The sequence below is a fragment of the Pan paniscus genome, chromosome 4 (assembly GCF_029289425.2).
Source record: "Pan paniscus chromosome 4, NHGRI_mPanPan1-v2.0_pri, whole genome shotgun sequence".
Taxonomy (NCBI): Eukaryota; Metazoa; Chordata; class Mammalia; order Primates; family Hominidae; genus Pan; species Pan paniscus.
In genome coordinates, this window is record NC_073253.2 from 67,365,238 (window position 1) to 67,579,475 (window position 214,238).

Here is a 214,238-nt window from a genome sequence, read left to right on the forward strand (position 1 = left end):
ATTTTGTATTTTTATATGGTCTTGATCTCTTGACCTTGTGATCCACCCGCCTTGGCCTTCCAAAGTGCTGGGATTACAGGCATGAGCCACGGTGCCTGGCCGAACATTTCTGTCTTAAATGTATTTTTCTGACAACCCTCTTCCTGTCTGTTGTCCTATCTCCCAGACCTTAGAATGAGATCTTAGGTAAGGAGGTCTTAGTAATTAACTGCACTGTTATTGCTCATTTTTTTTTGCTTTTGAAAACTAGGTCAGATGAAATTCAAGCTATTTAGAGAGAAGTACCACAGTTTCGCTCACCCCTACTTCACAAGTTGGTAACAATTATGAGACCACAAGTTGGTGACAACTATGAGAAAAATGATAAAACCAGAAAATCAATGTAGTTAAATAAAAGCACATCAGTGCCTACAACATGCAACAAACTCCTCAGTCCCTCAAGTGGTCCCTGTTTCATAAGCAAACACGAACTGGAGGTATCGGAATTGAGGATGAAATGGCAGAAGTATCATCCCGTGATTAAACATGTGAACACTAGCAATGCTCTTACAATTTACTATGAAATGACTGATGATTATTTTCTGGACATGATACAGCCTCAGAACAGTGAGGGAGGCACAGAGAATGTTGGTGACAGGAAAAGATGGAAAGGGTGAAGTGGATATCTTAGTTAATAAAGAGGTGGGGTGAAAGGGGTTTAGAAAGTAGCTTCCAGAGAAGAAAGTCTGAGCTTTCACGCACTACAGAACTAATACTGGGGAAAACTTAGCCCCCAGAATTGCTGGAAAGGAGTAATTAGAATAAAATCCTAGTTAATATTTATTATTTTAAATGGTGCTAGACTATGCTTAAGGAAGGATACCCATTAACCTCACTGATATAATGAGTACTGCAATTATATCTGGTTTTACTAACAATGGGAATGAAACACAAGGATTAAACTAACTTCTGAAAGTCAAAGAGGTGAGAAATTTGAATCACAGCAGGATCACGCCAGAATCCTAACATTTAAACCACCAGCCTACAACAGGCTAGGTATCTGATTTACCATGTCTGATTTCACCTTTGTCCCAGAACTCACTCCCATTCCAAGACTGGGATCCCCAGACCACAGAGGCACCTGTGACTTCCTTAGACTTCCAGGAGACACTGGATAGGAGGCTTAACCTTGTGTGTGGTTTTTCTGGAGTGGGAGGGAGGGGGTGGGAAAGGGAGGAGGGTTTCAGAAAACACTGGTGGTGATGACAGAACAATCTGAAGATGCTAGTAGAGACCCTTAACACACTCTAATAGAAAATATCTTAGGCCTGCCAAAAGAACATTTTTCTCTTAAATGTATATTTCTGACGTCTTTCTTCCTGTCTGTTGTCCTATCTCCCAACCTTAGAATAAGATCTTAGGGAAGGAGTTCTTGCTAATTAACTGCCCTCTTATTGCTCATCTTTTTGGTTTTGAAAAGTAGGTCAGACAGGGCTGGGCGCCACGGCTAACACCTGTAATCCCAGCACTTTGGGAGGCTGAGGCGGGTGGATCACCTGAGGTCAGGAGTTCAAGACCAGCCTGACCAACATGGAGAAACCCTATGTCTACTAAAAAATACAAAATTAGCCAAGCATGATTGTACATGCCTGTAATCCCAGCTACTCAGGAGGCTGAGGCAGGAGAATCTCTTGAACTGGGGAGGTGGAGGTTGCAGTGAGCCGAGATCACGCCATTGCACTCCAGCCTGGGCAACAAAGAAACACTGAAAAAAAAAAAAAAAAAAAGAAAGAAAGAAAAAGAAAACTAGGTCAGACAAAATTCGAGCTCTTTAGAGAGAAGAACCACAGTTTCTCTCACCCCTAGTACACAAATTGTGACAACTATGAGCCCACCCTGATTAAAGAAAAAGGTATAATTTGACAAGTCTGGAGAAACATAGATAACACTGGTTACTGCATAGAATCAGTAAATATGCTGACTCTAACTTGAAGCACTGTTTTGCACTATAAGTAGAACTAACTCTATAGAGGTTCAATTTCTCCAGAGGATGATATGGTACTCTCAGCAATGATAACTTTACTTTAGCAATGATAACTAGGAACTTATGCTGCAGTGTAGGCACTCTTTAAGTTGACTTACTTGGACATTTTCATAAGGAATCTCAAATTAGACTTTTAAAAGCGTCTAGATGCTAGGAAACCAAACCAGGATCTTGCTATCATACTTTGCCTGCAATACCTAGAGATTTGGATGAATTCTCCTTTTGTTAAGATTCTCCAAATATCCTGATGTTCCTGGTCCTGTCAGGAAGTGACAATTCTTACTCACCTGTAAGGAAAGGAACCCTTTTAAACCAGGACAATTTTTCATGTCTGACTGTGTTTCTGTTCCTAAAAACCATGAAGGAAATAAAACAGTGATATTACATTCAACATGGTAACTCTAAATCCTTGTTCTACCAGTAGAAATATAATATCTCTAGGGATTAAGCCCGGTCTCCAGAATTTACCCAAGACCATAGGAAAATGACATCCAGATGTTTTTAAAAAGCACCCACAGGATGAGCTGAGGGTCTCTCAGTATACAGGAAACTGTCACAAAGTGTGCCTTCTTTTCTTTTGAAGCAGTAAAAGAAGTTCTCATAATTCCTGAGGCTTTGCTCAAAACACATGAGATATGGCCCAGCTTTATAGTTGTTGTCATGCTACCTTACATGCATGTAAATCTGTTAAGGCTAACTCAATTAGTGTTCTCTCTCTCTATTGGGTACTCAGGGGCCTTTTCGTTGTCAGGATTGTTTTATTTCTCCCACAGTGGATATATTCTTCTCCTTTCTTTCCTTCTAAATGGATTATTCTTAGAAGCAGTCATAGACAGGGCTTCCCAGAAGATGGTTCCATGTGATCAAGCAAACAGTTATGTTCAGGGTGGGTTCAGTTCGTAGAACCTAATGTTCACACAAGTAGTAGAGGATCCTCTTTTTAAAAAAGATGGTCGGGTGCAGTGGCTCACACCTGTAATCCCAGCACTTTGGGAGGCCAAGGCAGGTGGATCTCCTGAGGTCAGGAGTTCAAAACCAGCCTGACCAATGTGGCAAAACTCTGTCTCTACTAAAAATACAAAAATTAGCCGGGCATGGTGGTAGGCACCTGTAATCCCAGCTACTGGGAGGCTGAGGCACAAGAATCACTTGAATCTGGGAGGTGGAGGTTGCAGTGAGGCGAGATCATGCCACTGCACTCCAGCCTGGGTGACAGAGTGAGACTCCAACTCAAAAAAAAAAAAAAAAAGAATAAAAATTTACAGTACGAAATTACAGACCTGTTCGAAGGACTCCTAAAAGCTAAGCTTCCTTACCTGCATGGTTAATTTGCCTGTGGCCCTGCATGATACCCCACATGGGCCAATGAGGTAGCACAGCATTGAATTGCCCCTTACCCCTTCCTATTCCACTTCCCTCTCTTAAATTCCACTTTCTTAAAAAAAAAAAAAACTACTTTTGAATTAAAAAGTCTCACATAAGTTTTCACTTTAGCTAATGCTTCCTAGGGAAGCCAGACCAATAAAATATGCTGCTCTGCTTACCTTATATGCTTTGACTTTTTTCCTCTGCTGTCTGAATCCCCAATAATACAATCTGTATTGAAAAGATAATGAGGATGCCTACAAATGTGGAATGATTCAGATTAATATTGACCTTTGAACAGCCTGAATGAGACCTCTTGCCAGAAATTAAAAAGTCTGCTTGAGTGGGGCAGAGAAATACATTAAAAGGCCTTTTTAAGTATCAAGCAAGTATGAATATTTGTAAGCCCATTTTGTTTATTACTCTTGTCAATTTCCCATTTTTGGTCAGCCAATGTCTCTCATGATCACAGATGTTAAAAATTATGAATAATGTATTAGCATACTGAATCCAGCAATATATATATTTTAAAAATACATCATGATCTAGTGGGATTTACTCCAGGAACTCGCATTTGAAAATCAATCAATATTATTCACCGCATTAACAGTAAAAAGAAATAAAACCGCATGATAATATCAGTAGATGTAGAAAACCTTTTTAAAAGTTAACCTCTCTTCATTATTAAAACAAAAAATATCTTAACAAATTAGAAAAAGTGGATTCCCTTATTTATCTAAAAGTGTATCTATAAGAGACGTACGCTTAATATTCCACTTTGAAAGAAAGAAAAATGTTTTACCCCAAAATATATTCCTTTGACATATTTTGAGATGGCTGTCAGAGGCAGCAAAAGAAGTAGCTCTGCAATGCCATCGTGCATTGATATATACAGGCCTTCTCTTTTCCAGATGTAGGAAGGATTAATGAGAGTCTGACACCTTTAAAGGTCTTAAGGAAACAGTTCTCTGAGGGATGCTATCTGTGAGGTTTCATGTACATAACAAGACTACCATTGCTAGCAGACCTCATCTTCTCTCCCTCCTATAACCATTTCTGCCATGATCCACTTCTTTCTGTAACCTCAAGATGATATATAAGCTCCTGCACCTCACTGGGGGGTTGGGCAATCATACATTTTGTATGTGTTTTCCCCTGTTAATCTTCTGTTTTTGCGAGTCGATTTTACAACAAAGTTTCAGAGTGCTAAGAGAAAGATTTCCCTTGGACCCTAGAAATTTGGTGTTGTAAGCAGGAACCCAAAGGTTGGCTCTTTTGGAAGCCCACAGTTAAGGAAAACCAGGAGCTAATCAGCCAGCTTAAGGATAAGAATTTCTTACCAGTCAGATTCCAGGCCCCTCTCTGTGGAATTTGGTCAAGTAGGCAGTAAATATCACTCTTTGTTCATTTTTCCTGTCCAAAATTTTGACAGATGGGAGAAAAGAATTTGTGTGACCAGTGCTGGTGTATTGACTATGGTGTACTTTCTGGTACTTTGTGGTAAGAATCATATTGTTTCATCCATTTCCTCCTAGAGTAGTCTTTTCTTTGTCTTTCTCTTTCTGTGTTGTTCTGTCATAAAGAGGTGTAAACGTTGAGGTTTTTCTCTCATCTTGTTTTGTTTTGTTTGAGATGGAGTCTTGCTCTGTTGCCCAGCCTGGAGTGCTGTGGTGCGATCTTGGCTCACTGCAACCTCTACCTCCTGGGCTTAAGCAATTCTCCCACCTCAGCCTCTCAAGTAGCTGAGATTACAGCTGCGTGCCACCACGCCTGGCTCATTTTGGTATTTTTAGTAGAAACGGGGTTTCACCATGTTGGCCAGGCTGGTCTCAAACTCCTGACCTCAAGTGATCTGCCCACCTCGGCCTCTCAATGTGCTGGGATTACAGGCGTGAGTGTTTTGTTTTGTTTTTTAAGAGACAGCGTCTTACTCTGTCACCCAGGCTAGAATGCAGTGGTGCAATCAGAGTTCACTGTAACTTCAAACTCCTGGGCTCAAGCCATCCTCCTGCCTTAGCCTCCCCAGTAGCTAAGACTACAGGCACATGCCACCATGCCCAGCTAATCTTTTAAAAATATTTTTATAGAGATGGGTCTCCCTACATGCCCAGGCTGCTCATGAACTCCTGCCCTCTCAAAGCACTAGGATTACAGGTGTGAGCCACCATGCCTGGCCTGAAATAATCAATATGCCAGAGGTATATTGATATATTGGCATACTGGGGTGGTGTATTCTGGTGTCTTACAGTCGCATTTTGAGGGAGTGTGTCCAGAATAATCAACTCAGAATTTAGGTTGCTATCTTGAACTGGAGTGTTAGGGAGAAGGGACACAGTAAAATCACACGTACCCCTATGTTAGAAGATGGGCCTTAAATTTACACTAAAAGTTGATTTAACACTGAATGGTAAAATTACATTTATCTATTCAGCCACAGGCAGAGCTGTACAAACTCATACTTCCTTAAGTGAGGGTGTGCATCTACAAAATGGAAATGAGAAGCAAGCCCAGTACAAAGCATGTGCTTGCCGCAGTTTTCAGTTGAGAATGAAATCAAATAAAGCACAAAATACAGTTGGCACAGTGTCTGTCACAAATAATGATTTTTGTGCCATGAACCACTCAATATGTGAGAAGTAAAAGATGAGGCAAGAAGCTGAAAGTATTTATGATAAAATGAACCTTATAAAAAACCAGAGGAGTGAGGAATATGATTTTGCCACTTGCCCAACCATTTCAATGTATTGAACTACATTGTGAAAAAACAAATACGATCATATAGAAGTCAGGAGTTCAAGACCAGACTGGACAAAATGGCGAGACCCCCTCTCTACTAAAAATACAAAAAAATTGCTGAGCATTGTGGCTGGTGCCTGTAATCCCAGCTACTTGGGAGGCTGAGGCTGTTGCGGGAAGTCAGGGACCCCGAAAGGAGGCACCGGCTGAAGCCATGGCAGAAGAACGTGGATTGTGAAGATTTCATGGACATTTATTAGTTCCCCAAATTAATACTTTTATAATTTCTTATGCCTATCTTTACTGCAATCTCTAAACATAAATTGTGAAGATTTCAAGGACGCTTATCACTTCTCCAATCAATGCCCTTGTGATTTCCTATGCCTGTCTTTACTTTAATCTCTTAATCCTGTCATCTCGTAAGCCCAGGAGAATGTATGTCTCCTCAGGACCCTGTGATAATTGCATTAACTGCACAAATTGTAGAGCATGTGTGTTTAAACAATATGAAATCTGGGCACCTTGAAAAAAGAACAGGAGAACAGCAATGTTTAGGAAACAAGAGAGATAACCTTAAACTCTGACTGCCGGGAAAAAGCCAGGCGGAACAGAGTCATATTTCTCTTCTTTCAAAAGCGAATGGAAGAAATATTGCTGAATTCTTTTTCTCAGCAAGGAACATCCCTGGGAAAGAGAATACGCACCTGAGGGTGGGTCTATAGATGGCCCCCTTGGGTGTGGCCGTCTTCTATGGTCGAGACTGTAGGGATGAAATAAACCCCAGTCTCCCATAGTGCTCCCAGGCTTATCAGGAAGGGGAAATTCCCGCCTAATAAATTTTGGTCAGACCAGTTGCTCTCAAAACCCTGTGTCCTGATAAGATGTTATCAATGACAATGGTGCCCAAAACTTCATTAGCAATTTGAATTTCACCCCGGTCCTGTGGTCCTGTGATCTCGCCCTGCCTCCATTTGCCTTGTGATATTCTATTACCTTGTGAAGTATGTGATCTTTGTGACCCACACCCTATTCGTACACTCCCTCCCCTTTCGAAAGTCACTAATAAAAACTTGCTGGTTTTACAGCTTGTGGGGCATCACGGAACCTACTGACATGTGATGTCTCCCCTAGACACCCAGCTTTAAAATTTCTCTCTTTTGTACTCTGTCCCTTTATTTCTCAAACCGGCTGATGCTTAGGGAAAATACAAAAGAACCTATGTGACTACTGGGGCAGGTTCCCAGATATGAGGCATCAGAATAGCTTGAACGCGGGAGGCAGAGGCTGCAGTGAGCTGAGATCACACCACTGCACTCCAGCCTGGGCAACAGAGCCAGACTCTGTCTCTAAATAAATAAATATTAAAAAATTACAACTCCAATCTCCATGCTATTTCTAAGAGGTAAATAAACTAAAATGGCACTTAAGGTTTAAAATAAAGGAGTGGCTATCTGAATTTAATCAATTCTAGAGTAAATATTTTTCTCACTTTACTGTCTCTGAAACAGGTATATATTTTTAAATGGGTAGCCTCCTACAATTATGATACTTTAATTTGCAGCATTTTCTCCTGTTAATGGTATACTAATAATGTCTCAGGTGACCCCTTCTTAAAGAGTTCCTAATCTCGGCTTTATTTTTATTTCATTTTATTTTTTGGGACAAAGTCTCAGTCTGTCACCCAGGCTGGAGTGCAGTGGTGCCGTGAAGGATCATCGTTCACTGCAGCCTGGACCTCCTGGGCTCAAGAGATCCTCCCACGTCAGCCTCCTTGGTAGCTGGGACTACAGGCACCCGCGACTGCATCCAGCTAATTTTTTAAATTTTTTGTAGTGGCAGGGTCTTGCTATGTGCTTCGGGTGGTCCTGAATGCCTGGGTTAAAGTGATCCTCCCGCCTGGGCCTCCCAAAGCGCTGGGATTACAGGAGTGAACTATGGCTCCCGCTCAGCTTTGCCACTAAAATGCTCTGCTGGGTGGAAATGAGGAGGGCGAAGCAGTGGGTGGGGCTTTTCTTTTACAAAGGCTCCGCCTGGGCTGTTCCTTCTGGTGAAGTGCTTGTAACTGTTTAGGTGGAAACGATGCCATTTTTCCTTTGTTCTCCCGTTCCTAAGACCAGGGATGAGCGTTCCCGCATCATCTCCCAACCTCACCCTGAAGATACCATGCAACAAATTCCATCCTTTTCTGGTTGAACCTGGGCAGAGGACAGGTCCAGAGGAGCCTAGCAAAGGGCCTTCACAGGTCAGGAGATCCAATATGAAGTCGCAATTCTCACCCACTCCCAAGGCATTTGCCTTGATCTTCCCCTCCCACCATACTATGTCTGCTAGCTAGTTTCTCCCTGGTATTTGAGGATCCTCCAATTGCCTCGTGGTCTTAGGATCATCGTTAACTGCATCCTGGACCTCCTGGGCTCAAGAGATCCTCCCACCTCAGCCTCCCTGGTACCTGGGACTACAGGCACCCGCGACCGCATCCGGCTAATTTTTAAATTTTTTTTTTTTTGTGACAGGAACGCTCCCGGTAGGGTCTGTAGGTCTCTTGTGAGGATTTCATGCGGATGTGTAGATTTTTCGGGAAATGTGAAAGCTTAGGGAAAAGGGACGTTTTTCTTCCGGGCAGAGGCAGTTCCATATTTCCTAAGGGGAAGGAGTTTTTAGCTCCACTCCGACTGAAAAGTAGGAAAAAGAGGGAATTCAAGCGCTTGAAAATTAGCCTGCTTTGCATTTCCCGAAAGACAGAGAAAACGTCAGTGATCCATTTCACAGATCAAGGGTACAGAAAAGTGTAGAGCAGTTTTAGATGTTTATTGGGCTTGGAGAGGTAGCGGACTTTTGCCATCATTCCCACCTTCTGAGCTGGAGTCTTGCCGTCCATTTTTCTCTCCTGCTCTCTTTCATCTACTATCCCCAAATATCAAGGATATCAGACAGTTAATCATCAGAATGAAGGAGCGGTTCCCACAGAGTTACATCCCTCAGAAGAGGTACGGGACCGAGAGAGTGGGGGGTCAGGCCTGAAGTCGAGGTCAAAAAACGCTGTGCCTTTCATTATCCTCGGAAACTTAGGCCGACTTTCCAGTTTGGAAGGGAAGAGTTGTCCGCGCCTTCTGTAGGATCCTGAGAGCTCTGGACGGGGAGGAGACTCTGGGACCGAGGGGTTGCCTGGGAGAGCCCCGCCACGGAGGTTGGAAGGGTGTTTCCTGCGTAGGCAGCTGTTGGCAATCAGAATGGTTTTTACTTTGTTCCTGCAACCAGCCCCATCCGCTTGGTTCTGGGCCCCTAAACTGCCTCCTCTTCTCATGCACTATGCACTGGGTTGAATGCAGGAACAATACAGACTTCCCTCCCAGCACGGTGGCTCATGCCTGTGATTCTAGCACTTTGTGATTTTAGTCCGCCCAGGCGGACGGACTGCTTGAGCTCAGGAGTTCGAGAACAGCCTAGGCAACAAAACGAGACCCTACAAAAACTATAAAAAATTAGTCGGGGGTGGTGTCGCGCACCTGTGGTCCCAGCTGCTCCACAGGCTGAGGCGGGAGGATAGCTGGAGCCCAAGAAGGCGAGGCAGCACTGAGCAGTGATCACGCCACTGCACCAGCCTGGGCAACAGAGCAAGATACTGTTAAAAAAAAAAAAAAAAAGAAAAAAGAAATAAAGAGAAAAAGAAAAAAAGGAAAGAGAGAAAGAAAGGAAAGAAGAAAGAAAAAGAATGAAAGAAAGAAAAAGAAAGAAATAAAAGAAAGAAAATAAAGAAGCAGAAATAAAAATATAACAGACTTCCCTAAGCCCGAAAAACAGCCTTGGGAATCGAGAGTGGGTAGAGGCCGCAGCACTTTGGTAGCAAGGAGCGCACCATGGGTCCATCGCTGCACGGCTCCTTTCTCGGCGCCAGCGGTTTCTTTCTTTTTTTTGAGACGGAGCTCACTCTGTCTCCCAAGCTGGAGTGCAGTGGCGCGATCTTGGCTCACTGCAACCTCTGCCTCCTGAGTTCAATCGATTCTTCTGCCTCAGCCTCCGGAGTAGCTGGGATTACAGGTGCCTGCCACCACGCCCGGCTAATCTTTTGTATTTTAGTAGAGATGGGGTTTCACCTTGTTGGCCAGGCTAGTCACCTGATCTCAAGTAATGCGCCCACCTCGGCCTCCCAAACTGCAAGGATTATAGGCGTGAGCCGCCGCGGTCGGCCGTGGCGCCGGCGGTTTCTCATTGCCATTGCTACTCCTTTGTCAGCGACAGCGGATGCTCTCTGGCGGCAACATTCTTTGCGCCAAAAGTTGTTTTTTTGCAGCAGCGCAGGCATTTGCTTCGGGCAAGTGCTCGCCGGGTCCCAGTGCCGCTGGTTCCCTTCCCCACCACTTGTGAGTGTCCCCCCCACTCCCACAATCTAATCGGTTTAGGGAGCCAGAGGTTTCCCTGCGGCACTCTGCCTGTAGCGTCCGGCGAAGCCGGGGAATCCGCTGGAGGCAAGGCTGGTTTCACTGAGTCCGGCGTTTCTGGGTACCCGCACTGCTCTGCGCTCTGTGCTGGCCCAGGCGGGTCTCAGCACCGCTAGGTGCTGGGTAAAGGCATTTGTCTGTTGTGGGTAGGATAGCCGTTAAGGGAGGACTAAAAGTTTCTAGCAGAGCCCAACTGGCGGTTTCTTGATCATATAACCACTAGTTCCGCGGAGCTTGATGTACTTCAGTGGCAGTGCATGTTTCTCTGTGGCAACCCCACAGCTGCCGTCCAAACTGCAGTGTTTCGCTGGCACCACTGCCACATGGGTCACTTTCTTCAGTGGCTGCGCGGTTCCCTGCATCGAAGTCGCCTGTTTCTGATCCGCGCTTTCTCCCGGATGGCCGACCAGACGGTTTTCTGCTAGGTGTGCTACACATAGTTTCCTGGTCTCCGTGCGCCGCTTTCTCCATCCGAGACCCTCTAGTGCCGGTGTCACGGTCGCAGCACCTGGGGTTTCCATTGGCTGTTTTGCCTGTGGCGAGGAGTAGGCGGTTTTTCTGCCACAGCACTTGTCGTACGGAGTTTCTCGGTGGCCGAACCTCTCTTTTTTCTCAGAGTCGATGGTTTCTTGGTGACGGCGCCATTGGCTGCGTCAAAACGAATGTTGTCCTTGACAACCCCGCCGGCTGGCGTCACTCGCAGGCTCCCGGCACCACCATTTCGCCAGCCGAGGTCTCTCGGTCGCGGCACAGCTCGTTGGTCTGCGCCTCCATTTTCTCAGTGGCCGCAGCACCCAGGTTGCAGATGTGAGGGATTCGGTGTCGCAGCTGCCCCAGTTGCGCCCAGCCTGGAGTTACCGGGCGGCGGCGGCGCTGGGCTGGGGGAGCCAGCCGCTCCTCGGGGCCGGTGGCTGGGGAGCTGCCGGGGCGCCTTCTCTTCCCAGCGCCGCCGCACGGACTGCGGCTCGGCCTCCAGAACCCAGTCCGGTGGCTGCGCTGCTGGGGTTTCTGTGACAGGACCCCACGGTTTCGGGCGTCGTTGGCTTCTTGGTCCTAGCAAGTTTCTATTTCGCGGTGCCTGCGATTTCTACCCCTTGCTCAAGTCGTGGAATAGTCACAATGTGATTTCTCAGCCCAATCAAGTTCCGACTTAGGACAAACACCGGTCTGGCCCTGGCTGCGATTTCTAGGTAGTAGGAAGTTACTGTTTCATCGTAACGAGGCTGAGTCACCCTGTGACTCACATCTCAGCAATTCCGGGTTTCCTGTAGCCTCGGAATTCTAATCCTAACAACCCCGGGTTAGCCCTGCCTCAAGTTCCTTAGTCATTGCAAGTTTCTTACTAGTAAGCTCTGCTTTAGCTGCGCAGGAGACGTTTAACTCCTGTAGAAATCTGGGTACCAGCGAATGCGGTTTTTTTTTGCTTAGCGAGGATCGGTTTAGCAGGGCCTGGGAGCTCTTATACTAAGTTCGGTTTCACAATAGCGGGTCCCGCCTTAGCTAGGCCTGTGTTTTTTAAACTCCCCTGGAAGTCAGGAAATGCAGGCAAACGGGATTTTTCAGTTTTGCCAAGCCCCAGTTGACAATAGCAAGTCCCGCCGAAAGCGACTTTTTTTTCCTACCATTTTATAGTCTAAGCTAAACAGGTTTAACCATAACTGTTATTTATTTATTTATTTAATTTGGTAGGAAATTTAGACTTAGGTGTAACATGTACTGGTTTAGATCGGATAGGGATATCCTAATCGTAGGATTGCATTACAAACGTTTGTAATTTCTTCTTTGTAGGAATGGTTGTCAGTAATTTTTGCTTATTTTTTAATTGTCTTTTTGTGTCTTGCTCTGAGAACGACATTACCGATGTGCTTGCCTTTCATTTCTACTTGCATTTTAGGCTTCTATTATTTTTAAATTGTATTTCTATTTAAATGTTATGTATTTTTTTCTACTGATTTTAAATGTCTCAGCTTCGTGCTCCTTGACTTGCATGCTCAGGACGCGGGGAGCCGATCTCGGTCTCAGACTTGCTGCTGCCGGGTTCCGGGTTCTGTCTGGCGACTCCGCTTCTTATGCGGAGCTGTCGGTTTTGCGTCAGCTCTTTTGCCAGTAGCGCCCACTGGGCTTTTTCTCAATTGGTGCACAATTCTTAGCGCCCAACAGGACGTTTCATGTTTTCGGGGCCCGTAAATTCTCTGTGCTGTCTCTTTCTGGGTCCTAGCAACGCTAATATCTCGTAGGAACTTCCTGAATCCCTTTTTACGGTGCAGACCAGTGACTGCACCCAGCCGCTGTGCTCTCTAGTAATTCCATAGCACCGTTAGCTGGGGCTTTTTCTCTCACAGCACATTACAACTGGTTAAAACACATTAAACGACTTAAAACACAATAAGATGCCACAACACATTTTTCTGTCACAACACATTTAAACACAGTCAGTTCATTTCTCCAGACAGGACTCCTATCTAAGAGCCCGCAGTTTCTTTCTAGCAGCACCATTTATGGCACCTAAATGGACATTTGTTTGGCAACACCAGGGCAATCCGCTGGGTGTCTGCTCTTGCTGAGTCCCAGCGCAGCCAGATTATTGTTAGCGAGGTCCTTAGTAGTGCCGAGCCCTAGCGGACAGTTTCCTGGTTGCAGCAATGCTCATTTCCCGGACACAGGTGGTTCTTGGCCTCTGAGGCTCTCTTTAATCCCTTCGTTCTGTAGGGCTACTTCTCTGTACGGTTTGCTTAGTGTCAGTTTCATTTCGTTTTCTTTTCTCGCTGTTTTTCCGTCGGAATTACGGTTTGTTTTGGTTCTATGTACTTTCTAACATTTTATCGTTTTTCATTTGTGTACTAATTTTGGTGCATTTATTACTATTGAGTTTCATATTTGGCTTGCCTCCGCCCACGAGCTCCGGAGACATAAATACCCAGGCTGATGGTAGTGCTGAAGTGTATTACAGTAAGGTTAAATTTCCTGCAATTGATAACTGTACTGTGCTACTGTGTAAGCTTATGTAAGACAATATCCCTGTTCTTAGGAAATGCATACTAAATATTAAAGTTTACTGGCCATAAGTTGTACAGTGTTTTTACAATTAAAAAAAAAAATTGCTCTGTCGCCCAGGCGGGTGCAGTGGTGTGATCTCGGCTCACTGCAACCTCTGCCTCCTGAGTTCAAGCAATTCTTCTACCTCAGCCTCCCAAGTAGCTGGGATTATAGCTGCATGCCACCAAACCCGGCTAATTTTTGTATTTTTGGTAGAGATGGAGTTTCACTATGTTGATTATGCTGGTATTGAACTCCTGACCTCTGGTGGTCCACTCGCCTCGGCCTCCCAAAGGGCTGGGATTACAGGTGTGAGCCACCGTGGTGGCCCCAAATTCTTTAAAGAGAGGAGGGGAGGGAATATGGTTAAAAGGTAGGCTGCAGCCGGGTGCGGTGGTTTGCGCCTGTAATCCCAGCACTTTGGGAGGCAGAGGCGGGAGGATCACCTGAGGTTGGGAGTTCGAGACCAGCCTGGCCAGCATGGTGAAACCCCATCTCTACTAAAAATACAAAACTTAGTGGGCATGGTGGCTCAAGCCTGCAGTCACAACTACTCAGGAAGCTGAGGTAGGAGAATCGCTTGAACCCGGGAGGTGGCGGTTGCAGTGAGCCGAGATTGCACCATTGCACTCCAGCGAGACTCTGTCTCAAAAAAAAAAAAAAAAAAAAAAACGCTGGATTTCTGTGGTTCCTTCTTGCATTTTTTCTTGTAAATTTTAAATTATTTTAAATAAAAGGTTAAAAATGTAACATAAGGACGTATATTCATTATCTCCAATTTTCACATCCCAGTGAATCCTGTATAATGAATCTTCCATTCCACAATTTCATTTTCCTATTCCTACAAATGTCAACCTCTCTTCAGCATTTTGTATAGCAAATGTATTTCTTCAGCTTCCATGACAAGTCACTGCCCTTTTCTTTTGCTTCAGCAGACACTCAATCTGTTTGCTCTGGCACATCAACTTTCTTTGTCCAAACTCTGAACTGCCCCAGGATGAAATATTTTGCTTTGCTAAATATTTTGGAATAATTTTACACTTGCCAGTGGAATCTGTATTATCAATGTTGGTGCATAAAATGAATGCACAAAAAGGGGTAGTTGAGAAGTGTTTAATAAAGTAACTGACTACTTACAATGAGCATTTGTGGACAGGTAAAAGGAAACAAACAAGAGGTAGGGAGCACTCCAGACTTTCACCAGAAGACAGCATTACCATTCCTAGCTAAGTAGGGGCAAGAGAATGAGTGGTGTTAGAGAAAGCAAGCAAGTGCTTGAAGGGCCACTCCACAGTATTTTTGGACTTTTTTTTTCCCTTTTATTTTTCTGAGACTGGGTCTCACTCTGTCACCCAGGCTGGAGTGCAGTGGTACAACTATAGCTTATTGCAGCCTCCGCCATCTCAGCTCATGCAGTCCTCCTTCCTCAGCCTCCCAAGTAGCTGTGGCTACAGGTACATAGCACCATGCCTGGCTTATTTATTTATTTACTTATTTATTTATGTTTATTTATTTTTTTATGAGATGGAGTTTTGCTCTTGTTGCCCAGGCAATGGTGCAATCTCGGCTCACTGCAACCTCCGCCTCCCAGGTTCAAGCGATTCTCCTGCCTCAGTCTCTCGAGTAGCTGGGATTGCAGGTGTCCACCACCATACCCTGCTAATTTTTGTATTTTTTGGTAGAGACAGGGTTTCACCATGTTGGCCAGGCTGGTCTCGAACTCCTGACCTCAGGTGATCCAACCGCCTTGGCCTCCCAAAGTGCTGGGATTACAGGTGTGAGCCACCGCGCCCAGCCTAATTTTTTTATTCTTTGTGGAGACAGGATCTAACTCTATTACCCAAGTTGGTTTTGAACTCCTGACCTCCAGGGATCCTCCTGCCTTGGCCTCCCAAAATGCTGTGATTGCAAGCATGCGCCACCATAGCCAGACTATTTTTGACTTTACTTAAAATAATTCAATACCCTGAGCTCCAGGGGGAACAAAGCAAGGTAATAAATTACTACTCCATATCTCTGAACAGCTGGTGTCTTTCAGGGCCTAAACTCAAACAGAAGCCCAGAGGCAAAAATAGCTCTCCAGTGCAGTCCATAACGGTTACTTCTTGCAAGATAGAGCTGGCTGAAGACTGGTAAACAGATCTAGTGAGGCAAACTGATGTTAGCTAGCAGTGTCTTTATATTGATCAATGTATTCACGATGATAACTTTTTTTTTTTTTTTGAGAAAATTCTTGCTCTGTCGCCCAGGTTGGCATGCAGTGGCCTGATCTTGGCTCACTGCAACCTCCACCTCCTGGGTTCAAGTGATTCTTGTGATTCAGCCTCCTGAGTAGCTGGGATTAGAGGTGTGCACCACCACGCCTGGCTAATTTTTTGTATTTTTAGTAGAGATGGGGTTTTGCTATGTTGGCCAGGCTGGTCTTGAACTCCGGGCCTCAAGTGATTCACTCACCTTGGCCACCCAAAGTGCTGGGATTACAGGAGTGAGCCACCCCACCTGGCCCACAATGGTAACTTTTTTAAATGATCTAAAACCAACTCTATACTCATAAATTCAACAAGTTAGATAGAATGGATCAACCCTGCAAGATCCACAGTCATCGTTAATGATATTGAATTCATGGTCAAAAAATCTTCCAAAAAACAAACCTAGAGTTTCTTACAATTTCACTGACTAATTTTTACCAAATATTTAAAGAATAAATAAGTTGAATTCTACATGACTTATTCTAGTAAATAAAAGAATATGGAATACTTCCCAATTTATTTTATGAGATCAGCACTTTCCTGGCACACACAGTACGCTAAGAGAAAGCTACTGACCAATATTGCACCTAAGCATAGATGCAGAAATCCTCACCAAAATACTAACAAATGGCAGCCAGAAATATATGTTAAAGAACAATACCATGCCTTGGGCCAGGCGCAGTGGCTCACGCCTGTAATCCCAGCACTTTGGGAGGCCGAGGCCGGCGGATCACGAGGTTAGGAGATCGAGACCATTTTGGCTAACACAGTGATACCCTGTCTCTACTAAAAAAAAAATACAAAAAATTAGCCGGGCGTGGTGGTGGGTGCCTGTAGTCCCAGCTACTTGGGAGGCTGAGGCAGGAGAATGGTGTCAACCCGGAAGGCGGAGCTTGCAGTGAGCCGAGACCGCACCACTGCACTCCAGCCTGGGCGACAGAGCGAGACTCCGTCTCAAAAAAAAAAGAACAATACCACGCCCAAGTAAGATTATTCCAGATGGAGGGCTAGTTTAATGCTCGAAAGTCAAATAATATAATTTGCCTTATTGATAGCCTAGATGTGAAACACCGTATAATCCTATCAAATGATGAACAAAAAGCACTTAAAATCTATACCATTTATGATTTAAAATTTAAAAACCAACTCTCAGCATCATGCGAATAGAGGGAATTTCCTCAACCAAAAAAAATCTACAAAAACCTGTAGCAAACATTGTATGTAATAATGACAGACTCAACGTTTTTCCCATGGAATCAGGAACAAGGCACAAATATCCACTCTCACCATTTCTATTCAGCAATGTACTGGAATTGTTTGCCAGTGCAATAAGGTGAGAAAAATGTGTTAAAAATCATAAAAATTGGAAGCGAAACAATGAAAATATCCATACCTGCGAAATATGAGTCTATGTAGAAAATCTTAAGGAGTCTAAAAGAAAAGTTCCAGCACTCATGAGTGAGTTTAGCAAGCTCTCAAGATATAACAGTGCAAACCTTCAGAGGGAAAAGTTCCAGGGACTTGGAACAAGAGAATTTCCTGCACTAAGTTCTCAGGCCTGCTGCCTGTTAACCGCATTTCCTGTAGGCCCAGCCTGTGAGTCACCTGCCATGCACAACCCCTGGCTGATCCTTCCCTCCAGTCTCTGGATAAGACACACTACTTCTGCCCTGCAATCAGCAAACCTAGGCGACCCAGAGTCCCGTGCCAGTCCTGGCACCAGCAACCAGCCGCCCCGCTCCTATGCCCCGTCCTTACCAAACTTCATCAGCAGGAACCCAGGTAACAGGAATTTAACATTTGTGTCCTATTTTATTTTATTTTATATTTTTGAGACAGAGTTTTGCTTTTGTTGCCCAGGCTGGAGTGCGATGACACCATCTCGGCTCACTGCAACCTCTGCCTCAGGGTTCAAGCGATTCTCCTGCCTCAGCCTCCTGAGTAGTTGGGATTACAGGCATGCGTCACCATGCCCGGCTTATTTTGTATTTTTAGTAGAGACGGGGTTTCACCATGTTGGTCAGGCTGTTCTCGAACTTCTGACCTCAAGTGATCCACCCGACTGGGCCTCCCAAATTGCTGGGATTACCGGCGTAAGCCACCGCGCCCGGCCACATTTGTGTACAATTTTATTGAGAAGGGGAAAGAAAATGGCACAAACTGATTTGAAGGCAAAACTTCTTCCATCGCGTTTGAGAGAACTCAGGTGTTACTGTAACATCATCTGTTACAAGACGATCGTCAATGGAAGGATCTCAGCGAAAATCTCAGGGCTCAGGACATCAAAGGCGGCGGTGGACACCTTCTTAGGGCGTCTGCCCTCAAGCGCATGCAATCATCTGTAGCCAGCAGCCTTGGAACTTCGATTGGTGGCTTCGGCGGGACAGTAGTAGGCTGACACTCTGAAAGGTCTCCTCGGACGGACGTCTCCGGCCCCAGTCGTCTGTCCACGAAGCAAGGGGCGAGTTGAGAGGGATGCTGCGGGGGCAGGCGTCCGTTGGGACCCTCTGCAGTCTCCAGCTCTCCAGAGGGCGCCTGCGGCTACTCCTATTTGCCGGCGCCGGATTCAGAGCGGGCGACTTTGAGCCCCTCCTCAAAGTGCGCTGCGGTCTGGGAAAGAGATCTTTTCGCCTGCAGTTTCAGCAAAGAAGCGCTCAGGGAGCGGAAAGTAGGTCGCAGTGGAACCTAGGAGGCTGTCCCAAGAGAGCTCACAGTGGTAAGGACAGGAAGGGAGCATTCAGGACACCGAATTTACTGAACTCAGGGCTGGAGGCGGCTGGCCGCGCCGCCTCCTTTGTGGAATCCCGGGCCTGCCAAACTCCGAGGGGTGACAGCAACTTCATCGCGTCCTTCTTTCACCAGCTGACAACCGGTATCTGGGACTCAGAAATCAACATCTTTTGCGTTTTTATACTCTTCTGGTCTCATGAGCGGTCCAAATTAGATTACAGGGAGGTGGGTGGGAAACTTAATCTTAGGAGCAAATTACATCAAGACATGGAATTAATGAGATTTACGTAAAGTCCTATCATCTGGGATGAAGTTATCTAGTTAAATACTTTGCTTTAGAAATTGAAAAGAAAAAGTACTTACTTCTTGTGCAAGGAAAGCTGTTTTGGGGGACCCTGGTTAGAACGTTCATTATTGCCTCCAAATGCTAGTACTGGAGCAGACTGGATTCGTTTCTGCCCCAGAGCAATGCTTGTCAGATGCCTAAAGATGGGGATGTTACTGAGGAGGAGGCCAGGGTAGTTGCCCATTTTTTAAATCAAAAGATAATTTTTGTGGTATTTCATTATATTATTATTCTGTGATATGTTGACCTTTTTACATTTTAATTTTAGATTCAGAGGGACACGTGTAGGTTTGTAACAAAAATGTATTGCGTGATGCTGAGGCTTCTATTGACCCCGTCACCCAGAGAGTGAACATAGTCCCCAGTGCTAAGTTTTTCAGCCTCTACCTCCCTATGTCCCTCCTTCCCCCCTTTTGGAGTCCCCAGTTGTCTATTGTTCTCATCTTTATGTCCCCGTACACCAGGATTAGCTCCCACTTATAAGTGAGACGAACATGCAATATTTGTTTCTGCATTAATTTGCTTAGGATAATTGTATCCTTACAGAATAGTTTGAAGTTGAAGTTAGGTAATGTGATGCCTCGGTTTTTTTTTTTTTTTTTTTTTTTTTTAACCGGGTTTTTCTCTGTAGGTCAGGTGGGAATGTAGTGGCATGCTCTTGACAGCCTCGAGCTGCAGGCTCCCCTCTCAGCCTCCAGAGTAGCTCCAAAGTAGCTGGGAAAACGAGCGTGTGCCCCCATGCCTGGCTAATTTCTGTTTGTAGTTTTTCTAAAGATGGTGTTTCTCCATGTTGCCCAGGCTGGTCGTTGTCCAATTTTTGTTTTCTTTTGTTTTTTTTTTTGCCCAATTTTTATTTTGTTTTGTTTTTTTTTTGAGACGGAATCTCACTGTGTCTCCCAGGCTAAAGTGCAGTGGTGCGATCTCTGCTCACTGCAACCTACACCTCCCGGGTTCAAGTGATTCTCCTGCCTCAGCCTCCGGAGTAGCTGGGACTACAGGTACGTGCCACCACACCTGGCTAATTTTTTTTTTGTATTTTTTTTTTTTTTAGTAGAGACAGGGTTTCGCTGTGTTAGCCAAGATGGTCTTAGTCTCCTGACCTCGTGCTCTGCCCGCCTCGGCCTCCCAAAGTGCTGGGATTACAGGTGTGAGGCACCGTGCCCGGCCCCCAATTCTTACTGTGGTCTTTCACTCTCCCAGTTTTGTCATCTACTGTTGAATTGCTAAATTTAAAGTATTGCAGAATTTGGGTGTATGTGTGCAATAACATACAAGGGAGCAGACAAGGCACACAATGGCCTGGGCTCAGGGTTGGTAGCCTCTGGAGTCCTAGAGCCTGATCTGTTGAATCCCAGGCCTGCTGCACCCCAGAAGGAAAGTGCTGCTTCATTGCATCCATCTCACAACTAGTGACAGAGTATCTGGAACTCAGAAATCACCAGTATTTGTGTTTTTATAGTCTTCTGCTCCCTTGGGTGGTTCTAGTCAGATAACAAGAAACTGCGTGTGACTTTAGTCTTAGGAGCAAATTTCCTCAGAAAATGGAATTAATGATATTAACATAAAATCCTATCACCTGGGATGAAATTATCTAGATTCGTGACAGATGGGTTTAGCAGATGAAAGGAAAAAGTGGCTGTGCATAGTGGCCTATAATCCCAGCACTTTGGGAGGTGGAAGCAAGTGGATCACCTGAGGTCAGGAGTTCGATACCAGCCTGGCCAAAAAGGTGAAACCCCATCTCTACTCAAAATACAAAATTAGCCGGGTGAGGTGGCACATGCCTGTAATCCCAGCTACTTGGGAGCCTGAGGCAGGAGAATCGCTTGAACCTGGGAGGCACAGGTTGCAGTGAGCTGAGATCACGCCATTGCATTCCGGCCTGGGCAACAAGAGGGAAACTCTGTCTCAAAAATAAAGGAAAAAGTACAACTATGTCTGTGGAGGAAAAGCTGTTTTTATGGTGCCTGGCTTTCTTATAGAAAGTTCATTATTGCCAAAATCACATTGCTTGTCTTAAGAGCAGAGACTGAAACCTTGTCTACCAGCAGAGAAAAGCTTGGGGGGAATGTGCAAGGTATGATTTGGGATGTTATTGAGGAGCAGGGTAAGGATAGTTGCCCATTGTTAGTGTGGTCTTTCACTCTCCCGCTTTGGCTTCTACTGAATTGTTATATTAAGAAGATTTCAGTCAGGTGCAGTGGCTCACACCTGTAATCTCAACACTTTGTGAGGCCAACACAGGCAGATCACTTGAGCCCAGGAGTTGGAGACCAGCCTGGACAACATGGCGAAAGCCTGTCTCTACAAAAAATGCAAAAATTATTCAGGTGTGGTGGCCTGTGCCTGTAGTCCCAGCTACTCAAAAGACTGAGGCGGGAAGACTGAGGCAGGAGAATTACCTGAGCCCAGAAAGTTGAGGCTGCAGTTAGCCGAGATGGAGCCACTGCTCCAGCCTGAGCAATGGAGTGAGACCCTGTCTCAAAAAAAAAAAAAAAAAGATTTCAGCATTTCTGTGTACAATAGCAAGAAGCTAAAGGCTCAGGACCCAGTGGCTAAGTTACAGACAGGTTATATGCCTTTCTAGATGAGTGACCCTCAACATGTTATCTAACCCTGTAGCCTTTATTAACCACCTCTGAAATGGAAGCCAAATGTGCTCTCATTTTACAAAGTAAATACCAGGAATACTTTTCATAACAAAAGTTAATGTTTAGACAGTATCTGGTTGAAAGTAATTTGCTCAGTTTTTAACAATATTATCATTGTGGATTTTATCATGGAATGAAAGATAACCTTAATCAGAACAAATGTAAAATGGATCATTCTTTGTTGTGTTCTTTCTGTGGATTATTTTTTTCTTTCTCATATCCATTGTGAAATAGAAATTCCTTTGATTCAAACATGCTATTTACAAAGCATCAATGGATATGATTATATAATTACTTAATCAAATATTATTGTTTACTATTATAAAATCTGATTGATCCCAACATTTAGTAAGCATGTTTTGATACCCTACCATGTTCCAGGTGCTGTAAAGGGAGCCACAAATACAAAGATGAGACACTAGCTGCAGCTTTCACAACTCTAACTGATGAGTGAGTAAAGACGCTGTCAAGAGGCCATTCAGAACACAGCTAACTCAGTGTTTATTGCAGGAGCTGATTTGAAGACCAGAAAGACAAGGTCTGAATGTGATGCTTCCCTTCAAAGCCATGTTTTTTTTTTTTTTTTTTACTTGAAGTGAGGAAAATATACAACTATAGAAAACTAAAGGAAAAAATAATGAAGCAATAAGAATGACATAATAGATATAGAAGACAGAAGATTGAAAGTTCTTGTTAGGTGAAAGGTTTATGGACTCTAGGTGTCTGGAGAGTGGATCTTGAGAGCAGGAGCAACCCCTACCTGCCAGTAATTACTGGAAAAGCACCAGTGGTGATCCCAGAAAACTAGCTTTATCATTTCTTTGAGCATGTAGCTTGGATACGTCTCTCTAGGAGTGAACAGTGAATGGAAACTTGCATTGTAGAGAGTCGGCAGTGCTCTGGATGGGTATAACACACATAGGAGTGACAGTTCCCAAATGGGATCCATGTTACCCAGGTAAAGACCTGCTGTCCAGCCATTAATGCAGACATGCCTCTCCCTCCAAACTGTGTAAAGGAATGTACTAGTTCTTTTCAGCTACGCTAGACAAAAACTGCTAAGGCTGGTGATACTTTATCAAGGAATCTTGATTTACACATACTAGAATTATATTACTATACTTAAATCTAAGTTCTAGTGGCCTCCAGTAACTGTGAAAGAGACCTTTAATTAACTAACATATTTCCCATTTGCCCCGAGAATACTCTCTGGCAGCACTTGCAGCTATATTTTTTACTCTGAGGTAAACTCAGAGGTTACAGTCTTAATGTTACCCTGAAATGCTTTTCAGAGAATTACATCAAAATAGGACTGATGCAGTTGGGACAGCTTGGTTGAACAGAAAGTCGAAAACAGATATCAAATGATCTGAAAAAAAAAAAATCCGCCCAGGTGCGGTGGCACACACCTGTAATCCCAGCACTTTGGGAGGCTGAGGCAGATGGATCACCTGAGCTCAGGAGTTTGAGACCAACCTGGCCAATGTGGTGAAACCCCATCTCTAATAAAAATGCAAAAATTAGCTGGGTGTGGTGGTGTGCACCTGTAATCCCAGCTTCTCAGGAGGCTGAGGTGGGAGAATTGCTTGAACTCAGAAGTCGGAGGTTGGAGTGAGCTGAGATGGCACCATTGCACTCCAGCATGGGTGACAATAGCGAAACTCCTCTAAAAAAAAAAAAAAAAAAAAAAAGTAAAGAAAAAGAAGGAATCCATGAATGGTCTCGGTAAATGCTGTACCTGCATGCGCCACCTGCCAGTATTCTCAGGGCAAAGAAGAAATGGGTTAAAGAATTACCTAGAGTATTTTGCTTTTACACTTTATTTTCTGTTATATCCTGGAAGATTAGTGTGTCATAACCTAGAGGATAAAGAGGTCAGCTTATATAGGGGTCAACTAATCTGATATACATAGGGAGAAAATGTAGAACACACCATCAAGCATCATCAGTTGCAGCTTCCTTAAAAATGCCTTGGCTATATCTTTGGCCAACCTCATAATTTATAGAGTCAATATCATGTATGTGGGCATTGTATCATCAGTAATTAAACAATTCAATCAAAACTAAATCAAAACTTCTATCTTTATCTAATCATGTATTATGTTTGCCTGGAGGCCAGCAGGCCATCTTGGGCAGAAGACTAGAAGATTGTTTTAGTCTAGATACCTCCCACTTGGGTCACTGAAAGCGACTTTTTTTTTTTTTTTTATCTCTGTTCATGGCTGTAATAATTTTTTTTTTTAATTTAGACACAAGGTCTCACTCTATACCTTAGACTAGAATGCAGTGGTACCATCATATCTCACTTCAGCCTCGAACTCCTGGGCTCAAGCAATCCTCTTGCTTCAGCCTCCTGAGTGGCTGGGACTACAGGCAGAAACCACCACATGCAGCTAATTAAAAGCTTTTTTTTTCTCTCTCTCCTAGAGATGGTGTTTCACTATGTTGCCTGGGCTGGTTTTGGGATTCTCGCTGCAAGTGATCCTCCTGACTCAGCCTCCTAAAGTGCGGGGATTACAGATGTCAGCCACCATGTCCAGCGCATAATAAAGTTGTTCTAGTCTTAGAATCTTGTCTCATGATGGTAACTCCACCTTCAATTTTTTTTTTTTTTTTTTTTTTTTGAGACAGGGTCTTGCTGTGTTTCCCAAGCCGGAGTGCAGCAGCCCAATCTCAGCTCACTGCAACCTCTGCCTCCTGGGTTTCATTGATTCTCCCACCTTAGCCTCCCAAGTAGCTGGGATTACAGGGGTGTGCCACCACTCAGGGCTAATGTTTTTTGTATTTTTAATAGAGACGGGATTTCACCATGTTAGCTGTTGTGGGATCTGGCCGGCAGTCCACAATGCAACGGGGCTCTTTCTTTGTTCGCAGGTGGATTGGCAGGTCGAGAAATAATAGACACACACAAAATAGTGAAAGCTGGGTCCAGGGGGGTCACCACCTCTGGTCCTGCGATGCCGCCAATGCACTGGATATACCAGCATTTATTATTAAGTTTAGTGAGGGTGGGGGTAGGTTAGTGAGAGATTTAGGGTCGTTTGATCATGACTTGAGATGTTCACGTGGGGATAAAGTAATTCTTTAACATAACATCGGTATGCAGAAGTACAGTATATGGAGATAAGAATTTACAATATAGTGTGTGCATCACTAATTTCTAACAGAGCCTTAAAACAGAAACACAGTCTTTCCATAACCTATGATTAGCAAGATTTTTTTTATTATACTTTAAGTTTTAGGGTACATGTGAACAACGTGCAGATTAGTTACATATGTATACGTGTGCCATGTTGGCATGCTGCACCCATCAACTCGTCATTTAACATTAGGTATATCTCCCAGTGCTATCCCTCCCCCCTCCCCCAACCCCATAACAGGCCCCCATGTGTGATGTTCCCCTTCCTGTGTCCATGTGTTCTCACTGTTCAGTTCCCACCTATGAGTGAGAACATGTGGTGTTTGGTTTTTTGTCCTTGCGATAGTTTGCTGAGAATGATGGTTTACAGCTTCAGCCATGTCCCTACAAAGGACATGAACTCATCATTTTTTATGGCTGCATAATATTCCATGGTGTATATGTGCCACATTTTCTTAATCCAGTCTATCATTGTCAGACATCTGGCTTAGTTCCAAGTCTTTGCTATTGTGAATAGTGCCACAATGAACATACGTGTGCATGTGTCTTTATAGCAGCATGATTTATGATCCTTTGGGTATATACCCAGTAATGGGATTGCTGGGTCAAATGGTATTTCTAGTTCTAGATCCCTGAGGAATCACCACACTGACTTCCACAATGGTTGAACTAGTTTACAGTCCCACCAACAGTGTAAAATGTTCTTATTTCTCCACATCCTCTCCAGCACCTGTTGCTTCCTGACTTTTTAATGATCGCCATTCTAACTGGTGTGAGATGGTATCTCATTGTGGTTTTGATTTGCATTTGTCTGATGGCCAGTGATGATGAGCATTTTTTCGTGTGTCTGTTGGCTGCATAAATGTCTTCTTTTGAGAAGTGTCTGTTCATATCTTTTGCCCACTTTTTGATGGGGTTGTTTGTTTTTTTCTTGTAGATTTGTTTGGGTTCATTGTAGATTCTGGATATTAGCCCTTTGTCAGATGAGTAGATTGCAAAAATTTTCTCCCATTCTGTAGGTTGCTTGTTCACTCTGATGGTAGTTTCTTTTGCTGTGCAGAAGCTCTTTAGTTTAATTAGATCCCATTTGTCAATTTTGGCTTTTGTTGCCATTGCTTTTGGTGTTTTGGACATGAAGTCCTTGCCCATGCCTATGTCCTGAATGGTATTGCCTAGGTTTTCTTCTAAGGTTTTTATGGTTTTACGTCTAACATTTAAGTCTTTAATCCACCTTGAATTAATTTTTGTATAAGGTGTAAGGAAGGGATCCAGTTTCAGCTTTCCACATATGGCTAGCTAGTTTTCCCAGCACCATTTATTAAATAGGGGATCCTTTCCCCATTTCTTGTTTTTGTCAGGTTTGTCAAAGATCAGATGGTTGTAGATATGGGACATTATTTCTGAGGGCTCTGTTCTGTTCCATTGGTCTATATCTCTGTTTTGGTACCAGTACCATGCTGTTTTGGTTACTGTAGCCTTGTAGTATAGTTTGAAATCAGGTAGCATGATGCCTCCAGCTTTGTTCTTTTGGCTTAGGATTGACTTGGCAATGCGAGCTCTTTTTTGGTTCCATATGAACTTTAAAGTTGTTTTTTCCAGTTCTGTGAAGAAAGTCATTTGTAGCTTGATGGAGATGGCATTGAATCTGTAAATTACCTTGGACAGTATGGCCATTTTCACGATATTGATTCTTCCCACCCATGAGCATGGAATGTTCTTCCATTTGTTTGTATTCTCTTTTATTTCATTGAGCAGTGGTTTGTAGTTCTCCTTGAAGAGGTCCTTCATGTCCCTTGTAAGTTCTATTCCTAGGTATTTTATTCTCTTTGAAGCAATTGTGAATGGGAGTTCACTCATGATTTGGCTCTCTGTTTGTCTGTTATTGATGTATAAGAATGCTTGTGATTTCTGCACATTGATTTTGTATCCTGAGACTTTGCAGAAGTTGCCTATCAGCTTAAGGAGATTTTGGGCTGAGATGATGGGGTTTTCTAGATATACAATCATGTCATCTGCAAACAGGGACAATTTGATATCCTCTTTTCCTAACTGAATACCCTTTACTTACTTCTCCTGCCTGATTGCCCTGGCCAGAACTTCCAACACTATGTTGAATAGTAGTGGTGAGAGAGGGCATCCCTGTCTTGTGCCAGTTTTCAAAGGGAATGCTTCCAGTTTTTGCCCATTCAGTATGATATTGGCTGTGGGTTTGTCATAGATAGCTCTTATTTTTTTGAGATATGTCCCATCAATACCTAATTTCTTGAGAGTTTTTTTGCATGAAGGGTTGTTGAATTTTGTCGAAGACCTTTTCTGCATCTATTGAGATAATCATATGGTTTTTGTCATTGGTTCTGTTTATATGCTGGATTATGTTCATTGATTTTCATGTGTTGAACCAGCCTTGCATCCCAGGGATGAAGCCCACTTGATCATGGTGGATAAGCTTCTTGATGTGCTGCTGGATTCGGTTTGGCAGTGTTTTATTGAGGATTTTTGCAGCAATGTTCATCAGGGATATTGGTCTAAAATTCTCTTTTTTGGTTATGTCTCTGCCAGGCTTTGGTATCAGGATGATGCTGGCCTCATAAAATGAGTTAGGGAGGATTCCCTCTTTTTCTATTGATTGGAATAGTTTCAGAAGGAATGGTACCAGCTCCTCCTTGTACCTCTGGTAGAATTCGGCTGTGAATCCATCTGGTCCTGGACTTTTTTTGCTTGGTAAGCTATTAATTATTGCCTCAATTTCAGAGCCTGTTATTGGTCTATTCAGAGATTCAAATTCTTCCGGGTGTAGTCTTGGGAGGGTGTATGTGTTGAGGAATTTATCCATTTCTTCTAGATTTTCTAGTTTATTTGCATAGAGGTATTTATAGTATTCTCTGATGGTAGTTTGTATTTCTGTGGGATCAGTGGTGACATCCCCTTTATCATTTTTTATTGCATCTATTTGATTCTTCTCTCTTTTCTTCTTTATTAGTCTTGCTAGTGGTCTATCAATTTTGTTGATCTTTTCAAAAAACCAGCTCCTGGGTCCATTGATTTTTTGAAGGGTTTTTTGTGTCTCTATTTCCTTCAGTTCTGCTCTGATCTTGGTTATTTCTTGCCTTCTGCTAGCTTTCGAATGTGTTTGCTCTTGCTTCTCTAGTTCTTTTAATTGTGATGTTAAGGTGTCAATTTTAGATCTTTCCTGCTTTCTCTTGTGGGCATTTAGTGCTATAAATTTCCCTCTACACATTGCTTTAAATGTGTCCCAGAGATTCTGGTATGTTGCGTCTTTGTTCTTATTGGTTTCAAAGAACATCTTTATTTCTGCCTTCATTTCGTTATGTACCCAGTAGTCATTAAGGAGCAGGTTGTTCAGTTTCCACGTAGTTGAGTGGTTTTGAGTGAGTTTCTTAATCCTGAGTTCTAGTTTGATTGCACTGTGGCCTGAGAGACAGTCTGTTATAATTTCTGTTCTTTTGCATTTTCTGAGGAGTGCTTTACTTCCAACTATGAGGTCAATTTTGGAATAAGTGCGGTGTGGTCCTGAAAAGAATGTATATTCTGTTGATTTGGGGTGGAGAGTTCTGTAGATGTCTATTAGGTCCACTTGGTGCAGAGCTGAGTTCAAGTCCTGGATATCCTTGTTAACTTTCTGTCTCGTTGATCTGTCTAATGTTGACAGTGGGGTGTTAAAGTCTCCCATTATTATTTTGTGGGAGTCTAAGTCTCTTTATAAGTCTCTAAGGACGTGCTTTATGAATCTGGGTGCTCCTGTATTGGGTGCATATATATTTAGGATAGTTAGTTCTTCTTGTTGAATTGATCGCTTTACCATTATGTAATGGCCTTCTTTGTCTCTTTTGATCTTTGTTGTTTTAAAGTCTGTTTTATCAGAGACTAGGATTGCAACCCCTGCCTTTTTTTGTTTTCCATTTGCTTGGTAGATCTTCCTCCATCCCTTTATTTTGAGCCTATTTGTGTCTCTGCACGTGAGATGGGTTTCCTGAATACAGCACACAGATGGGTCTTGACTGTTTATCCAATTTGCCAGTCTGTGTCTTTTAATTGGAGTATTTAGCCCATTTACATTTAAGGGCAATATTGTTATTTGTGAATTTGATCCTGTCATTATGATGTTAGCTGGTTATTTTGCTCGTTAGTTAATGCAGTTTCTTCCTAGCCTTGATGGTCTTTATAATTTGGCATGTTTTTGCTGTGGCTGGCACCGGTTGTTCCTTTCCATGTTTAGTGCTTCCTTCAGGAGCTCTTTTAGGGCAGGCCTGGTGGTGACAAAATCTGTCAGCATTTGCTTGTCTGTAAAGTATTTTATTTCTCCTTCACTTATGAAGCTTAGTTTGGCTGGATATGAGATTCTGGGTTGAAAATTCTTTTCTTTAAGAATGTTGAATATTGGCCCCCACTCTCTTCTGGCTTGTAGAGTTTCTGCCGAGAGATCAGCTGTTAGTCTGATGGGCTTCCCTTTGTGGGTAACCCGACCTTTCTCTCTGGCTGCCCTGAACATTTTTCCTTCATTTCAACTTTGGTGAATCTGACAATTATGAGTCTTGGAGTTGCTCTTCTCGAGGAGTATCTTTGTGGCATTCTCTGTATTTCCTGAATTTGAATGTTGACCTGCCTTGCTAGATTGGGGAAGTTCTCCTGGATAATATACTGCAGAGTGTTTTCCAACTTGGTTACATTCTCCCTGTACTTTCAGGTACACCAATCAGCGGTAGATTTGGTCTTTTCACATAGTCCCATATTTCTTGGAGGCTTTGTTAGTTTCTTTTTTCTCTAAACTTCTCTTCTTGCTTCATTTCATTCATTTGATCTTTCATCACTGATACCCTTTTTTCCAGTTGATCGCATCGGCTGCTGAGGCTTCTGCATTCTTCATGTGGTTCTTGAGCCTTGGCTTTCAGCTCCTTCAGGTCCTTTAAGGACTTCTCTGCATTGGTTTTTCTCGTTAGCCATTCGTCTAATTTTTTTTCAAGGTTTTTAACTTCTTTGCCATGGGTTTGAACTTCCTTCTTTAGCTCGGAGTAGTTTGATCATCTGAAGCCTTCTTCTCTCAACTCGTCAAAGTCATTCTCCCTCCAGCTTTATTCTGTTGCTGGTGAGGAGCTGCGTTCCTTTGGAGGAGGAAAGGTGCTCTGATTTTAGATTTTCCAGCTTTTCTGCTCTGTTTTTTCCCCATCTTTGTGGTTTTATCTACCTTTGGTCTTTGATGATGGTGACGTACAGATGGGGTTTTGGTGTGGATGTCCTTTCTGTTTGTTAGTTTTCCTTCTAACTTTCAGGACCCTCAGCTGCAGGTCTGTTGAAGTTTGCTGGAGGTCCACTCCAGACCCTGTTTGCCTGGGTATCAGCAGCAGAGGCTGCAGAATAGCAGATATTGGTGAACAGGAGATGTTGGTGCCTGATCGTTCCTCTGTGAGTTTTCTCTCAGAGGAGTACCTGGCCGTATGAGGTGTCAGTCTGCCCCTACTGGGTGGTGCCTCCCACTTAGGCTACTCAGGGGTCAGGGACCCACTTGAGGAGGCAGTCTGTCTGTTCTCAGATGTCCAGCTGCATGCTGGGAGTACCACTACTGTCTTCAATGCTGTCAGACAGGGACATTTAAGTCTGCAGAGGATTCTGCTGCCTTTTGTTTGGCTGTGCCCTGCCCCCAGAGGTGGAGTCTACAGAGGCAGGCAGGCCTCCTTGAGCTGCAGTGGGCTCCACCCTGTTTGAGCTTCCCAGCGGCTTTGTTTACCTACTCAAGCCTCAGCAATGGCAGGCGCCCCTCCCCCAGCCTTGCTGCCACCTTGCAGTTTGATCTCAGACTACTGTGCTAGCAATGAGCGAGGCTCTGTGGGCATAGGACCCTCTGAGCCAGGTGCGGGGTATAATGTCCTGGTGTGCTGTTTGCTAAGACCATTGGAAAAGTGCAGTATTAGGGTGGGAGTGACCTGATTTTCCAAGTGCCGTTGGAAAAGCGTGGTATTAGGGTGGGAGTGACCTGATTTTCCAGGTGCTGTCTGTCACCCCTTTCTTTGACTAGGAAAGGGAATTCCCTGACCCCTTGCACTTCCCGGGTGAGGTGATGCCTCACCCTCCTTCGGCTCATGCTCGGTGCACTGCACCCACTGTCCTGCACCCACTTTCCAACACTCCCCAGTGAGATGAACCTGGTACCTCAGTTGGAAATGCAGAAGTCACCCGTCTTCTGCATTGCTCACGCTGGGGGCTGTAGATTGGAGCTGTTCCTATTCGGCCATCTTGGCTCCACCCCCTCGATTAGCAAGATATTAATCGGCAGTAACAGTTGCAGCAAAAGCTGGTTACAAACAATCAATAGAAACAGGATGTGAAGCTAGACAACTGGTTAGACCAGAAATTCTCAGAAGGGAGTATGCCTTAACCTAAAGAAGCCTGGAAGAACCATGGCAAGATGAGGGCATTTACAGTCCTATCTTATCCATATGAACAGGCGCCCCTCATGCATCCATTTATAGGCTCTCCACAAGGGTCACATTCCATTCCCAGAGCTATGAACATCTGCTTTTCTGGGATAGGAATCTTGGTGAAGTGAAACCTCCCTGACTGCACGTCCGTTCGTAGGCTTTCTGCAGGGGGAAGCACATCACACACTTTTGGCTCATTCTGGCAGTCAAACCTGGCATTGCCTTTACACAATCCTGCATGCAATTTTGTATTTACAATAATCAGGAGCATTTCATCATTTATTCTGTAGCAATAGTTTCAGGGGGTCTCCCTACAGTTGGCAAGGCTGGCCTCAAGTGATCCTACCGTATCTGCCTCCCAATGTGCTAAGATTACAGGTGTGAGTCACTGTGTCTGGCTCAGATTTTTTTTCTTTGTTCATTGCATTATTCATATCAAAGTGAAAGTATCTCTGATAATTCTATCCTTACTACACTACCTAATATAGCATCCTCCTAGTTACCTTTCCAACTAACTTGCATTAATTTTCTTAATAGCGTTTATCATATAAACAGTTTATTTATTTATTTGTTGTCATGTTTACTGTTTTTTTCAACCCATGAAGGTGTCAAACACTTTATGACCAAGTCCATGTCTGCTTGTTGATCACTTATCTCTGGGACCTTGATCACTATGTAGCACAATATAGACACTTAGTATTTGTTAATGAAGAGACAATAAATATATTAAAAGACTGGGTGTGGTGGCTCATGCCTGTAATCCCATCATTTTGGGAGGCTGAGGTGGTAGGTGAGGCTACGTTGCCAGAAGCTGTGCAACTAATGAATTAGGAGGCAGGAATCCATATTAATACTTTCCAGATACAGAGAAACTCTTGGTTTTAACAATCTGCTTCTTTGTCAGGTATTGACTCTTGATTTTAGGCTAAGAAAAAATTTAACACTTATAACCAGTAAGTCTAGTAGAGTAGGTAAAAACAAAGATCATAGAGGAGGCTGGACAGAAAGTAAAAGGCAAAAATGCCCCAGGGTAAGTAACCTGGAATTAGAAAGTGAAGAATTATGCTTGGTGCCAAAGCAGGACTCCACTAGGTCACTAGGTTCACCTACAAAAAAATGAACCATTTGCTGTTGGTCTCTGGGATTGAAAATTCCCCCTTCCTGTCTAGCCTCTGCTTTACATTCACTGTGTAGCTGAAAGTTTTCTTGTTTGTTTGTTTCTGGTTTTTTTTTTTTTTAAAAAAAAAAACATTGTCCACAAATGTTTGATAGATTTTAAAACCCAGGATACACTAGACCCTGCAGGATACTGAGGAGCCGTGTGACTATCACTCCAATGCACCTCCACACATGTTCTCTTTCCTGTTACTTTTCAGACTTTCTTCTTCCTGGTTCCATTTGCTTCTAGTAATTTAGGGCTGTATTCACTGACGCATTCCAAGAGCTCCTGATAAATTCTTGACTAACAATTATGTGTGTGTGTCTTTCCTGTGGGAAGAAATCAGTGGTGATTTGGGACATTATGAACTTAAGATTCTGAAAGCAGAATTCTGATTTAACAGTGTAACAGAATTCATGAATGTCATGGTGCTAATTTGAACCAATAAGCAGCCTTGTGAGAGGAATATGCATTTCCTTAAAATCTGGGGAACACCAGGAGAATCTTTCTGGACGGACTTACCTGGAAACCTGTGCTGAGCAAAGTGAAAGGGAAGATGCAATTCTCCTGGGAAGGGGGGATGCTGATGTAGAGGGTGACAAGTTATATGACATGAAGTATTCACTCACCTGGATAGATTTAGGCTTAGGGTTATGATTAAGAAAGAAGGGAGGAAAAAAGGAAGAAGACGAAGAAAGGAAGCAAGAAAAAATAAAATTTATTCTAAGATAAAATTTCTGCATTATACTAAACTATTTTTTCTGGCTGCCATTAACCAAGATAAGGAATGCTCAAGTTGAGTAAGACTGGATTTAGAATTGTCTGGGGGCTTCCAAAAGAGGCGTAAAGAAATAAGAAGGAATACAAGCCTGCGGCATCAGAGTCTGAGCTGGGGGTATAGATTTGTGTGAATTTCGATGGGCATGGTGGCCCAGCCTGTAATCCCAGCAAGTTGTGAGGCTGAGGTGGAGAACTGCTTGAGCTCAGGTGTTTGAGACCAGCCTGTGGAACATGGGGAGACTCCCTCTCTATGAAACATAAAGAATATTAACAGAAGATGGTGGCATGCAACTTGGTGCCAGCGCTAAGGAGGCTGAGGTGAGAGGACTGCTCAAGTCCAGGAGGTCGAGACTACAGTGAGCCGTGTTTGTGGCACTGCACTCAGGCCTGGGCCACAGAGTGAGACTCTGTCTCAAGTGGGGGAAAGAAAAGATAAGTGTGAATTTAGTGATGCTTTGTATTTCAAAATAGGGAAGTGGATATGTGAATATATGGCATAAAAAGGTCAAGATGCTGGACACCAGTGAACTCAAGTGTTTTGAAGGTCTGACTTTAACAAGGCTGGACATCTGGAATGACTCAAATGTTTCTTTCTAGTGCAGCTAGAACTTTGCCTCCTTTAGAGTGAGCCTATGGAGGACTTGAATATACTCAGAGTGCATCTGAGAGGTATCTGCTTGCAGAATGAATTAGAATACCTGGATTTGAACCATAATCAGATAGCTGTTAAGGGGTTACTTAAAGAGATATGATTCTTAAGTTTACAGTATTGAATTCCACTGCATATTATAAATATTTGTAAGTTGGATTATATTATGGAAGTACTTGGTACAAATGGCCATGCAGAGAAATAGGAATGAGACTGCATAGTCTGATATTTAAAAAATAAGTGGAACAATATTGGGAACCCCCTGTTCATATTTCAGATCTCTATTCTCTCACTAGAACCTAACTGCTATCCTCTGGTCCCTATTTTTGAAAAAAAAAAAAAAAGTATCTAAAAATCTGAAAAAACATTGATGAAGATATCTCAAGAGCCAGCCTCCTGATTGCAAGACCCCAATCAGAGGACTAAGCTTAAATCTAATAAGACGTATAGGCTTGGAGCCAATGGGGTGAGGGGATATCCATGGAAGGTCCAATTGGCCGAGGCCTCAGACTCATGAAGAACCTCAAATTTAGATGTTAGATTTTCCCTCCAATTGAGATTGTACCTACAGTCACAGAGCTTCATGAATGGGAATGAAAACGGTCATGTCTCAATTTTTAAACTGTGATCAATTAGAGGACCTCATTGCCTATGGCACCGTGTCATCTAATAAAATGTTTGTGTTGTCTAATCTTGTAGTTAGTCCAGTGATAGTGCGTTGCATTTTTGTGTTAAAAGAGGACACTTGTTAAATGTAGCTCTAAAAACACACCTGGTTTTTGTTTTACTGTGTTTATTCTTTGTGCTTAGGCACATTTAGGCCTTTCTGTCTTCTCTGTTGAATTGTGGGCCTGGACTCCTAAAACCTCCATTTCTAAATTTGCCTTGCCAACAGGGTCGCAGTTAGTCTTTGTCAATGGTAGCCTGACTTGGTGAGACACGAGACAGTAAACAGATCAACAGTCATTCTGGTTATGGCCTGGCAGTAAGGTGGCAGCGCATTAGTTTGGCTCTCATGGTGTTGGCTGCTTTGGTTTCGGTTCCTGTCTGAACTCTGACAGGTAGAGTCCTTTTTTTTCCTTTCTTTTGTTTGAGACTGAATTTCACTTTTGTCACCCAGGCTGGAGTGCAATGGCATGATATCGGCTCACTGCCAGCCTCCGCCTCCCAGGTTGATGCGATTCTCCTGCCTCAACCTCCCGACTAGCTGGGATTATAGGCATGCACCACCATGCCCAGCTAATTTTGTATTTTCAGTAGAAACAGGGTTTTTCCATGTTGGTAGGCTGGTCTGGAACTCCCGACCTCAGGTGATCCACCTGCCTCAGCCTCCCAAAGTGCTGGGATTACAGACATGAGCCACTGGGCCTGGCCGATAGAGTCCTTGTATCCAGGAATAGTTACGAAAACAATTTAAAAATGGGAACTGGGATTGGTTTTCAGACCAGGACATAAATATAAGCACAGTGGATGAGGGCTCAGTCATTTGCTAAACTTGTATATGGTTATTACTTCATTGTTACTGTAAAGCAAAAATAAAATTTGAAGACCCCACACAAACATCTGAATGGACCCCTTCTCTCAGCCAAGGGGATTTCAAAGTCAGCCTGAAAAAGCAGTTCCTGCCCCCAGCCTCCCCACCACATGGTGGCTCACGTCTTCAATCCAAGCACTTTGGGAGTCCAAAGGGGGCGGATCGCCTGAGCTGAGGAGTTCAAGACCAGCCTGACCAACATGGTAAAACCCCATCTCTACTAAAAATACAAAAATTAGCTGGGTGTGATGGTGAGCACCTGTAATCCCAGCTACTAGGGAGGTTGAAGCAGGAGAATCGCTTGACCCAGGAGGCCAAGGTTGCAGTGAGCCAAAATCGTGCCACTCCACTCCAGCCTGGGTGACAGAGCAAGAGTTGGTCTCAGGCTGGGTGCGGTGGCTCACACCTGTAATCCCAGCACTTTGGGAGGCCGAGGCGGAAGGATCACGAGGTCAGGAGATCTAGACCATCCTAGCTAACACGGTGAAACCCTGTCTCTACTAAAAATACAAAAATATTAGCCAGGCGTGGTGGCAGGCGCCTGTAGTCCCAGCTACTTGAGGCAGGAGAATGGCGTGAACCCGGGAGGCGGAGCTTGCAGTGAGCTGAGATCACGCCACTGCACTCCAGCCTGGGCGAGAGAGCGAGACTCTGGAAAAAAAAAAAAAAAAAAGAGTTGGTCTCAAAAAAAAAGGAGTTTCAAGCCATGATGGAAAGGGAGATCCAGACGTGCCCCATAATATTCTCCTCTCTTTTGGAATTAATGATAGAACAGACTCTTTCAGTCTGATGAGAAACATTTACTACCTAGCTCTCTGAAGACTGCTACCTGGAGGGCTTTATCTGCATGGTAAAACCTTGGTTTCCACAATACCTTAAGGTAACCCAGACACTCCTTTCTAGTGATAATAATTGTTTAACCAAATTGCCAATAAGAAAATCTTTGAATTTGCCTTGGACTTGGAAGATCCTGCTTCCGGTTATACTGTGTTTCTGGACTGAACCAATGTACATCTTTCATGTATCAATCCCATGTCTTCCTAAAATATGTATAAACCAAGTTCTGCCCTGACCGCCTAAAGCAGATGTTTTCAGGATCCCTGAGGGCTCTTTCATGGGCCATTGGACACTCATATTTGGCTCAGAATAAATGTCTTTTACTATTTTACAGATTTTGACCCTGTGTCTGCTAGAACCTTAGAAAGCACAGCACCTTTGCTTATGCCTTTGCATTTCGAAGTTGGCAACAGTCAATGGGAAACTGGATTCCAAATTATGCCAGGGAATACTGGGCCAGGGGCTTTCAGCAGGACCCTTACCGTTTCTGGAATTTCAAGGGCTATTACAATGGTCTTGTCCAGGACTCATGAGATGCCTAACTGACATGGTTCAGGCAGTGATGTAGAAGTGAGGAAACTCAGGCAGTCATTGATTTCTTAACCCCACAGATGTTCTTCCTCTGTCTCTGGGTGAGAAAAGAAGACCCGCAAGAGCAGTGAGGGACTTCCAGGGTGGGGAATGACTGTCTCCATCACAGGTAGATAATCTTGGTCCTATCTGTGATAGGCTATCCTGATGGATCAACAGGTTACCCAAGCTGAAAAAAGCATTCAAGCACTTCCTTTGGAGTGTGAGCCAGAAACCAGGACAGCTACTGGTCCACCAGAGGACAAAAATCAATCCCATTTTACTACTTTGGCTCTTCAGTGTGGTGAGCATAGGGCAGTGAAGGTGGATGAGCAACAACATCCACCTTCAGCTATACATGGAGACAACAGAAGACTCCAGGCAGGACAGAGGAGGGCAACGACAACATGGGGGCAGCCCCAGGTGGATGTATCCCTGTGTGTGTGTGTGTGTGTGTGTATGTACTGTGACAGTGGTCAGGGGAAGGGAGGGGAGGGTTGAGATCTTCCCAGTAGAGAAGTGAAAAGCACAGAACTGAGTAAAGAGGTCCCAGAAAAGAAAGAGGAGCCTACAAGCCACTACAGAAGTTTCTTGCCCAAAGGAATGGTCTTTTGCCCCACTAGGGGCTGTGTATGTTGTGAAGTCCATGGAGGTATCCAGGGTGTGGGCTTCCTGGCTCCAGTAGACTCAAGGTCCCTTTGAACTAGGGAGGAAAGGGGCCTGTAAGGTCTCCCCAGTTGGAATAAGCGTCGGAATAAAGCACATCCTGACAGGGCTGGGGGGCACTAATTAAACTCTATGGCTGGGAGTGGGAAGGGGGAGGTGGGGACAAAGGGCTGCTTTCTCTGTGTGCAGGCTTGAGATGCACAGGGGGTGTAAGGAGAGTCTGAGAAGGACGGGGAGAAGGAAGAGAAGGAGGACGAGGAGAAGGAAGGTAAGTTTTCTGGGATGGACCTGGTGCTCCAGGTAGACAGGAAGCCTGGGCTGCGCAGTGTGTTTGGAGGAAGGTGGATGAAGGGGCAAGTCTGTTCCTTGGCGCGCCCTTTGGCCCGGGAGGCCCTGGCTACCTCCCTGCTCCCTGGCCGGGAAGCCTGAGAATGTCCCGCGTTGGCGTGGTTCGGGACAGCACAGGGATCCCCAATCAGACCAGCCCTTGCATTGGTCCATCCATCCCCAAAAGCTAGGCCAGAAACACGCGCGATGCAGACTTTTGCCTTGGCGTTGGATTTTATTCCGAGAACAGACTAAAGAGAATAATGTGTCTGAAGCGCTGCTCAGCCACAGCCTCCTGAGTGGCGTGGGAACAGAGCAGAGGCATTACGGAAACCCAGTTCTTGGGCAGAGGATCAGGAACCCAAGGGCCGCGTTGGACATCTCCTGGCTTCTGAGCGCCCAGGGCGGCCGTCCCAGGCAGGCTGCGGTCTTCTTGGCGGACAGGCGGCCTATGCTGCACAAGGAAGCCTCCAGGCTGAGCCCGGTGGCCGCCAAGGCTCAGTAGCAGGGCGACGACACTCCGAGAGGTCCCCATCGTCAGACCTCTCTGGTTCCCGCGACCAGTCTTCGAAGAGGGCCGATCGCGGCGCGTGTGGCGGCCGCGGAGCGCAGTGACCGGGATCCTCCGACGAGGCTGCGGCCGCCACTCCTGCCTGCGCCTGGGGCTCCTCCTGGGTGGCAGGCGTGGACTCTTCGTCCGAAGGTTGTGCACCCCGCACCAGGGGAATCCAAAGAACGCGCTCCTGTCCCGTGGGGAAGCCCCAGTACCGCTGATTCTGGTTCTCAGAGTGGTGGCCCAGCCGTGTTGGAAGGTAACGCGCCGCCCCGCGAATTCGATCTTCTGGGTCTCCGGATGGTTCCCACTGGGGCTCTCGGGCTGTCTCTCTGGAACCAAAAGCCCCCCTCACACGGCTTCGCCAGTGCATCGCTTCTTCCAGTGGAAGTTTACAGAGGCAGGGGGATTCAGAAGATCAAGCTTGTGGAGCCCGCCTCCTTCTATGCTCCTCCTGCTTACGAGGTGGTCCAGCCCGGAGAGATCAAGGAGAACTGGGCGGAGAGCTAACCGAGAGCTAACTACATCAGAAGAGGAACCGCCCCAGTCGCCTTCAGTGTCCACATAGGCCCCTCCTGGAGCAAGTTGTGGGAAGTGAGTCTAGTGAAGACAGATGGGATTAGCAGTGAAAAATCCAAGAGACCTCCGGACGCCTAAGGAGGGAAGCTCTTTTGTGAGACGGGGAAGTGTAGATATCCGCTGATTTCTGACCCCAAACGTTCTGGTAGTAGTACAGGAGAGACCGAGAGCCAGGGCTGTGGGAAAGAGGTATGTCTGTATCTTAGAGCTAGAGTGTGTGCGTTTGGTGGGATGGATACTGGGCTGAAGGCAGGGTGTGGGTGTGGTGTTTGCGATGAAGGGGAATGGGAGGGAGGCTCAAAGGATTATTTGGGAGGGAGCTTGGAGGTGGTTAGGGAAAATGGCCCAGTTCTAAAGATTAATTCCCAAAGTGTTGGGATTACAGGCATGAGCCAGGTCAGGAGTCTGAGACCAGCCTGGCTAACATGGTGAAACCCCGTCTCTATTAAAAAATACAAAAAGTAGCCAGGTGTGGTGGCGCGCGTAGTCTCAGCTACTTGGGAGGCTGAGGCAGGAGAATCGCTTGAACCCGGGAGGCGGAGGTTGCAGTGAGTCGAGATCAGGCCACTGCACTCCAGCCTGGGCGACAGAGCAAGACTCCGTCCCAAAAATAAATAAATATATAAACTGAATGGTTGTATCTACTATATCCCGAGGTTCAAAAAGAGCAGTGATGTAAGACCAGTGCCCAGTAATTTGTGAAAGATCAGAAAATTGTAAGTGTGAAGCAGGTTAACTGTGCATTGCTTACCAACTTCTTTGAATCAACTGAGACATAAGATATTCATAAGCAAGTTATATGAAACAAATTTGTACTTACAGACAGGCAGCAAGGGATAGCAAGACTAGGGTTCATTGTGTGTTGGTCCCTTGTAACTCAGAAAGCTGCCTACGGTAGATGGTGTCTTAACTGCACATGCTCTTCTTGCACCACAGCTGAGGGACCCCAATAAGCAGCTCACCTTGCACGCTGGGCTAAAGGGTTGAAGGACATCTTGTGCTAGGTGGAGACAGGAGTACAGCCCAGGCTGTTTCAGCCACTTCCTCCTTGTTTTAGGATGTTGCACTCCCAGCACATTCTACAGTTATTCTTGAGGACTACAAGCAAGAAAATGGGGGAACTGAGTTGGTCCAAAGCCACCCAGCAAACTTTTCTGCAATCAGTTCAGTTATTGTATTGAAAAGACGTTTCTTAAAAGAAGACATACAGATAGCCAACATATATAAAAAATGCTCTTTATTACTAATCATCAGGGAAATGGAAATTAAAACCTCAATGAGAACCTTTGGATCCTCCCTCCCCACCAGGTTTTTGTTACTGTTAACAGCACAGATATTAATATTCTTTTACATATTTCCTAGCGTATATGTATGTTCAAGAATTTTTCTTGGATGTGTACTCTGAAATGGAATTGGTAGGTTTTGAGATATGTGACTTGCAGCTCCACAAGGCAACAGATTGTTTTTCAAAGTGATAGTACAAATTCATGTTACCATTTACAATATATAAGATACTCTGAAGTTTAATATGCTCTCTAACACTTGGTATTGTCAGGTATTTTAACATTTAATCATTGAAAGGGTGAAAATAGCAGCAGCCCACGATTGTTGAATAGTCAGGCAGTTTCACCCTATATGGACATTGTTGATTGCGGCATGATTCCCTCCACAGAGGCCCCTTCCTGATTTATCATTTTGGGCTCTCAGATTCTGTTCATGATTACCATTGTTATGAGATAATCCTGGCACTTTAACATTCTCCCAAACTGAAAAGGAGGTAAGGCCCATTTTTGTGTATGCACTGCTTAAGATAATGCAAATTGAAGGCTATTGGAAAGGTGTTTTTTTTTTTTTTTTTTTTTTTTTTTTTTTTTTTTGAGACGGAGTCTCGCTCTGTCGCCCAGGCTGGAGTGCAGTGGCACGATCTCGGCTCACTGCAAGCTCCGCCTCCCGGATTCACACCATTCTCCTGCCTCAGCCTCCCAGAGTAGCTGGGACTACAGGTGCCCACCACCACGCCCGGCTAATGTTTTGTATTTTTTTAGTACAGACGGGGTTTCACCATGTTAGCCAGGATGGTCTGGATCTCCTGACCTCGTGATCCGACCACCTCAGCCTCCCAAAGTGCTGGGATTACAGGCGTGAGCCACTGTGCCCGGCCTGGAAACTTTGTTTTTTGTTTGCGGTTCAGCCAGTTCTAGCTAAGATGTAAACATTGGAAACTAATTTGAAACTGAAGGAAAAAATGGTTCAAAAAAGTTTTAGATATAAAACTACTATGGAAACTGCATTAGCCAAAGGTTTGGTCCACAGCATTAATTGGATTACCTATCAGGGCAGATAAAGTTTAGCCATGGGGACAGGTCCAAGTTTTGTCCTGTCCTGAAATAATTTGGATCCACTCCAGCTGTCTTTTGTAAAATAATGAGTTTATGATGCCATGTCATGGCTAGAGTTTCACGGTAACATCTATTTGATCTTTGTGTATATGGATACGTGTTTCTATGTGTCTCTGTGCATGTTACATGTATTATGTTGTATGTTATGTCCAAAATGGCACCATATTGGCTTATAAGTAAATGAGTGCTTATAAATTTAGCAAGAAAGTCCAAATGCTTTTCAAATTTGTGTGAATTTAATAGTCTTTAATAATAAGCTTGCTTTAAAACTATTCACAAAATAAAAATAGAAATGTCTTTGGAATTGTAAGCACACATTTTTGTCTGGGTTTACTAATTAGATGAGTTTTATATTTGCCTTTGCTAAATATTTGAACATGCTAGAATTTTACATGAAGGTTATAAGATCATAAACTCAACCAAAAACAGAATAATCTTTCTTTGAATGAATTTTTTGATAAATAAGACTAATTTAATATTGTTGGTTCCATAAGAATAATTAATTTTTCAGTATTATCAGAAAAAAATGCCCATGTGTTTAATTAAGATTTTTGCATAGGTGAACACCTGATATTCACAGGCCATGCAAATTGTTAACAAAGAAATAACTTGGAGCGATAATTAGTGTTGTCTAATGTCTTAGTTGTAAAAACTAATCTAGATAAACTGCTATAGGTGAATAAATTGAATAAATATAAATGGAATCAATGCTTGTAGGTGAACTTTTAATGTAACTTAAACTATTAAAATTATTTCAGATACCATTGAATGTCTGGGTCATTTCCAATTAAAAAAGAATTGTGACATTGGGCAGTCACACTTTTGAATCCATTAATGTGAAATAAAATCTATGCTATGAGTTAAGCATTAGTGGACCTCAAATGAGCTGAATAAGAATAAGGTCTGAGTCTGGAAAGTAATCAAGCTACAAAAAGGGGATTGGCCCAATGGATGCCTGTGTACTTGCCCCCATACAGGCAAGCAATGAATGTGAAACAATATCACCTGCCAGAGGGGCACTGAAGTAACCCAAATAATCCAGGGTGCTGGAGTGAGATGCTGTCTCAGAATTAATTAATTAACTAATCAATGCATTGTATTCTCTGCTGCACCTTTTTTAAAAAAAATCTCTGTCTTCTGAAATGCCTGAAGAAAGAAAATAGTCTCAGTTGATGCAGGCCCTGAGATGGGCAGAGATTATGAGATCATCACATACACTTGGTGCTATGGACTGAATTGTGTTCCCCAAAATTCATGATGATTTTGATTAATCCACAAGGTGATGGTATTTAGAGATGGAGCCTTTGGGAGACAAGTACGTTAAGATGAAGTTACGAGGTTGGGGCTTTCATAATGGGATTGGCGGCCTTCCGAGAAAAGGAAGAGATACCATGTCCTTCTTGTTCTCTCCCCTTCTCCCTCTCTCCCTTTCTCCCCCTTTCTCTCTTTTTCTCTCCCTCTGTGCCATGTGAGAACACAGCTACAACATGGCCATTGGCACGACAGAAAGAGAATCCCCACCAAGAGCTGAATCTGGTGCTTTGGTCTTGGACTTCCAGATCGTGGGCAAGACTCACCAGGGGAGACTTCTGTAGGTGCCTGGAAGTGTCTGATCTAGAGTTAATGCCCTGGAACTCTGTGGTTGTCAACTCAGAAGGCACAAGGCTATAAGTCTTCCTGTGGTCCTCTTTAATCTGCCTTCACTTTTTGTTTTTTGTTTTGTTTGGATTTTCAAGTAACAAATTTATTTTTCCAGTTAACATAACCAGTCCATGGTACAGCATATTAAATCACAAACTACAAATCCAAGGACCTTTTGCAAACTTTACCAGGTTGCAAAACTTTGGCAAATCAATATAGTACATTTTATTACAATGAAAGCATTTTTGTTAGAGTCATATATTATTTTAGTGATAATTTTCACTCCAAATATACTTAAGTAGTAAACCAAAACACTGGTTCATTTGTTTGTTTGTTTTGTTTTGTTTTTGAGACGGAGTCTTGCACTGTAGCCCGGGCTGAAGTGAAATGGTGTGATCTGAGCTCACTGCAACCTCCGCCTCATAGGTTCAAACAATTCTCCTGCCTCAGCCTCCCAAGTAGCTGGGATTACAGGTGCCCACCAACATGCCTGGCTAATTTTTTGTATTTTTAGTAAAGATGGGGTTTCACTATGTTGGCGAGGCTGGTCTCAAACTCCTGACCTTGTGATCTGCCCTCCTTGGCCTCCCAAAGCAGTGGGATTACAGGTGTGAGCCACCGCACCCGGCAAACACTGGTTTTTAATGATGGTTTAAAATAACTTGCAGAGCAAGTTATTATTAATAAACATATTAATATGTTTGAAAGCTATACAAGTTCTCCTTTTAAATTGAATTTCCTCATGCAAGGTATTGAAGTTTACAGCAGCAGGGCAATTGTTTGTATGTAAGAGATGGCTCTGCTTTGTTCTGGGGTTGGACCAAAGCCAGGTGGTGTTCCAAAGTATGAAAAGCTTTAAAATTCTACCTTAAGTTGATTCAATGTCAATGCAAACTTCCAAGTACTTTTTAAAAAAATGTTAAAATTTTGCTTATACACAATTGGTGAGAGTGTAAATTAGTGTAAATGTTTCCACCATTGTGGAAAACAGCATGGCAATTCCTCAAAGACCAAATAATAGAAATACCATTTGACCCAGCAATCCCATTACTGGGTATGTACCAAAGGAATATAAATTGTTCTACCATAAAGACCATACATGCATGTGCACTATTCACAATAGCAAAGACATGGAATCAACCTAAATGTTCTTTAATGGTGGACTGGATAAAGAAAATGTGGTATATATATACCATGGGATACTATGCAGCCATAAAATTGAACAAGATCATGTCTTTTGCAGGAACATAGACAGAGCTGGAGGCCGTTTTTTCTCAGCAAACTAATGCAGGAATAGAAAAACAAATACCACATGTTCTCACTTATAAGCTGGAGATGACATGGACATGGACACAAAGAGGGGAACAACAGACACTGGAGCCTATTGAAGGTGGATGATGGAAGGAGGGAGGGGATCAGGAAAAATAGTAATGGGCACCAGGCTTCATACCTGGGTGATAAAATAATGTGTACAACAAACTCCCATGACACAAGTTTACCAAAATAACAAACCTGCATATGTACCCTGAATTTAAAATAAACATTAAGAAGAATAATTTCTTTCAATGTTAAATTTTTCATAAATACTGGAATCTCCAATATTAGACAGTCATGTCAAATAACACTAATTTCAGATGATCCGTTTTATTTAGATGCCATGCGTCTCTTTGTTTTGATCTAAAGTCACTGTCTTATGTCGGCCTACTTTTTAAAAATTCTACTTAAAATATATTTATAGTTTTAAAATAAATATATTGCCAGCTTGGAGAGACGTGGGGTACTTGTCTACACACATTCATTATCAATTCACTACAAAGGCTGCTGCAGCCACCACCGGAGTTCTTATGCCTCCTCTTGTGAAAGCCATCAATTCTTCATTTTTTAACATGTAATTTATGTATGACCCATTGCAGTGCTTCCCGCCCTTGGAAAGCATTTGAAGATATCCTACTTGCCATCAGTCCTTCAAGATAACTGCTGAGGCTGCCTCCTTTCAGTGATTATGGCTTCTTGAGTCAAAATAATTTTTTTCTGGGTCCTGAGGATGTGGTGTGTATATAAGTCTCTCACCTAATGAAACCATATTTTAAGTGAAATATTAGTAGATTTAAGTTCCATTGTTTTCTCTATAGGATTAACTACAGAATATTCTAGCACATATGTTTTGGTTCTTTCTGTACCAATAAGAGACTTGTAGTTCCCACTCTGTGCAGAGAAATCTGTGGCTGTGCAACTCTTCATTGGGATCTATATGTGTGTCCAACACATCAACCCACACCATGCTCTGGTTCATAGGGCTTTTGGGTATTTGTGCATTGCAACTGTTGTAACAATTTCCCACAGGTGATCAAAGACGTGCTCTGAAGTCCAGACCTTGATGATGCAGGCAGTCCAGGAGATGTCTGGGCAGTGCAGGGGAAAATGAGGCAAAGAGGCTACACCTGCCCCACTGCACCCCCAGCATACCAATCAGCTTCGCAGTAGGCAGGCACCATCGGCCTCATGTGAAGGACATCCCAACCCCCTCTTCCAGCCCTTATTACAATGTAAACTTTAAACTATTTAAAGGAGGGGTCCCCAACTCCCCAGAGAGCGTGCCTGTACTGGACCCTGGCCTGTTAGTGAGGCAGGAAAATAGGGTCTGGGGGCCGGGAACATAAGGCCCATTCACACTTCAGCTATAACAGGAAATATCCTCTCATAGGGCATACACCCAGTAAATGACTTTGAAACTTTACTTCATCCTCTTCATTTACATAGGGCGTACCCCAAATAGAGGGTATTTAAACTCACAAAAACGCTGTAACTTTGAGCCCCTATGCGCAGGCCCACTACCACACTGTGGAGTGTACTTTTGTTTTCAATAAATCCCTTCATTCCGTCCTTGCTTTGCTTGCACATTGTGTCCAATTCTTTGTTCAAGACGCCAAGAACCTGGACACCCTCTACTGTTAGCATTAAGAGCCCCGTGGCACAGCAGGATGGGAGTGGCCAGCAGCCCAGCGTTACCACCTGAGCTCCACTTCTTGTCAGATCAGCAGAGACATTAGATTGTCGTAGGTGCACGAAGCCTATTGTAAACTGCACATGCAAGGGATCTACCTTGTGCCCTCCTCCTGAGAATCTGATGCCTGATTATCTGAGGTAAAACAGCTTCATCTCCAAACTATCCCTGTCTACCAACCCCCCATCCATGGAAAAATTGTCTTCTATAAAACCAGTCCCTTGTGCCAAAAGGGATGGGGACTGCTGATTTAAAGAGCACTGTTAATGTCTGTTCCCTGCCTTCATCTGGAGGGCCAGGGTCAGTTTTGAAGCAACTCCAGCAAGTGATCCACCCAGCTGTCCCCTTCCACCCTGCTAGTATCCACAGCTCCTCAAAGGCCCCCTGGAATTTAAACTAAAGCATGATCATGCCACTGCACACCAGCCTGGGCTACCCAGGAAGACTAGCGAGACCCCAGCTCAAAAAAAAAAAAAAAAAAAAAAAAAAAAAAAAAAAAAAGCTCTGAGCTGCATCCCTGTCCCCTTTCTGTCTGCTTCAGGCTCTATACCAATCTTGATTTACCAGCTCAAAATCAATTTCACGGGTGGAGAACAGGGAAAGGATTTAATCAATGTGTACAGTTTCAATGGAAGAACCATAGCAATTTTGAATACATCTGAAAGAAGAGTTCCTTAGCACATTGCATATTATTCATTCCATGAAGAGAGTTGTTCTAAATGAAAAATGTTTAGGACGCTCAGGAGAGGAAAAACAAATTAAGGAAAGATCTCCACAACACAGACCTCAAGGCTGTTATGAGTGCAGGCACAGTTCCAGTGCAAATGTCCACAGGGACGGCATGAGGGTCCCCATTGGAGTGCCTCGGACTCCTTCCAGGGCAGCAGTTGAAGCAGGTCGTGCCGCAGGCCTGCAGAAAGGCTGGGGTTCCTCTCCTTTCCGGGTTCCTTCCTGATGGAATCCTAGGTTTTCAGCAGCTGCCGGAGGCGGCCTGGGCTGCAGGGGGTGCCCTGGGCGTGTGTACTTCCACCTCCACAGGCGCTGGCATCTCCAGACAGCTTCAGGCCGCTTTGGATCTCACCGTCGGTAGCATCTGCGTCTTCTTGAGGGGACTGGAGCCCGTCTGTGGTTTCAGCCATTGACTCATCGACATGAGAGTCTCGAGGCCGTTTTTGGCCCCTGTCATCTCCGGGCAGGGCTGCGTGCCCGGTGGAATCGCAGTGCAGCAGCCAGCCCGGAGCAGAGCTCCCGTAGAGCTGATGGCATTGGCAGGAGTGGCGGCTCTGCACAGGGAAGTTATCCAGCGCCCAGGCCCAGGCTTGCTCTTGGTTCAGGTCCCATGGCGTGTGGGGCTCTGGACCTGCCTGCCTCCAAGACAGCTCTTCCAAGGTTGATGGTTGGAACTTCATAGCCTCTGCCTGGAAAGGCTTGACTAGGCCCAGCCATAGCTAGTCTAGGAAAAGAGCAAATGGCGCAGTCCATCGCTGACTGTGGGCTTTTATAGCATTCTGTCTTGTACAGGAAGTCGTATACCAAAATCCAATCATGTGGAGATTAACACTTATTCACCTTGCTAATTGCTTCAGACTGTGATAAGGTTATGGTAAAAATTTTATCATTCTGCAAGGCACTATTTAAAGTCCTTGGGTTTTTACTGGATCAAGCAGTAATAGGGTGGGGCAGGGGGGTGAGAGAATGAGTGAGTCCACTGATTGGCAGTTTCTTATTTCAATAAGAAATTGGCAGATTTTAATATTTCAATATTTCACAGTTCAGTGAGATGTTAGGTGTGCATCTCTAATAGATAAGTTTTATCAAATTAAGGGAATTCACTGTTTCAAATTTGCTAATATGACTTTCATATTAATAATGAAGCAGGGTTGATTTTTAAAAAGATTTTTTTGTATCTACTGAGAAAATCTTTTATTTTTTCTGATGTTAATGTGGAGATTAGAGATTGATTTTTCAAATTCCAAACCCATGTTGAGCTCCCAATAAACTCAATTAGATTATGATGCATTTTTTAAAAGTATATTACTGGATTCAGAATTCTAACATATTGTTTATAATTTTGCCCTGTGATTGGGAGAGATATTGGCTGATGGAAAAATTGAGGAGGGGGCGCTAGCGTGATGCATGAAATGGGCATTAAAAAACTTAACTTGTTGATATTTAAAAAGGCCTTTCTATCTATGTAGTTGTCCCACTCAGTCAAAGACTTTTCAAATATAGGGAACATGTCTCATGTGCCATTTCAAGAGTCAAGATTGGCTTGAATCATTCTATTTTTGAAGGTACTCTGAAATAAATGTTAATACAGAGTGAATTTTTGAGGATTCCAACAGCAGGGGAAAAACAGTGAGGTACATGAGGTGAGCAGAGAGGCATATTTTAATGGCCTGGCTTCCCCCAGAAATATCACTGAAATAAACACTCATGTGAGATTGCTTTATTCAAGAGTGCTGTCCTTAGAAAGTGGGAGTGAGAAGAAAGAGGAGAGGGTCAGGGATGAGCATATTCAATGCTGTGCTTCCTAGTAGCCCAAGCTTGGTATCAAATATGACCAGAGGTGACTTTATTATTAAACCAATAAAGTTTAACTGTAAGGCAAACTTCCAAAGAGTTTGTAAAACTTTTGACCTAAAACATTTTTCTAATTTTCTCAAAGAGATTCCCCTACTAGCTGTATGAACATTGACTCCACAAATTTGAAGCTGCTCTGAACAACAATGGTTGTTTGATCTCATGAAACCATCTTCTGAGAGGCCTTATGAATAACTGCTTCTCGGCACAGTCCACTTAGGAGGAAGAAAAGAATGGAATATATCCACTGTTGGTGAAATAACACAATTCTCACAACAAAAGACTGCTGTGTACCAAATAGAAGAGAGAGGGCACCCTAGTATTGAGTTGGCATTCGCATATTTACATGCCTGTAAGGTAGCCTGACAACTACAAAGTTAGGCCACATCTCATATTTTCAGCAGAGCAGGGGGAATCATGATGAATTCCTTTCTCTTTTCAAAGAAAGAGAGAACACCTTACAATAATATCTTGCTATCTTCTGAGAGAACCTCAGCTCATTCAGGAGGTACTTTTAAGAAACATGTACATATTTGTCCCATGACCTTGGATAAATTACTACATTGTATAAACTGGAGATTCAGCTTTATCTTTAGAGGGACTAATCTAAATTCCAATAGTTCAACTCCGGATTCAGAGTAACCATATTAAGTGTGATGTTACTGTTGTATTTCTTTTATGGCTTTTAGGAAAAGAAACAAAACACTCTCAAATAGTATAAGCATAAAAAGATTTATTACGGTATAAACATCATTAAAATCTAGGACAAGCGCTGTGGCTCATGCTTGTAATCCCAGCACTTTGGGAGGCTGAGGCAGGTGGATCACAAGGTCAGGAGTTCGAGATCAGCCTGACCAACATGGTGAAACCGCGTCTCTACTAAAAGTACAAAAATTAGCCGGGTGTGGTGGCACGTGCCTGTCATCCCAGCTACTCAGGAAGCTGAGGAAGGAGAATTGTTTGAACCCAGGAGGCAGCGATTGTAGTGGGCGGATATCGTGCCACTGCACTCCAGCCTGGGCAACAAGAGAGAGACTCTGTCTCAAAAAAAAAAAAAAAAAAAAAAAAAAATTCTGATAGAGGCCAGCTGTGGTGGCTCACGCCTGTAATCCGAGCACTTCGGGAGGCCGAGGCAGGCAGATTGCTTGAGGTCATGAGTTCGTGGCCAGGTTGGCCAATATGGTGAAACCCCGTCTCCACTTTGTTTTAATTTTTAAAAGAAAAAATTAGCTGGGTGTGGTGGCAGGCACCTGTAATCCCAGCTACTTGAGACGCTGAGGCAGGAGAAAAGCTTGAACGTAGGAAGGAAAGGTTAAAGTGAGCCAAGATTGTGCCACTGCACTCTAGCCTGGGCGACAGAGCAAGACCCTGTCTCAAAAAAAAAAAAAAAAAATGAAAAGAAAAAAATGAAAAAAAAATCTGATAGAAAAGTGTAGACACAGATTTTAGACTGAATGTCAGGGAATGATTTTTCTGAACCACATTGCAAATTGGCTCCCTAAAAGAAGATACTGTCAGAAATCAGTAAACACTGAATCAGACAGCTGCTAAACCACCGCAGGCTTCTCCCTTCAGAAACACGCAGCAAATATTAGATGGTTGGGTCAATCCAAGTATCCGTAGGGAATAAATGTATACAGTAATTCTCATGGACTATTTTTGGAGGACAAATGTTTCATTCATTTAAAGAACAATCTGGCAATACTCCATAAAATTAGGTTATGCATTTTCGATGAATAATTTTGCTGAAGGACGATGTATATCCTAAATAAATTCTCTCATGAGAATGAGACTAACATACGAAATATTGTTGATTAGGTGGCATCTGAGTGTCCCCTGTGGGACACTGGAGAGGGAAAGTCTGGCAGAGACTCATTAGAAGCTGATATGCTGAAGTTGGAAGCAGCAAATGAAGTGTACCTATAAAAATCTTAGAAATATGCCAATAAGCGAAAAATAATAAATGAAATAAGATATACACCCAATACTTTTTGGAAGAATTAAAAATATATATACATAAAATTGTGTCGCATATAAGACTGATTGCTACAAAACACACAATAAAAATAAAAATAAAATAGCTAGAAGTAAAATAGTTACTAATAAGAAGAATCTCAGTAGAAGTAGGAAAAGAGATAAAAACGAATAACTGACAGAATGAACCTAATTACATAAAATAGGATCAAGGCTTGCACAAAACACTGTTGAAAGTGTTACATCAATTCAACTTATTTTCTCCTTAGGTATAAAAATCATCGCACCTTTGAGGTCTCCCTTTCATGTAGTTAGATGAGTGTAGACAAAAAAAGAAAATGTATGGATTTAAGAAAGTCCTGGGATGCTCCTTTTCACAACCTAGCCTATTTTATTCATTACTCTATGTGATTGGTATGCTGCAGGACCTGGACTCTGAATCCAGATTCTAGCAGAATTAGCTTTCTGATCTTGGACTATGATCTAACCTCATTGTGTCTCCTATCTATAACTGCTCAATGCCTCTAAAATATGCAAGAAGAATGAGACATAGTAGGTGTAATTGTCTAGGCTGCTCTGCAATAAGGACACACTTTCTGTAGTGAGTAGACAGTAAGTAACTGGTTCGTGCCACCAGTGGGACATCTCCCTTGCTCTCTTTCCTTGGCTGATTCAATCATAGCAACCCAGCAGCGTTTTCAGAGTATCTTCCAGAATGATACAATTTTCACCTTAATCCTATCAGGTTCTGAACCAATTTGCAAGGCAAATTAGTGTTAATCCCCTGCTTATTTGAATAGCTGGTTTCTGGCCTATATACAAGACAAAACATACTATAAAAACACACACTCAGTACTAGCCAGTGTTATTTACCTCTTTTCCTAGCTCATCTATATTGCTGGCCTTGTCACAAGACTGAACCCATGGAGTTCTGTCCATCAACCCTGGAAGAACAGTCCTGGAGGTAGGCAGGTCCAGAGTGCATGTTACATGCCACCAGGTCAGGACCGTGAACAAACCTGAGGCTGGGCACTAGATCACTTGCTGTGTTGAGCCACCATGCCTGCCAATGCCCTTAGCTCTGTGAGGATGTAAAATCAGGTATGTGTGGGCTGCTGTGCTGGGTTTCCAGCAGGCGCGGAGCTATTCCCAGGCTCAAGAGGGGTCCAAAGGCCATCAAAACCCACATATCCAGGAGTCAGTGGCTGAAACCACAAAGGAGCTCCAGTCACCTTAAAGAAAGATGGATTCTACCAATGGCAGGGTTCAATGGTCCCAAACCAGCCAGGAGATGCCAACGCTTGTGGAGCTGAACAGACACATACTGAGGATGCCTTCATAAACTGCTCACAATCAGGGCTTGAAATACAGAGCAACCCAGGAAGGGGAGAGGGGTACAAACATTTTGTTGCTCCTGGCTCACAGTGAGATAGGAGTTTGGCAGGACTAGTTTTGCAAGACAAACAGGAGACTAGGTCCCCAAGACACAGGTCACAATACCCTCTTGATAAGACATGATTCCTTTAAAAAAAAAAAAAAAAAAAAGCCCAAACCAGTTAGAAGGAAGATGGCTACATAAGCAACCTCTGGTTACCCTCGTTGCTCATTATATGCTAATTATTATGCATTGGGATGCTAAAAGACACTAACACCCGAGCAATCACTGTGACTGTTTACAAATGCCATTGCAATGCCCAAGAGTTACTCTGTATATTCTGTCAGGGGGAGAAACTCCTGGTTCCACAAGCTCCCACCCCTTTCCCAGATAACTAAAGAAATAATCGACCCCTTGTTTAGCATATAATCCAGAAATAGCCATAAAATAGCCAGCTAGCCACCCTGGCCCCATTGCTACTCTGACTATGGGGTAGCCTCCTTTTTGTTCCTTAGTTTCCTTAATAAACTTGCTTTCACATTACTCTGTTGGCTTGCTCTTGAATTCTTTCTGGCTCAAAGTCAAGTATCTACTTGGTCTCCCAGGCTAAACTCCAATTTTAGGGGTATCCTTGCATCAACAGCACCACTGCCTTCAGCCAATTCCCCAGAAGGAGCTCCTCACACCCCAGTGGAGACCCTCATTATGTTATTGTAAACTTCCTTGGGACTGTTCATCTAGGAGCAAGAAGTCTCTATGATGGAGATAATTCCTTATATAGTTCTTCCTCTCCAAAGTGCCTTAAAGTTTTCTCAATTATACAACTTTGATTTATATGTAATCAAGAATATGCTAAGGAGCTTTACTTTTAGATCAACTCAGAATTCATAGTTCTTTGTACATGACAGTTGAAGCCTGTTCCTTATTCTCCACCTGTGTGGAGTCAGGACTGCTCTCTGCGGTCCAGGCTGTCCCCGGAAGCTGCTGAAAACCGACGATTCCATCAAGAAGGAACCCGGAAAGGAGAGAAACCCCTGCCTTTCTGCAGGCCTGCAGTAGGACCTGCTTCAACTGCTGCCCTGGAAGGAGCCCGAGGCACCTCAGTGGGAACCCTCATGCTGTCTCTGGGGACTTTTGCACTGGAACTGTGCCCTGCACGCATAAGAGCCTTGAGGTCTTTGCTGTGGAGATCATTCCATAATTTGTTCTTCCTCTCCTGAATGTCCTAAACATTTTTATTTAGAAAAACTCTCTTCATGTAGTGAATAATATGCAATGTGCTAAGGAACTTTTCTTTTAGATCTACTCAAAATTGTGATGGTTCTTCCATCGAAACTGTACACATTGATTAAAGCCTTTCCCTTATTCTCCAACTGTGGAATCAAAACTAGTAAATCAAGGTTGGTATAGATGGGCCTGAAGCAGACAGAAAGGGGGCAGGGACCTAGCTCAGAGCTTTTTCTTTTTCTTTTGAGTATTATTATTATTTAAGATGGGGGTCTCGCTGGGTCGCCTAGGCCGGTGTGCAGTGGCGTGATCAGGCTTTAGTCTAAATTCCAGGGGCCTTTGAGGAGCTGTGGGTACTAACAGGGTGGGAGGGGACAGCTGGGTGGATCATATGCTGGAGTTGCTTCGAAACTGACTGTGGCCCTCCAGATAAAGGCAGAAAACAGGCATTAGCAGTGTTCTTTAAATCAGGGGTCCCCAATCCCCCCCACCACGGACCGGTTAGGAACCCGGCCCCAAAGCAGGAGCTGAGCAGTGGGCAAGCGAGCGTTACTGGCTGAGCTCCGCCTAGCGTCAGATCTGCTGCATTAAATTCTCACAGGAGCGCGAACCCTATTGTGAACTGCGCATGCGCAGGACCAAGACTAGCTTTTGCTATCCTTTTGAGAATCTATTGCGTGCCTGATTATTTGAGTTCTAACACCTTCATCCCGAAACCATCCCCACACCCCTCTCCATCCTTAGAAAAATTGTATTCCACTAAACTGGTCCCTGGTGCCAAAAACGTTGCGGATCTCTGCTTTAAATGGTTTAAATGTTACATTGTAACGAAGAGTGGAGGACCGCCTCACTTGGAGCCGACGGCACCTGCGCACAGCGAAGCTGGTTGAAGGGCCCCCGATGGGGTGGGACAGGTGTAGCCTCCTCACCTCATTTTCCCCTGCGCTTCACAGACATCTAGCAGACTGCCTGCACCATCAAGATCTGGACTGCAGAGCACGTCTTTCACCACCCGTGGGAAACTGTTACAACAGCTGCAATGCACAAATACCCAAGCCCTGCGAACCTGAGCAGGGTGTGGGTTGATGTGTTGGAAGGATATATAGATCCCTCTGGAAAGTTGCAAGGCCACAGACTTCTCTGCACAGAGTGGGAACTGCAAGTCTCTTACTGTTGCAGCAAGAGCCAAAACATAGTCTTCAGGACCCAGAAAAAAAACTATTTTGACTCAAGAAACCACAATCATTGTGAAAAGAATCAGCCTCTGCAGTTACCTTGAAGAACTGAAGACAAGTACAATATCTTCAAATGCTAATAAAGGCTGAGAAGCACTGGAATGGGTAATACTTAAACTACATGTTAAGATTGAGGAATTGCTGGCTTCAAAAAGAGGAAGCATAAGAACTCTGATAGTAGCAGCATCATTTACAGAGAAATGATAATGAATGTTGGAAGACATCAAGTACCCCAGGTGTCTCCAACCTGGCAATCTGTTATTTTAAAACCGTATCTTAGGTAGAATTTTTAAAAAATAGACTGATAGAAGACTTTGTGACATGGAATAAAAACAAAGAGGTTCAGGGTGTCTAAATAAAAGGGATCATCTAAAATAAGTGTTGTTTGAAATGATTGTCTAATTTTGAGAGTTCCAGTATTTATGTGAACATTTAAAAATTTTTCAAAAAGTACTTGGCAGTTTGCATTGACATTGAATCATTTTAAGGTAGAATTTTAAAGCTTTTAACACCTGGGCACACTACCTGACTTTGGTGGAACTTCAGAACAAAGCAGAGCCACCTCTTATATACACACAATTGCCCTGCTGCCATAAACTTCAACAGCTTGCATAAGGAACTTCACTTTAAAAGGAGAAATTGCTCAGTTTTAAATGATATTAATGTGTATAAAATAACTTGCTCTGCTATAAACCACCATTAAAAACCAGTGTTTTGGTTTAGTACTTGAATATTTTTGGAGTAAAAATTATCCCTAAAGTAGTATATGACTCCCAGAAACATATGCTTTTATTATAATAAAAAGTAATATATTGATTTGTCAAAGTTTTATAACATAGTAAAGGTATTACCTTCCTTGGATTTGTACTTTATGCTTTAATATGCTGTACCATGAGCTGGCTACATTAATTGGAAAAATAAATTCATTACTTGAAAAACAAAAGAGAAAATGAAGAGTGGGGATAGACTAACGGGGACTGAAAGAAGATCCCTAGCCTTGTGCCTTCTGAGTTAACAACCACAGGGTTCCAGAGCATCAACTCCAGATCAGAAAATTCCAGGCAGCTACAGATGTCTGCCTTGGTGAGTCTTTCCCAGGATCTGGAAGTCCAAGATGAAAGCGCCAGTGATTCAGCTCCTGGTGAGGGCCGTCTTCCTGTCATGCCAATGGCCATGTTGTAGCTGTGTTCTCACATGGCACAGAAGGAGAGAGAGAAGTGGGTAGAGGGGCAAGAGAAGAAAGGGAGAGAAGGAGAGGGACCTGGTATCTCTTCCTCTTCTCATAAGGGCACTAATCCCATTATGAAACCCCAACCCTCATGACCTCATCTAAACTTAATTGTCTCCCAAAGGCCCCATCTCCAAATGCCATCACTTGGAGATTAGTTAATCAAAATTATCATGAATTTTGGGGGAACCCAATTCAGTGCAGAACACCAAGTGTATGGGAGGCTCTCATAATCTCTGCCCATCTCAGGTCCTGCAGCAACTAAGACTCATTCCTTCTTGTGGGCATCCCAGGAGAAAGATTTATGTGTCTTCACAACTTTAGTGTAAAGATTTGGTGTAAAGGTTTCCAGCCTTTACACCAAAATCCTTGGGCAGAGATGAAAAACATGCAGTAGAGAATACACTTGGGACTTTTTTACACTTTTCTGTCCCCTCAAATGTTAGAAATCAAAACCCATAAACTAGATGACAGCATTAATCTAGTCTAGCTGTGATTACATCAATCTTTTCACATAGTGGCAGTTCTAAGTATCAGTATAGAGAAGCTTAGATGTTGCATCTTATTGGAACGTGGAACTAGAGCTGTGTTTGCTTTGCACTCATTATTAGACTAATTACATGTCAATTTTCCATGTCATAAAAAATAAGCAGATGGTGAAAGATGAGTTAGAGTGTTTTTGTGGTTTGGATATGGAGGGGACTTCCCATCTGATCATCCTCATTTTCTGTTCTGAAGTCTCAAAATCTACTTAAAAAAAATGAAACCACAATCCCAATCCTCTGATAACCCATTATTCCATTAACCAATTAACCGTTAATCCATAAATGGATTAAGACATCAAACGGGCAGAGCCCTGAAGACCCAATCACTGCTTAAAGGCCCTACCTCTCAATATTGCTACATTGGGGATTAAGTTTCAACATGAGTTTCAGAAGGGACAAACATTCAAACCACAACATCCCTGAATGGCAATTAATTGTAAAGAGAAATTAATTGTTATCTTAGATGACATGATCGTGATTTCAATTTGAAACCTTTTAAAGGTCTAGGGGATAAAGGGACTATGAATGCAGCCCTGGCTTTGGCTCCCTCAGGGCGGCCTCTGTGTGCAACACCCAGGTTAGATTATCCGCTAAGATTTCCTCTGGGCTGGCCTATCTGAAAGCAATATGGAATTGTGTAATCCAAGGGCTCCTGAACACAAGGGAAAAGGTGTTTCATCCAATCTCACAGCAGGAGACACCAGCTTTTGTGTTTTTACACTTTTCTGGCCAAGTGTCTGGTCCTAATCAGATCATAGGAAGCATAGTGGTGATGAAAAGAGCCAGGCACATTCCTCAGCCCCGGGCTCAAAACAAACAAGCCCAGTACAAACACATCCCATCCTCCCATCCCACCACATATCACCATATATCTCTTAAACTTCCCCCGGGCTCAAAACAAACAAGCCCAGTACAAACACCACCAGGAAAGTCTCCGATAAGGGGACAGATGAGGGGACAGCCGTTCAAAGTTTTACTGAAAGAGCGGGAACCAAAAGAATTCCTTTGTTCCCCTGTAACTTTCAGGCTATAAAAAAGCAAACACTCGCATTGTTCGGGGCCCTCTTGTATGCGGTGGAATGGAGGGACCAGGTTCGAACTTGTAGTAAAGATCCTTGCCGCTTGGCTTTGACTCTGGACTCTGGTGGTCTTCTTTGGGGAACAAACGGTCTGGGCATAACATCTGGGGGCCCGTCCGGGATTCCCCAAGCCCACCAGACCCCTGGTCAACGGATCTGCTAGGATCAATCTACGGATAGGTGAGCTGGCTCGTCTCCGTTTGTCTGTCCGTGTCTGTTCTGAATCCGAATCTGTGACTCGCGAGGTCTGAAACTGGAGCTGGCACAGTCCTGGCGGACACGCTATAGGACGGCCAGCGGAGACGGGTGGGAGACATCCCCTGGCTCTCATCTGATCTATATTGCGATCTGAGCTGCCCCGGTTTGGCGGGCAGCAGCCGTATCTGAGCTGCCCGGTTGGGCGGGCAGCAGCTGTCTCTAATCTGGGCTGCCCCAGCGCGACCGCGATCCAGGCAGCTGACTCTGACCCGGGCTTCCGGTGCGCGCTTGCGATCTGAACTGCCCCGGTTTGGCGGGCAGCAGCCGTATCTGAGCTGCCCGGTTGATCGGGCAGCATCTGTCTCTGATCTGAGCTGCCCCGGTTTGGCGGGCAGCAGCCGTATCTGAGCTGCCCGGTTGGGCGGGCAGCAGCTGTCTCTGATCTGAGCTGCCCCGGTTTGGCGGGCAGCATCTGTCTCTGATCTGAGCTGCCCCGGTTTGGCGGGCAGCAGCCGTATCTGAGCTGCCTGGTTGGGCGGGCAGCAGCTGTCTCTAATCTGGGCTGCCCCAGCGTGACCGCGATCCAGGCAGCTGACTCTGACCTGGGCTTCCGGTGCGCGCTTGCGATCTGAACTGCCCCGGTTTGGCGGGCAGCAGCCGTATCTGAGCTGCCCGGTTGATCGGGCAGCATCTGTCTCTGATCTGAGCTGCCCCGGTTTGGCGGGCAGCAGCCGTATCTGAGCTGCCCGGTTGGGCGGGCAGCAGCTGTCTCTGATCTGAGCTGCCCGGTTGATCGGGCAGCATCTGTCTCTGATCTGAGCTGCCCCGGTTTGGCGGGCAGCAGCCGTATCTGAGCTGCCTGGTTGGGCGGACAGCAGCTGTCTCTAATCTGGGCTGCCCCAGCGCGACCGCGATCCAGGCAGCTGACTCTGACCCGGGCTTCCGGTGCGTGCTTGCGATCTGAACTGCCCCGGTTTGGCGGGCAGCAGCCGTATCTGAGCTGCCCGGTTGATCAGGCAGCATCTGTCTCTGATCTGAGCTGCCCTGGTTTGGCAGGCAGCAGCCATATCTGAGCTGCCCGGTTGGGCGGGCAGCAGCTGTCTCTGATCTGAGCTGCCCCGGTTTGGCGGGCAGCATCTGTCTCTGATCTGAGCTGCCCCGGTTTGGCGGGCAGCAGCCGTATCTGAGCTGCCCGGTTGGGCGGGCAGCAGCTGTCTCTAATCTGGGCTGCCCCAGCGCGACTGCGATCCAGGCAGCTGACTCTGACCCGGGCTTCCGGTGCACGCTTGCGATCTGAACTGCCCCGGTTTGGCGGGCAGCAGCTGACTCTGACCCGGGCTGCCAAAGTGCGCCTGCGATTAGATATCATTAATAAGTAAGTCAGATCAGATTTCCTTTACAGGGATTCAAACCCACATTCCTTTACAGGAAGAGACTACAAATTATTACAGGATGGGTAATACCCAGAGCACTCCTCTATCTCTCCTTATGAGTAATTTCAAAGAAGTTAGAGCAAGGGGCCATGATCTTGGTATAGAAATCAGGAAAGGAAAGCTAATTACTCTGTGTCGCTCCGAATGGCCTGCCTTTGATGTGGGGTGGCCGCCCGAAGGGACCTTCCGACTTGCTGTCATCACTAGGGTAAAGTCCAAGATTTTCCTACCTGGGCGTGCAGGCCACTTAGATCATATCCCATATATCCTCATATGGCAGGACCTTGTTGAGAACCTGCCTCCTTGGCTGTCCCCTTTCCAATTGGCCTCTGAACCCTGTAAGGCACTAGTTGCTCGACCACTAAAATCCAAGCAACCAACAGCCCCCCCCATCCTGTTTTACCTGACAGCGGGGACCCACTGTTCACAGAACCCCCTCCGTACCCCTCCGGGCCCCAGGCCCCAGCCCCCCTGGCTGAGCTGCGGGAGGGAGCAGGCGGACGGGAGGCGGCCGGCACTCACGGGCTCGCTGAAAGGGAAAGTAACTTTGAAGGGCCGGCGGGGAGGACGCGAGGGCGCACTTCGCGGACCAGCCCCCCTCAGCCGCCTGACTCCACGGTGGCTTTACCCCTTCGGGAAATAGGACCCCCAGATGACACAGGAATCCCCAGGCTCCAGTACTGGCCATTCTCCACCAGTGATCTGTATAACTGGAAAACTCAGAGTGCTCGGTTTTCAGACAATCCCAAAGATTTACTGGCTTTACTAGACAGTGTCATGTTCACCCACCAGCCCACTTGGGATGATTGTCAGCAGCTCCTCCGAATTTTGTTCACCACAGAAGAGCGAGAGAGAATACAGATAGAAGCTAGAAAGCTGGTCCCGGGGGACGACGGTCAACCGACTGCCAACCCCGACCTCATAAACGCAACCTTTCCTCTGACCAGGCCGGCGTGGGACTACAACACGGCAGAAGGTAGGGGACGGCTACACCTTTATCGCCAGACTCTAATGGCGGGTCTCCGGGCAGCTGCTCGCAAGCCCACTAATTTGGCTAAAGTATATTCTATTCTGCAGGGAAAGACAGAGAGCCCAGCTACCTACTTAGAAAGATTAATGGAAGCTTTTAGACAGTACACTCCCATAGATCCAGAGGCTCCAGGAAGTCAGGCAGCTATTGTAATGTCTTTCGTAAATCAGGCAGCCCCAGATATTAAGAGAAATCTCCAGAAATTAGAAGACTTGGAGGGAAAGCGGATTCAGGACCTCCTTCAGATAGCCCAGCGGGTTTACAATAACAGAGATACTCCAGAGGAAAAGCAATTTAAGGCCACTGAAAAAATGACCAAGGTCCTGGCAGCAGTGGTACAGAAAGAGCATCTACAGCCAGAGTACACCCAACCTAGGCAGCCCCCCCGGCATGATAATCTGAGCAAAGACCAATGTGCCTATTGTAAGGGGGCTGGCCACTGGGTAAGAGACTGACCCAAAAAGAAACCACGAGGACAGGGACCCGGACCCCCTAGGTCTACACCCGTACTAGTCACTCAAGACGAAGACTAGGGAAGACGGGGTTCGGACCCCTTCCCCGAACCTAGGGTAACTTTGCAAGTGGAGGGGTCCCCAGTCCAGTTCTTGGGCAACATGGGGGCAACAACCATTTAATTGGACAGACGAAGCCGAGTTGGCCTTCCAACAGATTAAAACCGCCCTACTCTCCGCACCTGCACTAGGACTACCTGATGTTACCAAGCCCTTCCACTTATACGTGGATGAAAATAAGGGTGTCGCCAAGGCGGTAATAACTCAGAACTTAGGCCCCTGGCGGAGGCCAGTTGCCTACCTGTCAAAGAAGTTAGACCCAGTAGCTACCGGGTGGCCCCTTTGTCTCCGAAGGATTGCGGCCACGGCTCTGATGGTGCAAGATGCTGATAAACTTGTCATGGGGCAAGAATTGCGGGTCGTTACTCCACATGCCATCGAAGGTGTACTCAAACAGCCACCTAATCGATGGATGAGTAACGCCCGGCTCACTCACTACCAAGGACTACTACCAAATCCTCTCAGGATAATTTTCCTGCCCCCAACGACCTTAAACCCTGCCTCGCTGCTGCCCAACCCGGACCTGGACGCCCCACTCCATGACTGCACCGAGATACTAGCTCAGGTGCACGGAGTTCGAGAAGACCTGCAGGACCGCCCACTTCCTGACGCCGACCTCGTCTGGTTCACTGATGGGAGCAGCTTCATGCATCAAGGCCAGAGGTACGCTGGGGCGACAGTAACTTCAGAGACTGAGGTAATCTGGGCGGAACCCCTGCCCCCAGGGACATCGGCCCAGAAGGCCGAACTGATAGCGCTCACCCAAGCTCTTACCTTAGGGGCGGGGAAAAAGCTGACAGTATATACAGACAGCCGATATGCTTTTGCAACGGCGCAATATACATGGGGCCATTTACAGGGAGCGAGGGTTACTGACGGCTGAAGGAAAAGAGATAAAAAAACAAGCAAGAGATCCTAGCCCTGCTAACAGCCCTATGGAGGCCAGAAAAATTAGCCATTGTACATCGCCCAGGGCATCAGAAACTAACTACTCCAACTGCTCAAGGCAACTTTCTGGCAGACCAAACTGCAAGAAATGTGGCGAAGGCTCCCAGCCAACTCCTTGCACTCCAGCTCCCTGACCCGGGCCCCCGGGACTTGCCATATTTCCCTGAATATTCAGAACAAGATCTCCAGTGGATTGACAAACTTCCCCTGAAACAAATCCAGAATGGGTGGTGGACTGATACTAATGACCAAACCATCCTACCAGAAAAATTAGGACAACAGGTGTTAGAACACATCCACCGAACCACCCACGTGGGGGCCCGGCGGATGATAGACCTGATCAGACGCTCCAAGCTCAAAATCAGACATATAGCTGAGACGGCCAGCAGTATCGTGACAAGTTGCAAAGTCTGCCAGCTTAACAACGCATACCCCCAATCTCAAGCTGCAACAGGAACAAGGCTCAGGGGAACCAGGCCCGGTATCTACTGGGAAGTAGATTTTACTGAAATAAAGCCAGGAAAGTACGGGTACCGGTACTTACTTGTCTTTGTAGATACTTTTTCAGGGTGGACTGAAGCATTCCCAACCAAAAGAGAAACTGCTCAGGTCGTAGCAAAGAAAATTCTGGAAGATATCCTTCCCAGGTATGGCTTCCCCATCCAGATAGGGTCAGATAATGGGCCCGCTTTCGTCGCTAAGGTGAGTCAGGACTTGGCTTCCATCCTTGGGGCAAATTGGAAACTACATTGCGCTTACAGGCCCCAGAGTTCAGGACAGGTAGAAAGGATGAATCGGACCTTAAAAGAGACCTTAACTAAATTGACTATAGAGACTGGCGCTAATTGGGTAGTCCTTCTCCCCTATGCTCTGTTCCGGGCCCGTAATACCCCTTACAAACTGGGCCTTACCCCTTACAAAATCATGTATGGCAGACCTCCACCCCTGGTTCCTAGCTTAAAAGATGACCTGCTTAAGTCTGAAACAGAAAATGTCTCTGAATTCTTATTTTCCTTTCAAGCCTTACAGAAAATTCACCAAGAAATCTGGCCCAAGCTGAAAGAGCTATATGAGACCAGTCCCCCACCGACACCCCATCCGTACCAGCCGGGAGACTGGGTCCTGGTTAAGCGACACCGACAAGAGACCCTAGAGCCCAGGTGGAAAGGACCACTCCAAGTACTCCTGACCACACCCACCGCCCTGAAGGTAGAAGGCATTGCGTCGTGGATCCACTACAACCACGTCAAGCCAGTGGACCCAACCTCCGACCTTCTGGGGCCAATCACGGCGGCGGCTGAAGCACCGGACACGTGGACTGTGGACAGAGCTAAGAACAACCCCTTAAAACTCACCCTGCGCCGGCAGCATAGCTCACTGCAAACATGCAGTTAGGTAGTCTAACTCTAACATTGGTCGCCCTAGTGGCCGCTGGGGAAAACATAAAGCCAGCTCCTAATCCCTTTGTCTAGAGATTCTGGCTTTATGAAAACCAAACCCACCCTGGGCAACCTCATAAGCCCGGGAAACTAGTGGCCAGTGCAGATTGCCCCTCCTCAGGGTGCAATAGCCCAATTTTACTAAATTTTACCGATTTCCCAGTAGCCAAACCAGTGGCACCAATAATATGCTTCGAGTATGATCAGACTGAATACAATCGTAAGCACTATTGGTGGCACCAAAGTGCCGGCTGCCCTTATAACTATTGCAACATCCATAAATACCAATGGTGGGGTGGAAAAGAACAGATAGATCCCAGACGGCCCTTCCATCGCAGACGAGATAGAGACCTTTCATATACATGGATAGTTAGAGACCACTGGAACTCCCGCTGGACCACGCCTCAACACGGGGCTGTATACTACTCCTCCGTCTCCACATGGCCTAGCAGTCACCTCTATCTGTGGCGGGGTCTAGTGCAGGTACGGCCCCTGGTCCATGGAAATATCCAGTGACAAGAAAACCGCCTGACACAAGATTTACGTCCTTTTTCCTGGTTAAAATTATTGCAAGAAGGATTAGAACTTGCCAACCTTACAGGACTTCACAGCCTGTCTGGCTGCTTTCTGTGTGCCACTCTAGGGCGTCCACCGCTAACCGCTGTCCCCCTGCCATGGGGATCCTCCACCTCTGCCCAAGCTAACAACCACCAAAACCTCTCATATGCCCCTATCCCTAACGTGCCACTATACCTAAACCCCAGTCAAGAGAAGTTTCCCTACTGTTTCTCAGGAACTAATTCCAGCCTCTGCAACATCACTGCAACGCCCCCTAACATCACCTTAAGGGCTCCGTCAGGCATATTCTTCTGGTGTAATGGAACATTATCTAAAAACCTATCAAGCCCCTCTGTTACCAACCTACTGTGTCTTCCTGTCACATTAGTTCCCCGGTTAACTCTACTTACTGCCGGCAAGTTCCTAGGGCATACCGGTAACTGGACTAGTGCTTTTATTCACCCAGACCCTAGACCGAGACCTGCACGAGCCATATTTCTCCCCCTCATTGCAGGAATCTCCCTCACCGCATCCTTCATGGCGGCCGGACTGGCTGGGGGAGCCCTAGGTCACACCCTTATAGAAAGTAACAAGCTGTACCAACAATTTGCCGTTGCTATGGAGGAGTCAGCTGAGTCCCTTGCCTCCCTCCAGCGGCAGCTCACGTCCCTAGCACAGGTAACCTTGCAGAACCGGAGGGCCTTAGACCTACTCACTGCTGAAAAAGGGGGAACGTGTATGTTTCTAAAGGAAGACTGTTGTTTCTACATAAATGAATCAGGACTCGTGGAAGACCGAGTCCAACAGTTACACAAGTTAAGCACAGAAGTAAGAACACGGCAGTTTGCTTCAGCTGCAGACCAATGGTGGAACTCATCTATGTTTTCTCTGTTAGCCCCCTTCCTTGGACCCCTGCTGAGTCTACTATTTCTGCTTACCGTAGGACCTTGTGTTGTTAACAGAATTTTGCGGTTCGTTAAAGAAAGGTTTAACACTGTACAACTCATGGTCCTCAGAGCCCAATACCAACCTGTAAACGCTGAAACAGAATCAGACTTATAAGACCCAAGATTGGCTCTAAAAAAATACCTGAAAAGAAAAGGGGGGAATGAAAAAAGCCAGGCACATTCCTCAGCCCCGGGCTCAAAACAAGCCCAGTACAAACACATCCCATCCTCCCATCCCACCACATATCACCATATATCTCTTAAACTTCCCCCGGGCTCAAAACAAACAAGCCCAGTACAAACACCACCAGGAAAGTCTCCGATAAGGGGACAGATGAGGGGACAGCCCTTCAAAGTTTTACTGAAAGAGCGGGAACCAAAAGAATTCCTTTGTTCCCCTGTAACTTTCAGGCTATAAAAAAGCAAACACTCGCATTGTTCAGGGCCCTCTTGTATGCGGTGGAATGGAGGGACCAGGTTCGAACTTGTAGTAAAGATCCTTGCCGCTTGGCTTTGACTCTGGACTCTGGTGGTCTTCTTTGGGGAACAAACGGTCTGGGCATAACAGTGATATTAATTCTAGAAGCAAATTGTAACAGAAGATGGAATTAGTGGTATTAACATAAAACCCTAACATCTTAGACGAAACTTAATCTGTGATAGGGTGGTTTAAGTGATAAAAAGAAAAGGTACTCCTTAACCTGTGGAGGGAAAGCTCTTTTGAGGAACCCTGGTTAATAGTTTATTATTGCCCCAAACCACATTGCTAGTCCTGGAGCAGAGACTGCAATCTTGTTCTCCAGGCAGAGAAAAGCTTGAGGAGAGGTGTGTCCTCAAAGACAACTTGGGATGTTAGTGAGAAGCAGGGCAGTGGTAGTCACTCAATTCTTTCATTTCCTTCTTGTCTTTTATTTTCTATTTATTTTTATTGTTGTAAAATACATATAACAAAATTTACCATCTACCATGAATTCTGAGTCTATCTAGAAGTAAAGTTCCTTAGCATATTCTTGATTACACAAAGATAGTTTTTATAATTTGGAAATCTTTGAGGTACTTTGGAGAAGAAGAACTAAATAACGAATGATCTCCATCATAGACTTCTTGCTCCTAGTACTTTGGAGAGGAAGAACTAAACAAGGAATGATCTCCAACATAGAAACTTCTTGCTCCTGTTGCCTCTATCTAGAAGGCAGAGTCCCAAGCAAGTTTACAATAACATCATGAGGGTCCCCACTGGGGTGTGAGGAGCTCCTTCCAGGGCATTGGTTGAAGGCAGTGGTGCTGTTGATGCAAGGATACCCCCAGAATTGGCATTCAGCCAGGGAAGCCAAGTGGATACTTTGCTTGTACCAGAAAGAATTCAAGAGCAAGCCAAAAGAGTAATGTGAAAGCAAGTGTATTAAGGAAACAAAAAGAAGGCTACCCCCGTAGTCAGGGTAGCACCAGGGGACAGGGCAGCTAGCTGGCTATTTTATGGCTATTTCTTGATTATATGCTAAATGAGGGGTCGATTATTTCTTTAGTTATCTGGGAAAGAGGCAGGAGCTTGTGGACCGGGGATTTATCTACCTTACAGAAGATACAGAGTAACTCTTGGGCATTGCCATGGCATTTATAAACAGTCATTGCTCTGGTGGTAGTCTTTTAGCATGCCAATGCATAATAATTAGCATATAATGAGCAATGAAGGTAACCAGAGGTAGCTTTTATGCCATTTTCCTTCTAGCTGGTTTGGGCTTTTTAAAAACAATTTTTAAATTTTTTTTAAGGAATCTTGTACGGGGTACTGTGACCTGTGTCTTGGGGACCTAGCATCCTGTTTGTCTTGAGAAACTAGTCCTGCCAAACTCCTATCTCACTGTGAGTAATGAGCAAGAAAAGTTTTTTTTCCCTTTCGGGGTTCTTCAGTATTTCAAGCCTTGATTGTGAGCAGTTTAAGGAGACGTCCTGGGTATGTGTCTGTTCAGCTCTGCAAGCGCTGGCATCTCCTGGCTGGTTTGGGACCCACTGAACCCTGCTATTGGCAGAATCCATCTTTTTTTTTTTTCGAGAGGGAGTTTCGCTCTTGTTGCCAGGTTGGAGGCCAATGGCGCGATCTCGGCTCACTGCAACCTCAGCCTCCCAGGTTCAAGTGATTCTCCTGCCTTAGCCTCTCAAGTAGCTTGGATTACAGGCATGCACCACCATGCCTGGCTAATTTTGTATTTTTAGTAGAGACGGGGCTCACCATGTTGACCTGGCTGGTCTCGAACTCCTGACCTCATGTGACCCATTTGCCTCAGCCTTCCAAAGTGCTGGGATTACAGGCGCGAGCTACCATGGCTGGCCTAATCCATCTTGTCTTAAAGCGACTGGAGCTCCTTTGTGGTTTCAGCCACTGACTTCTGGACATGTGGGTTTTGATGGCGATTGGGTCCCTCTTGAGTCTGAGAACAACTCTGAGCCTGCTGGAAACCCAAAACAGCAGCCCACACACACCTGATTTTACATCCTCACAGAGCAAAGGGCATTGGCAGGAGTGGTGTTCAACACAGCAAGTGATCTAGTGCCCAGGCACAGGTTTGTTCTTGGTCCTGTCCTGGTGGCATGTGACAAGCACTCTGGACCTGCCTACCTCCACGACTGTTCTTCCAGGGTTGGTGGACAGAACTCCATGGGTTCAGCCTTGTGATGAGGCCAGCCATGTGGCTGAACTAGGAAAAGAGGTAAATGACTCAGGCTAGTACTGAGTGTGTGTGTGTGTCTGTGGGTGGGTGTTTGAGATGGAGTCCTGCTCTGTCACTCAGGCTGGAGTGCTGTCGCGTGATCTTGGCTCACTGCAACCTCTGCCTCTTGGGTTCAAGCGATTCTCCTGCCTCAGCCTCCTGAGTAGCTGAGACTACAGGTGCGTGCCACCACCCCCGGCTAATTTTTGTATTTTTAGTAGAGATAGGGTTTCACCATGTTGGTCAGGCTGGTCTTGAACTCCTGACCTCGTCATCTGCCAGCCTTGGCCTCCCAAAGTGCTAGGATTACAGGCATGAGCCACCACGCCGGCCTGAGTGTGTTTTTATAATATGCTTTTTCTTGTATATAGGCCAGAAACCAGCTATTCAAATAAGCAGGAGATTAACACTAATTTGCCTTGCAAATCAGTTCAGAGTAGGATTAAGGTGAACATTGTATCATTCTGGAAGATACTCTGAAAACGCTGCTGGGTTGCTATGATTGAATCAGCCAAGGAAAGAGAGCAATGGAGATGTCCCACTGCTGGCACGATCCAGTTACTCACTGTCCATTCACTATAGAAAGTGTGTCCTTATTTCAGGGCACCCTAGACAATTACACCTACTATGTCTCATTCTTCTTGCATATTTTAGAGGCATTGACTGGTTGTAGATAGGAGACACAATGAGGTTAGATCATAGTCCAAGATCAGAAAGCTAATTCTGCTAGAATCTGGATTCAGAATCCAGGTCCTGCAGCATGTCAATCACAATGAGTAATGAATAAAATATTAGTCTAGGCTACGTTGTGAAAAGGAGCATCCCATCTGTCTCTACTAAAAATACAAAAAAAAAAAAAAAAAAAGCCGGGCGTGGTGGTGGCTGCCTGTAGTCCCAGCTACACGGGAGGCTGAGGCAGGAGAATGGCGAGAACCTGGGAGGCGGAGCTTGTAGTGAGCCGAGATCACGCCACAGCCTGGGCGACAGAGCAAGACTCTGCCTCAAAAAGAAAAAAAAAAAAAAAAAAAAAAAAAAAAAAAAAAATGGAGCATCCCAGGACTTTTGTAAAGCCATACATTTTCTTCTTTCTTTCTTCCTTCCTTCTTTTTCTTTTTTCTTTTCTTTTCTTTTTTTTGTGTTTCACTTTTGTTGCCCAGGCTGGAGTTCAATGGCGCGATCTTGGCTCACTGCAACCTCCGCCTCGCAGGTTCAAGCGATTCTCCTGCTTCAGCCTCCCGAGTAGCTGGGATTACAGGCATGTGCCACCACGCCCAGCTAATTTTGTATTTTTAGTAGAGATGGTATCCATGTTGGCCAGGCTGGTCTAAAACTCCCGACCTCAGGTGATCCTCCCACCTTGGCCTCCCAAAATGTTGAGATTACAGGCGTGAGCCACTGCGCCCGGCAGCCATATATTTTCTATTTGTGTCTACACTCATCTAACTATATGAAAGGGAGACCTCAAGGGTGCTATGATTTTTATACCCAAGGGTATAATAAGTTGAATTGACTTAACATTTTTAACAGTGCTTTGTGCAGGCCCCAATCCTATTTTATGTAATTAGGTGCATTTTATTACTTATTGTCTTTTATCTCCTTTCATACTTCTACTGAAATTCTTATTACTATTTTATTTCCAGCTATTTTATTTTTATTTCTATTGTGTGTTTTGTAGCAATCAGTCTTATATGTGACACATTTTTTGTGTAGATTTTCAATTATTACAAAAAGTATTGGAGTGTGTATCTTGTTTATTATTTTCCATTTATTGACAAGTTTCTAAGATTTTTATAGGAACATTTTACCTGCTTCCAACTTCAGCATATCAGCTTCTGATGAGCCTCTGTCACACTTTCCCTCTCCAGTGTCCCACAGGGGAGACTCAGATGCAACCTAATCACCAATATCACATACATTAGTCTCATTCTCATGAGAATTTATTTAGGATATACATCATCCTCCAGCTGAACTGTGCATTGAAAATGCATAACCTAATTTTATGGAGTATTGCCAGATTGTTTTTTAAAATTGATTAAGTATTTGTCCTCCAAAAATAGATCATGATAATTACTGTATACATTTATTCCCTATAGACACTTGGATTGATCCAGTGTCTAATATTTGAGGCATGTTTCTGAAGAGAGAAGCCCAGGGTGGTTCAGCTGCTGTCTGATTTAGTGTTTACTGATTTCTGACAGCATCTTGTTTTAGGGAGCCAGTTTGCAATGTGGTTCAGAAAATCATTCCCTGACATTCCGTCTAAAATCTATGTCTACACATTTTTATCATATTTTAAGCGAATTTTATCCCATAATAGTTTTCTGCTTATACTATATGAGTGTTTTCTTTTCCTAAAACCCATAAAAGAAATTGACCAGTAATATCACATTTAATATGGTGAGTCTTAATCCATAGTTGAACCATTTGAATTTAGATTTGTCCATCTGAAGATAAAGTTGAATCTCAAGTTTTTGCAATATATCAATATATCCATGGTCACAGGACAAATAATAATATGTAAATGTTTCTTAAAAGTACTTCCAGAATGAGCTGAGGGTCTCTTAGCAGATGACAAAATACTATTGTAAGGTGTTCTCTGTTTCTTTGAAGAGAGAAAGGAATTCATCCTGCTTCCCCCTGCTCTGCTGAAAATGTATGAGATGTGGCCTAACTTTGTAGTTGTCATGCTAACTTACATGCATGAAAATCTGTGAATACCAACTGAATGCTAGTGTTCCCTGCCTCTTCTGTTTGGTACACTGGGGTTTTTGTTGTGAGAATTGTGTTATCTCCCAACAGTGGATATATTCTGTCCTTTTCTTCCTCCCAAGTGAACTGTGCTGAGAAGCAGTTATTCATAAGGCCTCTCAGAAGATGGTTTCATGAGATCAAACAACCATTAGTGTTCACAGCGGTTTCCAATTTGTGGAGTCAGTGTTCATACAAGTAGTAGGGGATTCTGTTTAAGAGAATTATAAAAATGTTTTAAGACAAATGTTTTACAAACTCTTTGGAAGTTTGCCTTACAGTTAAACTTTATTGGTTTAATAATAAAGTCACCTCTGGTCATACTTGATACTAAGCTTGGACAACTAGGAAGCACAGCATTGAATATGCTCATCCCTGACCCTCTCCTTTTTCTTCTCACTCCCACTTCCTAAGGACAGCACTCTTGAATAAAGCAATCTCACATGAGTGTTTATTTCAGTAATGTTTTTTTGGGGGAAGCCAGGCCATTAAAACATGCCTTTCTGCTCACCTTATGTACTTCACTGTTTTTCCCCTGCTGTTGGAATCCTCAAAAATTCACTCTGTATTAAAATTTGTTTCAGAGTACCTTCAAAAATAGAATGACTCAGGCCAATCTTGACTCTCGATATGCTGCAAATGAGACATGTTCCCTACATTTAAACAGTCTTTGACTGAGTGGTACAACTACATAGAAAGTCCTTTTTAAATGCCAACAAGTTTAAGTATTTATACGACCTTTTCGTGCGTCATTCCAATGCCCCCTCTTCAATTTTTTCATCATCCAATATCTTTCCCAAACCACAGGGCCAAATCAACTATATGTTAACATTCTGAATCCAGTAATATACTTTTAAAAAATGCATCATAATCTAATGGAGTTTATCAGGAACTCAACTTTGGTTTGGTATTTGAAAATCAATCTCTATTATTCTCCACATTAACAGCAGAAAAAATATACGATAATCTCAGTAGATACAAAAAATCTTTTAAAAAATTCAACCCTGCTTCATTAATATAAAAGTCATCTTAGCAAATTAGAAATTGCAAATTCCCTTAATTTGATAAAGCATTTCTATATGAGATGTACATCTAACATCTCATCAAATTGTGAAATACTGAAAACTGCCAATTTCTTATTGAAATAAGTAAACTGCCAATAACTGGACCCATTCTCTCACACCCTGCCCCACCCTATTACAGCCTGATCCAATAGAAACCCAAGGAGTTTCAATAGTGCCTTCTGGAATGATAAACTTTCCACCACAACCCTATCATGGTTTAAAGCAATTAGCAAGGTAATAAGTGTTAATCCCCACATGATTGGATTCTGGTATCCGACTTCCTGTACAAGACAGAATGCTATAAAAACCCACAGTCAGGGATGAATTGAGCCATTTGCTCTTTTCCTAGACTAGCTACTTGGCTGGACCTGGTCAAGCTTTGGGAGGCTGAGGCTATGGAGTTCCATCCATCAACCTTGGAAGAGTTGTCTTGGAGGCAGGCAGGTCCAGAGCCCCACATGCCATGGGACCTGAACCGAGAGCAAGTCTGGGCCTGGGCACTGGATAACTTCCCTGTGCTGAGCCGCCACTCCTGTCAATGCCATCAGCTCTGTGGGAGCTCTGCTGCGAGCTGGCTGCTGCACTGAGCCTCCACGAGGCACGAAGCCCTTCCCGGAGATGAGAGGGGCCAAAAACGGCCTCCAGACTCCCATTTTCAGGAGTCAGTGGCTGAAACCACAGACGGTCTCCAGTCCCCTCAAGAAGACGCAGATGCTACCGATGGTGTGTTCCAAAGCGGCCTGAAGCTGCCTGGAGATGCCAGCGCCTGCGGAGGTGGAAGTACACATGCCCAGGGCGCCCTCTGCAGTTCAGGACCCTCCCCCCCCGCCCCCCCGCCCCGGAAGCTGCTGAAAACCCAGGGTTCCATCAGGAAGGAACCCGTAAAGGAGAGGAACCCCAGCCTTTCTGCAGGCCTGCGACACGACCTGCTTAACTGCTGCCCTGGAAGGAGCCCGAGGCACTCCAGTGGGTGCCCTCATGGCGTCGCTGCGGACTTTTACACTGGAACTGTTCCTTGCACGCATAAGAGCCTTGAGGCCTCTGCTGTGGAGATCATTCTTTAATTTGTTCTTCCTCTCCTGAATGTCCTAAACATTTTTCATTTAGAAAAACTCTCTTCATGGAATGAATAATATGCAGTGTGCTAAGGAACTCTTCTTTTAGATCTACTTAAAATTGTGATGGTTCTTTTATTGAAATTATACACATTTTTTAAAGCCTTTTCCTTATTTTCCACCTGTGAAATCAAGACTGGTAAATCAAGATTGGTATAGATGGGCCCAAAGCTGACAGAATGGGGGCAGGGATCCAACTCAGAGCTTTTTTTTCCTTCTTCTTTTTCCTTTTTTTTTTTTCTTTTGAGGTGGGGTCTCACTTTTTTGCCCAGGCTGGCATGCAATGGTACGATCATGCTTTAGTCTAAATCCCAGGGGGCCTTTCAGGAGCTGTGGATACTAACAAGGTGGGAGGGGACAGCTGGGTGGATCACTTGCTGGAGTTTCGAAGCTGACTGTGACCTCCCAGATGAAGGCAGGAAACAGACATTAATAATGTTCTTTAAATCGAGCTCCCCAACATTTCTGGCACCAGGGATTGGTTGCGTGGAAGGCAATTTTTCCATGGATGGCTGGTAAGGGTTGGGGGGATGTTTTATGATGAAACTGTTCCACCTCAGATCTTCAGGCATTAGATTCTCATGAGGAGCATGCAAGGTAGATCCCTTGCAGTGCCAGTTCACATTCAGGTTGGTGCTCCTATGAGAATCTAATGACATAGTTGATCTGACAGGAGGCAGAGCCCAGGCAGTAATGCTTTCTTGCCTGCTGCTCACCTCCTCCTGTGTGGCCTGGTTCCTATTAGTCCACAGGCTGGTACTAGTCTGTTTCTGGGGGATTGAGACCCCTGCTTTAAATTATTTATAAGTTACATTGTATAATAATAAGTGGTGAAGGAGGAGGTTGGGATGCCCTTCACGTGGGGTTGATGGCACACAGTGAAGCTGGCTGGGATGCTGGGAGTCAGGTGGGGCAGGTGTAGCCTCTTTGTCTCATTTATCCTGCACTGCCCCGACATCTCTAAGGCTGCCTGTTCCATCATAATCTGGACTTCAGAGCATGACTTTGACCACTCATAGGAAACTGTTACAACAATTGGAATGCACAAATGCCCAAACCCTATGAACTTGAGCATGGCTGGGGTTGGTGTACTGGACAGACATAGATCCCTCTGGAGAGTTGCACAACCACAGACTTCTCCACCAAGAGTAGGAACTGCCTTCCATTGTGAAGTCTCTTATTGGTACAGCAAGAACCAAAACATGTGCTAGAATATTCTGTAGTTAATCCTATAGAGAAAACAATGGAACTTAAATCTACGAATATTTCATTTACAAATATGGTTTTAGTAGATGAGAGATATACACAAACCACATCATCAGGACACAGAAAAAAACTAGTTTGACTCAAGAAGCTGTAAGTAGTGAAAGGAAGCAGCCTCAGCAGATACCTTGAAAAAACCGGTGGCAAGAACAGTATCTTCAAATGCTAATAAAGGCTGAGAAGCACTGGAATGGGTCATACATAAATTACATGTTAATATTGAAGAATTGACAGCTTCCAAAAGAGGAAGCCTATGAATTCTGATGGTGGCTGCAGAATTTGTAAAGAATTGATAATGAATGTGTGTAGACAATATCAAGTACCTCGGGTCTCTCCAAGTTATATTTATTTTAAAAATGTAACTATATTTTAAGTACAATTATTAAAAAACAGGCAGATATAAGACTATGCAATTTTAGATAAAGAGAAATAGTTGCAAGACATCTAAATAAAAGGGATCATCTGAAATTAGTGTTGTTTGAAATGACTAATTTTGAGCATTCTAGTATTTATGTGAAAATTTAACAATTTCTTTGAAAGAAATTCTTTGAAAGAATTTTCAATTACTTTGAAAGAAACTAGATGTTGGCATTAAGTCAGGGTACATGTGTGGGATCGTTGTTTAGGTGAACATGTGTCATGGGGGTTTGCTGTATGCAGTATTTCATCACTGTGTTAGGCCATTTTCATACTGCTAGGAGAAATACTGGGTCATTTATAAAGTAAAAGAGGCTTAATGGACTCACAGTTCCATATGGCTGGAGGGGCCTCACAATCATGGCAGAAGGGAAAGGAGGAGCAAAGGCACGTCTTACATAGCACCATGCAACAGAGCATGTGCAGGGGAACTGCCCTTTGTAAGACCATCAGATCTCATAAGACTTATTCACTATCATGAGAACGGCATGGGAAAAACGTCCCCATGGTTCTATTACTTCCCACTTGGTCCCTCCCAACACACAAGGGGATTATGGGAGCTACAGTTCAAGATGAGATTTGGGTGGGGACACAGCCAAACCATATCAATCACTCAAGTATGGAGACTAGTACCCATTAGTTATTTTTCCTGCCTCTCTCTCCGTTTACCATCCACCCTCCGATAGGCTCCAGTGTCTGTTTTTCCCCTCTATATGTTCTTGTGTTCTCATCATCCAGCTCCCACTTATAAGTGGGAACAAAATTGACTTTATTTTTTTATTGTGAACTTCCTTGAAACTGTGCCCTCTGTGATGGAGATCATTCTTTATTTAGTGCTTCCTCTCCAAAGTGCCTTAAAGTTTTCACAATTATAAAAACTATCTTTATGCAATCAAGAATATGCTAAGGAGCTTTACTTTTAGGTTAACTCAGAATTCATAGTTCTTTATACATGACAACTGAAGACTATTCCTTATTCTCAACTTGTGGAATTGATTTGGATTGGGTGGAGTCAAGATTAGAAGTACATATAGGTGGGTAGGAGCATGAAAAAGTCTGTGATACAGGTCAGAATTGGAGGCTGAACTCCAGGGTGCCTTTGTATAGTTGTGGATGATACCAACAGAGTGGGAAGGGGCAGTGGACCACTGTGCTGGAGTTCTCTTGAAACTGACCATGACCTCCCTGGTGACAGAAAAGAACAGTCATCAATAAAATCTCCTTGAATGGTATGCAGTTTACATTAACAGGGTACAGGTGGAAATTAAATTTAGGGGGACATGAGGAAGACCCCCCAGCCCTGTGCCTTTTGAATTGATAGCCATGAGGTTCCAGGGTACCAGCTTCAGGTCAGACAATTCCAGGAAGCTGTAGACTCTTGCCAGTGTGAAGTTTGCCCACCTCAAGGATGCACATGAATTGTACTTTAAGATCCAGCAAAACTGAAGGCTCATGGGTATGGTCACTTGGCCCAGGGAGGCTATGCTCTCACAGTCTCCACCCATCTCAAGACTGGCAGCATCTGACACACTTCTTTCTGTAGGTGACTCAGGAGAAAGATTTATGCACCACCATAGCTTCAGCCTCTAGCCATGCACATCAAAATCTCTGGACTTAGATAAAAAGGCATACAGGAGAAATCACGCTTTGGGTTTTGAAATTTTACTGTCATGCAGATGTTAGAAATCAAGACCCAGAAACTAGGGGTTGGCATTAACTTTGTGTAGCTCTGAAGACATTTTTCTTTCCTATAGTGACAGTTCTAAATTTCAATGTAGAGAAGCTTAGGTGCCGCAATGTAATTCTGAAGTCTCACAGTCTGCTTTCCTTCTCTCCCTCTCCTTACTGATTGTCTAACTATAAAGAAAGCCACAGAGTTTGCCTTCAAAATAAAAACGTGGAAAACAGTATGGTGTCCCCTCAAAAATTAAAAATAGAATATCACTCAATCTAGCAAATCTGTTTCTGGGTATACATCCCAAATGTTTGAAAGCGGTGATTCAAAAAGGTATTTATACACCCATGTTTGTGGTATTATTATTATTATTATTATTATTATTATTATTATTATTTTTGAGACGGAGTCTCGCTCTGTCGCCCAGGCTGGAGTGCAGTGGCGCGATCTCGGCTCACTGCAAGCTCCGCCTCCCGGGTTCACACCATTCTCCTGCCTCAGCCTCCCGAGTAGCTGGGACTATGGGCGCCCGCCACCAAGCCCGGCTAATTTTTTGTATTTTTAGTAGAGACGGGGTTTCACCGTGTTAGCCAGGAAGGTCTCGATCTCCTGACCTCGTGATCCTCCCGCCTCGGCCTCTCAAAGTACTGGGATTACAGGCATGAGCCACCGCGCCCAGCCCATCTATAGCAATCTTGATCTACCAGCTCAAAAATCAACTCCACAGGTGGAGGATAAGGGAAAGGCTTTAATCAGAGTGTACAGTTTCAATGGAGGAACCATAGCAATTTTGAGTAGATCTAAAAGAACAGTTCCTAAGCATATTACATATTATTCATTCCATGAAGAGAGTTTTTCTAAATGAAAAATGTTTAGGACGTTCAGGAGAGGAAGAACAAATTAAAGAATGATCTCCACAGCAGAGACCTCAAGGCTCTCATGCGTGCAGGGCACAGTTCCAGTGCAATTGTCCGCAGGGACGGCAAGAGGGTCCCCACTGGGGTGCCTCGGGCTCCTTCCAGAACAGCAGTTGAAGCGGGTCCTACTGCAGGCCTGCAGCAAGGCTGGGGTTCCTCTCCTTTCCGAGTTCCTGCCTGATGGAATCGTGGATTTTCAGCAGCTTCCGGGAGCGGCCTGAACTGCAGAGGGCGCCCTGGGCATGTGTACTTCCACCTCCGCAGGCGCTGGCATCTCCGGGCTGGTTCAGGCCGCTTTGGACCCCATCGTCGGTAGCATCTGCGTCTTCTTGAGGTGACTGGAGCCCGTTTGTGGTTTCACCATTGACTCCTGGACATGGGAATCTCGAGGGCGTTTTTGGCCCCTCTCATTTCCGGGAAGGGCTCTGTGCCCCGTGCGGGTGCCGTCCAGCAGCCAGCTCACAGCAGAGCTCCCGCAGAGCTGATGGCATTGGCAGGAGTGGCGGCTCAGCACAGGGAAGTTATCCAGTGCCCAGGCTCAGGCTTGCTCTCGATTCAGGTCCCATGGCATGTGGGGCTCTGGACCTGCCTGCCTCCAAGACAACTCTTCCAAGGTTGATGGATGGAACTCCACAGCCTCAGCCTCCCAAGGCTTGACCGGCTCAGTAACACAGCTAGCCTAGGAAAACAGCAAATGGCTCAGTTCTTCCCTGACTGTGGGTTTTTGTATCATTCTGTCTTGTACAGGAAGTCGGATACCAAAATCCAATCATGTGGGGATTAACACTTATTTACCTTGCTAATTGCTTCAGGCGGTGATAGGATTATGGTGAAAATGTTATCATTCTGGAAGGCACTATTGAAACTCCTTGGATTTTTATCAGGTGAGGTGGTAAGAGCGTGGGGCAGGGGGTGAGAGAATGGGTCCAGTTATTGGGAGTTTTCCTATTTCAATAAGAAATTGTTAGTTTTCAATATTTTAATATTTTACAATTTGGTGAGATGTTATGTGTACATCTCATAGATATGATGTATCAAATTAAGGGAATTCACTGTTTCTAATTTGCTAAGATGATTTTTACATTAATAATATACAGGGTTGAATTAAAAAAATTTTTTGGTATCTACTGAGATTATCATATATTTTTTCTGCTGTTAACGTGAGGAATAATATTGATTGATTTTCAAATGCCCAACCAATGTTGAGTTCCTGACAAACACTATTAGATTATAACACATTTTTAAAAAAGCACTGGATTCAGAATACTAACATGCCATTTATGATTTTGCTCTGTGATTGGGAGAGATATTGACTGATCAAAAAATTGAGGAGGGGCACTAGAGTGATGCATGAAAATGGGCTTATTAATACGTAAACTTGTCAATATTTAAAAGGTCTTTCCTGTGACTGTCCTACCCAGTCAAAGACTTTTCAGATACAGGGAACATGTCTCATTTGGAGCATTTCAAAAGGCAAGATTGGCCTAAGTCATTCTATTTTTGAAGGCACCCTGAAGCAAATTTTAACCCAGAATGAATTGTTGAGGATTCCTCCTGCAGGGGAAGAACACTGAGGCACATGAGGTAAGCAGAGAGGCATATTTAATGGCCTGGCTTCCCCAAGGAAACGTTACTGAAGTAGACACCCAGGTGAGATTGTTTTATTCAAAAGTGCATTTCAAGAGTGAAATGGGCTTTGCAGACGCCACCGCTGCCAGAAGCCCTGTACTATCAGCCATGGTCAACCCCACCATGTTCTTCGACACTGACATCTCTGTTGACGGTGAGCCCTTGGGCCGCGTCTCCTTTGAGCTGTTTGCAGACAAGTTTCCACAGATAGCAGAAAACTTTCGTGTTCCGAGCAGTGGAGAGAAATGATTTGGTTATAAGGGTTCCTGCTTTCACAGAATTATTCCAGGGTTTATGTATCAGGGTGGTGACTGCACACAGCATAATGGCACTGGTGGCAAGTCCATCTATGGGGAGAAATTTGATGATGAGAACTTCATCCTAAAGCATACAGGTCCTGGCATCTTGTCCATGGCAAGTGCTGGACCCAACATAAATGATTCCCAGTTTTTCATCTGCACTGCCAAGACTGAGTGGTTGGATGGCAAGCATGTGCTCTTTGGCAAGGTGAAAGAAGGCAGGAATATTGTGGAGGCCATGGAGCACTTTGGATATGGGAATGGCAAGACCAGCAAGAAGACCACCATTTCTGACTGTGGACAATTCTAATAAGTTTGAGTTGTGTTTTATCTTAACCACCAGACCATTCCTTCTGTAGCTCAGGAGAGGACCTCTCCACCCCATTTGCTTGCAGTATCCTATAATCTTTGTGCTCTCGCTGCAGTTCCCTTTGGGTTCCATGTTTTCCTTGTTCTCTTCCATGCCTAGCTGGATTGCAGAGTTGTTTATGATTATGAAATAAAAACTAAATAACAAACAAAAAGGAGTGAAATGTCCAGTTCAACAACAGAAGACAAAACTGGTAAACTGAATAGAGGTGAAAAATTGAGTGACTTCTCCTTCCCAACCAGGCTGCCCCCAAAATCACCCTTTGGGTTTCCCTTCCACTCTCTTTTAATCCAAACACCACCCCCTCACTGTTACTTCCATAAATAAACATTCCTCTGCCCCATAGGTCTGGGTTTAGTCTCTTCTCTAGTACTACTGTAAAAGTGAAACAGCAAAATAGCCAACAGCACTAACTGTACTTTTGTTTATGGGAACTTTACTCATTCTTGCATGCAGGCTAGGATAATTTCGGAGCACTGAAATAAAATGGTGAAACGCTGTCTCTACTAAAAATACAAAATAGTTGGGCATGGTGGTGCACACCTGTAATCCCAGCTATTTGGGAGGCTGAGGCAGGAGAATCACTTGAATCCAGGAGGTGGAGGTTGCAGTGAGCCAAGATCATGCCACTGTACTCCAGCCTGGGCGACAAAGCAAGACTCTGTCTCAAAAAAAAAAAAAAAAGAAAAAGAAAGAAAAAAGAAAAAACAAACAAACAAACAAAATACAACAACAACAACAACAACAACAAAAAACTCATCCCACCATACCCACTGACCTCACTTTAAATGTATGGTCACCAGCTTCAAGTCCTCATCTTACCTTATTTGACCTCTCAGCAGCATTTGACCCAGTTGATTACTTTAACCTCCTTGACGTTTTCACTTGGTTGAAAATATGCATACCAGTTTTCTTCCACTTTTTAAAATTTGCCCTTCTCTGCTGCTTCCTCCATATAGCTGAAAATAGATTGGAAACATTAAATATGTGAAAATCCATAATGATACTACAAAATAACTCATTGTACACATGGAAAGTTTTTAGAACACAAAAGAATTATTGGGAAACTGGTAAATAAAAGAAAACATTAAATATTTATCCTGATTTTCTTGCACAACTATATGTCAGGATAAACAAATAGTTGATAAGAAAATGTCCTTCCTTTTATAAGAAGTCTATCTAATAAAGGAATGAGAAAATCATAATATCACCGTTTGTAATCCCCAATGAAGTAATGAATCTAGATAATGTCCTTCAATGGCTCCTGAAATCATCAGGTGATAATCTGATGGGGAACTTTATAATAAATGGATTGGGCTGATACTTTTAAAACCACTAAGTGGAGACAACCAGACAATAAAATGATACAATATGAGTCTCCGGCTCAATCTAAAAAGTATTATTGCCAAAAAAGCTCAGACTTCAATTTGATCTAGCTTCACTTGTAACTACCAGCCAAGAGAATTACACCCTGGGGATGTAATTAGTCAAACCTAGAGTGTCAAACTTACAACAGAATTTCTTTAACAAATACATTTTAAGGAAAAAGTGGAGGGGAGACTATTATAGATTTTTTAAAAAGAGAGAGAGAGAGATAGGCCGGGTGCATTGAATGCCTGTAATCATAACACTTTGGGAGGCTGAGGCAGGAGAATTTTTTTGAGGCTAGGAGTTTGAGACCACTCTAGGCAACAGAGCAAGTCCCTGTTTCTTTAAGAAATATATTTTAAAAAATTAGCCAGGTGTGGTGGCGTGCCCCTGTAGTCTTAGCTACACAGGGGACTGATGCAGGAGGGTTGCTGGAACCCAGGAGTTCAAGGCTGCAGTGAACTATGATGGCACAACTACATTCCAGTTTGAGTGACAGAGCAAGACTCTGTCTAAATATATATCTATATGTATGTGTATACACATACATATGTATATATCTATAGATATAGATATGTGTGTGTATATATATATATAGAGAGAGTGTTTTAGGCAGGTTCTCTAGAAAGCAGAGGCTGAAGCTAGGATTAAGATGCCAGCAGCTCATTTGGGTTGTGCACACTCAGGTCAGTTATTGGAAAGGACGGACGGAGGTGAGGGAAGGGAAGATACTAAGCAGTGTGATGTGATGGGTGCCATTGTGCTGCCTCTGCCTTCACAAGCCAAGAAGTCAGCAGGTGGCTACTTGGTGCAGGGCTTCTCCAGCTGGATTGTAAGGAAAAGCCATACCTTGGACGGCTCGCTGAAGAAAAAAAGAAGTGGCTTATTTGCTTGGTCCTTGTTCTTCACTGGTCATATTTTACCCTTGGAGGAGTTAACTCCTGCCCTTCTGGATTGTCACATTCAGTCTCCTGACCTTTCTGGACATCAGCTCCCATACTTAGTGGGGAAATGTTCCACCCAAGACCAAAAGTAGCATTAAATCAAGAGGGAGAAAGAAAAGTTATTGAAAAGATGCATAAGTTTGCGTCTCAAAGCAGTTCACCCCCTTTCCCACGCAGATCCTCTCATATGCTACCTATATATCCAGCTCCCAAGTCACAATATGGGATTCCTTTTTATCCCTTTGGAACGAAAATGTTCTCACTTGTTTCCTGTGAGGAGAGGTTCAGGTCTAATTAATCACAGACTCTTCTTTAAGGCTGCTAATCATGATCTCCTAGAAGAGGAAGGCAAGACAGTAAACCAAATACATCATTCCCAACCAACCTCTGTAGCTAGTCTCAAGGCAGTTAAATTGCTCCCCAATGGTGACACTAGGTGGAGCCATAGGACCAGGTGGGATTCCTTATCTTCTCAGACAGGGTGGTGGATGCACAGCCAGAGGAAAACATGGGTTATGAGATAATTTGTATAGTAAAGCCTCAGAAAATATTTTCTTTCTTTCTTTCTTTCTTTTTTTTTTTTTTGTTAAAGTGTTATGTGTATGTGGGACAGGAGTAGGGGGTGCGGGAGGATGGGCTGACCATTTTTGACTCATCTTGAAACAATTTTCTTTCCCCTGGAATTTTAGTTTATCTAGTTCTCTTTGATTCTACAGGTCTCCAAATCCCCTAAAAATATGATAGTTTTAAATTTCCAGCTTTTCCCATTCTTATAGTCAAATATTGGCTTACAGGATTTACTTCATTTTGCTTAGAAGAGTTCTCATATTAACTTGTCGGGTGCAATGGCTCACACCTGCAATACCAGCATGTTGGGAGGCTGAGCAGGGGCAGATTGCTTGAGGCCAGGAGTTCAAGACCAGCCTGGCCAACAAGGCGAAATCCCCTCTCTACGTCGTGGTGCACACCTGTAATCCCAGCTACTCGGGAGGCGAGCCAGAGGTTGCAGTGAGCCAGGATTGCACCAATACACTCCAGCCTGGGCAACAGAGTAAGGCTCTGTCTCAAAAAAAAAAAAAAAAAAAAGAGTTCTTGTATTAACTTGTAACGTAGTCATATTTTCTCATTAAAACCATTACCCTAGACTGTATCATTCTTCAACTTTCCCATTTCTCCTGTATTTCATAACCATTATTATTACTATTATTTTTGCAGAGTTGTCTATATTTGCCCTCTTCTTTTTCGCTTTCCCAGTCACATTTCTACCCATTGCAGTCCGGCTTATGCCCCCACAATTCCTCAAAAGTTTCTCTTCTTCAAATCACCAACATCTCTTCCTAATCACTACATCTACTGCATACTTTCAATCATTATCTCACTTGACTTCTCAACAGCACTGAAATTACTGCACACTCTTTCCTTCCTGAAAGCTCTTCTTTCCTCTGCATCTGTGATGTCACATTCTTATGTTTTTCTTTCTATCCCACTCACTATTCCTTGTCATTTGCTAGTCTCAGTTTCTGGGTTGAGTTCTTATATTCCAGGATTCTTCAGGATAATATCTTCAGTTCTTTTTATCCCTCACTGTTTGCAGGATAACATATCATTTTTTTCAGTAATTTTTTTGTTTGTTTTTACCCCATACATTTACTGCCATTTAATCTAGGACAGTACTATGTAAAAGAACTTTGGAGGTAATAGAATTGTGGACTTAATGAGAATTGCAATCCCATAGGAGTCTTTCAAGGAGTTTCTGTCAGACTGCACCAAAGTAGTGTTTCAATCCACTGTTTATATACAGGTGGTGGCAGCTCAGTATGTGCTCAGAAGTTACATCAAATGTGCTCAGAATTACATTACGTGTGCTCAGAAGTTACAAGCAAACAAAATGTCATCAAAGTTTGGATGTGAGGGTACATCTGGTTATAGATTACAGAGGCATAATCATTAATCCCGTTGTACATTATCTTTTGTACAGAAAAAGGCAAGGACCAGAATCATTGAACTTATCTTTTCTAAAAAATGCATTGATTCAGGCAAGAGATGTGGGAACCTGTGCTCTCCCCTTCTTATCGTTTTCAAGGCATTCTTTTGGAGGGCTGTGCTCAGTCACCAAGTCAGGGGCTCTGTGAAATTCTGTTGGCAAGGGATTATGTGAAATTCTGCTGGCAAGAAGAATGAGCAAACACAGCTTCTTACATTTACTATTTTGTCTCACAGAAACATTCTCTACTTGCATTGTGCAATATAGTAGTCCTTTACCACCAGGATAGTGAGCACTTGAAATGTGATACTGTGACTAGGAATTTAATTTTAAATTTTGTTTAATGTTGATAAATTTACATTTAAATAGCCACATATGGCTAGTGGCTACTGTATCACACAGCCACACAGCCCACATTTAGACCTGGAGGTATTCATTGTTTTATGGAAAGATATTATATTAGAAAAATCAGAAAAAATGCTTGGTGACATTTCATGTGGGAAATCAGGACATTGAGGAAGTCATAACCAGAAGGAAGATCTGGGCTAGATATTACAGAAGAGGCTGGAGTTCCTGCAGAGAGAGGCAGGAGCATGACAAGGAAGAGAGGTCATCGAGGCTGGGGTGAGACATCTGACTTAGCGTCAGGAGCCACGTCAGTGCCTCATAAAATCCAATCTCCATTCAGGTGAGCGCCACACCCTGTCTGTGCAAAGACACTATAACAACTGTCCTTTATCTTGTGATTCTATTGACAGCAGCCAGCAACTCTCCCGTGTCTATCCAACAGCAGACACACCATTCTGTGCCCTCATATTTTGATACGTAACAATCTGACTTACCTTCATGTGGACAACATGAAACAGCATATGAAATGAATGCCAAAACTAAGCATCACTACTTAAAATATTTATGCAAATTTAAAATTTTAAACACAGATTTAATTTGTTTTTATTTATTGTCTCTGTTGATCTTTTTTTTTTTCCCCTCTCTCTGGTATGTTGCTAATTTTCCTGTGTTCTGTTCTTCACTTTGTTAAATCCTAGGATAAACTCAGACTGGGATATGCATGGTTCCTTTCTCACATGCCTTTTGCTACAGAGCTGTTCTGATGCTGGTCATCTGACTGTCTCTTCTACTTCCTGTTATTATCTGAAAATGGTAGTCAAAAGCTTGGCTTTCAGTAACTATTCAGACAGGTTTGAAGAACAGTCACTAGCAATCCCCAGGTGACATTTCAGTAATGGCTTCATATAGTCTGAAAATCAGAGAGAGGGTCAGTTTCTTTAAGCAGACTTGCTATCTGGGAGTTCACTTCTCTCTGGGATATACTTTCCAAGACCCTGCCTTTAACTGTTAGCCATCTTTCAGTCACCCATGCTCAATTCACTCATTCACTTAGCAAATATTTATTGAGCTCATACTAAGTGCTTGGCTTAGTTCTAGATGCTCGGCATATAGAATTTAACAATGAACAATTTCCTTGTTTTCATGTAGGAGAGAGGAGAAAGAACAATAAACAAATACATATGTAATATACTGTTAGGAAAAGTATGAAGAAATGTAACAACATGTTAATAGGCTGGAGAGTAAGGAGATGGAGAGGGTGGTTATTTAAGATGAAGCAGTCAGGGAGGTCTCTCTGGGAAGGTGACAAGAGAGTGGACATTGGAAAGATGGGAGAGTGTGAGCCATATGAATGTCTAGGGAGAAGGGCATTCTGGACAGAGTGACAATCCAGCACAGAATGAGCTTGATCTGCTGTAGGAAAAGGAAGAAGGTCAATTTGGTCAAACTGGCAGAAGTGAGCCAGAAAATAAAAAGAGGTGAAACTGGAGAAATAGGCAAAAGCCAGTTATTTTAGACCTTATAGGACATGGTAAGGAGTTTGGGTTTCATTCAAAGTATTATGGGAAGCCTATTATGGTGGCTCACTCTTGTAAACACAAAACTTTGGGAGGTCAAGGCAGGAGGATTGCTTGGACCTAGGAGTTGGAGGACAGCCTGGGCAATGTAGTGAGACTCCCATGTCTACGAAAAATAAAAAATTAGCCTGGCTTGACGTTGCACACTTGTAGTCCCAGCTACTCAGGTTGCTGAGGCAGGAGGACTGCTTGAGCCAGGAGGTCGAGGCTGCAGTAAGCTGTGATTATGCTACTGTACTCCATCCTGTGTGACACAGCAAGACACTATCTCAAAAAACAAAACAGAAACAACAACCAAAATCCAAAGTGTTATGTAGGACTTTGAGGCAGGGGTGAGGCATTATCTGATTTATGTTTTAGGCAGATCATTCTAGTTGCTATCTGGAGACCTGACCACTTAAGAGTATAAAAGGAATCAGGGAGTCCAGGTGCAAGCCTACTGCAGGGATTTAGGTGAACAAAGATGGTTTCTTTCGTATAGATAGCAGCAGTGAAAGTGGTAAACAGTGGTGAAGTTTGAAATAAATTTTGAAGGTGGAATAAATGGAAGTTTCTGATGAGTTGGATGTGTGGTGTAAAGAAAAGAGTAAAAATATCTCCTATGCCTTGAGTCTGAAAAACTAGGTGAATATTGGGGCCATTTATTGAAACAAGGAAGTGTGGAGAGGCTGACTAGGGTTCACCAAGCATAGATGTCAAGTAGGCAGCTGGAGATTTAAGCCAATGTAAAGATGTAGGTTTAAGATTCAATATCTAGATGTATTTAAAGCCATGGAACTGAGTGAGACCACTCAAGGAGAGGGGAGTAGATAGACAAGAGTGTTGAAGACTGAGGTAAAATGTTGGAAGAAGTAAAGGAGTCATCAATAGAGGCAGAATGGAGATGTCCAGTGAGATCTGAAGAATTTTCAAGGGAAAGGAGGTGATAACCTGCTACAATGATGGTTATAGGTAAATTAAGATGGAGATCACTGGTGTCTGGAGAAGGCCAAGTTCAGGGGAGTGAGAGGGGTGAACACTCAATCAGTGTGTGCTGAAACCACAATGAGAGCCAAGGAAGAGAAGACAGTAAGATTAGATAACTCTATTTAGAGGTTTTTCTCTAAAGGGTTGCTGAGGAACAAAGCAATAGTTGGAGGTGAATTAAGGGAGTCTAAGGAGGGATCTTTACTTGCTTATGAGAGATATTACAGAAATATTATATGGTTCCCTTTTGAGAGCTGAGTTTTAAGGGCAAAGATACAGAACTTGGAGGGCAGAGCTTGCTCTCTGCTCCCTGCAGAAACACTCCAAGAGACTTTTGCCTGAGAACTTAGCTTGCATAGAAGGAATGGAGTCCAGCAGCTGGGGTCAGCATAGCCAACATTATTGGGCATTTTGGGATGATCTTTAGATCTGCATTTTGTCCTGAAGTTTCACAGTGAAGTTCTAATTGGGTAGCCCAATCATGTAGCCTTTGGTAACCCCACATGTGCTATTTTCCCCTGGTGACTGGTGAAAGTGAATGTAAATAGTGGATTAGTGTGGTTTGAGGTCTATGGAGTGTAATAGGCCAGTGTGGTTGTGTTCTAGGTGAGAGTGCAAGATCAAAGGGCAAACCCATGTGCCCCCTTCTCAAGATGGGGATAACAAGGGAGAACGTATTGATGCTATTCTGTCTTTTTTTGTCTGCTGTTACCTTTTCTTCCTTGTTTTTGAGAAGTTCTCAGGCTCTCTTCAACACCATCCCACCAGGAAAGTAAGTTAACATGAACTGACCTATCCTGATGTAAGCAAAAAGAGTGAAACTCTGAAATATTTGAGGAGATTAATTTTGATTCAAACATGAGTGACCAGTGGCCTGCGACACAGCCCTCAGGAGATACTGAGGACATGTGCCCAAGGTGGTCAAAGCACAGCCTAGTTGTATACATTTTGGGAAACATGAGACATCAATCAACCACATTTAAGATGTAAATTAGTTTGATCCAGAAAGGCAGGACAACTTGAAGCAGGGGACCGTGAGGGGGAGAGGGGTTTCAGGTTATAGGTAGATTTAAAGTTTTTCTGATTGGCAATTGATTGAAATAGTTATTATCAATAAAAAGAAATGTCTGGGCTATGATAAAGTGTTGTGGAGACCACAGTTTTATCTTGCAGATGAAGCCTCCAGGTAGCAGGCTTCAGAGATAACAGATTATAAACGTTTCTCATCACACTTAAGATCTGTGTTGATATTAAACGCTGGCTGGGTTTTCCTGAATTCTAAAAGGGAAGAGGGTATAATGAGCCATGTCTGACCCCACTTCCCACCATGGCCTAAATCAGCTTTTCAGGTTAACTTTGGAGTGCCCTGGCCTAGAGGAGGGGTCCATTCAGATGGTTGGTGGTGGGGTGGGGTGGGGGCTTAGATTTTTAATTTTGGTGTACAGGTTTTATGCTTCTTCTCTTCTTTTCCCATTTTAAAACAGGTGGCTGAAATTTACCTCATGAATAAAAACCGGGAAATTGTGACATCAAATATTATAAATGTAGGGAGAGGTGGAGTAAAAGTGTAGAGTTTTTTTAATGCTATCAAAGTCAAGTTATCAGCTTATCACCATTATAAGATTTTTTTTGTAAGCCTCATAGTTCTCATGGTAACCACAAAGCAAAAACCTATAGTAAGTAAAAAAGGACTTTTTAAAAAAAGAAATCAAAACATATAAGCATAACACTGGAGGAAATTTCTTAATCACAAAGAAAGACCAAGAGAAGAAAAAAACAAAGGTTCTATAAAACAATCAGAAAACTATTTAAAAAATGGCAATAGCAAATCCTTATCTATCAATAATTATCTTGAGTTTAAAAGAATTAAATTCTTCCATCAAAAGTCATAGAGTGGCTGAATGAATAAAAAAACACCCAATCATAACCTGCCTACAAGAGACTCACTTCATCTGTAAGAATACAACACATAGAATGAAAGTGATATAAATGGAAACCAAGAGAAAGCAGGAATAGCTATACTTAGAACAGGTAAAATAAATTTTAAGTCAAAAAGTGTAAAATGAAACAAAGAAGGTCATTATGTAATGATAAGAGGTTAATTTAGCCAAAGGACATAACAAATGTAAATATATACATGCCCACACAAAAGCACCTAAATATATACAGCAAATAGTAATAGATCTGAAGGAAGAGATTAGACTATAACACAATAATAGTAAGAGATTGCTATACTTAACTTTTAGCAATGGACAGATCATCCATATAGAAAAATCAATAAGGAAACACTAGCCTTAGACTATACCTTAGACCAAATGGACCTAACAGACATACACAGGACATTCCTTGCAATAGCTGCAGAATACACATTCTTCTTAAGCACAAAAGGAACATTCTCCAGGATAAATAATATGTAATCATATATGCCACAAAATATGTCTTAACAAATTTAAGAAGATTGAAATCATATCAAATATCTTTTATGAACAGAATGATATAAAACTAGAAATCAAGAGAAATTTTGGAAAACTCACAAACACATATAAATATTCAATAAAACATCTAGTCTGTAATCCAGAACTACTGAGTCAAAGCTTCCAACTGTGAGGGCTAAGAAGTTTTGTTTTAAAAATTTCTGATATGGCAAGTTCACTAATATGAAATCTAGCTAGAACTAGTGATAACGTTTGGTAGATGTACCCCAAATTATTCTTTGTGAATAATTTTATTTATTCATTTTATATACAATTATGGGATAATATTGTATATTGTATGTGTATTCAGACAGAACCCCAAGCCCAATTAGCTTAAGCAAACAGAGTTTATTGGCTTATGACTGAGAAGTCTAAAGCTGGTTCTGACTTTAATAACTACTCAATCTAGGGTGTCGGATATCTTCACCATCTTTATTTGGGAGTTAAGGCCTTTCTTTTCCTTAACCAAGTTCTAGGAAGAAAAGGTCCAGGACTTGTTTTCATTAGCCTGTCTTTCATGATGTACCAAGGAAATGAGTTACCTTAATTTAATCTAATTAACTTTTTTGACCTATGTGGGTTGGAGTCAAAGCACCACTTGAAACACGTGAGATGTTTTTCCCATAGGAAAGGGAAGTTCTATTAGCAGAAGAAGGAGGGGAAAGACATCTGCTGATCAGAAGAAAACAACAGATGTGATTAACACGCACTACATAGTTCTGCTTCCTGCTGTTTTCACTTAATGTTGTATACTCATCACTTTTTCATATCCTCAAAAATTCTTTGAAAATCTGATATTTTATTACCACACAATATTCTACTTTATATGGACAGTCTATTGGTTATCAATTGCTGCAAAATAAATTACCCTCAACAGCGTAAAACAACAAAAAATCTATTATATCCTATAGTTTCTCAGTGTCAGGAATACCTGAGTGGCTTAGCTGGGTAGTTTTGGCCACGTTCTGTCATGAGTTTGCAGTCAAGCTGTCCGCTAGAGGGAAGACGTTGGTCAAAGGGCACACAATTTCAGTTATATAAGATAAATAAGTCCTAGAGACCTACTGTACAGCATAGCACCTGTAGTTAAAGATACTGTATTGAATACCTAATTTTCTAAGAGCATAGATCCTAAATGCTCTTATCACAAAATAAAATATAAAATAAAAGAGGCTCCTGCTTTTTGTCTTTCCACATTCTGCCCCAGGCCATCTCCCAGGCCCTGGGAACATCTTTGGCTTGTGCAAGAGCAGCTCAGAAGTGCCAGGGGTTAAAGCCCTTGAGACCAACGCTTGGGAGAATGGTGTTGGAGTATTTGCTCCGCCTTCCATCTTTCAGGTGAACCATTCAGAGAAAGTCTGTACACCACTCAGAAGTCCCAGCAGAAATGAATATCCATTGCTGATGGCAGGGACCTCAGTAATGCATCCTTACATGAGCTCTCCCTGCTTCCTCATGTCCCTCTCCAAGCTCCCTTGACCTGGTTCCCTAGTAGATCTTTTTAAATAAACTGCTTGCACCTAGTCCTTGTCTCAGGGTTTGAGTTCAAGGAAATACAAAACAAATCACCCTTTAAAAATGTTTTTAAAAATTACATGGCATCAATATTTCAAACAGTTATGTAGCAACCATCTTGTTGAGCTAAACTCAAAGTCCCAGAAAAGGGAACAAGGATTCTTTACTGTCATACTAAGTAAATGTAATATTGTGTACATACCCTGTCTTACTGTGTTTTTGAATTAGTTAAAAGCCATCTCCATATTTCCTTTAGTAAACACATTATAGCCAATTGCACAATAGATGCTAACAGAAAACATTACTTTTCAGATATGGAATGTTCTAAGCTATATATTCCAAAGATTGTAAGAGATTTTCCTCCAAGAAAATGAGAGTAATTAAAATCCTCCATATTTGGCATCCTCTTTCCTGGGATGATGAAGGCCTCTAGCTCTTGGCAGGTCAAGCCATTAAGGAAATCTGTGTGGCCATTTGAACAGGAAGGATTATACACTGACTACAGTTATCACTGGTCCAGAGGTAGAACATGCCAAAACTACTATTCAGGATAATTTTGAACTTGCTGATATGTCAATTTCAGTAAAAAGAGTAACAAAGGACAGCCTGAAGTTTCCTGGGCTGGTGATGTGTGAACCCCCACGATTCTATGCAAGTCCAATTGCTAGAGAAGTGGCTTCAAATAAACTCTAAATTACTTTGGGCATATAGGAGGAGGGGAAGGAAGATGGCTACTCCATTAGTCCTCTTTATCCTTAATTTTTACAAATTGTGTATATACTTTATGCAATAGAAATTTACACTACAAATTCTGAATAAATCAACATGCTATCATTGTTTACCATCACTATAAAATGGTGGAAGAGTAAGTCCATTTATTCATGCAGAGATGAAACAGTTTTAAATTTATATTTTGACCTCATTAAAATTCTCAACTTACAAAAAGAACTACTAGCCAATCTCTTAGCCCAAGTGTTTGTTAAAACACTTGTTTGTTTGGGAACTTAACTGAAAACACAATTCTCAAGGAAATTGGCAGAATTATAACTATAAGCTTATAGTGACTCAATATATATTAAAAGGTTTAGGTAAAATATATAAGAAAATGCTAATATGTAAACACTGCAAATATTTTAGTGAAGTAGAAAATACTTCTATCATATAAGGAACCAGTCTAATTTATGCTTAGATTTTTCACATATTGAATTTTGTGGTCAGTGACTAATTTCTTTTGTTTCTAAAATGAATGACATAATTTTAGCTAAAAGCATAGAAACTTGGGGATCTAGCAAGCATTTGCAGCATTATAGTGAGCAAATGAAGATATGCTTTTTAGAAAACACTATCTTAAAGAAACTTCTCAGACTTTTATTGCTACTTTCAAGGACACCTTGAGTGTCTGAAGACTCTAGATTAAGATCCACTGGTTTGGCTTGCAGATTCTTTCTCTTGGAAATCTGCCTGGGTCATATGGTGCAAATCAAGGCTAGGGCCCTGGTAACCTAAAATGATCACCCTCCCAATACCTGACTATTATAAAGATCATAAAACAGCCTCAGAGATGAGTTCATAGCAAAGTCCACTCTAGAGGCAATTCTCTTACAAGTGGATCCTGCAGGGCGATATGTTTGATTAGCATCAGGGCGATATGTTTGATTAGCATTTATAGACTGAAGTTTCCCTTTGTGAGGTCAGAGCTGGACTGTCTGCTGCTCCTGCCTGTGCTGAGGCCTGATCGTCAGCTTGACAGTAGATCACGAGGAAGCTTTACTTTAAGTTCCAAGACAGAGAATTTTAGATTTTCTGCTTTCCAGACTACCCACCATCCCCATGGAAATGGAAATCCACTCCAAATCCCACCTAAACACACACACACACACACACACACACACACATGCATGAGCAGAAAATAGACTTATTGATACAGGTTCCTGAGCACAGGCCTACAAAATGCTTTTTCGTTTTTGACATCTAATGATTTAAGATGTGGTTTATACCTAGAGAAGAGCTAAATATCAGGAAAAACATTCTCTTCTTTTTCCTAGTCTTTTCTTCTTTCTCATTGAAAAAGCTAAATGCTGAATTCACAATTTTTATAGTGAAGCCAGCTTATCTTTTTTAGATCCTAACACTCAGACTTTTAAGTAGCTGGCTTTAGTTCTTAAAATAAAATTGGTAACTTTTTTCTCCTAACTCACCTTTTTAAAAAACACCCCAAAGGGAGTTCTTTTTGCATTTTGGGCAATTCACTTTAGGATTACAATAATTCAAAAAATGTGTGAATATGTATCTTGGTCAACAGAATAGCATCTGGAATTCCAGCATGCAACCTGTCAGTGTAGCAGAGACATCTGGTTTCTGTGTAACCGTAGTGTTTGTTTAGTTTTCTTAACTCTATGGTGGACAAAATCTCTGTTGCTATAATTTGATACTGAAAAATGTTCAGGGTTAGCTTTCTTCCTCGTCCCTTCCTTTTTTTGTCTCTATTTTATTTTTTTAAGTTTAGAGTCATAGTACGAGGATTTTCAGGGATATTACTGATATGACTGCCCCAGCAAGAACACTACCATCACAGAGATTCTGCTTTCATCCCAAGGACAACTCTGATGCCTTTCACTTTCTGTGCTCTTCCTACTGGCCTTGAGTCCTCAATGGTTAGAAGGTCACTTGCTTTAAAGAGAACTTGATAAAACAGCCAAGAGGGACTCAAAGGTTTAAGTTCTCTGTTTCCCTCTGGTCTTTGTCCCAGCCCCCTCCATATGCTCTTGAGTTTAGCATGCCTCTGAATTACCAAATACACAAAGCTAACCATCTCCACTTTCTCCTCCTCAGAAGGCTCTTCTTTCTCAAGCCTTCTGGACACTTTAGCCCTTTGCAGCAATCTGAAGTTCAGTGACTGATCACAGCTTAATTAATGACAATATTAAGCAACATTGAGCACCTGTGGTGTTGGAGGCACACACTATGTTGCATGCTATCTCTTTTCATCCTCAAGGTAACTGATGTAGAGTATTATTTTAATTGGTGAACCATGAAGCTGAGGTTCTGTAAAGTTCAGTTGCTTGCCCAAGATCATTCAGGTATTAGAGCCTGGATTTGAGCCCAGGCATGTTCAATTTCAGTCTTGAAAGTTAGTTCACTATAGGATACTGCAAGAATGACCACTTTACCCAGGGATTGTAGTATAAGTATCCACATGCAGCATAATAAAGTAGAATAAAATTCTGTATTCAGGTCTGGACTGTGCCATCGCTTAGGTGTGTAATGGGGGCAAGTCTCCCCACCTTTTAGAGTACCAGTGACTGCTTTACAAGGTGAAGGTCAGTCACAACTAAGGCCCCTCACCACACCGAGGTCCTGGTATTTCCTGATTCTAGACAAAGGGAAGAAGGAGGAATTAAACCTGGGTTAGGGAAAGATTAAATCATGGAGAGAAGGGAGATCAGGATTTCCTGTAAACTTGGAGGTTGAGCCTGGACACTGCATATGTAGATGAATATGTGTCTGAGGCAGAGCGTGGAAAAGTCTGACTACATTGCCTAGGATAATTACCTTTTTGACTTTAGTTGGTGGAGTGAGAGCTGCCTCTTTTTTCTGTAGTTGAGCCCCTGTTCTGAGCTCTTGTTACAAATGTCTCCAAAGCACTCATTCCCCATTTCCTTCTTCTTCTATCCTCTAATGCACCTGGCCTTTACCTGAGGTCCCTACAGGCTCTTTACCCCTCAAATGGGAGGCACAGATGCTTAGGGTGTAGGTTGGGGAGGAAGGAGGGTATGGCGCTCTGGACTTCACCCCGATGGATTCTTCTAGCCATTGAGAGCCAGATCCTTCCATTATTTGGAGTTTCATAAACCTGTGTTGAAGGAGTCCTCTTTTCTCACTTTTCCCAGCACTCCTGGCCTTGTCACCTGAACTTCCCCGGGACAGTGCAGGGGGCTTACCTGCCTGTAAGCCTTTCTGCATGCATGTATACAACTCACCTCAGTAAAACTCTTTCCTAAAGATGGTGTCACATGCTTATGGGTTGCTCTCTGAATGCTCAAGATAATAAAAAACTATCATTTGTTGAAGGTCTATTAAAGTCTCAGACATTTTAGTAGCAGCCTTAGACAAGTTATCTAACTTTTTTTTTTTTTATTCCTCACCACCCTCTTAGTCAGCTGTCATTATCCCATTTGCTTATAAGGAAATTGTTGCTCAGAGATTTTAAATGAGCTTCACAAAGTTATTCAGCTAGTAACAAGCAGAGTAAATGGTTTTCCTGCTTGAAATAAAAGCATTGCCCTTCCAAGGCTATTTATCATGAACTTGCTTTCTTAGCTGAAAATGAAAGCACATGCGTTGATCAGATTCAGTGCACTTATGGTGTCCACTAACAGAACACTTGAAGTCATGATTATCCTGGATGAACTGGGAGACACATTTACTGAACCACTATTTCACAATGGCCTCTTTTCTTATCTCATTCATGATCCCTATATGTAGTAGGTCTCAGCTCGCTGCTAGAAAGGAAGCAATATGACATTATGACAAATGGCATAATGCTGACCAGGCTGCTTTATCTGACTGTCTGGTTTTGTGTTTGTTGTGCTTTCTTTTCCTCTATGGTGTAAACAGTAAAAGACCTCAAATTATGGAGGGCTTCAAGAATTTTCCTGTTCTCTCTATCATTGTTTTTATGTTAAATTTGAGCACATGAGATTGCCAATTGGACAAACACTCTTTTCTTTTCCTTTTTTCTTGAGCAAAGCAAAAAAGTTCTGATTTTCCTATTTGCCTTACCTCATAGGTTGAAAGCCTACTTTTTGCTAATGTAATGCCATGTAATTGTTTATTTATTTCTCCCTTTTAATAATAGATTTTTTAAAGGAAAGTTACCAACCCCAAAAGAACTTGTAATTGGTGGGGCTTCAGGCTGGGAAAGTTTTAGGATTCCTCTGAAATCACACACCAAGTGGGCATCCATGTGCTTTAGGAGTGAGTAGTCTTCCAATTACCTTCTGTATTACAGAGGAGACAGGTGGCTCAGGCCTCCACAGGAATGACTTTTAAGCTCGCTAGTCTGGTCACCAAGGTTGCTTTCCCTGAACCGACTCCTGGTTTTTGACCCCTCTGCAGACTGAGTCCTCTGCTTAATCAATTTCCTGTTTTTAGCTTGGGGTCAAGCTCTAACCCCAGGGCTCTGCTTCCTCCTTCTTCTCTGTGGCCCCCGGAAGAGGAAGGCTGACTCCTCAGAGGAAAAAGAAACTGTTCAAGTCCAAGGGCACAGGTAGTTGGCTCAGCTCTCCTCACTGGGGACACTCACTGAATCTTGAATGTTTGGGAATCTGGGGTCAGAGGAAAGGGTATGGGAGGAAATAAATCCATTAGACCAAAGGGTCTGGTAAAAGAGGCCATAGTATCATACTTAGGGCTGGAAAACCTGTGTTCCAGACCCAGTGAAGGAGGGGAAGGGAATGACAACTGTCCTGACATACTGGTCTATGAGAGTACCCTCAGGTCTAACGAGGAATTTTATATGAATTTTCCACAAAGTTAACTTCAGATTTGTTGATTGTCCAAAGCATGAAGCTCTCAAATTTTCCAAGTCATTTTTCCTATTTATTTATTTATGGGCACCTTTTAACACAGGTGGGAAGAAGGGATGTGAACTCATCCCAGCCCCATGCCCAGGCATATGTTCTTCCAATATACCACTGCTACTTAACTCAGATCAGTGCAAGTGACCTGTGTGAGCTTGGACAAGTGTCTGAAACTGAGTTTTCTCCTATGTAAGTATGGGAGAAAATACCTGCTTTGTCTTCCTTATAAGGTTGTCATGAGGATTAAACTGGTTAATATATTTTCTTTTTTTTTTCAAGTTATTTATGAAAGGATTGAATTTTGTTCATTGTTCTGCAGCCTTTGGGGTCTCTCAGTGAACAAGATAGACAAGGACCCTGCCATCGAGGACATTTATATTTCAAAGTGCATCAGTATTTTTCATTTTTTAAAGAATGAGGTGACTCTTTGTTCAGTTGTAATCTTACCTAGAAATCCAACGTGTAAAATAAATAAAAAGGAAATGAGAGGCAGGGGCTAAAGTTCTGCTTGCTTATCCCAGCCCCAGCTTCCTGGTGGACTTTGGAAGCACAGTTTGGAAACTACAAGACATTTCTTCACACATGCAACAGACAAAAATTAAGAACTTGATGACTCCCAAATTTGCAAATACTCTGCATAGTAGATGCTGTGGGTGCCCACTCAGAACCCCTTTGCTGGCTGGAGCCGTCACTGCACCCCCTCCCTCATCCTACTGCCCTCAGTGTTGGCTACTAGCAGGTCATAACTGTCCCTTTATCCAGAGCTTTGTCCAGACATGAAAATAAAGAAGCACAAGGCTGTTGGAAAATCCAAGGGAAAACTGCAAATTGGGGCATTTTTCCAGGATGCTGTTCTAATCATCCACACTCACTGTTAAATTCCAACACCAAGATTCCCCAGCATTTGTTAATATTCTATAAACTGTAAAGTGCCAGGCAAATGCAAACCCAGTTTTTGTAGCCATGAGAAACAGGATCAGAAATAGAGTAACTGCCTTTGGGCACTGATTGCTCTTCCTCTTCTTTCACTAAAGTTCAAGTAACTTGACGGGCAAATGTACTCATTTCAGGATGCTCTCTGAGCTGCCCTGACCTGAGTGTGCAGTGACATAGAGACTACATCACTTTATCCTCCCATAAAGAGACAGAGTGAAATCCTGATAGGATTGAACAATAGATGAGTTGCAAAATATTGGAAAGATTTACCGTTTAAAAAAAATTTGTCCAGCTACTTGAAATTGTGTGGATACAGTTATATTTTAGTTCCATGAAACAAGACAGAAAGTTATAAAACATAATAATTTAAACTTTCATAACTTATGTATTTTGAAATAATTTCAATGAAGACTGCACCTGGGTGGGATTATTGTCTGAAGTAAATATTATTTGTATTGCAGCAGGAAACGAGGTGGTGCCCTATGCTTTCTCAACCCTTGAGGCTGGGGAAGATCATGAGTGTAAGCAGGGGTGTGTTTGAGTGTAACAGTTAGCTGAGGCTGGAAATCCCTCTTGATTGTGTCTTTCTGAGACATCTTGGAGGAAAAGTGTGAAAGTGTGTATGAGTGAATATATGTGAATGTGTATATGTGTTTATGTGTGTGAGTGTATGTAAGGGGATATATGTGTGAATATGTGTGTGTGTGTGTGTTTATGTAAAAATGGGAACTACCAGAATCCAGGACTGACAGTAGAGTCTTCTAGCCTCAAGGGGTTTCTCTAATACTGCAGGGTGAGTGACTAGTATTGTTTGCTTGGCCAAGAGTAACCATCTGGGATGGGGTTAGGGGACTCATGGATGCCTTATCCTACAAGCTATCACAAGCTAGCAAATTGCAGAGCTGGGATTCAAGGTGAAGTCTGCTTTTCAAGAGTCATGGTCCTGAAAAGACTTTGACAGCTTGCATCTCTGAGTTGTCACTTAGGTGTTTTCCTGAATTATATCATGTTGAAGAAAATTCTATGCATTGTCATAAATCTTTACCGGCATCCTCATTGATTAGGGTCCTATCATAAAACACATGAAAGAGCATTTGTCTAAAGGGGTGAACGAACAGAGTTGAATGGAGAGTGTCTATAAAAGCAGGGCATGATGAAAGGACATTGACAAAGGATGAAGAGGCACACAGAGAGAAGGAGTCTGTATACCCTAGGCCTGAGGGGAAAGGAAAGATACAATTCCCAGGGAGGCTGAGTGAGAGCTTCAGGTGAAGGAGAGGCTGCTTGCTGATCATTGTGGCCTTCAGCAGGGGAGTGTGGCCACTGCCAAACCAAAACCTGGCAGAAAGTGGCCCTGATCTCTCCTTCCTCGGTCCCTTCAATCTCCTGCTGGTACTTTCCACTGGCAAAATCAAATCAGAAGCTGAAGAAAAGGACACCCTCATGATGTGGAGCAGGGTGCAAAGGGTGGAGAAGGGTGGAGAGCAGATTTGGAGGGCAAACAGAGAACATCTGTCCCAGCCATGCTGGGCTCTCTCTAGGCTGCTGCAAGCATGAGATAAGCGAGCCACAGTCCCTCTCTGGCTTTCTGGAAGAGCACAGTTAGTAACTGGGAAAGTGAGGTAAGGACTAGGGCTCTGCTTATAATCATCACCCAGGTAGTTACTGTCTTTTATGATGAAGAGCAAATGACAGTTTAAAAACAGTCTAGAAATTGAAATCTTTATACATAATATACATTTCATGCAACAGTAGCCTCTGCACCAAAACCCTAGCATTGATAGGCAATACCATTCTTGTCTCTTTCTCTCACAGGCTCTTGTAAGGGAAATGAAGACTCTGACCTTTATGCTATTCAGCAATGTGGTCTCTTCGTAGGTATAAACCATTTCACTAACAGCATTAAAAGGTGTTTATATTAATGTAGCAGTGAGAAAGAGGCATCCTTCCACACTCCATGCCCAACCCATGTGCCACACCAAATTAGTGTCCTGTCGTCTCAGAAGTGGGAAAACAATTGGCAACTCTACAAAACATGGTTAACCATGAAACGCGATAGTATCCAACATCAGCTGCTTAAATATGAAAACTGGGTCACAGCTCTATGTGTTTGGCAACAGAGTAAACATCACGTATGTGTGTGTATTTGAGTGTGTGATTTTATTTTATTTTTTTCCTGAGATGGAGTCTCGCTCTGTCGCCCAGGCTGGAGTGCAGTGGTGTGATCTCTGCTCACTGCAACCTCCGCCTCCCAGGTTCACGCCATTCTCCTGCCTCAGCCTCCTGAGTAGCTGGAAGTACAGGTGCGTGTACATGCCAGTACATGCCAGGCTAATTTTTTGTATTTTTAGTAGAGACGGGGTTTCACCGTGTTAGCCAGGATGGTCTCGATCTCCTAACCTTGTGATCCACCGACCTCGGCTTCCCAAAGTGCTGGGATTACAGGCGTGAGCCACTGCGCCCGGCCTGTGTGTGTGATTTTAAACACTGAAAACAAAGATAAATGATGAGGGCTCTATGGATCCACTCCTGCATTAGATTATCCCCTTCTCATCTCAGTAAGTCCCTATTGTGATGGGAGTAGATGCGGAGTGGGTACACAACCTAAGCTGGGGATGGTAGGGCTCTCATCACCTTAGTGTCCATAGCCCCTGTTCTGTAGAGGCTGATGACCTCAGAGTGCAGGTCCCAGGAAATCTAGGGGTTTGTCTGACTTGCCGGTTCTCTGACTCCCTGTGAGATTGGCTGCCCAGTGAAAGTGGGTAAGGAATTTCATCTTTAATTCTGCAGCTCAATCTCAACTTAAAACTCTACTTGGAGAATGAGGAATAATTCAAATAATTTCTTACTAAAATAGAAGTGTGAAAGGAATTGTTTTGGCCAGAAAAGATCTATTGATGTTTTTAAAATTAGCCAAAGGCAAGAAATATGTGGATGAAACATCTTGCAGAGACTGTAGGAGCCCATGATTCTGACTTGATTTTTCTAACAATTTGAAACTAAATTATTTCTTTGTAGAAGAAAGAAAATGGTTTATTGACCCTCTATGAGAATCAGTCTTTCAAGGTAAAGGGTTTGTTTAAAGAAGGAGCCAAAGCTTGTTTTGGCAGTATTGCTCCCATGTGGGAGTCCCTGGGAAAGTGAGTAGGTGTTAAGGAACCTACCTTTGCAAAGCAAAACTGGACAGAGATGGCATTTACAAGCTCCTCCAAAGCAGGCAAGTAAGAGGAGATAGCGGAAGATGACAGACAAGAGGCAGGACTAGCTTGCAGCTCCTGCTCAGATAGAAAGGGCAGCATGTGGAGACTCACATCATGAACTTTTCCTCCAGGAACTACTGCAGGAACATACCAGGAATGCCGAGAGAATCTAAAGAACTGGATCACTGCTGCAGGCTTCCTGAGACACCGAAAAACTATGAGTAGACTTGCTTTCTCAGCAGGGAAGCTCATGGTCTGGGGCAAATTATGAGCCCTGGGCATCGGCTGCCTGGAAATAAACTCGATGCTACTGGAGAAGCACAGTGGGAATGAGACCTGCCTTTAGGACTGTTGGCTGCATGGGAGCAGGGTGAGGCCTGTGATGCTGGCCTTCCCCCACTTCCCTGGCAACCTGTATGACTCAGCAGAGGCAGCCATAATTCCCTGAGAATCTAACTCCATTGGCCTGGGAATCACACCCCCATCCCCCACAACAGCCACAGCAAGCCCTGCCCAAGGAAAGTCTGAGCTCAGACAAGCCTATCCCTGCCCTTACCTGATGGTCTTTCTCTACCCACCCTGGCAGCAGAAGACAAAGGTCATAATCTCTTGGGAGTTCTCTGGCCCTGCCCACCACCTGAGAAACCTGAATACAAACAGGTGGCCCTAGGGCAAGTCTGCATCCTCCCTATATTACCATAGCTGATGTGCTCTTGAAAGCACCACCTCCTGGCTGGAGGCCAACCAACACAAAACCAGTGCACTAAACAAAAATACAACCTAGGACCCTCACAGAGTCCACTTCACTCCCCTGCTACCTGCACCAGAACAGGTGCTGGTATCCACGGCTGAAAGACCTGAAGACAGATCACATCACAGGACTCTTTGCAGACACTCCCCAGTACCAGCCGGGAGCTTGGTAGCTCCACTGGGTGGCTAGACCCAGAAGAGGAAAAATGATCCCTACAGCTTGGCTCTCAGGAACCCCCATTCCTAGGGGAAGAGGGAGAACACCACATCAAGGGAGCACCCTGTGGGACAAAATAATCTGAACAGCAGCCCTTGAGTCCTGGATCTTCCCTCTGACATAGTCTTCCCAAATGAGAAGGAACCAGAAAAACAACTCTGGTAATATGAAAAAAACAAGGTTCTTTAACACCCCCAAAAGATCACACCAGCTCATGAGCAATGGGTCTAAATCAAGACAAAATTTGAATTGCCAGAAAAAGAATTCAGAAGGTCGATTATTAAGCTAATCAAGGAGGCACCAGAGAAAGGTGAAATCCAACCTAAAAAAATAAAAAAAACATGATACAGGACATGAAAGGAAAGATCTTCGGTGAAACAGACAGCATAAATAAAAAACAATCACAACTTCCGGAAATCAAGGACACATTTAGAGAAATGCAAATGCACTGGAAAGTCTCAGCTGTAGAATCAGACAAGCAGGTGAAAGAACTTCAGAGCTCAAAGACAAAGCTTTTGAATTAACCCAACCCATCAAAGACAAAGAAGAAAGAATGAAATGAAGAAAGAAGCCTCCAAGAAGTTTGGGACTATGTTAAAAATCCAAACCTAAGAATAATTGGTGTTCCTGAGGAAGAAGAGAAATCTAAAAGTTTGGAAAACATATTTGAGGGAATAATCAAGCAAAACATCCCCAGCCTTGCTAGAGATCTAGACATCTAAATAGAAGAAGCTCAAACCACACCTGGGAAATTCATCACAAGTAGATCATCACCTAGGCACATAGTCATCAGGTTATCTAACGTCAAGATGAAGGTAGGAATCTTAAGAGATGTGAAGCAAAAGCATCATGTAACCTATGCTATGAAGGAAAGCCTATCAGATTAACAACAGATTTCTCAGCAGAAATCCTACAAGCTAGAAGGGATTGGGGTCCCCATTTTTAGCCCCCTTAAATAAAATTATCAGCCAAGAATTTTGTAACTAGTGAAACTAAGCTTCATAAATGAAGGAAAGATACAGTCTTTTCCAGACAAACAAATGCTGAGAGAATTTGCCACCAGCAAGCAAGCACTACAAGAACTGCTAAAAGGGGCTCTAAATCCTGAAACAAATCCTCAAAATACACCGAACAGAACCTTCTTAAAGCATAAATCTCACAGGACCTACATAACAATAATACAATGGAAAAAAAAAAAACAACCCAAAAACAAAAAATAAGGTACTCAGGCAACAAATAGCATGATGAATAGAATAGTACCTGACATCTCAATATTAATATTGAATATAAATGGCCTAAATACACCACTTGAAAAATACAGAATGGCAGAATGGACAAGAATTAACCAAGCAAGTTTCTGCTGTCTTCAGGAGATTCACCTAACACATAAGGACTCATGTAAACTTAAGGTAAAGAGGTGGCAAAAGATACCCCATGCAAATGGACACCAAAGGGGAGCAGGAGTAGCTATTCTTGTTTTTTTTTTTTTTTTATACTTTAAATTCTAGGGTACATGTGCACAACGTACAGGTTTGTTACATATGTATACATGTGCCATGTTGGTGTGCTGCACCCATTAACTCGTCATTTACATTAGGTATTTCTCCGAATGTTACCCCTCCCCCCTCTCCCAACCCCATGACAGGTCCTGGTGTGTGATGTTCCACACCCTGTGTCCAAGTGTTCTCATTGTTCAATTCCCACCTATGAGTGAGAACATGTGGTGTTTGGTTTTCTGTCCTTGCGAGAGTTTGCTTAGAATGATGGATTCCAGCTTCATCCATGTCCCTACAAAGGACACGAACTCATCCTTTTTTATGGCTGCATAGTATTCCATAGTGTATATGTACCACATTTTCTTAATCCAGTCTATCATTGATGGACATTTGGGCTGGTTCCAAGTCTTTGCTATTGTGAATAGTGCCGCAATAAACATACGTGTGCATGTATCTTTATAGCAGCATGATTTATAATCCTTTGGGTGTATATCCAGTAATGGGATGGCTGGGTCAAATGGTATTTCTAGTTCTAGATCCTTGAGGAAGCGCCACACTGTCTTCTACAATGGTTGAACTAGTTTACAGTCCCACCAACAGTGTAAAAGCATTCCTATTTCTCCACATCTTCTCCAGCACCTGTTGTTTCCTGATTTTTTAATGATCACCATTCTAACTGGTGTGAGATGGTATCTCATTGCGGTTTTGATTTTCATTTCTCTGATGACCAGTGATGATGAGCATTTTTTCATCTGTCTGTTGGCTGCATAAATGTCTTCTTTTGAGAAGTGTCTGTTCATATCCTTCACCCACTTTTTGATGAGGTTGTTTGATTTTTTCTTGTAAACTTGTTTAAGTTCTTTGTAGATTCTGGATATTAGCCCTTTGTCAGATGGGTACATTGCAAAAATTTTCTCCCACTCTGTAGGTTGCCTGTGCAGTCTGATGATAGTTTCTTTTGCTGTGCAGAAGCTCTTTAGTTTAATTAGATCCCATTTGTCAATTTTGGCTTTTGTTGCCATTGCTTTTAGTGTTTTAGTCATGAAGTCCTTGCCCATGCCTATGTCCTGAAGAATTGCCTAGGTTTTCTTCTAGGGTTTTTATGGTTTTAGGTCTAACATGTAAGTATTTAATCCATCTTGAGTTAGTTTTTGTATAAGGTGTGAAGAAGGGATCCAGTTTCAGCTTTCTACATATGGCTAGCCAGTTTTCCCAGCACCATTTATTAAACAGGGACTCCTTTCCCCATTTCTTGTTTTTGTCAGGTTTGTCAAAGATCAGATGGTTGTAGATGTGTGGTATTATTTCTGAGGGCTCTGTTCTGTTCCATTGGACTATATCTCTGTTTTGGTATCAGTACCATGCTGTTTTGGTTATTGTAGCCTTGTAGTATAGTTTGAATTCAGGTAGTGTGATGCCTCCAGCTTTGTTCTTTTGGCTTATGATTGTCTTGGCAATGCAGGCTCTTTTTTGGTTCCATATGAACTTTAAAGTAGTTTTTTTCCAATTCTGTGAAGAAAGTCATTGGTAGCTTGATGGGGATGGCACTGAATCTATAAATTACCTTGGACAGTATGGCCATTTTCACGATATTGATTCTTCCTATCCATGAGCATGGAATGCTCTTCCATTTGTTTATGTCCTCTTTTTTATTTCTTTGAGCAGTGGTTTGTAGTTCTCCTTGAAGAGGTCCTTCACATCATTTGTAAGTTGCATTCCTAGGTATTTTATTCTCTTTGAAGCAATTGTGAATGGGAGTTCACTCATGATTTGGCTCTCTGTTTGTTATTGGTGTAGAGGAATGCCTGTGATTTTTGCACATTGATTTTGGATCCTGAGACTTTGCTGAAGTTGTTTATCAGCTTGAGGAGATTTTGGGCTGAGATGATGGGGTTTTCTAAACATACAATCATGTCAACTGCAAACAGGGACAATTTGACTTCCTCTTTTCCTAATTGAATACCCTTTATTTCTTTCTCCTGCCTGATTGCCCTGGCCAGAACTTCCAACACTATATTGAATAGGAGTGGTGAGAGAGGGCATCCCTGTCTTGTGCCAGTTTTCAAAGGGAATGCTTCCAGTTTTTGTCCATTCAGTATGATATTGGCTGTGGGTTTGTCATAAATAGCTCTTATTATTTTGAGATATGTCCCATTAATACCTAGTTTATTGAGAGTTTTTAGCATGAAGCATTGTTTTGAGCATTGTGATGTTAGGTTGTCAGTTTTAGATCTTTCCTGCTTTCTCTTGTGGGCATTTAGTGCTATAAATTTCCCTCTACACACTGCTTTAAATGTGTCCCAGAGATTCTGGTATGTTGTGTCTGTTCTCATTGGTTTCAAAGAACATCTTTATTTCTGCCTTCATTTAGTTATGTACCCAGTAGTCATTCAGGAGCAGGTTATTCAATTTCAATGTAGTTTTGTGGTTTTGAGTGAGTTTCTTAAACCTGAGTTCTAATTTGATTGCACTGTGGTCTGAGAGACAGTTTGTTATAATTTCTGTTCTTTTGCATTTGCTGAGGAGTGCTTTACTTCCAACTATGTGGTCAATTTTGGAATAAGTGCAATGTGGTGCTGAGAAGAATGTATATTCTGTTGATTTGGGGTGGAGAGTTCTGTAGATGTCTATTAGGTCCACTTGGTGTAGAGCTGAGTTCAATTCCTGGATATCCTTGTTAACTTTCTGTCTTGTCGATCTGTCTAATGTTGACAGTGGGGTGTTAAAGTCTCCCATTATTATTGTGTGGGAGTCTAAGTCTCTTTGTAGGTCTCTAAGGGCTTGCTTTATGAATCTGGGTGCTCCTGTATTGGGTGCATATATATTTAGGATAGTTAGCTCTTCTTGTTGAATTGATCCCTTTACCATTATGTAATGGCCTTCTTCATCTCTTTTGTCTCTTTTGATCTTTGTTGGTTTAAAGTCTGTTTTATCAGAGACTAGTATTGCAACCCCTGCTTTTTTTTTGTTTTCCATTTGCTTGGTAGATCTTCCTCTATCCCTTTACTTTGAGCCTATGTGTGTCTGTGCACGTGAGATTGGTCTCCTGAATGCAGCACACTGATGGGTCTTGACTCTATCCAATTATCCAGTCTGTGTCTTTTAATTGGAGCATTTAGCCCATTTACATTTAAGGTTAATATTGTTATATGTGAATTTGATCCTGTCATCATGATGTTAGTTGGTTATTTTGCTCATTAGTTGATGCAGTTTCTTCCTAGCATCAATGGTCTTTACAATTTGGCATGTTTTTGCAGTGGCTGATATCAGTTGTTCCTAGTGCTTCCTTCAAGAGCTCTTGTAAGGCAGATCTGATGGTGACAAAATCTCTCAGCATTTGCTTGTTTGTAAAAGATTTTATTTCTCCTTCACTTATGAAGTTTAGTTTGGCTGGATGTGAAATTCTGGGTTGAAAATTCTTTTCTTTAAGAATGTTGAATATTGGCCCCCACTCTCTTCTGGCTTGTAGAGTTTCTGCTGAGAGATCCGCTGTTAGTCCGATGGGCTTCCCTTTGTGGGTAACCCGACCTTCCTCTCTGGCTGCCCTTAACATTTTTTCCTTCATTTCAACTTTGGTGAATCTGACAATTATGTGTCTTGTAGTTGCTCTTCTTGAGGAGTATCTTTGTGGCGTTTTGTGTATTTCCTGAATTTGAATGTTGGCCTGCCTTGCTATGTTGGGGAAGTTCTCCTGGATAATATCCTGCAGAGTGTTTTCCAACTTGGTTCCATTCTCCCCGTCACTTTCAGGTACACCAAATCAGACGTAGATTTGGTCTTTTCAAATAGTCCCATATTTCTTGGAGGCTTTGTTCATTTCTTTTTACTTGTTTTTCTCTAAACTTCTCTTCTTGCTTTGTTTTATTCATTTGATCTTCAATCACTGATACTCTTTCTTCCACTTGATCGAATTGGCTACTGAAGCTTCTGCCATGTGTCATGTAGTTCTTGTGCCATGGTTTTCAGCTCCATCAGGTCATTTAAGGTCTTCTCTATGCTGTTTATACTAGTTAGCCATCCATCTAATCTTTTTTCATGGTTTTTAGCTTCTTTGTGATGGGTTCAAACATCCTCCTTTAGCCGGGAGAAGTTTGTTATTACTGATCTTCTGAGGCCTACTTCTTTCAACTCATCAAAGTCATTCTCCATCCAGCTTTCTCCCATTGCTGGCGAGGAGCTGCATTCCTTTGGGGAGAAGAGGTGCTCTGATTTTTGGAATTTTCAGATTTTCTGCTCTGGTTTCTCCCCATCTTTGTGGTTTTATCTACCTTTGGTCTTTGATGGTGGTGACCTAGAGATGGGGTTTTTGTGTGGATGTCCTTTATGTTTGTTAGTTTTCCTTCTAACAGTCAGGACCCTCAGCTGCAGGTCTTTTGGAGTTTGCTGGAGGTCCACTCCAGACTCTGTTTGCCTGGGTATCACCAGTGAAGGCTGCCGAACAGCAAATATTGCAGAAGAGCAAATGCTGCCGATCCTTCTTCTGGAAGCTTCATCTCAGAGGGGCAGTCTGTCTGTTCTCAGATCTCAAACTCCATGCTGGGAGAACCACTACTCTTTTCAAAGCTGTCAGACAGAGACATTTAAGTCTGCAGAAGTTTCTGCTCCCTTTGTTCAGCTATGCTCTGCCCCCAGAGGTGGAGCCTACAGAGTCCGGCAGGCCTCCTTGAGCTACAGTGGGCTCCACCCAGTTTGAGCTTCCAGGCCGCTTTGTTTACCTACTCAAGCCTCAGTAATGGCGGATGCCCCTCCCCCAGCCTTGCTGCCACCTTGCAGTTTGATCTCGGACTGCTGTGCTAGCAGTGAGCAAGGCTCCGTGGGCGTGGGAACCTCCAAGCCAGGCATGAGATATAATGTCCTGGTGTGCCATTTGCTAAGACAGTTGGAAAAGTGCAGTATTAGGGTGGGAGTGTCCCGATTTTCCAGGTACTGCCCCAGTGAGATGAACCCAGTACCTCAGTTGGAAATGCAGAAATCACCCGTCTTCTGCATTGCTCACACTGGGAGCTATAGACTGGAGCTGTTCCTATTCGAACATCTTGGAACCAGATCCCAGGAGTAGCTATTCTTATATCAGACTAAACAAACTTTAAAGCAGCAGCAGTTAAAAAAGACAAAGAGAGACATTATATAGTTATAAAAGGACTAGTTCAACAGGATAATCATCACAATTCTAAATATATATGAACCTAACACTGGAGATCCCAAATTTATAAAACAATTACTACTCAACCTAAGAAATGAGATAGATGGCAACACAATAATAGTGGGGGACTTTAATACTCCACTGACAGCACTAGACAGGTCATCAAGACAGAAAGTCAACAACAAAAAAATGGACTTAAACTATACCTTAGAGAAAATTGGCTTAACAGATATTTATAGAACATTCTATCCAACAACTGCAGAATATACATTCTATTCATCAGCACATGGAACATTCTCCAGGATAGACCACATGATAGGGCACAAAACAAGTCTCAATAAATTTAAGAAAATCAAAACTGTATCAAGTACTCTCTCAGACCACAGTGGAATAAATTGGATATCAACTCTAAAAGGAACCCTCAAAACCATTCAAATAGATGGAAATCAAATAACCTGCTCCTGAATGATCATTGGGTCAACAAGGAAATCAAGATAAAAATTTAAAAAATGTTTGAACTGAACCATAATAGTGACACAATCTATAAAACCTCTGGGATACGGCAAAAATGGTGCTAAGAGGAAAGTTCATAGCATTAAATGCCTACATCAAAAAGTCCAAAAGAGCACAAATAGACAATCTAAGGTCACACCTCACAGAACTGAAGAAACAAGAACAATCCAAACCCAAACTCAGCAGAAGAAAAGAAATAACCAAGATCATAGCAGAACTAAATGAAATTGAAACAACAAAAAACAATACAAAAGATAAATGAAACAAAAAGCTGTTTCTTTGAAAGATAAATAAAATTGACAGATCATTAGCAAGATTAACCAATAAAAGAAGAGAGAAGGTCCAAATAAGCTCAATTAGAAACAAAACGGGAGATATTAGAACTGATACCACAGAAAAACAAAAGTTTATGCAAGGCTACCATGAACACCTTTACATGCATAAACTAGAAAACCTAAAGGAGATGGATAAATTCCTGGAAATATACAGCCCTCCTAGATTAAAACAGGAAGACATAGAAGCTCTGAGCAGACCAACAACAATCAGCGACATTGAAATGGTAATAAAAAAACTGCTAACAAAAAAATCCAGGGTCAGATGGATTCACAGCTGAATTCTATCAGACATTCAAAGAAGAATTGGCTCCAATCCTGTTGACACTATTCCAAAAGTTAGAGAAAGAGGGAATCCTCCCTAAATCATTCTATGAAGCCAGTTAACGTCCTAATACCAAAACCAGAAAAGGATATAACAAAAAAAGAAATCTACAGACCAATATCCCTGATGAACATAGATACAAAAACACTCAACAAAATAATAGTTAACTGAATTCGACAGCATATCAAAAAAGATAATTTAGCATGATTAAGTGGGTTTCATATCAGGGATGCAGGGATGGTTTAACATCCAGAAGTCAATAAATGTAATATAGCACATAAACAGAATTAAAAACAAAAATCACATTATTATCTCAATGGACACAGAAAAAAACATTTGACAAAATCCAGCATCCCTGTATAATTAAAATCCTCAGCAAAATCGGCATAGAAGGGACTCACCTTAAGGAAATAAAAGCCATCTATGACTAACCCACAGCCAACATAATACTGAATGAGAAAAGTTGAAAGTATTTCCCCTGAGAACTGGAACAAGACAAGGATGCCCACTCTCACCACTTCTATTCAACATAGTACTAGAAGTCCTAGCCAGAGCAATCAGACAAGAGAAAGAAATAAAGGGCATCCAAATTGGTAAAGAGGAAGTCAAACTGTCACTGTTTGCTGATGATACGATCATATACCTAGAAAAATCTAAAGACTCCCCAAAAACTCCTATAACTGATAAATGAATTCAGCAAAGTTTCAAGATACAAAATTAATGTACACAAATTAGTAGCTCTGCTATATGCCAACAGCGACCAAACTGATAATCAAATCAAGAACTCAATCCATTTTACAATAGTTGTAAAAAAAAATTACTTAGGAATATATCTAACCAAGGACATGAAAGACCTCCACAAGGAAAACTCAAAACACTGCTGAAGGAAATCATAGATGACACAATCAAATGGAAACACGTCCCATGCTCATGGATGAGTACAATCAATATTGTGAAAATGACCATACTGCCAAAAACAATCTACAAATTCAATTCAATTATCATCAAAATACCACCATCATTCTTCACAGAACTAGAAAAAAACAGTCCTAAAATTCATATGGAACCAAAACAGAGCCTGCATAACCAAATCGAGACTAAGCAAAAATAAGCAAATCTGGAGGTATCACATTACCAGACTTCAAACTATACTACAAGGCCATAGTCACCAAAACATCATGGTACTGGTATAAAAATAGGCACACAGACCAATGGAACAGAATAGAGAACTCAGAAGTAAACCCAAATATTACAGCCAACTGATCTTTGACTAAGCAAGCAAAAACATAAAGTGGGGAAAGGACACCCTATTCAACAAATGGTGCTGGGATAATTGGCAAGCCACGTGTAGAAGAATAAAACTGGATCCTCATCTCTCACCTTTTACAAAAATCAACTCAAGATGGATCAGAGACTTAAATGTAGGACCTGAACCCATAAAAACTCTAGAAGATAACATCGGAAAAACCCTCCTTGATGTTGGCTTAGGCAAATAATTCATGACCAAGAACCCAAAAGCAAATGCAACAAAACAAAGATAAATTGACAGAATTTAACTGAACTAAAAAGCTTCTGCACAGCAAAAGAAATAATCGGCAGAGTTGGCAGAGTTAACAGACAACCCACAGAGTGGGAGAAAATCTTCACAATCTACACGTCCAACAAAGGACTAATATCCAGAATCTACAAGGAACTCAAACAAATCAGCAAGAAAAAGACAAACAATCCCATCAAAAAGTGGGCTAAGGACATGATTGGACAATTCTCAAAGGAAGGTATACAAATGGCCAACAAGCATATGGAAAAATGCTCAATATCACTAATTATGAGAAAACTGCAAATCAAAACCACAATGCAATGCCACCTCCCTCCTGCAAGAATGGCCATTACAAAAAAATCCAAAAATAACAGATGTTGTCATATATGTGGTGAAAAGGGAACATTTTACACCGTTGGTGTAAATGTAAACTAGTACAACCACTATGGGAAACAGTGTGGAGAATCCTTAAAGAACTAAAAGTAGATCTACCGTTTGATCCAGCAATCCCACTACTAAGTATCTACCCGAGGAAAAGACATCATTTTACGAAAAAAATACTTGCACACACATGTTTATAGCAGCACAATTTGCAATTTCAAAAATATGGAACCAGCACAAATGACCAACAACCAACAAGTGGATAAAGGAAATGTTATATTTATACACCATGGCATACTACTCAGCCATCAGAAGGAAGGAAATAATGGCATTTGTAGCAACCTGGATGGAATTGGAGACTATTACTCTAAGTGAAGTAACTCAGGAATGGAAAGCCAATCATTGAACGTTCTCACTCATATGTGGGAGATAAGCTATGAGGACACAAAGGCAAAAGAATGATATATTGGACTTTGGGGACTTTGGGGAAAGGGCAGGAGGTGGGTGAGGGATAAAAGACTACACGTTGGGTACAGTGCTTGGGTGATGGGTGCACCACAATCTCAGAAATCACCCCTAAATAACTTATTCATGTAACCAAACACCACCTGCTCTCTAAAAACCCACTGAAATTAAAAATAAATTTAAAAAAACAGACAAGTAAGACAAAAAGATCAAAAACTCTATGTTTTGAACACAGACTGTTCCAGCCTGACTTTGCTTTTAGAAATTGCCTTGTTTCTCTTCAACAGACCGTACTTTTTAGTGTGCACAATAAACAAGTGCTCAGGCTGAGATGCAAGGGAAAGGGATCCTAAGAGTTGGCAAACAATACATGGACATGCATGTTGTTAAAAAAAACAGGGAAGCTGAGCCTGTGCTCACGGACCCAGGAATACCAAGCAGTGACTGCGCCGAGTTCCACAGGCAGACAATGGGGCTTCTTAGCTTTCATTCCTGGTAGTTCCACTTGGGGAGAGGGATGTAGCTCCTCCTGGCAGTCAGGATGTGACAAGAATAATGTGCCCCATGTTCTTGAGGAAATATTTTAAGAATGTGTCTGTAGTTTGTCTTTTGGGGTTTCTTAGCAAGTAATCAGAAAGTCAGCATGTTGATAGTTTAAGGCTAGTTGATTTTTTTTTCATGACTGTGTAAATGGTACAATTTTTTAAAAAAATGTGGAGGTATAAAGTACCAGTTTTATTTAATGGAAAAGCTGGATGGAAGAAAGATGTGTGGATTAAATGCCAAAACACAGCTTCCTTGTCTTTTCTTCTACAAATTGAGTTAATTCATTTAGCTACTCAGAGTTTAAAAATAGCCAGTGGAAACTTAGCTGGGTCTGCTTGAAAGGGAGGAAGGCAGGGAGCCACTGCCACTGGTCAAGGGCAGGTAGGGAAGTTTGCAGGAGGTCATAGACTGCCTTGGCTTTGAGTGTCTCTAAATGGAGAATGGGATGGGAGTCAAGCCCCTAAACACATACATTAAGGAAGTACATGATTTGTAGCTGTGGTGAAACAGATAGTTGAATTGGGCAGAGTTTCTGGCTGCCTTGTAAGCTCGGTCTGGCCTGACCATGTGACCCTGATGAATAATACATTGGCAGAACAATGAGATCTATTGACATATCCAAGCTAGCTTTGAGTTCTGCTAAAAGCAAAATCAAACTATTTCTATTGTAGTACTGATTTACAGAAGAAATGCAAATATATTTAAAACAGGTTTTACAAAACTATTTAACATACAGACCTCTTTTAAGGGAAATAGTTTATGGATTTCCACCACTGACTTAAATTTCTTTTACTATAATGATAGTCTCTCTTTCTTTTATTTTTTTTTCTTGTACTTATTGAGTAATGAGCCCTCAGTTGAGGGCTCATTGAGATTCTTGGATCTTGAGTTTCTAGAATTTGGAAAAGTGTTAGCCATTATTGCTTCAAATATTTTTCTGCCCCCATCCCACCCTGGTTAATCTAGTAACACATATAATTAGCTTGCCTGAAGTTGTTCCATGGCTCACTGATACTCTGTTTCTTTTTATTTTTGAGTTTTTTCTCTTTTTTAGAGATCACTGTCCTGCACAGTCTGATGTCCTATGTGTCTTATATTTTTTCCTGCTTTCCAGTTACCTCCAACAGGTGGATAAAATTGGTCCCTGTTAATTCATCCTAGCTGGAAGTGGAACCAACAACAGCCACTTCCAAAACCTCTCTCAAAAGATTAAGGAAGATTTCTTATTCCAAAAACCCTCTGGAAATGTCTTCTTCAGGTTCATTGACGATTTAAGGTCATGTGTTTACCCTAAATCTATAATTCTTGCAAGATGGGACTGTGATTTTTAAGCAGGCTTGAACTACCTGTGCCACTGCTAGAGTTAGAGGTAGAGTTAGCTGTTCTCTAAGTCAGCTTTTCACCTTGAGCAATAGTGACATTGTGGGCTGGATAATTCTTTGGTGTGAGGGTCTGTCCTGTGCACTGTAGTATATTTAGCAGCATTCCTGTCCTCTACTCATGAGCTGCCAGAAGTTGCCTATCCATATTGTGACAACTAAAAATGTCTCCAGACATTGCCAAACATCCTGGGTGTAGGGGCAAAATAGCTCCCAGGGGAGACCCCCTGTTCTAAGTATGTAGGCTTCATGAAGAGGTGTGAATACCAAATAAATACAGAGTTGTTACCAAGAGAAGGGGAGGCAACCACAGTATCCATTGCAATACACAAGCATCATATTTTATGGCAAAAGACATTTACAAATTATTTTGATATATATTTGGAGTAATGTATAAGCCTTAGGTACTAATAACAAGCAAGTTACAGATAGCTAAGAGAATCAAATTAGGTACATATACAAAGGCACAATGTGAAGTATAAAACCCTAAACACTTAATGGTACAAAAAGTGAAAACCCTAAACACATACTATGTATGTGTACCTAAGTTGATCTAATTTGTACACCGTTACATGTTTCATGTTATGATTAGGGTAGATGGTAGTGAAGAGAACACCTGATAAATTTAGGACCTACAGAACATTTAGGGGAACTTCATCATTTTGTAATAAGCATCACCCTGTGTTTAAACAGCATACAAGCATTCTTCCAGGTATAGCTACAGGTACCTGGAAGGAATATTGGGAGAAGATAAACAGTGACCGTTTTGCCTGAGACTCTGAGAAGACTGCCCATCTGCTCTCTCTGATGTTAGACTCACTAGGGATAGATAAAGAATGAAATATTGGCTCTTTTCTAAAATGCAGTTGCTGAAGCCTTTAAAATACAATGAGGGTATCATTAGGATTTATCTATTCTTTTAAAACTATTACCTTTTAATGAAACTATTACATGTAGAGCACTTAATTTACAAAAGGACTTTTCAAATCATTATCTTGTTTAATGTGCAAAGTCCTTGTGACTTGGTTAATATTAATATGATTTTCCTTTTAGACTTGTGGAAATTGAGTGTCAAAGGCTTTAAGCAACTTACCCAAGGTCACACAGAAGGTAAATGAAAGAGTTGGAGTTTGATACCAGATCTGAACCCTGTCATTCCAAGTTGCATTTTTTCCCTCTTCAATATACTTTTTTAGGCGGATAGACCATGATGCATTCTTTCTAAATTAAGGAGTGGGGAAATTTGCTGTTTGCAAAATTACTAGCTCTGAGTTTCTAGATGCTCCAGTGCAACCTTCAGGGTCAAGCACTTTGGCAGTGCCAAATAGTCTGTTTCTGACTAGTGTAGACAAGCATTTAGACAGCACATAACTAGCTTTGTGAGTGTTGCTTACACAAAACACCTGCCACCAACCCTCTCTGGCCATCAGTGTCCTGTCTCAGAGAAGCACAGCTTCTTTGTCATAGACCCTGGGCAGTTTTTAAGCACAGGAAAAAGCTTTGCTACTTCAAGGCTGGTCCTAAGACTAGCAGTGTTGATATCACCTTTGTTAGAAATGAAGAATTTCAGGCCATAGCACAAACCTACTTAATCAGAATCTGCATTAACAAGCTCCCTGTGTGATTCATATACACATTAAAGTTTGAGAAACACTGTATTAGATACAGGTGCCCTATGTGACTTCTCAAAGTTCTCTCCAGTCTAGTGGTTCTTTGACCCAATGGCAAATGATCTGGGCAATTTTGATAATTCTGATGGGGTGTGCCTAATCACATTAGTGATGTTATGGCTTTTGCTAAGGCTGTTATAGATGATATCAACACACAAGATCTGCCTTAACACACCATGAAATCATGCAAGGTATTTGTCTCTGAAGATCCCAGGGGCATGAGTGCATTAGACAGGCACAGGCTGGACACGAATACCACCGGGAGCATGGCTCCTAGTGCCAGATTCATTACACTTATGCTATCCACAGTGATTAAATGAGGTGGCTATAAATTGTGATGTCTTAATGAGTGATACTTTTAGATCTTCACAGATAACTTGTTTTATTCTGTAACCTCTATTATCTCATAGACTGATGAGAATGATGGGTCCAAAATTTGATTTTCAACTTTGTCACCTACTAGTTACTAAGTACAAAAAAATCTGATTTTTCTAGGGCTCATTTTCTGTAAATTGAAAAGATTAGACTGATAATCTAATCTAATCTTGTTGTAATCCATTAAAACAAACTCACCTGTGGCCAGACAGAGTTAGAGTGATAATCTATTTTTACAACAGCTATAAAGCATGATCGCATGTACACTGTGTATCATTTTATGATAATTAACCAATTAGACCATAAAAATGGTGAACCTAAACTGACAGGGACTTGGAAAGGAATTTGAAAGATTGCTAAGAATACTCTTTCAGGATAATTTAAGTGATAACCACAAACTGAAAGATGGAGGCCACCATGACCTGCTGAGACAGCTTGTGACTGAAAACTGTTGTTTGAGCTTGACTCATGTGCTCAAAGTTCAGATCCTTAAAGAGACACTTCCCCTAAAGAAACAGAAAACAACATAACATTTAATTTCACTTCTGGAGGAGGCCAGGGCCTACCTAGACAAAATTGAGCTTTGCTAGTTCAGCTTCTTTATTTAATGAAGGTTCAGTAATTATGGCATGTATTATCAAGCAAAATCTTTCTATTGAAAGCACCAGAACTTATTCTTTCAAAACAATATTTAATTGTGGAATATATAAAAAAATACAGAAAATAATAACTAGATACCCATATCTATTAAATTAATAAATATTAACATTTTGTGATATTTCCTTTAGATTCTTCATTTTTTCTCTATAGAAATTAATTATATCTACAGTTGAAGTCACACTCATTCTTACATCCACCCCAAAACTATGATTTTGAAGTAGTTTGTATTATTCCCTTGAATATTTTTGACACTTTTACACATATTTATGTATCTTAATGCATACAATCATTTTGTTTTAATTTTTCAAGGATGCGATTTGTAGCAGATGCTAAATTCCCTCAAGCCACTGGATTTTAGGGAACCTGTAGGGGACAGTTGCATGAATGCTGCCAGGTCCCCTTCAAGCAATTTTCAGTGAATCTCTGCTCTTCTACATCAGGGTTTTCCCTGAAGACCTGGAAGTTCGTTGGCTGCACAGGCACAGACTACAACTGTGGAGGAGTAATACCAGGAGCAACCCTGAACTAATGAGCAGCAGAGTCAAGGGATAAATTTTCCAGGCTCTTGTTCTCTTCATGAAAAGTTATGAGGCACAGTCCATACTATTCCTTGGAGATCCCAAAGCAGGATAGTATCACAGTTGCTCAAAGAGGTAACAAACACAATAAAACATCCTGTATTTGCCTTGCTTCCTTCCTTGCCTCACTCTGTTTGCCCCTTTGCTCTGTTTCCTGGGATCACTTCCCAAATAAACCACCAAGTCCATATCTCATTACTGAATTCTCTAATTAGTTCAAATACTTTGGTTACAAATCATTGAATTTTACTGCAGTGTGTCCAGAAATGTGGTATGATTGTTATTGATGCTTTCTGTTTATTGAGACTGGTTTTGTGACCTAGTACATGACTAACTTTTGCTAAATGTTTCATGTTTGTTTGAGAAGGAGTATTCTCTAATTATTGAGTGCAGACTTCTATATATGTCTACAAATCAAGTTTGTTAAATTTTTTGGTTAAAATCTTCTATTAGGTTTTTGTCTTCTTGATACATTTCTGAAAGAAATGTGTAGTTGTAGATTTATCATTGTTTCCTTTTCAGTCTGTCAGTTTTGATTTTTATATTTTGAGGCTATGTTGTTAAGTGCATATAGCTTCAGGGTGGGTATATCTTTGTCTCAAATAATACATTTTCTCCTAATGTATTTTGTCTTCTACTAATATAGTTTACTCAGTATTTTTTCTGTTCTAACTTTCCTCATCCACTTTCTCTCAAACTTTCTTGTGTAGTTATGATTTAATGTGTCTCTTGTGATTGTCAATCCAGAAAAATGATGAGACAAGTCTCAAGCATTTTAGCAGGTTTGTTTGCCAAAGTTAGGGATGCATGCCTGGGAGACAGGTCTATATGCCTTTCTCTGAAGAAAGGGGAAAGGCCGTGATATTGAGAAGTACACAATTTTTATGTAAGAGGAGGTAGGGGAAAATAGTTATTCATGCCTTTGGCTCAATGAATCTTCATTTTTTTTTTTTTTTTTTACATAAAATGACATGAACAAATGGGGCAGAGGAAAAATGCAGGGATAACATAGACAAAATGGGGCAGGAGAACAATCAGATATGCATTTGTGTCTGGTGGACTAGGAGTGACTGCACCTATAAAGATAAGCTATCAATTTACATTGCCATGGTGGAATTTTAACAGAAACACCTTAAAAGATCTTGCAGCTCACTAGGAATTTCCTTGTGGACAAAATATGAGGGAGGTGTGTAGCTTTTCGTCTTGTAGTCATCTTATTTAGGAACCAAAATGGTGAGGCGGGTTTTCGTGACCCAGTTCCTAGCTTGACTTTTCCCTTTGGCTAAATGAGTTTGGGGTCTCAAAATTTAATTTTCTTTCACATGATCAACACACAGTTGGATTTTTTTTTGTCAGTTTTATGAATTACTGTATGTTTCACTAGGAATTTTGATGAATTTATATTTATTACAGTTATATTTCTATTGCTTACATTCTGTTGTGTTTCTATTTGGCAGGCATTTTTTCCTCTCTGTGTCTTTTTTTCTCCTTAACTATTTTATATAAATAAAGTTTTTATTTTTCTCCTTAATATTATAGGGGTTGTCACCAAACTATTTTATATAAATAAAGTTTTGTTGGAACATAGCCACACTCATTCAATTATATATAGCACATAGCTGCTTTCACACTACAATGCTAGAGCTGTATATTTGCAACGAATTATATGGTCTGTAGTGACTAAAATATTTACTATTAGGACATTTCAGAAAAAAATTGTCAACTCCTGTTGTACTGGATTCAAGCATTTCTTGTCTCTTTTCCTTTGAAATTAAGAGATTGTAATTTTATTCCTATAATAGTTACCTTTACATTAAAAAAAGAAATCAGGATCTTTTTATCCAAAAACAGTTTGTCTTGATGGAGGGCATCTGGCTGTTTTGGGGATACTATTCCTGACCTTCTTTTGACTAAAAAAGCTGCCTGCCTGCCGTACCAGCAAAAAATCACCACGTACCCCCCGTCTCTACTAAAAACACAAAAATTAGCCAGGCATGGTGGCATATGCCTGTAATCCCAGCTACTCAGGAGGCTGAGGCAGGAGAATTGCTTGAACCCCGGAGGTGGAGGTTGCAGTGAGCCACGATTGCACCACTGCACTCCAGTCTGGGCGACAGAGCAAGACTCTGTCTCAAAAAAAAAAAAAGAAAAAATCACCATGTACCAATCTGTCCAAGCTTATCCATGGATGGGACTACCGGGAAAACAGGAGTTCTGATGCTTATCTTGCTCTGAATGTCTGCTTGTCACCTGCTTAAGGTTATCGACTGTGATTCCGGGAATCATTGTTGTACATGACCCCTGTGACTCTGTAGTTTCTCTACTGGATTAACAATGATAGCCATAGGGGTTTTGTTTTGTTTTTTCCTTACTGGAGTGACAGCCCTGTGTAAAGTTACAAAGTTACAGTCGACGAGAACTTGCAGAAAACCACAAGGTCAAGACTAGGAGTGATATGAAGGAGTGGAAGTCCCCGAGGCACTATAGAACCTTCCATGACTCAGTTACTAATCGCAAGCACCTCGCTGTAGCTGTACATTGAACCTTGACATCTTCAGGTCTTTGAAACTTTTAAGTCTCCTGAGGATTTTTTTTTTTTTTAAAACAAATAAAATCTGGCTTAAAAAAAAAAAAGAAAAGGAAACAGGCCAAGTGTAGTGCCTCATGCCTATATTTCCATCACTTTTGGAGGCCAAGGTAGGAGGATCACTTGAGGCCAGGAATTTGAGACCAGCCTACACAACATAGCAAGACTCCACCTCTACAAAAAAAAAAAAGTAAAAAAGCATACCCGTAAAAAGCCAAAAGTTAATATATCTACATTTTTGTGAAAAAAACAATGAACTTTAGAACTCTTTAGTTCTAATCACCTTCTCCACTTTCCATTTTTGTTTAATATTTTAGTTTCATCTCATTAAAATTCTTCTAATAGTCATTATTATTACTGTTTTTCAATAGCCAATTTTTATTTACTCAAATATTTACCAAATTATTTGATACATACTGGTTTTTGATACCCAACTCTTTTCTTTTCAGTTGAATTTCCTCTTTTTAAAGTACTTCCTTTATATAATAGTTCTTTCAAGAACCATTTGAAAATCCTTACTGCTCACTGCATAGGGCATACACATTCAGATTTATTTTATTTTATTTTATCTCACCCTTGAATGATAATTTAGCTGATATTTTTCCTCAATACTCTGGAGATATTATTATATTATTTTGGGATCTCTATTTTTTTTCTATTGAGAAGTCAGCTTTAGTCTAACAGTCACTTTGTAAGTAATCTATATTTTCATTCTAACTGCTGTTAAGTTTTTTTCATTATTTGCGGTGTTTCACAGTTTTATTCTGATGTGTCTAGGTGTGAATTAATTTTTGTTTAGCTTAGTGGTCAACGCTGCCAGGTCCCCTTCAAGCAATTTTCAGTGAATCTCTGCTCTTCTACATGAAATTCTTATATTTGAGAATTAAGAAATGAAATTCTCATATTTGAGAATTAAATTCTTTCACTGATTCTGAAAAATTCTCATCAAATATTACCTCTTCCCCAATTAATCTATTTCTTCCTTTGTAACTTTTCTAGATATATATTGTCTGATATCCTCTATCTCAATAGTTAATTTCATAGGATTCATGAACATTAATTCTATCCAACACAAACTCCCACAAATTTCTTCCTCAGCATCCTGCAAATGTTTCAATACATGCACCTCTACTTATTTCTTTTCTTTTTTAAATTAAAATAAAAATTTGTGGAGACAGAGTCTCACTATGTTGCCTCAGCTGGACTGAAACTTCTAGGCTCAAGGGATTCTCCTGCCTCAGCCTCCTAAGTAGTTTGGGACTACAGGCACATACCACGTCTCTTCTTATTTCTTTACTTCGGTTTCACATAGGCATTAAGACACAGGTTTTGGTATGACACTTATGTTTACATTTGTGTTTTATTTGTACTATATATTCCCAACCTCAGTTTTAGATTCAACAGATGCTAAATGGAGAAAAAAAAGAGTATATACCACTTAAGGTTGCTGTGAGGACAAAACAAGATAACATACATAACACTTAGTTGGGTGTGTGGCATAGTAAGCACTCAATATAATGGAATAATGAAAACAGTTATTATCATCTACTCAAGATAAATTTTCACACCTATGTTCACTGTCCATCTCCTCTGTAATTTTCAATGTTTACTTTTTCCTCTAGTATTTTCAGCTTCTTTCCCTCTACTGGATCCTACCTCATAGGCTATAAAAATATTCTCTTTGTCCAAAATAAAAATTTCTGTCTCTACCCTGAGGTTTCCCTTCAGTTTCCACACTTAAAAAAAAAATCTTCTTCCATGGCTCACACCTGTAATCCCAGCACTTTGGGAGGCCGAGGCGGGTGGATCATGATGTCAAGAGATTGAGACCATCCTGGCCAACATGGTGAAACCCCATCTCTACTAAAAATACAAAAAATTAGCTGGGCGTGGCGGCGCGTGCCTGTAGTCTCAGCTACTCGGGCGGCTGAGGCAGGAGAATCGCTTGAACCCAGGAGGCAGAGGCCGCAGTGCAGTGGCGCACTGCAGCTTGGTGATAAAGCGAGACTCTGTCTCAAAACAAAAAAAAAAATCTCCCTTTCTCAGCCATATTCTTTTATTGTAGTAAAATAAAATAAAATTTACCATGTAACCAATTTTAAGTGTACAGTTCAGTAGTATTAAACAAATTCATAATGCTGTTTATCCATCATCTCCATCCATCTCCATAACTTTTTTCATCTTGTAAAACAGAAACTCTATACCTATTAAACGGTAACTCTTCATTCCCCTTCCCACTAGCTCATGGCAACCACTATGCTACTTTCTGTCTCTGTGAATTTGACTACTCTAAGTACCTCAGGTAAGTGGAATCATACAGTATTTGTTTTTCTATGACTGGCTTATTTCATTTAGCATAATATTCTTAAGATTCATTCATGTTGTAGTATATGTCAGAATTCCTATCGTTTTAAGCCTAATGATATTCCATTGTATGTGTATACTACACTTTGCTTATCTACCCACCCACCGATGAACATTTGGGTTGGATCCATGTTTTAGCTATTGTGAATAATCCTGCTATGACCATGAGTGTACAAATACCTCACTGAGACTTTGCTTTCAATTATTTTGGGCATATACACAGAAGTGAAATTGCAAGATCATATGGTAATTCTATTTTTAACTTTTTGAGCACCAACCATACTGTTTTCTACAGGCAGCTGCAACATCTTACATTACATTTTACAGTGCACAGGGGTTCCAACTTCTCCACATCCTTGCCAACACTTGTTATTTTCTGTTTTGTTTTGTTTATGATGGCCATCCTAGTGGATGTGAGGTAGTTCAACATAAGTTTTTATTTCGCTTGGGTAAATACCTAGGAATGGGATTGCCGGACTATATGGTACATCTATATTTAAATTTATATTAAACTGTTGAGCCATTTTTCAAAATGAATGTACCATTTGACATTCTGTCTAGTAATATTGAGAGTTTTAGTTGCTCTATAGCTTTGTTAGCACTAGACATCCTCCTACAAAATTTTAGCCATTCTAGTAAGAAAATGGTAGTATCTTATTGTGGTTTTAATTTTTACTTTCCTAATAACGAATGATTTTGAACTTCTTTTCATGTGCTTATATGCCATTTGTATTTGTAGCTCTTCTCCAGTCACATATTCAAATCTTTTGCCCATTTAAAATTTGGTTGTTTTTACTATTTTTTGATTTCTTAATATTTAGATACAAGTCCTTTATCAGATATCCTTTTTTGCATTTTCTTTTGGTAGTTTGTCACTTTGTCTTTTAATTCTCTTTATAGCAATTTTTGAAGAGCAAAAATTTTTGTGGATTTCATGTCTAAAAGTCTTTGCCTAAGCCAAGGTCACAAAGATTTTCTCCTGTGTTTTATTCCGGAAGTGTAATAGTTTTAGATCCATGATCCATCTTGAGTTGATTTTTGTGTATGCTGTGAAATAAAGTTGAGGCTTTTTTGTTTTTGTTTTTTGCATATAGATGTCCAGTTTTTCTAGCACATAAGGATTTGTTCAATAACATTAATACAATATTCATTATACAATAGTATGATATTCATTGTACAAAGAGAAGAAATAGAAGAATCAGCTGGACCCCAAAGCTGTCTTGGCTTTTTAATATGCCTCAGGGGCAAAAATGTTCTAGTTTAACTACTTTCAAGCACAAATGCCTAGTTAGAAAATATTAATTGGACTAGCTCTATCTCTGCTGATCTCTCTCATGCTTGAGTTTTTATGACATTGAAAGATTTATTATACGATCTAGTGCTTATTGTTTTAAATATTTTCCTGTATATTATTATTTCTGCATTTCACTTTCTGTTTTCCTGTGCATTATTAATATATTTCTACATTTCATTAAATGCTCTGAGAGCATCTTGATTTGTGACTCTAATAATGGTTAGCTAAGTTCCTCTCCATTGGTTACTGATAGATTAACTGACGCCTGACTTCTGAGTAAAGCAGTTGCTGTACAGGTAACATTTACTTTCTTCTATTTATTTATTTTTTTTGAGACAGAGTCTCACTCTGTCGCCCAGGCTGGAGTGCAGTGGCGTGATCTCTGCTCACTGCAAGCTCCGCCCCCTGGGTTCACGCCATTCTCCTGCCTCAGCCTCCCGAGAAGCTGGGACTACAGGCGCCCACCACTATGCCCGGCTAATTTTTTTTTTTTTTTTTTTTGTATATTTAGTGGAGACGGGGTTTCACCGTGTTAGCTAGGATGGTCTCGATCTCCTGACCTCGCGATCCACCCGCCTTGGCCTCCCAAAGTGCTGGGATTACAGGCATGAGCCACCGCGCCCGGCAACATTTACCTTCTTTGAGTTGAACACTGTCATGTGATACAGTTTTAAAAGTAAACCAGTGAGTGAAGGTTATATTCTCTTTTAGATATAACTATGACAAACAACACATCGTGCTGACTTGTTCTTAGACTGAAAAGTACAAATTTTGAGCACAGCTTCCTGTTCTTTAGAAACATGTAATTTTAGTCAGCAAACATTAGCAAATTGGAGAGTTTTGAATTATTTATTTATTGCACAATCACAAATTTACAGCCTTGTGAATGTTAATATTTTCTGGGAATGAGAACAGACAAAAAGATAAAAAGCTTTAGAGGTAGTCCTTAGTTACCCATAGTTTTGAAGCCTAAATTCAATTGCACAGGAAAAACAAAAAAACAAAAAAAAACAAAACAAGATAAAGAACTAGAGTGGTAATTAGCCTGAAAGTCAGAAGATCAGAGTTCTTTAGTTCTGGCTCTGGTTCTAGTCAACTGTGAGATTTTGAGTAAGTCTAAAATCTTGCTGGGTCTCCAAATCCTCATATTTAAAACCAGAGCCTTGAATTTTTTTTTTTTTTTGAGACACAGTTTCACTTATAGCCCAGGCTGGAGTGCAATGGGGGGATCTGGGCTCACTGCAACCTCCACCTTCAGGGCTCAAGTGATTCTCCTGCCTCAGCCTCCAGAGTAGCCGGGATTATAGGCGCCTGCCACCACGCTTGGCTAATTTTTGTATTTTTAGTAGAGACAGGGTTTCACTATGTTGGCCAGGTTGGTCTTGAACTCCTTACCTCAGGTGATCCGCCTGCCTTGGCCTCCCAAAGTGCTGGGATTACAGGGGTGAGCCACCATGCCTGGCCTCAGAGGCTTGAATTCTGATGATTGGTAATGCCTCTTCCTGTTTTCAGATTCTACTATTTATTTAAATCAACAACAACTGTGGTAGAAAGAATATGTAATGATAATGGAAAGTGTTAGCAGTAGAAAAATGAGCTGTAGAATGGAGAGGAATAAAGGAATTATTTTTTTTTTTTCAGGAAGGAGAATTTCTCCCTGAATGAATGATCTTTTGATAGAGGAAGGCTTAATGCTTTAACCTGAAAGCTGGCATTTCACATAATCTGAACTGAATAGTTTTGTGATCATTTCACTGTTTAAAAAGATGTTGAAGTTCATAGATATGTCCATCTAAACATTGAGTGAGACCAAGATATAAATGGATGAGTTACATAGAACTAAGATGTTTTTTTTTTAATAGAAATAGGACATCATGAAGAACATTCTATGCTCATGGGTAGGAAGAATCAATATTGTGAAAATGGCCATACTGTCCAAGGTAATTTATAGATTCAATGCCATCCCCATCAAGCTACCAATGACTTTCTTCACAGAATTGGAAAAAACTACTTTAAAGTACATATGGAACGAAAAAAGAGCTCGCATTGCCAAGTCAATCCTAAGCCAAAAGAACAAAGCTGGAGGCATCATACTACCTGACTTCAAACTATACTACAAGGCTACAGTAACCAAAACAGCATGGTACTGGTACCAAAACAGAGATATAGACCAATGGAACAGAACAGAGCCCTCAGAAATAATGCCACATATCTACAACTATCTGATCTTTGACAAACCTGACAAAAACAAGAAATGGGGAAAGGATTCCCTGTTTAATAAATGGTGCTGGGAAAATTGGCTAGCCATATGTAGAAAGCTAAAACTGGATCCCTTCCTTACACCTTATACAAAAATTAATTCAAGATGGATTAAAGACTTAAATGTTAGACCTAAAACTGTAAAAACCCTAGAAGAAAACCTAGGCATTACCATTCAAGACATAGGCATGGGCAAGGACTTCATTCTAAAACACCAAAAGCAATGGCAACAAAAGCCAAAATTAACAAATGGGATCTAATTAAACTAAAGAGCTTCTGCACAGCAAAAGAAACTACCCTCAGAGTGAACAGGCAACCTACAGAATGGGAGAAAATTTTTGCAATGTACCCATCTGACAAAGGGCTAATATCCAGAATCTACAAAGAACTTAAACAAGTTTACAAGAAAAAATCAAACAACCCCATCAAAAAGTGGGCGAAGGATATGAACAGACACTTCTCAAAAGAAGACATTTATGCAGCCAACAGACACATAAAAAAATGCTCATCATCACTGGCCATCAGACAAATGCAAATCAGAACCACAATGAGATACCATCTCACACCAGTTAGAATGGCAATCAGTAAAAAGTCAGGAAACAACAGGTGCTGGAGAGGTTGTGGAGAAATAGGAACACTTTTATTACACTGTTGGTGGGACTGTAAACTAGTTCAACCATTGTGGAAAACAGTGTGGCAATTCCTCAGGGATCTAGAACTAGAAATACTATTTGACCCAGCCATCCCATTACTGGGTATATACCCAAAGGATTATAAAACATGCTGCTATAAAAACACATGCACATGTATGTTTACTGTGGCACTATTCACAATAGCAAAGACTTGGAACCAAGCCAAATGTCCAACAATGATAGACTGGATTAAGAAAATGTGGCACATATACACCATGGAATACTATGCAGCCATAAAAAAGGATGAGTTCATGTCCTTTGTAGGGACATGGATGAAGCTGGAAACCATCATTCTGAGCAAACTCTCGCAAGGACAGAAAACCAAACACCGCATGTTCTCACTCATAGGTGGGAATTGAACAATGAGAACACATGGACACAGGAAGGGGAACATCACATACTGGGGCCTGTTGTGGGGTGGGGGGAGGGGGGAAGGACAGCATTAGGAGATATACCTAATGTTAAATGACGAGTTAATGGTGCAGCACACCAGCATGGCACATGTATACATATGTAACAAACCTGCACGTTGTGCACATGTACCCTAAAACTTAAAGTAGAATAATAAAAAAAGAATAAATTTTACGTCTTTTATATTAAAAAAAAAAGAAATAGGATTTCACTTTGTTGCCCAGACTGGTCTCAAACTCGTGGCCCTCAAGTGATTCTCCTGCCTCAGTCCTCCAAAGTGCTGGGGTTACAAATGTGAAGCACTGTGCCTGGTGTAAAACTAGAAATTCTTGCACCATTCTCAATTATTTGCCTTTTATTCTGGATCCACAGGGACTAAATCTCTATGATCTCCATGACCAAAACTTGTCAATAATTTCTGCAAAGTTATTAATTAACCAATTCAGCTAAAAAGTCCAATTAGTGTGGAAGACAGCATGTTGCTAAAAATGATGGTTGTGGCTTTGTGAAGCCCATTCTGGGTGGCAAGCTCATATTCCTCTTTTTCTCTTCTTTGAGGGTGACAGTGGTTGCTCTGTCCCAGCCTGTGTCATGGGTGGTCCTGGCTCACTATCAGGTGATGAGTGGATATGTTAGCGCTTTCCATTCGAAGGGTTAAAAACTCACTCTGGCTGAGTAATTGAGGTTTGTAGAAAGGAGAAAATTCTTGAGATTTATAGAGAGGACAGAAGTGGCTCTAAGAAACAGAAAATTCATGGAGAACAAGGAGTAAGTGGGGTGATAGGTTTCAGGGAATAAAGAGAAACAGTATTTGGGACACAAGAATGACAGAGCTCAAAAAACTAAGTTATCTTATTGAATTCTCACCACTGGAATTTGTTCTCTTCACTAGAGCAGTGTCATCAATGCGACTCAACCATTCTCTCAATTTTTGCTTCTCTCCTCTGTGTCTGGTCACTTATTTCAAAATCAACTGCCTGAGGCTCTTTGTGTTTTTCAAGTCAAATTCCTGAGAGAGAATTTATTAGTCTAGCTGATATTCATTATCTCTGTTTTGGGCCATGGGCAGAATGTCAACATAGCAGGCCTAAGGCTGCTATTTTTAGTAGGGTCTGCTTGCAGGTTGGCCCTTAGCACAATAATTTCCACAGATAATTATTTGGAATAAATTCCAAATGATAAAGAAGTTTCACTGTGCCTAGATTGTTTGTGAAAATGTGATTTATGCTGAACACCTGCTTTCCTTCTGCAAGTCTGGAATTTTGGCATGTGTTATGCAGAGAGTAGATGTGACGAGCCCCCAATAAAAATGTTGAACGCTGAGTCTCTAGTGGGATTTCCTGGGCAGAAACATTGCATACATGGTACAGCATTTTTAATTGCTGAAGGAAGTAAGTCACTCACATCATGTCTCCCTTTACAGAAGGAGAGAGCATAGGAAGCCCATGCATGGATTTCTCTAAATTCTGTGTCTTTTTCCATTATGATCTCACTGTGTATTCTTGTTATTTCATCTGTGTAATAAATCCTAGCTATGTGGTGATTTCCTGAGTCCCATGAGTCCTTCTAGCAAATCTCTGAATATGGGGATGATCTTGAAGATCCTGACACAGGCCATTTCAATTAATTAACAAGATTAATTGCATATAGCGGAGAGCAGCTAGAGACCCCAGCTTATGGAATGATCTAGAGCAGTGGCTCTCAACTCTGGCTGCAAAGCAGAATCTTCTATAATGCCTTTATAAATTGAACCCCCTCCAAGATTAATTAGAATCCTGGAATTAGAATCTGCGGGTAGGTTCTGGACATGACAAGTTTTTTTGTTTTTTTGTTTTTTTTTTTTCTTTTGAGACAGAGTCTCGCTCTGTCACCCAGGCTGGAGAGCAGTGGTGTGATCTCAGCTCACTGCAACCTCCGCCTCCCAGGTTCAAACAATTCTCCTGCCTCAGCCTCCAGAGTAGCTGGGACTACAGGTGTGTGCCACCATGACCAGCTAATTTTTTTTTTGTATTTTTAGTAGCGATGGGGTTTGACCATGTTAGCCAGGATGGCCTCAATCTCCTGACCTCATGATCCGCCTGTCTCGGCCTCCCAACGTGCTGGCATTACAGGTGTGAGCCATCACGCCTGGCCTGGACAGTTACAAGTTTTAAAAATTCTCCAGTGATTCTTACGTGCGGTCATAATTAGGACCAATGGTCTGCTGCAATTCTCCTCCACAGGGTTCTAGCTGGCAGTTTTCTTTAGAAAACTGTAGGCTAGGGAGGCTTGGTAGGCATCATTATCTATCTGGCAGTACAATGTTCATTTTTCAGACAAAGAAATGAAGAACCCATGTTTTCAGGCATACTGACAAAAAATGAGTGAAACTGTTTAGTTGTAAACAATAGTCTGGGAATTGTGTTATTTTAGGGGTCCTACTGCAGCCATCTTTATAGCATAAAGTTTATGCTGACAATGTTCCATGCTTTCAAACTCTGGTAGAAAAACCAGCAGAAAAGAACAATATTCTTTGCCCACTTTTTGATGCGGTTGTTTGTTTGGAACATCACACACCGGGGACTGTTGTGGGGTGGGGGAGGGGGTAGGGATAGCATCAGGAGATATACCTAATGCTAAATGACGAGTTAATGGGTGCAGCACACCAACATGGCACATGTATACATATGTAACAAGCCTCCACGTTGTGCACATGTACCTTAAAACTTAAAGTATAATAATAATAATAATAAAAATTACATCTTCTTGAGTAAAAATATAAAATTAAAAAAAGAACAATATTAAAATAAATACAACCAACTGCAGCAATATTTTGCCATTGACTCACCTTCTTGAACATATTGTTCCATGAAATATATCTCTTATGAAATAAAGTCACATCTGACTCTTAGGGTTATTCAAAGATCCATGTTAAATTCTTCTCATCAGAGACAATCTAATTTTGTCTTTTTTGAAAAAGCTAGCTGGCAGGAAAGCCCTACTGGCTCAGCCTGTGGTATCACTTGCTCCTTTTTCAATGTAGACATATGTGGCAATTGACCATTTGGGTATGAGATGTGGCTCTCTCCTCCAGTCTTCCTATCACTGGCTTCCTCACAGCCTTCCAGGCCAAAGTCCTCTGATACAGCTGCTGCAAAAAAGAGCTGCCACCTTCTCAGAGCAGCCTCCATTTGGCAGAGCTACCTTCATGCCAGGTCTTGCCCATCCTGGACGCCTGACAAAGATACGTTGATTTGATTTGATGTGATAATGGAAGCACTGGAAGAAAGAACTACTGTTGACAGGCAGGAGCTCACCACACTTCCTGTCTTGTGTCTTTCTATAGGGCCCAAGGCTGCTCCATAAAGTGCCTCTGGATAAAAGCAGGTGTTTTTTTATATGGAGACAGCCTTATCCTGCATGTACAAAAGTGATATCTTGATGCCCTGCTAGGATGCAGTTTTTCCTCCTGATAGCCACACGGTGTTTGTAAGCGACATTGACTATCTATCACAACACCCCTTCCCCTGCACAGCTTCGACTGGCCCTTGCACAGTTGGAGGTAAACCAAGACTTAACTGAGCTGGCTTAAAGCTTCAGCCTCCAGCTTTCCTTTTATTTGTTTCACCCTTTGGAGCTGGTGTCTCTCTTACACACATGGGCTGAGTGTTCTCTCAAGCTGTTTCCTTCCCCCCATGACACCCACTTTGAAAAAGAACTAGAAACTCATTCATCCTAAAAAATTCAGGTTGAAATTCTCTTGTGAGTTTATGCCTTTTAGGAAAGCTCAATGAACAAAACTTCAGGTGAAGGAGGTTGCTTTTTGGTGGCAGTGGTGGTGTAGGAGGCATGGAAGAGATGGCTTCCTGGTACACTTGGTACCCTGACTGCAGTTACCTCTTATCAGCGCATTCCACCCCATGGCAGCCTGCTACTGGCTCAGACCTGTGGGCTTGGCATATAGATGACCCTTAGAACTGTTACTAAAAGTACCAGAGGGATAAACTTCAATTCTGCCCCCACCATTTTGTGGTCTCCAAAGCATTTCATTTCGCAATTCCATTTTGTTTCCCTTTCCACAAGTTAACCAACGCATCTGGCAGCTGTGATGCAGAGTCAGCAAGAACTGCTGTTTTTCCTTTACTGCCTGGCAATGTCTCAAATTTGAGTGAGTTCTCAACCCCAATTATGCTTTTAGAAATTTTCCTAAACGAAAGGAGATTGCTAACAGAACAAGAGTCTTAAAACTGCATGAAATTCTACACTGAGAGTCTTGAAGAAAGGCTGTTCAAACAAAAACTCCATGAGACCAGGAGAGGACATTCTTATGTGTAGGTAACTTTTATACCCAGAAAGATAATGTAACAAATAACTAGTAATAGCTATATAAAATATGAAAAAAAGCAGATTGCAAAAATAACATGTAGAAAGACCCTCTTTTGATAAAATGCAGGACATACAAATAATACCACTTATTGTTTGCTTACTAGGTGCCAGGCACTTTATTAAGTGCCTTGTATGTAGCACTTTAATATAAATCATTAACAAAAACCTGAACGGTTCATATTATCCTCATTTTACTGATGACAAAACTGAGGTGTATGGAAGTTAACAATATGCCCAAAGTCACACTGACAATATGTAAAAAATATCCATGATGCGTTAGGATAGTTTGAACCATTAGTGTATGTGTTTGTAAAGAAAAACCACTGGCAATAAACTGTAATATTAACTGATTAAGGATAATGACTTTTTAATTTTTAAATTTAGATTATGTATATTTCAAAATGCATCTCCAATGAATGTCTTTTGTTAACAGAAGTTTTTTTTAAGTGAGAAAATTATGTGAAACTGTTTATAGATGAGTTAAATACATTTACTGTTGGATGGTAACAAGTTTCAGTGAATTATTTTTTTTTCTATTTATTCTGTTTGTGAAACTATAAGGACTGCTGAATTAGTCTGCTGGAGCTGCCATAAAAAAATATCACAGATTGGGTAATTTAAACAACAGCAATTTATTTTCTCACAGGTCTGAAAGCTAGAAGTTCAACACCAAGTTGTTTGTAGGGTTGGTTTCTAATGAGGGTCGTTCAACTTGGTGTGTAGATGACCATCTTCTCTCTTTATTCACATGATCCTCTGTGCGTGTTTGTGTCCTAGTCTCCTTATAAGGAGACCACTTACATTGGATAAATGCCCACTCATATAATCTCATTTTATCTTAATTATTTCGTTCAAGTCCCTATTTCCAAATACCATTACGTTGTGAGTATTAGGGGATAAAATATCAACATATGAATTTTAGAGGGGACACAATTCAGCCTCCATAACAATGTTCATCATTGAAATGTCTAAGTTAAATAACGCAAGACATTAAAAATTGATGCCAGTGATAAAAACAACATTAACAGACGCTTGAGAGGATCCTATATCTTCTCTTCAAATGCTTCACTTCTGAAATAAAGAATATTTTCAGAGTAAAGTTTACAAGATTTTTTCCAAACACTCCAGAAAGAGCCATGGAAAGGTCTAAAGCTAATAACATAGATGTGCACTTGTTGTATATCTGGAATTCAAAACTCTATGATAATCATCATTCTGTCATCTTTTCCAATGGTGTTTTGCATTTGTGGCTTAAAAATTTCTCTCTTCCCACATTTCATGACACATATACAACATTTTAGCTAAATTTCTAGAGTCTAGCTGATAAAATATAAATCCTCAAGAAGTTGCATCTGAAAAATTTTTTTGCTTTGTTTCTCCCTCATTTTTAGTGATAAATGGTTCATTCAAGCTTAGGAACAATGTAGTAGTATAACAATGATCTCATCAGAAATGGTACAATAAACCAAATGAAGAAATTATGTCCTCTGCATTCCCATCTTTGACAGAATTAACAATTGTATGTACAATATCAGGGTCGGCAGAGGATGACTTTTTTTCCACAGAGTCCCTGATGCTGGTGGTGATGGTCCAGCAAGGAAAGTTTAAATGAGTCTTGCTTTTTTTCTTCTGTGTTTTTTCCCCTCATACTTTTCACTAACCTGTAGAGTCTCAGATTCTAAACCTGTTTCCTGTCTGCCACCATCCTTTCACTTCTCCACTTGTTTTGTCCCCATCCTGCCTGCCTGTTGAATACTATCTATCCAACGAGTTCTGGCCAAGAACTCAGTTTACCTTCTCTGGAATGCCTTCCCTGACTGGGCCTTCAATACTTCTGCCCTTTCTAGATGTTCGTGGACTTCTATAAAATGAAACTTTCAGAAGACAGAGGACTCTTCTTGTCCTTCGGATGGCTTTATCTCACCAATGCTCAAAAAGTAAGTGTTAAGTGAACAAATAAATGAATGAGTTAATGGGGCCCTTACTTTTGGCACAGTTTCTGTATTAATTATGTATTACTGTCTAATAGATAATCCCAGAACTTAACCACTTAAAACAATAAACATTTATTATCTTACAGTTTCTGGATCAGGAATCTGGGAGCAGCTTAGCTGAAATATCTCTCTCTCAAAGTCTCTCACAAGGCTGCAGTCAAAATGGCAGCCAGGGCTGCACTCTCATTTGAAGGTTCAATGGAGACAGGTTCTTGTTCCAAGCTCGTTCATGTAGTTGTTGACATAATTCATTTCTTTGCTGGCTATTGCATTGAAGGCTTCCCTCAGTTCTTTGTCACATGTACTTCTCCATAGGAAAGCTCACAGCCTAGCAGCTGGCTTTGCTCAGAGCCAGGGAGGAAATGGAAGAGGGAAGAAGGATGGAAATTAGAGTCTGGGAAGTGACAGCTCATTATTTTGCTATATTTTATTCCTTAGAAATGGGTCACTATGTCCACCTAGCTCAAGGAGAAGTTGTGTCCGAAATTGGTGGGTTCTTGGTCTCGCTGACTTCAAGAAAGAAGCCACGGACCCTCTCGGTGAGTGTTACAGTTCTTAAAGATGGTGTGTCCAGAGTTTGTTCCTTCTGATGTTTGGATGTATGTTTGGAGTTTCTTCCTTCTGGTGGGTTCTTGGTCTCACTGGCTTCAGGAGTGAAGCTGCACACCTTAGCGGTGTGTTACAGCTCTTAAAGTGGCACATCTGGAGTTGTTCATTCCTCCCATCTGAAGTTTGTTCACCCCAGCCAGAGTTGTTCATTCCTCCTGGTGGGTTCATGGTCTCACTGGCCTCAGGAGTGAAGCTGCAGACCTTCATGGTGAGTTTTACAGCTCATAAAGGCAGTGTGGACCCAAAGAGTGGGCAGCAGCAAGATTTATTGCAAACAGCAAAAGAACAAAGCTACCACAGTGCGGAAGGGGACCCCAGCGGGTTGCCGCTGTTGGCTTGGGCAGCCTGCTTTTATTCCCTTATCTGACCCCACCCACATCCTGCTGATTGGTCCATTTTACAGAGAGCTGACTGGTCCGTTTTACAGAGAGCTGATTGGTCCCTTTTGACAGGGTGCTGATTGGTGCGTTTACAAACCTTGAGCTAGACACAGAGTGCTGATTGGCGCATTTACAATCCTTTAGCTAGACACAAAAGTTCTCCAAGTCCCCACTAGATTAGCTAGACACAGAGCACTGATTAGTGTGTTTACAAACCTTTAGCTAGACACATAGTGCTGATTGGTTCATTTACAATCCTCTAGCTAGACATAAAAGTTCTCCCAGTCTCCATCCCACTCAGGAACCCAGCTGGCTTTGCCTAGCAGATCCTGTGCCAGGGCCGCAGGCAGAGCTGCCTGCCAGTACTGCGCTGTGCACCCGCACTCCTCATCTCTTGGGTGGTCGATGGGACTGGGTGCCATGGAGCAGGGGGCAGCGCCCAAGGGGGAGGCTCGGGCCGCATGGGAGCCCACAGGGCTGGGGGGGTGCTTGGGCATGGTGGGCTGCAGGTCCCGAGCCCTGCCCCAATGAGAGGTGGCTGAGGCCTGGCAAGAATTCGAGCATGGCGCCAGCAGGCCGGCACTGCTGGGGAACCCGGCGCACCCTCTGCAGCTGCTGACCCAGGTGCTAAGCCCCTCACTGCCCAGGGTGGCTGGCACCGGCCGGCCACTAGGAGTGCAGGGCCTGCTGAGCCCGCGCCCACCAGGAACTCGTGCTGGCCCGTGAGTGCCGCAGGCAGCCCTGGTTCCCGCCTGCGCCATCTCCCTCCACACCTCCCCACAAGCAGAGGGAGCCAGCTGTGGCCTCTGCCAGCCCAGAGAAGGGCTCCCATAGTGCAGTGGCAGACTGAAGGACTCCTCAAGCATGGCCAGAGTGGATGCCGAGGCTGAGGAGGTACTGAGAGCGAGTGAGGGCTGCTAGCATGTTGTCACCTCTCAAAGTGATTACACAAGGATATGGATATCAGGAGGAAGGAATCATTGGGTGTATTCTTAGAACCAGCCTTCCACAGTCCCACTTTCAATCTGCTTTTTTTTCTTGCTGCACTTAGTATTATTTTTTTTTCCCAGGAAGTCAGCTATAATCCCCTGGAACATGGTTGCTGGGGCCTCAACTCTGGGCTGGATATAAACCCAAAAGTTGATTGTGTAACTATTACTTTAATTTTAAAAGGTCTCAGAAAGATTCAAACCTTTGCTCCTGCTGCTCTTTTATTTTCATTCCGTTGATTGGGCTTCCTTTTTTTTTTTTTAGAAAAACTTGCATTTTAGGTTCAGAGTACACATACAGGTTTGTTATATAGGTAAACTTGTGTCACAGAGGTTTGTTGTACAAATTATTTCATCACTCAGGAACTAAGCCTAGTACCCAATAGTTATTTTTTTTCTGATCCTCTTCCTCCCCGCACCCTCTGGTAGGCTCCAATGTCTGCTGTTCTTTTCTATATGTTTATGTGTTCTCTTCCACTTACAAGTGACAATATACAGTATTTTGTTTTCTGTTCCTGCATTAGTTTGCCAAGGATAATGGCCTCCAGCTCCATCCATGTTCCCGCAAAAGACAATCTTGTTCTTTTTTATGGCTACATAGTATTCCATGGTGTATATGTACTACATTCTCTTTATCCAATCTGTCATTGATGGGCATTTAGGTTGGTTTCGTGTCTTTGCTATTGTGAATAGTGCTGCAATGAACATTCATGTGCATGTGTCTTTATGATAGAATGATTTATATTTCTGTGGGTATATACCTAGTAATAAAATGTCTGGGTCCAGTGACAGTTCTGTTTTTAGTTCTTTGAGGAATCACTATACTTCTTTCCACAGTAGTTGAATTAATTTATGCACCCACTGACAGTGTATAAGGGTTCCCTTCTCTTTGCAACCTTGCTGGCATCTGTTATTTTTTGACATTTTAATAATAGATATTCTGACTGGTGTGAAATGGTAACTCATTGCGGTTTTGATTTGTATTTCTCTAATGATCAATTGTAGGGAGACCCCCTGAAACTATTGCTGTGGAGTAAAAGATGAAATGCTCCTGATTATTGTACATACAAAATTGCATGCAGGATTGTGTAAAGACAATGCCAGGTTGGGCTGCCAGAATGAGCTAACAGCGCGTAATGTGCTTCCCCCTGCAGAGAGCCTATAAACGGACGTGCAGTCAGGGAGGTTTCACATAACCAAGATTCCTATCCCAGAAAAGCAGATGTTCATAGCTCTGGGAATGGAATGTGATTCTTGTGGAGAGCCTATAAGCAGATGCATGAGGGGCGCCTGTTCATATGGATAAGATAGGGCTATAAACGTCCTTATTTTGCCACAGCTCTTCTAGGCCTCTTTAGGGTTAAGGCATACTCCCTTCTGAGAATTTCTGGTCTAACTGGTTGTCTAGCTTCACATCCTGTTTCTATTGATTGTTTGCAACCAGCTTTTGCTGCAACTGTTACTGCTGATTAATATCTTGCTAATCATAGGTTATGGAGAGACTGTGTTTCTGTTTTAAGGCTCTGTTAGAAATTGTTGATGCACACACTATATTGTAAATTCTTATCCCTGTATACTGTACTTCTGCATACCAATGTTACGTTAAAGGCTTACTTCATCCCCATGTGACCATCTCACCTCATAATCAAACGACCCTAAAACCCTCACTAACCTACCCCTGCCCTCACTAAACTTAATAATAAATGCTGGTATATCCAGTGCATTGGTGGCATCGCAGGACCAGAAGGCGGTGACCCCCCTGGACCCAGCTTTCACTATCTTGTGTGTGTCTTTTATTTCTTGACCTGCTGATCTGCCTGGGAACAAAGAAAGAGCCCCGTTGCATTGCAGGCTGCTGGCCAGATCCTGCAATAATCAATGATATTGAGCTTTTTTTGTATGCTTTTTGGCTGCATGTATGTCTTCTTTTGAAAAGTGTCTGTTCGTGTCATTTGCCCACTTTTTTTGTTTTTTTTTCTTGTAAATTTGTTTAAGTTCCTTACAGAGGCTAGATATTCAACCTTTGTCAGATGCATAATTTGCAAATATTTTCTCCCATTCTGTAGGTTGTAAACACTTTGTTGATAGTTTCTTTTGCTGTGCAAAAGCTCTTAAGTTTAATTAGATCCCATTTATCAATTTTTATTTTTGTTGCAATTGCTTTTGGTGTCTTTGTCATGGAATCTTTGCCCATTTCTATTTCCAGAATGATATTGCCTAGTTCTCATCCAAGGTTTTTATAGTTTTGGGTTTTACATTTAAGTATTTCATCCATCTTAAGTTGATTTTTGTATATGGTGTAAGGAAGAGGTCCAGTTTCAATCTTTTGCATATGGTCAGCCAGTTATCCCAGCACATTTATTGAATAGGTAGTCCTTTCCTGATTGCTTTTGTCAGCTTTGTTGAAGATCAGATGGTTGTAGGTGTGCAGTCTTATTTCTGGGCTCTCTATTCTGTTCCATTGGTCTATGTGTCTGTTTTTGTATTAGTACCATGGTGTTTTGGTTACGGTTTGGATTCTTCTATTATTATTTTGAGTGATTGCCCTGGAAGTTTAGCTTTCTTTACTCTGTAGACCAAACTACAATTCTGGGTTTCTTATTGACCCATTATCCTCAAATAGGATTCCTCCCACTATGTCACTATAAAGACCATCTGGTTTGAAACTGGCTAACTCTTATTAAAGTCTCTTCAGAAACCATAATGGGAAAACTTTGATTTTGTAGAATACTACTGCATGAACTTAATTTAGGTTGAAGTAATTTTTAGGGTTAATAAAAGAAAAGCTTATTCTTGAAACATCAAATTACTGAAATATCAATTCTAGTTGTTAATTCAAAACTGACAAGAATATGCCTAATTAAGCATGTGCTAGTCCATTAATATAGGTAGTTAGCAACTCTTACTCAAGGATCGGATGTATTAGAACTGGATATTGAAGATCTGGCTCTGATACTTGCTGTGGCAATAATATGTAAATGAGTGTAGGCCTTTAGGCAAAAAAAAAAAAAAAAAGTAAATTTGGAGTATAGTTAGGTTGTCATTATGCCTTTTTTATTTTCTCTAATATTAATAGCTAACATACATTAAACACTTATGTAAATCTGAAAGCTTTATAAGCATTATCTAATTCTTATGTCAACCTTCTGAGGTAGTTACTACCTCCATTTTCAAGATGTAGAAATGGAGACTTAACAAGGTTAGGTCATTTTGCCAAAGATCACATAATATGATGTGGTAGAGATGAGATTCAAACATAGATTTGGCCCCAAAATATGTGGTTTTAATAAATTTGCCATATTGCCTTCTCTAACAATACAATTTAGTAACATTCATTCAAAAATATTTTTTGAATGTCTGCTATGTGCCAGGCACTTTCTTATATATGGAGAATACAGAATAAATAAGATGGCCATGATTCCTGATTTTACTGGAAGAGACATGTAATAAACAAACACATAAATAAGAACCCAGAAAATCCAATTATGGTCTGAGCTGTGCCATGGATTGAAGTAAGATGAGGTGACAGAATAACAGGATGACAAATTTATTTATTTATTTATTTATTTAAGATGGAGTCTCACCCTGTTGCCCAGGCTGGAGGGCAATGGCACAATCTCGGCTTACTGCAACCTCCCCTTCTTGGGTTCAAGTGATTCTCCTGCCTCAGCCTCCTGAGTTGCTGGGACTACAGGCGTGTACCACCATGCCCAGCTAAGTTTTGTATTTTTCGTACAGACGCGGTTTCACCTTGTTGGCTAGTCTGGTTTCAAACTCCTGACCTCAGGTGATCCACCCACCTCAGCCTCCCAAAGTGCTGGGATTTTAGGCGTGTGCCACCATGCCTGGCCTGGATGACAAATTTAGAGGTGCGTAAAGGAAAGTCTCTTTGAGGAGATGACGTAAGCTGAAGTCTGCCTTACAGTACCATGCAGTGGTTAAGAGCTGGAACTTTGGAGCTACTTGCTACTTCTCTCATTTACTAGCCATATGACCTCAGCCATATTATTTAAACCCTGTTCCTTAGTTTCTGGCAGTGTAACTGCTTGTGGGGTTGCATGTACAAGTTAGTATGTGTATAGTGCTTAGAAAATTGGGATTCTTGGCATCTTGTAAACACTATATAAATGTGAATTATTATTATAAGTAGGAATAATCATTTGAGGAGTAAAGAGAAAAAAATTCCAGACAAAGGATGCAACTGACACAAAGACCTTAGGGAAGAATGGGCTGGGTATGTTCGAAAACAGGAAAATCAACGTGGCTGAATCAAAATGTAAAGAGGAGAATAGTAAAAGATGAAGTTGGAAACACAAGCAGGGACAGGCCGGATTACTAGTACTTTGTAAAACAATATAAAGAGTTGCTCCAAGTGCAAGGAGAAGTCAGGGAATAAGATTTTGAGCATTTCTCCAACTTGGCACTATTGACATTCTGAGCCAGATAATTCTTTGTTGTGGGACACTGTCCTGTGCAGCATCCCTGGTCTCTACCCAGTGGCATCTATTTCTCTGAGTTGTAATAACCAAAAATGTGTCAAGACTTTTCCAAATGTCCCTTTGGGGGCAAAATTATCTCAATTAATAACCACTGATTTTTTAAAAATCCACTTGGACTCTCATGTGAAGAATAGATTGTAGTGGAGCAAGAATGAAGAAGGAGACCAGTTCAGAGGCTACAGCAGTTTCCTCGAAGACAGAATATTAGTGTTTGGACTGGAGTAGTAGACATGAGAAGAAATAAATGTCTTTGTGATATGTTTTGGAGATAGAGTCTATAGAACTTGCTGAAAGATTGACCATGAAGTGAGACAAAAGGAGAAATCAAAGCTAACTCCTAGGTTTGAGACCTGTGCAATTGGGTGGATATAGTACCAAGATGGGGGAACACTGGGAGAAAATCAGGTTTTGAGTGACCACAAGGAAGTCATAAGTCCTGATCTAGATATGTTATGTTTGAGATGCCTCCGGACATCCATCTGGAGATGGTGAGTCAGCAGAAGTGAGGTAGTACTAGAGATATAAACTTGCTATCACTAATACATCGATGGTGTTAGGTCATAAATATGAATAAAGCCATGTAGACAGCATGTGTAGATAGAGATAAGAACCCAAGACAGATCCCTGGGACAATCCAAAATGCAGATGTCAAACAAAAGAAGAAGAGCTAACAAGGGAGACTGAGAAGGAACAATGAGAGAAGAGAAAATAAAACCATTCAAGTATAGTGTCCCAGAAGCCAAATGAAGACACTGGTTAAGAAAAACTAAAGAGTTTATTGAGTCAGATACTGATAAGTAATCATAAGAAGATAGAAAACTGATCATTGGAGTTAGTAACATAAAAGCCATTGGCAACTTATACAAAGGAAGACGTAGAAAGGAGTCATGAAGACAGAAACTTGAGACACTTTGCTGCAAAAGGAGTAAATGAGCTGAAGCTAGAAGGAGATGTGCTCTTAAGGAATACAAAAAAGACCAAAGACACACAGGGCAAGGTCTCCCTCCAAGCTATCATCCAGATTCTCTTCTCCAAATACCACCACAGCTTCAGTTTTTCCTATTGTCATAGCGATATGATATGAGGGAGACAGGCAGTTAGGTAGGTAGGGAGGGAAGTAGGTCGGCAGACACAAACACATGTACATTTTTAATGGGGTTTAGAGCCTCTGGTACTTGGGTAGCTGGCACTAGGTCCATTAATGGGACTCTGAAGGCACGTAAACTCACAGCAAGGCTTCTGGGACAAATGTAGCCTGCATCTTGAGAGCTGATTCCAGGAGCTCAGATAGCAAGTCAGAAAGTAGCACTGTTACTGAAAAACCAGGGGTTCAGGCTAGGTCCTGCTGCTTGCCACACAGAAAGCCAACCACTGAGATGACGATTATTGCCTAGAAAGAAGGCTTTAACTGAGTGCTGTAGCTGAGGAGATGAAAGCTCAGCCTCAAATTCATCTCCCTAACTGACTAAAACTAGGGGTTTATATAGCAAGAGAGAAATGTAACAATGTGTAAGAAAACAGAAACTACTACTTTTTTTTTTTTTTTGAGAGGCCTGAGGGTCCTTTCCTGAGGAAGGAACTCAGATAAAACAAATACAAGTTTCAAGCTTTAACAGCAGAAGGGGCTGGGCACAGTGGCTCACGCCTGTAATCCCAGCACTTTGGGAGGCCAAGGCAGGTGGATCACCTGAGGTCGGGAGTTTGACACTAGCCTGACCAACATGGAGAAACCCTATCTCTACTAAAAATACAAAATTAGCCAAATGTGGTGGCACATGCCTGTAATCCCAGCTACTCAGGAGGCTGAGGCAGCAGAATCACTTGAACCCGTGAGGCGGAGGTTGCGGTTAGCCGAGATTGCGCCATTGCACTCCAGCATCGGCAACAAGAGTGAAACTCCATCTCAAAAACAAACAAACAAACAAACAAAACCCAACAACAATTAAAAAAAAACAGAAGAAGGGTCAATTTCTATGTTTACCCAAAAACAACTGTCTATGAGAATATTGGGCCCATTTCAGCAGTAGAGGTCAGATATACCCGTACCCTAGGCATTACCAGGATGGGGACACTGTCTGGACCCCAGGAAGACCTATTTCTCCAAAATACTGTGAGAACTTAGTCTAAGCCAAGTCTAACCTGATGGCTTGAACTAAGGTCTGCACTTTGGCCTTCATTTTCGGGGATCTAGATCTCTGAGCTCACAAGATATTTATCCTGGTGCCACCCTAGTGAAATCAATGACACTGTAATTCCCATTACCTAGCACAGTGTGGCTGCTTAATCAATGCTCATTTATTTAGAAATAAATGAATAAATAAATGAAGGAATATAGCCAGTTTTGTTGCTTAGCATCTTTTACTATCTTATATAGATTCAGCTTTCCTGGTGTCAGTATTGTACTAAGTAATATTCTTTGTGTGAGTATGAAATAGCCAATGTGCATCCTGCAAGGGCTCAGGTATGCCAAAGCAATTGATTACAAGGCTGCTTCCTGTAGCTTTCTCCAGCCAAAAAAATAAAAATAGCCGTATAGGAACATACTGCTTTCCCTTTCTATAGGCCTCCAACCGCTAGGCATAAATTTCTTTTCAAACTTTCCAGAAAACCTTACCCTTGGACTAAGATCAAGAAAAGAAACTGCAGGCTTTTCTCAGAGAAAATGCAAAGAAGATTTGACTGAAGTCTTATGGTTACCTGGCCCCAGGCCTGAGGGGCTGTGTCTTGGCACTGACAGTGGAAGCCGAGGAAGATGGGAGCCTGCTGAAAATTGCTTCTGACAGAAAGACAATCATGAAGCTGTTTTCCCGCAGGCTGTCATGCCAACTCACAAATTCCTTAACTTAAACATACACAAACATAATCCTCATAAGACTCTTGACTCTTTTCTCATATCAGTCACTTCTTACTGTTTGTAGAGACTCTAAATTGCATTACTTTAAGGGAAAAAAATTGGCTTCCTTTTCTCAGGACACAAAACCAAGCATAATATACAATTGTGGTCACCAAGATGGTAAGGCATGAATTTTGAGTCTTCCTAAATATTGAATCTGGCAACAACTTTAGAGCAACACTTTAAAATTGAGTCCGACCTCAAACTATTCTGACTCAGTGCAAAAATGGCCCCACTAGGCTTCTTTTATAAAGACATAAAATCAGCCTAAATGCCCATCGATGATAGACTGGATAAAGAAAATGTGGTGCATATACACCATGGAATACTATACTGCCATAAAAAACAATGAGATCGTGTCCTTTGCAGGAACATGGATGGAGCTGGAGGCTGTTATTTTTAGCAAACTAACACAGCAACAGAAAACCATATAGTGCATGTTCCCACTTATAAGTGGGAGCTAAATGATGAGAACACACGGACACATAGAGGGGAACAACAGACACTGAGGCTTATTGGAGGGTGGAGGGTGGAAGGAAGGAGAGGATCAGGAAAAATAACTAATGGACTAGGCTTAATACATGGGTGATGAAATAGTCTCTACAACAAACCCCCATGACACAAGTTTACCTGTGTAACAAACGTGCTCTTGTACCCCTGAACTTAAAAGTTAAAAAAAAAGTATCTGTACTGGGTATCTGTAAGAAGAAAGCTGGTGGTTGAAAAGGCAGAAATTGGCCTTTTGAGGTTTTCTGGACTATCCATGATACACATGGCTGCTTTGCTGCCTTTCAATGCATCCCTCACCATGCACCAAAGGAATCTTTTAAAATACAAATCTGATCATGTTACACACAAACTCCCACAAAGTCTACATGGCCTGGCATGGTGTAGCCTCTGTACATGTTTCCTACTTCATTGCTTACCTTTGGCTCCAGCTACATAGGCTTTGCTCATTTCCTTCAATCTGTCCTCCTCCCTCCTACCATGTCCTTGCACATGCTCTTTCATCTGCCTCCAATTCCACCTGGTTAAGTTTTACACTTCTTTATAATTGCTGCTAATTTTTACCTCCCCAGGGAAGCTTTTGCCAAATTCTATGAACTGGGTGACTTCTCTATTTTTCTATTCTTTGCTATTTAACACTTACTGACATTCATTCTAGCATTGAACTATAAGCTCTATAAGGATAGCGATGTATTTTCAAGTGTTTAGAACGATATCAGCACTTAGATATTCCAGAACTACTTGTTCAGTTAAGAAAAACACACCCTAAGGACAGTGACCAAGACACTACAAACAACATGTCTTCTGTTGCTGGGATTCCCAAGGATTTTTGCCATACATCTTTTTATATGACTTCTGGGAAACAGGAGGAAGCAAATATTATTTGGGAGAGCAGATCTATTAAAAAAGGAGCTTTTCACATAGCCATCAAATGGAGATAGAAAACAGGTCTCTAACTCTTTGAAACATTTTTTCCCTTGACTATGATGCAAATAAATTTCCAGTTCTTGTTCCTGGCCAATTTCAGCTCAACTTAGTTTAGTGAAACATAATAAATGTTTTCTGAGGACCTTTTTTTGTGGCAAGTATTATGATGGTAGCTGTAGAGTATACAAAACTGAGTAAAACACACTCTTGGCCCTTAGAAGTTCATAGCCTGGAAGTATAATTTTAAAAATACACAAATAGTAGAGGAATATGTTAAAACAATGCTGTGAAGGATCCAGGGAGGGAAGGATTTCCTGGACGATCCTATTCCTGCATCTTCACAGGGTGGGGACAAGGGGGAGGGACCTGTTGTTTTTCAGAGGCCATGTAGTCCAAGTTATGCAAGTGAAGAAGTCACTACAGACAGTGTATTTTCTCTTGCAGCTTTAGGTCTATTTATAGTCCAGTTCCTGGGGTAAGAGTAGCTTATTAAAGCATTGTATTATTTGATGCGTAATAAAGTTTGTATATATAGCTAATACTTCTATTAAAATGTATGTTGAATTAATAGCTTTTCAAAATCTACCATTTGATAATGTGTCAATTCTATAGTAATCAAAAGCTAAGAAAAGGAAATAGAAGTTCATTACCTAGATATTTCCATAAAAAACAATCAGCTGTTTAATTCAGCTAGAGAATTTATTAGTTTTAAAGACTCTTGCCATAAAGTAAAACAAGAAATGTGAGAATACAACCTTTCAAATGTTTCCAAAGCAGTTTCAAAGTTCCTGAATACATATTTTATTTAGTGAGTAGCACCTATATGCATAGAATTCAGATAAGCATTATGGGAAATCTTAGGAAATACAAGTTTAACAGCAATACAAAAAACACATAGCAGTAGGAGAGAATTGGACTTAAGATATGTGCCCAATGAGTAGTGCAAATTTTAAGTGCCATATTAAGGAGGGAGATCTCACAAAAGGGGCTTCGAAGCCGTCGAGTTGAGGTTTGAAATAACAATGCCGGCTAACAATCTTTATATATATATGTGTGTGTATATATATGTGTGTGTGTGTGTGTGTGTATATATATACACATTTTAGAGATGGGAGTTTGCCATATTGACCCAGCCTGTTCTTGAACTCCTGAGCTCAAGCAATCTGCCCATCTTGGGCTACCAAAGTGCTGGGATTATGGGCCTGAGCCATCATGCCCAGTCTCTAGCTAGCACTCTTATAAGCACTTATTCAGGCATACTGCTAGTCATTGATGTGTGTTTTCTTATTCAACCCTCACAGTCACATACACACTGTTAGGTAACAGAAACCTGACTGAAATGGGAGAGTTCTCTGACCCTCTTATGGGACTTGCAACAGGGGTGTGGCTTGTTTGCTTGGCCACTGCACATTCACACCCCTTAAGGGAGGGGGAGCACGCAGACAGGCAGGTGCAGGAGATGGGGTGAGCGCTTTTGGGCTCTAGCCCCATGGCAGCATCTAGGGGTGTGTTACAATTAATGCTCTTTTAGCAGTTGCTGTCCGCGGATGGCTAAGTGTTAAACCAGCTCAGTGGAGAGTCAGGGTGGCAGCCTTTTACACCCTGTCCTCTTGCTACCCGGGTCTTTGTCTAGCATCCAGGAAGAATCAGGTCCTACAGACTTGAAGGATGGTGAATACAGAGATTTTATTGAATGATGGAGGAGGCTTTCAGCAGGATGGATGGGGAGCTGGAAAGCGGATGGAGTGAGAAGATAATCTTCCCCTGGGGTTTGGCCATCCCATGGCTGATCTCTCTGACAGTCCCCAGCCGAACTCCTCTCGATGTTCAGACACTCTTTCTCCTCTCTCCTCTGCCACACTGCTCTGCTGCTTTTCTGCTCATGGAGCCTGAGGTTTGGAGTTTTTATGGGTACAGGATGGGGGTGTGGTGGGCCAGGGTGGTCCTGCAAAGGCAACATTTGGCACGAAAACAGGAATGCCTGTTCCTATTTAGGGCTGCAGGTTTCCAGGCTTGAGGATGGGGCCTTTGCCAGGGAACCGCTCTCTTTTAACCAGTATTTCCCTGCCTCTTGTTTGTATCATAATCACAGTGGCATAATGAAGTAAAGGCTCATCCTTCCTCACATAATAAGGTTCAGGAGTAGGCAGTCTGGGGCTGATACAAATGCGTGAGAAACCATCAAGTTTCTAGCTTCCTTTAACCTTCAGCTGCATCATGCTCAATGTGTGTTTTTTAGCCCCATGGTTATAAAATGACTGGTCCACTTAAGGCATCGCACTGGCATCCCAGTAGAAAGATAACAAAAGCAACAAGTGCAAATAAATGGAAATCTTTCCTTAGATTTTCTAGCAGACTTCAGATTTCCACTCCATCCCATTGGTTAGAACGATATCACATGGACACCCAGTGGCATAACTGGTTGAGAAATGAAGGCTTTTTGTTTTTCTTTCATCTGACAACATAGCTGCCTAAAAAGCTGTGGAGTTGGATATTGGTGAAGAAGGAAGGAAATTGACATCAAATAGACATTTAGCAGTGCCACCACAGATGAGTACTACTATTATTCTCGTTTTGCATGAGGAAACCTAGACATTGAGAGTTAAGTAACCTACCCAAGGTCATCTAGTTAATATGTAGAAAAGCCGGATACAAACACAGGCAATCTGATTTCCAGAGCCTGAACTTTTAACTCTGTGGTAGGATTTGAATCTGAGAGTAGAGGGAAAGGCAATTTGTGACAGGAAGATAGTGTTAACAAAGGTGCAGTGCGTATGTGCATGTGTACGTGTGCGCATGTGTATGTGTGTACATGTGCATACATGTACATTGGAACCCTAGACGCTGATCGTGTGTGAGAGAGGCCCTGAGGCTGGAATAAAGGAGCCATGCTGAGGAGTGGAGGGAAGTCAGGTGGGAAGGAGATCTGGATTTATACCATCTGCCTGGGTAAGCCTTCAGGAACGTGAACTGGGTCGGTCCTGAAATTGAAATAATGACAATATATATGCAAATATTGGCAAGAAGGCATGAGGAGATGCCAAATATGAGCAGAGCCAGAACCCAGGGTGTGGTAAATCAAAAGTTGAAGCTGGAACATCCTAAGAAGCAGTAGCCAAGGTTTGGTCCAGGATGTTCTGCAGTCCAGATGTGTCCAGCAGTCAAAGATATATGAGCTGGAGGCCAGGGTCTGATGGTTTGGAGTTAGAGTTGGGGAATTAGAATCCTGGAATATTACATACCTAGGTTCTTGTTTGTTTTATGGCAGTACATTCCAGCACTTTAGGAATATTATTGGCCCATTACTTAGCACTAGTTTTTAACTCTTATAGTTAAATGCTGTAACATTTAAGAGGATAAGATGACCCCAGACTATGAGAGCACCAAAGAAACAGTTGTTTTCCATGGAAACACGTTACTTTCAAATATTAGCTTTACCTTTGTTATCTCACAGGGTAAGTGGAGTGGGAACATACAAAATAGGTAGAATTAAAAAGGAAGGAGCTGTGCAAAGTGATGAACCACATCAGCTTTGGATTATATATTTTTCAGTGTCGTTGTTGAGTACAGAGCTTGCACCATGAGATGTCAGATTAGTGTAAGGAGACCATTACTTAGAATATGTGAGGCTCAGCAAGAGAACATGGCCCCACTCTGAGTGGTGGGCTTTCTGACCTGGTAGTGTTCAAACAGAGGCTAGAAGATTGTTGAGGAGAGAGATTTCAAAATTGCTTTCTGGATAAAGTTTGACTAAAAGGATTTCAAATCTGCATTTCATAATTGTACAGTATGCCCATCTGAAATCGATCAGAATTGTAATCTCCAAAAAGCAACCTGAATCTGCAAAGCCTTTCCTATTGCTTGCAGACTCAGCAGCCCTGAGTCTGCTGCTAGTCAAGTAGTAGGAAAAGTTGTGCAAAGCCTTTGTCCTCCTCACTCTAGTTTCTTCTTTGTCCAGTTGAAAAAGACTAGCAAATGAGGTCTTTTGAAGAATAGTTATAATGACTATTCTCCAGCAACCACGAGAATGGAATTCAACTTAAGGTGTTATGCATTTATTCAAATGTACCAAGCCTCAGCATGCATGTGTCTAGCCTTTATATACATGCATATATAAATGTGTTTGTGTGTGTGTGTATATATATATATTTGTATGTACACACTTATCCACATTTATGATGAAAAATAAATTCATGTTTATTGTTGCAGTTAAACTCTGGAGCTCTGAAACCATTGGGTTTGAATCCCAGCTCCTCTATCTTTTAGCTGTGAATATAGGTCAAGTTACTTAACATCTTTGTACCTATTTTCTCACAGGGTAATGACTATTGTGATGATTAAATGTGTTATTTATTACCTATAAAAGACAGAATGTGACTGGAATATAGTAAACATCCAATAAATGATAGCTATTATTATTCTAGACTTTCTAGAAAATACATAAAAATACAAAGAAGAACTAAAAATCATGTTTATTCTGAAGGGGAACCACTGTTAATTCTGAGCATATCTTCCCAGTCTTTGTTCATGTGCTTGTCTTCTGTTTACTCTCACTCTGGAGTCATGCTCCAGGGCCTAGGTTTCCAATGCACATGCATGCACACATACACATGCACATACACAGAAATATATGTGCACACATGATTTTATGCTTCTTGTAAAAGTTAGAATATGTGCCTTAAAGATTAGTATAGGGGAAAAGGGAAAACTTCCCCTTTGCCCTCCGAAGATTTGCAGAAAATCACTGATAAGATGCATATTAATAGGAGAAAAGGCATACACATTTATTAATGTATACATGGGAGCCTTTAAAATTAAGACCCAAAGATACAGGGGAAATTGTCCATTTTTATGTTTAGGTTTAACAAAGTATGGGCAGCAAGTAGAAACATGATTGGACAAAAAATATGATCTAATGTTAATAGACTGAGTGGGGAAACTCAGAAAGGTCTGTCTGTCTAGATTTTTCTTCGCCTCTCTGAGCATGTATTCCTTTTTTTGGATATGGCACAGGGCCCTCTCTGGAATGGGGGTCTTATGACCTATAATCAAACAAGATAAGTCTAGTTATCTAATTTTTTAGTGGCCAGTTTTTGTGCAGTTATAGTGGAGGGAAAGTTAGAGTAAAATTTTTAGATTTTATGGCTGGCTTTGGGTAAAGGGGTTCTAGTTTCTATGACCCACCTTGAGTAAGACAGATTCTAGTTTTTATGGCTAGCCTTGAGAGAGAATGGGATTGAGAGATAGTAGGGTAGGAGAAGGTCAGAGAAAAATTTCTGTTTTGAGGCTGCTTCTGCGGCCTTCATTTTGGGTATGTTTTTCTGAGTCCCAACATTAGACAATCCTGCACAAATATGTATTCAGGACTAAGGTCATGGCTTGTTTTAATAGTTATAACTCTTAAATGACAATTGAGTCATTTTTCAAAGAGAATAAATATTTTGCCATTTTTTCATTAATTCTCGGATCAGCGAAAGTATATATTCTAAATTTGATTGCTTTATTTAAATATTTATATTTTTCAGTTACATAAACATGGAAAACTGTAAAATAAAAATGAATGTCTTATTTACAAAATCTTTGCTTCAGTTAGAAAGGGAAAATGAGTATACACATTACAGACCATTCATAGAATAAAATAATGTGCATTTTAAAAAGAGTGAGGTAACTCTGTACACACTGACACAGAAGAATGTCTATGACGGGGAAAGATTTCCATGATGCTTAAATTAAAAGCATTGTGGAATAATAAATAGAGAATGACCGTCTTTATACATAGTGTTTTAAAAATTTTTTTAGCTCATCAGCTATTGTTAGTGTTAGCGTATTTTATGTGTGGCTCAAGACAATTATTTCAATGTGGCCTAGGGAAGCCAAAAGATTGGACACCCCTGGTCTAGGCAGTGCTGTGGTCAGGTTTGCTGAGTATTCTGTAGGTGGAATGTAAAATCCAAGATAATGCCTGTTGAACTTGCTGGAAAGTGCACCAACCTGATACTGATCCTATCTCCAGGCTGGGTTCAACGCTCCTGTCTTCATTTCCAAGTTTCCAACAGAATCTTGTGCTTACAGTCATCCTAGAGGGGATCAAGCTTTATACTTTGTTTTTTCTGCTTACTTGTCTGTCTACCCTATCAGATTTTGAGGTCCCTGAGAACAAGAAATACCATTTTTTGTTTTTATTTTTAAATCTCTGTAGTCCCAACATTTAGCATTGTGCCTAGCATAAGCAACCAACAAATGTTCCTTTGATTTGTTTGATTTAATGTAATTTTGTATAATACCGAGTTGGTGTTTGTTTGGAAATTCTGCTTTCTTGAAAATGCTGACTGGTTCCAGGTTGCCCAGCACAGAAGAGACTGTTAGGAATGGATCAATTTCTTTCTTTCTTTTCTTTTTTTGAGATGGAGTTTCTCTTGGCATCCAGGCTGGAGTGCAAGGGCATGATCTCTGCTCACTGCAACCTCTGCTTCCAGTTTCAAGCGATTCTCCTGCCTCAGCCTCCCGAGTAGCTGGGATTACAGGCACCCGCCACCACGCCTGGCTAATTTTTGTATTTTTTGTAGAGACGGGGTTTCACCATGTTGGCCAGGCTGATCTTGAACTCCTGACCTCAGGTGATCCACCCACCTTGGGCTCCCAAAGTGCTGCAATTACAGGTGTTAGCCACCACTCCCAGCCCATTTTATTATTATTATTATTTTCTTTTTTTAGAGACGTGGTCTTGCTCTTTCACCCAGGCTGAAGTTCAGTGGTGCAATTGATAGAGACAGGAGACAGCCAAATGCTGCCCAGGTCATTGTGTACAGGAGGGTTGCCTAAAGATGCCCACAACCGACTAGGGGTCCCCTTGTGCACTGGGAGAATGGGGTGGAACCACTGGGAATTCTCACCTTATGGAGTGGGGAGGAGCCCTGTCTCTTCAGCTCTTGTGTGGCGGGCTGGTATTCAATCTGTGAGGTGGAAGCCTGTTGGCAGGAACCCCCCATTTTAATTTTTTAATTTTTTTTTTTTGCTGAGAGCTTTCTTTTAATAAATTCCACTCTCCCTGCCTTCCAATGTGTCTGCATGCCTAATTTTTTCTGGTTGTGAGACAAGAACCTAGATTTTAGCTGAGCTAAGAAGCAAAAAATCCTGCATCACAATCATAGCTCATTGTATCCTCGAACTCCTGGGTGCAAGTGATCCCATCTCAACCTCCTGAGTAGCTGAGATTATAGGCATGAGACACCATGCCCTCTAAGAATAAATTCCTTTCAAACATTACAAGCTCCTCATCTTTTCCTTTTGCCACCTGAGGTTTTAGACATACACTGGCCTCAATACACATAATCCTTGGCACTTTCTTTTGAAACCACTTTCAAAACTACTTTAAGTTGATAACAATCAACTTGAACACTTGGATGAAATTCTTTTGGGTCAGGAGGTTCCTGCTAAGCTCACATGTAAAGAAAAGAGGACATAGTGAAACACCTGCTTTCTGATTGCAGATAGACCAATAATGTAGCAGGATGAGCCGCAGACAAAAGCTCTCAGACACCGAGTTGTAGTAGGAAGGGCTTTATTCAGCTCGGAGGATCGGCAAGCTACTGCCTTAAATTCCGAGCTCCCTGAGTACACAATTTTTGTCCCTTTTAAAGGCTCACAATACTAAAGATTTCACAAGAAAGGGTCATGATTGATTTGATCAAGCAAGGGGTACGTGACAGGAGCTGCATGCACTGGTGGTCAGAGAGAAACAGAACAGGGCAGGGAGTTTCAGAATGTTCTTCTATACAATGTCTGGAATCTATGAATAACATCGGTTTCTAAGTTATGAATTGATTTTTAACTACTGGGTTTAGGCCAGGCAGGCCCAGGCCTGGTTTTGGGCCTGGCGCCGCGCTGCCTGTCTTTGATTTCACTTTCTTTTTTTTTTTTCCTTAAAACAGGTACTGAGTATAAAACAATATAGAACAATATGAGAGGGTCGCTCTCTTTCCCCATTTTCCCCCTTTGAGACTCTCACTTTTTATTAGTGGGAGTTCTCACTCTTATTTTTGCTACTTATGTCTTTTTGTGCAATAGATTGATAGTGATTCATATAGTACACTTGTGCTGAAGCATTTTGGTGAACTAAGGTAGCGATGAAGCTTTTTATCATTTGAAGAAGTACAAGTAGTAAACAAGGGAGCAGTAAGCAGGTTTTTATTACTATTATAACTCCTATTATAAGAGTTTTAAATCTTCCTATTGCTGGGAACTAATTTTTAAACATGGATCCTGGATTGAGTCCGTGCCACACTTGTATGGGTACATGTGCCAGTTTTGTTATATCTTTAACTATATTTTTAACTACTTGCCCTTGATCATCTGTGTGTAGAAAACAATTAGTAAAGTTAAATTTTTCACAAACTTCTCTTTCAGCTGCTAGCAAGTAGTCAAGAGCTAGTCTACTTTGATAGATAGCATTTCTCATCAGAGTCTCCTGCTGGGCAAGAACAGTCAAGGCTTGACCGGTTGTATTAGTAATAATTTCGAAAACAGCTTGTAACCGTATGATTCCGTTGAGCATGTAGATGGGGGTCCGATATCCCCAAGAGCCATCTTGTGCCCAAGTGGTGGGTCCATAGTATTGTATGATTCTTTCAGGGGGCCATTTATCATCTTTCCAATCACCTATGGCTATGCTTTGTTTTTTGCGGGAAGCATAGACTGGGAAGCCCAGAAGTTCACCTGCTTTTATGGGCAGTAAGAAGAAAGATGGTTTAATGGTGTCAATTACACAGCTACCTGTCCACTGATCAGGCAGCTTAGCATAAGCTCTGTGTCCACATATCCAGTATAACCTGGTGGGGGCCATCCAGTCCCAGTGGAATTCTGGGTGGGCTCAAGCAGTCTGCAACTTTGGAAATTGACTGAATGGATCTTTTTCTGTGTAATTGGAACTCCACCATGTAACTGTATTTGTGGTACCATTATACAGCTTTTGCCTAAGGCAACTAAGCCGCCTTATAGGATGAGTGAATCCTTTTCCTTCTCTAGCTATGCAACACTGTCCAATAATTCAGACTTTTAGAACCTAAAAATTGTCAGGGTGGTTCCTTTGGGCTGGGAATTCATCAGGAACTGGGTCTGTAGGAACTAATTCTCGGGCTTCTTATGGAAGTTCTTCTTATGGAAACTCTTATTACAGTTTTTCCACAAACATAACATGAAGTGACATTTAAAGACTGGACTACATGCTCGGCTAATTGCAAAAACAAATTTCTGGTTTTTCCTGGAGTCTCTGGTACTGGCACATTTAGTTTATCACAGGAAGTCTGAAATACTGGTTCTGGAGAGCATCTTTGAACCCCTCCTTTTATTAGGATGCTTACACTAGGATCTAGTCCTTTTCCATCAATGCCTAATGTTACATATTTTCCTTCATTTCACTTTGGTTCTGAGGGGTTTGTGATTATCAGTTCTAAAGGGTGGCAGCTCCCACTTATGCAGGAGGGGCTGATTTTTCCTTTTTGGAGCCAAACAGGATTTTTTAGTCTTTTTTCCAAGTAGCCTAAATGACACGAGACCAGTATTGACACATCTCATAAAAATATGATTTTTGACAGATATACTTTTTTTTTTACTGTGTAACTTTTTTTCCAATTTAGAGAACCACATCTTATTCCATGCTGCTTACTATCGATAGCAGCACAAGCGTCAAATTTTAAGGTTAGATTTTTGGGGACCCCTCTTTCTTCTGTTCTAGGTATTACCTTACTTGTGTCACCTAGAAAAGGACAAGTCCTTAATTTTATTTTAAAAACTGTGATCATGGGAGGCTTAAAATGGGTCATAACACACATCAGGTTGGTTATTTCCTGGGCTACATACCTTGGATAGAATAGCATTATACAAACAAATTTCTTTTAGAGTGCTGGTACACTTATAATAACCATAAAATAATAGGACTGTAGCAATCTTTTGTCCTACCTCAGTGACTTGATGTATATACTGGGAACAGTTCTCAGTCTGAGGAAGGTCAGTTGAAGTCCTTACTGTACAAGTCCAAATTTTAAGGAAAATGAGTCCCGCGATGAGTTTCCTCATGCTTCGGCCATGCGTGGACCAGTCAGCTTCCGTGTGTGACTGGAGCAGGGCTTGTGGTCTTCTTCAGAGTCACTTTGCAGCGGTTGGCGAAGCTGCTCCCACCCACGTACAGCTGCCAGTCTACTGATGTTTAAGGGTGGTCTCGGAGGTTGGGCCTACTAGAATAAACTGAGTCCAACACCTCTACATAGTTTATGTTTAACTGGGCTCTCTAATATCAGGAGTAATGTGGCGGGGTTAGGATGTTGCAAACTTCAATGGTTATGCGGGGATTTTCACAGAGCAAGCTTTGGTCTCTTGTTAGTCTAGCATTCATTAGCTAATGGTGTCCTTTGGTATTTATTAAAATCACCACAACATGGGGGGGACTTTATGTTTAGGTTTTGCCTAAGAGTTAGCTTATCTGCTTCTTGTGCTAACAGGGCCATTGCTGCCAGGGTCCTTGGACATGGGGGCCAGCCTTTGGAAACCCCATTCAGTTGTTTTGAGAGATAGGCCACTGGCCTTGGCCAGGGCCCTACAGTCTGGGTTAAAACTCCAACTGCCATTTTTTTTCTTTCTGACACATAGAGTGTCCAGAGTTTTGTCAGGCCAGGTAGCCTCAGGGCTGGGGCCGACATGAGTTTTTCTTTTTAACTCATGAAAAGCTCATTGCTGTTGGTTGTAATAGATGTAGTTTATCTAATCTACATTTTTATTGAGTGTCATCTACTAAAATATTGACTTAAATCCTGTAACTATTTGATTTCAAGCTTTAAATTAATCTGGTATTCCTTGCGGGGCTCCAATTGCATCTAAATAGATGAGAGAGTTGAAAGACCTATAAGGGGCTTCTCTTGCTTTATGATGTCTTATTATTATTTTTTTTCCTCTGGTTGATGAAATGCCAGGGTGAAAGGGATAGCCAAATGGACTAAAGGACAAGTGCCACTCTAGTTATTCGGCAGAGTGCCCAGTAAAGGTCCACCACAATACCACCACACATCTGCTCAGGGATGAACAAGGGCAGACAGATTGATAAGCTCTTGAAAATTCTTAAGCTCACTGCATCCCTTCAGGTCTACAAGGAATGCTAAGTCTCCTCCCTGCTGTGAGAGACAAGAAGTGAACTTAGTGTTGGGAGATGGAAGCTGGATGGCCCTCGGGGGCTGACTGGCAGGGACTTCGGGACATAGCAGAGAGAGCTTGGCATGACTTATTACTCCTGGCTGCAGAATCCTGGAAAAGAGCTACATGCAGCCCACACCTGGTCAACTGAAGGACCACCTTAGTGGAAGGGGGACAATCAGGGCCTCTGGCCTGCCATGTGCACAAGCATAACAATTGCTTTTGTTTAATGTGCAGATGGAATATTTGATCCATTCCAACCAGGCATTTGCATCTTGGTATGCTGTCTTAATTGCCAAAGTTTGTTTTAAGTCTTCAACTTCTATGATCCTCTAGTAAAATGAATGTTTCCTTTAGCACCAATTTTTATTAGTTTTTAAATCAAAGAAAGCTAAATACCATTTTATATTTAATAATGCTTCTTGTATGATTTCTATACCAGATGAGTTAAGTTTTACCTTTTTATTAGCGTGTTATTAATGTTAAACTTAATTTTAATAAAACCTTGTAGACATATTTATCCAATTTTTTATGTTTGACCATAAGGTAAGATTTTATAGACTCTTTTTAATCTTTTATAATTTTTGTTAAAGAGCAAGTTGATGCTTTAAGAAAAACCTGTTGCATTTTTACTTTAATGTCCAGTTCACAGAAAAACTGGATGATACCTTTTTAACTTTAGCTAATATGTTTACACACAGAATTTTCTTTAAAATTAATGTTTTAAAACTTGCTTAAACTGTTAAAACAATAATTTTTTTAACCTTTTAATGTAGGTAAAAATTAATTCTTATGCCTCCTTATAATTTTTTTTACCAAAGGTATATTTTACTTTTCTTATACACCTTGTACATAAACAGTTTCTTTAATAGTACTCAGGAGGCCTTATTACTTTTAAATTATACAACATTTTTTGCATAAAAATTTTTTTATAACATTTTCTTTTACGACTTTCGCAGACAATTTTTTAACATGTCTCAACTTTCTGACTTATTACAAACAGTTTTTTTTTTTTTTAACAACCAGTTAATTTATTTTAGGAGAAGAATTTACCTTATAACACTCTTTTTACATAAATTCTGCCTCCCCCCCTTTTTTTTCCTGTTTTTTTTTTTTTTAAGATAACCATTCCTTTTTTTTTTTTTAAAGCGAACTTTCTTTATGTCTTTGGACTAGACAGTCTAAGGCCACAAGATTAGAAGTTACCATAATACATGTTACACTGTTAACTTTTAGCAAACTTCACTTTTGTTGAAAACCTTGTTAAGTTTGGGATTTCAATTATCCTTTGCTATTAATAAGACCTTGTTTAGTCTAAATTAACTTAGAATTGGTATAGATGGCCTCTTTTTCTCTCTGCTGGTCTTTCCTTGCCTCTGCCAGCCGCTTATGCTGCTGTTCTCTTAACTACTGTAGGGGGGAAAGGGGTCTAAAAGCAGCTGTAATTGTCTATGTACCGAAACTGGTCTGGGTGCCTTGGCTTACAGGTTACCTTGTGTCATACCTTTGAAACAAAGGACCTGTCCAGGCTTCCTTCTGATGGCCAACCCACCTCTAATGCTGGCCAGTCTATTTCACACAAAGTTCTAAGTTTTCCTGGTGTCACAGTAACACCGTAATCTCCCTTAAATTCTTTCTTGAAAATTTTTTTTTAACATAGCTCCTAGTAGGGTGGGCTTATTTGTGCCTGACCCATGTTTTTTTTCCGAGACAAAATACCACGCTCACACCACACACACTCACCACAAGAAAAAGAACGGGTAAAGAGGGCGCACACACACTTTTACCGTTTATACCAAACCAAAATCACGAAATTCAAAATCCGAGTACCAAAAAATTCAAGCCAAGTCAAAATCAAAACCAAAGTATCCAGCAATTCAAGTCAAGTCAAAACCAGAACAAAAGTGCCAATGCAGGCACGCTGTGGGTGATCAGGCCACGCTTCCCCTCAGATGGAGCGGGGCAAGTTCCAAAGACTAGTCTTACCAAGTCAAGCCAAGTCAAAACCAGAACAAAAGTGCCAATACAGGCACGCCGTGGGTGATCAGGCCACACTTCCACTCAGATGGAGTGGGGCAAGTTCCAAAGACTAGTCTTACCAAGTTTCAGATGCCGCGACTCCAAGTGCCAGTTCTTTCCGGTGTTCAGCCACCGTGTTAATCCTCTGCAGGGGCCTGCTACGCGCTGCTCTGGCAAGGCATTCCACCGGGGCAATTTCCTACCCGGGAGCGTTCTTTGGATCGCGTCACTCAGGCTGACTGGAGTCCCCTGCAGGGACGCTCCACAGGACAGGCCTAAGCCGCCCAAGGGGTTACCTCTGCCGTCTATGTCTATCAGTTACCTCCTTTCCTGGTCAGGGAACCAAGAAATGTAGCAGGACGAGCTGCAGACAAAACCTTTCAGACACTGAGTTGTAGAAAGAAGGGCTTTATTCAGCTGGGAGCGTGGGCAAGCCACTGCCTTAAAATCCGAGCTCCCCGAGTGCACAATTTCTGTCCCTTTTAAAGGCTCACAATACTAAAGATTTCACATGAAAGGGTTGTGATTGATTGGAGCAAGCAAGGGGTACATGACAAGGGCTGCGTGCACCAGTGGTCAGAGAGAAACAGAACAGGGCAGGGAGTTTCACAGTGTTCTTCTATACAATGTCTGGAATCTATGAATAACATCGGTTTCTAAGTTATGAATTGATTTTTAACTACTGGGTTGAGGCCAGGCAGGCCCAGGCCTGGTTTGGGCCTGGCACCGGGCTGCCTGTCTTTGATTTCACATCCTTGTTTTTTTTTTTCCTTAAAACAGGTACTGAGTATAAAACAATATGAGAGGGTCTCTCTCTTTCCTCAATATGACTACTTAAATTGGTCAAGGAAATGAACTACAGGGAGGAATATCTGCTTTGTACGAAGATTTTTTTAATGACACTCTTTAAAAAAATGATTATGTATATGTGCATTTTAACTGGATTCTCAAAGAGATATGGGACCCCAAAAGGCAAGTAACAACTGCTCAGGGCAAGTAAAGAGAACTTGGATTTCAAATGGTAACCTCCTAATTTGATAGGAAGTTTCTTGAAAGGAAGGATAACATCTGAGTCTCTTTGTATTTCCTGCACCTTGTACAACAGTATTCAGCATACAGCAATCAGTGGGGGATTATTAGGAAAAAAATTAATTGATGACAAAAGCAAGGCCTACTCGAAAACCATTGCTATCTAGGAATGACATCATTTGACATTGCTCCTTACCTCACCTACAGTGAGCATGCCAGCTTATAAGCGTTACCAGAAAGAAAATACCCTCTTCTGAAATAGTAGGAATTAGCTATTTCATTTGTACATCTTGAAATTTCCACACTCTTTCCATGTCCAACTACTACCTTTAATTTTTATTTTTATGGTATTCACATTTGTAAAGATTTTATATTCGATTCTCAAAAAATTCTGGGGATGCATAGGTCTTCCAGGAAGTACGACTTCAGTGACAATAAAAATGAGGTCTGATTTCCCTCAGATAGGAAGTCTATTTTTCTATTTCCTTAAATTAACAAGAAAAGAGCAGTGGTCCTATGAAATCCCACATGAATTCAAGTTATAAACATAGAACACAATCGACGACGTGTAAGTCTGTAACAACAGGAGACCAGAGTAACTTGTAACAGCAGGTGACTTTTCTAACAAAGGTCACACTGTGTGGGCTAAGCTAGCACCTCATCACTGCAAGAAGCAAAACAAAAGGAAAAAAAAGCTTCTCTTTTTTTTTTTTTTTTTTTTTTTTAAAGCAGAAGCATAATTCGCTGGCTCAGCAAATGTTTTTCCCTGTTATAGTTTGGGAAAGAAGGAGACTTGGAGGCCTTGTTTACCCTCAGCCCTTCCTCCCGCCCCCGACTGTACCATTAAATCCTAGATTCTGGGGTGACTGAAAAGGATAGGGAATAAATTAGTAATTGTCAAAATGTTTTCCCCATATTATGCATGGCAGCACTTGCTACTTTCTTTTAAGTTGATAACAATCAGCTCAGGGGTTTGCTCTGCTTGCAAGGTCACTGCAAGAATGAACATTGAACTTTGGACTATACCTGAGGGGTGAGGTAAACAACAGGACTATAAATATCAGAGTGTGCTGCTGTGGCTTTGTGGAGCTGCCAGAGTAAAGCAAGGAGAAAGGAAGCAGGCCCGTTGGAAGGGGTTGTGTAAGTAGGAACTTCGTGTTTTCTGATACTTTATTCTTTTAGAGTTTGGTAAATATTTTTTGAGTCTGATAAATTGTTTTTTTCCATAGAATAGATTCAGAAAACAGGTGGATAGAGGAAATAAAAATAATAAAAGAGAAAAAGAATAAGAGTCTGAACTTGGGTGTGGTAGGTGAAGTTCCCAGTGCGCACATTTGTCAGTTCTTGATTTCTGCCCTGTCTTCTGCACAGCTGAGAGCAGAGGAAGCTGGAGAAATCCAAACGTTTTATTCTATAATCTGTTGTGATGTTACATAGGCAGTATTATATGTTCAAATTTAAATATTTTCCACTGAAGGGCAGAGTAAGAACAAACAGGGAAAAAACCCAGCCATTTGGATTTGAAGAGCAGACACTGAAATATGCTCATTCTAGTGTTGTAGAAATGTCCAGGGATATTGTGAACAGTTTCAGAAGAAAAAGTGGTGGAGTGGGGTACAGTAGGTTCAGTCCACAGTGCAGAAGTGGTCACCCTTAAAGAAGCTAAAACCCATTTCAACAATTAGGTGGTCTGTGATTAAATGCAAACTTTTGTATTTTAAATGGTGAATGAGAGCATTCAGGTGAATTAGGGGCTTTCAGATGCTGGCCTAAAGTTCAGAGGTGGAGGACAGAGAAAGTTTGTACATATCCTGCTTTTTAATGAGGAATTTTACATAAATGTAGGTCTGAATGTGGCCATGAAATTTAAGTTTCGCAATTGAAAAGTGGTGACATAGTGAAATTTACAACTACTTTTCAATTCTTATTGGATCAGCTTCCAGGAAACCCAATTTTGTTATTTATCTTCATTATTTTTATATAGCTGTCTGACAACTATAATTATCAAAGGTTTATTGTGTAAGAAATAATTTTAAGAAAACAAAATTGAGCAGCCTGTTGATTATGACAGAAGAAATCCGAAAGTGTGAACTCTTAAGCTACAACTCTCTGCCAATGGGTTATTTTTTCATCATAAACCTAAATGAGGGAAATGAGTGAAACAGTCTTTTCATTTGTATTCACCATTCAGCTACTTGAAATATGTGCTCTGGGCTGGACGCGGTGGCTCACGCTTGTAATCCCAGCACTTTGGGAGGCCAAGGCAGGCGGATCACGAGGTCAGGAGTGTAAGACCAGCCTGGCCAACATGGTGAAACCCCGTCTCTACTAAAAATAAAAAATTAGCAGGGCGTGGTGGCGGGCGCCTGTAATCCCAGCTACTTGGGAGGCTGAGGTAGGAGAATTGCTTGAACCTGGGAGGCGAAGTTTTCAGTGAGCTGAGATTGCGCCATTGCACTCCAGCCTAGGTAACAGAGCAAGACTCCGTCTCAAAAAATAAATAAATAAATAAATAAATAGATAAATAAACATGTGCTCTGTGACAAAGTGAAAAAACCAAGTGCTGATTTTTTGCCAAGGTTCTGTAACTACTGGATTTGTGGTCTAGGAAACAGAGGAAACCTAGCCTTTCTATTAAGAAATAAAACAGCTTGAATTATTTTTATGTTTTCTTTGGCATCTTAGTGCATAAACAAAAATAGTTGGCGGCTATAGTTATTACAAGGTGATCTATCTAAAAACTCTCAATATATTGCAGTAGCTAAGATGTAGCTTAGGATTTGACAAAACTAGTTTTAATCCAGTCTCTCTTGTGACTGACTTTCTCTCCGTGTGATCATAGACAAGTTACCTAAACTCTTAGCCATGGTTTTTCTCAGCTGCAAAAGGGGATAATGGTCACATAATTGTTTTAAGGATTAACTGACATGATATATAAAAGTGCTTAGTGCCACCTGAATATATTTGTATAAAAGTTAAATAAACATTAGCTATAATAAGGATAATTGTATTATCATTGTAAATACCATTCTAGAGGAATTTTCTAGAAGTAGTCCAAATATATCTTCTTCTTCTTAAAATATTAGAATATTTTAAATATTAAAATAAGTAGTTGGAGTGGTCTTAAATAAGTTAATTTGTCCTCTCTCTCTACCTCTCTCACCTCACTCTGTCTAGTTTTTTCTCTTCCTTTAGTCAAGTTCTTATCAAGATATTATATATAGGTAGGAGTTTTGATGTGTTAAATAATGTGAAAGACAATCAGGGTTAAAAATTCTATCTATATCTACCTGTGCATTAAAGCCCAGATCTATCTGATTTTAGCTTTTCTATTCTTCTCTTAATTCTGGGCTCACTCTAAGTAATTTACCATTAGCTCCCCACCTCCAAAGAAATGCATCTGCTTTTAAAAATTTCAAATCAGTGCTTGAAAATATATTGACTTCCCAGTTTTCAAATTTTGTCCTGATCTCTCCCCACAGATTCTTACATCAAAATGAGCCTGAATTACTTGTGAGGATTTTTCTTTGCTCCTCTCTGCTGAATGTGTTCTTTTTTTTAATCACCTGTCTACAGTTCACCTGTTTTTGAACATCTCTGTTTAGAGAGCTAGCCCTAGTTTTGAGGATATTTCTAGTCAGGTATTTAAAAGCATTTTAATTTCGTTGCTCAGAGGAAGCATCTTTTTACCAAAGAAAGTGCTGTCTAGTCTTAGGAATTTTCTAGTCATAGGAACTTTCCAATAAATAGGCTAATTGAGTGTGGATTTCAAAGAGTCTTAAATGGTAGAGGGGGCAGATGTGTGATATTTCTACTTGGTTAGATACATACAGCCAGACTTCAAGGAATAAGCGAAACAAAAGGGAGCCATACCCAAGAGATAAATATAGAATGTTTGAACTTGAAGAGCTAAGGGCCCGACATGAGCCACATTCATGTTGGTATACTGTCTTCTCTGCCATCGTCTTTTTTCCTTGGTTCTTTTTGCTGGCTCTTTTCATTTCTGTGCAGAATTCTCTATTTATCCCTTTCTTCTTCTTCTGTTTTTTTTTTTTTTGAGACAGAGTCTCGTTCTGTCGCCCAGGCTGGAGTGCAGGGGCGCGATCTCGGCTCACTGCAAGCTCCGCCGCCCGGGTTCACACCATTCTCCTGCCTCAGCCTCCTGAGTAGCTGGGACTACAGGCGTCTGCCACCACGCCTGGCTAATTTTTTTTATTTTTTTTGTATAATTTTAGTAGAGACTGGGTTTCACCGTGTTAGCCAGGATGGTCTCGATCTCCTGACCTCGTGATCCGCCAGCCTCGGCCTCCCAAAGTGCTGGGATTACAGGCATGAGCCACCGCACCTGGCCTATCCCTTTCTTCTTGGAGGATAGAAAGAACAGTCAGAACTTGGTGTGTCTCAAACAAAAGTTAGGTTGTGTTTGCAGAATGTTGTATAAGTCACAGACTTATTTATATAAGCCACAGTCTGAACATAACTTTCTGGAGACAGAATTCATGGGCTAGGTATTTTTAGGAAGTGGAATTATGTCTGCAGGATTTATAGAAATTCATAGTTAGGACTGTGAAGTTAACTATGAAGAAGAGTGACAGGTTTTCTCTTTTACAGGACAACCCCAGCAATGTGGAGAAGCCTGGGGCTTGCCCTGGCTCTCTGTCTCCTCCCATCGGGAGGAACAGAGAGCCAGGACCAAAGCTCCTTATGTAAGCAACCCCCAGCCTGGAGCATAAGAGATCAAGATCCAATGCTAAACTCCAGTGGTTCAGTGACTGTGGTTGCTCTTCTTCAAGCCAGCTGATACCTGTGCATACTGCAGGCATCTAAGTAAGACAGTCTTTCTGTGGCTTAAAATACCTTAAGGGGAAGGCTATTAAATACACACACGCATATAGACATAAAATAAAAGTGTAAATAATGTATTAAGTCACACTTTTAGAAAAACTATGTGTTTGCATAGAACATATTAGAAGAGAGAAACTAGGATGATACAGACCAAAATGTTTACAGCGGGTTTCCTAGGGTTATGGAAATTTTTTCTTCTTTTTGTGCACCTATATTTTATAACTTCCTACTAAATATGTATTACTTGTGTAATGAAAATGCTCTAAAATGTACTTCTGCAAATAGAACAGTTACTTCAATACAAGAGGCAGAGAAGACTGTTTTGTCAGAGTAGAAAGAACACTAGGCTTGCTATCAAAGTCTTGGGTTATTTAACAAATAAATATAAAAAATATTTGTTGAGTTATTCACCAGATATTCATTGGGTGGAATTCTCCTTACAGTCATCCAATGGTGCAGGATTGGTTCCAGGATCCCCCTCATACACCAAAATCCATGGAGCTCAAATCCTTTATATAAAATGGCATGTATAACCTATGCATATACTTTCATATGCTTTAATCATCTCTAGATTACTTATAATACCTAACACAATGTAAATGCTATGTAAGGAATTTTTATACTGTATTTAGTGAATAATGAATGACAAGAAAAAAAGTCTACATGTTCACTACTATAGATGCAGCCATCTTTTTTTTTCCAACCATTTTTTATCTGTGGTTGGTTGAATCCATTCTACCTATAAGATACATTCAAAATATATACACTTCATCGTGCTAATTTGAGAACTAAATGAACCAATGTTTGTGTAAGCATAAGGTTTTAATTAAGCACAAGTTTTAAGTAATTCTAAAAATGAAAGTTTTAAAATCTTTTACAACAATATAAAGAATAGGTGCAGTATGGGTTAATTAAAAATAAGGAGAGTTTCACATAGAAAATTAAGGAAGAGGGAGAAAAACCACTAATCAAATCAAATGAGATTATTCATTTTATGTATTTCTTCCCAAATATTTTAGATTAGAAGACCTGCGAGTAAAACTGAAGAAAGAAGGATATTCTAATATTTCTTATATTGTTGTTAATCATCAAGGAATCTCTTCTCGATTAAAATACACACATCTTAAGAATAAGGTTTCAGAGCATATTCCTGTTTATCAACAAGAAGAAAACCAAACAGATGTCTGGACTCTTTTAAATGGAAGCAAAGATGACTTCCTCATATATGATAGGTTTGTACATACACACAAACACATCCCAAATTTAAAAATAACTGTTTCGTATCTATCTATTTATTTACTTCCCATCACACATAACAATCTTCTTTACTGTTAAATACAATGCCATATTTCAGTCTTCATCTCATATAATCTCTCTTTAACATTTAGAAGTAAAAATCACTCCTTATTTTTGAAATACTCTCATTTAAAAAAATTTCTATGACACTATACCCTGCTGGTTTTCCCCATATCCTTCCTCTTCTTTCTCCTCCTCCACACTTCCTCCTCTTCCACCTCCTGATTTTTCTTCCTCCCACATTCTTCCTTGGTTTATTCTGTATGTGTTTGTGTTATTCAGGGCTATACAGGTTTCTGCCTATTCACACTCTGCACATTTTACCTGAGCAATCTCATCTATCCCTTGATTACAATTAAAACACATATTAGGATGACCCCATATATACAAAGCTGAAACACAATGACTGAACTCCAGACGAGTCTACTTCCTAGACATATTCACAAACATCTTAAATTTAATTATTCAAATCTGTATTGATTATCTTCTAAAACATGCTTATACTTTCACTTTTGTGTGATTTTTTTATACAACCTATTGGAGGCAGATGCAGCCAACCACTAGGGCATATAATCCTATAATTTTCAGACCCTGCACTCCCAGTCATCATCCACTATTTTGCAGGACGTCACAAAAACCATCAGGTATGGCAGCCTTGCTGCCATCCACCCCTTCACAAAACTGTGTGACAGGAATGTATTACTGACTCCTTCCATCACACTTCTCACCTCAGTCACTAATCAAATTCTATGGGTTCTTAATCGTGAGTATATTTATCTCATATCCGTAATTGTTATCTCAAGTTACTTCCTGGTGACCACTCCTCTAGATTTTTCCACTAATCTCTTCACTTGATTTCTTCTTGTTTTGTATTTAATAGTAAGTGATTTAAAATAATATATTTGCTTTTGATTATTGCCAAATAGTTTATAAACTCTTTATTCACATTTATTTTTTTTGAAATGACTTTTATTTTTGAAACGACTTTTTAAAAAGTAAGGCATGTAAAAGAGTTCACCATTCCAAGAGGAAAATACAGAAAATTGATTATCCCCGTAAATTGGCATTTCGGTTAAATAAAAAGAATGACCAATTTGTATATCCTGTACAATTCTAACCTAATTCTTTTGCAAATGAATAACCATATCTTCTAATTTTAATCTAAATAATAATTTTAAGGCTACATACCTGAATTTCTGAACTGTAAAGTGAGTTAATCATTTAGGCATGATCTGCACAAATCTACTTTTGATTCTATGAACAAATAAAACATTTTTATTTTGAGGGAATCTCAATTCATGCATTATGCCATTATAAACATTCTTAGTTGGTGCTTTGTTTTTTTTGACTCTCCGGAGTCTGGTGAGCCCTACTTGGTCTTATACTAAATTTTTAAAAATTCACATTTCATTCTTTTAGGCCTTTAAACTTCTAATTTTTAGGCTAACCTAAAAGTATAACCCTTTGATAGTCACATAAAACCATATATACTAGGTAAAATGTGGGCAAGAAGAACATTTTAACCCCACCATTTCTGACAATGCCACATGTTCTGATACTTTCATTGTGCTGAAATTTTCATTGCATTAGATACATTTTTAAATAAATGGGCTACTGGCCAAGGCTTGGAGATCTTTTTGTTATGTGATGATTTCTTGTTGTGTCAAATTTGTGCTGCCTTAGCAGTTATGATAAGCTCAAGTGATTTTCAGAGCCTAATTTATAAGTTAGTGGTTTGGGCACTGGTAGAATTTATAAGTCAGTCACAAAATTGTATTTTACCAAGTCACAGTGATGACATTTTTGATATTATATAGTGACATATCTATAACATTTCAAAATACTAGTATTAGACTAATTATAGTGTTGCTATGACCTGACCTGGTGTGCAGTGCCTGGGAGCTCATTTGTAGCTCTCATCCAGAGAAATTTAGTAAAGGCGTGAAAAGGTCTTAGTTATGACCATTAAACCTATAATACGTATCCCAGACTGTATTTGAGTAGGATCGTGATACAGAAAATATTATAGTGACATTGTATTTGTCCTTTTTCTTAGATGTGGCCGTCTTGTGTATCATCTTGGTTTGCCTTTTTCCTTCCTAACTTTCCCATATGTAGAAGAAGCCATTAAGATTGCTTACTGTGAAAAGAAATGTGGAAACTGCTCTCTCACGGTATTTTTCTGAATTATTTTTCTGGGGAGAAAAGAGGAAATCTTTTAAGAGTTTATCATGAAACACTTATTTAGAAAACTCAATGCTTTTGCAGGTGTACTAAAAATAAATAACAATAATTTTTATAATTAAACACACATCCTGTCATCTAACCTCTACTTTATTTATTTATTTATTACTATTACTATTATTTTTGAGACGGAGTCTGGCTCTGTAGCCCAGGCTGGAGTGCAGTGGCGCGATCTCGGCTCACTGCAAGCTCCGCCTCCCGGGTTCACGCCATTCTCCTGCCTCAGTCTCCCGAGTAGCTAGGACTACAGGCGCCCGCCACTACGCCCAGCTAATTTTTTGTATTTTTAGTAGAGACGGGGTTTCACTGTGTTAGCCAGGATGGTCTCGATCTCCAGACCTTGTGATACGCCCGCCTCGGCCTCCCAAAGTGCTGGGATTACAGGTGTGAGCCACCGCGCCCGGCCTAACCTCTAGTTTAAAACATCTTTTGAAGATCGATGTTGCTGCCTTTATCTAGAGGAGCTTTAGAAATTAAAAATCAATGTATCGTATTTCAGTTACCACCAAATGACGTTGCATGGGCATAAGTGCTCAAAAAATTTAGTCAACACAAAAAAGCAATGTTATTGTAGTATCCTGAACATGTTAGCACAAGAACATAAAAATAGCAAAGCTTACGTAACACAGCATTACTTGGAATGGAACTGGGGCCAGAAACTACTTAATTTATTGAAGATGCAAGGCTATCAGATTTTTCCTGAAGCCCTTCCACTGCCTGCCCATCTGCAGTTTGAGTTTACTTCAAAATGGAGTAAGTTTTCTACTCATTACTGGTATTTATTTCCTAACAACCATGAAAATATTTCTTCCTTGTTATGAGAAGAACTATATTTAAATCTTTTTTAAATAAAAAAGGCACTCAAAGAATTTAATTTGTATTAACTAGACTTGTTTTCGTTCATAACAAAAAGGAAAATAATTCTAAACAATGTTCCATTGAGAAGTCAGATTGGGAAAATTTGAACTTAGGTTTAAAAACAATTCACAATTTTATCTGTAAGTTGTATTTCCTTCAGATTTTCCCCAGCTCTAAAGAAAGCCGCCTCAAATTTTTAACGAATTTAATTAATTAATTTAGTTGTTAAGGAGTATAAGTTACTTACTCTAGTTATGTAATTTTCACATTTTAATCTTTATAATGATCTTTTGAGGGTTATTTTACTATTTTTAAAGATGAGGAGACTGAGGTAATGGAAGAAAATACTAAGAGTAATGAAAGAAAAGTACTAACTCAACCTATACTAAGCATTTAATAAATACTAATTATAATGATTCCTCATATTTTGGGATTATTTCTGCATTTCTCATTTGTGCAAATGCTTGCTAGTTATAAATATACCCAGTTATATTGAAAAAGGCAGTTAATAGTTACCACAATATGCTTAAAATGTGTGAATCATCTGTAAATACGAATTACAGATCAGACACTATTAGTATCTGATATGCCAAATCAGATTGGAGTTTTTCTATTTCATTGTCTCCTAGATACCACTGATTATATGACATCTTATGTACTATTTAGGAAAAAAAAATGCTGCTAATTAAATTAGGATACAGTGAGAAAACACCACCAACAGTATGGTACATTCTAATTTTAGAGATATTAAAATCTAAAGAAATATGCATCACATAATCAGTAAAATATAGTAATTCGTTTCTGAAATTAGACTACTGGCAGGGTGCGGTGGCCCACGCCTGTAATCCCAGCACTTTGGGAGGCCGAGGTGGATGAATCACGAGGTCAATAGATCGAGACCATCCTGGCCAACATGGTGAAACCCCATCTCTACTAAAAATACAAAAATTAGCTGAGCGTGGTGGCACGTGTCTGCAATCCCAGCTGCTTGGGAGGCTGGGGCAGGAGAATCACTTGAACCTAGGAGGTGGAAGTTGCAGTGAGTCGAGGTCGTGCCACTGCACTCCAGCCTGGCGAAAGAGTGAGACTCCGTCACTAAATAAATAAATAAATGAAAGAAATTAGACTACTACCATAGGTATTTGTGTTTGTTTAAACCTTGAACACTTTGAACATTACACAGTATATTTTAAACATGTATCAAATTGTTTATAAGTTTGTAAGCAAACACTATTAGCTTCTAATGTAGAAGTAATTCAGAAATAACCAAATAAAGTACCACTTAGTAGTTGTATGCTAAAATTTAATGGAATTTATAACCTTTTAAAACCTTCAAAACATCAAAAGCATATCACTTAGTTAGTCTTTGGGTTCTAAGTTGATTTTGTAATTTTATTTGCAAATTAGCCTTAGGTTGAGATTTACTGTTACATTTCTGTATCTATAGGCTTTGAGTCTCTGATTAGTAGGTACCACAAAACAGTAAAGACTTCCAGTAAATTAAAGAACTAGGATCACGCGGAATGGATATTATGGTCAATGGGAATCGGGCAGTAATTTGCTATTTTCAGCTGACAGCCTTATGGTAGGGAGACATTAGCAAAGCTTTGGTGAAGTTCAAAACATCTCCTGGCATAGGTTGAAGTATGAAAAACTAACACATTTGAGCAGAGTTTATTAGCATTTTTGAATTATCAGAGATAATATTAGATTATAGTATCATATAGTATTAGATAAGATGCACCGTTGACACAGGTATAGAAGTTTCCATATAGTTCAACTGATTTTTTATTTTTTTTTATTTTTTTGAGATAGGGTCTGACTCTGTCACCCAGGCTGGAGTGCAGTGGCACCATCTGAGCTCACTGCAGTCTCCACCTTGCAGGCTCAAACGATCCTCCCACCTCAGCCTCACAAGTAGCTGGGACTACAGGCATCTGACACCACACCCAGCTAATTTTTTTATATTTTGCAGAGACAGGATCTCGCCATGTTGCCCAGGCTGGTCTCCGACTCCTGAGCCCAAGTAATCTACCCGCCTTGGCCACCCAAAGTGGTGGGATTACAGGCATGAGCCACCATGCCCGGCCCAGATCAACTGAATTTAGGATTTGATATTAGTTTGATTTTCCTGCAATCCAAGTTCCTTTTGCCAGTTTACTTCATTTGCTTCTGCAAATATAAGTACAGTGGTTTGGCTTTCTTTTTAAGCCTTTAATAAAATGTCTAGGTGTTGAGACTAACATTAGACTCTTTCTCATTAATATAATACAAAGCCAGCTCGATTCTAATTAACTAGTTGGAATTTCACATATGTTAGCTCTACAAATCATTTTTCACGCATTATTCCTATCTCTATAAGCTTGTTAAAAAGTGATTTATAAATTTGTTCCAGACTCTCAAAGATGAAGACTTTTGTAAACGTGTATCTTTGGCTACTGTGGATAAAACAGTTGAAACTCCATCGCCTTATTACCATCATGAGCATCATCACAATCACGGACATCAGCACCTTGGCAGCAGTGAGCTTTCAGAGAATCAGCAACCAGGAGCACCAAATGCTCCTACTCATCCTGCTCCTCCAGGCCTTCATCACCACCATAAGCACAAGGGTCAGCATAGGCAGGGTCACCCAGAGAACCAAGATATGCCAGGAAGTGAAGATTTACAAGATTTACAAAAGAAGCTCTGTCGAAAGAGATGTATAAATCAATTACTCTGTAAATTGCCCAAAGATTCAGAGTTGGCTCCTAGGAGCTGCTGCTGCCATTGTCGACATCTGATATTTGAAAAAACAGGGTCTGCAATCACCTGACAGTGTAAAGAAAACCTCCCATCTTTATGTAGCTGACAGGGACTTCGGGCAGAGGAGAACATAACTGAATCTTGTCAGTGACGTTTGCCTCCAGCTGCCTGACAAATAAGTCAGCAGCTTATACCCACAGAAGCCAGTACTAGTTGACGCTGAAAGAATCAGGCAAAAAAGTGAGAATGACCTTCAAACTAAATATTTAAAATAGGACATACTCCCCAATTTAGTCTAGACACAATTTCATTTCCAGCATTTTTATAAACTACCAAATTAGTGAACCAAAAATAGAAATTAGATTTGTGCAAACATGGAGAAATCTACTGAATTGGCTTCCAGATTTTAAATTTTATGTCATAGAAATACTGACTCAAACCATATTTTTTATGATGGGGCAACTGAAAGGTGATTGCAGCTTTTGGTTTATATGTCTTTTTTTTTCTTTTTCCAGTGTTCTATTTGCTTTAATGAGAATAGAAACGTAAACTATGACCTAGGGGTTTCTGTTGGATAGTTAGCAGTTTAGAATGGAGGAAGAACAACAAAGACATGCTTTCCATTTTTTTCTTTACTTATCTCTCAAAACAATATTACTTTGTCTTTTCAATCTTCTACTTTTAACTAATAAAAGAAGTGGATTTTGTATTTTAAGATCCAGAAATACTTAACACGTGAATATTTTGCTAAAAAGCATATATAACTATTTTAAATATCCATTTATCTTTTGTATATCTAAGACTCATCCTGATTTTTACTATCACACATGAATAAAGCCTTTGTATCTTTCTTTCTCTAATGTTGTATCATACTCTTCTAAAACTTGAGTGGCTGTCTTAAAAGATATAAGGGGAAAGATAATATTGTCTGTCTCTATATTGCTTAGTAAGTATTTCCATAGTCAATGATGGTTTAATAGGTAAACCAAACCCTATAAACCTGACCTCCTTTATGGTTAATACTATTGAGCAAGAATGCAGTACAGAATTGGATACAGTACGGATTTGTCCAAATAAATTCAATAAAAACCTTAAAGCTGACTTTGTTTGTTATATAGGCTGTATGCATATATTGAAAACAGAAGTGAAACTTTTGATTGCTTTTAAATAAATACCAACTAATGAATTTACTGCTAAACTCAAAACCGTCTACGCTTAAGGTGAGAATCTTTGCCAACAGAAAGGCGTTGCTCTAAATCGCGAATGGTATTACGAAGAATTGCAATCTCCTTGTTTTTTTCTTCTTGAAAATGTTGAAGTTTCTAAACGAAACAAAAAATTTGTTATTACAATTCAGAAATAATAAAATTTAGTACAAGGAACAACAAAATAAAGAAATGCACTTCTGCTATTGGTATTTTAAAAAATACCTTATATTGTTAATAAGAATTAGATGATTTTTATAGAAACATGCTTAGAAAGTTTTCTTAAGCAACAAATACTGAGAGGAAAACTCACATACCCTTCTGTAGATACTTTGTGGCAAAACAGTAGAATCCTGATATGATTTTGATTTAGTCTGAACTCTTGCTAGTTTGGCATCAAACTGAATCAAATTGAAAAGAAAGTTATTGAAACTCTAGACAATTAGAAACAATTGTTTCTATAATTATAATCCATGTTACCCTTGACATGTAATCTGTTATTCAGGTGTAAATTACAGTATAGACAATAGAAAAAATCTTTAAGAAATAATTTTTCAGAAAGAGCAAAGAACAGAAAAACAAGATTAACCCTGACTGCATGGTAAAATTACCTGGAGAGGTTTTTTTTTTTTCTTTGTTTTTAAAGTACCAAATGCCTGGGCACTACTTTAGAGATTCTGGTGTACAGTTAGCATCATCTTTTTCTCAAAACATCACGTGATTCTATAGTGCAGACAGGGTTTAGAATCTAGTTTAACTTAAATATAGGTAAAAATATTTTTACGTTAAAATGCGTGTATTATAAAGAAAATGTAATAAACAGTCATGGAAGAAAACCTCACGTAGCTTTCTGCAGGAACTTTGAGGCTGAACAGTAGAATTTGAATATGATCTTGTCGATATAGTTTGAACCCTTGCTGGTTTGAATTAAACTGAATCAGGTTAAAAACAGTTCTCCTAGGCCATTCTTACAGGCCAATTTTTTTTTGTTTTTCCACAATATTCCATTATATAACTCTTCTCTTCAGATTTAGTTAACATAGCCTCTCTGAGGACTAAGAATAAACTCTGAGATTATGCTCTGGTTTGAGGAGAGAAATGGTTAGGTACAATGAACACAAATAAGGAGCTGTGTATACCAGTCAAATAATAGACCAGTGATAAGGCCCAAATGGCAAACAAAATGCAAATTTCCAAACAGAGGAGGATTAGAAGTTGGTAGTAGATCTTGAAACATGGCCTATTAATTTCAGTTGGCCATTCAGCCTTTCCTGTGGTTTGTGGTACACTTGGTCAGATGGCAGCAGCAGCAGCAGCACCAGCAGCAAAGGGTATCTAAAGTCAACATCAGTCCTCTTTCTGCCCAGTGATTACTCAAGGTAACTCACCAAGTACCCTGGGGATTCCAAAGTTTCAGGAATATGAGTAGTATGTGATTTTAATTAAGACTTGTGAATTCTTACAAGGTAAAATGAAAGTTGGGGTGGGGGGAAGCAACGGAAGAATGATGGAAGGGTAGATTGATAGGGTCTAGAAAACATTTAAAGGACAAATATTTTGTCAAAGTACATTTGAGATTGTGATATCCGGTTAAATGAACTACTCGACTGTTTGTTTGTTTATTTTATTTTTTTCGTTCTGTTGCCCAGGCTGGAGTGCAGTGGCACAATCTCGGCTCACTGCTAAGTCTGCCTCCTGGGTTCAAGTGATTCTCCTGCCTCAGCCTCCTGAGTAGCTGGATAACAGGCATCTGCCAACACGCCCAGTTAATTTTTGTGTTTTTTTTAGTACAGGCGGGTTTCACCACGTTGGCCAGGTTGGTCTCGAACTCCTGACCTCAGGTGATCCGCTCGCCTCGGCCTGCCAAAGTTCTGGGATTATAGGTGTGAGCCACCGCACCTGGCCTACTCAAGACTTTTGAGCAAAGAGTTAGAGCCTCAGCCTTTGAGATGCCCTATTAGAAGTCCCTTAAAAAAAATATTGTAGGAATTTGGTTTGTTTGCCCCCAGGATATATATTCTTCCAGAAAGTTATTAGGAAGAAATTTGTTTTTTTTATGAGAAATAAAGCAAAATAAATTTCTAGTTGGTTACTGGGGTTTGACAAATTTCTGCTGGGATGAGAATAAATGTGAAGCGTTAGAAACATTCTTCCCATGCTGGAATGGTAGAAATTATGAAACCTACGTAGAATTTACCATAAAATGCAGATAATCCTTGAGTTTTCTGTCAGGGAAATGTGAGTGCTAAAAATACAATAGCTAAAATAAAGTTTCACTGTATTGGTTTAATAGCCAATTAGATACACTAAAGATAGAATTAGTAAGCTGGAGAATAGGTTAGAAGAAAATATCTACCCCGAGACGGGGAAAAACAAGAAAATGACATATACAGAAAAGAGCATATGAGACATAGGAACTGGTAGTAAAGTCTATGAAAGGCTGTTGTCTCTCACCTAGTGTTGGGCCTAAAGTTGCTGCAGTCAGAAAGGCCTGCAGTTAAAAGGAAAAGTTGGATGTCAAGTGGGAAATACCGAGAAGAAAATTTCTCAGAGGAAGCAATATCCTCCCTAAAAACCAGGACCTTTCGAACAACTGAAGGGTCCACTTTCAGGTCAAGTGCTGAAAGGCAATGCAGATGACAGTTGTATGGTACGTGATTACTGCAATCATTTGGTGGAGAATGAGCACGTGTGGAGCCCTCTCACAGAATTGCTTCTAATCCTAAAATGTATCTCACTGTGATGAAAAACAATCAAAGTACAGTTTAGACTAAGGGATGTGTCCTCAAGTTTAGCAGACTCAAACACTTACTTCTAGTTGTAGCTTGATTATTTCATTTTGTTTTTCTTTTTCTTGACTTCTTAGCTTTGCATTTAACTCTGAAATTTCCATCTCCTTTTTCTCTATTAGTTCTTTGTGCTTTTCTTCATTTAATTCAACTGAATAAAATGAAATAAATAAAATTCATTTGTTAAAAATTTCAAAATTATTATGTTTGTATTTCTTTAGTGTTTTAAATCATTCCTAAAAAAGTAAATTTTATTAATGAAACATATTTTAGAAATGTTGTATGTATAGAATAGCTTTTCTATGTTTTTTACAAGACCCTGAATAATGTTTGAGACACAGAGGTCACTTGCCAAATATTTTTGAATGAATAAGGTAATTTAAACTATTAAACATCAAAGGCCTGGAAAATAAATGGGAGATACAGTGGTTGAAGAGGGACACAAAGCCTGAGTTTCTAGGTATGAAGGGCTCAAACTACTGGATGACTCTAGAGCTACATGAAGCCCCTGCTATACTATTCCATATGATCAGGCCATTCTCATGTTCACATCATATCTTTAGGCTTTATCAAATTTCTTCTTCTCCCAACTTTCTTATTCCTGTTAATGACACCATGACATCTAGGATGAGAGGCTCAAGAAAATCTTTGATTTTTAACGAGAAAGGAGACAATCTACAAGCCCCACAATGAAGGGCTTCCTAGCTTTCTTTTTTTTTTATTTTATTATTATTATACTTTAAGTTTTAGGGTACATGTGCACCATGTGCAGGTTAGTTACATATGTATACATGTGCCATGCTGGTGTGCTGCACCCATTAACTCGTCATTTAGCATTAGGTATATCTCCTAATGCTATTCCTCCCCCATCCCCCCACCCCACAACAGTCCCCAGAGTGTGATGTTCCCCTTCCTGTGTCCATGTGTTCTCATTGTTCAATTCCCACCTATGAGTGAGAACATGCGGTGTTTGGTTTTTTGTCCTTGCGGTAGTTTACTGAGAATGATGATTTCCAATTTCATCCATGTCCCTACAAAGGACATGAACTCATCATTTTTTATGGCTGCATAGTATTCCACGGTGTATATGTGCCACATTTTCTTAATCCAGTCTATCATTGTTGGACATTTGGGTTGGTTCCAAGTCTTTGCTATTGTGAATAGTGCCGCAATAAACATATGTGTGCATGTGTCTTTATAGCAGCATGATTTATAGTCCTTTGGGTATATACCCAGTAATGGGATGGCTGGGTCAAATGGTATTCTGATATAGATATTTAGATAATAAATTTGTAGATCCTATTCTGTATGATTTAAACCTTTGAAATAGGTTGAAATTTACTTTTTCATTTATGATATGGTCAACTTTCTTAAATGTTCCATGCACACTTGAAAATAATACGTATTCCGCATTTATTGGGTATATCATTTATGTCAATTAGTATCAGTTGTTTATTTTGTTGCTTAAATTTTCTATATCATTACTAATTTTGCATATTTGTATGTACTTTTCTACCACTAAAAGGTGAATTAAAGTCTCTCATTATGATTGTGGATTTGTCTGTCACCTACTAGTTCTGTGAATTTTACTTGGTGCATATACATTTAGAATTGTTGTTTTATTTCCCTGGTAAATCAAACACTTTACATCACAAAATATCCATCTTTTGCTCTAGAACTGCTTCTTGCTTTAAAGTATACTTTGTCCAATATTAGTATAGCTATGCCAGCTTCATGTTGGCTACTATTTGCATGTTATATCCTTTTCCATCTTTTATTTTAAATCTTTCTATAGTTTTGTATTTTAGGTATATTGAAAGCAGCATAGTAGCAGATTTTTATACTTATTCAATCTGGCAATCTTTGTCTTTTAATTGGAAATTCATTCAAGTTTAACTTAATGCATTTAGTAATATATTTGGGTTTAAATCAACTAGCTTATTATTCGTTGGCTTTTACATTTTATGTTCATTTCTCTCTTCTCATCTTCATTTAGACAGAATAACTATTTTTACTTCCCTTTTTTCCTCCTCTATTAGATTGATAATCATTAGCTTGATAAATATTCTTTTATTCTTCCTTTAGTGGTTACCTTAGAGTTTATAGCATGCATACTTGACTTATTAGAATTTAATAAAATTAGTACTTTTATCACTTTATGGACATGATACAAACCTTAAAAACATTTTAACTCCATTTATTCCCCCTTTTGTCTTTGGTGTTTTTGTACTATGTTAACTTAGCTAAATTAGAACTATGTTTTCCAGAATTCCCTTGTCTATATGTTCTAAGGTAGAGTTAGCCATAAGAGAAATCTCCACAAGGTTTGGAAGATGGAAGTATAGCAAGAACTAATTTTCTCTGATGTTTAGTATAGGATGCTGGGCAGTGTTTCAGTTCACACATGGTGTTGCTGGCCTTCCGGCTCACCAAATCAGCAGCTATTATTTTTTGAAGGTCAATGTAGAGCCCCAGGGAACAGTGCAATTTATACAAGTTGTCACTTATCAATGGATCATCTCAGTGATAAGGAAAAACATTTGGTTCCACAGCTTCTTAAGCTCCCAACAGATTTCTTTTTTTAGCTGCTAGAAGTCTCAGGCCAGGTGTCCTTGAAGCTCAATGGCGTAGGGCACCATCTTTTCCTGCAGGTCGTCATGTCATTAAGGTCGAAGGAGGTATAAGAAAGATGCAAATTCCAGTTTGTTCTCAGTATTTCCACTTGATATCCAACTTTTCTTTTTACCTGTAGGCCTTTCTGACTGCAGCAACTTTAGGCCCAACACTAGATGAGAGACAACAACCTTTCACAGACTTTACTACCAGTTCCTATATCTCACATGTTCTTTTCTGTATATGCCATTTTCTTGCTTCTCCCTGTCTCAGAGTAGATATTTTCTTCTAACCTGTTCTCCAGCTTACTAATTCTATCTCCAGTGTATCTAATTGGCTATTAAACCAATACAGTGAAACTTTATTTTTACCTACTGTGTTTTTAGCACTTACTTTTCCATCTACTTCTCTAGTATAATTTCCAGTTCTCCATAAAAATTCCCCAAGTCCAGCTGAGCTTGGTGGCTCACACCTGTAATCCCAGCACTTTGGGAGGCTGAGGCAGGTGGCTCACCTGAGGTCAGGAGTTCGAGACCAGCCTGACCAACATGGTGAAACCCTGTCTCTACTAAAAATACAAAAATTAGCCGGGGATGGTGACACGTGCATGTGGGCCCAGCTACTCAGGAGGCTGACGCAGAAGAATTGCTTGAACCTGGGAGGTGGAGGTTGCAGTGAGCCGAGATGGCAACACTGCACTCCAGCCTGGGTGACAGAGTGAGACTGTGTCTCCAAAAAAACAAACAAAAAAAATTCCCCAAGTTCTTTATTTCTTTGATTATATTAATCAGAGTCATTGTAAATTATATATCTGATAATGCCATTATCTGGATCATAAATGAATTTATATTTATTTCCTTTTAAAAATGTTTATAATTGAGCTTGCTTAGGTTTTTTTGTATTTTTAAAGTCAGATTTACTGCAGCATAATTCATATATAGCAAAATCTCTTTTGAGGCGTACAGTTTGAGGAGTTTCGAGGACCATATACAGGAATCTAACCATCACCACAATCAGGTAAAATTTTTCTATCACTTCAAAAGGAGCCCTTGTGCCCCTTTATAATCTATCCTTTTGCTCAAATACTGGCACACATTGATCTGATTTTTGTCACCATAATTTTCGTTTTCAAGAATGTTGTATAAACAGAATTATATCGTATGTGGACTTTTGTGTCTGGCTTCTTTGATTTAGCATATTGCTTCTGAAGTGATTGTAATGTTGAATGTATCAGCAGTTTGTTGCTTTTTATTGCTGAGTAATTTCCATTACATGGATGTACCATGATTTGTTTATTTATGTTAATGGATTTGCTAGATTCCAGGTTTGGGCCATGATGAATAAGGTTGCTGTAAACATTCACAAACAGGTCTTTGGGTAGACATATGCTTTCATTCCTCTTGGGTAAATACCAGGAGTGCGAATGCTGGGTCAGATGGTGTGTTATGTGGCGGCCATGACAATGAGCCTCTCAGATCTCAGGAATCCTAACTGATCACTTGCCCCAGCTCCTGCACTCTAAAATCCATTACTGCATTTAAGCTGAGGCCATGCTTCTATGGTTGCAACTAGTCAATGACAGGGTATGGAAGGAATACTACTGTGGGCCAATTCTGGGAGATGTCTAATCCTATCTTGGTGTTTCCTCCTTTAAGGACCTGAACTAGCACAAGGAAACAGGTATAATGGGGTTCTAAGATGGGCTCACTTACCACTTTCTGGGCAATGAAGAAGCCATCCTTAGTGGTATGTGGAGCACTGGTAGTTCCTAGTATACAATGGTGTTAATAATTACTACAGATTTCACCAGAAGTAATCTGGAAAAATGTTCTGGTGGTGGGGAATGCCTCACAAGACATTAGTTATCATTAAGACATTTGAAATATGGATGGAAATAATGCCCACAAACGCAGTAGAGTTATCTGGTTACTGCTAAATTAAATTGACATTATACTAAAGGATAATGAGAAATTGAGGGCTGTTAGCAAAAAGTTACAGAATTAAAGAATAAATGTGAGAGTGAGAGATCTCTTTGGTAGCTTACAAACATGTCCTTACCTCTGGTAATGGAACACCAAACACAGCTAAGCAACAGAAAATCTAATAGATTTGAAGAACTCCAGAGATGTTTAAATGCTTAGCCAAAGCAGTTCCACTATGATAAAATTTGGACCCCGGTTGGAAAGACCTGAGATCCTGAAAAATAGAATGGAAACATGTGGATGGATGCCTCTGAGGATGCTAGCTCTAAAGATTTCCCTAAGCCCTTGGAGTCTGAAGAGGTGGCCCACTCTTTCCTAGTAAAAGCTAGCAATTCCCCTGTGGTGAAGGATGCAGAGGCTGCTCTCAGAAGCTGCCTCGATCTCCTCTTTTGGCTGTTAGGTCAATAACTAGGGTCAAGATGCACCATAACTTGGCTGGGAGATAAGGGAGAAAAGTGATTATATCTAAAAGTATCTGCAAGAATTATCTAGGTTGTACTGGGAAGAGCTATGTGAGTATCCCTGAGAACAGATTTTGAGGCTGCTGGATCAAAGAAGATAGAAAGTAAGACTAGGTAAGCAAGAATTCATTGACTCAGCATTACTCTTCAGGGACAACAGACGTAATATCCTAGCAAGGGCCCTAGGAGATGGGGCAAATGCTCTGCTAGAGTGGCCTTAAACCTCTAAAGAAAGCAATGACCAAAGCTGAGTGAAGTGAAAATATCTGAGCTGCCTGACAGATAGTAAAGAAAGAAATAAGGAGGCTGTAGAAAGTTGGCATGCTAGTAGGAATATATTACATGAGGTAAGACAACCTACAAAAGGATTATGTTCTTCAGGAGGGCCCAGAAGACACATTATTAGCCAAGGCCACCAGAAATGTGCTGGTGAGGGGTAAAAAAGTATCACAAAAAATTCAGTGGTCAGTCTCCTTTGCAAGCCAGGGTTGACAGTAAAATAGGTTGCCATAGAGCTAGGTTCATTAATACCCATGGGGATGGCAGGCCTCTCCACCACAAAGTAATAAAAGCCAGATGATAGTGCTTAACTGCCAAAAGGCAGGAGGCCACAATTACCAAATTACCAGGAAGGCTGAGAGCAGCCAAAAAGACTTGATGTGCAGATAGTTGTAGAGATAGTTAATAGATGGATAGCCAATTCTGCTTAACAGGTACTACAATTAAAAAAAAACAAAAACGGAAGAACACAAGGCTTAGGGTACATGCCTCAATTAAAAAATTATCATCCTTTTCTCAGTCTCCAGACCTGAACCAATTTTGGGATCTGGAACCCATTGGCTAAATATATGGTCAGGTCACTAGGAAGAACACTTAAATAATACTTCTAGGTATCCCTTTAGGAAGAGAGGCCAACAAGAACCACAGAAGAGTTGCTACATGAACTCATGTAGAGAAGTAACTCTGTGTAGTACAGTAGGTGGAGTGTTGTAGCCATGAAAATGCACCTATTAGATCTCCAATTTCGGAGAGCATAATTGACTCCCTGTTTTCATGACCATGTTTACGCTGAGGTCATACTTCTCAAGAGCTACTCCCAGTCAATGACTGAGCTTGATAGGGCTACGAAGGCAAGCTTATTCCTGAAAGTTGCAGAACTTATTTAATGGGCAAATTTGGCTCAACTTTGTTGAAACTTTCTTAGAAAATGTTACAATCTAACACTTTCCCTACCCAAGATTCCTTCTTTTCTTCTCTTCCTCACAGAGGTTAAACCTGTATTACAGACTGACAGCTTACCCAGTCTCTCCTGGTTCCCTTCCCATTTACCCTCACAAATGTTTTCCCCAATAAACTTCTCAAATGTCTAATCCTGTCTTGGCATCTGTTTCGCAGAGGACCCAAATTAACTCATTGCATTTTTAAAAAACTGCCAAACTATTTTTAAAGTGACTGTACCATTTTATAGTCCCAGTAATAATGTTTCAGAGTTCCAGTTGCTCCATTTGGCATTATCAACATGGCATTGATAATTTTTAAGATTTTACCTGTTCTAAAAGGTGTGAGGTTTTAATTTGCATTTCCCTACCTACTAATTATGTTGAGTATCTTTTCATGGCTTATTTTTCATCTGTATGTCTCTGAACTCGAACTCCCGACCTCAGGTAATCCGCCCGCCTTGGCCTCCCAAAGTGCTGGGATTTACAGGTGTGAGCCACTGTGCCTGGCCCTTCATCTGTATGTCTCTGGGATAGTAACTGTCCAAATATTTTTGACATTTCCTTGTTGAGTTGTTTGACTTCTTCTTATTGAATTCTTAGTGTTCTTTATATATTTTTGGATATAAATCCTTTATCAAATATCCATTTCCAAGTCTATGGATTGTCTTTTCATTTTCTTAACAGTATTAAAGAACATAAATTAATAACTTTGACGAAGTCCAATTTAGAACTTTTGCCTTTATTGTTGGTGCTTTTTGTTGCTTTCCAAGAAGTTGTGCCTAACTCAAGATCACAAAGATAATCTCTTATGCTTTCTTCTGGTAATTTTACAGATGTAGGTTTTACATGTAACTTATTACCCATTTTAAGTTAATTGCTGCATATGATGTGCATAAAGATAGGCTCATTAAGGAAGGTTTTCAACAACCATATAAAACCGATTAACCCTCAACATAGGCTTATGAGATCTGCTTTACTGAAGGAGGAAAATTTCATTAGTGAAATTATATTCAATATGCTTTACTATACATAAAAATTATTAATTATACATTTAATACTAATTTTAATTTTATAAGAATACAAACTGTTTCACATTAGATGACATTAAGTGTAAATACTAGGAACCAAATTTAGAAATGTTGTATTTACATACATAAATATATAGGAAGGTACAAAACCAAAATTAAAATGCATCAAGGGGCTAGGTGCAGTGGCTCATGCCTGTAATCTCAGCACTTTGGGAGGCCGAGGCAGGTGGATTACTTGAGGTTGGGAATTCGAGACCACCCTGGCCAACATGGCTGTCTAGGAATGTTGGATGCTAGTTCTTCTCAAAGAGATCAAAGTTACTTGTAAATGGACATGTTCTGAAACGAAAACTGAGGGAAGAGAGCCAGGATCTGTCAGAGAGCCCACAGGAAGAAGCCAAAGTGCAGAAAACGAAGGCAGCAAGAGTCTAGCAGAGATCAACACCAAAGGAACTCAGAGCCCTGCAGAAAGGGTAAGTGAGGGTGCTTCTTGGCTTTCCTCACTCCTGCAACAATCTGCTGACTGCCAAACTACTAAGGAGGTCGTCTGCCCTTGTGACACTGGGCAATACTGTTGGTGGTCACTTAGGAACTTCCTGAGGAAAGAAAACCAGGTGGCTAGCTCATGCAGGCATGCCTGCATATGCCTCAGGCCTGAACTGAGATGGTGGGTGCTGTACTGGCTGTGTACCTGTCGTGGGCCACTGCTACTGCCCAAAGGATCTCTGTCTTTGCATCACCATACCACCAAATCCCCTGCAAATACACCCCACAAGCTGCTCTGAGTTTGGCAAGTACGGGGAACCTGCAGGTCCATGGGAAGCTACAGGACCACATAGGCACAACTTCTTGGAAAGCAACAAAAAGCACCAACAATAAGGCAAAAGTTATAAATTGGACTTCATCAGTTATTAATTTATGTTCTTTAATACTGTTAAGAAAATGAAAAGACAATCCATAGACTTGCAGATAGATATTTGATAAAGGATTTATATCCAAAAATATATAAAGAACACTAAGAATTCAGTAAGAAGAAGTCAAACAATTCAACAAGCAAATGGCAAAAATATTTGGACAGCTACTATCCCAGACACATACAGATGAAGGACCAGGCGCGGTGGCTCATGCCTGTAATCCCAGCACTTTGGGAGGCCAAGGCAGGCAGTTTACCTGAGGTTGTGAGTTTGAGTTCAGAAGGCTAAAAAGAGGACCTCAGTCTCTTCTGGTTTGTAAGGCTTCTGTAAGAAGTCTACTATGTTAGCCTGATTGGATTTCATTTATAGGTAATTTGGCTATTTTCTCTAGCTGCCTTTGAGGGTTTTTTTTTTTATTTTGGCATTGACCTTAAATAGTCTAATGATTATACGGCAGACTTCTTACAGAAGCCTTACAAGCCAGAAGAAACTGAGGTCCTCTTTTTAGCTTTCTTAAAGAAAAAAAAAAATGCCATCCAAGAATTTTATATCCACCAAACAAGGAAGGAGAAATAAAGTTTTTTCCAAATAAGTAAGTGCTAAAGGTATTCATCATCACCAGACCAGACCTACAAGAAATGCTCAAAGGAGTTTTAAACATGGAAACAAAAGGACAATACTTGCTACCATAAAAGCACACAGAAGTACAAAGTTCACAGATCCTATAAAACAAACAACTGAGACTATAAAGCTCACTAACAACACTCTAAAGGGAACAAAATGTCACATATAAATATGAATCATAAACAGCCTAAACGTTCCACTTAAAATACACAGATTGGCAAATTGGGTTAATAAAACAAGACTCAACCATCTACTGACTTCAAGAGACCCATCCTATGTGTAATGACACCATAGGTTCAAAGTAAAGGGGTGACGAAAGATCTACCATGCAAATAGAAAATGAAAAAGAACAGGAGTTGACATTCTTGTATCAATTAAAACAGACTTTAAACCAACAACAGTAAAAAAGACAAAGAAGGGTATTATATAATGATAAAGGCTTCAATTCAGCAATTACCTAACTACTATATAATTACCTAACTACTATTATACAATGATAAAGTCTTCAATTCAACAAAAAACTTAACAAGCAGATTTAACTGTGCCCAACACTGGAACACCCAGATTTATAAAACGAATATTATTAAACCTAAGAGAATAGATAGACAGCTATACAATAGTAGTGGGGTTGTCAATGCCCCATTGACAGATAAAAAATTCAAAATATGGATTGCAAGGAAACTCAAAGAGATCAAGAGAAAGTTGAAAACCAACACAGAGAAACCAAGAAAATGATTCAGGATATAAAAGAGGAGGTAGCCACATTTTAAAAAGCAAAACAAAACAAAAACTTCTGGAATTAAAAAATTCACTAAACGAATTTTAAAATATAGTTGAGAGTTTTAGCAACAGACTAGACCAAGCAGAAGGAATAATTTAAAAGCTTGGAGACCAGTCTACTGGATCATGGAGGCTGAAAAATAATAAAGAAACTCTGGACTTTAATTGGACTTTTGACCAAATGAACCTAATAGACATCTACAGAACATTCCACTCAACAACTGCAGAATATACATTTTTTCTCATCTGTGCATAGAACATTGTCTAAAATTGACCATATGCTTGATCATAAAACAAGTCTCAATAATTTTTTAAATAAAATTATATCAAATGTATATGTGGACCATAATGGAATAAAATCAGAAATCCATACCAAAAGGAACTTGCAAAACCACACAAATACATAGAAACCAAACAACTTGCTCCTGGTTGACTTTTGGGTAAAAAACAACAACAAAAAAAACAGAAATAAAAACTTATTTTGAAACAAAAGGAAACGCAGTCATAACATACCAAAACCTCTAGGATACACAAAAGTAGTATTAGGAGAAAAGTTTATAGCACTAAATGCCTACCTGAGGAAGACAGATGTAACATTAACAACCCAATGTTGCACCTAAATGAGCCAGAAAAACAAGAACAAACCAAACTCAAAGGTAGCAGAAGAAAAGATATAACAAAAGATCAGAGAAGAACTAAGTGAAAATGAGATGAAAACCAAACTCCAAAAATCCATACAAAGGATCAGTGAGACAAAAACTGGGTTTTTTGAAAGGACAAACAAAAGTGATAGATCACTTGCTAGATTAACCAAGAAACACAGAGAGAAACAGAAGTTTCCAAATAAGCACAATCAGAAATGATAAAGTTGACATTACAACTAATACCACAGAAATACAAAAGATCTTCAGTGACTACTATGAACATTTCTATGTGCACAAACTAGAAAATCTAGAGCAAATGGAAAAATTTCTGGAAACATACAACCTCCAGAGATTGAACCAGGAAGAAACTGAAATTCTGAACAGGCCATTAATGTGTTATAAAATTGAATAAATAATAAAAAATATACCACCACCACCAACAACAACAAAATCCCAGGACTAGAGTATTTACAGGCCAGCCAAATTCTACCACATGTACAAAGAAGAGTTGGTACCAATATTACTGAAACTATTCCAAAAAATTGAGGAGGAGGGAGGCCTCTCTAACTCATGCTATGAAACCAGTATCATGCTGATACCAAAATCTGGCAAGGACCTAATAAAAAATAAAACAACAGGCCAATATCCCTGATAAACATAGATTCAAAAATCCCCAACAAAACAGAATCCAGTAACACATCAAAAAGATAATTCATCAGGATCAAACGGCCTTATTTCAGGGATGCAAGGATGGTTCGATATATGCAAGTCAATAAATGTGATTTGCTACACAAACAGAATTAAAAACAAAAACTATATTATCATTTCAGTATATGCAGAAAAAGCATTTGGTAAAATCCAACACCCTTTATAATAAAAACCCTAAAAACTAGGCATTGAAGGAACATACCTCAAAATAACAAAAGCCATACATGACAAACCCACAGCCAACATCATCCTGAATGGGGAAAAGTTGAAAGCATGTCCCCTAAGAACTGGAACAAAACAAGGATATCCATTGTCACCACCCCTATTCAACATAGTACTGAAAGTCTGTAGCTAGAGCAATCAGGAAAGAGAAATAAATAGTAGCCATTCAAATTGGAAAAGGGGAAGTCCAATTTTATCGGTTTGCTGATAATATGATTCTACATCTAGAAAGCCCTAAAGATTCATCTAAAAGATTCTACACCTAGAAAACCCTAAAGAGTCCCCCTAGACCTGACAAATGACTTCAGTAAAGTTTCAGGATACAAAATGAATGCATCAAAATCAGTGGCATTCTTATAAACCAACAACACTCAAGCTGAGAACCAAATCAAGAACTCAATCCCATTAACAATTACCATACACACACAAAATTACCTGGAAATACATTTAACAAAGAAGATGAAAAACCTCTACAAGGAGAACAAAACAGTTTGATAATAGATGACACAAACAAATGAAAAAGCATTCCATGCTCATGGATAGGAAGAATCAATATCATCAAAATGACTATACTACCCAAAGCAATCTACATATTCAATTTCTATCAAATTAACAATGTAAGTTTTCACAGAATTAGAAAAAGCAGCTTTAAAATTTATATGGAACCAAAACAGAGCCTGAATAGTCAAAGTAATTCTAAGCAAAAAGAACAAAGATGGAGGCATCACGTTACCCTACTTCAAACTATTCTACAAGGCTATAATAGCCAAAACAGCATGGTACTAGTACAAAAATGGAAACATAGATCTGTAAAACAGAATAAAGAACCCAGAAATAAAGCCACACACCTGCAACAAACTAATGTTCAAAAATTCTACAAAAATAAACAATGAGGAAAAGATTCCCTATTTATTATAACAAACAGTGCTGGGAAAACTGGTTAGCCATATGAAAAAGAATTAAACTGGACCTCCATCCCTTACCATACACAAAAATTAACTCAAGATTGATTAAAGACTTAAGTGTAAGACCTTAAAGTATAAAAATCCTAAAAGAAAACACAGGAAAAACTCTTCTGGACATTGGCCTAGGCAAAGAATTTATGACTAAGACCTCAAAAGCAAATGCATCAAAAACAAAAATAGACAAATCGGATTTAAAGAGTTTCTGTACAGCAAAAGAAACAATCAACAGCATAAACAGACAACCTACAGAATGGGAGAAAATATTTGCAAGACGTATATCCACCAAAGGACTAATATCCAGAATCTACAAAGAAGTTAAACAAATCAACAAGACAAAAACAACCCCAATACAAAGTGGGCAAAGAGGACTTGAACAGACACTTCTCAAAAGAAGACATACACACAGCTGACAAGCATATGAAAAAATGTTCAACATTACTAATTATCAGAGAAATGCAAGTTAAAACCACAATAAGATAACTTCTCAAACCAGTCAAAATGACTAATAGTCAAAATGAGTATTACTAAAAAGTCAAAAAAATAACAGATATTGTCAGGAATGTGGAGTAAAGGGAACAATAATGCACTGTTAATGGGAATGTAAATTAGTTTCACCCCTATGGAAAACATTACAAAGATTTCTCAAATAACTAAAAATAGAATTACTATTCAACCCAGTAATCCTACTATTGGGTATCTACCCAAAGGAAAATAAATTGTTTTATCAAAAAGACACTTGTACTTGCATGTTTATCACAGTTCTGTTAACAATAGCAAAGTCATGGAATTAACCTAAGTGCACATCAATGATGGATTGGATAAAGAAAATGTGGTATATATACACCATGAAATACTATGCAGCCGTAAAAGAGAATAAAACTGAGTTATTTGCCAACATGGTTGGAGCTGGAGGGCATCATTCTAAGTGAACTAACTGAGAAACAGAAAGTCAAATACTGCATGTACTCACTTATAAGTGGGAGCTAAACAATGGGTAGTCATTGACATAAAGATAGAAACCATAGACACTGGGAACTCCAAAAGAAGGGAGGGTGGGAGGGGTGAGGGTTGAAAAATGATCTACCACGAGTTATGTTCACTATATAATTGATGAGTTCACTAGAAGCCCAAACACCAGCATTATACGAAATACCCATGTAACAAACCCACACATTATATCTCTTGAATCAATAACAAAAAAGCAAGTTTATTTTAGACTTACCTTTTCTCTGCATGTCCTGATAAAGTTTGCTTATTTCTTTCTTATATCCCTCCTCTTTGATTTTCATTTCACTTACAAGTTTGGCAATATTATTCTTATATTCCTAAAGATTAAAATATATATTAATTTTTAAAATTTAAATATGTATATATAACTTCTGATTCCTAGAAAGGTGAAATTCTCCATTCATATTACTTTTTAAATACTTTAAAAATTCTCCATTTATGTTACTTTTTTAAAAGGTACTATAAATGTAATATAAATGAACAATTTCACCTTTCTAATAATTAAAAGTTGTATCTACAAGGAAAAATATTGTTCATTGTTTGAATAATCAGCTTTGAGATAGACCCATTTTATTTTATTTTTTGTATGTATAAAGTATTTATTTTTTAATTTAAATTTTTGGCCCGGTGTGGTGGCTCACGCTTGTAATCCCAGCACTTTGGGAGGCTAAGGCAGGCAGATCACGAGGTCAGGAGATCAAGACCATCCTGGCTAACACGGTGAAACCCCGTCTCTACTAAAAATACAAAAAAATTATCTGGGCGTGGTGGTGGGCACCTGTAGTCCCAGCTACTCGGGAGGCTGAGGCAGGAGAATGGCGTGAACCCGGGAGGCCCTGAAGCTTGCAGTGAGCCGAGATGGCACCACTGCACTCCAGCCTGGGGGACAGAGCGAGACTCTGTCTCAAAAAAAAAAATTTAAATTTTTAATTTGAAAATTAAAAATTATATATATTTATGATGTACAACATCATGTTTTAATATATGTATACATTGTGGAATGCCTAACTCAAGCCAATTAACATATCTATATTATGGATATGTTAAATATATGTTAAATATGTGAGGTATATCCATTTGCCTCACATATTTATCACTTTTTTGTGGTGAGAACATTAAAAAACTACTCTCTTAGCAATTTTGAAGTCTATGATACATCGTTATTGATAACAATCACCAAATTGTACAATAGCTCTCCTGATTCTATTCCTCCTTTCCAACTAAATTTTTTTATCCTTTCACCAACATCTCCCCAATTGCTGCCTCCACCACAGCCTAACCACCACTCTACTCTCTGCTTCATGAATTCCATAAGAAAGATCAATTTCTGATCCAAGGAGATAAGATAAAGATATTACAGAAACAATGTCTTTTTTTATCTTTGCTTTCTGGATACTCATTACCAGGGTTTAGAATATTAAGGATGCTCAAAATATTTAATTTTATGAATAAATGCCACTACAGAATTAAGGTATGTTCAATATAAGCCAAAACCATACATTAGAGCCAACAAAAGGCACTGTTCAATAGCTAGCAAGCTTACTATAATGTAAGATGAGTCTCTTTGAATGCAAGCTGAACTTCTGTTTCCAAAAATTATATAAATATTCCTAATTCCCAGAGCAAGATTAAGCATTACCCATGGTAAGTGTATGCTTTATGAGGAGGCATAGAGAGAAAGATGAGTTTGGGATTTGCAAACTGTTTGACAGCTGCCTGAGATTAGCTTCTTAGGTTGTTGAAGGATAGGGGTGATTTATTATGCTAAGAACAGGGAGAGGAGCATTGAGAGTGGTGATGGAAGACAGTTATTTTACAATTGTGAAGATAAATTTTACAACTTTACCAGGGGTATGGTCCTACATGAAGAAATTATTCAGAGGCCTAAAATGTAGGCAAGAGAAAAGGAAAGCAGGAAGAATAAAAGTTAAGTATGATAGTAATAAAAAGGCAATAATAAAGGCAAGAGGTCAATAAAAGCCTCTAATACTTAACAGCTGGGACTCACCATTGTGTTCCCAACTCCTTGTGTGTAAATACATGTATATATGTGCACACACATATATCTTGATGTATATTTCTTGAATGAATGGGAGTACCAATAAGAATTATTTAGGTAAGAACTGTTAACCTAGACCCAGTGAATAGGCTTTTGATCAACTTCCAAATTTTAATGTAAAATTATACATGTATTTATTTGTGTGTGCATGTGTGTGTGTGTGTGTGTGCACATTTTTCCCAGTGAGGATTCATAGCTTTTAATAGATATTTCATGGTATTGAGGAGGTTAAACAATTTAAAACAGGTCAAGACACACTGGCTTCTATGCCCACAATTAAAAATTGGCATACATTCCTCCATATTATCTCAGTTCAAGAGATTTTGTCTGGATTCCTGTTTGTTCTACTTATCCTGCCAGGCAACTTGTAGGAATGGACAAAGCTATTCAACTTCTCGGTTCTAATTAAAACTGGGCAGGTGAACCCAGCTGGCAATCCCACAAATTGCCATTTTCTATGTATCTAGACTTCTAGATGGGCAACTACAGAGCAGCTTTTATAAACTACTCCTGACAACTGTGTGCACTAAGCTGTTGCTGCTCTGAGAAACCACAAGAGACAAACCTATGTACCTTTCTATTCTCCACTGATTTTTGCCACAGGAAGATGTCACCAGGAAAGTGGAATGCTGCCAGTTAATTCGGTGAGACCCAGGATTTGCATTTCAGCCTCCAGGCATGAAGACTATTCTATCTGGGTTGAGCCAAGCTCTATCTCACTAGATCTTCTCTTCCATTTTAGCCTGTGCCATTCCTAAAAAATGTAATCTTTTCATTTTTCTAAGGAGACTAATCCCCAATAGGTTACAATTGGTTGTCTTCTTTTTATATGCTTTCTGGGAATTTTAAATTCCAAGGAATAGCCTCCGGTTTCACTCTTGATATAAAAAACAATGATTCTCTCTATACAAGTTGCAAAATCCTTCTACTCTCACAAATACTGCTATTGGGTACCTCCTGAGTTTGTTCCTGGGGAGTTTTCTCCATGAATTTTAGATGTGTTCAGAGGTTTTGAATTAGCAAATCTGCGTTGTCATAGTTTGCTTTGGGCAGCCACTAAGTAAGAAATTCAGACTCTTGGGTTGTGGTGTTTTCTCTTTAATTTCTTCCCCTCTGAACATTCCTGTAGTATTCTCAACAAAGCAGTATCCTAGTGCTTGAAGTTTTAGAAAGGAAAGTAGGTCAAATTTTCTCCCCCTGGTTCCCCACCCCAATTACAACCTGACTTTACCATCTATTTTTGAGATCTAGAGTCAATATATCAAAAGGATTGGGAAAGAATAAAGGGAAAAAGGAAAAGAAAGGAGGAGAAAGGGTAGGATTCATTTCAGAAATACTTAAAAACCATCTCAAAATTGGTGATGAAAAGCTAAATTTTCTAAGAGCATAGCCAGAATGCTACTTATTACTGTACAGGATTAACCAGAAGTTCTGGGCAGATTTCTTCAGAGGGTCCTCAGATGAGGAACCAGACTGAATTTAGAGAAGATTCTTCAAGTTGAAGGCTCCTATAGATTCAACTTGAGTTTTGAGGATCTTTTGTCTGCTAGAATTTGACATATTAGCTCTTGAGAGATGAGGAAGTTAGCATAATGAACCTCTCAAAGAGCAGAGGGAACTGACATTTATTTAGCATCTTTTATGCTTTTTAGACACTGTTCATGTGTTCTACAACTGCTGTCACTACACTGTTCCTACAGGAGATAAGGAAAAGTAGCAGAGGGTATGGTGGCTCCTGGGAGAGAAATAATTTGTGATCCACATGAAATGCCCCCTGTATTGGAATGGTGTAATGATTACCCAAATCATAAAGAGTATAGATTCATTTACATTATAATAAGAAAGTTCACAAGTAGTAACAAATAGAGTTTACTAGAGTAAAACCTCTATTAACATAATTGAAAAATATGTAGCAAAATAACTGCATCTCTTTTTGGTAGAAAGAAAAAGTAATGCAAGTTATTTGTTAGTACATTATATTTTGTAAAAAAAAAAAAACTCTTAAAACTAGTATTGCTTTGAAAACAAATTGTCATTTACTAAAGATTTTGGCATATATACGTATATCTCCACACACACACACACCCACAAACATTTGGCTGTGTTTATTAATTTAAAAACCTCTTTTTTTTTTCCTAATTTGAAAAGATAAATCTCCACAGGGACTTGACTGAATAGAATGATACATAAACTCACCTGTTCATGAGACTTTAACTTCTCTTTTATAAGATCAGCACTTATTTTTAGTTGTTCATTTTCACCTGTGTAAGAATAATCAAAGAACATCATAATATATAGCACTTTTCAATTAATATGAAAATATGTTCAACATTTTAGCTTCCATTATGTATGCATTCAACAAACATGCATCCAGCAGCTGCTACACATCAGGCATCACGCTAGACACTGAGAATATGAAAGTGAAAAGAGTTACTGCTCTTCAAAGAACTTACAGCCTAGTGCTGAGTCAAATGTGTTAGTAGTTATAATATGCTATGATAATTGCTCTTTAATGGCAGTATATCTGAAATACTACAGGAATCTGTAAAAAGAAAACCTAGGGCAGCTTGAAGTCAGGAAAGGATTTAGAGAAGAGAAGCTACTTGAGACGAGATTTAAGTGATAGGCTTACCCCATGTTAAGAGAGAGCATTCTAAATACAGAAAATCGCACAGAAGACCATGGGCTTGAGTGAATACAGCCTGGAAAAACTACAATTCAAGTACGGTATTGTTGAAGTGTAAAGTGTGAGCAGGAGATGCTATATAGGTTGGGATCCTATCACTAGGTAGACATATTCTAGATGAACAATTTTGGATTTTGGTTTTAGAGGTTACAGGGAGTCATCAAAGAATTCTGAATAGTGCAGAAGTGAAATAATGAGAGTTACATGCTAAAACGATTATCTGGCAATGTGGATGATGAATGAGAGGGTTTTGACCCTTACAGGAATGGAGATCAGTAACTATAGGTCAAGTAAGAGATAACAGGAACCTAAATTACGTCAGCGGCAGTATGGAAAAAAGGAAGCAATGAGGAGAATTATTATTTAGATGATAGAATTACCTAGGAATTTAGTGACCCTTTAGATAGAGGAGGCAAAAGAGAAAGGGGGAGCCTTTTCTTTTTAGGTTTCTGGTTTGGGTAACTGAAAACAGTACCTTAATATTTTTAACAAATTTTAAAAACCCTGTGGTTAATTTTGATTACTAAACATCCAGGTCGGTTTAAAACTGTAATTTCCTATTCGACTGAAAGTTTTCATGATCCTTATCACTGGCTAGATCAGTGGCTGTAAAGAGTCAATAGAACTGGGAAAGAAGTCTTAGTTTACTCCTTAGTTGCTCTTCCCTGTCTTTCCTCTGGGTCATCTCTTGGCGGGTGGAGACAGGAAATGAGGAGAGGTAAAAAATTCTCTATTTAACTTCGAGGTTCCAGTCCTTTAGGTGGTTGTAGCAAATATATGCAGAGTCTGGACTCACTCCAACATTTGGCGACTTTTTAGCAGATGTCACTAGAATATGGAAATATGTAGCTATTTTGTTGTTAATTGTGGCATGGGCCCTAGTCACTAATTCCTGGTAAACAGGAAAAGCCTCAATAGACATCCTATTACAATTTCCCCTCTACAACCTTAACTATAAACACAACCAAGAAGTAGTTAAACAAAACAACAAATCAGTAAAGATTTTTGACATTATCTGAACAATGCTTTAGGAAGGTTTATTCTGTAGTAGAGTAACGTTGAGAGGAGCCTTGGAAATAGAGTCCACTTATGAAACTATTGCAGAGGTATTAAATCACAGTATTAAAATTAAAACCTTGACTATAAACAAAACTAAGAAGTAGCTAAACAAAACAATGACAAATCAGTAAAGATTTTTGACATTATCTGAACAATGCTTTAGGAAGGTTTGTTCTGTAGTATAGTAACATTCAGAGGAGCCTTGGAAATAGGGTCCACATATAAAACTTGCAGAGGCATTATATCAAAGTATTAAAATTAAGTAAAGATCTAAAATCTATTAGTTTTCAAAGGTTGTGATGAGAAACCGATAGGAAAAGTGTTACATTTTTAAGGGTCATATTTAATACAAATCTTAATCTTGATGATAGCTTCAGTTTGTCAGATTGTGTCTTTCAAGAAATTAGTCCATTTCACATAGGCTATCAAATATTTGAGTTGAGCACAGAGTTGTTCAGAGTATTCCTTTATTATCTTCTTCTTCTTCTTTTTTTTTTTTTATTGAGATGAAGTCTTGCTCTTGACCCCCAGGCTGGAGTGCGATGGCGCGATCTTGGCTCCCTGCAACCTCCCCCTCCTGGGTTCAAGCTATTCTCCTGCCTCGGCCCCCGAGTAGCTGGGATTACAGGCATGCACCACCATGCCCGGCTAATTTTTGTATATTTAGTAGAGATGGGGTTTCACCATGTTGGCCAGGCTGGTCTCCTTTATGATCCTCTTAATGAACATGACATTTGTAGTGATGTCCTTTCTTTCATTTCTGATATTATTAACTTGCGTAATCTCTCCTATTTCCTTAGTTCATCTGGCTACAGACTTGTCAATTTTATTGATCTTTTCAAAAAAACAGCTTTTAGTTTCATTGCTTTCTATTGATTTCTTGTTTTCAATTTTATTAATTTCTGCTTTATTTTTATTATTTCTTTTCTTTACTTATTTTGGATTTAATTTGTTCTCCTTTTTCTTATTTCCTAAAGTGGAAGCTTAAATTAATTTTAGTTTTTTGTTGTCTTCTCATATACACATTTAACGCTATAAATATCTCTTTAAGCACTGTTTTGGCAGCATTTCACAAATTTTAATAAATTGTATTTTCATTTTTATTTAGTTCAAAATATTTTAAATTTTCTGTTGATATTTGTTTTTTGACCACTGTATTATTTAAAAGTGTTCTTTAATCTGCATATATTTTGAGATTTTTCATCTACCTTTCTGTTTTTGATGTCTACTTTAATTCCATTGTGGCCTGACAGCAGACATTGTATGATTTCTGGTCTTTCAAATTTGCTAAGGTGTGTTTTATAAACCACAATGGGATCTATCTTGGTGAGTATTCATTAAGTTTGAGGAGAATGTGTATTCTGCTGTTGTTGGATGAAATAGTCTATAGATGTCCATTATAGTCAATTGATTGATGTTATTGTTGATTTCAACTGTGTCCTTACTGATTTTCTGATAGAAGAATGTTGAAATCTTCAACTACAATAGTGGACTCATCTATTTCTCCTTGCAGTTCTATAAATCTTTGACTCATATATTTTTGATGCCTTTGCTAGATGCATATATAAAACAATTTTATGTCTTCTTGGAGAATTAACCCTTTTATCATTATGTAATACCCCTTTTTATCCTGGATAATTTTTCATGCTCTAAAAATCTGCTGTTTGAAATGAATATAGCTACTCCAGTGTTCTTAGTGTTAGCACGGCATATCTTTCTCCAACCCTTAGCTTTTAATCTATATGTGCCTTTATATTTAAAGTAGACTTTTTTTTTGTAGAAAGATATAGTTGGGTAATGTTTTTTGATCCACTCTGATAATCTCTGTCTTGTAAACTGTGTATTAGGCTATTGATTTTCAAAGTGATTTTTGATAAAGTTGGATTAATATCTACTGTATTTGTTACTCTTTTCTATTCATAGACCTTGTTCTTTGATCCTATTTTTTGTCTTCTATTCTTTTTCTGCCTTTTGTGGTTTTGAGTATTTCACGTGATTCCATTTTCTCTTCTTTCTTAGCAAATCCATTATACTTCTATTTTTATTTTTATTTTTTTTTTAGTGATTGTCCTAGAATTTGCAATATACATTTACAGTGAATTCAGGTCCACTTTCAAATCCATTATACTGCTTCTCAGGTAGTACAAGTACTTTATACTAAAGTATTCATAATTCCTTCCTCTCATTCCTTATGTCATTGATGTCATGCATTTCACTTATGCATAAGCTATAATTACTTAATAATACACTGTTGCTATAATTTTGAATAAATTGTTACCTGTTAGATCAATTGAGAATAAGAAAAATAAAAGTTTTTATTTTACCTTCACTTATTCCTTCTCTAATGTTCTTCCTTTCTATGTAGATCCAAGTTTCTGGCCTATATCATTTTGCTTCTCTCCTCTTTCATCATTTCCTGCAAGGCTGGTATACTTGCAACAAATACTCTCAATTTTTGTCTAAGAAAGTCTTTATTTCTACTTTCTGGACAATAATTTTGCTGGATGCAGAATTATTGGTTGGTGTTTTATTCTCTCTCTCTCAGCACTTTAAATATTTCACTCTACTCCTTTACTGTTTGCATGGTTCCTGAGAAGAAGCTGGGTATAATTCCTATCTTTGGTCCTTTATAGGTAAATAATTTTCATCACTTGTTTCAAAATTTTTTCTTTGTTTTTTATTTTCTACAGTTTGAATATGACATGCCTATGGGTAGTTTTTTGAGCATTTACCCTGCTTGGTGTTCACTGAGCTTCCTGGATCTGTGGTTTGGTATCTGATATTAATTAGGGGAAATTCTCAGTCATTATTGCTTCTGATGTTTCTTCTGTTCCTTTCTTTCTTTATTTTTCTTCTGATATTCCCATTAAGTGTTTGTTACAGCTTTCGTAGTTATTACACTGTTTTTGAATATTTTGTTACTTTTCTCCTAGTCTTTTTTTTTTTTCTGAAATTTCAGTTTCGGAAGTTTCTATTGACATATTCTCAAGCTCAGAGAATCTTTCCTGAAACTGAGAAATTATTTTCATTAGGCTATGTCTAGTCTACTAATGAGTCCAACAAAGGCATTCTTCATTTGTGTTACACTGTTTAGAGCCTTTAGCATATTAACTGTAGTTTTTTAAAATTTCTGGTCTAATAATTCCAATATCCCTGCCATTTCCGTGTCTGGTTTTGATGCTTTCTCTGTCTCTTCAAGCTGCCTATTTTTTTTCTTTTAGTGTGCCTTGTAATTTTTTGTACAAAGCTCAAGACCAAGTACCAGTAAATACGCCTTTAGTGATTTGATGGTAAGGTGTTGCAGAAGGAGAAGCATTCTATAGTCCTATGATTAGGTCTCAGTCTTTCAGTAAGCCTGTGTCTTTGGACTGTGAGTTACCCACATGCTTCTTAGTCCCTCTCCCCTTTGGTGAGATGGGATGGCTAGAGTGGGCTGGAGTTGGGAAGGCTAGGGGGAGCTGAAATAGGATATTTTCCTCCCCTAAGGCAGCTTATCCTCGGCTAAAACCCCAGTAGTTTAGGCTCAGATAAAATAGCTTCTTTCAAGTCAGGCTTTGTTAAGAACAGAAGCTGTGGATTATTTCAAAATGGTTACTTTTCTTCTCCTCCAGCCAACAACATGAGGGAATTTTTCTCATATCTTAACTGTGAGATCTTAGTAGAGCTCTCACAGGTAAAACTTACAAAACTATAGGGGCTCTCCTATGGGATTGGGTCCCCTGAAATTTTTAATCTCTTAGATTTGACTACAATGAGCCATCTGCAATTCATCAAAATTACATTTTAGGGTTTCCTAGCCTGACAAACAGGGAGGTTTCTGCTCTTGTTAAGTTGTGATTCTCTGAGTCTGCCTCCCTGTCTCCAATTTTAGATGCATCAGTTTGTCCTGCGACCTCACTTCTCTGATCAAAAGTCTAAGAAATGTTGATTTTTCAGTTTGCTCAATGTTTTACTTGTTGTTAGCAGGGAGTGACAACTTCTGAGATCCTTATATGTTTTACCAGAAAGATGAGGTAAGTTTGAAGGATTTTCATTAAAGTTAGAATTCTGTTTCCAAGTTTTATGTGCAAGTGAGAATACTTAAAAGTGACACATTTTCAGCCCTGAAGTTGCTTAATGGTGGAACCATTTCTAAAGATACAATGGTTTTTCCATAAATTAATTTTCCAAAATCAGTTAATTGGCCACTGTTGGCTGACATTTTATCAAGTCTAATAGACTTTCACTACTTTTTAACTTAACATGCCTGATAAAGAGCTTGTATGGGGGTAGGAGAAGTGACAGCTCTGATACTTTCTTATTGTTGGCTTGTGCTTGCATTATTGTAATTATTATTGTCCTCAATATATGTTTTATTTTTTAAAACTACTTGTCCATTTTGAAAGGATTAGTTTGATTAGAACTAGCTAATTTTATCTATCAATCCTCTTATCCAGAAACATATAAACTGTACTACATGGCCATACACTGAAACTAGGGGAAAAAGTAAACATGCAATTGTTCAGTTTTAGAACTCCCATTCTCCTCAGAGAAAGAAGAACCTTGTGTATCATGCGTGACATATAATTAACTTATAGATAGAAAAAGGAATATTATCCCAGTTATTAAATTTTTGTAAGATGACTGGCTTTGTATTTTCAGATGAAAATAAAGATAAATAAGAATTGCAATTTTTTTCTACATCTCATTGAATTATCTTTTACATAATTCATAAGTCCCTACTGAAAAGATTCATTGATAAGACTAAAGGAAGGTAGCATTTCTCTCATTGTAACTGAAAAGTCTCTTAAACCCAAAGGGTAATTGATTAATCAGCTCAATAATGTTACCAAAAAACCAGATCCTTTTAGTTTACTTTTCTTGCTATCCTCCAAAATCATCCTGCTGGCATGATTTTTAGACTAGAAACAAGAAATCTGAAACAATTTTAGGCATTATATACAGTCTTATAACAACCAGAAGAACATAGTCCATCTCTTGGGAGAGAGGAAAATTATTCCAAAAGAACTCCCTTGGAGCTTGGATGCGATCAGCTTCCCCTGAGGCATATGGTTAAGTGAATGAAGGGTGAATGTCTGAAAAAGAAAAACAGTTTCCTATTAAGGAGAGAAAAGAGCTATTGGAAAGGAAACCACTGGGTAGCTTAAATAAGCAGATTAATCATACTATCTTGGCAATCAATTGGATGAAAATGGTCAAATATAGATAGTTCTTATCTATTACCTTGCTCAATCAAGGCTTGTAAAAGCATTGGGAAAGTGAACTCAATGAGTCATCATTTATTTGCAAGAGACATCATACAATATTCATTTTTAAGAATGGCTATTTTATTTTATTTTTTTTTTGAGACGGAGTCTCGTTCTGCAGCCAGGCTGGAGTGCAGTGGTGCGATCTCGGCTCACTGCAACCTCCAACTCCCTGGTTCAAGTGATTTTCCTGCCTTAGCCTCTCGAGTAGCTGGGATTACAGGCATGTGCCACCACACCCAGCGAATTTTTGTATTTTTTTTTAGTAGAGGCGGGGTTTCACCATGTTGGCCAGGATATGGATTACAGGTGTGAGCCACAGCGCCCGGCCAAGAAAGGCTATTTTAAAACTTGTACTTGCCTTGTACTGGATCTTAAAGAGAAAGTTTTCTGTTTTCTCCCATTGATTATGATGTTAGCTGTGAGCTTTTCATCTATGGCCTTTATTGTGTTAAGGCAAGATCCTTCCATGCCTATTATCTTCTCTATCTATGCCTATTTCGTGAGAGTTTTAATCATGAGTGGATGTTGAATTTTGTCAAATGTTTTATCTGTATCTATTGAGGTGTTCATGTGTTTTTTTCTATTCATTTTGATAATAAATAGAAAACATATGGTGTATCACATTGATTGATCTGTGTATACAGAACCATACTTGCATCCCAGGGATAAATCCCACTTGGTTAGGATATATGATCTTTTTAATGGGCTGTTGAATTTTATTTGATAGTATTTTATTGAAGATTTTTGAGTCTGTGTTTATCAGGGATATTGGGATGTAATTTTCTTTCCTTGCAGTGTCTTTGTCTGATTTTGGTGTTAGGGTGATGCTGGCCTCATAGGATGAGTTTGGAAGTGTTCCCTTTGCTTTTATTTTTTGAAAGAGTTTAAGAAAAAGCGGTATTACTTTCTCTTTGAGTGTTTAATAGAATTCCCATGAAGCCACCTCATCCTGGGCTTTTCTTTGGTGGGAGATTTTTGATTATTTACTCAATCTCCTTATTTGTTATTGGTGTGTTCTGACTATTTCTGACTCAGTTTTGGCAGGTTGTATATTCTTAGGTATTTGACTATTTCTTCTAGGTTATCCAGTTTGGTGGCATATAGTTGCTCTTAATAGTCCCTTATTATCCTCCTCATGCCCCCTAGGATATCAGTTGTATCGTCTTCTCTTTCATTTCTGCTTTTATATATTGACATCTTTCTTTTTTTTCAGTGTAGCCAAGCATTTGTCAATTTAGTTTATTTTTTCAAAAAAAACAAACTCCTAGTTTTGTTAAATTTTCTGTTGTTTTTTATTTTCTATTTGATTGATTTATCCTATAATCTTCATTATTTCTTTCCTTTGATTACCTTTGGGCTTAATTTGTTGTTCTTTTTCTAGTTCCTTGAGGTGTAAAGATAGATTACTTATTGGATATATATATATTTTTTCCTTTTAAATTTAGGCTTTACAGCCATAAACTTCCCCATTAAAATGTCTTTTGCTGTATCCTATAGGTTTTGGTATGTTGTGTTTTCATTTGTCTCAGATACTTTAAAAATTCCTTTGGTTTATTCTTTGACTCAATGATTGTTCAGGAGTGTGTTTAGCATTTTTGCCTCTTCTTTTCAACATAGTGTTGGAAATCTTAGACAGAGCAATTAGGAAAGAGAAAGACATAAAGGGCATCCAAATCAGAACAAAAGAAAATTATCCATATTCGCAGATGACATGACTATATACTTAGAAAACCTATTAGAACTAATAAACAGATTCAGTAAAGTTGCAGTATACAAAATCAACATATAAAAATCGATCACATTTCTATATACAAATTACAAAATATCTGGAAAGGAAATTAAGAAACAATCCTATTCACAATGGCAAAAAAAATACTTAAGAATTAACCAAAGAAGGTGAGAATCTTGTACACTGAAAGTAATAAAACATTGATGAAGGAAATGAAAGAAGACACAGATAAATAGATTAGAAGAATTAATATTGTTAAAATGTCCATACTATCTAAAATGATCTGCATATTTAATGCAATCGCTATCAAAATGCCAATGACATTCTTTACAGAAGTAGACAAAACAATCTTAAAATCCATATGGAAACACAAAAGACCTCAAATAGCCCAAGCAATCTTGAGTAAAAAGAACAAACCTGGAGCCATTGCACTACCTAATTTCAAAATATATTATAGAGCTACAATAATCAGAACAGTATAGCACTGTTAAAAAAAAACAGACATGTAGATTATGGAACAGAATAGAGAACCCAGCTGGGTGTGGTATTTTAGTCACAAGGAAGGGAAAAGTTGTTTTGAGCCCTGGCATTGAAATAGGAGCATGAGTGCCCCTTTTTAACACTCCAAATTACAGGAATCACATATAAGATCAATATTTTATCTCACATATATAAGGTGTTTGTTTTAAAATAAAGGCAGAGGTCTAAGATGAGAAATGCTTATTTGATGTGAGTTTTATGTGGAAGGGGCCTTTAAGGCAATTTAGTCTAATCTCTGATATAGTAGAAGAAAATCTCACAGCCATCACAGCTGAGTCAGAACAGCACAAAATACTTGGTCTGTTTTGTGAGTGGTAGGCCTGTTTGATTAACATGATTGTTACAGATAAGATAAGCTGAATGTGTTGACTTCACTTGCACAAATATAGTCTTAGTCTATGACAAAAAAATTAAATGGTAAACTATCACTGTGGTTTAAATAAAAAATTATGGTTTAACTAGTAATATCCACTCTTCAAAACTGAACACAAGATTATTAAAGACCAAGAATGCTACTGAGAATAAATAGAGTTCTAAATTTTTGAAGGTAATAACTATATGACCTATATAAAACATCCCTTTATGTCACTATCAGATAGAACATGACTGAATTGTTCTGTTCAGGATAACATTTCTTATTTCATAATCATCTAGGAAAGTATTTTTAAGTAGTAAGGAGTCCTCTTTTAGCTGATAAATTGAAACTTATTATCAACAATGTGAAAACTTCCTATTTTTAAAGGTGCTCAAATACACAATGCTTTTTTAGATTTTACTTTTTTTTTCTAACTTACCTTTCAAATTCTGTTGATATTCAATGGTCTGTTGTAGCCCTTTTATTATATTATGAAGAGTAGCACATTCTGAAACATAAAAGATAAATTTATTTTAAAATCCCTTGCTTTCATTTTGGAATTATTCTCTCAGTTGAAATTATTAAAATAAAATAATATTTAAGCCGGGCAATGGTGATGTGTGCCTTGTAGTCCTATTGACTCAAGAGGCTGAGGCAGGAGGATCACTTGAACCCAAGAGTTCAAGGCTGCAGGGGGCTATGCTCATGCCATTGCACTCCAGCCTGGGTGACAGAGCAAGACCCTGTCTCTAAAAATAATAATAATAATATTTAATTCAAAATTACAAGATATTAATAAAGCAGCCAAGCACCTTAAAGAAAATTATATAAAGGAAAAATATAATTTTTTTTTTTTTTGAGACAGAGTCTTGCCCTGTCGTCCAGGCTGAAGTGCAGTGGCACGATGTCGGCTCACTGCAACCTCCGCCTCCCAGGCTCAAGTGATTCTCCTGCCTCAGCCTCCTGAGCAGCTGGGATCACAGGAACGCGTCACCATGCCTGGCTAGTTTTTGTATATTTTTGTAGAGACAGGGTTTCACCATGTTGGCCATGCGGTCTCGAACTCCTGACCTCAAGTAATCCACCTGCCTCAGGTGATCCACCCTGCTCAGTCTCCTAAAATGCTGGGACTATAGGTGTGAGCCTTTACTTTTAACTCACTCATTAAGCCAAATGAATTTCAAAACTTGGTAATGACTTTCCTAAAGCACAGAATAGTATGGATCCTACCATGTGCCTAAGCAATCTCTGCCCTAAGTAGTAAGGCACACCTGCATATATCTGGGGAACTATAAGAAGTATGTCCATGCAAATCTTCCATGAAAGAACATCCTAAGGAAAGGGAGTCAAATTATATTGTTTTGGTATAAGACAATGTGTGGTACAATTGTGTGGGAAAAGACAATGCTTTTCTTACTGTATCTTCCAGTCTGTCCTCTTAGTACTTAGGCTTGAGCCTTAGACCAAGAGATTAGCAATAAAAGGAGTAAAAACTCAGTAAGTAGTGTTCCAAGGCTTCAGCAACTGTGCTGCCAATGGCTGCTGACATAATAGAAGTTAGAAGTTTCATTGCAAATATTAGAGCCTTGACACGTGCATCCAAGCCTTGACTATAATATTGGTAGCCACCAGCAACAGCCAAGATGGACAGCAATAGTAGTGGTAATTTCTATTACTTTAGAAATCCACTTGGCTATTAGGGCTACAACAGCAGAGACTATTTTTTGTTTTGCTTACCATTGCTTCCTACTGTTTAGAACACTTGTGGTCCATAGTAGGCAATCCACAAATATTTGTTCAGTGATTATTGGGTTGATAGGTAATATCACAGTAAGCTGAAGCAGATAAGGGGTAAGTAGAGAATCTCTGGTATGAAAATAACATATATTTTGTCGACTGAATGAAAGAACCAATACTGTGAAGGGAGAATTCAAAACTTTTCACCTTTTAGTTAGAGATTCTGCACTCAGTCTCATGTACTTTTTCAACTATGCTGATAGAAATGAAAGTATTTTGCAGAAGTTTAAAGCTTTGTGATGCTATAAGGTGCTATTGTGGCTTTTCACTCCTCCCTGCTCTCCCTACCATCCCCATCATCTACTCAAAGTTCCCCTCATCCTCCATTTTCTCTATCCTGCTATTTCCCAGTAAGAGAATAATGGTTAAATTACATTTGACAGAAATTAGCTGAGAATCTGCTTCATGAGTGTCACTGTGCTAGCTGATAGAATTCAAAAATTAAAGAGGCATAGACAGACTCTGCCATCACTTGTCTTTGTGCCTTTTAGAATAATGAATCCAGTGATTCATAGAATATAGTAGCTGAAGTTACTTCAGTAATCCGTAAATTGAAAACAGAACCCTGCAACTGAATGTTTCAAAAATGTGTATTTTCAAAACTTAAACACAAGGTGGCTCTCTCACCACATTTTTCTACAATGGAACCTAGATAAATTCTTCATGAGAATACCATTCACGAATTTTGAACAATGGCTTTTAATTCTCTTTGCAAAATTTAATCCACACTGTTTGTTGTTGTTGTTGTTGTTGGACTTTACTGTGTAATTTGAAAATGATGGCCTATTAAATTCTTCCTAAAAACCAGAGGTCAGAATATTAAGCTATTTCTTATACTGTATAATTTAGTAAATCAATAATCATTTTGAGCTCAAATATGGGCTCTAAGATTAACCAAAAATACGAATATTAATATGTATTTCATACAATAGTTGCAAATATTAAAAGGAATTATACATGTAAAGAGTTTCCTGCAGTACTTGATTCTCAATACTAATATTATTACTATCTTTAACTGGCAAATAAATTATTTATCTGTCTGGCATCAAATGCAGAAAATAAAATGTCCATATATCATTCTTTGTTGTTGAATAAATTTGATCATGTGTAGTTCGCCCCTCCTTCCTAAGTGAATTATTACACACTTGGCTCCATAAGTTGTCATTCTTATGACAACTTATGCTTTTTGCTAAGTACTATCCAGCAGAAAGGACATTAGATTTAGAACAAATAAAATTGTATTTCTTAAAAATAATTTTTGTGGTTACATAGTAGGTGTATATATTTATGTGGTATATGAGATGTTTTGATAAAGGCATGCAATGTGAAATAAGCACATCATGGAGAATGGCGTATCTACCCCCTCAAGCATTTATCAACTGAGTTATAAACAATCCAGTTACACTCTTTAAGTTACTTTAAAATGTACAATTAAGCTATTATTGACTGTAGTCACCTTACTGTGCTAACAAATAGTAGGTCTTATTCATTCTTTCTATTTTTTTAATACTCATTAACCATCCCCACCTCCCTTCCAGCCCCCCACTACCCTTCCCAGCCTCTGGTAACCATCCTTCTACTCTCTATGTCCAAGAGTTTAACTGTTTTGACTTTTAGATCCCATAAATGAGAACATATGATGTTTGTCTTTCTGTGCCTGGCTTATTTCACTTAACATAATGATCTCCACTTCCATCTATGTTGTTGCAAATGGCAGGATCTCTTCTTTTTTATGGTTGAATAATACTACATTGTGTATAAGTACCATATTTTCTTTATTCATTCATCTGTTGATGAACACTTAGGTTTCTTCCAAATCTTGGCTATTGTAATCAGTGCTGCAACAAAGAGTGCAGATCTCTCTTTGACATACTGATTTCCTTTCTTTTGTGTATATACCCATCAGTGGGATTGCTGGGTCCTATGGTAGCTCTATTTTCATTTTTTCAAAGAGCCTCCAGGCTGTTCTTCATAGTGATTGTACTAATTTCCCTTCCCATCAACAGTGTACGAGGGTTCCCTTTTCTCCACATCCTCACCAGCATTTGTTATTGCCTGTCTTTTGGATATAAGCCATTGTAACTGGGATGAGATGAGATTTCATTATAGTTTTGATTTGCATTTCTCTGATGATCAATGATGTTGAGCACCTTTTCATATGCCTGTTTACCATTTGTATGTCTTTTTCTGAGAAATGTCTATCCAAATCTTTTGCACATTTTTGGACTGGATTATTAGATTTTTTTCCTATAGCGGTGTTTGAGCTCCTTATATATTCTAGTTATTAATCCCTTGTCAGAGGGGTAGTTTGCAAATATTTTTTCCCATTCTGTGGGTTGTCTCTTCACTTTGTTAATTGTATCCTGTGCTGTGCAGAAGCTTTTAAACTTGATGTGATCCCATTTATCTGTGTTTGCTTTGGTTGCTTGTGCTTGTGGGTTATTGCTCAAGAAATCTTTGCCCAGACCAATGTCCTGGAGAATTTCCCTGATGTCTTCTTGTAACAGTTTCATAGTTTGAGGTCTTAGATTTAAGTTTTTAATCCATTTTGATTTTATTTTTGTATATGGTGAGAGACAGGAATCCAGTTTCATTCTTCTGCATATGAATATCCAGTTTTCCCAGCACCGGTTATTGAAGACTGTCTTTTCCCCAGTGTATTTTCTTGGCACCTTTGTCAAAAATGAGCTCACTATAGATGTGTGGATTTGTTCATGGGTTCTCTATTCTATTACATTGGTCTATGTGTCTGTTTTTATGCCAGTATCATACTGTTTTGCTTACTGTAGCTCTGTAGTATAATTTGAAGTCAGGTAATATGATTCCTCCAGTTTTTTCCATTTTGCTTAGGACAGCTTTGGCTATTCTGGGTCTTTTGTGGTTCAATACAAATTTTCAGATCGTTTTTTCTATTTCTTTGAAGAATGTCACTGGTATTTTGATAGGCATTGCATTGAATCTGTAGATTCCTTTGAGTAGTACGGGGATTTTAACAATATTGATTCTTCCAATCCAAGAACATGGAATATTTTTCCATTTTTTGGTGTCCTCTTCAATTTCTTTCATCAGTGTTTTACAGTTTTCATTATAGAGATCTTTCACTTGTTGGTTAATTCCTAGGTATTCAGTTTTATTTGTAGCTATTGTAAATGGGATTACTTTTTAAATTTCTATTTTAGGTTGTTCATTGTTGGCATATAAAAATGTTACAGAGTTTTGTATGTTGATTTTGTATTCTGCAACTCTACTGAAGTTGTTTATTCTAATAGTTTTCTTGTTGAGTCTTTAGGTTTTTCCAAATGTAAGTCCATATTATCTGCAAACAAGAATAATTTGACTTCTTCCTTTCCAATTTGGACGCCCTTTATATCTTTCTCTTGTCTGATTGCTCTAGCTAGGACTTCCAGTACTATGTTGAATAACAGTGGTGACAGTGGACATTCTTGTCATGTTCCAGATCTTAGAGGAGAGGCTTTCAGTTTTTCCCCATTCAGTATGGTACTAGCTTTGGGTCTGTCATATATTGCTTTTATTATGTTGAGTTATGTTTCTTCTATCTCAGTTTTTTTAGGGTTTTTATCATGAAGGAATGTTGAATTTTATCAAATCCTTTTTCAGCATCAATCGAAATGGTCATATAATTTTTAGCCTTCATTCTGTTGATATGATGTAACACATTGGTTGATTTGCATATGTTGAAACATCCTTGCATCCAAGGGATGAATCCCACTTGGTCATGATGAAAGATCTTTCTAATGTGTTGTTGAATTTGGTTTGCTAGTACTTTGAGGATTTTTACATCAGTATTCATCAGAGATATTAGCCTGTAGTTATTTTTTTTTATGTGTCTTTGTCTGATTTTGGTATCAGGGTAATATCAGCCTTGTAGAATGAGTGTGGAAGTATTCTCTCCTCCTCCTCTGTTTTTCGGAACAGTTTGAGTAGGATTGGTATTATTTCTTCTTCAAATGTTTGAATATACAAGCAAGTCTCCTCCCTCAGTCTCCCGAGTAGCTGGGATTACAGGCGCCTGCCACCATGCCTGGCTAATTTTTGTATTTTTAGTAGAGACGGGGTTTCACCATCTTGGCCAGTCTGGTCTTGAACTCCTGACCTCGTGATCCACCCTCCTCGGCCTCCAAAAGTGCTGGGATTACAGGTGTGAGCCACCATGCCTGGCCGAAATTTAGTTAATAATAGTGGATCAATTGGCACATCTGCTGTAACAAATGTACCATACTAATGCAAGATATTAGTAATAGGGAAGTGGTGGGGTGAGAGAGTATATGGAAACTCTCTGTACTTTCACTCAATTTTTTTCTGTAAACCTAAAACTGCTCCAAAAAGTTTATTAATTTTTTAGAGTCAAAAGTACAAATCCTTCTTTCATTGTTTCTATATGCTGTGTCATACACTTAGAAAGTCCTTCTCCATTATAAAAATAAAAACCCTACATTTCTCTTCTAGTTTTTCTGTGGTTTCATCTTTTTAACTTTTAATAAACTTTACTTTTTAGGGCTATATCTTCAAACCTTGGCTGTGACTATTTCTCAGAGTTTCCTTAGTTTTGATGACTCTGACAGTTTTGCAAATACTCATCAAGTATTTTGTAATGTCTATGGGAATTTTTCTGATATTTATTTCATGATTAGACTAGGGTTATGGGTTTTGGGGAGAAAGACCACAGAAGTGCCATCTTTATTGTATCTTATCAAGAGTATATACTATCAATATGATATAACAATTTATGTTGATCTTGTGCTGAGGTAGTATTTGTCAGGCTTCTCCACTTTGTAGTTACTTTTCCCCTACCCTCACCCTTTCCATACTGTGTCTTCACTACAGTAAAGAAAGTGACTATATTGAGCCCACGATTAATGAGTGTGGAGCCATGCTCTTCCTCCCTGAGGGCAAAATATCTACAAAAGTCATTTGTAATTCTTCTGCGCAGAAGATGTGTGTCTTCTTCCCCAATTGTTTATTTATTAAATCATTTATTTGTATCAGTAAGGATTTATGGATGTTTATTTTATACTTTGGGCTAGCTCATGTTGTTCCAGTTTTGGCTCGTTCAGTTGGCTTTTGTCTCACTTTCAACATACTCCCATCACTGTGGGGTGCTTTTTTTTTGTTTGTTTTTTCCTTTTTGAGGACTTTCTTACTTTCTGCCATTACAAGATGCTTGAGGCTTATCGTGCATATTTCCTGCCCCAGTGCTATAATCAGCCATGTTCCTTTTATTAGAGAATGGTATAAGGAACCAAGATCTGGGAACCAGGTATGCTCAATGTCAGTGGGGTATTATTGCCTCTAGGCTCTCTCAGTTGACAGAGCAAATCAATATATGTGTACAGCTTCATTTTTAACACAAATTTTTGACACATTTGACATTTATTTTGATGTAATTATAAGGTAGAAATTCAACTTAATTTTTTTCCCTATGGTTTTTATAGGCCTGTATTGAGACTTCAATTGGCCATTTCTTATTGGCCTCAGAAAGTTGAGCAGTCTCAGAAAGATTATTTAACTTGTCTCATTCTGTGTTTCTTCATTGGTGAGGTAGAGTAATAATACCCATCTTACATGTCTTTCAGGGCTATAGTAAGGATATAAATGAGATGATAGTCTGGAAAATTCTATGTGGACTTAAAACACTTTACAAATATATGGTGTAATATTAATCACTGTTGAACGGAAAAACACTTTCATTAGAATTAGCATTCCTCAGGCAGCAAATAACTAACCTTCTTTAATGGAGACCTCCTTTGCTTGCATTACTTTTAATAGACAATTACTCTTTTCCAACTGAATATCCAGTATATTGTTCTTTCCATTGGTTTCTACCATTTTCTGTAGAAGAAATAGAATACTTATTATTAACAAATCAATGCTGCTAGTTTAATTTTTTATTAAGTATATGCAGACTAATGAAAATACAAACCACTTAATATCTGATAGTCTAATAAAAAAATACATATACAGTCATGTACTGCATAAAGACATTTTGATCAACAACAGACTGCATATATAACAGTGGTGCCACAAGATTATAATGGAGCTGCCCTATACAAGTGTAACAATTTTATCTTTTATACCATATTTTTACTGTACCTTTTCTATGTTTAGATATACAAATACTTACCATTATGTTACACTTGGCTCCAACATTCAGTATAGTAACATGCTGTCCAGGTTTGTAGCCTAGGAGCAGTAGGCTATACCATAAAGCCTAGGTGTGTAATAGGCTACACCATTTAGGTTTGCGTAAATATACTCTATAACATTCACACAATGATAAAATTGCCTAATAATGCATTTCTCAGAACATATCCTTGTCATTGAGCAATATATGACTGTATTTTAAATAAGCCCACTTCCCAATTTATTTTCAAATTAAAAAGTAACATGGTAAAATATTAAAACAGACTAGCAGTTATAAATGAAAAGTAAAAATATGACCTAACTTGAACCACTTTCTTTCCAACTATTCAACTCTCAGTCCCATGGTTAACAATTCCTTATATATGTTTCCAAAATATTTTATGACTGTACAGCTATACAAAGAAATCATATTATATTCTGTTCTGTGCCTTGGCTGTTCCGCTTAGTACTATTATCTGGGAGACGATGTCATGTAAACCCACATAGATCTACCTCATTCTTTTTTTTTTTTTTTTTTTTGAGATGAAGTCTCACTCTGTCACCCAGGCTGGAGTGCAGTGGGGCAATCTTGGCTCACTGCAACCTCTGCCTCCTGGGCTCTAGCAGTTCTCCTGCTTCAGCCTCCTGAGTAGCTGGGATTACAGGGGCACGCCACCACACCCGGCTAATTTTTTGTATTTCAGTAGAGACAGGGTTTCACCATGTTGCCCAGGCTGGTCTCAAAATCCTGAGCTCAGGCAATCTACCTGCCTTGGCCTCCCAAAGTGTTGGGATTACAGGCGTGAGCCACCGCACCTGGCTTACCTCATTCTTTTTAACAGCTACATTCAGTTTCATTTTTGAATATGCTGTAATTTATTTAACCAGTCTCTTACTGAGAGAGAGAGAGACAGACAGAGGCCATATTCTACTTTTTGTAATGGTTAAACATTCTTGACCATATCTCTTGGGTATTTTTGTGAATAGTATAATAAGCCTCCATATACTCTTCAAATAGCTTCAAAAATCAACTCATGAACAGTCTTATATCATCTGTATCTCTATCCACCGCTCTAGTCTCACCACTTTTGAATTGATCTTAAAGCAACTCTCTGACATTATGTTATTTCATCTGTTAATATTACCATCCATATGTATCTCCAAGAGATGACTCTTTCAAAATATGGCCACAATACCATCATCACCTCAAAAATGAACAATTATTTCTTATTTAAAGTGTTTAAGAATATGACAGATATTTCCAAATTAATTTCCAAAATCATTGCACCAACTCCTTTCCCACCAAAAATGCTTCTTATTCCTTTCTCTTTTATCTCTTATTATGTTAGGAATCACTCGGTTAAGAACACTTAACTTTACCGTTTAAAAAAAGCTCATAATGTTACTTCAAAATACGCATGATCATAAAAATTCTTTCATTATGACATTTGTGTGTGTGTGTGCTGAGGAAAAGAAGGAATAGAAAAGAATTACAAGAAAAGAAGAGAAAACAGAAGTAGATATTAGCCTCCCTCCCACTCTTGCTTCACAAAGTCACTTCCCAATTCTTTCATTTAACCACCTACATTTTTCAACAGCTATTGAAGGCAGAGGAGGGAGGATAAACCCAATATACACTTGTGGGTTTGGTCTACCATTTGTCCAGAGTTGGGGAGACAGACTTTAAATGGCTTTGCTTTTAGGCAAAAAAGAAGGAAAATGGAAGAGATAGAACAGGAAATACTAAAAAATGAGTAGTTATAATAACAGATTGAAATATGCATTTACTTCAATGTTTACTAAAACCATTCCAGAGTTTATGGACAATGTAGGCTTTCTTTTTTTTTTTTTCGAGACGGAGTCCCGCTCTGTCGCCCAGACTGGAGTGCAGTGGCGCGATCTCGGCTCACTGCAAGCTCCGCCTCCCGGGTTCACGCTATTCTCCTGCGTCAGCCTCCGGAGTAGCTGGGACTATAGGAGCCCGCCACCACGCCCGGCTAATTTTTTGTATTTTTAGTAGAGACGGGGTTTCACCGTGTTAGCCAGGATGGTCTAGATATCCTGACCTCGTGATCCGCCCTCCTCGGCATCCCAAAGTGCTAGGATTACAGGAGTGAGCCACCGTGCCCTGCCTGGACAATGTAGGCTTTCAAGTATAGCAATTCCCTTTTATCCATGGAAGGATATGTTCGTGACCTCCAGTGGATGCCTGAAACCACAGATAGTACTGAACCCTATATATAGTATGTTTTTACCTCTACATACATAACTATGATGAAGTTTAATTTATAAATTAGGCACAGTAAGAGGTTAATAACAATAACTGATAATAAAATAGAACAATTATAATATACTGTAGTAAAAGTTACATAAATGTGGTCTCTCTCTCTGAAATTATCTTATTGTACTGTACTCACCCTTCTGATAACCGAGGTGGCTACCAAGTGACTAACAGACAAGTGGTCTATAATACAACATGGATACACTGGTCAAAAGGATGAATCACATCCTGGGCAGGACTGACAGAGACAATGGAAGATTTCACCGTGCTACTCAGAATGGTGCAGAATTTAAAATTTATGAATTGTTTATTTTGGGAATTTCCCATTTAATAGTTTTGGACCACTGTTGACCTCAGGTGGCTGAAACTGTAAAAAGCAAAACCTCAGATAAGGGGACTACTATATGTATTTTCTGTTTGACTTTGGCAAAAGTACATACATTATTTGTTCCCCTGTCATAGGGACATTTTGATGTATTAGTACAAATGAATCCAAGCCAGATATATTTTAAACATGGAGTTTTAAAATGAGAGAGAAGAGCATAGCAAAATATAATATTATTATCTTGATCATTTTTTGGTATATTTTTCTTTCTTCCCAACTTCTTCCCTTGGCAAAATCTGTTCCATGTATCCCTATATAGTAGAATTGTTTTCTATTTTTACGTACCTTTTCTATCTGTGAGAAGTCATTTATAAGTTTGTCAAGATTCACACTGCTAATCTTTTTCATACATCCTTCACTGCTTTGGTCCATGCCTGAAAGTAGTAAACAGTAGATAGTGTTAAATAAATAAATAAGATCTAAAGCACCACAATAGTGTTCATAGCTCAAATACTAACATTTCTATATTCAACTCATAGGGCACCTACTTGGGCTCCATTGCACTGAGAGAATTTTTGTTATAATCAATATTAACAGTGGTCAAATGCATTGTCTTTTCCACTCCTTACCACCCACACCCCAGTTGACTTATTTATATTTGTTTCTTTACTGCATTAAAACCTAATGCAATATTAAATCTGAGGCATGACTTTTAACTGTAATTATTCTTAATTAAAGATGTTAAAAATACTTGTTTAACTATCATGTCACAAATGTTTTCTGCTGTTATGCTTATTTCTTATATTTTGTTTGGTAAACTGGTAAATAAAAGATGCATGGAAATTAATGTGCTCAAAGCAATCTCTCTGCATTTCTATTGTCTTGTAATTTTGTATAAGGGATTAACCTTTGGGGATAGCCAGCTAACTGCTGAAGAATAAGAGTTTCAGTTTTAGTCCTATGAAATCAATCATAAGAAATTCTTCAGAATCCCAGAATGTAAATGCTGGCTACTTTGCAAAAGTCAATTTATCCATTCTGACTGGATGAGTTTACATCTTCAGATGTAATGTAAACAAGTATGAGACACTTGTCTTTAGATTTTTCTATAGCAAAGAAGAAAGGGAAAATACAAGTTTGAAATTCAGGGATGTTAGGTTGAGGAAAAAACATGGACCAATGTATGGTGTGTGAAAGCGGTAACTAGTCCAAAGTAAAATGTAAGTAAAATTCCTGATGTAGTTACTCAAAGCAATTTGGGGGCATATTATTGTTTAAAAGGAAGTTAACCAAAACAGATATTGCTTGACAATATGTTATTTCATCAAGATATCTCATTTTCTTCTTTTTGAAATATTTTGCATTAGCAATTATTAATGGTTTTTAAATCTCAGAGAATTTTAGCTGTATATTTTGTTTCTTGAATTATTATCTCGAATTATTATCTTATGTATGACATATGCAAGCACAACTACATATAAAATCCTTTAAATAGTTAAAACTTGATCCTTACAGCAGAAAAATATTTGTTAATAGCCTCCCATGATACAGTAAAATTCCTTTTGGAGTAAAATTAAAAATAATTGCTATTTGATAGTACTGTTATTCTTTAATAGTGCTACATGGTAATCTGAAGTAGTTAATGGAAACTCCCTCCACCCCCAACTTTTTTTTTTGGTACCTAACCTTTTAAATAAAAAAGGTTTTACTAGGGTTTTGTCTCAGAATCTGGCTCTTGAAATAAATGCATTTAAATTTGAGCTTGATTTTCTCTCAACTCCTTCCCCCAAAGAAGACCCTGTTATTTCCTTGTAAAACCATCACTAATATTCCATTTGCTATCGTTGCATGATATCCCTTTTGCCATAATGGCAGAGCCAGGCAATTCATTTCTAGGTCAATTGCCTAGAAATGAATTGCCTGCTCTTCTGATTTCTTAGGTCAAGATCCTTTCAGTGAATATGGTCTTGCCCTGTGAAATTCGGTGTCAAGCTGGTGATTCAGTGCTTGTCAAATTCCTTAGTGAGCAGCAGAGACTGATTTGTGACCTTCAAGGCTCAGCTTCAACCGTCCCCACAGGCAAGTGAAAGTCCCATTTCCTTCTTTGTCTTCTTGCCTGCTGGCTTCAACCATCCCCACAGGAGCGTGACAGTTCCGTTTCCTTTTGGGTCCTCCTGTCTGTTGGCTTGAGTCCCGGGGCTCGTCCTCTCCCCTACCCCACACAGTTGGTCCTTCGCCGCTCGCCTGCCCCACGCTCTGGTCCCTCCTCTTTCCTCCTCACCTCCCCTCAAGAATTCACTCTCAGTCCTGAAGCCTGGGTCCCCTGGCTCCCTCCCCGTCATCCTAGTGTCCTTAGGGACCTAGCAGAAATAAAGGATGGGGGCCGAGGACCCGCGGATGTGAGAGAAGTGCCTGAGACAAAAACTTGTATGGACCCAGAGCACTGTAAGGAGATAAGAAGAAAAGCATCTCTATGGAAAAAGCGGGAGTTTCGAATCGCTTTCTAGCGTCCTTAGCGGCCTAGCAAAAATAAAGGATGGGGGCCGAGGACCCGCGGATGTGAGAGAGGTGTCTGAAAAGAAAAGCCTGTAATGGACCCAGAGCACTGTAAGGAAATATGAAGAAAGGAATCTCTATGGAGAAAGCGGGAATTTCGAACCGTCAATAGAGTTTGGAGTGTACCTGCTGTTGCTCCTAGTTCCCCACAGTCTCCCTTTCCGCTGCCTCTGGGGCCTGGTACACCCCTGAATGCTGTCCCCTCCTCCGAAGCCGAATCCCCCAACAATGGGCCCGCCTTTCTCTGGGCCCGCCCTGTGCGCTATGCTGGAGCTCCTACCACCAGCAGTTCTTACCAACTTGGCCCAGCTCCGCTCAGCATCTGCGGCTGCTTAGGTATTTTCATGTGGTTTCCAGAACACGAATCAACACCGGATCAATAATTGTTTCCCCAACCAAAGAATAAATCACATTGGGTGTTCTGAATTGTGAGTCAGCTCCATTGAATAAATAATTATCCATATCTATTTTTGTAACTTATAAAATTGCCTTTTAAAATTCCAGAGCCAGTTAATAGATATGGTTTCCCATCTACAGAGTTATATCTTGGTAGCTTAATGATTAAGGGCGTGGGCTCTTGCGTGGATTCAAACCCCAACTCTTCTCTTTTTCCGTGGGTGATAGTGGGTAAGTTCTTAATTTCATGCACCTAAGCATCTTCATCTGTATAAGAGATTAATTATAATGCCTGCCTCTGCCGGGCGCTGTGGCTCACGCCTCTAATCCCAGCACTTTGGGAGGCCGAGGGGGGTGGATCACCTGAGGTCAGGAGTTGGAGACCAGCCTGGCCAACATGGTGAAACTCCGTCTCTACTAAAAATACAAAAATTAGCCGGGCGTGGTGGCGGGCTCCTGTTATCTTACCTACTTGGGAGGCTGAGGCAGGAGAATTGCTGGAACTCCAGAGGCGGAGGTTGCAGTGAGCGGAGATCGCACCATTCATTGCATTCCAGCCGAGACCCACAGCAGCAAGACTCAGTCAAAAAAAAAAAAAAAAAAAAAAAAAAAAAAAGAAGCCTGCCTCTTAGGACGGTTGTGACGATTAAATGGAGTGATGCATTTATAAGGTGCTTAATGGAGATCCTTGCTTAAAGTAAGTGTTCAGAAATGTTAATTATTAGAATTTTTGAATGTTGTTCAGTAATAGTTTGAAAGCGAATCCACTGCCAACTTCGCCTCATCTGCTTTTTTTTTTTTTTTCTGAGTGGGAGATGGGAGGTTTATTTTTGTTAATGTGATTTTTCGATAGACTCCAAAATTTGGCAAGTGAAAAAATATAAACAGTAATATGATAACCCATACTTTACTAGTTGAAAGGTAGTGTGGCATAATGGCAAGAAAATTAGGTTAAAGTGGAAAATGGGGGTTGTAGTCTTCACTCTGCTGCTCAAATAAGCTTTCCCTAACATTAGTAGCAACACATAGAAATATTGAAAATGACCTGCTGAATTGCGGGTTCTACCCAATTAGCAAATATAAAATGTTCCATATAACTCATGTCATAATAACTTTTGAAACAAGCCCATTTTAAGACCCTAAATGCTAAAATGCTACCTTCTCCATGAGTCATTCACTGATCGTATCAATCAGTTGTGATCTACCTTTCCTTACTCTATGGAACATGCTAG

The 214,238-nt window shown here is 40.4% G+C and overlaps 4 protein-coding genes and 3 pseudogenes across 4 annotated transcripts; 3 read left to right on the plus strand and 4 right to left on the minus strand.

Annotated features, from left to right (window-relative positions):
* Positions 1-7,653: 7,653 nt before the first annotated feature.
* Positions 7,654-12,452, minus strand: LOC117980469 (uncharacterized; annotated as a pseudogene).
* A 25,132-nt stretch (positions 12,453-37,584) lies between these two features.
* LOC129397783 (uncharacterized) lies at positions 37,585-157,525 on the minus strand. Its single transcript, XM_055112415.2, has 4 exons — positions 155,734-157,525; positions 79,245-79,381; positions 39,765-39,900; positions 37,585-38,978 (listed from the first exon to the last, which is right to left on the minus strand). The coding sequence occupies exon 4, from the start codon at positions 38,594-38,596 to the stop codon at positions 38,120-38,122; it is 477 nt and encodes a 158-aa protein (XP_054968390.1). The 5' UTR covers positions 38,597-38,978; positions 39,765-39,900; positions 79,245-79,381; positions 155,734-157,525; the 3' UTR covers positions 37,585-38,119.
* On the minus strand, positions 44,644-45,743 carry LOC100968769 (PRELI domain containing protein 3B-like; annotated as a pseudogene).
* On the plus strand, positions 51,463-63,239 carry LOC129397881 (uncharacterized). Its single transcript, XM_063604738.1, has 5 exons — positions 51,463-51,486; positions 52,687-52,952; positions 53,839-54,082; positions 59,204-59,699; positions 62,295-63,239. The coding sequence occupies exons 1-5, from the start codon at positions 51,463-51,465 to the stop codon at positions 62,666-62,668; spliced, it is 1,404 nt and encodes a 467-aa protein (XP_063460808.1). The 3' UTR covers positions 62,669-63,239.
* On the plus strand, positions 76,794-78,972 carry LOC134730433 (peptidyl-prolyl cis-trans isomerase A-like; annotated as a pseudogene).
* A 144-nt stretch (positions 157,526-157,669) lies between the features above and the next one.
* On the plus strand, positions 157,670-169,771 carry SELENOP (selenoprotein P). Its single transcript, XM_008963340.4, has 5 exons — positions 157,670-157,822; positions 161,294-161,509; positions 162,547-162,759; positions 164,880-164,997; positions 168,321-169,771. The coding sequence occupies exons 2-5, from the start codon at positions 161,307-161,309 to the stop codon at positions 168,930-168,932; spliced, it is 1,146 nt and encodes a 381-aa protein (XP_008961588.3). The 5' UTR covers positions 157,670-157,822; positions 161,294-161,306; the 3' UTR covers positions 168,933-169,771.
* CCDC152 (coiled-coil domain containing 152) lies at positions 169,318-212,939 on the minus strand. The gene is made up of 9 exons (XM_003810991.6): positions 212,737-212,939; positions 210,400-210,488; positions 207,052-207,157; positions 199,950-200,018; positions 190,089-190,153; positions 186,048-186,150; positions 172,688-172,815; positions 170,193-170,276; positions 169,318-169,992 (listed from the first exon to the last, which is right to left on the minus strand). The coding sequence occupies exons 2-9, from the start codon at positions 210,484-210,486 to the stop codon at positions 169,870-169,872; spliced, it is 765 nt and encodes a 254-aa protein (XP_003811039.1). The 5' UTR covers positions 210,487-210,488; positions 212,737-212,939; the 3' UTR covers positions 169,318-169,869.
* Positions 212,940-214,238: the final 1,299 nt, after the last annotated feature.

Coding starts and splice junctions, on each gene's coding strand:
- LOC129397783 (XM_055112415.2), bottom strand. CDS start 38,596: ATGCACTGGCGAAGCCGTGTGAGGGGGGCTTTTGGTTCCAGAGAGACA.
- LOC129397881 (XM_063604738.1), top strand. CDS start 51,463: ATGCCTGCCAATGCCCTTAGCTCT. Junction 51,487..52,686: donor CTGCCAATGCCCTTAGCTCT/GTGAGGATGTAA, acceptor TGTACATGACAG/TTGAAGCCTGTTCCTTATTC. Junction 52,953..53,838: donor GCACGCATAAGAGCCTTGAG/GTCTTTGCTGTG, acceptor ATTGTAACGAAG/AGTGGAGGACCGCCTCACTT.
- CCDC152 (XM_003810991.6), bottom strand. CDS start 210,486: ATGGACCAAAGCAGTGAAGGATGTATGAAAAAGATTAGCAGTGTGAAT. Junction 207,158..210,399: donor ACTTCTCACAGATAGAAAAG/GTACGTAAAAAT, acceptor TTTCTTCTACAG/AAAATGGTAGAAACCAATGG. Junction 190,154..199,949: donor ATATCAACAGAATTTGAAAG/GTAAGTTAGAAA, acceptor ATTCTTACACAG/GTGAAAATGAACAACTAAAA.